The 288358-nt window shown below is 28.3% G+C and overlaps 2 protein-coding genes and 3 non-coding genes across 8 annotated transcripts; 4 read left to right on the forward strand and 1 right to left on the reverse strand.

Annotated features, from left to right (window-relative positions):
- The first annotated feature begins 16891 nt into the window (after positions 1-16891).
- LOC107440224 (uncharacterized) lies at positions 16892-52558 on the forward strand. Of its 3 annotated transcripts, none has more exons than XM_016053082.4 (4): positions 16892-17024; positions 20532-20697; positions 40200-40967; positions 52290-52558. In XM_016053082.4, exons 3-4 carry the CDS (start codon positions 40235-40237, stop codon positions 52505-52507), a joined length of 951 nt encoding a protein of 316 aa, XP_015908568.1. In that variant the 5' UTR covers positions 16892-17024; positions 20532-20697; positions 40200-40234; the 3' UTR covers positions 52508-52558. The 3 variants fall into 3 exon arrangements, with proteins under 3 accessions (XP_015908568.1, XP_087011821.1, XP_015908569.1); XM_087155695.1 differs by lacking the exon at positions 16892-17024 and adding an exon at positions 17231-17361; XM_016053083.5 differs by lacking the exons at positions 16892-17024; positions 20532-20697 and adding an exon at positions 29501-29655.
- A 5313-nt stretch (positions 52559-57871) lies between these two features.
- On the reverse strand, positions 57872-226540 carry LOC107440641 (uncharacterized). Of its 2 annotated transcripts, none has more exons than XM_087155637.1 (41): positions 226448-226540; positions 166324-166397; positions 153750-153815; positions 149322-149457; positions 134064-134280; positions 129247-129414; positions 127983-128054; positions 126004-126072; positions 125105-125203; positions 123577-123630; positions 123444-123497; positions 119719-119763; positions 113585-113641; positions 112525-112575; positions 111077-111130; positions 109923-109976; positions 108430-108483; positions 105118-105174; positions 103224-103277; positions 102758-102811; positions 101727-101780; positions 98485-98538; positions 95646-95699; positions 95465-95518; positions 94117-94170; positions 86483-86536; positions 84562-84615; positions 84350-84394; positions 84214-84267; positions 82717-82770; positions 81645-81707; positions 81475-81546; positions 81255-81290; positions 79515-79577; positions 75433-75465; positions 71260-71406; positions 69809-69863; positions 65698-65799; positions 63094-63183; positions 61321-61398; positions 57872-58706 (listed from the first exon to the last, which is right to left on the reverse strand). In XM_087155637.1, the coding sequence occupies exons 1-41, from the start codon at positions 226459-226461 to the stop codon at positions 58495-58497; spliced, it is 2985 nt and encodes a 994-aa protein (XP_087011763.1). In that variant the 5' UTR covers positions 226462-226540; the 3' UTR covers positions 57872-58494. The 2 variants fall into 2 exon arrangements, with proteins under 2 accessions (XP_087011763.1, XP_087011762.1); XM_087155636.1 differs by lacking the exon at positions 65698-65799 and adding an exon at positions 63357-63458 and having other exon boundaries at positions 57873-58706.
- Positions 95995-96068, forward strand: TRNAT-AGU (transfer RNA threonine (anticodon AGU)). The gene has a single exon. It is a non-coding gene; the product is annotated as a tRNA-Thr (tRNA).
- TRNAT-AGU (transfer RNA threonine (anticodon AGU)) lies at positions 96400-96473 on the forward strand. Its single transcript has one exon. It is a non-coding gene; the product is annotated as a tRNA-Thr (tRNA).
- TRNAT-AGU (transfer RNA threonine (anticodon AGU)) lies at positions 96805-96878 on the forward strand. Its single transcript has one exon. It is a non-coding gene; the product is annotated as a tRNA-Thr (tRNA).
- Positions 226541-288358: the final 61818 nt, after the last annotated feature.

Consider the following 288358-nt stretch of genomic DNA (forward strand, 5'->3'; position numbering starts at 1 on the left):
ATAATTGTACGCAGATAATTTTTTAAAAAAATCAGCAGTTTCTAAAATCGCATTAAAGGATTATTATTGAGCTTTTTTAATTTAAATTCATTAGAGGTTGAAATCATTTATTGGTTAATATTATTTCAAATAGAATTTATTAAATAAGAAACATAATATCGAAACTTAAATTTTTCTAATTAACTTTAAATATAAAAATAAAATCTTCAGGTAAAAATCGAAAAATGGGTAACCATGAATGGGTATAAATTATGCATATTTTAATTTTATGTAAGAATTTTTATTTTCTTATTTTCAGAAATGTTCTCACCATACAATCACGGTATTTTTACTAAATTTTTCCCTCTACATTTGGAAATCGTGAAGACGCATAGAAAAAGTCAATTTCGATCCGAGAGAATATTTTCATAGCTTTCAACATTTAAACTTTTTGAAGAACATTTTTCATTGTAGCAATGAAATAAATATTGCATTAATAAACTATATGCAGATAATTGTTCTTTTTTTTTTTAAAAAAAAATAAACAGTTTCTAAAATTATGCATTAAATGATTATTATTTAACCTTTTATATTTATATTTAAATTTATTAGTGGTTGATATCATTTAGTGGTATTAAATAAGAAACAAAATATCAAAGCTTAAATTTCGCTACACTACTTTTAATATAAAAATAAATTCTTCGGGTAAAAATCGAGGAATGGGTAGCCATGAATGGGTTTAAATTCCATATATTGTAATTTTTTACAACAATAATTCTTTTTTCCAGAAATGTCCTTACCATACAATTACGGTATTTTTGCCAAAAATGTTTCCCCTACAATTCGACTTGAATAAATCGTGAAGGCGTATAGAAAAAGCTAATTTTGAAAAAAGCGATTATTCCCATATTTGCCAACATTTAAACTTTTTGGAGAACATTTTTTTAGTAGTAATGAAATAAATGTTGCACTCAGAACTATGCTCTGATAATCTTTCTTTTTATTGAAAAAAAAAAAATCAAAAAAATCATCAGTTTCTAAATTTATGCATTAAAAGATTATTATTGAACCTTTTATATATATATTTAAAGCCATTAGTGGTTGATATCCTTTTTAGTGATTAATATTATTTCAAATAAAATTTATTAAGTAAGAAATAGAATATCATATCTTAAATTTTGCTATATTTTTTTAAATATAAAAATAATATCTTAAGGAAAAACTCATGGAATGGATAGCCATGAATCTTCCCAACTACTCACGTAATGTCTTTTTTATTTAAAAGTAAAGAAATTGCTTTTAAATCTTTTAATTAATTGTCATCTTTAAAAAAAGTATGTCTCACGTATTCATTATTTTTATAATATGTTGCATGAGACAACACAAGAGCGAAACTTTCAATTAATTTCACTAATAATTTTTTTTTAAAATCTCATATTCTTTCTTTTTATCAATAATCTGATGCTCACAAATTTTAATTTAATTTTTCACTGTTATAGCTTCTGTTATTAATTCATTAAATTTTTGTTTGTTTATTTAATGGCAACGGATTTTTTTCGTAAGCATTAGGATCAATTAATGGCTTCCTTGAGAAAACATTTCGTTAAGAAAACAAGCATATTTATAATAATAGGCTTCCACTAATCCTTTCAAACAATTATTATTTCGTAAATTATTTTATTGTTCGATAATTACAGTTTTGTACTTAAAAATGTATTCAGTTTACTTCAACACCAAAAATCGTAGCAAGTATATATCTTTTTTTCTTACAGTATACGTAAAATATCTTCATTAATAAAATATTTAGGCATTAAATTCTTAGAATCGTGATTTCGTTGTTTTCGTCCCCTAATGACGCAGATTTGAGATGGTTTAACTAAAAAGATTTTTGAATGGATATAGTTTCAAATGAATCAAGAAATTAGGCATTGCTTGAAATGCATATATGAAAAAATGGACGCATTTTGAAAGGTACGTTTAAGGAAATAGACAAAGAGTAAAAGCTGTGTTTAAGAAAATAAACATTAAAAACCGCGTTTAAGAAAATGGATGAAACAATTGCATCCGTTTTTTAACAACTATTGTGACTGTTTTGTTTTAAAAAATGAATTAGTGAATACTGTTTATTCGAAAAACAACGAACAGGTGCACGCTAAATCTGTCGGGATCACAAAAACCTCCAAGTTCCCGTAGCAAATCAATAACTCTGGGGGTACTGGATTGGAAATTGATCGTGCTCTGGTTCAGGTCAAAACCACGATCTGTGGTTGGATGGATGGTGTGTGAATGTTTCCGCCTTGTAAAACGGGATGTGACGTATATGTGTGACAGAAGTAGAATTCTTTCAAATATAATAAATTCAATAACGATATGCTTAGGAGTGCAAATTTGACTAAATTAAATAAAAAATTGTAAAGAGAGGTGTTTGAAAATTTATAGTCAGATGTCGATAACTGATAACCGAAATTAATTAAGATAAAACGCTGTATTCAATTTTCAAACACATACTTCAAGCTGTGTCCATTATCTTAAACGTATATTTTCAGCTGTGTTCAAAATAATGAGTTTAATAGTATTATGCTTAGGAGTGGAAATTTGACTAAATTAAATGAAAAATTGCAAAGAGAAGTGTTTGAACTTTATAGTCAGATGTTGATAATTAATTACCAAAATTAATTAATATAAAACGCTATATTCAATTTCAAACACATACTTCAAGCTGTGTCCATTATCTTAAACGTATATTTTCAGCTGTGTTCAAAATAATGAGTTTAATAGCATTATGCTTTGGAGTGATAATTTGACTAAATCAAATAAAAAATTGTAAAGAGAGGTGTTTGAAAATTGAAAATGAGTTTAATAGCATTATGCTTTGGAGTGCAAATTTGACTAAATTAAATGAAAAATTGCAAAGAGAGGTGTTTGAACATTTATAGTCAGATGTCGATAACTGATTACCAAAATTAATTAATATAAAACGCTGCATTAAATTTTCAAATACTTACGTCAAGCTGTGTCCATTATCTTAAACGCATATTTTCAGAATCGTTCAAAATAATAGGTGTAATAGCATTATGCTCAGGAGAGAAAATTTGACTAAGTTACAAAATTGCAACCAGAATTGCTTGAGCATTTATTGTCAGATGATGATAATTAATTTTCAAAAGTAATAAATTTAAAAAAAGTAATAAAATGTGATTTTTTCCTTTATCAGAAACGTTTGCTTAAAAAAATTATTATAGTTTTATCTGTAGCTTTAAGAAATCAAAAAAAAAATTCTCTTTGCTAATAGAAATTAATTGATTGTAGATCATATTACTCGTAAGTAGAAAAATAAGTATTTTGATATTTTTCAAATTAATAATATTAAAAATAAACTTAATAAGTACCTAGAAATGTTTAGATAAATAAACATAAGAAAACAAAAAAATTCTGCTAGGTTCAAGGTTAAGAAATAATGTATTATCTCCACGAGCGAGAACTGAGCAATTTTTCTATTCGTTTTTTTTTAGTACATCATTTATTCATATTTGTCGGCTTCTTTTAATTTTTGAGGTTAAATGTAAGAAAAACAAATGAAAATGCGTCGCACACTTTTAGATGTTTTCGGAAATACTTTAAATAGAAGTTTGAAAAAAAATATAAATAATTTTTTCGCATACGGATTTAATAATTTGATGTAAAAGCGAAAATGTTTGCTGGCAATCAAAAATCCTTCTATATTCCTAAAGGTATCGACAAAAAAAAGTTGAAATATCAAGGTTAGAAAATAATGTATTATCTTCACGAATGAGCCCTATGCGATTTCTTTTCTTTTCTTTTTATTTCTAATTTGTGGCTTCTTTTAATTTTCGACATCAACATAAAAGCGGAAAAAAAATGCTAATTCCTCGCTATCTTTTATGTATTTTCGAAAATGTAGGTTTTTTCAGTATAATAAATAAACCAGAAATCAGCTGCAGCTGGTATAGATACCCTTCTAATAAACTGGTTTTAAACTTCGAATATTTGGTGGTGAGGTTGATAAACAATGTCAAGAGTTTAAATATATGCACTCAATGCGACTCGAATTGCTCTTAGCTGTTTAATTATTACCGGCATGTCTTATCAAATGCATGTTTTTCTTTCTTATTTTTTTATTTATTTTGATCGGATAGTGCTTCGCTGAATTTTACATCCGAGAATAGAAAAAAACATTTTTTGGCCTTAAAAAAAGGGAATATTTTAGTATTATAGATTTAAGAAAGATATACTTAAAAAATGTTACTTAAATTTAGCTTATACCAAATTTTAGTATAAGTTTTTGGTAATGTGTAAAAAGTTATGAAGTTTGACTGTTAAATTAAAGTAAATTTAAATCTTATTATTTGATTTTATAAATACGACATAATATTTTAAATGAAATAAAAGTTTGTTTCTTAAAATTGTTTAAATAAGCAGCTGTAATTCCCTAAAATCTATAAAACATTTCGATTTCCAAAACGTTAGAATTTAAAATTAGCTCCATAAAAAATATTCTTAATTACAGTTGCTAAAAGTCATAGAACCTTATTTTCTTGCGGCAATATTACCTATTTCAGCTTCTATAACATAATCCGTTGAAAACTAAACCGTAATATTTTAACTTTGAACCTCATCAAAGTTAATATTCGTCTCAAATTTAATGTAATGTTTTAGTTCAAGTTGAATAAATGAAGTTTACTGAAATATGATTGATTTTTACAATTATTAAGAATGCAGTCAATTTGTACGATAATGAAGTTTAAAATAATCCAATATTTTTAATGATGCAGGTTGATTTACGGTGAAATGAAAAACATGATCATTCACTGAGTAAAAAGTATGTTTAAAACTACCAAAATATGGTAAAATTTAACATATTTCTGGTTTTATGGGAACCCTGAAAAGCTCGGTAATTTTTACCGATGCGATTTGGTAATGGTTTTTTAATGCGTGATAAAATTTTGTAAATGTGGTAAAATTTGGTAATTTTTATCATGATAACTTAGAGTAAGGCATAAAAACCATTTATTTGATTAGAATTGCTTTTTAGTTTTGTATTTTTTAGTAAATAAGTGGTAATCTGAGCTATAATTTTTAAACCGGAATTTCCGGTAAATCATTATCATATGAACAGAAAACTGCCAAATGAATGGTCTAAATTTTGGTTTTTAATGTCAGAATTATTATTTTTTTTTAAACCAGAAATGTCATTAACATGCAATACGGTAATTTTAAAAGAATTTTTCTCCACAGTAAATCGAAAATTAATACATTTTTTTTTTAAATTTTGAATTCCGAAATTTTTATAATTTCGTAAGCTAAATTTTAGTATAAATAAAAAATTTTCTTTCCCACTTTTTTATGCAATCTATTTATAAAATAAAAGTAGTTCTGAATATACACATTTTTAAGTTCGAAATTAGAAACATAGTAAATAAAGAAAAAAAAATTATTACACAGAAGATAGTTTTTATTTTATCATTTCTTGCTATATTTTACAGCTTACAAATTTACTTTTAGTGTCTCATTTCCGAACCACTTCTACAAATGAGTATTTCCTTTTTAGTCGGAAATAGCACTTAAATTTATTGAAGTTTTAAAATAAAAGTTTATTTGCTTGCTTTGTAAGCAACTAAGCTGTGAAAATAACAAAAAAGTTATTCTATTTTTCCTGTTGAATCAACTCTTGCCAAAATAAATATTTATTTTTTTTTAGAGATAAGATAAAAGCATACAATACTAGTAAACGCAAAGAGACGATATTGATGAGTAAGTTTAATTATTTTAGTTTAATTTAATTAATCGGAATATTTGTGCAGTTGAAAATAAAAGTTTTTTCTGAGCTAGAGTGGTACAAAAAATAATTATTTTGTAACTAGTTATGTTTGTGTCTTGTAATTTAAATTTATTTAAATTAAACAGTCCATAGTTATTTAAACTGTCAGTCGATAAAATGTGTTTAATTACTGGATACAAATAATTTGTGAAAATAAATGACATTCTTTTAAAAACAGTATTATTTTTGTATTTTTTTCTTGCGAACTATTAGATGGATTCATTTCAACTTCATATTTCTTATCCTTAAAATTCCAAACATTTTTACATCATTACGAAATGTTTGACATTGTTGAATTATATGATTAATATAACAAAAAATCTCGCTTTCGTAAAAGCAGGAGTTCAAATCGAGCCGACCGAAGATTCCCCATGTAGTAAATGGTGACTGGTGCACGCTAACTCTGTCCGGTCACAAAGTTCTCGATTTTCTCATAACAAATCAATACCACTTGTGGTACTAAACAGGAGATTGATTCAAGTTAAAATTGCGATCTGTGGATGAATAAATGAATGTATGAATGGGTGCATCCTATAAACGGCTGTGGCAGAGTCGAATTCTTGCCCATAGAGGGCGCCACTGGGGAACAGGAACAAACGCAACCCTTGCCGTAATGGCCTACTACAACAAGAACAAAAAATTTTAAATTATTTTATATTTACTGCTTCATACTTATTGCCCCCGCCTCGTAGGTGGCCGAGCGGTTAGCGAGCCTGATATCGAATCCCTCGCATCGCATGGATGTTGCTCGATGCGCGCCAACGGTTGCTCGAATCCCTCTCAGGGCATGAATGTTTCTCTATGTGTGTTGTCTTCTGCTGTGTGAATGTGGCTCTTCTTATGAACGTATCTGTGGCAGTGTGGTGTGGGTATTTTTACCAGCCTCCGTGACTTATGTTCCCAATTGCTCACTGGGCATAACATAAAATGCGCAACAGTTCCAGTATATCTAGTGACGAACAGTGCCCTCCGTTAGAAAAAGAAAATAATAATTGCATCAGTCATGCAAAGCGAATAAATGAAATAAACTTGAGGAGGTAAAATATTCAATTGATTTAAACATCTAATCAACTGATAATTTTTATGAGAATGATAACTAAATTTGATAAATTATAAGGAAGAGGTACCTAGTGTGTACATTCTTTATAAGTTTTCCAAGAAAAGCTTACCAATCACTTTTTTGAACGCTTCTAGTTTTTTTTTATTTAAATTTGTTTTGAATTATATATATATATATATATATATATATATATATATATATATATATATATATATATATACACATACAATCGAACTTCTATTTAACGAACTTCCCTTTTACGAATTTCTCTATTTTGCGAAATCTTTGAGAAACCAAGAACATTTTTGGAAATTTCTTCGTGAAATAACTTCCAAATAGCGAAGTGAATTTTCTATTTAACGAACTTTTTTTTGAGATCCACTTTTCTTATTTCCGTAAAATTTCAGAATATTTTAAACTTGTTAACGCATTTTATGGGGGAAATGCCCTTGAATTGATTTTTAAAGCCACTTAACATTTAGAGAAAGCAGTAAAATCCATTTCCCTTTTTTTTTTTTTTGCATTTCAAGCAAAAAACTCAAACAAAATTAACGGATTTTATCAGTAGCCATTAAACTTAAGAATGCATGTGGTAATGCGGGTTTAATATTACTTTAATAATTAATGCAGCGATAATTTTACTCATAAATTTAGCTTCTTTTAGTTTGAAATGTATGTAGCATGATAGTATAACACTGGATAATGTTTTGCTCTATTTGCTTTCCATGCACTTTCCTTATAGTCTTAAGATTTATAAAATAAATAGTCGATACTACCTTGAAAGATAAAGGTGTATTAATTGCTATTTTAATGATGTCTACTTTTTATGAATTTAAAACCTGTTTTGTGTCGCTTAAGTATTTCAAAAGGTGATTTTCTATTTAGTGAATTTTCTATGTAAAGAACTTATTATCGGGATTTAGCGACTTTGTTAAATAGAGGTCCGACTGATATTTTCGCTGATCCGTGAATATCGGATGGTTGCAGCGGGTGCAAATCCAGCTATAACCCTGGCTGTATTTTTGTTATAAACAGTGCGTCTCTTTGTGCGTATCTTTGTCATGTACAGTGTCACGTACAAAAAAATAAAAGGATCAACCTGAATAACTTTTGATCCAATGATCGAAAATTCACGTTCTTGAACTCAATCGTAATGGTTCGAGGGGTTGATTTCATATATGCTAATTAAATAATGCAAACGATATTTTAAGATACGAAATCTGACACAAAACGTACTTGCTCTGAATAAACATATCTTTTTTGTTGTTGACTGATTTCGATTTATAACCCCCTTAAATATAGGGGTTAGCCATAATCTGGGAAATATGGTCTCAATAGTTTAGTCATGAAAGTGATTCAAAATTTGGGACCTCATAATGCTGGTTTTACTTGTTGCATATTTTGTCATGTTTCGCAAACTTCTTAAGTGAATTAAAAAAATTTTGCACACATTTATGAAATTAAATTTATCCAAATATACATCTATGAAAAACATTTAAAATTCAATTTTTCTATACCTAAAATTCAACTATTCAACCGATTTCGTTCAAATTTTGCATTTTGCCATTTAAAATAACAATCTTTAAAATGATATAACTGAAATTTTGCATACCTTATGCCTTTGCCAATGTAAAAATTTGTATTCCTTAAAATTAAAAACTTTTCGACTATTTTTAAATAAATTAATGAAAAATAACAAATATTAACCGAAACATATATTTTTTTGCTTAGAGCTACCTGTATCTAAACGAATTTTATAATTGCAAGTAAAAAAAATTTCAATTCACTCAATAAATTATCGAGATATGATGAAATACACAAAAAGTAAAATTAAGATTAAGGGGACCACAGATTGAACCGTTCTCCTGACCAAACTATTAGGATCATGTCTCCCAGATTGTGGCCATTCCCTATATTTTCGGTACTAAAAAAAAAACGAATTCATTGGGAAAAAACCCATGTTTATTCTAAGAATGTACGTTTCTATGCGTGATTGCGTTTTAATGTCTGATTTCATAACTTAAGGCAACGTCTGTACTTATAAAGTAGCATATTTGAAGTCAGCCTCTCAAACCATAAAGAATGAGTCCTAGAAGGTTAAGATCCGATGTTAGGATCCGATGCTCAAAAGTTATTCAGGGTTGGCGTTATTTTTTTTTTGCGCCCTGTACTGTCTTAATTTGCGCTATCTGTTCTTAATCTTGACAAGGGCTTATAAGTCGTACTTTTTAATGAGCACCAAAGCTTGCATTTGTATGGTTGCAATAAATAAATAAATCCCATACCTACGTGTCTACGTGCCTGGTTGGTAGATTTACTTTCACCATATAATCCACGGAGAGTCTTCTGCCAGCAGGGAGCAACCTCGTGACCTCTTGGACATGAGCCCAACTCCCTACCAACCAGGTTATACCGGCTCCACTCATGACATATTATCTCTAATTATTAAAACCGATGATCTAAAATACCATCAAATAATGTTTAAAAAGCAAGTTTAGATTTTACCTTCTCAACATAAAAACCTTTTTTTTTAAAATTTGCTGCTTAAAAATCAGTTGTCTTAACAACTGCTAAGGAAAGTGTAAGGCACTTTTGCTAATCTTCCAAAATTAACAGAAAAATTTCGAGTGATAAATAACAGAAATGTTTAATTTGCCTACATTAATTTGCCTTCACTCTTATAATAAATTTGCTGTAAATACTATAAATTAAAATTTAATGTCGAATTTATGTTTTATATTATTTTAACATCTCAATATCAAGATCGCATTTTTTTTAAAAAAATAATCTTATTATAATATTAAATATCTTGAACTGAACTGGGAAATTACTCATACAAATTTTTCTGAAAATGTTCTGTTTCATTTGATAGAGATTAAACGTTGCCAAAATTTAAAAACGGATTTCAAAATGATAAAAAAGGTTTAAATTGTTGAATTTATTTAAATCAGTTATTAAAAAATTTAATATACTAGCCCTTTTTTTCCTTAAATTAAACTGAAATCAAAGAAAAAAAATTTTTTTTATGTCTAATTTCTAAAATTAAAGCTACGTAATAAAAATATTTCTTTACATTTGTCTCATCTTTTTAAATTAAACAAAAATAACAATTCATAGAATAATTTGTGAAAAAAATTAGATCTAAGAAATTCTCATTAGAGGCATTTTTTCAGAAGCTCTTTTTGTGAATAATTGATTCTATTTTGTTTTTCAAATACTTATATGAATTTATCTTTTAAAAGGATATCCTTTTATCTTTTAAATATTAATTTAAATTAATTATTACATCTCTTTTTTTAAAATGATAGAATCAGAAAATAATGTCTTTTCTGAACGTTTCAATATGTCTTTATCATTATTGTGTACTTCACAAACGCTTTAGACATTTTAAGGTGAAATGATTTGAGGTTAATAAACTTTTAATTTTTTCTTTCAATTTCTGCTTAAATGAGCCTCCGAATTTCAAAATATGTAGATTTTCATAATTGTATATTTTTTTGAGTTTTAAAAATAGTGCGGCACACCGAAAACATTTGCAATATTTACCAAAGAGCATAAGACTTCATAAATGCCGCAAAAAAAAAATTGTTTTTGGGTTCCGACTCCGTTAATTAAATTTTTCCGACTTGTATTATCAGAAAAACCTACCGCGATGATCAAAGACTCGTTTGCGACTTTGAATGAATCTCTTCGTCTCAAACTGACCTTGGTTGACCATCCAAGAGCATTTACTAAGTTTAACAAAGGTTACGCATTTACTATCTAAAGAAAACTAAGCGAACCGATACATCTGGTGTAACTTCTTTCTTCAAAGCTACAGTGGGCAAAAAGATAAACGGACCACCCAAAATAACTTTTGATGTAATGACCGAATCATTCTAGGACTCGATCGAATTTTAAAAATACGACTTTTTCAAATTTTGATTTCTTCGACCAATTTCCCTTACATTTTGTATTTTAACTGTTAAAATTGAATTCTTTAAAATAATGTTAAAATATTTATGCCTTAAAATTCAAAATATTTTCGACTGTTAGTAAATAAAAAAATAAATATTTACTAAAAGTTCTATTCTGTATGAAATTATCTTTGGATAAACGAATTTAAAATTGTTAAAATACGACCTTTTCAAATTTTGATTTCTTCAACCAATTTCACTTAAATTTTGTATTTTAACTGTTACGATTGCATTCTTTAAAAAATTAAAAAAATTATGACTTAAAATTCAAATTTTTTTCGACTGTTATTGAATAAAAAAATAAATATTTACTAAAAGTTATATTCTGTATGAAATTATCGTCGGATAAACGAATTTAAAATTGTTGAAATACGATCTTTTCAAATTTTGATTTCTTCGACCAATTACACTTAAATTTTGTATTTTAACTGTTACAATTGCATTCTTTAAAATAATGTTACAAAATGTATGCCTTAAAATTCAAAATGTTTTCGACTCTTAGTAAATAAAAAAATAAATATTTACTGAATGTTATATTCTCTACGAAATTATCTTTGGAAAAACGAATTTAAAATTTTTAAAATATGACCTTTTCAAATTTTGATATCTTCGAGCAATTTCACTTAAATTTTGTATTTTAACAGTTACAATTGCATTTTTTAAAATAATGTTACAAAATTTATGCCTTAAAATTCAAAATGTTTTCGACTGTTAGTAAATAAAAAATTAAATATTTACTAAAAGTTATATTCTCTATGAAACTATCTTTGGATAAACGAATTTAAAATTTTTAAAATACGACCTTTTCAAATTGTGATTTCTTCGGCCAATTTCACTTAAATTTCGCATTTTAACTGTTACGATTGCATTCTTCAAAAAGTTAAAAAAATTATGCCTTAAAATTCAAAATGTTTTCGACTCTTAGTAAATAAAAAAATAAGTATTTACTGAAAGTTATATTCTCTACGAAATTATCTTTCGATAAACGAATTTAAAATATTTAAAATATGAGCTTTTCAAATTGTGATTTCTTCGACCAATTTCACTTAAATTTTGTATTTTAACTGTTACAATTGCATTCTTTAAAATAATGTTACAAAATTTATGCCTTAAAATTCAAAATGTTTTCGACTGTTTGTAAATAAAAAAATAAATATTTACTAAAAGTTCTATTCTTTATGAAATTATCTTTGGATAAACGAATTTAAAATATTTAAAATACGACCTTTTCAAATTTTGATATCTTCGAGCAATTACACTTAAATTTTGTATTTTAACTGTTACAATTGCATTCTTTAAAATAATGTTACAAAATTTATGCCTTAAAATTCAAAATGTTTTCGACTCTTAGTAAATAAAAAAATAAATATTTACTGAAAGTTATATTCTCTACGAAATTATCCTTGAATAAACGAATTTAAAATTTTTGAAATATGACCTTTTCAAATTTTGATTTCTTCGACCAATTTCACTCAAATTTTGTATTTTAACTGTTAAAATTGCATTCTTTAAAATAATGTTAAAAAATTCATGCCTTAAAATTCAAAAATTTTTTGACTGTTATTAAATAAAAAAAAATATTTACTAAAAGTTATAATCTCTATGAAATTATCGTTGAATAAACGAATTTAAAATTGTTAATATTTTTAAATCACTTAAAAAATTATTGAGATATGGTGAAATATTCAAAATGTAAGATTAACATTAAGGATTCCCAACTTTGGACCTAACCGAACTATTGGGACCATATTTCCAACATTGAGGCTACCGATAATAATTTGGGAGTAAGAAATCTGAATCCGTCGGAAAAAAGGTAAGTTTATACAGAGAAATACGTTTTTGTGTCTGATTGAAATATCGTTTACATCATTTAATTAGCATATTTGAGGTCATCCCCTTGAACCGTTAAGAATGAGTTCTAGAAGGTGAAAATCCTATCTTTAGATTAAAAGTTATTCAGTGTGGTCCATCTTTTATTATGCCCACTGTGCAATATGGTTATACTTTTTTATTTCTATTTTTATGCATACTCCTTAATACATACTCCTTAATTGAAAATTACTCATTAATTGAAAAAATTAATAAATTATTCATTAATTAAAAATTGTTCGTAATTAGTTTCAAAGATTAATTAAAAATCGATCCGAATTTATCTTGAAAAAATTTATAAACATTAAAAAGATGTTAAAATTTCAATATGCCAATACTTCAATACCTCTTCAACACCAAATTCTGTTTAGCAAACAATAAGTCAATATTTTACGACCTTTTAGTAAAAATAAAAAATAAAAGTGTAGCTTATGTTTAATCAAAATGTCAAATGCAAATTAAAACATTATAAATAAAGTATGCATGAAGCAAATAAATGGCTTTTAGTGTACTTGTAAAAGTTACCATTGACAGTTTTTAAATGTATATACGCTGATTTATCAAATCAAAAGCCCTCAGAATGAATGTAAATTTACTAATTAGTGAGCACTATAATCATATTCAATGCAATGTTTATTCATTTAAAACTTAGAAATACATAAAGAAATACTTAAATTACTCTCCATAGCTAAATGATAGATTGAAATATTTAAACAAACTGCTTGAAATGCAAAAAAATTGAAAACGCAAAATTATTCTACGATTTCACATTTTACGTAACCAAAAAGCGATATCTAAATTGAATCCTTTTACTCAAGGGTTTCCTATCGAATAACATGGGAGCAATTGAAAGAATCGGGAAACATGGAATTCTATCCTTAAAACCAACGAGAAATAAACTATTCTCCTCGATACAACTTTTTATTACCATTTCTTTCGAAGAAAAACAAGATATGAGTATTAATGATTAATTTAAATTGCTAATCCAACAACCTTTAAAAATTTTAACTTTATGGCCTCGATCTTGCGAGCTTTATTTTTTTTTTTTTTTAATCTTTATCGAAAAGGTCATTCCTGTTTAGTATGAGATAGACAAATATTTCTATTTTGATAAAGCAAAAGTATTTTAAAATATGCAATGAAGCAAAATTAAAAATTCTCTCTATAATTCATGTATTATACGCGGAAAAAGGATGACATAACTTTTTATCTAATGAACGGATCTCGAATTTGTTCTCAATCTTTATGATTTAAGGGGCCTATCCTTAAATGTGTTAGCGTAGACGGTATATAATATATATAAGTGTAGACGGTATTTTAAAACTAAACTAAACTCCGTGGCCTGACAGCCCATAGAAGGCCAAGGCCTACTGTGCCCTTCTCAGTTTTCTTAACCTTTGGGCTCTGAGGTGTAAGAGCAGATGTTCCGGTTGGTTGGTCAGCCCAATGTGGAACCCCCAGTGTTTAGCTCCCAGCTTGGAAATCATTTTATCGACCCCCTGAAGGGATGAAAGGCTGAGTCAACCTATTGCCCGGCCCAAGGATCGAACCAGGGACTTGTGACAACACAGCGTGAAGCGCTACTGCTCAGCCACCGGGAGTCAGACTGTAAGTTACAAAATTTGACAAAAAAATTTACTTTCTGCAAGAGCGGCGCCAGTAGGGGATCAGGGGGCATTTGTCCCCTATCGGGCATCGTTTACCCGGCTATCGGGACAAATTTAAAAATTGTTGGGAAAATGCTACCGTCTTAAAAAGAAATATAATTACATTATCAAACAAAACTTATTTTTTGTAAATAAGAATAAATTAAAAACATTAACATGAGAACGTTCTCTTTTTACTTACACTTTACCACTACTTCGTGTTCACTTTTTCTCAAAAAATTCTGATAGACAAGTCTTTTGTTTGTGTCCATATGGAAAGTTATTCAACACCCCAGAGGGACAAGAAGACTGTCCTAGCTCCTACCCCATTGTCCACAGTTTATTTTACTTTTTGGAATTGACTATAATACCTGCACACTTTCACCGCATTCAGTAACGGACAATATTTTGTTAAACGTCACACCATTTTACGTGAAGAATTCCGTCTTTAAATTATTTGGAGGAAATGAAGGAGTAAGTATGTTTTGTCAATCATTCTTCTTTAATTTGCTCTAAAATTGTGTATATATTTATATATGCTAATAAATTCAATTATAATTGCTCATATATGAGTAAAAATATTAAAACAGAGTAGTAAATGAATCTGCACATTATGGTATCAAAATTAGCGATTTTAGCTTCTTAGAAACTCACTTGAAAAAAATTATGTGAAAAAAAAATTTAAAGTAGAAAATGCGTTTTAATTTAATTATTTGAAATTCTTTGAGCCTATCGGGGGTGACTTGACCCCCTGTTGGACAAAGTCTGGTGCCATGATTGACTTTCTCTGAGTAAACTTGTCCTCTCTGTTACCAGATTTGAACCAGAAAATTCCGTGCAAAAATTTATTTTTCGTGGTTGCTTATATTTTTATTTTTTTAATTTAATAATTGTTGAAAGAATTTAAGTTAAAGTTTTATCCAAAAATTAAATCTTCGTAATTTTTAACGAAAAAAATTTAAAGGTAATTGGTTGAATAGTTCTTGAGAAATAAAAGTTTAAAAATATGATTTCTATAAGACAGAGGTGTTAGAGCTGAAAACTAAAATTAGCATTAATGGGTCCAGGCTTTTGATCAATATCCTGCCTGAATTATTAGGACCTAATCATCCAAATTGTGGTTATACTCCATATTTTGACCGTCAAGAATTCAAATAAGTCAGAAAAAAAAGTATGTTCATCTAGGGAGAGTACATATTTGTAACTAGTTTAGTGACATAAAATATCATCTTTTCTGAAATAAAAATAAAAAGTTCATCTGATGCTTTTTTCTCTTTTGAACCATTAAGATATCCTCTTGATACTTGAAAATCCGCTCAAAATGTCAAATAATGAAAAGCATGTTAAATAATGAAAATCACGTCTTCAGTATACTAATAAAGAGATTAGTGAAAAGACAAGTTAAATAACATTTATGAAAAATATTTCTCACATAAACTTAATTAAAAAATTTATGGAAAAATGTCAAATAATGAAAAGCATGTTAAATAATGAAAATCACGTCTTCAGTATGCTAATAAGGAGATCAGTGAAAAAGCATGCTAATGAGCATTAGTGAAAAATACATCTTCAATCAACGTAATGAAAAGATTTATGGAAAAATGTCAAATAATGAAAAGCATGTTAAATAATGAAAATCACGTCTTCAGTATACTAATAAAGAGATTAGTGAAAAAGCATGCTAATGAGCATTAGTGAAAAATACTTCTTCAATAAACATAATGAAGAGATTTGTGGGAAAATGTGTTAGCTAAAATTATAAAAAAAAGCACCTCTTCAATACACATAATGAAGCGATTAGTGGGGATGTATATTAACATTAATGAAGATCATATCTTCAATACGCTAATAAGGAGATAAGTGAAAAAGCTTGTTAAAAAACATTTATGAAAAATATTTCTTTCATAAACTTAATTAAAAGATTTGTGAAAGAACGTATTAGCTAAAATTAATGAAAAAATCGTTGTCATTAAGTCTACTTTAAAGTATACGTAATGAAGAGCTAAGTTTAAAAGCGTGCTGCGATCACGATATTGGAAGGGTTCTCTTTTTTTTACTTTTAATTTAATAATCTCCAGATCCACAATTAAACTAATTTCACTTGAGATATAATAAAATTATCTATTTTATCAATGAATGTGTTTTTATATATTATTTCAATCAATAAAATTTTAATTATTGCATTTTTTTAATTATTGAAATAATCATAAGATTTATACATATTCTCATAAGTTCTACATGATGTATTTTTATTTCATAGTTTTATAGGGAAAAAAATAGCAATATTTAATTAATTTTACTTTATGTAATGCTTAACCAATTATAAACGGATATAAATATGTAAATTTTCCTCTAAAAACCAAAACGACAGAAAAAGCTTTATTAAGTTTAAATTTTAAACTATGAGTTATTACTTAATAAATTATTCGTAAACCCGGATGCTTATTTCGTCCATACAAGACATTTCCATCAGATTTCTTTAAACTTGACCCCGATTTCTCAAGGGTTCCCTAAAGAATAAGAAGGGGGCAGTTCTAAGTGTCCCGGAAGCAGCGTTACTCGCCGTTAGAAGCGACGAAAACTCGTTTGTGTTTGATCTAGTGACCTCGTTGAGTTTTTCCTACATTGAATAGAGAGCGCAGCCATTCTTACGATGATCGCGGAGCAGTGAACAGGTAAGGACGTCATTCTGGACTTCTTTTCGCTCTTCCTTTCCTTCGCGCGATGTAAACAATCTTGTTTATGCGCGGTTTCAGTTTTCTTCATTTAAATAGTTTCAAATATTTCTGTTTTTAATCTTGTTTTGAGTTATGCACAAAAATAATTTTTTTTGCAAACGATATTTTTGTCAGTGAATAAAAAATGAAAAAAGATTTTTTTCAAACGATATTTTCGTTTGTGTTTGTTTTTAAAGAATTAATTGTTTGGCACATTTTTCGGCCTGCTATACTATGCGCATATATATTTTTATTATTATGGTTATAAACTGTCTATAGGTCTGCTTTATTATACGTATGCCTATTTTTATTTATTATTTTTTTTAAGAAAATGAATTATTTTACGCATTTTTATTCGGTATGTATTATTATGATGCGTACATTTTTACTTTTAAGAGAATAAATCGTTTTGCACATTTTTTCGACTTTCGTCGCTAAATGAATATATATTTTTATTTTCAAAGGAATAACTTGTTTTGCACAGTTTTTTGGCTTGCATTATTACGTGAATATATATATATATATATATATATATATATATATATATATATATATATATATATATATATATATATATATATATATATATATATATATATATATATATATATATATATATATATATATATATATATATATATATATATATATATATATATATATATATATATATATATATATATATATATATATATATATATATATATATATATATATATATAATATCTTTTTAAAGGAATAAATTGTTTTCCATACTTTTTCGATCCACATTTTCATTCGGTATGCATTATTATGCGTAGATTCATTTTTATTCTTAAGGAAATAAACTGTTTTGAATAATTTTTCGAATTTTTTAAAGTAAACTTGCTTTTCACTGCTTTTTGAAGTGTATTATTATGTGAATATATATATAATATTTTTATTTAAAGGAATAAATTTTTTTCCACATTTTTTTAAACCTGCATTATTATATGTTTTTATATATTTGTTTTTAAGGAATTAAATTATTTTAAACATTTAAGATTTGCTTCATTTACACGTATGCATATTTTTATTTTTTAGGAAGTAAATTATTTTGCGCATTTTTATTCGGTATGTATTATTATGCGTAGGTTCATTTTTATTTTTAAGGAAATAAATTGTTTTGGATATATATATATATATTTTGACCTTCATTGTTATACAAATATATATTTTTAAAGGAATAACTTGCATTGCACAGTTTTTTTTTGTGTGTATTATTAGATTTATATAAATATATATATATATATATATATATATATATATATATATATATATATATATATATATATATATATATATATATATATATATATATATATATATATATATATATATATATATATATATATATATATATATATATATATATATATATATATATATATATATATATATATATATATATATATATTATTTTTATTTTGTATTTTTATTCTTAACGGAATAAATTTTTTTTCTAGAATTCTTTTACCTACATTACTATAAGTTTTTAAATATTTGTTTTCAAGGAATTAAATTATTTTACACATTTTAGATTTGCATCATTATACGCATAGATATTTTTCATTTTAAGAAAATATATTATTTCGCTTTTTTTTTCTTCTTTTTTTGTCTATATTTATTCGCATGTCAGTGTTAATGTTTTATAGAATAAGTTATTTTGTACATTTTTTCAGTCGGAATTAATGTTCTTTTTTTTTAAGTGATAAATTATTTTTCTCATTTTTACGGCTTGCATTGTAAAACAGAAGTAAGCTCTTCATTTTGACAAAATTTAAAAATGGCATTTTTTGCTAATTATTTTATGAAAATAGTATCGATTTTTTGTGTCACTGTTTTTTAGGAAGGGGCAATTATAATATTATTTGTGTTATTCTTTATTGGTGAGGGATTAGCTTTTACAAAACGTATTTTAAGTTAATTCTTTTTTGATAAACTTTATTTTTGTAGTTTTAAATTTTGCAGTCATAAGCTTATATATTAACACCATAAAGTCATAACAATTTACATTTCAAACGCTTTACATAAACAAAGCATCATTAAAGGTTAAATAAAAATCTAGAATAAACAGAAAGAAAACTTTTACAAAAGAAAGTAAAAAAATCAAAATGTTCTTATTGGGCAAGTTTAAAAACTTTGAATTGCGATAAAATTCGAACATTTTACATAAACTCTCAACATTATCATCAACATAATTTAAAATTGAAATCAAAATAAAATTAAAAGTGATTAAACTTTTGTTTTGGTAAAAAAGGAAAAAAAAATTTATATTTTATAAATTTCCCTTCTATTTGCAAGATATAATATTGATTTACATTGATTTATTTTTATTTGGATTACAATAAATAATTTTATTGCTAGTTGTTTCCTGATTTAGTTCCAAGCATTTTCCAGCTACTTCTTTCCATTTATATTTCGAAACACTTGACATTTCTGGGCAATTTTAATTTTAATGATGTGCCCTAACTTGGCTAGAAGTTTGTCTCAAAATTTAGGCGACCCTTTGTTAAACATAACGTTTTTACACTTGTACATTTAAAAAAAAAATAGGCTAACAACGTCATTTAAAAAAAAACTGAAGCTTAGAGAGTGAAACTAATTGCAGATTTGAAATCAGCGATACGAATAGATCTAAGAACTATAAAATAATCTCGTGTAACGGATAAATGAAAAGTTTCTCAGGCCAATTTTTGCTAAATTGGAGAAAGTTCAGAGCTAAACTTAAAATAGTTGTACTAAAATCTCTATTTTTAAATCTGTCCAGAAGGAAGGAAACAGGTAGTATTTTTTCTCAAATGCAAATTCTGTTCTAGAAATCGGTTGCATAACAAAAACCCGTTCTAAGTAGCATGTGGTACTTGGTTTACCTGAAAGACAATTTTTTAACACTTGTAGTTATATTTAACGTGTCAAAATTTGCTGCACCGGCAAAAAAAAAAAAAAAAAAATGAAATCTTTATACTTAGAATTTCGTTGACCTTGTAAAAATTGTTTAACAGGCACATATGTTGACCTTCTAGATTTTCTTTTTTTTACTGGCACTTTAATTTAATATTGTTTCGAATGAATACTTTCGGTATTCTTTTTTTTATATTAAATTTATATTATTTACCAAAATAATTCATTTTATATTAATGTTTTTCATTTTAATATTTTTTCGAATGAATATTTTCGGTATTCCTTTTTCAGATTAAACATATATTCTTTACTAAAATAATTTATTTATTTATTTTTTGATTTTTACTTCATCTCATTTTTTAAAATATTTTCTAGATTAAAATTTAAATTTAATTGAAAATTCTAAAATTTTTAATAGAGGCACTGTAAAGGCATTTGTTTAAAGCAAATCTTTTAAATTGTTGCTGTTTAACCGTTTTTAAAATATTTCTGATGTTGAAGCATTTTAATATTTGTTTTTGATAATTTGTTATCTTTTTTCAGGTTTTGAACATTACTGTTTTTCTTTCATGCCATTCAAGATATTTTCCTTAGATAAATTATCGAACCATTTTGAGAAATCCAATAAACATCAAATTATGAATAATGAAAGTGAATTGAAATTATTTTGATACTAATTTGAGATTGATCAAGTGACTATAATGCTGAAGTAAGTAGAAAATATATCGTTTTACTAATTATACTCTTTCAGAAAAATTGGTTCAACATTGAATCGTAATATCAGTATCTTGCATCATAATACGATGAAAATTTTTTGCGACCTTATGAGATTGTATATTCAAGTATATTTTCGTTAAAACTGAACCATTATACCATGTAATAAAGTTTACAATAACCTTAAAGTGTTAAATTCAACTTTTTTTTCGTTTCATTTAGCAATAAATTTGTATTGAAATTTTCTGCAACCTTGATGAGATGTTAAATTCAACCATTTTCCCGTTTCATTACACCTATACCCTGCAATCAAATTTTCTACAACCTTAATGAGATGTTAAATTCAATCATTTTTCCGTTTCATTATGCCATGCAATTAAAATTTCTGCGAACCTAATGAGATGTTAAATTCAACCTTTTTTCCTTATCTTTATGCTCTGCAATCAAATTTTCTGCAACCTTAATAAATTATTAAATTCAACAATTTTTCAGTTCCATTATACCTTGTAATCAAATTTTCTGCAACCATTCAAATCAATCATTCAGCCATTTTTCCATTCAATTATATCCTGCAATTAAATTTCCTGCAACCTTAATGAGATGTTAAATTCAAGCATTTTTCTTTAACCATTTTTCTATTTCATTATACACTACAAACAAATTTTCTGCTGCCTTAATTAGATGCTACACTCTACTATGTTTCTGTTTCATTATATCCTTCTATCAAATTATCTGTAACCTTATTGAGATTGATAAATTCAACCATTTTCTCATCCCATTATACCCTGTCACCAAATTTTCTGTAGCCTTAATGAGATGTTAAATTCAACCATTTAAAACTAAACCATTATACTTGTAATCTCGTTTAAGAAGTGCGGTTATATAGTACAACTTGTGATCGTGTTAAGAGGAAGCCATACCACGGGAGAAACTTTTCGTTGCAAATTCTCTTTCACGTCTATTATTAGTTTAGAATATAAAGGAAGGAAAAAATGAGTAAACCAGAAAATAAACCAGGAACCTAGAGTAAACCAGGAAGTTTCAATTTGCTGAAAAAAATTTAAAATATCAAAATGCAAACCAATTATTGGAGGAGAGCATATCCATTGCGTCAGTTATCGTCTCATAATTTATTTTTATTTTGATATCTTAAAAATTTCTTTTCAGTAATGTAAATTTCATGGCTTACTCTACGTTTACTGCAATAACCTTTTTTGTATTTAAAATTGAAATTAATCATGGAGGTGAAAGGTAAATTGCGGCGAGAAAATTTCTTCTGTTGTATGGCGTCCTATTAATATTATATCAATATTATGGTTCAACGTGGATATGGTTAGATATTATGGTTCAACGTGCTTTGAAATTTACGACAGTGTTTTTATTAAAGCGAAGTATTGTTTCAATTTTTATTGTTCTCATCCATTGAGTTCCAGTGATACAAATTATCGTATAATTACAATATGCTTAGCGTTTTCAAAAACATTAATAATAAATAAACCCTATTTATTAGGAATATTTTTCAGTATATATTTATAAAAAGTTTATGCGACACAATTTGTAATAAATTTCAATGATATTGTGCTTCAATGCACTCTGAAATTTCAGCCGTTGTTTGTATCAAAACTAAGGATTGTTTCGGTTTTTATTGCGTCATTAATTGAGTTCCATTGATAAAAATTATTTCGTTATTACAGTTTAGTATTAACTAAAATAAAATATAAGTAATTTTTAGGAATAATTATCAAGAATATAAATTCATACGAAATATTAAACGATACAATTGGAAACAAATTTGAACGATATTAAATTTCAACACACTCTAATATTTTCAACTCTGTTTGTATTAAAGCTAAGTATTGTTTCAGTTTTTATTGCATCCTCTCTTGATAAAATTTATGTCATGATTGCAGTATTACAGTATAAAAATAAATGTAATTTTTTCGGAATAATCTTCAGTATAAATTCATAAAAATATTGCAAAAATAATATTAATTCATTCAAATAATATCTTCTGATTTTTATTTCTTCTATTTCCCTAATCCTTGTGTTTTATTCAACTGTGACCAATTCTCAAACACAATCTCACCGTCTTATATCTTACTCAAGTCTTCTATTGCCATTTTTTTATTTCATTCATCAATTAACTTTCTACTGCTTTAATATATATTTCATAAATATATATTATGTAATATGTATTGCATAAAAAGTTTAGGTGTTTAGCTACGTTTTAGTGGCAGCTGCGAGTATGGAAAAATAATTCGATTTTCAATGAAGATTTGTTATTTGTTCTTTTTCTTACTATTCATATCATGTTATTTATACTTTGATATTGTATTTCCGCATCACGATATTTGCAATATTTCATGGTCATAAATGTAGACAAGTTTCTATATTTATAGTAGAAACAAAAATATAAATAAAAAATATTCATTCGGATCAAGATATTCTGCTCCGATTTCTCTTTTATTGTCTTTTCAATATTCATATCAATGATTTAGTGTCCTTTGCTATCGTTTTTATTTTTAATATCGAAAAGAATCATACGCAGAAGCTCTTGAATAAACGAAAATTATAATATGAAAATACAACTTTAGCAATTTAAATGAGTAATATAAAATATCTCGTATTGAGAGATTTAAATACGGGTGGATGTCGGTGTTTTTATAAAATAAGAACATAAAACTGCACTCGAGAAAAATGTATGGTCAAAACTACTAATAAATGGTATAAGTTACAGTGTTTCTGGCTCTATGAGAACACCAAAACACTTGGTACTATTTACTGAAGCCCTTTAGCGAGTTAGGTAAAGTTTACAATAAAATACGATTTTATAATATGTGATAAAATTCGGTAAATGTGGTAAAGTTTGGTAATTTTAGCATGATGCCTTAGAGCATGGCATAAAATCCATTTATTCAGTCAAATTTGTTTTTCAGTTTTGTATTTATTACTAAATGTGAGGTAACAAGAATTATAATTTTGATAGCCATAATTTTCCAGTAAACCGTTATCATACGAAAGAAAAATTACCAAATGAATGTTTTAGATACAGTAAGTAGTAAGAACTATCTTACTTTGCTTACTATGCTTACTTTACTGCTTACCTTAGGAACAGAAAAATTACCAAACGAATGGTTTCCAAGAAAATGGAGGAAAAAATGCATCCTAACAATTGCTCCAAACAGCCAAAATAAACTTTAGACACGATTTTCAAATCTGAAAAACTAACTGATAGTTTTTTTATAAATGACATTTCGAGCTCCGTTAATTCTGTTAAGAAATAGCGAAGAAATGAATTTTAGTTTCCTGCATCTCATTAGTGAATTTTTAGTTAATATCAGTTAACTCTCAAGTAGAATCTGTTAACTTTTGGTTTACATTAAAGTTTATGAACTAAGAACTAAATTTTGTTAGGTTTTAAATACCGAAAAGATTGTGGATGTTGGTTAATGTTCGGTTAACTTGAATGTTTGTTTATTGTTGTTTAATTTTTTATTTCGTTTGTTTTGTTTTAACTTTATATTCTTCTTACTTATCCTTTTTAACTTAGAGATAAGATTTTTTAATTCCATAACACATTAATTTCTAGCATTTTTGTCCTATAATAATCATTAGTAGTTTTATGTTCTACTTTAAATTATATTTGTTTGGAAAATATAATTGTGTAATGATTTAGAAGATATAATTGATGGACTTTGTGAAAACAAACGCTAATTTTATTGCGTAAAATAAATAAATTACGCTTCTCTTATTCTTACATTTAGTTTTAAACATATGTTTTAGTTCATATTTCAAACACAACATTTTTAAGAACAATTACACAACATATATTTAGTAGAAAAATTTATTCGTTTTTTAATGTCGAGAGGATTTTCCATGAATTTTACTTTTCATTATGTCTGGACAAGAAAAATGCTTATTTGGCTGTCTCAATCGTCTGGAAAATACATTAAACAAACATAGTGCAGTCACTAGATCATTTTTATCACTTTATAACTATCTCTAGTTGTTAAAAATAAAAATAGAAGGAACATTTTAAAGTTGATATAACATGTGTGTTATTTTCGTCATATAATAAATTGAATAGATTTTTGCAGGAAATAAATAATTCCTGAAATGCTAGATTTGATGTAAAGAAACCTTTTAAAAACTCATTTAAATGCTACTACTCATCCTTCTTGAACGTGGTATAGATCTGATAAGATATTTTGTAAAACATAATAGCATGAATATGAATTACGCACGTTGTTAATTTAAAAAAAATTTATGCTTATTTTGTATTAAAATTATGGAAAGTTTGAAGGAAATTTTCCATAATAAAATTAAATCAAATATATTTTAATAACTATTATTGTTATTCATTTTAAATTAAGAGCCTATTCAACAATACGAATATTAAAGATATTCTTCTTTAGTAAGCTATCCTCATATGTATTGTTTTGTTATTTGACAAAGGGAAGAATCCTTTCTTTTCTTGTATATTTAATTTGATAAAAGAATAGGACCATAACATGTAAATTACATTGAATTAAAAGAAATCTAGTTTCGGTAAAAAAATATATGGTGGACACTGCGTTATCGAAAACAGATTAATGCCAAACGAAAACATCCAATGTGTAATCCTTAGTGTTCCAAACACAAACGTTCAGTGTCTTTTTTAACATCCTGACACTTTGGTGTACCGACACTGAACGAAGTTCTTCATTACAGAATGCGTACTTTATATCATATTATCGTATTTTTTCGCTCACTTTCTTTTTCACTCTTCATTATTTTATTTTAACAATTATTCTTATTTCATGACAAGTGTACGGTGTCTCAGAGTTGTAACACACCTGTGCTTCGACATTGCCGCTTCATTATAGTGCCTCATATATGCGCATTATAGTGCCTCATAAACGATTATATACGCGTTTTATATGATATTATTTGTACTTTTTCACGTTCTTTCATATTTGGCTCAATTTATTTCTTTTTCTTTTCTTTCTTTTATGAAGTGTCGAAATACAGGCGTTCAGTTCCTTTTTCTACTAGTAACACATTGGTGTTTTCGACACTCAATAAGGTGCTTAATTATAATACCAAAGTAATCATATACATGTTTTATATGGCAACATTTCCTTTTCACGTTCTTTTCTTTCTGACTCCATTTACTTCTTTTTTTTCCTGTTTTTTGTCTTTTATTTAATTATTTAATGTCAAAATGCAAGTATTTGGTTTATTTTTTCAACGTCGTAACTCATTGGTGTTAAATAATAATTTTATTTAATAATATACATAACTTTAAATAATATTTTGTTTTTATTCGTGTTCTTTTTATTTTCATTTACTTTCTTTTGATCAATCTTAATTTTGATTTTCTTAGATGGTCACATGCAGAAACCACAATACAAAAAATTTGCATATTTCAATTTTCTTCAAATAATTAAATCATAAAACTATAAAAGCGGTTTAATAGCACATATATTGATTACAAAGCTATATTTGATCTGGAGTTTAAACAAAAAAGTTTTAAATGTAAACTTCCGTAAACAATTAAAAAACTTAACTTTGATTAATTTTTTTTCAGTTTTTAAGAAAACTAAATATGTCTGAGCAGCTTATTTAGTCTGTAAATTAAGGTCTGTTAAACTTAAAAAGCTGTCGTAAATCCTGTTAGCAAACTGCGCAATGTACCGTAAAAAACCTTTTCATCAATCGTATATTTTCTTTTCTAATGCATTAACATTTTGGATGAGTAAGCTTTCTTCACAAGAAAATTTAATTCTTTCAAATTTTCTAATTAAAATAATTTGTTTGCAAACGATCCGCATATTTTTAATAAAATTAAAATATTGATAATGATTACAATTAAATTAAAATAAGCTAATTTTACTAACTTAAGTCCTTTTCGATGTAAATTAAACATTTGTTAGGCAATACGAACATAACAATGGTTGCTTTAAAAGAATTTTCTAAACAGAATTTATACATAAACGTTTTCTTAAATTCATTCATTTTTAACACATAAATAGTTATTTTTTTTCGCGTAGGCTTCTTCCTCGAGTAAGTTTTAACCTAGATTCTAAGCGTGCTTGCGACTTAATCCTTTTTTGCGTTTAACACGTTTTTCGAATTAGAGTGGTGAGCTCTGATCAGATTATTTTTTATAACTGTCTTAAGCTTTCGTCTGTTTACACATATAGCTTTTAAAAAAGTTTATAAATCTTTTAAAAAATGAATGTAAAAATTGCACTGTATTGAAAACATAAGGCTGTTTTGAAACGCAATTAATATGCATTTTATTATAATAAAATTATCATAACAATATGCTGGCTAGAGAATTTAGCCCGCAATTGTAGCATCATACTTTTTTCGATACCCTTTAAAAATTTTGCTCTAATTGATGCGTCTGCTAACACACAAAGCAATTTAAAATCTTTTGGACACATTATCTTTTTGTTAACAGTTGAACTATGTAAGTGACAATTAAAGGAAGAAAATCTTCACTTAAATATTTCTATTTGATATTTAAAGAACTCTTGCTAAAACCTTGCTTTGACTAAACTTCAAATGTATGAAACAGTCATTAAAGTTTAATCCATATAAAAATCAAACACGAGTTAACTTTTCTTAAACAATTTATTTACTTGGAAAAGAGAAAGCAAATCGTTGCAAAAATATTTCCATTTGACTTCAAATGCTTCTCACTAAAAGCTTCTTTTGACTAAACTTTAATGTTTAAAAAATTAATTAAAGTTTTATCTTTTATAAATCAAACGCGCTAGATATTTGTATATCAAAAGCGAATAAATATTTTGCTAGCTTTTATGTATGTAGAAGATAAAGTAAAATAAATTTTCCTAATAATCTTTTTTTGACTAAACCTCACTATATAAAAGAGCGATTGAAGTTTTATCTTCATAATTATCAAACACGTGTTAACTTTTTCTTAACAATTCAATAACGTAGGAAACGAAGTTAAAAGAAGCAAATTTTTGCAAAAATACTTCCATTTGTCTATCAGAGGGTTTTTACTAAGAAGCTTGTCTTTACTGTAATCTCAATAAGCAAAATAGTAATTAAAGTTTTATCCTTATAATTATTAAACTCGTGTTTACTTTTTATTAACACTTCAATGATTTAAGAGACGCTAGAAGGGAAAAAAAGTGTTGCAAAAATACTTTCATTTGTCTTTTAAATAATTCTTACTAAGAAGTTTGATTTAACTAAACCTCAATGTAAAAAATAGTAATTAAAGTTTTACCTTTATAAATATCAAGCGCATGTTAACTTTTTTTAACGATTCAAATATGTAGAAGTCAAAGATGAAGGAAGCTTTTCGTTTTAAAAATATTCGCATTTAGCTTCAAAATACTTTTCCCTAAAAGCTTGTTTTGACTAAACCTCAATATGTGCTGTTGTTGTTACTAATGAGACTTGTCAAATACCAGCAAACCTATTTGGCAAAACCAAGCGAATTTAAGGCAGTGGGTGTCTTTCTTGCTTTTCAGTGGCGCCATTTATGACCGAAAATACAACTTCATCCATAGCTCGTTTACAAGGGGGACCCATTCTCATCTCCATTTATTCATCCACAGATAGCAATTTTGACCTGAACCAGAGAACTATCAATTTCCAATTCAGTAACCCCACAAGTATGGGAAGGTATTTTTTTTTTTTTTTTTTAACATGGAGGACTTTGTGACCCAACAGATTTAACGCGCACCAGTCACCATTTATCCGCGGGGAGTCTTCGGTCGGTGGGAATCGAACTCACAACTTCTTGGACATGAGCCCAACGCCTCATCTGCCAGGCTGTCACAGCCGTAAACCGCAATATGTAAAAAAAAATCTTTTCCAATCTTTATAACGCTAAATACGTGTTAACTTTTTGTCAGTAATTCAATTATGTAGAAGACAAAGATAAAGGAAGCATAAATATTTCTATTTGATATTTAAATGCTTCTTACTAAAAATTAGTTTTGTCTGTACTTCAATGTTTGAACGAGTAATTAAAATTTTATCTTTATAATTATCAAACACGTGATAACTTTTTCTTAACAATTCAATCATGTAGGAAACAAGATTGAAAGAGGCAGATTTTTACAAAAATACGACCATTCCTCTTTTAATAGATTTTTACTAAAAAGCTTTTTTGACTAAACCTTAATGTATAAGAAAGTAATTCAACATTTTTGCTAAAAATTAAATTATGATTTATGCTAAAAAGATATTACGTTAAAAATTATTGTTAAAAAATATTAACATAATTATGATATTATGTTAAAAAGAAAATTACATTAAATTATGAATCAAATCATTTCAAACACATTCCCAGTTGAATTTTAAATGATTTCTAAAAGATTGTGCCTCAATGTGCAAAATAGTTATTAAAGTTTTATGATTATAAATATCAAACACGTGATCAAACAGGCACACTTTTTCTTAACAACTCAATCATGTAGGAAACAAGATAGCAGGAAGCAAATTTTTGCAAAAATACTACCCTTTGTCTTTTAATAGATTTTTACTAAGAAGCTTTTTTGACTAAACTTCCAGTGTTTGAAAGAGTAATTAAAATTATTAAACACGTGTTAACAATTCAATTATGATAAAAGGAAGCAAAACATTTCAAAAACATTCCCAGTTGAATTTTAAATGATTTCTAAAAGCGTGTTTTGACTGTGCCTCAATGTTTAAAATAGTTATTAAAGTTTTATCGTTATAAATATCAAGCACGTGATCAAACAGGCACACGTTCCAATTAATAACCCAAGGAAAAGAACTTGACGATTTCTATTACAGAGATTATTAGACCACTGTTTAAATACGGTAGAATATTTTATTACTTAGCATGTTTTTCGCCTTTTTCTTTCTTCAAGAACAACTCCTTTTCAACGCGATTAGTAATGTTATCTACACCTGAGTATTTTTCTATTATTCTGTCATTTTCATCATGTTACAAAAACAGGTATGTGAATATTATTCAGAATTTAGTTGCGTGTTGGCGACATTTTGAATATGAGGATGAAGATATCAACTGTTTAAATTGTAAGCGTGATATGTAACAAAAACAATTTTTAATAAGTCAAAAAAGTTCAAGTGGAAAACATATTTGGTGTCTGAATAAGTTTTATGAATAGCTTGTATGATTTATAAGAACACTATTTATAACATCTAAGAACGGAAATAAATCAAAATCATATACAAAATAATTGTTTTTAGTGATTTCTAACAAAATATTCTTTATAGTGCCCAAGGTTTTAATTACAAAAAATTTTTTTGGCCTGAATTTTTAAAACAATTGTGCATTTGTTTTAAAAAATTTTCACGTCATAAAAGAAGACCAAAGACCATTTGTAACATAGAGCATATGCATAATTTTGTATGTGGCTTCTAACAAAAAGCAATCTTTAAAATGAAGCATTTTTTTACTGACGTTATTGTATTCATTACTGCTAATTAATTACTCTCCTATTTTTTTTTTTATTTATTGATTCATTTTTTTATATAAAGCTTTAGAAATAAATGAACTACAATATTTACACAGCTTTTGTGTTTTAAACTAATCCTATTTTTTTTGCATCGAGCAATCAGTTGAAAAAAATATTTAGCACTCTGTCTGTAAAATAGATCAAATATTTGATCACCATACACATGTACCCAGCACCATATTTCCATGTATCATATTACGTATGTACCATCAATGTACCATATTTCCATAGTACGCAAAATCGTGAAGATGTTTGGTTGAATAATTGAGCCAAGTGCACCAGATATATAAAAATATTATTGAATGTATTTGGAATAGCATTGGATCCGAAATTTTAGAAAAACTATTAACCAATAAAATGCTGCAAATTTATGGCCTGGTAGTTACCTCCAAAGAAGGTTATTTTGATTAAAGAAAGATTTAGAAAATGAAATTCTGTTATGTTTACTAAATTAAGTAAGGAACTACCTTTATTTTCTTGAATGAAAGATTATATGCGTTCGAGATTTTATTAATTAGAGCATTTCTTAGAAAATTTAAAAAAAAACAATAAATGTACTAATGAGAGGTCAGTAATTTATTTTGAACATGTGTTTCATAAAAGACGATTCTCTCCCTTAAGATATTTTATCCAAAAGTTAAATTAAAAAACATCTTAGGATTATAAATCAAATAAATAAACTGCATGTGTGACTTTCTAATTAAAACTTATTCTATAACTCCAAGAAAACAAAGTTGAATTAGAAAAAAAATCAAGTTTTCAAATCTGATAAATAAAAAAAACAGCTTACAGAGTTTTGAGCTATTGCCCTTATCGTGTATTTTAGTTAATTCAAGCATTAATTTTGATTTAATTTCTGTTCAAGATTTGAATCTTTTCATTTCGGCGAAAAACCTGTATATGAATAGTATACGTGTAAGTATACTATTCATATACAGGTTACGTGTGAAAACATAGTATACGTGTTTTTAACAAAATTTGATTTTTCACCAGTTAAAATAATTTAAAGGCATTCATGATAAAAAAAACATATTTGCCGCTTTTTCAAAAAAGTATAAAACATTTTAAAAACAAAATTTTACTTTAACTTAAAACAGATCTATTCATAAAGCAATCGAAAACCTTGAAGATATCATAACTATTCTTGGTATCTTTTTTCATAAAATAATAGTACTAAAAAATAACTTTTTAAACTAACATTCTAACGCTAAAGTTCTCTTTTGAAATAACCTTATAAAAACTTTATACTTTTTAAAAATATTTCTGATAGAAGTCTTTTAGAGAATCCAAACAAATCTTATCTTACATCAAATGTTGATTTATTACAAGAATTACAAAATTATCCTTACAATTTTTTTAATAATAGTTGAGTTTTCAGGGTTTCCATTATTTTAAAAGTATCTTAAGTACACTGTCAGAATTTTCATCCTTAAATTTTGGTAAAATAAGCGGCAGCAGTCTATCCATTCAATTAACCATAACGTTTACGTGCTGGAACATTTCCTTACGTTTGCGGGTTTGAAACGGTTTACAACTGGTATGGTAAAAAAACATGAGTACAAAACTCTAAGGTCTTGTAGCCATTTACAACATGAGCTAAAAACTGTAGAAGCAAATTTAACTGGATATTGGAGTTAAGTAATGAAAAACTTTTCATTAGGGGGAGGTAGGTAGTGGTTATCTAATGGTGCCACCTAACGTGAGAGAATTGAAATACCAGATTTTTTTTGTGTTAAGCTATTTTATGTTGCTGCCATCTATGTGTGAGTAAGTGTTTCGTTCTTCAATAGTCAAGGGTCACCAATTGAGGAGTGCAGGGAACTGAAAGCTCTTCATATGTTGATGGAATGGAGGAAATATTGTAATGTCAACGCTGGAATTCGAACCTTCCTTCAGTTGATCATGAGATTGATAGTTAGCTCGGCTGAAGTACATATCCAGCTGCAAGGATCCAAATGGCTTCATAAGGTGTTTGCCACTACAAAATTATTGGGCATCTGATGACAGAAAGTTAAAATGAATCTTTGTCATATGACTTAGCTTCTAGCTTTCAAAGAACGTGCTCTCATTTCTCATAGGGTGAGGGCCTAATTGGCGCGGATAATATGCTGGTTGTTGAACCATGTAAGGTGAAAACAGTCAATAACCGATTCTTTCCACAGTTAACAGCTTGAATACCATTTTTCAAGGTTATTTGACTGTTTTGGTCGAATGTGGTAAAACAACAATTAAATAATTTATTATATAACCATTTTTTCAAAGAAAGTTTTAACAGTGTAAAAGTAAAGATTTCATTGCTGACAATATAGCAAGATTTAAATAATAGTGCGACTAATTATTACGAAGCAAAGTTTTGGCATACCTTAATCAGGATATTAATTCTTATAAAAAAATTGATCGAAAGCAATATATTCATATCCAAAACTTTAGGGGATAGTGAACCTTAAAAACGAACTATTTTTATTTTTCATACTAGAAATCTTATTTATTGTATGTCAGCTTAATCTATACAAGGTAAGTTGTGTGCATAATTTGAAAAAAATATGAAGACATTAATCAAAAAATAATTGATTGTTTTTTTTAGAAAAAAGAAACCATTAAAATAACCCAATAAATCTTGAAAGTTTTGCCAGCGCTGCAGAAACAAACATAATATTTCCGTATTGGAAAAACTGTCAGCAAGTTTTAACCAATCACTGTTCCAGTAATCTAACTAAGCCTTATCTATTCTCAAAATGTACTATTTCAATATAACATGCCATCAATTATTATTAATTGATAGCCTGTTATAAAGATACAAATACTTTATAACTATAAATAAAAAAGTAGGACTAAGTTTATCGTCTGGGTCAGGCTAAAATTAACATTTACTACACGTACAAATACAATTTACCTCATAAAAAATAGCCAAGCTTATAGGAAGTGATTGAAATTGTTGGATAAAAAAGACTACACCAAATAAAACAAACTTTTATGCAGTTGTAGTCAATAATATGTCATAACATGTCTGAAACTAGGGTTTTTACAATACGTAGAAACGTTAAAATGGTTGAATGATTAGGTAGTAAAAAGACGAAGGACATAAATCTTTTTAGAACTACTGACAATGCACTAAAGGATGTTACCAAATTTTCAGTTTCTAAGATTTTTTGGTTTCTTTTTCTGCTTTTAATTGAATTTTCTCAGAATAAGAATTTATTCTTCGAATCACGACAATAGCTAAGGAATATTCGTTAACATATTTTAATGAGCGATGGTGTATAAAAACGAAAAGATGCGTATAAAACCATTTAATTAATGTTCTGAATTTTGTGTCGTACTTTTGGTCGTAGCTGCGAATTCACTTTCGAATACTCCTACGTGCCGGATAGAAATGAAGATCGGTAAAAATTTATTTAATTTTTAATTTTGAAAAAAAATTAAGTTTTGAGTTACGGTAATAGTTAAGAATATTTGTTAACACGTGAGATATTTTAATATGTTGTGAATTTTTCTCTAAACAAGAATTCATACTTTAAGTTACGTCAATAGCTGAAGAATATTCGTCAACATACGATGTATTTTAATGAGCTGTGATGTATATTGACGAAAAGATGCGTGTAAGACAACTCAATTATTTTTCTGAATTGTGTTTCATATATTTGTTAGTAGCTGCTATTTATTTTTGAATACTCCTACGTGCCGGACATAAATGAAGATTGGTAAAAATTTATTTTGACATTCAGTTTTGAAAAAAAAACTTGACTAAAAAATATTTAAGTTTTGAGTTACGGTAATAGTTAAGAGTATTTGTTAACATATGAGATATTTTAATATGTTGTGAATTTTTCTCTAAACAAGAATTCATACTGTAAGTAACGTCAATAGCTGAAGAATATTCGTCAGCATACGATATATTTTAATGAGCTGTGATGTATATTGACGAAAAGATGCTTGTAAGACAACTAAATTTTTTTTCTGAATATATGTTTGTTAGTAGCTTATAGCTTATAGTTTGTTAGTTGCTTAGTAGCTTTCTGAATATATGTTTGTTAGTTTTCATATGTTTGTTAGTAGCTGCTATTCATTTTTGAATACTCCTGCGTGCCAGATCAAAATAACGCTTTTATAAAATTTGTTTAACGTTTAGTATTCAAAACAAAACATGTCATAAAAGTATTTAAGTTTTCAGTTATGATGATAACTAATAGTATCTGTTAACATGTGAGATATTAATGTATGTAATGTATAATTAATGTAATGCACAGTAAAAAAAAGTATGTTTAATAAAAATTCTGCATCAAATTGTTAAGGAAGAAAGACCACATAATAATTGTTTAATTAATGAAAATAAAGTCGTATTTTTAAAATTCGGTTTCTTACGATCAATTCGACCGATTTCGCTCTAATTTTGTATTCTACCTTTTTAAACTACCTTCTTTAAAACAATGTAAAAAACTGTATACCTTACCATTTAAAAGTCTTTCAACTACTATTAAATAAAATAATAAAAAATAGTAAATATTTACTATAAGTTACATTTTGCATGAAATATCTCTGCATAAGCGAATTTTATAATTGTGTGTAAATTTTTTTCAATTCGCGTCAAAGTTTTCCTGGTCGCAAAAGTAAAATTGAACATTAAGGGGTTCAAACTTTGGATCCTTTCTCCTGATCAAACTATTTGACCTCCTATATTTTTTGTATAGGAGATATACTATACATTTTTTGGTGTCAGAAATCGAAATCCGCCAAAATAAAGTATGTTTATTCAGAGAAAGTACGTTTTCGTATCTGATTTTGTAACTTAAAATATCGGTTGCACCGATTAATCAGCATATTTGATGGCATCCCCTTGAATCTTGAAGATTGAGACCTAGAACGTGTAGATCCTATCCTTAGATTAAAAGTTACTCCGGGTGGTTCATCTTTTATTTTGCGCATTGTGCAATATGGTAAAGCTTTTTTCTTTTTCTCTCTTGATCCCTGAACCATTATTGAATAAAATCATAAAAAATTATCTATATTTACTAAATGTTATTTCTCCATGGTTTATTTTTGAATAAACGAATTTTATAATTTATAGCAAACATTTTTTTTAATTTAATGAAAAATTTCTCGAGCTATAGCAAAATACCCCAAAAGTACATTACGGGGTTCAAACTTTGGAGCTCTCTCCTGTCCAAACTATTGGGTCCATATTTCCCAGATTGCAACTACTCTTTATATCTTGACGGTCAAAATTCCTTTCGAAAAAATGACATGCTTAATCAAAGAAAGTACGTTTTCGTACAAGTACAAAACAAATGAAAATACAAAGAAAATACGTACGTTGAAATATCGCCTACTCTAATTAATTAGCAAAATTTGAAGTCACACCCTTGCACCATTTAAATTTAGCCCTAGGGTCATTCCAATCATTATATCAAACGATTTTTTTTTATTTTGCTTACTGAACAGCAAATACGTGATTTTTGTTTTTAAGTGAAACTCCAAAACATTTTTTATCAAAAATCACAATTTAAAATTTATGACATTAACATAATTTATTGGCAGAAAATGTGTTAAAAATTCGCTTTTAACATGTTTTCCTAAGTAGTTTGTCATTTCTTTATGTTTTGAAAGTTTTTTTTCCATAAAAAAAGCTTTTATATATTACAATAAACTTTTGCTTTTTACTCATATTGTGACAAGCGCGATAATTGAAGTGTTAGAACAACACAATTACTTAACAAAATCTCACCTCTAAATATTCTTATCGTTGACACTTTGATTACACATTCGAAAATTTATGTTCGTTTCAACTATTTGTAATTGTTATTTTCGTACTGATTTCCGGAAGAGATTTTTTTTTATATAGTACTCTTTACGATTGAAATATACTGCTCGTAACTCTATAAGAGTGACTTATAGCCTTTGCTTTTCATCTTTAGAAATGCTATTGTTTGTCTATCTTAGGCCAATGAACTTAAAAAAAGAGAACACAAAACTTAGTGGACTTAAGTCAGTAGATACAAAGAAAAGATCGTATTACTGTCTTTAGAAATCTTTTCAAACAGATTTTGCTCTCTTTATTTTCTTATATTCAAAAAGTTTCAAGCTTTGTGAAAGCGTCGAATATAATAAGCAGTGAAAAGGTCACTTTTGGATTTTTCTTTCCTTAGTCATGATTTTCTTTTTCAGAACTAACTTGACATTTGGCATCATTTGATCTTGAAATTATTTATATTATATAATATAAGTAAATTTTAACATTCAGAGGGCATAAAATCCGCATTTCATATTAGCGATTTTATTTTAATTTTTATAAGGAGAAAAATTCTGGTAAAATTACCTCACTATATGGTAATGCCATTTCTGTAAAAAAAGAACTTAAATTCTGTTAATAAAACTGAAATATACGGTATTTAAATAATTTATTTGGTAATTTTTTTATGCGGTTTATCGAAAATTTTGGTTTTTAAAAATTCTAGCGCTTATTGCTTCACATTTTGCGAAAAATACATAACTGAAAAGTAAATTGAACCGAATGAATGGTTTTAATGTCATGCTCTATGGTATCATGATAAAATTACCAGATTTCACCGCATTTACCATTTTTTGAGAGAAAAATAAATTGATTGCAGATTTGAAATCAGCTACGTTAAAATATAGAAGATCCGTTAAAAACTCCCATGCAAAAAAAAACAAAAGAAAATAATTGTTCGCTAGTGTAATTGATTTCAAATGTTTCAAAAACTGGTAAAAAATGATAACAATTTCGCTCATCACGCTTTTTTTTTAAATCAAAATAATTTTGTGTCAACTTTTAAAAAATCATAATAATAAAATTACTAAATTAAAATACGTGTTAAAATCCGTGATGGTACTTTTTTTAAACTTTTTAAAAAAGATTTATGCATTCCAATCAATTTAAAATCTTTCAAAAAAGTCATATACAATACCAATACTTAAGATTAAATCAACAAACCTTTTACAAAACTCCTCGAATTATCATACTATGCAAAATAAATAAAAGTTCTATAATACCATACAACAAAAAACTCATCTTAACTTTCTTCAAACAATAAGCTTTTTTCCAGTACTTAATGATCTATAAAACTTTATATCTATCTTATAATAAAGCGAAATAGGGTTAGAATACATTGCTATAGTTCAAAGGCGGTATAAATAGCCAAACACGGCTATAAAAGTCATATAACTGTATGACTGTCTTGCACAATTTTTGCATCCAGATCAATCATTTGAAAGGCATAGGTCTAAGTAATAAAAACATATTTTATGATACTCTATTCTTTTTTTAGTTGATTTTATTTTGCATGTGACCTCTTAAAGGGAGTTTGCTTTGTTGCTTAACAATGGAATTCGGAAAAAACCACAATTTTTCATGTTTATCAAGGGATTTTTGTATTTTGATAAAAATATTAGGAAAATGAAAGAATGGATGATTTAGATATTTTCTTAGACACTGAAACTAAAATCAAGGAAGGATTTATATATTTTCTTAAACATTGTAATGATTAAAAAATTAAAAAATGGAAGTTACTTCTTTTACCAATAATATAACAGAAAAAAAAATTAAGTAATTCCTTTCCTTATTATGGGTTATTGATTTAGTTATGTTCAGTTCAGTTTAAAAATAAGGTTGAATTTTTATGCATCATGAGTTTTGGGGTTTTTAATTGTAGCAGAAAATGTTTTTAATCATTAAAATAATAGGAAATTGACGATAAAATACAAATAAGTAGCACTTACTTGAATTGTGTTTTAAATTTTCTTACATATTAACTTTATTACATGATCATTACTTACTTATCAATGATATTAAACGGGAAATAAAAGTGCAAAATGTGACTAAATAGGATAATTTTTTCATTGGAACAAGTGTTTTGAAAAAAAATGATCACTATATGAGGTTCTACTAGAAAAAGGGTTACAAATTATTCAAAACGAATGCAAAGCGTAAAAAAACCATTTGTATTATTCTGGCAAAATCAACATTTTTAGAATGAAAATGTTTTAATAATGTTTATTGAATTTTGTAAAAAAAATAATAAAGCATTATTTTTAAAAAACAGTTTAAAATTTTTTAGAGATTGTTACAAATCAAAAACTACTGTAAAAAATAAATAAAAATATAAAACCGTCATTAAATTAATAACTTTAAGTTTGTAGAATAAAAAATTTCAAAAGAATGATTAACATTAATTATAGAGATTAAACAATATTAGACGAATAACCATTTATGCATCCACGTACGAATATTCTTAAGTTACTGAGGATGAGCAATAGTGGAGAATCTGGTCGCAGACTTGCGCACTTACTTCAGAACATACTTAATATTACGCACGTTCCAGTATGTATTGTAGCGTACACGAACGTTCGAGATGCTTTATTAAAGTACGAAATCTCTATTTTCAGCACTTTTTAGCATCATCTCGTATATTCACGGAGGTATATTTTAAAATCGTTCACGATCGAATTTCTTAAAGCAACGCGTACTCAATTTTATAAGAGCGTACGTGAACTTGCAGGATAGTACGTGTATGTTCTAAAGCTATTTATCGCTAAATCTCTATTACTCTTGTATAGAAATGGAATGATAAACGTTTTAACTTCAAGATTCTCAACTTTTCAAATTGACACAATTTTTTTCCTGTTTTCAGGTTAATAATTTATAGTATATAAAGGTTTTAAACACTAAAATTTATAAGTGTCAAGCAAAATACTCGAGCAGCATAAATAAAACACTTACTTCATTAGTAATTAAATACTTTTGTTACATTATTTGTTATTTATATTTGAGTACACTTTTTTTGTTATTTTACTTCATTCAGTATCACCCTGAATAATTTTTGATCTAATGATCGGATTTTCACGTTCTAGGACTCAATCCTAATGACTCAAGGGGGTGACCTTAAATATGATAATTAATCAGTGAGGACGATATTTAAAGTTATAAAGTCAGGAGAAAAACGCACTTTCTCTAAAAAAAAAAACATTTTTTTCGACGGATTCGGGTTTTTGACTTCGAAAATATAAGGAGTATCAGCAATCTGGAAAACATGGTCCCGATGGTTTGGTCAGAAGAAAGCTTTAAAGTTTGTACCCCGTAACTTTATTTTACTTTCTGGGTATTTTGCTATATCTCAAGAAATGTTTAAAGGAATTCAAAAGTTTTTGCGTACAATTACAAAATTCATTTATACAAAGAAAATTCCATGCAAAAAAATATTTAGTATTTTTTATTATTTTATTCAATAATGGACGTCAAAATTTTGAATTGAATGGTATACAATTTTTGCATTATTTTAAAGAATATAATTTTACATGGCAAAATACAAAATTTGAACGAAACCGGATGAATAGTTCCTGAAAAATTAAATTTCAAATAAGTCAGATACTCAAAATTCATATTCTCAGGAACTATTCGAGCAATTTTGCTCAAGCTTCGTATTTTGCCCTGTAAAATTTCCTTCCTTAAAATTATGCAGAAAATTCTATGCCCAAAATTTCAACTGTTATTAAATGAAATAACATAATTACATAATATAATAAATATTTACTACAAACTAGTTTTGCATGGAATTATCTTTGGAAAACAGAATTTCAGAATTGTGTGCAAAATTTTTACAATTCGCTTTGAAAATTTTCGAAATTTTCGAATACAAAAAAAAATAAAATTAAGATTAAGGGGTCCAAACTTTGGAGCGCTCTCCTGACCAAACCATTGGGACCATATTTCTCAGATTGCGGTTACCCCCCTATTTTTTTGGAGTCAGAAATCTGAATCCGTTTAAAAAAGGTATGTTTACTCAGAGAAAGTACGTTTTTGTGTCTGATTTTATAACTTAAAATATCGTCTGTACTTGTGATTTAGCATATTTGAGTTCACAGCATCGAGCCATTGAGATTGATTCCTAGAACATAATAATCCGATTATTAGATCAAAGGTTATTTAAAATATTTCATTTTCCATTGCTCATGTAGTTTCTATAAAGTATTTTAGATACATTCTAAAATAATTTCATTTTTATTTTAGATATCACGTTAAATGTCTTAACGCATGAACTCAACATGGATTGGATCTCACATTTAGCAACAGGTATAGCCATATTCCGCCTGGTGCTGATATGTTGCGGTATGTGGATACAGCTACGTGCCATCTCCAAACGAAACATTGTCCAAGATTGCCAAAAGCGGTGCTTTGCCCTTGCGGGTATAACATATCTTCTTGGTCTACTACCACAATCTTTAATTCTTCTCCTTGTTAGTTCTGATTTAGTCAGTTCTGTATTGGACAGTGGGTATTTATGTATGGCCCAAAAATTTGTTTGTATGATAGCAGTTGCTCTCCATAACTTAATTTTTATAAATTGGATATTAGAATACATATACTCACTAAGAATAAAGAGCAACAATTACATTTTATCCTTCATCAAACATAAAGCCTTTGTTTATTTTTCTGCATCATATGTTACGATTCTCATTTTGTGCCGGAGCTACTTCATGCATGATGGTGATAGTAAAACATTTTATACTGATCTTGCGACTAAAAGTGGTAACTCTTCATTCAGTTATTGGATTTCATCACCCGCTGAAAGGCCTTCTCAAGTGGTTAGACTACAACTGTTGTTGTGTGAAAGTTCCTTAGAAGAAAATGAAATACTTAGCTATCTGTGTGTGTCTTATACATTTTTGTTATTGCCCTTGTTTTTGCTGGGTGTAATTTATAAATGGAAATATGGTAAGGGTAAGGAGGACGTTTCTGAGAACACTTCAGAAGAAATTTTGGATAAGGCAAATGAAGGTAAATGCTTTGTTTATTTATTATTTGTTAGAATTCGATTTAAAATAGTACTAAGGCAACTAAAAATTTGGTGCCAAATTTAAATAATTGTATAAAATGCTTTTCAAAATCATTATTAAGAATTTTTTGATGATGTTAGGGGGACAGGAACGTAATGTCGTTTCGGTGTATTAAATATTCGTTAGTCTTAAAAACCAATTCATTCTTTTGATACCATTTCGATTCATTTTGGATCCGGCATTGAAAGGTTGTTGTTAACGAGGGTGAATACATTATTGATTAAAAATAAAATCTTGATAACAAATTCGTTATTCTCAAGAATCAATTCATTTTTTTCGATCCATTTCGATTCGTTTTCGATCTGACATTGAAAGGTTGTTGCTAACGAGGGTGAATACATTATTGATTAAAAATAAAATCTTGATTACAAATTCGTTATTCTCACGAATCAATTCATTTTTTTCGATCCATTTCGATTCATTTTCGATCCGGTATTGGAAAGTTGTTGCTGACGAGGGTGAATACATTTTTGTTAAAAAATAAAATCTTGATAGCAAATTCGTTATTCTCAGGAATCAATTCATTTTTTTTCAATCCATTTCGATTCGTTTTCGATCCGGCATTAAAAGGTTGTTGCTAACGAGGGTGAATACATTATTGATTAAAAATAAAATCTTGATAACAAATTCGTTATTCTCAAGAATCAATTCATTTTTTTCGATCCATTTCGATTCATTTTCGATCCGGTATTGGAAAGTTGTTGCTGACGAGGGTGAATACATTTTTGTTAAAAAATAAAATCTTGATAGCAAATTCGTTATTCTCAAGAATCAATTCAATTTTTCCAATCCATTTCGATTCGTTTTCGATCCGGCATTGAAAGGTTGTTGCTAACGAGGGTGAATACATTATTGATTAAGAATAGAATCTTGATAACAAATTCGTTAGTCTTAATAATCAATTCATTTTTTTTTCGATCCATTTCGATTCATTTTCGATCCGGTATTGGAAAGTTGTTACTAACGAGGGTGAATACATTCTTGTTAAAAAATAGAATCTTGATAGCAAATTCGTAATTCTCAGGAATCAATTCATTTTTTTCAATCCATTTCGATTCGTTTTCGATCCGGCATTGAAAGGTTGTTGCTAACGAGGGTGAATACATTATTGATTAAAAATAGATTCTTGATAAAAAATTGGTTAGTCTTAATAATCAATTCATTTTTTTCCTCGATTCATTTCGATTCATTTTCTATCCGACATTGAAAGGTTGTTGCTAGCGACGCTTTTGATTAAAAATAAAATCTTGTTAACAAATATCATATTCAACCGAAACGACATTATTTTCGGGTCCTCCTAATAATTTAAGCACAAGGAATTAGATGTAATACTTCATTAAGCTTTTCAAGGAATATATTGATGGCCTGCTTTCGGTTTATGGGGTGTAAATAAGGTCAAATAAATGAGCGGTTAATTTTTGATCATAGGACTATTTTTTGTACTAACTTCTATTTGGGAGCAGTATCAACAAGTAATGTTCAATTAGAAAAGTGTTTATATTTAATTTAGTACTGTAGCAGACATTATAATCGGATCTGTTATAATAGTTAAATTCAGTTGATTTTGTCTAAATAGCTGTCTATCTTGTTGGTTAAAGGAAGTTGCTGGGTAAATTTTAAGAAGAGTGTTTTCGTTTTTCTATCACGCTCTACTTATGAGTAATAAAACTGAATAAAGTGTAAAACGAAATTTAAAAAAGAATAATTGTTATATTTAGTTGAATTTGACTAAACAGTTGTCTAGTCTTGTTGGATAGAGGAAGCTACAGTAAAATTTTCGGTTAAAGATTTAAAAATAAAATAAGGTTAAATGTATGATAGTTTCTATTATTAGACTATTTTTCTTTGTACTATTTTCTATCTGGGAGAAGTTTCAACAAATGATGTTTTAGGGAAGTGCTTATGCTTAATTTAGTATATAGTAAAATTTAAATTCATATGAATTATAATTGTTAAGTTAGGTAGAATTTGATTGAATAGCTGTCTTATCTTGTTGGATAAAAAAAGCTGAAGGTAAAAATTTAAAAAACAGTGTTTTCTTTTTTCTATTATGCTCTATTAATGAGTAATATCATGGAATCATCAGAAGAACAGTTGAAACTAAATTTAACAGTAAATAATTCTTAAATTTAGTTGCATTTAGCAGAGCAGCTGTCTAGTCTTTTTGGAAAAAAGAAGCTACAGTAAAATTTAAAAGCAACGTTTCGGTGTGTGTTTTTTTTTATATCAAGTTCAACAATAGTATAAGTAATAAAACTGAATGAAAGAAACAGTTCTTCATTAATAATTGTGACATTTAGTTGAATTTGATTGAAAGCTATCTTGTCTTATTGGATTTAGGAATATGTGGGATAAAATTTTAAGGCAAATTTTCAATGCGTTCTTTTTTTAACACGCTCTATTAATAAGTAAGAACATTTAATAAAATAAATATCAAAACAGTTGTTCATGAATAAATGTTAAACTTGATTAAATTTGGCAGAATCAGTGTATTCTTTTTTTTCATCAAACTCTATTCATAAGGAAGAAAGTTGAGTATAATAATTCACAAAGCAGTTGTTCATATTTAAATGTTAATATTTCATTATATTTGGCTGAATCAGTGTATTATTTTTCTTTTTTTTTACTTCAAGCTCCATTAATGAGTAATAAATGATATATAATAAATAACTAAGCAGTTGTTCATGACTAATAGTTAAATTTGTTTGAGTTTGACTGAATCAGTGCATTATTTTTCCCATAAAGCTCTATTAAGTAACAATATTGGAATAATAATTAGCGAAGCAGTTGTTTCAGAATAATTGTTAAATTTGTTTCAATTTGCCTGAATGAGGGCATTCTTTTTTTTTACCAGGCTCTATTGATGAATAATAAAATTGAATATAATAAATAGCAGTTCGTAAAAACAAATTTTTAAATTTTATTGAATTTGTATGAATCAGTGCATTCTTTTTGATACCAAGTTCGACTTATAAGACCAGTTTAATGGACATTGAATGGATATTAAAAGAAGAGCAAAACAGTTAAATGGACAAACATTATCCTTGGGCACCCAAGCATATATGAGATACTATTTGTAGACCGTGAGAAAATTCTTAGATGTGATAAATTAAACAATCCTTTCACGTTTCAATGAGTAATTAGTAAGGAGGTAAAAATATAAATAGTAATTGATTCTTCACCTTGAAAAAAAATTACTTCTCAACAGTGAGAAAAGGAAAACCAGATTTTAAATCTTGGAATATCGCCAAAAAGTCGCCGCAGGTTATGTTGAAAATGAAAATTCAAATTGAAAACAAATGAAATGAGAGTTAAGTGATGCTATGACTCTCAAATACCTGTTGAATAGTTTGTCGTAATTTCTTGTTCGTATTCTTGAATGAAAATTGCGTGAATACTTTGAGATGAGTTAAGAGTAAAATTAATTGCTAGTAAAACAATCGAAAGTAAATTCAGATCGTTGGGTGTAATACTAGATAATTATAGAGTTTTATTTTTCTTAAAAGTATGGGTGTAACATTGATGTTTTTATTATTATTATCAATCATAATTATTTAAAAAAATTCTCTTATCTTTAACTAACCATCTAAAATGCTAAAAGTGGGTTTTTTAAACGACTTTTGAACATGATAAATTATATCTATCTTTTTATTTTGATTAACATTATTTTCAAAAGTGCAATTATAAGGCATATTTATTTTAATAACTTGGGGCAATATAATGATGGCGCCACATTATCAAATTTTCCAGTGGAACGTTTTATGTGAAAACGACTCAATTTCAATGCTGGCAATAAGATGATTCTGAGATTTTTTATTATCTATTGGATATTCGGAAAATTTCTAAAGGAATCATCACCTTTGGAAAAGTAATTACGGCAAATTGTGTAGAGCTACTATTTTCAACGTTTTCCATTTAACTCCTTTTGGATTCTTTAGTCAAACCTTTTAAAATGTAGTTACTTACCTTCGCTCCGTTGAGTGCTTAAACATCTAAAATCTAATCTATTAACAATTGTTATAGTTCGATATTTTTAAACATTTAAATGTGTGTCGTTATTCAGTAACAATAAAAACAAAAGCAACTTGAGCAATGACCACTAGCCGGTCCGAGTCTTATCAATAGCTCTTTCAGTATTCTCCACCTTACTTCGTATGGCACTTTATATGACACCTTACTTCGCACACCTTACTCCGTATGACAATTGCTGTTAGGTTGCCTTTTCAATATAGTTCTCCAGTATGCCAAGTTTGGTACCTAAGCACTTTTTTATTTTTTTGCCTAAATCATGTGTATTTTAGAGTTTTAGTGTTTTCTTTCTTTTCTTCTTTCGATTAATATATTGCAAATTTGTATAAATTCATCAGAAGCTAGCATATACTGTAAAAAAAATTCCAACCAAATCAAATTACGGTATTAAGTACCGGCACTTTGAGTGCCGGTACTTAATCCGCTAACAGATTAAAAAATCCTTTTTACCGCACCTTAATTTTTCAACGGTAATTATTTAATTAGAGTGATTTAGTGATTTTATTGTAATTATTACTGTAAAAATTACGGTATATTAAACTTTTTGTTCCGTAACATGTTCCAGTAAAAATGGATTTTATAGTAAAACGTACCGGCACGCTAAGTTCCTGATGTTTTTACCGTAATTTGATAGGAAATTTCTTATAGTAAAGCCCTCTTTGGTTTAATTTTTATTAATAATATTTCAATTAAATATAAAACAATGATGAATTTATACCAGTTTATTTATTGCTAAAGCTTCCACTGCTCTGATTTATTATGAATTAAATAATAATACTATATTATTATAATTATTATAATCTCTATTAATATATTATTGCAATGTATAATTAGCTAATAATATTGTTACAATCTTTACTGCAATTATCGCCTCCGCTAACTCAATATATTGCATCAAAGAAGCTTAGTAATTTAATTTTTATTCGTCATTTTATACTTGTTTTCTAATCTTGTAAAATGTTATTTAGAAATTTATAAATAATTTTTACTTCACATATACAAACACTTAATATTAAATAAACTAAACAATTGGTTTAAATAAAAATCTGAGATCGATATTGTTTGCACATATTTGCATTTGATCGAATTTGATTTGACATATTTGTATTTGATCGACTTAGATTGATTTGATTTGATTTTTATAATCGAAAAGCTTAATGTGAAACAATGATAAGTGACTGATGATCAATAACTGAGGGAAAAAATGAAATTAAGATTAATGGCGAAATTGAAGCTGATAGATTCTTTTCTCTGCTTTTTTATGAATAAAATAACAATGCAAAAATCGTCAAAAGCAATTTTTTTTGTATATCTTCTCAATAAGCTATACTAAATAGGCTTATTTATGTCCATTTTCTTACACCTCGATTGTATGGAAATCTTGTAAAATGCCATTTTGAAATATAAAGAAAGTTTATCGCTCTTATAGAGAAATTTCAAACAAAATTGATATCAACTAAAGAGCCGCTTCAAATAAAAACCAGTAAACGGTATGGAATATTCTTCTTTCCATTCTTCAAATAAAAACCAGTAAACGGTATGGAATATACTTCTCTCTATTCTTCAAATAAAAACCAGTAAACGGTATGGAATATACTTATCTCTATTTGCTTTATTGTACATCGTTAAATAAAATTGATATCAACTAAAACGCCGCTTCAAATAAAAACCAGTAAGCGGTATGGAGTATACTTCTCTCTATTCTTCAAATAAAAACGAGTAAACGGTATGGAATATACTTATCTCTATTTGCTTTATTGTACATAGTTAACAATTGAAAAATTTAATATGAGTCCGTATCTACCTACATCAATTTGATAATTAAGGAAAAAAAAGGAAATGGCAAAGTTACGAAACATTTTACGAAATGTTTTGCTTGTTCTGCTTTGTTACAAATAATATAAAAATATAGGAAATAAATAAATAAACGTCAAAAAAAATTATGTCCTTCTCTTCAATTAGCTAAATATCAAACAGGCTTAATTGTAACAGCGGTTCTAATTATCGATTGTATGGAAATCTTGTAAAATACCATTTTAAAATATAAAGAAAGTTTACCGTACTTATAGAGAAGCTTTAAATAAAATTGCTATTAACTAAAATACCTCTTCAAATAGAAACCGGCAAATGGTATAGACAATATTTATCTTTATTTGCTTTCTAATATTTCTGCAATCGAAAAGTTCAATTTAAAACAATAACTTTTAACCTGCCTACATCAGTTTGGTAACTAAGAAAAAAATATAATAAAAAAGGGATGGCGAAATTAATAATACTAATTGTTATACTTGTCCTGTTTTATAACAAATAAAATAACAATATAAAAATAAATAAAACAATAAGCATCAAAATATAATACGAAGAAAATTCAATAAACACCAGAAACATTTTTTTTTTTTGTACATTGTCTTTTCTTCTCCTCAATAAGCTAAAGTATCAAATAGGCTTATTTATGACAGTTATTCTTAACACAGATTGTATGGAAATCTTGTAAAATGCCATTTTGATTGAAATACAAAGAAATTTTACCGTACTTATAGAGAAACGTCAAATAAAATTTATGTATATATTTGCTTTACATTGCTTTTACAATCGAAAAGTTTAGTTTGAAATAGTATTTCTATATCTGCTTACATCGATATTTAAGAGGAAAAAATAGAATAAAAAGTGACAGCGAAATAATGTTACTAAATGTTGCACTTGCCTTGCTTTGTTACAAATCAAATAACAATACAAAGAAGAAATAAATCAATAAATAAGTATCAAAGAATAATAATCAAAAAATTAATAAGCAAGAAGCCTTATTTTTTTGTATATTGCCTCCTCCTCAATAATCATAGATTGTATGATAATTTTATAAAATGCCATTTTGAAATAGAAAGAAAGTTTACCTCACATATGCAGAAATTTAAAATAAAGTTTACATAAACTTAAGCGCCGCCTTAAGCAGATACCGGCCAAAGGTATAGAAGGTACTTATCATTATTTGCTTTAATGTACTTATGCAATCGAAAAATTTAACTTGAAACAATAATTCTATACCTGTCTATATCAATTCAATAACTAAGGAAAAAATAGAATAAAAAGTGATGTTAATTAATGTTTATTAAATTAATTAATAATTAATGTTTATTAAATGTTATACTTGCTCTGCTTTTTTGCAAACCGAATAATAATACAAATAAATAAATAAATATTATTAGTAGTAATAATAACAACAAAAATCAATAAGCATCTCGAGCATTTTTTTTTCTTGTTTATTGCCTCCTCCTCAATAAGCTAAGTATCAAATAGGCTTATTTATGTTATTTTTCCTAAACATTGATTGTATGATGATCTAGTAAAGTGCCATTTTGAAATATAAAGAAAGTTTACCGTACATATACAGAAATTTAAAATAAAATTTACATAAACTAAAGCGCCGCCTCAAGTAGATACCGCCAAAAAGTATAAAAGATACTTATCACTATTTGCTTTAATGTACTTTTGCAATCGAACAATTTAATTTGAATCAATAATTCTATACCTGCCTATATCAATTCAATAATTAAGGAAAGAATGGAATAAAAAGTGATGGCGAAATTAATGTTTATTAAATGTTATACTTGCTTTGCTTTTTTGCAAACCGAATAATAATACAAACAAATAAATAAATATTATTATTAATAATAATAATAACAAAAATCAATAAGCATCTCGAGCATTTTCTTTTCTTGTTTATTGCCTCCTCCTCAATAAGCTAAGTATCAAATAGGCTTATTTATGTTATTTTTTCTAAACATCGATTGTATGATAATCCTGTAAAATGCCATTTTGAAATATAAAGAAAGTTTACCGCACATAGACAGAAACTTCAAATAAAATTGATATAATATAAAGCGCCGCCGCGAATAGAAACCGGCAAACGGTATGACGATTATTTTCTCAATGGTTGTAGAATACTAGGAATGTTATTCAGATTTATATCTTCTTCTTCAGGGGCAGGAAGGCATGACGGAAAATAAAAGCGTGTTAAAAGATGGAACACAGACATCCGGAATATCATTTTATCATATTGTATTGTTAATTTATTTTTATTTTATTTCATTTTTATTCGCCGAAACAAGACACATCAAAGATAAGAAAACAAGTTCTCGTCACTAAATTTCTAGCGTAGTAAGATTATTTCTTAATCGCAATGGGCATTGAAGATGATAATATCATGTTGGCGAGTTAATGTTGGTACAATTTTCTAATCATTCTATGTTGTTACACCAACCGGTTTGTGACCTGTTACCTAAATATGAGCATGTTAATGATGTTCTTAAATATTTTGGCCTTGTGATAGTTGAACTTCCTTAGTTTAAGACTCATAGAGGACATCAATAAGGAATTTTCAAAAATCCGATCTCAAATTTTGCTTAGACATATTTTAGATTTCATTTTTATACAGTTCTAATATTTGCACAGGAAATCGCAAATACATTTAAAGTGAATAAATGCAAAATTTGGCAAGTTTTAGAAAACGTTTTATGATGCAATGGAGCAGATTTTTTTCATATTTGTGGTTTCTTAATTCATACAATATTAAGTTTTTTTAAAAAAAATTTATTCCCTTATCAGTTTATTGATAAGCAACGAATGCATTACTAGTGTAAGTTCCGTTAGACGTTTTCTAATGATTTATACTATTTGTAATTGATTAAATAATTAATAAAGTCTGACTTTTAAAGCATTTATCATTCTATATGCCTCTCTTTCTCTCTTTGAAAAAGTTTTTTTTCTTCATAAAAATACTATGTTCCAAAAAAAAAAAATGCATTGGCAAAACGTATGAAGCTGAATAATTTATCAAACCTGAGGCCGTATTATTAAAGATATAGACAATAGAGTCGTATAATAATAAAAAAAAATTATATCCAATTTAAAATGTCTTCGTTGGGGGATAAATAATACTTTCATGATTTTATTTCACAACAAATGAAAACTTGACTAGCAAATAATTCCAAGTACTTTTCAGTTAATATACTTTGCAGAGCATTAAGCTCCATAACAAAATATTTTGTTGTAGATAAATAAATTTTGATGGAGAAATAAGCTCTTTTCTAGACAGTCTGTTTTTGTTGATTCCTTTAAAATTCAGTTTGAATGACCTTAAAAATGGAGGAGAAAAATTATATTAAGACTATAAACTAAATTTCAAGAGTTTTGAGATACGAAATACTTAGAAGATCTAATTTTAATAATTTATTTTTAAATCTGACAGCATCTGAAGCTTGCCCTTACTTTTATAAATAATACTGCTTGTATAATTAAAGTTTCGCAAAAAATTATATTGTCAATCGATAATGGTAAACTTTATAATTTTGAAACAGCATTTTTGCAATTTCTTATTGTTTTACTCCTTTCCATAAAAAAGTAAATAAGTAAATAAATAATATTACGAGGATCAGGTGAAGCCTAAAAAAATGTTAAAACGCCAATCTTTCGGGAAATGACTTCCAAACTCCTAATATTATCCCCCTCCCCCCCCTAAACTTTTCCACCATATTCCCTAACGTATTAGCATTATTTTTAACAATTTTTCAATGCTCTCATATAAAATAAAAATACTACAAATTTTTCCTTTTTTTAATTTAAAAAAGGGCTTCTTTAAAGAGCGATTTTTTTTTTTTTTTTTTTTTCAATTTGATGAGGAATTTTTAGATCTGAATTAAGGTCCTAAATCCAAAGTATTTGTTTCTGTGTTAGAAAGTAAAAGTATTGGAAAATAAAAGCAGGTTTCGAATAAAAGTATGCAATTAAGATATTTTTGGGGATACTATAACTATATCTGAAGGAAACTATGCGCCATCATTATTTATTTACTTATTATTATTATTTTATTTATTTACTTATTATTATTATTTTATTTATTTATTATTATTATTATTATTATTTTATTTATTATTATTATTATTATTTATTTATTCATTTATTATTATTATTTATTATTATCATTTATCCTTATATTATTCAATAAATTCTATTTCCCATAAAAAAAAAATCAATCTATAAACAAATATCTTTAAAATAAAATTAGATCTCAACTATAGGGAAAAAAGAGCCAAATGTTCCAATTCAATAAACAGAAAAAAAAAGGTCCCTATTTAATTAATGATCTTTAACGTAAACATTTTATTGAAACACTATTCTATTCATAAAAGCTATTCGTTTACTTTCTTTACCATGAATGAATACAAATTTTATAGACCCATAATCCAGCTGAACGGATGGCTGACTTTCGCTGATGTATCAACAAACATTAAATATTCAACTCCTTTCATATAAACGCGGGTCAAGGTTTTTAACCAGTTAAGAAGGCTTTACCAGTAGTTAGTGGTCGGTAATAAAATGAGTATTTTTTCTACTGCTGCCATCTAGTAGAGAAAGTGTTAGTTTCAGCTCTGTTCGTTAAAATAGTTTTATAGTTATTATTTTCGAAGTGTTTTTGTTTACGTTTTATTCTTTGTACTTTTTCTAAATTGTTTAAGCATGAGTACAGAGAAAATTCATAAATTGAAAATGCTATATGATCTGCTATATATTAAAAAACTTTTTTTTTCTAATTTTTTTATTTATTTTATTTTATTTTTTTAAGTTCTTTCAGGGTTTCTCAGAAAAGGAAACTATTATACTGCTGTTGTGAGCGTACAATCGAATTTAATTGAAATTCATCTGGTGTGAATGGCTGTCATAAATTAAAAAAATAAATAAATAAGTAAATTAAAAATTTAAATTTCTCATTTAAAGTAATTTTTATAAATAAACACCGACAAAATAATTACGCTACACGAAAGTTGTTATATTAAATAGATAGCATAGAAAGTCGTTTATAAGTTAGACAAAATAAATTTTTAAGAATAGAGAAACAAAGTGAAAGAAAAAGAAAGAAAAATAGTATAAACGTATTCTTACAGAAACATTATAATGAACATTTGTGATGCTAGACGAATTTTAAGATTTATGTATTTTAACACTACACTACTGCCATCTATATTTCAAGTGAAGTATGAAATGAATCAGAATTCATATTCAACCTTCAAAATTTGTCTGAAGTCAGAAGTTAAGCAAAATTAATTTTATTCTTTTGACAAACGTAGATATCAAATAAAATGAGACCTGTCGTTGTGAGGGCTTCAATTGATAATGTAAATATGTCAAATGAGCTAATTCTACCTCTAAGTTTCTAATTTAGTTTACTTTTTTGTTACAGGAGGGCAGCAGTGCTTATGGTGGGAGCGAGAAGAAAACATCCAGAGATTTCTTTCTACATTCATCACAATATGGTTTCATTTTATTCAGCCTGTTATATTTTGTACACATCGTGAGCATTTTGTTGATTTTGGAGTTCATTTATTGTTGACTATATGCGTATTTATTCCATGGACTTTATCCGAAAATGACTATGATTCATTACGGAGTTGGGTTTAAATATGCTTTTTTATAAGTTTTTATTGAATAAAAATGAGTTTCTTTTATACAGATTTGTATATTGTAATTTTGTGTTGCAATGCTGCAAAACCAGCAATCTCAAAAACATAAAAAGTTTCAGGAAAGGCCAAAATGAGTTGTGAATCGAAACTTTTTGGTTTAAGAAACATTAAAACAGTGTTTTTCAATTTTCACTAAAGCGAACGACATATTTTCGTTGTACACTAATGACGAGATGTCTTGTCGTATGGACATAAAATTTTATTGGGTTGAGGTTAAAATATTCTACACTGAAAGTTAAATATTTTCCGATTTTTGCAGAATGTGCAGATAAAATTTCTCCCTAAATGTTCATCTAGATCATGATTAACTAGTGTTAAGTTAAAAAACATAAAACATATGCCATATGATACCATAAGATAACAATCATTATACAGTTTATATTTCGGACTTAAAAGTTATGTACTTAAAATATTTCAATGCTAAACTCTTATACAAATTTTAGAAATTACTCAACGGCTAACTGATAGTTATGATAAAGATTAAATATCATGATTTAATCATACTTAAAATCTTAAATGAGTATGCATTCAGCATTTAATATTTATGACCAAAATGTGAATAAGAATAAAAAAGTTAAGCGTTTAAGTTTTTTTTATCATTTGTATTTTTAATTGTTCTCACTGTTTCTATGTCCGATTACTTTTAATAAGTTCGTTCAATTAAAATTTAGTTACAGCGACTCTTCAGTTAGTTATAGTTTAGTTCCAATACTTTTCATTTTTGCGGATTCTTTTTTAAACTTTTGTTTTTAATTATTTTAGTTATAAATTACAATCTTGTTATAAAGACTTTTGGAGGACTCTAATCTTTGCACTAGCACTGCATGCGTAGCATGACAAGAACAACAACGGTTATAAATTACAGTTAATAATGCACTAAGAAAAATTTCTAGCAAAATTACAGTACTGTATAGTGATGGCATTTCTGATTTTAAAAGAAAAGTAATTCCAAATAATAAGTATCCCAATAATAACTCTCCTAATTAAATAAATAAAAAACATAATTCTGGAAATAAACTCCAAAATAGACTATATTTATAACGATTTGGTAATTTTTCTGTTGATATGGTAACGGTTTGAAAGAAATTTAGGTTTCTAAAATTATAGTTTTTATTACTGCACATATAGTAAAAAATACAGAACTGAAAAATAGATTTAAAAGAATAAATAGGCTTTAGGCTCCACTCTAAAGTAAAATAAAAAAATTACCAAATTTTATCACAGGTTATAAAACCATATTTCAATGTTATTTTTACCGAAATCATTACTAAAGCCCTTTGATAAAAATTATCGAGCCTTTTGATGTTCAAATAGAGCCAAAACAATATTCTGGTAGTTTATGTAGTTTTGATTAAAAAAAAAATTTCTCACAGTAGATTTAGCTCATTGAAGAATCACGAAAAAAGGAACCACAGTTCTGCCGATAAACCAATAATTATAAGGATAGATAATAATATCTCGTATTACTATCTCTAGTGACTCTTCATGAATATTATGTGTTCCGTAGTAAACACCCTTGAGGCTCCACTCGAAAGTAAAATAATGAAATTACCAAATTTTATCACAGGTTATAAAACCATATTTCAATGCTATTTTTACCGAAATAATTACTAAAGCCCTTTGATAAAAATTATCGAGCCTTTTGATGTTCAAATAGATCCAAAACAACACTATATTCTGGTAGTTTAGGTAGTTTTGATAAAAAAAAATTTCTCACAGTAGATTTAGCTCAATGAGGAATCACGAAAAAATAAACCACAGTTCTAACGATAAAGCAATAATTATAAGGATAGATAATAATATCTCGTATTACTATCTCTAGTGACTCTTCATGAATATTATGTGTTCCGTAGTAAACACCCTAAATAAATATTTTTCAAACGCTTATCCAAATTAAAGCCAAAAATATACATTTATTACGTTCGCAAATTAATATTTAAGGAAGAAACAAACGAACATGCTATCTTCAAATCCTGTTTGATTGCCGGAGGGAATAGACAATTTAAAAAACATTTATAGAAACGTATCCAAGTTAAATAAAATCACCAAGCTTGTTTTGATGTCTTTCATCCCGCCATCCTAACTAATCTTAAAATAGATTTCTATATCGTTTTTATTTCCTTTCTTAAAGTTTGATCAAAACTTCCTGTAATACAATGTAATACAAAACTTCCTGTAATACAATACTTTATGGGAATATCAAAATCTTGGCAAATTTTTAAAGAAGCGCTTTGGTAATTATTTTTGTAAAATTATCAATAATATATATAGGTTTTTTTTGCCTCATAAACGTTTTTTTTTTTTTTTACTATAAGTTTTGTTGTAAATGAGGTAAAATTTGGTAACAATTGGTATTTTATAATGGCACCTTAGAGCCTGGTTATTACTAAATGAGTGTTAATGTGTCGTGGTGGTGCCACCTATTGGAAGAATAACAAAAGTCACAAAATTTCAATTAAATTGAATTGTGATGATTTCTTTTCTTTCAAGAAATTAAACGAAAACATAGGGTTGAAAATAGATACATTGAAGTATGCATGTTATTATTTTTCCATTTAAATGTATTTTTTACAATGGTAAATTGTAAGAAAAGATCAAGAACTATAATTGGATACTTGCAACTAGAGAAAAAGACGATCACTGATAATCAGACATGTGACCTGAGACCTCAGCGCCAGTTGATGTTTAGAAACAAAATTAAAGTCGAGCTATGTTTCTCCACATGAGCTTAAATGTTAACTAGCATGAAGTTAATTAAATACAACACCGTATCGCACACCGAATATAAATCTTTCTACATATACGCCTGGAATTTATTATTTGCTTATGATATATTTTTGTTTCATGCATCTGGAAACTTCCTTACATAATTAGATTGCTTATGATTTACATGACTTCATGGTCTCCTTGCGTTTAGTAAGAAATAAATAGTGAAAGAATTGAAATCTTTGTGAAAGAATATAGAATGTGCCACTTAACAGAATTTGGCTAAGGGTTTAGCTTACTCGAAATAGAATAGAAAGAATAGTCGATAATTTAAACAAATGTCATGCTACAACAACCAATCAGGATAGAGATACCCACACTACTACACTTGTAGGCATCCCATTGCGAAAACCAGAATTTTTCGCAAACTGTTGCTATACGGAAGGAATAAAAATTACCAAACTGATAGTTTAAAAACCACTAATTTTGTTTTTATTTTCCAGAATTTTTTTTTAACCAGAGATGTGATTACTAAACAGAATGGTAATTTTACCTGAATATTTTTCAACTATAAGTATACTTAATTTATTTCATTTTTAACAAGAATTTTAAAATTAGTTATCACCTTCAAATAGTTATCACCGTTTTTTTTTTGCAAAAACATAAATAAATCACACATTTCTTGTCATAATCAATTTTATTTCTATCATACATCAAACATTTTTTTAAGTGAAAATGAAATGAATTTCACAAATATGATATCGAAAACAATCCAAAATACACTGTTAAAAATTCCGGATTGAATTATAATAAAAAGTAAGGGCACCCAGGGTGCCAGTACTTTTCACCTTTTTTGATCCGGAATTGTTTACTGTGTACACTATTTTTTATACTGAAGAATATCATCAATAAGAAAATTGACAATGAAACATGTTTATACTAACAAAATAGTTAATAAGGACAACACTTAAAATAAATTTTGCTAAAATTTTTATTAAAAATACATGTTTATATCTATAGCAATCAGGACTTTTGCTATTCAATTTGACATTTATACTTTCAATAAAATGTAAGTCATAGAATTAGTTCAAGACAAGTTGATTTTGTTTTAGCAGAAAATTTGGAAAAAAATATTTAAATATTTTATTTGAAGTTAATGGCAGTGTTTATATTTGAGCAAAATATAGAAAAGGCAGTTATAACTAACATATCACAAAGAAAGCATTATGGCGATAAAAAAATTAAGGAATAATATAAAAGCACCGCATAATCACATCAAGACGTGGTCTTACATCTTTATTCACCGGGTAAAAAATATGTTTATGCATCTGAGAATTTCAGAAAAAAAGACTCAGAAATTCATTATGTGCAATCAAATTTATAATACAAAATGTCTGGAGAAAAAATTGCGATGTTTGATTTTTAATAGAATCAAAGAACTCACAAGGAAAAAAGAAATTCTTCTAAAGTGCCATTACTTAAATAACATTAATACTAATAATATTAATACTAATAATAATAAATCAAAATTAACCACGAGTTAAAGTCCATTGTTTTAAGGTTATGTTTAAAAATACTGAAACTAGTCAATAAAAAGTTTGAATGCTGTACCGAAGTCAATAAAAGTATGAATGCTGTATTTAAAAAAAATAGATATTTACTTTCTTTTTTAATTTTTTTTTAAAATTTAAATTCAAACGAAAGTTAATAAGTGAATAAAAATCTAAAATCTGAAGTTGAATGTATGGTTCATGAAAATTAATATTTTCTTCATTTGCGATATTTTAAGAAAAATTAAATTTTTAATTATATTATTAAAATTTCAAACCTCTTTTTAAAAAGTTTGTGTCTTAATTAGAAAAATTTGATTATAAAATCTTAATAAAGTTATACATTTTTATTATAAAATGTTTATACAAAAAACGAAAGGAACAAAATTTTCTTTCAACAAAACAATTTCATAAAAAATCGTAAATAATTTAAAAAATTTCATTTCACAATAATGTGCTTTAGATTTTAGATTATTTAGTTATAAATACTAAATTTAAGAAATATATATATAAAAATTTAGATTTTTAATAATACTTCAAAGGTATTCTTACTACACATTGTGAATATCTGTAATTATCCACATTGATATTTTTCGAGCACGATAACAATACGAATATTAGTAATAACTATATTTAGTGAATACGAAATTAATGTGAGGATTGATAAATTTCATTTGTTCAATGAAAATACTAACTTATGTAAGAGCTTAGAAAGATTTCGATGATACATAGAGGAATATCGATACTTCACGAAGACAAATTATGATGGATCTTAAAATACTGATATCACCCAGCACTATTTACTACTGATATATATATATATATATATATATATATATATATATATATATATATATATATATATATATATATATATATATATATATATATATATATATATATATATATATATATATATATATATACATATATATATATATACATATATATATATATATATATATATATATATATATATATATATATATATATATATATATATATATATATATATATATATATATATATATATATATATATATATATATATATTCAGTAGTAATGTTTACACATGACATATAAAATTTTGATTGAGTATTGTGCAAAAATGGACATAAATGCTTTATAAACTTTATGCTAAAAAGCTATTTAAAAAATAAATCATCGATTTAAAAAAAGTTATAAAATATTATTGATCGATTTTATTCATAATTTTTCAAATAACTGTTAAAGTAATTCAAAATCTAATACTATTCTAGAAATATTTTTATACTATATTCACACTTTCATAGATGAATGTGGAAAAAAAAATCAAATCTGTAAAAATCGATGATAAAGTTATATTTTAGGTGCAACCAAAGAACGAATTCATTTGAGCCGTTTAACAACATTTTAAACTTTTGAGTTCAAATCGTTCCATATAGCTACATTCTTTTTACGAACAGCATTCTTTGAAGACGGCTCTTGTGACTCTCATTCTAGACTGCATCATTTGAAGAATTAGGAAGTGCACACCAGGAATATGTGCTATTTTTAATTGCAATACTCCAGACGGAATAAATTAGAGCAGATAAAAAAACGAGTACTAAACTCAGTTTTTTCTCACTTTTTCCTTAGTCCGTAATTCCATATAATTGGCAGTGATTGACTTAGCGAAAGACTTGAAAAATCAGTCGTTTTCTGTATTACCCTTATCAACTTGAGAATGAGGTGGGTGCAGAAAGTTTGCGAGATCTGAATTCTGATAATTACAAAGCTCACAGTATCCTGGAGGGCCTTGTGGTCCTGGAGCTCCTCTTACTCCGCTAGTACCTTGACGACCTGGTGGACCTCGATCTCCAGGTCTGCCAGGTACTCCTGTACCAGGTGGTCCTGGTGGACCTATCAAAAGACAAGAATCCAGTATTACACAAAGTACTTTTTTCAATTTTTAATTACCTTTATTTTAAACCCCTTCATCACCGGTGGAAGGAGATAGTAGTGCTTCTAAAAGCCAGCATGTTCCGAGAGTAAACGTACTACGGAGTACGTTTACGAACGAATACGAAGTATAATACGCAAATACCGAATTGAAATCATGGTTCTGAAGGAGTTAAATATTTAGAACTAATTTTAAATTAATGGTTCGTAATTCACTTGAACAAGATTAAAACTAAGGCTAGTATTAGGAATTACCGAATTCATCGACATCTATATTGGATAATAATAATAAAATTGAATTTAAATGATTAAACAAGAATTTAAATCGACAAGAGTATGTTTAATCTAATTTCAGAATATAGAAGTTACAGCCATAATGTAACAAATCTATTTAACTCTATTTCCAATAATAATAACTTGGGGTAATTTACTATATAACAACTTAATGTCATTTCATAACAAGTTCCCGCGGAGAGTGATCTTCATTGAAACAAAACTATAGCTTAGAATTCAGAATAAACCGTAATCAAAGTCCAATTTGAATAGTAACGAATGTATGAATCATTAGTCGATAAGCCAATTAAATGACAATAATTTAGACATAAAACAGCTTAATTTCATTTCCAGCAAAAGTCCATTATTTTCATTTTATGTTTTATGAATTAATTTATTTAAAAAAAGTACGGATGAAATTACGGAATGAAGTAATGGCACTTCAGGTGCACATCTTCCGAAAAATCAATTTTACCGTAAAATATTATACCGTAATTTTTGCAGTAACATTTATTTAATTAGAGTGATTCAGTGATTTTGTTGTAATTACTATTGTAAAATTTGCGATACATCAAATTTTTTGCTCCGTAACATGTTCCGGTAAATATAGATTTTACAGTACTGTACCTTGAGCCCCCAGTACTGAGTGTCAACATCACTTAATGCTAAATCCATTATCATATCAAACTTTTTTTTTTTAGATAAAAACTTTTAAATACTATAAGAGAACTCAAAATTAACCAAGGCATCGAAGTCTATTTTTCAAAATAATAAGTGCATGAGTTTTCAATATAAAAATTAATTAAATGACAGCAACTTTAACGAAAATTCGGCATGAAGTTCACATGCATAATAAAATAAGCCTTTTTATCTCATTCTTCAATTAAAGTTTCTTAACCTATCAACTATATGATATTTCATGTTAAAGTCACAGTCAGAAATATCTTATTTGCTATCACAACTTGTTTCATAAAGGAAGTGACAGATTAAATTAATTATTTAACTAATTTTTGCATTTTTTATTGCATTATGGGTGAAAGTCCCTAATAGGATACAAGTTCTGAATAGTTTACTTGTACTCTAAAAATGATCTAAATTTTAATATAAGTATGAGATACATATTTTTCCGAATTGCTCTTAAGAAAATCTATCGTAGAAGTGATTTCTGGTTTCTAACATTATAACTTGAAGAAAAGCGAAAAAATTATTTTTGAATGGTTTATTAACCTTATTTTAAGCTGTTAACAATAAAATCTGCTTAATGAAGCAAAAATAACAACGTGTAGTTTTATATTTTGTTCAACACTTTGATGTTGAATTTACTAATATTTTATAACTCATTCTCCAAAGACAATTCAATATTTTTTAGATTACGATAAAAATTTCGTTTACATTGAAAGTAAATTATTTTAAAAATAACAACATTAAAAAATACAGAACAAAACAATTTCGATTATATTTAATTTTAAATTTTATTTTAATTTTAGTAATTTTTTATTTCATTAATTTTATTTCTAATAATTAATTTTTATACTTGTTTTTGATAAAAATAAAATATGCTTTGAGCTTATTTAGCTTACAAATAAATAAGGAAATGTACGTACAATTTTTTCCACGTTGAAGAGAGACTATTTTTTAAATTTTATGATAATAGTAATATTATATTTCTTTTGACATAATATTGACATAATTTTGACATAATATTTTTTTAATATTTTTCTTATTTTATAATATTATATTTCTTCAAATATTATTTTTTTAATATATTTTTTTTAAAATTTTAATATGTATTTTTAAATTTAATGTTATTTTAATGTTATTTTTAAATTTTATTTTTACATTTTATTTCTTTAACTTAATTTTTGATAAAAATAAAATATGCTTTGAATTTAATTGAGTTACTCACAATAAACGTAAAAAATACACGCAAATTGCTATTTTCATGGTAGAGTAAGTAAAAAAAGCATTTTAATCTCAATTGTACTGGTTCGCTATGATCTCTCATTACTCAATTTTAATTAAAAAGTTCATTTTATAAATTTTAAACTAACTTTAAATTACATCTACTTTAGGTTATTAGGTGATATCATTGGTTATTGGGTTATTAGAAATTATTATTTACGTAAAATTAGTTTTAGACTTCTATTTTATAAGTTCGTTTCTAAATTTTCCAAGTGGTTTGTTTTTGGCCATGTATAATAATTTCTGTGCAAAAATGATTTATTTTCATGATCAAGATATATTAAAATGTTTAAAATCGTTCCATTAATTTTAAAAAAGAAAAGGTTTAAGCATATTTTACCTGGAACACCTCTTAGACCCATTGGTCCTTCGACACCTACGCCTTCAGGTCCTCGATCACCTTTTTCACCCTTATCGCCTAAAATATCAGCACTCAAATTAATATGCATATCAGTTATATATTTTATATTTTGCATATGAAAGTATTTTCTCTTAGCTTTTGAAAAATGCTTAAAAAAGCAGAAAAACTTGACAAAATAGTTTTTGACACATATTATCAACTCAATCATAGTACACACGTAAATGTCATCTGACTTAACGCATTAACTCACACAAGACATGACACAACATAATAACGAACACAAGGAATGAATATAGTTTGCCTAAAGTAAGAACTCCTCTTGCTATTCGTCTGGACCCGTGGCGGTGACCATGGTAACGAGGTTTAACTATTTGAAGTAGGGGTGTGGGGTTATTGCTTAGGACAGGTTTGGCTCGAGTCAGTGAGAAAAATGGAATCTTGTGAAGAGTGTAACTCCCTGAAATGAGCTATTTTTGTTTCCATGGCAGCAGAAGACCTCAAACTTTGTGCTGGGGGGAGCTCTTACCGTAGACAAATTATAGTGTGTGAGGATGACGGGTTGCAGAGAAGAGCTTTAACTTTCTCGAATAAAGTGATAAGGTTATTTTTTTTTTACCACATTTTGAACATAGTTCAAAATGTGTGTTTAATGAAACGGATATAGCACAAATACGTATTTGTAATGTTAAACGATATATCTAACATATGAGCAACAATGTAACTATTAAAAAAAGAGTAACGTGGTTTAAGAAAGTTGTGTGCGTTTTAAAAAATGGATATAGCACAAAATACGTATTTTGAATGTTAAATGATATATCTAACCTTTAAACACAAGTGTAACTCCTAAAATAACAGAGTAAAGCTGCATGAAAGAATTTTTTGATCTTCAAATTTTGTTGAATAACTGTCAACTGCTGATTTTACTCATTATGTTTGGATTTCCGGTGTAATTGTTTCAAAAACAATAGTCGTAACAGTAGATAAAAAAAAAGAATAAAAGTGCATGCTCATTTATTTAAATATTCATTCTGAGTTAGGTTTGTTTTTTCAAAAGCTCATATCAAGCGCTGTCCATTTTCTTAAACACGCATTTTTAACAATCTCATTTTTTTTCTTCTCAAATACGCATTTTAAACTAGGCTCGATTTCTTCAATAGCAACTTAGAGCTAAGTCCATTTTCACTAGATCCCTAGTGACGTATCACAATTATGTTTATTTTTTTAAACGTGTATTTTAATTTTTATGTCCAAAATAAAAGTTTGCCGACAAATTGTAGATATTGCGCAAGTAACTAGAATATTACGATCATTTGAAATGTTGCCATATTGTGAGCTTCATGTTCATACACTTCCAGCTTTTTCTAATGAGTATGAAATTGCGAGAAGGACAGAACTCCAAAACTGCCTAGTCTTTAGAAAAGTGTCTAGTTTGCTTTCCCGTTCAAAATCAAAGCAATCAGTTCCTCTACGAAATCTCCATAAACTATTCCGTTGGATAAATTTTGATTTAGTAGTTTAGTGTTTCAGGTTTTATTATTACTTCTTTTTATTTTCATATTATTTAGAATTATCCTCAAAATAAATGAAATTAAACTGTAGGTGATATATTTTACGAACTTAATCAGCCAATGACAGAAATGTAATAAATTTAAAAAAATAAAACTAGTTGAAATGAAAACAAACAAAAACAATTTCAATGCAGTTGTATATTATCTGATATATTTTTTATCAAAGACATATGTGATAGCAAACCTTTGCTTCCTGGTGGACCATGCGGGCCTGGAACACCAGGCATGCCCATAAATCCTCTTTCTCCAGGTAGGCCAGGCACACCTGGATCACCTAAATTTATAACAAAATTAAATAGAAATGTTAATTTTACCCTACTTTTTTTTTTAAAAAAAATTGCTTTATTGCATTGAGAGCATTATTTCAAAGCGAATGTGTTAGAAAGCAAGTTTAAGGTTTTAAGAAAAATTATTGCACTTATTAGGATAGCATAATGAGGAAACTACCTGGAATTCCTGGCTTGCCTGGTGAACCTTGTTTTCCTGGCAGACCAACCCCAGGTTGTCCAGGGGGGCCATGGAGTCCTCGAACTAATTCTTCCATCTGGTCTGTGTAGAAGTAGAAAAACTCGATCATTAATAACCTTAAAAACTAATCTATCCTCGGGTCCTCGGAGTTCACAAAGCACTGCTTGGCAGAGAAAATTCCATCCATGAAGAATTCGTCATAAATATCTTATTATAAGACAGTGTATTTGAGCTTAAGTTATTTAAATATTTTGAAATACAGCATCTTCAAGATTGAGTCAACCGGTGGGATCAGTATTTCGAAAACAAGTGTAACTTTTGGTTCAGAAAAAAATTTAAGAAAATTTCTTCAATTTATTATGAAGTTCAACTGTAAAACTTAGACTGGTTGTCCCTTGTCATCCAGTACCTACAAGAAACATGGTTTCTGGATGGTTCGAGGTTCATTAGTATGTGTTGTGCATCCAGGACTATTTTCTTTCCACAATTTGAAGTTTAAAGTGTACCAAACCTGATGAATGTTTGAATAAACAGTTATGTTTGGTGGCAGTTCGAAAGGCAACAACTGTTGTTCTTGTTGGAGCTGTTGACATATTTAATATAGCATTTTTTTCCATTTCATTTTTGGATTTCACTATTTTTCTACAAGATTGAGTTATCCGCTCTGATCAATATCTCGAAAACTAGGTAAATTAGTAATTGATTCAGAAAAAAATCTGAGAAAATTTCTTCAATTCATTGCGAAATTAAACTGTAAAGTTTAGACTGAACGTTAACATCAAGTCCCTTGACATCCAGTACCAGCCAGAAACATAGTTTCTAAATAGTGCGAGGCACGGTAGGAAGTGTGCATCCAAGACTATTTCCTATCCACAGTTTGGAGTTTAAAGGGTACCAAACCTGATGCACATTTGGGTAAACAATGATGTTCCGCGGCAAATGGAGAGACAACAACGGTTGTTCTTCCGTGGCTGAAGAGATATTTAATACAGCATTTTCTTTTATTCTTTATTTTGAATTTCACTTATTGTTCTTCTTTATAGAATAGAATACAGTGGGTGCTACGAAACAGATACCTTGTCGTATATAATAATTGATTCGAAATAGATGTAGCCAAGAAAGTAACAATGAAAATGCAAAGAATTCAGAATAATTTTAACCATGCAATTTCAATAGTAATCTTGAATCTTGTTAGTGTTAATGCCTTAGTGTTCTTGAAATATTATATCCTGGATATGATATAGGTTTAAAAATTATTCTGTTTTAATAACTAGCCATTTTTTATCATAGGCATTTTAGGAAAGGATTAAGTATAAGATATGTAGAATATCATATGATGAATTCTAAACTCATAAAGTGATGTGATTTCTTTGATATTTTTGATATTATGATATTTTTTCCATTTATACAATTTGTAAATCCCTACTGAAGCAATAATCTTCATTAAAAAAAATTTTTCTTCCAATTTGTAATGTTTCAGTTGTGTGACATCTTTGAGACAGTAAAAATAACCGCCAATCAAGAATATAACAACTGTGAAATATAGACCAACTATCAAAAAAAAAACATAAGAAATGGAACATCTATCAAGAAAAGAACATCTATCATGAATCAAATAAACTTTTTTAAGAAGACAATCAGCTACTAACAATCAATAGGAAGCATATTAAGCCAAAAAGTATAGCAATCTATTAGGCGCTTATTTCTTCTTTACAAGCAATTGAAGGTACGGAAGTGTTTAAAACACATGCAAATATGTTATTGATTTCCTTATTTGCTTTTGAATGAGAGAAATATTTTCAAAGAGATTTGATCCGTATGCAATAACAATATTCTTTAAATTTTATTTCAACAAAAATCCAAATTTTTCTTATAAATAGTATTTACCTAATTTAAAAAAAAAGAGGACACCAAACTATTATTCTACTATACCATATGTAAGGTACGATCTAAGGTTTATGGGTTGTATAGCAAATGAAAAAAAAATACTTTGTTTACAAATTCTTTAACAAGACTGAAAGATATCATCATCTTTTAAGCATGTTAATAAAAAATTTCACAATCATGTTAATTTAGTGAATACATTTCAATTCGTCTTCGATTTCTATTCATCACAACATCAATTTCTGAGGTAAGTAAATAAAATCAGTCTTTTCATTCTTTAGTTTTCATGTTCCTGAATCTTCATGGTATGATATTTTCTCTGCCTATCACGTGCAGGTTAATCTTGTTTTGCAGGTAATTCCAGGTAGTTACTTTGTTTTTAAATAATTTATATTTTTAAACCACAATTACAAACAAATTTCAATCTGTTATATACCTGGAGTTCCTTGTGGACCTGGAGGACCCGAGCGTCCAGTTTTACCACGCCCAGGTAACCCTGGGGGCCCCTGTAGCCTGGAAGTCAATTCTTCAAGACTATCTGGAGCATACAAATAAAACATTAAATATTATTTATGAACTAGTATATATTCTATTATCAAATTTATTTTATAACTTTCAAAATTGACTTCAAATTTCAGAATTCGATAAATTTGTTGAGTTTTATAGTTTTTAAATTAAAAGACTTGTAAAATTACCCCATAACTAAGAGAAACTCCACTATTTGCGCTATCACTTCTAACAACAATACAAAAGTAGCAACATAGCTAGATTATAATATTCTTTGTAATGCTGTAGTTATGTAGTTATGATAAAAAATATGTAGCTCAAAAAATACACATTAGATGCGTAAAATTAATTAAGATCAAGCATGCAAAATAAAATAAATAAATATCTCATGCGGCTTCATGGCACCAAAATTTAGATAAATCCACTGAAGCAACTTAAGATATTAAATCATAATTTTGAATTTTTCAGTCAATTTGTGGCTCGTTGCTGTGGCAAAAGAAATAAATGATAATCTTAATGATGATAGTTAGAAACTTATCCACACAATTGAAGATTTAACGCACTTCGAGAATTATCGCACAAAGATTAACTTGACAAATAATTGAATTGATTGATCAGAAAATGAAAAAGATTTAACGCACTTCGCTTTTCGATCCACCTTAAATAAATGTCTCAAATTTGTTTTTTAGTTTATTATTCTCTATGTAGAAAAAATATTGAATATATAATATAATGACATTCTTACATTGACAAAAACAAAATTGGTTAATAACTTACAGACATAAGTAATTTTTTTTTCACCTAAGATGTACCCATATTTTCCCTTTACTTTTGCCATGTAAGCGACAAGTCGTTCAGGCAAGAAGGATAATACTTTAGCAGATGAAAGGGAATTCTTTGACCAACATCTGCCAGGATATTGAGTATATTGCGTATGGTAACATGCTCAAAATGCTCAATACTGAATACATGGTCAGTAAGACATGCTTAATAATGATTACATGAGTATTATCAATTCTACTATATTTGTTTCAGAGCTAGTTTGACACTATTTCGCTCAATTGTGAGAAACCCTTTTTTATAGTGATAAAATTAAAGAAATTAAGTATATATATGATCAGCAAAATTTTTGAACTAAATCACGTACTCTGAAATGTACGCTATGGAACATATGATCTACACAATCATGGAATACAATTAGTTCCAAAACAGTCAAATATACTGACTTGTGTTTTGATAAGTAGACTCAAATTGATATAGTTTTATTTTAAATCAAATCCAGCTGATTTAATGCTTTTTTTGAAAACTAGTGCTAAAATACTTAAACTTTCAATCCAGCTGCATAAATTGTGAAAACATTTAATTTACTAAAAAAGATCAAAACAGATACGTAAATTTAGAAAGTCAGCTCACATCAAAATTTAATTCCTATGGGAACATTATTTACAACTTTTGCATTTGTATTAAAATATTTTGAACATATAGCTGAAACTGGAACTTTTAACATGCTCTGAAAAAGCATGATATAAGCTATTCGAAACCATATTGTTTGTATCCATGCAAGATTAATACACAGAGAAAAGAGTTCTGGTAAAATTGCTGTACTGTATAGTAATGGCATTTCTAGCAATAAAAGAAAATGGTTAATAAAACCAAAATATGCGGTATTTAAATTATTTACTTAGTAGTTTTGTCATTTATATTTTAATGGTTTGCCGAGAATTCTTGTGTTAAAATTATAATTCCTATTACCACACATTCCGTGAAAAATACAAAACTGATAAGTAAATTTAACCGAATAAATGATTTTTATCCCATGCTCAAAGGTATCATGATGAAATTACCAGATTTTATCACGTACTATAAAACTATATTTTATTGTTAATTATATCGAAGTCATTGTCAAAGCACCTCGGTAAAAATTGCCGAGTAAATTGCCGGTAAAAATTCCCATAAAGCCAGAAGCTCGGCAAATTTAACGAGATTCTAGTAGTTTTAATCTTACTTTTTTCTCAAAGAACATACTATCTCCGAATATCCCAAAACTGCAAAAAAATAGGAAATATCAATTAATCAAAACATGCTTTTTTCTTTGCATTTGGCTGAGAAAGCTAAGGTTTTCTCCTTAATAAGTTTCAAAGTTAGCTGCAAAGTTTCCCCATAAATGCATCAACTTTTGTATCTCAACAAATGAAACAACAAGCACCAACCACAGTGCTGATGTAAAATATTCTCAGCGGTAGACAGATCATGGGTTAGAGTCCCTTTCTCATCAGTCTAACTATGGGAGGTTTTCGTGGTTTTCTACTTCATGTAACACATATGCGGGTTAGTTCCATCATAAAATAATCCTCAAAGGCAAATTTCTCCCAATAATTGATCCAGGAGTTCCCTTGACTTCTGTATTGGGTTCAAAATTACAAGGCTACGGAGTTGAACATTAGTAGCCGTAAACCCAAAATTTTGTCGTCTGTTCAACAACGGTTATAAAATATAAAATAAAATGCAAAAACAATCCACATATGCAGCAAAAACATAAACTTTTTGATCCAGTAATAAAATATAAAACTTGAAAATTTGCACAAATGTTTTAAAAAAAACTTAGAATTGAGGGTTTTTCTTTTATGGATCTATGAAATGCATGTAAGTTCTAGCATGCATTATTTTCTAGTAAATTTAAAGTAAGGGAAATGCTGCCCACATACCCAGGAAGCAGGCAACCTTGTGAACTTTCTTTCAACCCGGAATTTTCTTTTTATTTTCAAGAAAATGTTTGTACCAAAAGCCTTTTTTTTAATAAAGCAAAATATTGCAGTTTGCCTTTCATCCTAAAAGAATTAAAAATTATTTTTAACGCTTCTTTTAACCCTTTGACGGTTATGAACGAGTTCAGCTCGCAATCGAATTGTGCCTCATAATGCGCGCAAACGAGTTCCGCTCGGGAGCAAGATTTTGACCGTAATGGTTAGTAACGAGCACAACTCGCGAAGTGAAATTTTTCCCCGATGCGTGCTGATGAGCTGAGCTCGTTCGCCATTATTATTCTGCATTGACTATGTTAAGAACGAAAAGTACGTGAAAACTGTTATTTATATGTACTACGAATACTTTAGAAATTTTTAAAACACGTGAGGCGAGCTATCTACCGCATCCAGAAATGCCAACTTGCCCCGCTTTGTAAAATAGCATTTCCTAGTGATGGCGAAAGTCAAGTTACTTTCAGTTTAGCATTTCTCCTTTTAAGTAATTTTTTCACCACTAAATATCAAAAACTATAAGTAACAAATAAAATGCACCGTTAAAGCAACAATCTACTGGTTACTCTATTAAAAAGTAGGCATATAACTGTCCTTCTCCAACGAAATTTACTACATAATTTGCTACCACTTTATTATAACAATTCCAGAAGACGGAGCAGTTGGCATCGCCAGAGAAGAGTGACATTTTCGGAAGAACGGAGGTAGAAAACAGATGCCACTTTCGACTACTGTTTGCACGTAATACTGTGCGAATTTATGAAACGAAAACTGCTCATTTCCCTGACCGTCAAAGGGTTAAAAAGTACAGTCATTTATATAAACTGGTCACTTAGGTCCATAAGGACGATTTAGATGACGTCATTTAGATGACGTCATATTGTCCATTAAAATTTCAGGACAAGGCAAATTTTAATTGAGCATGCAAGACTTTGCGAAAAGAAACCTTATAATTATCTTGATTTAAGATTATTTTCACCTTGAGACTAGCTTTATTAAAAGAATTTTTCACGATTGAAAACATTAAGCCAACCTCGATTTAAGGCTTTTACGTAGAAGGTTGTTTTTCAAGGTTTTGGATTAGGGATATGTTCGTAGAATAGAGTAGATTGCAACATATCTCGTTTTAAGGTTAGAAGGTTTACACGTAACAGCATAACAAAACGTTTTAGGTTCACATTAAAAGGTTTTTGCTAAGTTAAAATAAACCTTATTTTGCAATCTGGGTAAGAATATATTGCTAGAATAAGTAAACTTTATGAGTCAAACGCATATTGATTTTACCTCTTAGTACCGAAGCACAAATATCTCTCATCTCTTCCTCGCTAAAACCTCGCCCCTATATACAAAAGAAAGAAAGAAAAAAAATAAAACACTCATAACTTTTTTAAAATGTTCACAAATTTCAAAATAATAATTCATCACAATGAGTTAAAAAAAAAGGCAAATCTCAAATTATTCGTGATCTAAAGATTGAATTTTTACGTACAAAGGGTCAAATTTAAGTACAACTTTATAGATTTTTTTCTTTTTTGTCGTATGCCTGCTTAGGCAGTGGGGGTTGTGATTGTTTCTGCTTTTTTCCAGTGGCGCCATCTATGGCCAGGTATTCAACTTCAGCCACGCCATTCACGCAACCACAACCCGTTTATAGGGCGGGTCACATTCACACACAAAGGAGAAAGGACACAGAACACACACAGAGAGAGAAAGAAACATCCATGCCTTTCCCGGGATTCGAACCCAGGACCTTTCTGATGCAAGGACAGTTCCCTGCCCCCTACACAGGCCGTTCGGACATTTTTTTTTCTTCTTTTTTAAACTGGAATTTATTCAAACTTTAGTTTTTACTATTAAAACTTACGAGAATATTACGTTTTTTGTTCTTCAAAATTCCCCCATTTTTTTTTTCAAACAGCATGAAATAAATTCATAAAAAATGAGCATTAAAATTAATTTCTGTGCTGAACTTTTACGCGTACTTAAGTTTTATAAATCAGTATTAAAACTTTTTTAAAGAAATTAATTTCATAGGAATGAAGAAAACACAAAAATAAGCAATCTCAACTTTCAACCAGTGTAATAAATTATACTATTGGGTTTGCATACTCAGGTGGCGATTACTTCACAGAGTTTTACTGTCTGGAAACCGAATCTGCCGGTAAAACGGTACTTTTGTTCAAAGAAATGATTTTCCCTGCCTGATTTTATCACTTAATAATACAACATAAATAGTTCCGGTTAAAACTACCGGCACCAAAGTGCATGGAGCATACACACACGATCGTACAAAATGCTATATTAAAGTTCTCTATATTTAGCCCTTTCTCCGCTGCAATAAATTCCGAATCAAATTACGGTAAAAAGTACCGACACTCACGCTGTCGGCTTTTTTTTACCGAAAAAATCTATTTTTACTGAAAAATTTTACTAAACGAATAATGGGATGCAATATATTATTACAGTAGTATTTACTATAAAATTACTGAATCACTGTAATTAAATAAATATTACTGTAAAAATTACGTTACAAAATTTTACCGTAAAAATGGATTTTACGCTAAAAGGGCTTTTACGGATGATGCATCGAAAGTGCCGGTACTAAAAAAATAGTGTGAAAATCCATACCTTTATAAAAAGTTATTGTAGGTTATTCGCTTTTTTATTTAATATAACATATTACAATGTCTCAAAGATTTAAATTAATGTGTTTTCCATTAAAAAAATGGTTTTACCGGTGGTCCAGGTAATCCAGGCATTCCTGGTGGGCCTCTGTTTCCTGGATGACCAGAAGCTCCCGGTGCACCTGATGGACCTGGCATCCCTCTATTTCCCGGAGTTCCAGGGGGTCCTTTATCTCCTGGTTGACCACGTTCTCCTTGCTAGAAAATTTAAATAATGCTTATTTAATTTACATATTTAAAGAACTTAGTGGAAGAAAGCACTAATAGATATTAAATGGGCATAAGAACAAAAGTTTTAGAAGAATATTAAAATGTTGGAAATTACTTTACAAATCAGACCTTTAAGCATCAAGTATAAATACAATAAAATCAAAGATTCATTTGAAAAATAACTTTTTTTTAAATTTAACAAGGAAAAATAATAGTTCTAACCATTCTCATAGTAAATCTTTCTTATAAAGAAACTTTAAATTAAACTTATTTCAGTTTACATATTTGAAGAACTTTGCGGATAAAAGGGCCCATAGACATTTGAGTGAATTTAGGAAGATTATTTTCTGAAGATATAGCAAGAATGGAAAACTGTTTGTTGATTTGATGAATTGAAGTGTGTTTCACAAATCACACTTCAAAATATCAAATATTTATACGACAGAAATAATAATTTGATAAAAAAATGTTTGAAATGTATCCAATGTAAATAATAACTTATTAGATCCTTTCAGTATGAAATTGTTGTTCATTAAAAAAAATTAAATTAAACTTAGTTCGATTTACATATATAAAGAACTTAGAGAAAGAAAGTGATAATGAACATTTGAATCAGTTAGGAAACTAACTTTCTGTAGACTTTGAGTAGTTAACTTTTTTACAAATTAGACTTTTACGAATCACGTTTAAATACAACAAAAACAAAGGATCATTCATAAATAATAATAATTTTAATAACAATTTTGAGTCTAATAGTTTTAATAATTTTGATTTAATTTTTCATAAATAATAATTTTTTTAAATTTATAAATTCTTGACCCTTTCCGTACAAAATCATTTTTCATGAATTTTTTTTTTAAAATTTAATTTGGTTTAGTTTACATATTTGAAGAACTCAGAGGAAGAAAGTGCTAATGGACATTTGAATGAGTTTAGGAAAATATCTTTCGAAAGAGTTAAGAGAAGTTAATTGTTTTAAACCTCAGACTTCAAATGGTTAAATACAACAAAAACAAAGGATCATTTATAAATAACAATAATTTTGATGATAAAAATGATGATAATTTTGATTTGAATTTTCATAAATAATATTTTTTTAAACTCATAAATAAAAATTTCAATTATTTCCGCATTCTCAAGAATACATTTTAAATTAAACTTGGTTTAATTTACGTACTTAAAGAACTTATGTTAATGGACTAGTAATAGAAAAAGTGCTAATGGACATTTGAATGAGTTTAGGAGTCTTTCTGAAGAGTTAGAGTAGTTAAATGTTTCAAAAATTATTTTTTTGTAAAACTTTAATCAATGTAAAAAATAAATTTGATCATTCTAATATGTAATTACTTTTTTATAAATAAATTATAAATTATATTTGATTCAATTTAAACACTGAGAAAAAAAGTGTGATCAAAACTACAAGAATTTGGTAAAATTTATCTCTATGGGAACACCAAAAAGCTCGAAATTTTTTGCCGAATTGCTTTGGCAATGATTTTGGTAAAATTATAAATTAAATATATTTTCATAATATGTAATAAAATTTGATAAACGGTACAAAGCTTGATAATTTTGTGATATCTTAGAGCATAGCATAAAAACCATTTATTCTGTTTAAATTTACTTTCAGTTTTGTATTTTTTACCAAATGTGTGCTAATAAGAATTATAATTTTGAAAACCAGAATTCCATGTAAACCGTTATCATATGAACAGAAAAATTCAAAGTATATGGTTTAAATACCGTATAATTGGTTTTATTCACTAAAAATGTATTGTTTTTTTATTAGAAATATCAATATTATACAGCACGGTAATTTAACCAGAATTTTTTTCTATGCTTATTTTTGAAGAATTTAGTTGAAGAAACTCTTTCTTCAACTAAACTATTTTTAAGGACATTTTAATAAACTTAGGAGCATTAGTTTTCGAGAATTCAGCAAAGAGACAAAACTTTTTCAGTATCAGTACTCGTAAGATCAAATACATAAAAACCAAGATTGTTCACTAAATAAATTTTCAGAAATTTATGAAAAGAAAACATTACATTTGATCATTCTCGTGTGCAGTCATGAAGCAACTTTTTTTATGCTTTCAAAAACGGAGAACAACTTGGTAATTTGTATTTAAAAGTAAAAAATGAGCCACGCCTATACTTGATAAACAAAATGATTGAAATAATTGTCTAATCCGTAAATGAAGTATCAGTAAAAATATCTCAAAATTCCCCTTTTGCTATTGTAAGCTGGTAATAAGCGGGTATAAGTACTTATATCTAGATACGAACTTTAATAAATTGAGCGATTAATCTTCGCCCAGATTGTAAAAAATTGCTTTCAGAGATAAGTATTGTGAATTCTTATTTTATGATTAATGTTTTCCTTTATTATATAAAGAGGTGTTTATTATAATCAGATAGAGTATAAGATAGAGTAGCTACTTGTCTTTAAAATATTGCTCATTTTATCTGAAATTTTTTTTTAACGCGATCAGGACCCTTTAAAGAGGTGAATGGCAGATTCAAATACAAAATATTTCTAGCTACAAGGAGAAAAATTTTGGTAAAATTACCGACCTGTGTGACAATGACATTTCTGGTAAATTCAGCTTTAAAAAAAATACTGTATTTAAAACATTCATTTGGTAATTTTTCATTCATTCAGTAACGGTTTACCGGGAATTCTGGTTTTCATTATTACCACATGCATTAAAAAATACAAAACTGAAAAGTATATTCAACTGAACAAATGATTTTTGTGTCTTGCTCTCAGATATCATGATAAAACTACCAAATTTTACCATATTTACCAAATTTTATCACATATTATAAAACAATATTTTATTGTTAATTTATTAAAATTATTGCCAAATCGTTTGCAAAAAAATTACCGAGCGTTTTGGTGTCCACATTGAGCCAGAAACATAAAAAATTTTAAATATATTCTGGCAGTTCTGGCCATACAGTTTTTCTGTGTGTAGTTAAATTTCTAAACGAAATCAAGTATACTTATGAGATTTGTTAAGCAAAAATGGATATTACAAGCAGCAATTTAGGTTTTTGCGAAATTTTTTTCTCTGAAAATATTCTTTCTAAAATAGTTTTCAACATACATAATGCTGTGGTCATGTTAATAATTATTTAAATAGCAATTTCAATAATAAAGGCTATGTGTTCGAAATAAACATCACAAGCCTAATTGATATCATTATCTGCAATTTGTTTATAGCTTTATTTTAAAAACAAGGATATTTTAAAGTTCACAAAACTGAAAAAAATTAAATTTTCAAAAATAATTGATTTCAATTCTTAAAAAATTGTTTTTAAGGAAATAGTGCTTATATTTTGATGTATACGATTAGTGCAATGCTATCTATCTCTTTAAATTAGCTCTCTATGTTTAATAAAAAATTCTTTGTTAAAACATTAAAAAAATTTCGACAAAACATACTCTCAAATTTCAAGCATTTCTTTCTTAAACATTTGTACATTATTCATTACATTGCTTACACATCATCGTATAATATTTTCAAAGGTGTCAAATTACAGCTCGAAATATTTTTTTTCTAACAAACATAAAAATCAGAAATATATTTGATTTTCTCAAGTATATTTTTAAGATTATACTGTGGAAAAGCGGTTTGAAATGTTTTGTGTTTAAACACGTAATTCATCTTCTTGGAGGAAGGACTATGAGGGCTCTTAAAAAAATAAAAAATTTTAACTTATTTTAGCCCCATAACGATAATGATATTCTGTAATAACACAGAAAAATTGTACTTAAACAACCTTAGATTTTGCCTGTAATTGTTCTGCAAATATTATACACAACATGCGTAATTATTTGAGCAGGAAAGATTTCTTTTATTAAATTTTGTACTTGAATCTTAATTTTTACATAACATATTGTATACAAAACATAGCAAAGCAAATTTTAAAATATTTTGTTCTAACTTAAATGTAAAATTCAGAGTACTTTATATAGTATTTTGTTTATGATTATTTTAAATAACTTACCATACCAGATGGACCCATTATACCTTTATAACCCTAAAACGACAAGAAACGTTAAGAAAACAATAAGAAACGATAAGAATTATACAAAATTATAAACAGCCAATTTTTGTAAGAATAAATTTATAGATTCTAAAAATTTATACTATATTTGTTTTTAAGTGTTTTGCATATTAAATATTTATATATATATATATATATATACATATAATTTTTTTTTAAAATATATTTTAATTTTATAATTCTGTTGGAGAAAACAATTTTCAAGTGAATTGCTATCAAATTTAAATGATTAATTGCTTCATAATATTCTGCTTTCTCATATACAGTGCGCAAATAAATAAATAACCGAAACATCCTGAATAACTCTTGATCTAATGGTTGGATGTTCACGTACTAGGACCCAATCTTAATGGTTCAAAAGGTGATCTTAAATATGCTAATTAGTTAGTACGGAAGATATTTTAAGTTACGAAATCAGACACGAAAGTGTACTTTCTCGGAATAAACATACTTTTTTTTCCAACGGATTATGATTCCTGACCTCCAAAATATTAGGGGGACCGGAAAGTAATGTCTTTTTGGTGCATTTGATATTTGTTATTAAGATTTTATTTTTAATCAGTGGTGTACTCGTTAGCACCTTTCATTGCCGGATCGAGAAAAAAAGAATTTGCTTTTGAGACTAACGAATTTTTAATGCGCCGAAACGACATTAATTTCCGGTTTCCCTAATATATGAGGTAGACTCAATCTCAGGTATACGGTCCCAGTATTATTATGGTCAGAAGAGCGATTTAATTGAATTAGCATTGACTTCTTTAATGCTAATTTTACTTTTTGCGTATTTCTCCACGCCTCAACTTTGCAAACGAATTTTATTTTTACATACAATTATAAAATTCTTTTTTCCAAAGATAACTAAATGAAAAAAATAACTTTTTATAATTTTTATTACCTTCTTCAATAATGGCCAATAATAAGGCATACGAATTTTTACATAATTTTTAAGAATGTAATTTTATATGGTAAAATACAAAACGGTTAAACAGTTCTCGATAAATAGAATTTTTAAGAAAAGTCAAATACTTAAAATTCAATAACTATTTGACCAATTTCGTTCAAATTTTGTATTTTGCCATATAAACTCGCATTCATTTAAGAAATTTAAAGATTATATATATATATATATATATATATATATATATATATATATATATATATATATATATATATATATATATATATATATATATATATATATATATATATATATATATATATATATATATATACATATACATATATATATATATATAATAAATAAATAAATACAAGAAAACACTAAGAAAGTTAAGAAAAACAATAAGTATCATTTATTGCGCTTAAGCTGCAAGTAAACAGCACTCATTAGATAAGTTCAAAATGAAGAATAAAACAAAGAAAAATAATAGACATATGAAAAAAAGGGGGTGGGAAATAATAAGTAAAAAAAATAACAAACAACATTTTTTTAAAAAAAAAAAAAAAAAAAAAAAAAAATGAGTTGTTAATAAAAAACCGGAAAAAAAGCCGGAAAAAAAAGATATAATCTTTTCTTCAGCCCACACGATTATATCCGCAAAACAGAGTGCTTTCTGATATTGTATCAATAAAGCCAAAGCAAAATTTATTAATACAATAGTGTGAGGAGCACTCAAAAGAAAATTTTTATAAAATAACTACATAAAAATAGATCATAAAAAGTAAAAATAACATGTAAAAACAGATCATAAAATAAAATAAAAAACATTAAAAAGGGGGGACTATAAAGCGAGTAGCAAAATCATAACAACTTACATGGACAGATATTTTTCAAGAATGATTTAAAAATGTTTTCGCAGAGAGATTGCCAGATTACAAAATATGAAAACAAAAGATGAAAACAAAAGCGCAAATTGAGTGTAACAAGAGGGTTTTAAAGTGTCGTTCTTACTGCACTGCTGAAGTGATTTGTTATTCTGAGTTTTGATTTGTTAGTTACCAAGGATGTGCCCGAAATGGATGTGCGCAATGTAATATTATACTGGATAATTTTAAAAATTGATCATAAATAGTATTAGAAGATAGATTAATCCATTTCGGGCAAATCCGTGGTTAAAATTTTCTGCTAAAATTTTTTCTTTGTTAATTTTTCCATGTGCAAATCCATTTCGGGCAAATCCGTGTTAAAATTATCTATTAAAATTTTTTCTTTGATAATTTAAATAATTTTTCTATGTGCTAATCCATATCGTGCAAATCCGCGGCTAAAAATATTTGCAAAGCAGGCAATTTATGTTTCGCTTTTCTATTTTATATTTTTTCTTAAATAAACATCTATCTTCTAATACTATTTATGATCAATTTTTAAAATTATCCAGTATAATATTACCTTGCGCACATCCATTTCGAACACATCCTTGGTAACTAACAAATCAAAACTCAGAATAACAAATCACTTCAGCAGTGCAGTAAGAACGACACTTTAAAACCCTCGTGTTACACTCAATTTGCGCTTTTGTTTTCATCTTTTGTTTTCATATTTTGTAATCTGGCAATCTCTCTGCGAAAACATTTTTAAATCCTTCTTGAAAAATATCTGTCCATGTAAGTTGTTATGATTTTGCTACTCGCTTTAAAGTCCCCCCTTTTTAATGTTTTTTATTTTATTTTATGATCTGTTTTTACATGTTATTTTTACTTTTTATGATCTATTTTTATGTAGTTATTTTATAAAAATTTTCTTTTGAGTGCTCCTCACACTATTGTATTAATAAATTTTGCTTTGGCTTTATTGATACAATATCAGAAAGCACTCTGTTTTGCGGATATAATCGTGTGGGCTGAAGAAAAGATTATATCTTTTTTTTCCGGCTTTTTTTTCCGGTTTTTTTATTAACAACTCATTTTTTTTTTTTTTTTTTTTTTTTAAAATAAAATGTTGTTTGTTATTTTTTTTACTTATTATTTCCCACCCCCTTTTTTCATATGTCTATTATTTTTCTTTGCTTTATTCTTCATTTTGAACTTATATATATATATATATATATATCTTAAAAATAATAATAATATCTATATAATCTTATATATCTTAAAAAAGGATGTTTATTCGGAGAAAGTAGGTTCTTGTGTATGAATTCGTAACTTAAAATTCCATTTGCACGAACTAATTAGCATGTTTCAGGTCACCCCCTCGAACTATTAAGATTGTGTCCTAGATCGCTAAAATCCAATCATTAGATCAAAAATAATTGATTTCCTTTTCTATAGTAGTTCCAGCATCAGACAACGGTCACAAAGATCCCGTGTTCAAACCCCGCATTCTGTCTACATCAGTGCTAACTAACACTCGATTCTCTCTATCCTCGACAGGTGGCAGCACTACACTCTATCACCGCTTTTCGGGGTTGATCTTTATTCGACGCACAAATTGTCTAACGACTTGACCTGAACTCTTACGAGCTTAACGTTAATTTACAGACAATGTTCATAGATTTTATGGAGAAAAAGTAACGGGCAGACCTGTATACTTATGATCATAATAGCTTTACAGGCATAAACGTATTTTGATTCTCACGGTCAGTGACTAGAACACGTTCGCTGCTCACTGAACGTTACCTAGCAATGAAATATTTTAAATTGTAACATAAGCCAGCATTTTAATACTTATTCCTGTGTAACTTTCAGTAAAATTAAACCACATTAAAATCAGAAAACAAAAGAATTTGACACAGGAAATTTCAGAAATAATAATTAATGATATGTATTAATCAAATTTGTGTTTGCAATTTTTGCATATAATTTGCGTAATTGTTACATACTTTAAATACCACTAGTGATAATAATGATTTAGTAACGAATCTTAAGCTTAAAAATTTATTAAAAAAATTTATAGAATATTAGTATGTTTTTTTAAAGAATTTTGTTTAGCTAGTGTAACTAATGCAATAATTTTGACGAGCAGGAAGAAATTTCAGTTTGCACTGAGATTAAAGACAAAAAAAGGATGAACGGATAAAAATGCTTAGAAGAGTATAGAAGTTTATAAAGAAATTTCTACTTACTCTTGGCCCCCTTAATTCTGGCAAATTATCAACAGCTCTGAAATCAGAAATTTCGATCCCACTCTGCAAAAACCAGCATTGATCAATTGATTTATTCGTAAGAAAAATTAAAAAATATTATAAGTTTAAGCCATTTAGATAAATATGATAATTAAAAATTTATTATGAATGCGCATATTTATTGGCATTAAAAAATACTGCTTAAAAATGCAATGGTTACAGTAATAAAATAGTAAAAATGTGTTTTACCTTTTAACAATTTATTTTTTTCAATTCTTAAAAATATTAAAAATAGAGAAAACTAAAATTTTTTTTCAGTTAAAACATTTATTTTTAAAATAAGTGCAAAGAAACTGATTGAAATCGTGTTTTACAGTTATATTTAGCTTTTTTTTTAAATACCATGTCTTGAAAATTTGTTCGATTCGGGAGCTCATCGCGAAATTCAAACGATAAATTTATTTTTATAATAAGATAGGCACATTTTTAGAGTGAAATTTATAATTAAATTAAATTTGGGTTAAAGTATATAAGTTATTGAAAGACAAAATTATTGAAATTTAAGCATTAAATATACATGAAAATAAAATTAAAATAATAATTAATGGAATGATGTTTGTAACAATAAACTACATTGTTAATAAACAAAATGAAAATAACAAATTGAAATTAAATAAAACGATGAAAAATAATTTTCATTTAATTCAAATGAGCTATAATAATTGCTATAATAATTTAATTTAATGAAATATATTTTTTATAAAGTTCAGGTAGACCTAAATTTTTATGCTTTAACTAAACATTCTTAAAAATTATTTCCTCCTTGATTTAAATTTTTGATTTACAGCAAAATTAATGTATTGATTTAATAATTTTACTTAATATCGCTATGTATTTTTTTTTTACAATTATTCATTTTTTATTTATATTATCGTTTTCAAAATTTTGTTTGAAATTTTTTAACACTTTACACAATAAAAATGATGAAAATATGCACATAGTTTTTCATGCAAATAGGGTATTAAAATTTAATTTACTTATAGGATTTTTTCATGAATATAAATAATTCTAGGCTGATTTTAGGATATAATTTTTGTTGGTACAATCCCAACACCAAAAAAAAAAATTCATTTATTTCACATTATTTTAAATATCAGATCAATAAATTCATCTTAATTGAAAACTTACCTTAGTTAATTAAGTTGGATAAGATATAAACTGTGATTCGCTTAGATGACAATAAATAATTATAACTTACTTATTTTTACTAACCCAATTTGGTAATTCTTTGCTGATGAATAGCAGCTCAGATATTTTAAGACAACAATACTTACTTTTAAGTAACCTTCACTGTAGTTTTCGAAGCAATTAAAAAGTAATAAATCTATTGTTGTAATGATCTTTATAAATTATTGATTGTAGTAAAATTCGTAAGATCTTTACCTCTATTTTGTTTTAGAAAGCTTATTACTTAATCATGAAACTGTACAAAAATATTTTTCCCTACGGCATTAAGTAAGAAAATAGTAGTAGAAATCGATTGCAAAAAGTGCAAAAGACTTAAAGATTTTGAAAAAAAAATTAACTAAAAATTAAGAAGTTTTATTTTTTAACATATTTACTTATTTATAGACTTATTACTTTCAAAAATGCTCTAAATTACTCAGTAATAAATACTTTTAACGGTCAACAAATCTTTAATTGGAGAGATAAAAAGTTACTTTTTCTTCAGTTTCTTACCATAGGTCCAGGAGGTCCCGGTGGTCCTGGTGGTCCCTAAAATTAAAGTATATTTTTATTAATTTAAAAATGATCAATAAATTATCGCATTTATTAAATAAAATTAACAGCTTATGGTGATATTTGATATTTTTGTAAGTCTTAATGAAGTAGCTTTTTTAACATCAAACTAATTTTTTCTCACTGGCAAATAATATATATATATCTATATTGTATTTACCGCAGGTCCTGCAGCTCCTGTTAAACCGGGTAAGCCTGGTGGACCTGGAGGTCCTACTTCACCAGAAGGTCCCTAATTTGAATAAAATCGTATTTTAGTATTAAGATAAAAAAGCCTTGCCAAAAAAGAAAAAGAAATATGTTGTATAAAAATATGTAAAGATATTTTACCGTTGGTCCTGTCAGTCCCCGAGGTCCTTCAGGTCCTCTTAGACCCGAGTTGCCATGATCTCCCTGAAACAACAATGGTTTTAAAGGAAAAGAAAACAATAAAAGAACACTAAAACATTAACACTAAAAACATTAACACTAAAGTTTTACGAAATTGTTTTCGCTTTTGACGAAACCGTTTCCTGGTTTATGATCCGAGCGAAGTTTTCGTCAAAATGACAAAATTTCAATAGTCACTTCTTCGAGAAAATGAATTTCGTAGAAATTAAAGAATTATTTCGTCATTCTATTTTTTGAAAAAAGAATCGTAGTGCCTAACCATTCTATTAATCAATTTATCGTGAGCACCATATAGCAGGATCAGTGCATCACCTCCTCCACACGGATCAATTTAGTCGTCCGTCGTAACGAACATAAACTGCGCAGCTGAGAAAATTAAGAAAGATATCACTCATTTTAGGTTATTAAGGATGACTATTTCTCGTTTATGGTAACTCATACGTAGGCCTTCTTCCTTCTAGGAGGTGTTGATAAATGTATCTTTAATAGCAAAAGAAGGACAGATAGAATTGAGAAATAAAGTTCACCCATGCTCGAAGTGGTACTCAATCCCGGCATCTAACTGGTACGAGGCCAACTCATTGACCACTATGCAAGTCGTTCGTTTCTGTTTTTTGCTATACTTATTTTTCGATCTTTTAGTTTTTATCCTAGTTTCGTCATTCAACTTAACAATCTTCCCCAATGTACAACTATGAAGTTAGGAAACATTTTTGCCATACATTTGAGAGTTCGCGTTTCATCACAAATCACGTGATTTCGTGACGAAATGACTCTCAGAATTATCGAAATATAGCTCAGGGATTGCTGAATCGTCAAAGTGGGGGTTATATTTCTAAGAGTAAAAATTAATCTAAAATCCATCGTAATTTTTACAGTTAAAATATCTGATACTTTACCCTTTTGTTTTTTGTATATTTTAAAATACATAATGACATATCATAGTACAAACTTGAACCATTAGTATTGTTCATAGAAAATAAGAAGTGAGAAATTCAAATTAATCACGCACTTTTGGTCCAGGTTCTCCAGGCAATCCTTGCGGGCCAATTGGTCCAGTAGGTCCCTTAAAAAAATAGAATTTCTAATTAATACTTTTGCAGAAAAAAATAGTTCAAAGAGTTGTAATAACATAAGAAACAGTCAATTTTTGGTATTTACCTATATTAATGCATAAAAATAAAGTAGAATCTATTTTCCGTTTTTCTCCATTATTACTTTTGAGTTTTAAGAAAAATCGATGAGAAACCCAAACAATTTTCATAAAAAATATGGAAGTTAAAGAGTTTCACTGACAAGGAAGATGCTTAAAGTTATCCACGAACCACATTGAATTTCAGTGAATGAAGACTTTTTAGCATAAAATAATTATTAAATTTACCCCCAATTAAATTCAAAATTTTAAGACAAACTCGCTTTGAAGAAGTGTTCACTCGTATAGAGTCAGCGTATAGTTTGACTAAAGTAATAACTCCCCTATCCATTTGTATGGACCCGTGGTGGTGACTATGCAACTAGGTATAATTATTTTAAGTAGGGGTGTGGGATCATTGTTCAGGATAGGTTTTGGTATGATTCTTTGAGAGAAAGAGAATCTTTTTCTTCGATCTACTGTGTTAGCCGTAGTGTGAAGAGAAGCTACCCTCCCTGAAATGCGTTAATCATGTTTCCATAACAGCAGACGGCCTCAGACTTTGTGGCGGGGGGAGTTCTTAGAGTAGACAAACTATACACGATTGACAGAAAATCAGGTTTGTTTATATGATTGACACAATTGATAGAAAGCCAAGAGATGTGTTTTCAAAAAAATTTCCTTTGTTCTCAAATAATTTAACTGCAAACAACTATCGAGGGAAAAATAGCAACATAATTTATAAATCTCATCAATATTGCGAAGTTTCGTATTTGAAAGATGTAGTCGAGAGTGAATGAAAAACAGTTTATGTTCTTGCTTTATAAAGTAAGATTAAATAGGCATTTTTTAATAGATGAAGTTAAAATTTAGTTGATAAAAACTAGTAATTTTTATTTCAAGTATTTAAAAAATGTTTGAATGGGTAATTATTCAATTTTGAAATTTGGCTGTATGTTGTACTCAAGTCGATTTTTTTCGAGGGCAAAGAACACGAGTTTAAAACCCGTTTTATCTCTGGTCCATTATTTTACTATGTGCAGTTCTGGCAGGAAATTCTAGTTTTGAAAATTATAATTTTTATTAATACACATTTAGTAAAAAACACTATTCTGAAAAGTAAATTCAAACAAATAAATTGTGTTCATACCATGTTCTAAAACATCATGATAAAATTGCCATATTTTATAACATCAACCAAATTTTATCACTTATTATAAAACCTAATTTTACCAAAAGTCATTATCAAATCACAAATTACAGATGTGGTTTTTCTTTAAGGCGAGAAACATGGTAAATTTTACCATATTTTGTTATTTCTGATCGGACTTTTTTTCACAGTGTATAATAAGCCAAAATTTTAAAAATTAAGCATACTTGTAATCCATCTGGTCCTATAGGTCCTGCGTCACCTTTTAACCCCTTTGGTCCCTAAAATAAAGTAAGAAAATAAATCAATCTAATCTGAAGATTGCGAAAAACTTTTTTAAATAAATATATCTCTAATACTTACCCTAGCACCTTCAGTTCCTTGAAACCCAGGAGGACCTTGTGAACCCTGTAAACACATCGAAAATAAAATAAATAAGCAGAAAATAATTAACAACATTGCCGCTTAAGGTTCTTACATAATTTTTATTTTTATTTAATACTAAATTTTATTTTAAAATTTTTATTTATACTAAAATAATTAATAACCACAAATAATAATATAATGTGTCTTACAGGCAATCCCATTACTCCAGGTGCACCGGGTGCTCCAGGCAATCCAGGTTCACCCTGTATAATAAAAATGAATTAGTTAAAGCAAAATGAATCTTGGGGGTAAATTAAGAACAAATATATTGAGTAACATTTGATGTTATTTATCGGACCGTTTCCTGGTTTTAAAAATATGTTTATTTATCGTAAAAAAGATATATTATTCAATTTTCTCAGTTTAAAAACAATCTATCAATTCAAATCAAATAGTATCTCTCAGTCAAGTAGAGTAAAATCATATTTTTTGAGATGAATACATATTTTCATTATTGTTTTCTTGTTTGTTAGATTAACTAAAGTTGTTTTATTTTGTATTTTATAATCGATTTGAACAGATGACCCAATTTTCGGGGTTTACGACCACCAATGTTCAACTCCGTAGCCTTGTAATTTTGAATCTGATCCAGAATAAAAAGGAACTACTAAATCAAGTATTGAATCAAGTATTGAGAAAATTAGCTTCGTGGAGAACTTTTTGGTGGAATTAATCCGCATTTGCGTTACATGGGGAGCCAAACCACAAAACTCGCCCACGGTTAGTCTGATGGCAAGGGGACTCTAACCCATGATCCGTAAGTAAAGTTGTTTGTTGTAAATGACCGAATGCAATGAAATTAAAATATATCTCCTTTTAGAACTAATTAGTGAGGTACTAATTAACAAATTAGTTGAGGCCATCGAATTCTCAACAATAATTTCCATCAGGGGGCTTAATTCTCTCAATATTTCTACTATATTAAAACATTATAAGAAGTATGGTTTGTTACACACTTCTTAACTAATTCCTGTATGGCATCGATTTGTTACATTTTTTTTTAGTTCTTTAAATATGATATTTTATTTTTATATAATTTAAGAATGTATTATTATTATTTAAAGTAGTTTTTTTTTTAAAAATTATGGCCATTTAAATTTTTCTGAATTTTAAAATTTTTTCTGATTTTAAGTTTTGTAAATATAAAAATTAAATATTTTTTTCGTCTTTTATCCTTCAGGTTTGCGAAACTGTTATTGATGTTCAATTTAAAAACAATAAGCAAATCTAATTAGTAGATAAATACCCTCTAGTATCACGTAAACCATATTTTAAAGATATTCCTCCTGCCTTAAAATTTTTATAACAAGCATCATTACAAGTGAAGTACATACTTTTAACATTAAAAATATTATAATAACATAATTTTATAATAACAGCATTGATTACAATTAATTATAATAACATTTTCATAATGTAACGGTATATTTTGGGGATCCGTAAACACCACCCTTATCACATATTATCAAACTATTTTCAAAAATGAAGTGAAAAAATAAACTCATAATGACTATAAAATTAATATTTTTTGAAAAATAATATCATTAACAAACCTTTACAATTATAGTGGGTTAGTTACGATTAACGATGATAGTAGGATCAAAACAATCAAAACATTTTTGTTTGTCTGAGATTACTGAAAGCATGTGAAAAGCGATTTTAAGAAAATTCTTTTAGCCTCATTCGGCAATTCAGTCTGATTTCATAGTAATCAGTTTAAATTCTGATTGCGATTTTTTTCCCTTACTTAAATAATATTTGCAATCATAGATAAGCATATTTTTACTTCATTTTTAACTGGAATATATATTGAGGGTGGTATTTAAGGAACACCCTATGCATAAAAGTCACTATTAGGAGTCAAACTATTCAAATTACTTGCTGTAGGGAATGTTTTTATCCCCTATAATCCATTTGCAATTTAGTTAGTATTTAACCAGTGAATATATGTCAAGAAATTTTAAATAATGTTTTACATATTATCAAAGCTCATGTATAACTTATATTAAGATAGATTTGGGAGGTTTTTGTAAATGGATTTTTTTTTTATTAAATATAAAGCAGAAATACCTTGGTTCCATCAGTTCCACTTTCACCAGGTGGTCCTGGAGGTCCTGCCAATCCCTATAATTATAAAAAAGTATTTAAAAATTCTTCGACGAGTAGCAAGTAGCAAGTTTTGCTACAAGTGCCGGTAGCTAAGAGTATACAGCTGGTGCGTTGCATTATCATGTAGTTACTTTATTTACTTCGCACTAGAGCTGCACAATGGGCTATTGGCGACGGTTAGGGAAACATCCCTGAGGATAATCCGAAGACATGCCTTCACAATTTTGATTCTCTGCAGAGGAGATGGCTCTCCTGCTTTGGTAGCCGGTCGATCTGCGAGCGAAGTCAAGCACTTTACGGTAGAACAGTTTAACGAGGACCGATACCGCGCACCCTCGGTCCCTACGCAGGATGATCAAAGTGGTCATCCAATTGATTGCTGACGGTAGCCAGTGATGTTTAACTTCGGTGTTCTACTGGGAACCGTGTCTTTACGACAATATAGCAATAAAACAGTTGCCATTATTAATAGTCTTATATTAAATGGATTTATGTTATAATAGATAGTCAATCCGCGGTGAGGCTGATTTTTAAGAATGTTAAGTAATGAGTTATTAAGAATCGCCTTCACTTAAAGCTATACTACTTAAATTATATTATATGGAATTTAGGAATTTTGCTCGGACTGTAATTGTCTAAATACTATTGATTTGACAGTAATAGTTGTAAGTTTGAATCAATATATGCAAGTTAAAAGATTAAGAAGTAATAATTAAGTAAGAAATAATAATTAATAATAATTAATTTTACTTATTATAAACTTAACAAAACCAAAATACGAATCAGAATATACTGATTTGCATTTTAAATCTCTCATTTTATAAACATCAGCTAGAACTTATCCAAATATATATGACTTTATAAAAAATAAACAATAATTTCAAAAGCTACCGTAGTTATTTAGTTATTAATTAATAATTATTTAAAATTGAATTGCATCAAGTTATTAATTTTTAAAAATTCAATCCAACTAATTTTACCAATAAAAAGTTTTATTAACAATAAAAACCATAATCTGTGCTGTTTTCTGTGCATACCTAAAATATCAATTTTCATTTTTTAGTTGCCAAATTGTCTCTAAATAGGAACACCAGTCGGAAAAATAAAATAACAAATATTTATGTATTTTAATACTATAATGCATCCTCTTTAACTTATCTTATTCCATATAAATAGAATAAAAAATTCCCCACTACATTATTGTTATACAATGCAGAATGAAATTTTAAAATCAGTTGTTTCGAGTTTTTATTTTTTGTATTTCATGGGTTTAATTTTTAATTCAGTTTCGATCAATTTTGTTTTATTCAATTCAGAAGACATGAAACATGTTTTAAGCAGATTTTTGATGCATTGCTTTTAAACTTTCATTGTTCAGAAAATGACTGCTGTAGAAAATTTATGTTTTGAACCAATAGATGGCGTTGCCTACTCTTTTGTTTTTGGTTATTCTAATGTTTATTTTTTGTTTTGTTGTTATTAAAGAATATGAATCCTAACCCCTCTGTCGCTTTTTTATATGGTGCCGAAACCCGGGAATTGATTGCAAATATTTATTACTGATTGAAAATATTTATTACTGAAGAGGGGTTCGTTTGAATTTGATCTTGAACTTTATATTGAAATTATTTCTTCGTTCTTTATTCGATAATTTATTCTGAATTCGAGAATGTCTGCTGAACTTTCAAAACGGAAGCAGAAAAGAGGTGCGGTCAGAGCATCTACGACTAGATTGTTCGGCGAAATCGAACATGAAATAAAAAATGAAATTCCGAACATTGAAACTTTAGATGAATTATTGGCTAAACTTATTGAAAAGGAATCTTTATTGAAGGAACTGGATTTGAAAATTGAAGATTTGATTGAAGTTGACGAAATTGAAAAGGAATACGAACAATCGGAAGAATATTCTGATAAGATTATTGTTTTAAAAACGAAAATTTCAAGAATTTTATCTTCGTTGAGTGCTAAGTTGGATATGGAAAACCGTAAGAACGATAACGAAAGTATTTCAACCGAAATTATTTCTGAAGAATTTCAAAATGTTCACGTAAAATTGCCGAACATTAATATCGAAAAATTCTACGGTGATGTTAAATTATGGAATAACTTCTGGGAACAATTTAAATCGACTATTCACGAAAATAAGACTTTGAAAACTGTTGATAAGTTCGTGTATTTAAAGTCATATCTTGGCGGAGCTGCTGCAAGAGCTGTGAATGGACTTTCGATTTGTGATTCTAATTATCTAGCAGCCATTGATATTTTACAAGATCGCTATGGAAGAAGTGACTTAATTATTAATGCTCACATGAACGAACTGTTAAATTTAACTGCAGTAAAGGTTTCTAGCGATGTTGATGCGCTGAGAAAACTTTACGATAGCATTGAAATTGAAATACGAAGTTTAAAGTCTTTAAATGTGATGTCTGAAACCTATGGAAATCTACTCTGTCCAATATTGATGAAGCTGATTCCTGAAGATATAATTTTGGATTTCAACCGTCAAAGAACGAAGGATTCTACTTGGAATGTTGAAGAATTGTTAAAATTTATTAGAAACGAAATTGATAGCCGTGAACGATCAGCTCTACTCTCAAAAAATTCAAGAAAAGAAAATTTTAAATTCACTCCAGAATCGAAAGTAGAAGAAAGATCTTATATTAAAAGAAAACCAAAGGTAAACGCCTTTGCTTTATCAACATTGAATTTGAAATGTATTTTTTGTTCTAAGAATCACGATAAATTTAAATGTAATGAAGCTGATGTTTATAAGAAAAGACAAATTTTAATGAAAAGTGGTAGATGTTTCAGTTGCTTTCAAAAAGGACATTTATCTATATCTTCGGATTGCATGAAAAGAAATCTTGTTTGTTTTAACTGTAAACAAAAGCATCATTATTCTGTTTGCATTAAACAGCCTGAAAACGAAAGTCCCGTTTCGAATAATGATAAAGAAATGCTCGTAAATAAAAATTATGAATCTCATGTTGTGCAAAACTCTGTGAAACAGAATTCAAATGTGATTTTACAAACTGTTACCGCTGTTGCTGTGAACAAGGTTGAATGTTTAGTTAGATGTTTGCTTGACGGAGGTAGTCAAACGTCTTTTATAAGTGAAAAGTTATCGAAAAAGTTAAATTTGCCTGTTACAGGAGAAATTAATCTTAATATTCATACATTTGGATCTAGTAAGAGTGTAAATAGTCGTAGAAGGAAAGTGAAATTGAAACTTGTTGATCTAATTAATCCTGATAACTTTGTTATTGTTGAAGCTATTGAGTATCCCGTGATTACTACTGTTGAAATTAAAATGTCTGGCGATGACTTAACTAAAACTTTGCATTCTTTGGGAATTAAACTTTCAGATGATGTGCCAACTGTTCACCAACTGTATAATCCAAATGAAATATCAGTGCTATTAGGAAGTGATGTTTACTGGAAAATTGTTACTGGAAAAATTGAACGAATTAACGAAGCCTTAGTTGCTGTAGAGACTAGATTAGGATGGTGTATTCAAGGTTCCGTCATGAGTTCTGATTTACGATCAATGACTGTTAGTTCAAATTTATGTTTAGATGAAGAGCTATCTAATAATATTAAATCTTTCTGGGAAATAGAATCGTTAGGAATAGCACCGGTCTTGGATGAAAAAGAAGAAGATATAAAAGCACTTTCTTTATTTGAACAATCTATTCGCATAATAGATGGCCGTTATGAAGTAAACCTTCCATGGAAGAATGATATAGTTGATTTACATGATAATTTTCATAATTCTGAAAGCCGAATGAAGAAATTGATCAAGAGATTTACGTCCAGTCCTTATTTTTTCGAACAGTATAAAAACGTAATAAATGAACAACTGAAGGAAGGAATAATAGAAAAAACAGAAAAGAATGCTTTTAACTCAAAGAAAACTTATTACGTTCCTCATCGGGCTGTAATTAGAGAAGATCATTCCACAACAAAACTGCGTGTAGTCTATGATGCTTCATCAAGAGAAAAAGGTCACCATTCTTTGAATGATTGTTTATTGCAAGGACCTAACTTAGTTCCTGATTTACTGATAGTTTTATTGAATTTTCGTAAAGGTGAAATTGCTGCAATTGCCGACATTCAAAAGGCTTTTTTACAAATTTCAATTGCACCAGAAGATCGTGATGCCTTAAGATTTTTATGGATTTCAGAAGACGCTAAGTTTCCCAATACAAAATTTGAAATTTACAGAATGACTCGTGTGATGTTTGGAGCAACATCAAGCCCCTTTTTATTGGCAGCAACTATACGTCATCACTTGAAGAAATTTCAAAACATTTATCCCATGACAACTAAGCTGTTAAATTCTTGCATGTATGTTGATGATCTTGTCTATTCAACGAATTCTGTAGAGGAAGCATCGCAAGTACAGGAAGAAGCAACCCTAATATTTAAGCAGGCCTCCATGAACCTCGTGAAGTGGAAATCTAACTCAAGAATTTTGAACTACAAAATATATGGCTCAGAAGTTCAAGCTGATGGAACCGAAGAAGTAAAAGTTCTTGGATTGAAGTGGGACTTGTCGAATGACTGTTTTAATTTTAAAACTGGAGACCTTTTTAATTTTATAATTTCTAACCCTCGTACAAAACGAACTTCATTGCAAGCTACTTCAAGAATATTCGATCCTTTCGGATGGCTGTCCTCATTCATGATCCAAGTCAAAATCATGTTCCAAAAACTTTGGTTATTGAAAATTGATTGGGACGATGCTCTACCTCCTGAAATCGACAAAAATTGGCAAGAATGGTACAAGCAACTTCATTTTTTAGAACAAATTGTGGTTCCTAGGTGGCTAAATAGAGTTTCGGATCCATCTGGTGATGAATTACACTGCTTTTGTGATGCAAGCAAAAGTGCTTATGGAGCTACAATTTATTTGATATCTGCCAGTTCAACATCTAGATCATCCCAGTTAGTGATAGCTAAAAGTCGCGTTTCTCCATTAAAACAATTGTCTCTTCCTAAACTGGAATTGATGGCTGCTGTTATCGGAACCAGAATGATTGCATCAATCCGTGACCAATTTCCTGAATCAAGAATCTTTATGTGGACTGATTCAACTATCACTTTGCATTGGATTCGTGGATCTCCCCGGAAATGGAAACGTTTTGTCTCAAACCGAGTCACCGAAATTCAACAAAGAAGCGATCCCAATCAATGGAATCACTGTCCTGGCTCTGATAATCCTGCTGACAAGTTGACGAGAGAAGGAATCGAAGCCAGTGCCCTTGTGCAGGACGATGTATGGTGGCACGGGCCTCCGTGGCTTATCTGTTCCAGAAATGAATGGCCGGCTACTGATGATAGTCAGTTTTCACTGACTGACGATGTCCAAACTGAAATAATGACTGTTTCTTTTATTGCAGATGCTGATCCAGATCCTGTGCTCAAAGTTGAGAACTTTAGTACTTTACGTAAATTATTGCATGTTACATCCTATATTTTCAGATTCATTAAAAATTTAAGGTCTTGTGTAAAACAAAATGGGACAATTACGAGTACTGAAGTAAGTGAATCAAATAATTATTGGATAAGAACTGTTCAATATAAATACTATTCGAATGAAATTAATTGTTTAAAAAATAATTTAGAAATCAATTCTAATTCTAAACTATTTCAGTTGAATCCCAAACTTGATGAAAATAAGATTCTGAGAATTAAAAGTCGTTTAGCTAATTCCTCATTAGATGTCAGTGAAAAGTGTCCAATAATATTACCTAATAATGATTATTTTGTTGCTTTAATTATTAAGGATTGTCATGAAAGGGTTTTGCATGCTGGTGTGAATGACACTTTATTGCTAATAAGAAGTAAATTTTGGATAGTGAAAGGAAGACAATTCGTGAAATCTGTTATATATCGATGTAAAATTTGTAGAAGATTTAGTGTTACTTCTGGTAAGCAAGTAACAGGTAATCTGCCTGTTGATAGAATCGAAAAATCTCCCCCATTTAATATAACAGGCATCGATTTTGCAGGACCCCTTTATTTAAGGGATGGTTCTAAATGTTACATTGCATTGTTTACTTGTGCTGTGACTCGTGGGGTTCACTTAGAGTTAGTGTCTAGTTTAAAAGTTGAAAGTTTCATTCAGGCTCTAAGAAGGTTTTTTGGACGCAGGGGCATTTGTAAAATAATTTATTCAGATAATGCCAAAACTTTTAAAGCTGCTGATCGTGAAATTAAATATTTATTCAAATTGTGTAAAAATGACGAACTTCTACAATACTTAGAAAAACAAGGAATTGAGTGGAAGTTTATTGTCGAAGGTGCTCCATGGTGGGGTGGTTTTTGGGAGCGTTTGGTAAGATCGGTTAAAATTGCATTAAAACGAATATTACATAAATCTTTATTAACTTTTGAACAATTACTTACTGTACTTACAGAGATTGAAGGTGTTATTAACTCTCGACCAATAACTTATATGTATAACGATATTAATGAACCGGATCCTTTAAGTCCTTCGCATTTTTTGATAGGTAATCAATTAACCGTTTTACCATCCTCCAGTTCTAAATTAGAGTCTTCAAAAGCAGAATTAACAAAAAGATGGAAACATAGGCTTATGATGATAGAACATTTTTGGAAACGCTGGCAAAAGGAATATTTGCTAGAATTAAGATCTGCCATGATGCATAAAATGCCCAAAAATATTGTAAGTTTTAAAATTGGTGATGTTGTACTTGTACGCGAAGATAATGTTAAAAGATTAATGTGGAAGTTAGGTCGAATAAAAGATATTTTTCCTGGCAGAGATGGTAGAATAAGGTCATGCCAAATCCAATTAAAAACCAGTGTTGTAAATAGACCCATTGAGAGACTTTACTTATTAGAAAGTGATTGATTGCTTTGTTTATTCTTTGTTTGAAATATTCATTAAATGTTGTTGTTTTTTTGTAAGTGTATAACGTTTGTATGGTTATTTGTAATAGAATGCATCGCTAAACCAATGCATTGGAGTGGGCTGGATGTAGAAAATTTATGTTTTGAACCAATAGATGGCGTTGCCTACTCTTTTGTTTTTGGTTATTCTAATGTTTATTTTTTGTTTTGTTGTTATTAAAGAATATGAATCCTAACCCCTCTGTCGCTTTTTTATAACTGCAAAACTAACTTAAACTAATATTATAAAAAAAATTTATTTTAAATATTAATTTCATTTTTATAAGAATATTCTGCTTCTTTCTCCCTGAATAACGTGAAGTTGGATACGAATTTGAATAATTGAGACAATTTTTATAGCAGCTGTCTTTTGTTCGATTGGTATGTTTTTTTTAAAGTTATTAATTCATAATTTGAAATCCATGAAGAATAATTTAGTTTCAAAAATATCTAAAAATATATTTAAATGGTTTAAAAAAAATTTTCAAATTATTGAGCTTACTCTTTTTTTCTCACAATATTTCTTCAAACAAACATCTATAAATATTCATTGTTTGACTAATTTAGTGAATCTTTATTAGTTGACTAAGTTATTTAATAATTCTGGCACATGATTTAAAATAAAATTCCTTTCTAAAAGCTTTAATTTTTTTTTTCATAGTAAGGTAACTTACAGGGTCTCCAGCTTGAGATACTGATCCAGGAAGCCCAGGTTCTCCCTGATCACCCTATAAGACAAAATGATAAAAGATGTTATCTATGTTACGATAAATGTAATTTAACTACAAGGCAAAAGAGTAAAAGATATTATCGATGTTACGGTAAATGTAATTAATCAACACGGCAAAACAGTAAAAAAATGTTATCTATGTTACAGTCCATGTTATTAATTAATTATTATTATTCTACTGCGAGTTATTATTATAGCCAATCATCTATGGCCAGTTATTATTAGTCATAACCAAGTAAGTCGGTTAAAATAAATAATTTATCAGAATTCCTTACATTTGCATGTTATTATTAACAATTACCACTATAGTAAGGTCAATTTAATACTTTTGAAATCATTTGGCAAGAGATTTCTTAGACTGATGCATAATTGCAATTTCCCGTGTAAGCAGATAGACAATGTTAGTTTCTGATATACTTTGGATGAAAACACCCACTCTTTATTTGCGATGTTAATTTGCTGTACGAATATTTGGCGCTAAAAAGTTTAAATTCTTCTTTTTTATACTTTTTAAATTTTTTTTTTTTTTTTTAAGGCACTTAACCATAGAAAAAAACACATCAGTGCAGGGTATACCAGGCAGTGGCACTTAACCTAAATAACCATCAGTGTATGTGGCATTCATTCTTTAAAAAATCAGTGTAAGGCATAGAGAGCAAATGTGCACCAGGCAGTAACACTTAATCTTAAAAAAACATTAGTGTAGATAAACCGCGATTAATCTGATTATTAAAAATAATAAACAATGATTATAGATAATAGCCGTAATCCATGCACTAATATTTTCAAAAATTTTTTGTATCGATATTAAACTTTATGAACTCACGATTTCAAAAATTTTCATTCATCATTAGATATGATGATATATGAAAAAAATAAAATCAAACTTGTGAAACTAATTTTTCAAATTCAAACATAAGTAAAAACCGTATTTCACGTAATCCATTTTTTTTTTTTTTTTTAACTTTTCTAATCTCTCAAAGGCAGATTTATCATGACAGCACATAGACATTACGACACTAAAAATTACTACATTAAAAATTAAATTATGACTTGATTGGAAATTATCAAGGTAATTATTAAAAATTTAAACTTTATTGTCAATTATTAAGAATAAATGGTTAATGGGACATAATTTATCATATTTACCAAAATATGAGATTATTATTAATTGCCAGTTATTATAAATAATATCAAGATTTATTACTTTTAATCGTAGCACATATATTAAGTAGATAATAAGTAAATTAAAAATATGGTTCAATACATGTTTAAAATACATGAACAAATACCTTTTCACCTCGAGGTCCAGATACTCCCGGTGGTCCTCCAGGTCCTGCTGGTCCCTAGTATAACAAAAACAAATATATTACATGTTTTGTTTACATAGATAAATGATGTTCGAAGCACCATGAGAGCATTTTAATACATTTTATATATATTAAGATTTTAAAACTTATTTAAGAAACTTACTGGAAATCCAACAAGTCCAGGTTCTCCTCTTAACCCAGGAACACCAGGAAATCCCTGTAAAATAGATTGTTTACATGTATTTCAATACACGTCATAATGTTATAAGGAAATAATAACAAATGTAGCATAAGAATTTTATTTCTAACAAAACTATTTTTAGTTTGAGTCCAAATATTGTAAATTTTTGTATACATTGTAATGTCTCCAAGCAATTTAAGGAAACTTAACCTTGCACTAGAAAAATATAACAGAAAATGAACTTCAATGCACACGAAACTAATCAAGAGCTGCCTGGTTAAAATCCTACATTGATCAGAAATTTATTTTCATTCGTTTAACTACTTCGCGTGGCGCCGTGGCTTAGTTGGTTAAAGCGCCTGTCTAGTAAACAGGAGATCGTGAGTTCGAATCTCGCCGGTGCCTTTTATTGAATTTTACATTTCCATCAAAGTCAAAATCTAACACAGTAACGAATTAATGAATGCTTCCAATGGATTCTACACAAATTTTGTTTTTTGTTCGGAAATTGTGTTTTTTGATACAGAATTTTATTTTAAGTCTAATATTGTCTTTGTTATATATTTTCTGTATACATTGCAATGTCTCCAAGCTTAATCAAAAACCTTAACATTGCATACAAAAAGATGACGGCAGGAGCAACGAAATTTAATGCATAAGAAACGAATCAAGAGGTTCCTGGTTAAAAACCCACATTGGTCAGAAATTCATTTTTATTCGTTTTCACTCAAACCGTGGCGCCGTGGCTTAGTTGGTTAAAGCGCCTGTCTAGTAAACAGGAGATCGTGAGTTCGAATCTCGCCGGTGCCTTTTATTGAATTTTACATTTCCATCAAAGTCAAAATCTAACACAGTAACGAATTAATGAATGCTTCCAATGGATTCTACGCAAATTTTGTTTTTTGTTCGGAAATTGTGTTTTTTGATTCAGAATTTTATTTTAAGTCTAATATTGTCTTTGTTATATATTTTCTATATACATTGCAATGTCTCCAAGCTTAATCAAAAACCTTAACATTGCATACAAAAAGATGACGGCAAGAGCAACGAAATTTAATGCATAAGAAACGAATCAAGAGGTTCCTGGTTAAAAACCCACATTGGTCAGAAATTCATTTTTATTCGTTTTCACTCAAACCGTGGCGCCGTGGCTTAGTTGGTTAAAGCGCCTGTCTAGTAAACAGGAGATCGTGAGTTCGAATCTCGCCGGTGCCTCTTCGTAAATCTGTGTTTTAATTGATTTTTACATTTCCATCAAAGTCAGAATTTGACACAGTAACAAATTAATTAATGCTTCTAATGGATTCTACGCAAATTGTTTTTTGTTCAAAAATTTTGTTTTTTAATAAAAATTCTTATTTTAAGTCTAATATTGTCTTTGTTATATACCCTGGAATTTTCTCTTACCAGCATTCTGAAATTTGTTTTCCTTTGTTCTTTAATCATTTGACACAGAATTTTTATTAAACATATCTTTCATACATTTATCATTTAATTTTTCATTTAATTTAAGTCAAAATAAGTTTTAAAAAGTATATTTAGCATTTTGAAATAAAGCATGAAACACCAGAGTCGTTTCCTACGTCAAAGGTAAAATTAAAAGTTCAAGTTAATTACGTTAAAGGTCCTAACAAGGCTTATTTCTATGAAATTTTTTTTCTCAAATATGCACTTATTTGTAGTATTTAGATTTAAAAGAAAGAGTTATTTATTATTGAAATTTCTTTTATTTGCAAAATCAGTTATTGATAAGTTTTTTAAATATGAATGAAAAAAAGGATTTTCAAACAACTTTTGCTAGATTTTACATTTTAGTACAAATATAACTCCGATGATCTAACAGATTTTTATAGTGACTATTAGACTGTTTTTTATTAATAAAAAATATCATATTATATTTTTACTTGTAATTAGAGTGTCATAAAAATATATGTTTGAATGACATTGGTGTCCCATCTGCGACAAAAGGTTAATAATTTTTATATCCATATAATTTTAGGAATTCAATTTAAATTTTATTTTTGTTTAAATAGATAATTGTCAAAAATGTTCTTATAGTCAAATAATTTTGTTCTTACTTTCATATGCTATTGTCAAATTTACTGAATACCGGAAATTATTTTTGTGTTATTATCACTAATTAAAACCTTCATTATCATTTATAAAAATTCCATTAAATTTAATGAAAAAAATATGATTAAAATTCCATGGAGAATATAAAAAGGTAAAAGGTGAAAAGTCTTTAAGTCTTAAAAATAATAGCAGAAGTAACTTAAATTCTGACCTACATAAGTTAGGAATTGCAATCCTCATCTTTGTTTTTAGCAGGATTCCAATTAGCAGGATTTAGCAGAATTTAGCAGGACTGATTTTGTGAAAAGCTATTTTATTACATAAATTTTAATATTCTATATCAACATTTATGTTACACTTGGAATCATTAACTTGTTATATGTCACTATTTATACTACATAGTCAAAAATTTTCAATATAACTAATTCTTTCACTTGGCGATCCACTTTACCAAACATAAAATAGTAAATGGTGAAAAGCCTTGAAAAGGTCTTCAGATTTAATAGGTGAAAAGTCTTAAAAAGTGATAGTTGAAATATCTTAAAAATATTTATTAACTTGAATTCAAATAATTTAAATTCTGACCAACTTAAGTTTTCAATTGGAATTCTCATCTTTAAACAAGATAGACTGCTTTTGGGAAAAGCTTTCATAAATCTCATATTTTATATCAAATTTATGTTACACTGTCATTATCTAGTTAGACACCACTATTTATGCTACATTAAAAATAATCAAAATCACTTACTCTCTCCCCTTGCGATCCACTTTCTCCAGTTCGGCCTTCATCTCCCTTTGCACCCTAAATTATAAGTTTAATTGTTGAATTTGCAAAACATAATTATTTTTATAAATTACAACATTAGTTAAATATAAATTTTGTAAAATGTAAAACTTGTATACTTTGAGATTTGAAAAATAGTATTAGTTACAAAACATACTAGTATAACTTATAAAAAACATATTAATAATAATTAATATTGTGTTTAGAATTAACATTTTTTAAGAACAGTTTTTTTCAAATATTATTCTTCGTTTTAGAGCTTGAAGTCTGAAAGCAAATCAGAAAAGATTTAGACACTCGAATCAATCTTCTATCGGTCTTTATGTATATATATATATGCACCGAAGAGCCATTACATTATAACCACCTGCTAATAACAAGTAGGACCATCTTTAGCCCTCAGAACTGCTAGCACCCGACATGGCATTGGTTCCACAAGGTGCTGATAGGTAGTCTGAGGTATCTGGTACCAAGCGTTCACCAACTGGTCCTGCAATTCCCTCACATTGCGAGGGGGTAGCGTGGCAGTACGAATTTGGTTTTCCAAGTAGGACCACAAATTCTCGATTGGATTAAGGTCAGGTGAATTTGGGGGCCAAGACAAGACTTGAAAGTCACTGAAATGTTCCTCAACCATCCATGACGATTTGAACCTTACGAATGCATTATCCTGTTGGTAAACACCATCCCCCGCAGGAAAAACTGTTGCCATGAATGGGTGAACCTGGTCTGCAACTATGTTCAAGTAGCTTACAGACCTCAGGGATTGTTCTATGATGATTATGGGTCCTAATGTGTCCCATGAAAGCATTGTTCCTGGATGAAAAGCCATGAAAACCTGGGCGAGCCCATTGTTATCGATGGAGGGGGGTCATAATCTAATAGCTCTTCGGTGCATATATATACACAAGAAAATTTAATATAAATGATTTTAGCTTTATTGAATAAAATAATTGGTAAAAATAGAAAATAAAATCTCAATGCTACCATTTGTGAAAAAACACTTTAAAAACAATAATAATTGGAGAATTTAATTTATAAAATCTATAATAGGAAAAGAAGTTCATAAAAATCAATAAAAAAATATTAAATTTATAAAATCATTAAGAAAATAAAACCAATTTACATTAGTATTATTTAATATTTGTAGGGCTTTTCAAAAAGTTCGAGATGAAGTTGGCTTAAGCAGATTGGTTTAGTAATTAAAAAATTTTTAATCCTATAAATTTCCATTATTATACAAAAAAGTCATTTTTCATGCAAAATTCACTAATTTTAGAATTTAATGTAATGATGTAATAATGGCCTGGCTTTATTAGAAATATGTAACAGACGTGACTTTAAGAAATATCACACGTGTGAGTTTAACCCTTTTTTTATCTGCAAATATTCATTATAAAATGAACAAAGTTTCTTTTTTAGAACCTTATTAGTATAGTGACATTACCCGTTTCTTAATGACACCTCATTAAGGTCATTGTAGGACTACGCTTAGTTACTTTTAAGAGAATTAAGTAGCTAAATAACTTCACACTCTTTCACTTAAAAAGCCCAATGCCTTCCTCTTTAACTCTTTTTTTAAGGGTTACATTTTTTGCTAATTTCTAGAGCATCTTTTACCCACATTTTGATGCAGTAACTCAAATGAAAAAAGTTCTTGGCGGATGTTACAATTATTCCTTATTTTAGTTTCTATTAATTAAGCAAGATACTTCCGAAACTAAGTAACCTTATACAGTAGACATATCGAGGTAGTTAAAAACTAAACAACCATTCAAGGTTACAAGTAATGCTGAAGAAGATAGTGCATTCGTACACTGTTAGAAAATTTTGGACTGAACCGTGTTGAAACCTCAATATCATTCAAATTCGCATCAGCCTTGATAAGATACTGAGTTGAACCATATTATCTAGAAAATGAATCTTTCTTGAACTTGATTATACAAAAATCTCCTTCCATCTGTACGGAAACGTGTTTTAGAGCAACATTTTACTAAAGTTGCGGAAAATTTATCCGGTTTAATGCTGTACAGTTCGTGTAAATTTTCCGCACGATTCCGCAAATCTCTGTACTCCTAATGGTTCAAATCACTGATTATGTGAATCAATGTGCAAAAAAAATTTCTGAGAATTTATATAGTTATTATATCTAATAAGGGTAATTTTTCGATCTATATCCAATTTATTATCTCCATTTTTAATGAAGTTAAGTACACAAGATCCATGTTCTAGAATAAAGTTCTGAAAGTTTCAAACAGAATTTTCAGCATTAAGTTAGAGAATACTAATCAAACCTTTAATGCTATGGAATATCAAACCACACTATTTCTATAGTAATGAAATACTGTGCAAACCCACAATGCAATGGAATATCAAATCACACCATATATATTATAGTTATGTAAGCAAATCATGCAAAAGTATTAACAAGAATCTTAAGCAGCCATAGCTTTGTGACAAATTAGGAATACCGTATATAACTTCAATGCAATGGAATTGCGAAAGAAAACTTTCAGTATTTAGTATATTAATAGCAATGGGATACCTTGATAAAATATTAAAATGATATTTTAAATAATACAAGGGAAAAAACATTACAGAAAAATTTTATGCTGCCAAAACATTTTGATAAATTTAAAGTTCTTGCATTTTAAATCCATCAATAAAAAAAATGATATTAATTTTTGTAACTTCATATCACATATTAGTGGAAATCAATTTCCATTAATTTAAATCGTGGAATGTTTTTATAATTGAGTCAGCTCTTACGTTAGACCACACATATTATTTTGTAGTTATTGACAACAGTTGTTCCATGTTAAATGTTCTGAATACTTTATTAAACTTGAAAAACTAAACTATTTGAAAACCAATCAACAAAAATAAATGATTCAACGATAGCAACGATTCGATAATTATAGAAAAATAGAAAATATCAACCGACATTATAAAACTTTCACAATAAACAGATTTTTAAATATTATTTTTTATTTCAAATTGAAATCACTTCAGAAATTTCTTCCATACTCTAAATTTTTGCAGTCTAGCTTTTGCCGCTAAAGAACCTCCACAACTTACCTTTGAAACAGTGATCTCAATAATTTATATGATAATCCAAATTGTTTTTTAAAAAAAAACACCAAATTGATCATAACTAGTTCATAAATAAGAAGTATTTAAATAGTGAAATTAATTTTATGTCTTACTTTTTGACCATCACCTCCAGAATAACCAGCGTCTCCTCTGTCTCCTTTATCACCCTAAAAAAATAATAAATATATCTCTATCATCTAAAATCACCTCAAAATATCACCTAAGAAGAAAAAGGCCTTAATACGTATTAATACTGTTATTTCAATATTAGTATACTTAAATCAGACGTATATTAACTAGTATTATTATTAACCACGAATAAGAATTTATAGAGTAAATGTAAAGCATTAGTTTTAACGAAATAGTATAATCGGCAAAAGCATGCACTTCCACAAGTTATATATAAACCATACTATACACTTTTATATTAATTATTTTATTATATAATTATTTTATTATATAATTATTTTATTGTATAATTATTTTATTATATATTTACTTTATTATATATTTATTTTATTATTCAATTATTTTATTACATAATTATTTTATTATATATTTATTTTACTATTTAATTACTTTATTATATAATTATTTTATTACATTAGAAGGGGTTGATAAATTTAAGAATAACTAGACGAATAAAAAAGAATTAGCTAACTCTGTATACTAAGTTCTTACTCATGCAATTAATTCCAGAACATTTAGATATTATTTAGTATAATCGATTTTTTTTCTCCTCCCTTGTTTGTTATTCGCCGTATTCGGCATCATGGAGATTTTGATCAAATTTTTAGGGTCCTTAATCAGTATTTCATAGTATTTCTGATAAAATATTTATATGCACTATCGGGAAAGTGCCCGATAGAAGTATTTATATGCCCTGGGGAAGTCGGCAATATAATTTTCGAGTCCTGATATGTATTAACATCATACATATGTATATTAATGTATAATTAATTTTTCTTCAAATCAAATGGAGAAAGTTCAACTATGTCTCATCTAGGAACGTGTCTATTTATAAAAATGATGCTTAGCCGCTGTCTGTTTAAATAATTAATTTAAACTATTCAAACAGCATAAAAAGTGAATGACCATAATAAAAAAAAATTATGGTGTGATAATTATATACATTAAAGCATACCTTCGATCCAGGTGGTCCTTCGTATCCAGCATCTCCTCTAGAACCCTTTTCACCCTAGAATTATAGTTGCAAGATTATATGAACATAGTTTACATGTTAATCGAATTCATTTTTTTATGAACCATTTTTAAGAATTATGGTCACTAGGCCTGTTCTGACCTTGTTCACAACTCAATATTCAAATTTAACTAGTTATAAACACTTACTACAATATAACTTACAATTTAAAATCATATGAAATTTATATAATTCAAAAAAAAATTATTTTAATTTCAGAAATGATTTAAAGTTATTTTTACTTTTTCTAAAAATGTAATTTAATTATTGGTAATCACATTGAGAGACCAAATCAATATACATTCTTAACGAGCGAAAATTTTCAAGTTTAAATTAGAAAGACTTTTAAATGAAAATCAGAGTAAAGGTCAATAAGGGAAGGTTGATGAATATGAAAATCATCATTTACCGGTTTTCCTTTAGGACCTGGCTCTCCTTGTTCCCCTGGAGGACCTTGAACTCCCTGGAATAATCAAATAAGAATAAATTATCTGTAAATAATTAATTATGGCACATTATTACTGAATATTCATATCAAGCACCTCGTAATGAATTGATGATTAAATAATTAAAGATATTATGGTGTCAGTTATGTGAGGTGATTGAGAAAAAAGTTTGCGTATATATTATGAATAATATTTCATGAATGTAAACCAAAGCGTGTTCCGCGGAACTCTAGGGTTCCGGTGAAAATCTTCAGAAGTTCCATGAGTTTAGGGATTTTTATTTTAACCAATAACTACTTTCTAAGACTTTAAATGATCATCCCAATTTATTTAATGTTTCGGTTATTTTTATGAAATTATTCTATGAAAAAAGAATGAAATTGAAAAAAAAATACATTCCATAATTATTTTTCATCTTATTCATCTATTTATCTTATTTTTCATTGAACTTTAAAACTCGATCTAAAGAAACAAAATTCAAGAATAAAGAGTTATTTTTCTTTAACCATTCTAACAGTTTTAAAAAAATATTTTTTTTAAAAAAAACCATAATTCAGCTTATTTTATTTAATTTGATTTACGTATACGCCAAAAACTACTAGGCGAAAAATCACTGCTGAATAATGAATTCAATCGACTAATATAAAATCTAATTATAACACTATTATTGATGCAATAATTAATACATTTAATTCGTCACTATAAATATTTCTAAATTAATTTTTTCTAGCATTTTCACAGCTTCTAATGAGCTTTTTTTAAAGTTAGGGTTAATCCAAGAAAAGCTCGAACATTTAGGTTTCCGTAACCGAAACAAAATGGGAACCTCTGATTCAAAATGTTTAGGATGTGAAAACGTATTGAACAACTGTTTATTTAATAACTAAATTTTCACTCATACTTAAGCGCAATTCTCAACAGGAGCAGAATTACAAATCAACAGGAACTAAAATCTGTTCATTAAAAGGTTGTTATATGAGAGATAATGGCAGAGAAAGTATATCATAAAAAAATTAAAGTCGTCAAACTTAAATATATAAATGATGTCATCTTCTCATTGGCACGACAGTCCAGGATGGGCCTTGGCCTTCTCAACAAGCCTATACCAAGACATTCTTCCCTCCGGCATCATGCTCACATCATCAAGACATCAGATTCTTTATATGCTTTGTAAAGTTCCGTGTTTGATCTTCTAAACTAGGTACCGCTTTTAGTTATTCCACCAAAAATGCTTCGCAGTATTTTTCTCTCAAATCTAGCTATCATATTTTCATCTCCACGGGTCATTGTCCAGGTAACACATGCATATGTAAGCACTGATCGTATAAGACATTTATAGAGTAACACTTTTATTTTTATTTTTATTAAATGATGAAACATATCAGTCATAAATATGTCTTATAAAATAGCAGATATAGGTATTGGAATGCTATATCATTTAAACGTTCTTTCCCTTAATTTCTCTAAATTGATTTAAAATATCGATTAATTAGCATATTATTTATTAACAAAATTAAGGTCTCCCCTCGTTTGAGTCCTAGTAAGTGAAGATCACATCATTAGATCAAAAGTTAGTCAGGGTGATCTGTTCACTTTTTAGCGCACTGTATATAACAAGATCCCAAACATAAGATTTTTAAAAAAAAAGACAAGTTTATATTTATTTCAACATCAACATGTTTATAACATGATCCCAAAAATAACATCTACAAAAAAAAGACAAGTTTGTATTTATTTCAACATCAACATGTTTAAAATTTTAAAAATAATTTAAGACTTGTTTAGTTTATTTAAAATTAAAGTAATCTTAAGCAAAAAGTTTAATTAACTTAAAATAAGAAAATTAAAAATATTTACAGAAAATGACGGTACGTCTGAAGACACTCCCGGAAGTCCATCTCTTCCTGGTGAACCCTAAATAGAATAAAAAAAATAAAAGTAAATATTGCGTAATAAACTTGAGGAAATGATGGATTATTTTTAATAAAGACATTCAAGAGCTTTTAACAGGCACACTTAAAGTGATTTATACATTTTGGCTATAAAGACCTTTTTATTTTCAGAGTTAAGTTGAATGTTAATGACCATGTAAGCCAGTCAAAACAAATCATTTTTCCACATTTTATTTAGAAAAATTAAGAAATTTTGGGAGTTTTAGTTCTTTGCGTTCTTTCAACTACATTTTTATTGCTTGAAAAATGGCTTTTAAATATTGCGATTGTATTAACCTTTGAATAATTACAATATGATTTTTAATAATTACATTATTAAAAATTAGCATTTTGCAATAATGGATCTCGGAAATACGAGTGATTTTTCATGACCTGATGAAAGGTTACATATGAATTCTATAAATTATTAATCAAACTAACACACTGTAAGAAGTTCATGTTGTTGGTTTTTTTTCGAAATGTCTCCGTATATTTAACGGTTTAAAGCCGTTTTGTGGCAAAAACGGTTTTTCTCCATTTTTCACTCGAATCACTAACGGATTAAAACCGTCAATTGAAATTCTGATTTCTGCCATGCAATTTTGCGTTCCGTAATATAATTTTACTTCTTCTCCTGTCGTTTAACGATTATTTTCTATACTTGCTTTACTTTTTAGAAATTACTTTATGGTTTTAAACATCCTATAAAACAGCCTAAAATTTCCGCATATCGTAGCAATACAGTGTAAGGGTAATTTTTCAACTCTTACTAACAATTTTCACTTATGTTACGCTTTTCCTTTTTCACAAAATGATGGCTTTTTTATAATTTATATATTTATAATTATCATCGAAGGAGCTGGTTAAAAATGGACAACACTGTACAATCATAAAAAGCACTGGAGTGCATTTATTTTTTCTCCTTTGCCTTGAGATTTTTCAACAGATTTTAGATACTTTCGCTCTGATCTAAATTTGCGATCGGTTTCTCTCTCTAAGATACTGTTTTTCCTTTAAAAAATAGTATATTTTTTTGTCGAAGTGAACAAGTTTAAAAACATTATATACATAACAGAGGGCTGCATAAATGATGCGACAAACATCAAGGAGTTAGGACATAAAATTAGAATTGAAATTGCATGTCGTCATACGTTGCTAGGGGTGCTTTCCTATTATGAATCATTAGCTTCTGATCGGGTCATGATAGGAAACGCAACTAGTCGCGTACAACGACATTCCGGTCAAGTTTTCCAGTGCAATTTTAATCCTGGTGATGTGCCTTAACTACCCTAGAGCATTGTAGCAACATTTACGCGACCTTCTGTTATATACACAAAGTTTTTAAACTTGTATATTTCGACAAAAAATGAGATTGAAATGTCATTAAAAAAAACTGTGGTGTCAGGAGAAAAACTAATTTCAAATTTGAAATACCCAGAAGATCAGAAATTCAAATAAGATAAAGAATTTGTATAAATACAACAAAAAGTTTGTTTTCCAATGTAATTATTACAAGCCCATAATAGAATAAAAACAGCATATTATTTGCCGAAAATATCTAGATCAGGGGTGGCGAACCTTTATACACCAACGAGCCATTTTTTTCTAAAAATTGTTTAATGAAGTCACAGACGTGCCGTCAAATAATTTTGACTTCATGATTATTGGAAAAATAATAATACTAAATACTATCAACTCAAAACTCTTTATTTGCATTGAAAAAAAAAACATTTTGCAATGTCTCAGTTATACGCGTAATTCAACTTAAAGTAACATCAGTGTGACTTCCGTTGTTGCAGATTAGATGGCAAATAACTTATATTAGGTAGTAAGATATTAGTTTAAGCAGGACTGTTCATTTTTTTTTTGCTAGTTATTTATTGTTAAATTGTTTTTTATAGTTATTAATTGTTTTTTAGCATTAATTGTTATTTTTTTTATTAATAATTGTTTATTATTTTGTTTGTTTTTGTGAATTTTAATTTATTTGTTACATATGCTTCATAGTGTAATAGCATTTGTGTAATAATAATTCATAGTGCAATAACAATTGTGATCGGTTGTGTGCCCAAAATATTGTGTCGCGTGCCATAAATGGCACGCGTGCCATTGGTTCGCCATCCCTGATCTAGATCGTGTGACAGCATTCGAAGAACAGACTAAACATTACAGCATCACAAGGTGTCGCAGCATTTACTTCACAGCATTTGAAGAACAGACTAAACTTAGAGCAAATGTATATCGAATGCAATACAGCATTCGAAGAACAGACTAAACTTCGAGAAAATGCACAATTAAGCAAAATTTAAAGTACTTGAATTAAAATGGCACAGAAATTAAGTTATTAACCGTTATTGAAACAATATTCAAAATAAAATTAAAAAAATTAGGAACAACGACAATTTTATTTATTACTCAATTATTGAGGATTTTCCTCAGGCAATTCAAATATAAACAAAATATTGACCACACAGCAAAAGAAAAAAATAATTACTTCCATCGGAGAAAAATACCTCTTTTAGATTACATGATTACAACGTAATAACCAACATTATGTTAAGATTATAGACAGGTGATTTTTGTGAAGTCGACACGCAAGAATAAATCAACAAGTGATGAAATGTAATTTTCATTTACTTGTCGCAATTCCTTCATATCGCGATCCTTCATTGTCTAGTTTTTTCTCATAAACATTTTTTATATCCATCAATAGAAGCATACAATTCTCAAAAGCTTTTTTTTTTTAGTGAAGCATATTTTATATCATATTAACCCTTTAGACTGTTATTAATAACTACTTAAAGAGTTGATATTTAAGATAATGTCATGGAATTTGTATAAAAATTTATTAACGAGTGTTGAAATGAGAGCGTAGATATGTAATTGCGATTTTAATTTTGGATATCCTATCAACAAATATTATTATAGTTTAACATTATTAATAAGGACATGTTTTTACTGCTTCAAAGGGGTATCGGTGATACAGAAATCTTAAAAGTCATGATCCTGAAAACATTGTTTTACATTAGACAGCCATCTGCTGAACAACTGAGTAACTAATTTCAAAACATAATGAAAATAAATTTCTCGGAGCAGAGCTCATCAAATCGTGTGTATCATTTATCGCTTTATTTCGTTTGCTTATAAATGATGGGTCATTCTTTTAGTACACCCGATATACATAAAGTGGTCCTTAAAAGCAGTGTAATCTAATTAAGATAATGAGGAGTATACTTACTGGTGGACCTGGTAGACCAGGTTTTCCGACAATTCCAGGTTCACCTTTTATTCCCTGAAAATTAAATGAACAATATTAAAATCAGGTATTCAGCTATTTGATTATAAAGATTTTTTTTCTTTATTAGCAAAGTTTCTATTTTTTTTTAAAAAAATAGCACTATGCTATTTAAGCATATTGTATAACTTACGTGTAACCTTATTCATAGAAGAAAAGAAAATTGATGCAATCTACCTTCCCCCCCTCTCTATTTATATATATATATATATATATATATATATATATATATATATATATATATATATATATATATATATATATATATATATATAACACAATAAATACAAGAAGGAATAAAAGAAAATTAACGAAGAAAAGAAGAAAACTTATTAGTAAATAAAATGCTTTTTAAAAATTATTTTTAAAAAAATTAAAAAGCCGGAAAACAAAAGAAGGAAGAGATATAATCTTGTCATCAGCTCACACGATTATATCCACAAAAAAGAGTGCTTTCGGATATTGCATTTTCATTGTCTTTTATTTCGAGGAACAGCTTGATAGAGACTCAGAGTATAATTTGGTATAAGTGAAGGAAATTATAGTACAAAATAACTTTACACTGTCTTGTTTTTTTTCCCTTTCATTACAATATTTATAGGTTTAAAGTCATCGAATGTTATTTCGCCTTTACTGCTTATAGGACCTAATACTTATTATTATTATTATAATTTCGGCAATTTACATGCATCTTATCATTTTGTAAAGAAATTTTTGTACCATCTCCTAACTAATGATCGAACAAATTCCGTATTGTCTTAGTTTCGTGACAACGCCTAATCCGAAATTAGAAAAGTTGATTTGCAAATATATATATATATATTATTATTTTACAAAAGCTCTTTATACGCCTCAAAATTGACCATAGACTTGCGCTGTTAACTGAGATACTAATATGCAGTAAACCTATTAATTTATCCAGTTTTATTTTTTTCGAATACACAAGAATACATCACATGTAAATTTTTAAAAAATAAAAACTATATTCATACAAATCCCTCTAGAAGTATATTAAAAAGGAATTCTAACTAATAAAACCATTCTCTTTCTTAAAACATTGATCTGAATTGATGATACTAATATGCAGATGCTACATTTTATTACTTTCTTCATTCTTTACTATTAGAAGAAAAATAATTTCTTGCGTAATTATATAATAAAATATATTTTTTCAGTAGATTACTCTATAGAAAGACTTGTTCTAATTTTGTAAGTTAATGCATAACGAGTTTTGAAGCAGATAATCAAACTATTTTTTAAGAAGAATATATTTTATCCCTTAAAGTCAAATGTAAGGCATATAATACAATAAATACCGAATGTTTAGATTATATTTCCCCAAAATAGTATCTGTAGCAGAGCCTTTATTGCATTCATTGATATTCATGCAACAAATAAAAAATATTAAAACCAGGGAGTAAGAACCAGTTACCTACAGGCAGACCTCTACGTCCTGGTATCCCTCTGTCTCCTCTTCCTCCAGTTTCACCCTAAAATAGACCATAAAAAATGTCAAGAAATTTCAGTGATAAATAACCATTCCTCTTAGACTTTATCTTTCAAATTTGAATCATTATTGTTCAAAAGTGAACCGTGTTTTTAGAAATTTACCTCTAATGCAGAAAAAAAACCGATGTATCATGCTCTATTTTATAACCATAAATTATTAAATTGCTAAATATAATAATTTTTACATATTTTGACCTAAATTAATATAAAATAAGGATAATAATATGAAAAGTTTGTTTAATAAAAATTATGCTACAAATGGTTAAACATCATCTGCAAATCTTCTTATCTTCGCAGAAATATTTCGAATTAACAAACCTTTACCACGTTTTACATCGCTTCTTAAAACTTATGTGCAGATGAAAATTTTTTTTTGCTCTTCTAAATGAATTTCAATGGTAGTTTTAGAGTAAGAAATTTAAATCTTCTACTGAAAATTAATTACTATTTTTGACATTTGAATTAGTAGTAATTGTGCCCTTCTATTTCTGAACCAATATGTGTAACAAATATTTGAAATATATTTAATTAATTAACTGTAATTATGAGGACTAAGAAACATTGTGTTTTTAAGTGTATCATAACAAGGGATTGTTTGTATTGCAACCAATATAATGTTTAAACAATTTATCGCTCGTTTTTTTTTATTAAAAAAAACACGCACACAACTTTCCTAATATTTATGAACCACGGTGTACAAAAACATTGGTTAAAATTTTATTTCATAAGAGCTTCAGAGTATTTTAAAAAAATTACATTGATAGTTTAAGAATAAATATTTATTTTTAGCTTAAGAGAATTCATTTACAGAAAATAGCTATCTATATCTGCTGCAATTTTCAAGAAGAACCAATAAATTTTTTTAAATTTTTTAATACTTTTTTAAAGTTTGTTTAAAATACTGCAGTAAGTAGTTTAGTTTCATGTTTTTCGTTACAGTGATTTGATTAACAATTCCCATAACTGTTACTTCAAAATTTGATTTTCTTTCCTTTCACTGATCAAAATATGACAATTACATACTATTTTGCAAAACTATAAAAAAAAAAAAAATTCAAATAAGTCACAGATATAGTTTTACCTTTTGCCCAGCTAAGCCATACACTCCAGGAATTCCTTGCAAGCCTTGTTCTCCCTGAAAATATAACATGAATCCGCTTAAAACTACATCGATACAGAGTACAATAATAATAACGATAATGATGTCTACTGGCTTTATATGCATATATGAGAGGAATTTAAGTCATTTTGATTTGATAAAAATCAACATCATTTTACAATTTATAAATTACACTTGAAAACAATTTTTCCCCCGTTGCATGAGATTTTGGAAAGGATCTTGGATATTTATGCGTCGCTGATTTCAAATATGCAACCGGTTTCTCTCTACAAGCTAAAGTTTTTATGCAATTTAATAGCATATTTCCAACCAAGCATTTTCTTTAAAATTCCATCGAGTGAATAATAAGTTACCCCTCTTCTCTATTACGTAAGGAGTGGTAGGAGGAAAGCTATAATACATTTCAGTTTGTGATGCAATACGTTAAGATCATATGTTTTTTGTCTTAAGTGTTATTTTCAAAGCAGACAAGTATATTTATAGGTAAATAAACCAATACGTTCTTCATAAAATAAAAATATCGTTTTGAAAAAAGAATCTGTAGCATTTCGAACAAAACTAATTTTATATTTGAAATTTCCACACCCGAATTAGGTAATATTATTTGTATAAAGTCAACTAGTATTTGTATAAATATAGTATTTGCATAAAATTTATATTAGAGAATTTTTAAGTTGCTAAGAATTTATATTAGTGAATTTCAGTTTATAAACTATTAAATTAAAGTTTAGTAACTTATATCCTATTTTAATGCACCAAAAAAAAACACAATTTACTTTTTCTACATAACTGTTTAATAACGGGTCATTCTCTTTGCCAATTATTCAAAAACATCTATTTACTATTCGAAGGAAATCCAACATAATTTCAGTTTATGAACTACTAAATTGAAAGTTTAGAAACTTTTAATTTAGTAGTTTTTTAGTTAATAGAAAATTTTCATTCAAAAAGTTAGCAAATTTCGAGGCTTTATACTATTTTAATACCCATTACAACAAAACTCAGTTTGCTTTCTCTGCATAACTGCTTAATAACAATTCATTGTCTTATTTACAAAAAAATATTTCATATAGATAGAAATCTAAAATAGGTTTAGTTTATAAACTACTAAATTAAAAATACACGTTTTATTAATTTATGCAATGATTAATATTTGTGAATTGTAATTTATGAATGCAAGTTTTAGTCACGAATTTCTTAAATGGTTCACAGTCGCCTTAAATTACCAAGCATAATCGTATCTTCATTTTATTCACTTAAGAGAACGAGTTAAGCAATCTGCATGACAGAGCGTTGAATACCATGATGATTTATTTCCACAAATGATGATCTAAACGCGCTAATTGGAACTCTCATAAATCTAAAGGCACTTAGACTAGATAAAATAATGGAATAAAGTTAATTCATACCTGCGGTCCAGGAGGACCAGGTTCGCCAGGTGGTCCAGGAACCGCCTCACCCTAAAAAAAAGAGTAAAATATTATTTGATATAAATATAATTTGATTCCAAATATTCTATTTTATCATAGCATTCAAATGTTTTGATTTAAAATTTACAAGTATTATTGTGTAAAACTACGTGATTTTTAAAGACTAACTTCAAAAATTATTATTTTTATCATTTTCATTCCAACATGAACCCTAAGGCATTATTTTCATATTAGTCGGACGTTATTGCAACACTTAGGAACAATATTCTGATTTTATAATCTTCTTTTCGTGCTCTGATACATTTAAAAGGATATTAGTAACTTAAAAACGTTGATAATTTGTTAATTTCAATAACTTTGTTGTTGATATCAGTATTTTTAGAGAGTTGGGCTGGTATAGGGAGGTAATTCAATATGACGTACATAAGGAGGTAATGCACGGGGACGTAATTCCTTTTTTAGAGAGGAAATTTATAGTTAAAGAAGGAACCTAAAATGGCTATACTTAAAGGACAATATTCTAAGGATCATGGACAATATAATTATATAAAGGATAATATAATTTTGTTGTTGATATCAGTATTTTTGGAGTGTTGTGCAGGCATATGGAGGTAATTCAATAATAACGTACATAGGGAGGTAATTTATTGTTGAAAAAAAAACCTAAAATGGCTTATACTTAAGGGATGATCCGAATTTTTATTTAGTTTTGGCTATGATTTAAAAAATTGAAATTATTACAATTTCATAAAAATATGCACATATTTATGCTCTTGAAAAAGTGTTTTAGAAAACAGAAATAATAAATATCATAAATTTTAATAGAAATAATTTTATTTAATATTTTCATAATATCTGGTATAACAACTGCAACAATTTCAGACACTTTTTTTAACAGTAAATTACCAAATGTTTGTAAATTATCTTCATTTGAGACCATGAGCATATTTGCCGTTGATATGTCAAAACCTCTAAATGAAATATGTCATTACAAATGAACTATTACTCGTAATTTGATAATAAGGAAAATAATACTTACCGCTCCCTGTCCTGGGGGTCCTCTAAGACCACGTGGTCCTACGAGTCCAGGGGGACCCTAAAGGACAAATTTAAACTTTTTAACAGTTGGAAAGATAATTTAAAATGAATGTGTTAGGTTTAAGTTATTTTTTCAACCATCGATTTTATATAATTTTCATTTGCAATATATCCTTAAGGAAAAAGCAAAAAGTATCACATTTTTCGAATAAAATGTTTTTCAATGATTACATCACATAGATAAAGTTTCCAGAAAACCATATTTATTGTAAACACATTGCTCTTCCATAAATTGTTAAATTATATTTAAGAAAAAAAACTTGGTAAAGAAAGAAACTTAGTTAAAGGTAGGAAATCAATTTTATGAAAAAATTCCGAAAAAAGAAAGAAGCCTACTGAAATAAATGGGGGAAATAAAATTTACTGAAGATAAAAAGAAATGATGAAGAAACAAAGTCCACAAAGCAATAAAATCAACAGAAAGAGTAAACTTCATAATAGGAATACAATTTGAAATGTATTGAAAAACTAATGCGTCACCAGAACCAAAAAATTGAACAAAACAAAGGCCAAATTTCCGATGGAAAAATTTCGGGAAAAACTAATATTGTCACATATTTCAATTCTTGTTTTAAGGTTGGAATACTATAACAAATTTTATTTAAATAAATCTGTATCAAACACGCAAGACTTATTGACAGTAGAACCGAAAAGCTCTTGATAATGATATAGATCATTCACAACAAATTATACATATTAAATCAGGCCCAATCAACTAAAAGAATATGGGCTTCATGTATCGATATTGTTAAAGTTATCATTATTTCAACATAAGCAACTGTATTCTAGAAATTGTAAGCGATGTTAAAGATTCTCGAAATATAAAATTAACAGGAGTAATAAAAAAGGGGGGATCTTCATAAATCTAATGAACAATTCAAACCTTCTATCACAAACCAAACCAAAACTGTCATGAGATATTTATGTTTTCAGGTGAAAAAAAAAATGAAGACCAAGGGGATGGATTATTTCATGAAACCTGATTCTGAGAACAAAGGAGTTTAAATGTTTGAGACTGTTATGGAGATAGTATACGATTAAAATCACAAGCACTTATTTACTTCCTCTAAAAATTTCAAAATAAAACTTTATTTTTTATGCTGAGTAAAAAATAAATTTTGAAAATTAGGTTGGACAATAACGGTTTTTTCCTCGAAATTCCTTTACATTCAATGCTTCCTCAGTAGAACTACTGTCATCTTCTTTACTATACTTTTCTTAGTTCGGCTTGTCTACTCGTGAGCAGGAACTGCTATTCCCCAGCATCGCTTATCTTCAAAAAGTAATAACTCTCGGGGAGAACAGATTTTTACGTCATTTATTTGTCGAAACTCAGTAATCCTCAAAATGCAACAGATGGTGATTCATTCGTCATTTTAGGGAAAAACGGACATGAATAGTTATTTCTCTTAAGGCTTCAAATACTGAAAACTATTATTTGCTTAAAATTGTATTACTAATTTTACTATGTGTTTAGAGCAAAGTATAAACAAATATTTACATTTTCAGAAGGTTTGAAAGGTTTTGGGCGGGTTGTCCAGAAAATTCATGCCAATTTTTGGTAAGCATTAAATGGCCAATTTAGAATACAATAGAATGATTGCAAACTGAGCAGTTGCCTCAAACCGTACGAAGATATCAAATAGAAAGGATGCAATGTTTTTTCAAAAAATGCACAGCCTCGTTTGTCCTTGACAACCCGAAAAACATTCTCAGAGTTTGGTAGGTTAGAGTGTGATATTCTACTTCATTCACCATGCTCACCTGATCTTGTGCTTGCATATTTTGAGATAGTTGTTTAATGGAGAAATCTCAACTTTTTGACACATGCATAAATTTTTTTTGGCAAAAAACTTAAAAAGTTCTAAAAAGCAGAATTTTCAAGTGACGAATAGAAGGAGGAAAATTGTGGGCTAGAATGGTTCAGATACAGTTTATGAATAACTAAATTTTAAAATTGTTACATTTAAATTTTCCTTTAGATATTGGCAAAAACTTTGTAAAAAAGAAGAAAGAAAAACAAAGAACAGAAATAAAATTTCATATTTATATTCATATGAAATAGAGTTTTAAATTTTCAAATGGCCTTTACTTTTATTTAAATGTTTATTTCCCAATCAAAAGTTTAGTAAAATCACACTTTCAGTTTTCCCAAGAAAATAAAACTGATAAAAATGAAATAAAGGTTGTGTAAATGACTGTGGCTGAGAATTATCAGGAAATTTGGCGAGGTTAAGAATATTAAAAGGAAAAATAGCTTTGTGAATTGAATACTAGGATCACGACCTTGTCAGTCAGTACCCGTTAAGAATAAGTCCAAAAGAACATTAATTAGTTGTAAGGCGTCGGCTTCATTGTTATTTGCAGGCAACCATCCATCATAAACACCCAAAGTGAAAAATCTGAGCAAAAAGAGTGGCTCAGACTTAGACTTTCTTTTTGTTAACAACTCAAATATCAACAACTCAATTTTCAGATATAATAGAACAATTTTAAATCTAAAATTGAAAAATAAACTTCCTCCATAATATGGCTTTGAATAATGAATAGATTATTACTCTCAAAAAATGTAAAAGATGTAATATCTTGCAAAATTGTAAAGCTGTGACAATTTAGTTTGGAAAATTACAAAGTCGGACGACTTTAGCTGTTTGAAACGTAGACTTTCTTTTTGTTAAAAACTCACTTTTCAGATATAAAAGAATAGTTTTAAATCCAAAATTGAAAAATAAGCTTCCTCCATAATATGATTTTAAAAAATTAATACACTCTATAACAAAAAAATCGACGCAACAAGAAGGAGTTGTCCAATTGAAACAAAAACTGGTGGATAAGAAGACAATATACAGAATAGTAAATGATTAAAATTTCAGAACAATTGAATAATTTATTGCAGAGTTACAGTAACAAGTTCAATAAGTTGTTGACCCGCCTCTAGCCAGGATACAAGCTGCCACACGGCGTGGCATAGACCGATAAAGCTCCTGGATGGTATCTTGCGGTATTTCCTGCCAAATTCGATCCAATTGTCGGATGAGGCCATTCCGTGCCAGATGCAATCGCCTTCCCATCATATCCCAGGCATGCTCGATGGGAGAGAGATCTGGTGATCTAGCAGGTCAAGGAAGAGTTTGACAAGCTTGCAGACTGTTCATAGCAACACGCGCCGCATGTGGTCTGGCATTGTCCTGCTGAAAAACCAGCCCAGGGCGCTGCAAAGAGAACGGTAGCAAAACAGGTCTTAGGATATCGTCGACGTACCGCTGTGCAGTAAGTGTACCTCTAATGACGACCAAAGAGGTCCGGCTGTCAAAGGAAATGGCACCCCAGACCATGATGCCTTGTTGAGGGCCGGTGTGGCGTGCCATAGTGAAGGCAAGATCCCCCCTCCGCCCTGGGCGTCTCGAAACACGTCTTCGATGATCGTCAGGACACAGTTGGAAGCGGGATTCGTCGCTAAAGACTATACGTCCCCAGTCGGCATCATTCCAGCCATATCTGTTCAAAACATTCATGCATACGAAATTTCAAAGCAATCGGATGATTGCTTCTTGGTGCGTCGATTTTTTGTTATAGAGTGTAGATTATTAATATCAAAAACGTAAAAGATATAATATCTTTCAGAATTGTAAAGCTGTGACAGTTTAGTATGGAAAATTACAATATCGGACGACTTTAGCCATTTCAGACGTAGATTTTTTTTGTTAGCGACTCAAATATCAACAACTCAATTTTTAGGTATAATAGAATAATTTTAAATCTGAAATTGAAAAATAAACTTCCTTCATAATATGACTTTGAATAATGAATAGATTATTGCTCTCAAAAACGTAAAAGATGTAATGTCTTACAAAATTGAAAAGCTGTGACATTTAGTTTGCAAAATTAGTCACAAAATCAGACGACTTATTAGCCGTCATTCAATTTTATTTTGCTTCCAACTAAATTTTCCAAATTCATGCATATGTTGAATATTTTTTTTATATAAACTGTTAGCATTTATAAGTTATCATAGTACAAAAGTTATTATTATATATAAACTATTATACATAAATTATTTAGATATAAATTGTCTTTTATACATAAATAATAGTTTGGTTATAAATGGTCAAACTCTGTAATATGACTAATAAGAGCTGCGTAAAATGACTTCGAATAATGAATAGATTCATACTCAAAAAAAGTGAAAGATATAATCTCTTATAAAATTGTAAACCTGCTTCAGTTCAGTTTGGAAAATTACAAAATCGAAAGAATTTGAACGCTACTCGGTTTTATTTTAATTCCAACTAAAACTTTCTGATGTATACACATACTGAAAATTATTTTAATGCAAGCTCTTATTATTTATAAATAATCATTGCTTAAAAATTGTTATTACATATAATTATTATTTATACACAAGTAATAGTTTGCGTAAAAATAAAAATAAAAACTCTCAATAAATTTTCTCCTGAACAGTATAATTTTCAAATTGTTCAAAAAAAAAACGTTAAGAGCGTTTCAAATCAAAAACACCATGTAGGCAATTAGTTATTTCTGCGTTTTGTGGTGCCATCTGGAGGGAATTTTAGAAACTCTTATAGTGCTCATCTGAAAACAATACTAAAAAACAACTCAAAGTAAAACGGTCACCTTTCGAAAAAAAAAATTTCTTATCCCTGTAGCAACCCAAGGAATATTTACTTTTCAAATAATAAAAAGTTGCCAATGAGAAAAAATATTAAAAATATTTATGGAAGTAATTTTTATTAGACATTTCTTTATTTTTCAAACTAGCAAAATTTTTAAATTTAAATTTTTATTACTAAGTAGCAAAATTGAAATAAAATAAGAAAATTTATTAATAATAAAAAATGATATATTAGTCAAATGCATTAAGAGTTTTCAAAGGGGTTCTTTAAGAACACTTTATAAAGTTTACATATTCATGGTTAAAGCTTTGAAGGAATAAGTAATGTTATATCACTGCTTTACACATTTACAGACCCTACAGCAATCCGATATACTTAAACATTTATGGTACTGATTGGGTATTTCCTTAAAGTTATTTGTCTGCTCTGTGTTGTCTTGCTTTTAAAAAAAAAAAATTTTGTGTGCGTGCTTATGTCATCAGTTTGCTATTTTTTTTCTAAAAAATTTGAAACATTCCTCAAATTTGTAATGGTAATTTTCCGTCTTAAATTTTAATGAAATTAGATTTAGTTTTCTTACACTTGATCCGCGATCAGCATCTGTGCTGAATTAAAAAATAAACTTAGCAAACGGAAATTAACTGAATGTATGTGAAATTAACTGAATGTATGTGAAATTAATTGAATGTATGTGAAATTAACTGACTGAATTTCCACAAGTGAGAAGCTGAATATATGACGCCAAACGTAAACAACATTGCGCTTGTAACGCAAAATACGTATTTAACTGAAAAATACAAACCTATCTTAGGTTTTTTTATTTTTTGCTATTTCTAATGACACTTGTACATGCCAAGCTCACCAGCCATCAGCCTTTTGCGAATTAAGACAGGAAGGTGCGCCTTTCGTTTGACAAAACAGCACCGCAAGGGGGAAAACATGTCTTATCTCAGAACCCCATGGCAGCACCACTCATTCGAAAGGACAACTTCTCAATTTAGACAAAGATTTCAAGGGGAAAGAAATTTTCTCCTGATCCCTGTACCCATGGCACTGAACAGCAACCCGACTCTCCGAACTTTTTTTTTTCAAATATTAGTATTGTTTGCAGAGTTTTTCTTTAAAAAAAAAACATTTCATTGCATTTCACTGACTTTTTTTTTTATTTATAAAATGGAGTGAAAGGCAGGTTAAGAGTTACAGCAATCATGAAGACATTAATACCGTACATGATTCTTAAATAGTTAAATGTTGGACATAATATATTTTTATGTGTTCTTTTTTTTTTAAGCAAAGCACAGTAGTAAAAATATTATATAATACAGTAACAAGAGTTACAACCATGCGTATTTATTAATATTGAAATGCTTTTTGACAAAAAAAAAAGTTAATTGTACATTTAATCGTTCTACTATATTCTTATTAAAAAATTTGAACTTACCTCTCTTCCAGTATCTCCTATATCACCTTTTTCACCTTTAACACCCTAAAAATTTTCCAAACATATTTTTCAAAACTTTTTACAAAATAAGACAATAGTCAAGCCTTTTTTACGCAGTTTCATGCATTGGAATATTTTTATTGTTATTCTTCAAAATAATAATCAAATAACATCTTCTTTCTTTTGTATTTTTTAAAAAAAATTTTATTACAAAAACTATTTTCTTTCTAAAGAATATCAAGTATTTTTTACAAGAAAACCAGCTTTAATAAAAGCAGGATAACTCTTATTGATGCAGGAACGTTTTTAAAACCAACGAGTTTACCAAACTAAATTAAACATAGCAGCATGTGTCTTCAAATTTATTAAAAATATGACTCGTAGATTTATATTGTCGCTGAGTGTTTTTCAATAATAAGAAATGCCAAATAGTATTGACTTTAAACCGATTTGTTTAGTTTGATATCTATGAAATTCCAGCGGATAATAAAATTTAGATAACTGTGAAATATTAATCAGAAATGAATTTAATATATTCAATACAAATTACTTTTATTGGCCAAAGTAAATTTCAAATCATTAATGGTTAGAATGCAACGTTACAATCATTATCCTAGATACTTTCTTATAAATGGTAATTAAAATCTAACTGATGCCGTCTCCTTGGTTGTTATCAGGGGGAAGACCATTAAAACTTATAATGACCATATAGTATCCATATAGTGTGGATAGATATATGACCATAGTGTATGACCATATAGTGTGGATAGATTAAGGATAACGACCAATGTGAGCAGCAGCACTGCTTTGAAATAAACCGCAAATCCAGCAATCTGTAATCCTTCTTGAATCAAAGTCAGAGACGTGCTGGTAGGAATTTCTTCTTCGTACACGAGGCCTTACACTAACTTTTTAAGCCGAAAATAATGTTCAAATAAAAATTAAGTAAAAGAAAATTGCTGTTGAACCTCTGCTTTCATATGCATTATGGTCGTTGCCACTGCCACCTGCATTACATGAATGTGCTGCAAATCTAATTGTTTGCATATCATACCATGTTTTAACATGTTCATGGGAATTTCAGAAATGTGTTGTAGTATCTTCCTGGAATAGCAATTGTAGTGTAGAAGCTGTCTTTGCTCTATATTCTCACTTACTTAATCTTCTCATCATTAGGTCTGTAATTCGTATAATCAACATACTTCGAACAGATACGCAATTTCTGTGAGTTTTGATCCATAATTGCTCATGCTGTTGGAATTTTTAAAAAGTTAAAAATATTTTTTCTACTGTCAGTTATGATATCTGAATTCTGAGTGGTAGTCACAGTTCCATTCAACCTCTGGTTGAGTAGTAAAAATATGGTAACAAAATGGCAGTGAATATTGTTTACCATTTGGAGAGTTGGAGTGCCTTTAACCCCTTAACGACCGGTTAATTTTCAAGAAAACTGTCATAAAAGTGGCTATTTTTTTGGCTTTTATATTTGTATTACGTATTTGATTAGTGCGGGTATCTATTTTAAAATAAACTAACTATCTACAATTACCTTAAAAATATCCTGGTACTGCCCTCTGATGTGTAAAATGAGAAATAAAATGTTTTCCGGTCAAAAGAAAAGAATTAGTTTTATTCTTATTGGAGCGTTACTACTGAACATTCCATCCCGTCAATATCACGGGAGTGAGAAATAGAGGGCGAAATTTCACCCGTCATTTTCAAGGGAGCGAGAAGGAAGGGGTTAATAAGATATTTTTTCAGCTTGTCCCTTCACACGTTGGTGTCTATAGTTGATTGCAAATAGACTATCTAGTGAGGTTACTCTTAAGGTCTGGTGCTACTGGTGCTGCTATGATTGATTTACGCAGTATGAGCAAACAAGTGGCCTTTATGGGCTCCAGTGGTAATCTTCATGCTCTATAACATGCATCGGCAATTTATCCTCTTTGCCCAAAACGCAATCAGACTCCAGCTGTACTGTCCGAAATAACATTTGACGATTCAGCAATCCTTGAACTATATTTCGCTAATTTTGAGAATTACTAGTGATTCACGTGATTTGTGATGAAAGAGGAACTCTCAAATATATGACAAAAATGTTTTTTTAATTTGAAACTTCATCGTAGTGCGTTGTGGAAGACTGTTAACTAAAATGGCGAAACTATGATGAATATTAGATGATCGAAAATAAAGTGAGGAAATTAGCAGCCTGGCTTCTATGATGGACGAAGAATTGGCCTCTTACGAAAAAGGTTCCGGGTTCAATTCTCCTGTTCTTAAGTTGTCATTGGCCCAGCTTTATGGTAACCAAGATAAACTTATTATTAGGAAAGATCGATACACTAAGCACAACAAGGTTTAATACTTTTTTGGGGGGGAGGGAATAGAATGACGAAATATTTCTTAAATAATGGCGAAATTCGTTTCCTCGAAGAAGTGACGATAGTTATTTCGTCACTCTGACGAAATGTTTGCCTTGAGCATGCACCAGGAAATAATTTCGTTAAAAACGAAGAAAGCTTCATGAAATTTAAGTATCCTTTTTTGCAATTTATACCTTAAAATGCATTGATTGTTATGTGAGTCAGCTATACTCCATTTCTGAAGCAATTCTCTTTGTTTTAAAACTCAACGCCATGGTCTAGATCAGTGTTTCCCAAACTTATGACTTTTGTGTACCCCTTCTAAATTTTTCGTAAGGCTGTGTACCACTAATAAAAAAAAATGAATGTATTTTTTTAAAAATATGTTAATTTTTATTTTTTGGTATAAAGTTTTGCTAGTAAGTTTACTTGTATCAGTGAGAACGATGATATTGTTTTTGTTGTGATAACAGTTCACCATAAATCGGTTCTCTTGTGGTCAAGCTACTTCACATAAATATGAAGTTGGAAAAGGCGAAATATATTTCACAGCTTTTTCTGTTAAGACTGGATACATATTTTGCATTTGCAGCCAGAATGATGTTAAAGTACACTGCTCAAGCTTACTTTTAGAGAAGAATAAAAGTTATATTTTATAAATATAATGAAAATAAATAGAGTTTATTACAAACTTTTACTATAAAAAAATTGCACAAAAGTTAAAAATCACAGCTGGCTGTTGATATTACTAATTATTAACTGTTAACTCTGCAAAACAAATAACCAATAGAAAAATACGTAATCGTAAATTTTCCTGGCTAGCTTTGTTTTTAAGAAAAATTCTGTGAAATTTTCGTTTGTTGCAAGATATTTTGCATAAGAACGCGTACCCCCGCTAAACTGCTCCCGTACCCCTGGGGGTACGCGTACCACACTTTGGGAAACACTGGTCTAGATCGAAATATTCCTAAAACCTAAATATTGTAGATCAAGCGGGATAAGAAACTACAAAAAATTACATTACTATGGAGTCTTAATTAACTAAATTCAAGTATTGCAATACATAGTTGAGAAAAATCTTGGAAGTTAAAAGCATATTTATAATAAAATTAGAATGCTGTATTAAAATAAATTAGCGCTAATACTATAATTCAATATAGCCCGTAGCTGTTAAAATATCAGGACTTTATTAAAAAAACTGAGATTATTCAGTATACGAAATTTTATAGTTTGGAAATAAAATTTGGTGTGAGAGTATGTATATTTTAAAGTATTGGTTATCACGCTTTATTTTTGTTGTATGCAATTTCCTAAACGTCATTTTAAAATTTATTTAAGAAAGCTTGCTTACTGAAAACTCACAGGTTTGCCAGGGAGACCAGGAAATCCAACTTCGCCTTTACTGCCCGCTGCTCCCTAAAATTAAAATACGAATACATAATACATCACTGTAAAGTTGTTAAATTTGCAAAGCAATATTCACATGTATTCTTACTGGAGTTCCTTGTAAACCTGCAACTCCTGGTGGTCCAGATGGGCCCTGTCGTCCCTGCAAAAATTTTAATAAGGTAAATTCTAATTGAAATTTTAGTGTATTTATGTACTTAAATTGTAAAGCACAATCGTGGTTCATAATTAACATCAAATGCTATAATCTTATTAACCAATTTAAAAATTTTATTAAAAACAGGCAGGATCACAAATTGAAACTTTGGTATAAGATGATTATAATAACTGATGTAGAATATGTTTAAAGATTCAAAAATAAATTAAAATTAATACAACATAAATTTAAATTATGTTTTTGAGAGTTTTTTATATTTGCGATTTTTTTCAGCACTTTAACACAGAAATGTATTTCAATATTTTAGATTTAAAATGTGTCCCATTTGGCTTATTCCTGGGACAGGATATCGAGACGCTAACTTACAATCCAGTGGCCTTGAACGACTCGCTCACTTTTTTGGTAACTTTCCTCTTGACTAGAATTGGTCAGAATTATAATACAAACTCTTGTCTCTTTTGAAATTCGTTATCTGAACTAAAAAATAAGCAAAAAGCAAGTTTTTCCTTCTTTTTTTATTTCGTAATTTATTTTTCTTTAAAAAAATACGAAAATTTCATGCAGGAGAGTGAGTCGTTCTGAGTCGCTGGATTGAAAAATCGCAATGGGGACAGTAGCGTAAATTACCTCGCAGTAGTGGAAATCCGCCTCAACAGCTCACGCAGTTTATTCAGACTTAATTGTTGTTATTGTAGTTCATTTACGTCGCACTAGAGCTGCACAATGGGCTATTGGCGACGGTCTGGGAAACATCCCTGAGAATGATCCGGAGACATGCCATCACAATTTCGATCCTTTTGCAAAGGGGGTGGCACCTCCGCTTCGGTAGCCCGACGACCCGCACGTGAAGTCGAGTACTTTACGGTAGAACAGTTTAACGAGAACCAATATCGAACACCCTCGGTCCTTACGCAGACTGATCCAAGTGGTCACCCACCCGCACACTGACCGAAGCCAGTGATACTTGACTTCGGTGATCTGCTGGGAACCGTGTTATAGCGATCAGTCCATTGCGGGAATTATTCAGATTTAAATAGGTACAGTATAGTGTTTATTTACTGAATTACTTTTTATCATTTAAATTAATTGTAAAACAAATCAACACCAAATAAACAAAGTATAAATCAAAACACTTGTTTGTCTCTCAAATGATTTGACTTAAGGTTATTGAAAAGTTAGCGCCATGAAAATGTCTAATATATTCACACAAACGCTTTAAACTACTCGTAAATCACACTGTTTTAGGGCTAATTGAATTCTGGATCACAATATTTGGTGCGCTCTTAACTATATGGAAGAAAACTCTTTTTATTACATGCCAAATTCCAGCAGGCAAATCATTAATTTGCAATTATAGAATTGCAAATGGGTTGAGAAACTTATCGTTTCTTCCGTGAAATAGGTAGAACATTTAAGAAATAATGAATATTTCATAAGGCTAATAATTATTCTTGCTTACAGGTAGTCCAGAAGGTCCAGCTTCACCTCTTGCTCCAGAAATACCAGGCCAGCCTTGAGGACCACGTTCTCCTGGCAGACCAGCAGAACCCGGAGGACCCTGAAAAAGAAGCAAGCGAAATAATTTCAGCTATATTTAAGCAAAAATGTAAAAAATCAAAAGACATTATTAAAAGTAATAGCTTCGAATTTAAATAAAAGATAAATTGTTCTGAACTACGTGCGGACAAAATATAATTATACAACAAGTAGTAATTGAAGCTTCTCACCCAAATGTGGCTTTCATTAAAAAAAGATGTATTAATTTTAATTTAAGTTCAACTAATAAATCTCAGAAATGGAGATTAAATAATGTGCGTACAAACAAAGTATTAATTAAAATTCTTTAATTTTAAAACTAAAATCTAAAATCATGAACAAAATCATGATAATGGTATGCATGCTTAGTAAAGTGGCTATAAGTTACTTAAAGTATGTTGTTGCCCCAATTAATATATATATATATATATATAGCTATAATAATAAGCTGTTACAATATCATCTGTCCGATTTGCTATGCCTGGTTCTCCATCAGGCAGAAAATGTCACATAGGCAATGGTGATCTAAATAGGCGGCAGGGCACGGTTAATCGGCGGGAAGGAAGTGCAAACACACTTAAATCACTTTCCTCTTTTCTTAAATCTCCTTTCCCAAATAAGTTGACTTTTATTATTAATATTCTACCTAAGCTTTGATTGATCTCGATAATGACTCGTCAGATTTTGCTTAAGTAAATTTTTTTTTATTTTCTTACCAACCTGATACAAAGTTATAATATTAAAGTTATTGGAAAAAAATTCTAATAATATATATTAATTTGCAGACCTTCCTTTACATGCAAAGCACAAACAGAAAATTACCGGTTTTCCATCGGCACCTTTTGGACCTGGCGGGCAAGCTTCGCAAACGGTAGTGTTTCTTTTCCTTAACTAAAAGATAAAAATTATATATAAAGATTTTATGTATTGCTAAATGATAAGCTAAAATCAGCAATAAATAAAAATATACCCAACATTAGAAATGTCAGCGAAAACTCTTGTGAAATTGTTTGACTTACCACTAGTATGCCTCAATTTCCTGCAAATATTGTAGCAACGATTTTTTTTTCAGAAACAAAATCGTAAGATTCAAAAACTTTAAAAAAAAATTATGTATATTTTAGAATCGTTTTTTTTTTAAATTTTTCTTGGATTTTTTTTTTTATTTTTTATTTTATATTTCAATTATGAGGTTCAAAACTTTTTACTTCATGTTCAAACAATACCATTTTTTAACTAAAGCTTTAATAAATTCGTTGAACTGTTAACCAAACAAAATATTTAAAAAAAAAGGTTTTATAAAATTTCTTATTTAAATTGTTATTGCTTAAAATATATTCAATCCATACTTCTCACAATGATAGTTTTAAATAACTACATAGATTTTCATTGCGTAAATCTTTTTATATATTATAAAGAAATTTGTTAAAAATCGGTTAAAAAATAAGTAAATAGATACATAATTTCTATTTGTTTTTACGATAGTTTTGCATTATTATGAATTATTATGAATATTATTGTGAATTATTATTAAGAAGATTACCTTCATGTAAAATAGAGTAACAGATCTGTTTGTATTAACATACAAAATATATGAGAGGATATCCTTAAACAATAATTATTGAGGAGAGTTATTTTAAAGAAAAGTAAATATAATAGAAGAAACTTATCTGGAATCTATTAAATTCAAGAATAATATTTTGAGTTTGAAGCTCTTATTGAAACCAAATTCAATTTAGTATTTTAATAAATGCTATAACCAATTTTTGCTACTGTTAAAGAAAAGTTAAAGAGTTAGATTTTTTTAATTGATAAGTTCAAGATCCAAAGATTCAAGATTCAATAATCCAGAGTAAGTTCAAGCAATTGAAATGAAAATAAAAGCTAAAAGCTTATGCTTTGAAATGTTAGTATCGACTAGAAACAGTTTTATCACAATTAAACTATTATTTGCACCTGAACTAGGAAACACTATTATCAAACGTAATTATTTAAGCACCTAAATAAAAGCATTTCTGCCATTTATAGTAAAGTTTTCGAAGGTATAAAAAATTTCCCGAATAAACAAAAACTTCTTTTTTCTTCTTTATTAAAAACTTAAAAGTGGAACTTAAATATTTTTGTAAGTCCTTAAAAATTTATCCCGGTTTAAATTATCAGTTATATGAGCTAAATTGTATTCGCCATAAAAAACGATACACAAAAAGTTTAAAATGACCTACCTTAATGTATGTTTTTAGTATCCTAGTAAAAACCGAACTGCAGTTTGCGCATTAGAAGTTACAAACTAATAATCAAGCAGAAAAAAAAAATATAGTATTGAAATTTACATGAACATTAAACAAGACAAGACTGAAAACATCAAAACCTGTTTGATTACCGGAGAAAACAGAGGAGAGTTGAATGGCGTATATTTGAAACACCTCCAATTAAACTGGCTTTGAAGTTCTTCTTTTTCGTCTTTCTTGCTTGGATTTCACAGATTTCGATAGCGATTTTGTTTTTGTTTTTGTTCGAACTCAATTTCTTTTTGTATTTCATTTTTTTTAAAGATGGGAAAAGTAAACATTAAGGGTGGTCGTTATGAAACACCCTGTTTTAATACCTCACATTACAATTTTTACTTCAATAATAACCAATTATAACGCTTACATTAAACCATCAAACAAATGCAAGTTTAGGCATTTATACTAATTGTATTCTATTGTATAACAAAAATTTAAACAAAAACTTACTATTGTATAACAAAAATTTAAACAAAAACTTACTATTGTAAAACAAAAATTTAAACAAAAACTTACTGGCAATTCGATGCACGTTTCTCTTTGGGATCTTGTGGGATCACAATGTATCACCATCCACTGAAGCTCTGTCTATCAAAAAATTACATAAATAAATATTAATCATAAATTACATAAATAAATATTAATCATAATCCATTCATTTGCTTGAATTACATGCTACCATAATGCGTAACTCGAATTCGTTTTAACAGCAATTGTATGCATTTGTAGAAATTTTGCAGGAGAGAATCTCTAATTTAGACTATTAAATTTTAATTAAAAACACTGAAAACACACCTTGTGAATAATATTTATTACTATACTATTTATGATTAATTTCTTAGCAACTTTATGTGAATTAAAATGTACTTTAAATAGAATTTTTTTTTAAATAAAACGTTGTTTTTAACTAACTGATGACATACTGAATGCAAATATTATTTAAATAATCAAAAGCAATAAATGAAATCAACGAAACCCTCAGTACAATGGTATTACATCGTAAATAAATATATCTAAAAATATTTTATTAGAGAATCTAAGCTTGGTTTAAAAAAGAAATTTCAAAAATCGAATGCATGCTTTTTATTTTCATAGTTAATAGGTTTTTGAAAGTTACCGAAACAACTAGACTTCTTGTGGCTTACAAAAACTTTTGATGCCTTGAAAAAGGAAAATTATTTCAGTTTCTGGAATTTTTACTTCTTTTTTCGTTTTTTCTTTCACTCAAAAATTAAGCTTTTAAAAATTTTGTTTCTTTTTCTTTCTCATACCATAATGTTCCTTTATTTTCTTAATTTTTTCAAGAAAAAGTCGGTAAAAGAATGCAGAAATGGGAGTTGAGCTGTCTTTTCCTTCACGAAATTAAGAATGATTCTCAGAAATTAATTGTGATAGCATTTTCGCAAATTTGGCAAGTGAGCAGTTGCAGGATCTTAGAGCAAAGTTTGTGATGAACAAGTTTTATTTTTACCTCCATACTCACCGGATTCAAATCAAATTGAGAAATTCCAGTTTGTTTCGCGAATAGGAGGCCCATAAAAAATGCTCGTTAAAATTCATGGAAATAAAAATTATGATTGTGCGATGTTGTTGTTGTTGTAGTTAATTTACGTCGCACTAGAGCTGCACAATGGGCTATTGGCGACGGTCTGGGAAACATCCCTGAGGATGATCCAAAAACACAAACCATCACAATTTTGATCATCTGCAGAGGTTCATTCAATGTGGTAAAAATTCTGACTTAACCTGATTTTGATTTTGAATAATAATAATTTTTTACCTGCACAGTCATAGAATCGTCAAACTTGGTAACCATAATGTCTCCATTAACGTCAATGGGTCTTCTGATATCAATTGGTTGAATTCCAAGAGGTTGACAATCAATAAATAATGTCACTCTATCTCTTCGTACACTCAAGTCAATTTTATGCCACTCTTTATCATCCACCTATAAAATGAAAAAATTTTTTTTAATAAAAACAACAATTTTAAAGGCTTAACATTTAATCAAATTTTAATTGGCTTCATGTGTGTAATTTCCTTATATTTGACCAAAACTCATAGATATAATTGTTTTCTTTATTAATTTCACATTCTAAAGATTCTTCAATATTTTCATTTTTGATTTTGCTGCATTAGAAGTATTTCTATGCTTTTTCTGAATCTCTTTGTACCATCCGTTGACCTTACAAATTGTTCTTTTTTGGTTGGATTTCCTCGAAAATGAACATTTCGCAAAAAGAACATTTTCTTTAAATCAACTATTTGAATAAATCTGAATTTCGATATATATTCTTTATACAAATAAAATTAGAGCTTTTCCTAAAATATTTTTTCAAAACAATTTCATCAATATAATCTGAATTTTTATTTTTCTTCTTTTTTTTGCTGTTTGCGCAGAAATATTCGTACGATACCAAACAAGTACTTCTTAAAAACAAGTTTTTAAAAAAGCTCGCATTGATTTATTAAAAACGACGTACTTGTTTCTAGAATAAGAAGTATGAAACTTGCTGGAATTGTCAGTTTGCAAAATAAATAAATAAAACCGACGCTTTTTCCCATTTTGGGTAAAGGAATTCAGATACGTAAAGTGACTCAATTAAATAAAGAAACTTTAATCTATTTACAAACGAACCAAATTAGCCAACACTAAGGACTTAATTATCAAACGTCTCATAAAATAAGCAAGAAGTGTATTACATTATTTTCATAAATCTTAACTATTAATTACCCTTGCATAGACTGATATATATATAGACTCCTTCGTGGTCCCGTGCCACAGGTTCATGGTTTTATCCTCAGACCTGGCAAGATATATCCTGTCCTTATTAAATATGCTAGAGGAGTAAACGCTAGTTTTTCCGCGTTTTGCTGATCACCCAAACGGATTATCTGCTCCTGCACCCTAGAGCTCATGGTCAGAAAACTGAGATGGACAAAATATGGTTTTAGCTCTGGATAGACAGTCACACCACTGAGTATTAACTACTGATATTAAGTATAAACTACTTTTATTATGAGTATTAACTACAATAACAAGTTAGTTTGATCTTAAATAATGATTTAATTTTATTTACTAAATGTTTTGATTTGGTTTGATTTTTTATAGTTACATAAAAGTGATAAACATTTTTTATTTTTTATTTTTATCATGTATTATTGATGTATATTTCGAACATTTTTTAAAAAAATAATAAATATATGGAGTATTATATATTTATGTTAAATTTGGCGTTTAATAATTTCTCATCTAAATAAATATTCTTTCTAAGTTTACCTACCGTAAAATAAAAAGTCTAATTTGCAAAGAAAAGCATAAATTTATGAACTGTCTAGTCAGTACATTTAAAAATATGAAAAACTCAAACTCCAATTTCACACATTTGATAAACTCCTTAAAAAACATTAACTAACAGTTATCCATGTGAAAATTTGGGAAACAAACAAATATAATTTATTTTACATTAGTTAACCATCATCAGGTTATATTTAATAAAGAAAATTGTCTAATAGACACTGGGAAGTAATCAAGACGCCTGTAAACTGCTTTTAAAATACTCTAAGGAAGCAAGTAAAATAAGGAAAAAGATGTCGTTTCCTGTTGTAAAGCTCTTTTAATCTAATAATCATGTTGCTATTTTTTCAACCGTTCTGTCTTTTTTGGTCAAGGATGAATTTTATTTGGGTGTTTCATTCATTCAATAAGTGCATTATTTTCGAGAGTAGCTACACGAACGTAAACATTCCTTTTTATGATGCAACTTATGTGAGATCTGAAGGGAAAAAAGTAATAAAAATATATTTATTTGCAATATTATTATATTTTAAATCTCATTTAAGCCATCGCTATTTCTTGTTTATATAATATTTTAGTCATATTTTATTGTGTCCATTCAGGAAAAATTTAGGTCGCAATACTGTAAAATGTATTCTATACAGCAACCTTCAAATTCTATAGTAAATTAAGACTGAGAAGTGCGCTCATGGAAAGTCGTGGTAATTTCCTTTTCATTTTATATGAAGTTTTAACCGATTATCTATGAACATTCATCTGCTTTCTAAGCCATTTTAAAATCATGACGGGGGTTAAGGGATAACTAGATCGCTTATTAAATAGAAGAACAAGGTGTGATATTCCGGAAACTTTTTTAAGACGTAATAATTTAAAATGTATTCTATACAGCAACCTTCAAATTCTATAGTAAATTAAGACTGAGAAGTTCGTTTATGGAAAGTCGTGGTAATTTCCTTTTTATTTTATATTAAGTTTTAACTGATTATCTATGAACATTCATCTGCGTTTTGAGCCATTTTAAAATCATGACGGGGGTTAAGGGATAACTAGATCGCTTATTAAATAGAAGAACAAGGTGTGATATTCCGGAAACATTTTTAAGACGTAATAATCTAAAATGTATTCTATACAGCAACCTTCAAATTCTATAGTAAATTAAGACTGAGAAGCTCGTTTATGGAAAGTCGTGGTAATTTCCTTTTCATTTATATGAAGTTTTAACCAATTATCTATGAACATTCATCTGCTTTTTAAGCCATTTTAAAATCATGACGGGGGTTAAGGGATAACTAGATCGCTTATTAAATAGAAGAACAAGATGTGATATTCCGGAAACTTTTTTAAGGCGCAATAATCTAAAATGTATTCTATACAGCAACCTTCAAATTCTATAGTAAATTAAGACTGAGAAGTGCGTTTATGGAAAGTCATGGTAATTTCCTTTTTATTTTATATGAAGTTTTAACTGATTATCTATGAACATTCGTCTGCTTTTTAAGCCATTTTAAAATCATGACGGGGATTAAGGGATAACTAGATCGCTTATTAAATAGAAGAACAAGGTGTGATATTCCGGAAACTTTTTTAAGGCGCAATAATCTAAAATGTATTCTATACAGAAGCCTTCAAATTCTGTAGTAAATTAAGACTGAGAAGTGCGTTTATGGAAAGTCGTGGTAATTTCCTTTTCATTTTATATGAGGTTTTAATCGATTATCTATGAACATTCATCTGCTTTTTAAGCCATTTTAAAATCATGACGGGGGTTAAGGGATAACTAGATCGCTTATTAAATAGAAGAACAATGTGTGATATTCCGGAAACTTTTTTAAGGCGCAATAATCTAAAATGTATTCTATACAGCAACCTTCAAATTCTGTAGTAAATTAAGACTGAGAAGTGCGTTTATGGAAAGTCGTGGTAATTTCCTTTTCATTTTATATGAGGTTTTAATCGATTATCTATGAACATTCATCTGCTTTTTAAGCCATTTTAAAATCATGACGGGGGTTAAGGGATAACTAGATCGCTTATTAAATAGAAGAACAAGGTGTGATATTCCGGAAACTTTTAAGGCGCAATAATCTAAAATGTATTCTATACAGCAACCTTCAAATTCTGTAGTAAATTAAGACTGAGAAGTGCGTTTATGGAAAGTCGTGGTAATTTCCTTTTCATTTTATATGAAGTTTTAACCAATTATCTATGAACATTCATTTGTTTTTTAAACCATTTTAAAAACGTTATGGGGATAAAGGAATAGTTTGATCATTTATTAAACAGAGGATCCAGATGTGATACTCCTGAAACTTTTAAGGCACAATACTCTAAAATGCATTCTACTCAGCAACCTTCAAGTTTTTCAGTAAATATAAGACTGAGAAATACGTTTATTTAAAGTCGTGGTGGGTTTTTTTACTCATTGATATGATGTTTTAATCAATTATCTACGAATATTCATTTGTTTTTTAAACTATTTTAAACTCGTGACGGAGGTTGGGGGATAACTAGATCCTTTCACGAAAAAGGGGACCTGAATGTGAATCCCAGTTATGGTTTGTTCAATCGTTCATGTTAAACTGCGTTTTCTATAATTTTAAACTGTAAATATTTACGAAAAATATACAATTTTTAAAAAAAAACTAGCTTCATTTTGATTGCCAGTTTTTTTTTTTTTTTTTTGAAAAAGTTCCAGTTTATTTTGACTTCTTTATTTAGTTTATTAAGCTTTTCTTATTTGGTTTGTTTTTTTTAGTTTATTTTAGTTTTATTTTTGTTGCACTACAGCACCAAGTGGATCACAACATGAAGGTTGAAGTATATGATAATATATCTGAAAAATTGCATGTTTGAGGATAGATTACGTGATTAAATTATCTAATTTTTCAAAAAAATGATAATTTAATTTTTTAATTAACAAATCTCAGTACTTTGTCGGGAAGAACCTGTGAAATAGGCATGACATCTTTTGGAGAATGAAACATAGATTTAATACAAAGATATATAAAATAAAGAGAATATGAAGTTATTTTTAAAGAATAGAACCAATCATTCAAACGAATTATTTTACCTTTCATTTCATTGCACGATGGAAAAAATATTCCTTTTATGCTTGAATTTACATAATTTAGATCTAATCTAAATATTTTCAGATAGCATCAATATAGAGTTCAAGAACTGTCTAATTATTTCTTATGAGTGGCGAACTATGTCATGCGTTAAATGTACCATCACAAAATTAGGATCATTAAAAAGTGTCTTTTTTTCATTCCTAAGTACGTCTTATAATTTGTACTTACATTGATGTCAAAGAAACGAGCATCTTGAATTTCACCTTCTAAATTAAGTGTTATCATTTCGAGCTCTTTTTTTCTAGGATCAAAAATGACGGCAAATTGAGTTCTTCCCGCTGAATCTGATATACTTATTAAACTCCATCTATCCTTTCGATTACTGCGTTTTCTAAAAGTTGATATGAAAGAAAATTCCTCTGGAATTCCTTGAGGAAAAATAGCTCTGAAATTAAAAATAAAAGCTGGTTATTAATTCAGATGTAAAAAAATCACCTAGTTGCTGTGACATATAGAGAAAAATAGCAATTAAATATAAATGCAAAAAGTAGTACCTAGTAATAAATATATGTCAAATAACACTTAGTTAATTATTTGTATGAAACAAAAGTAGCAGTTTAAGATATACGTATGTATAGTAATAACACATATGTATGAAATACTACACAGAGAAGAAATTTATTGTCAACACTACCAGAATATGATGAAATTTACTGTGTTTCTGGCTCTATGAGAACGCCAAAAAGCTCGGTAATTTTTACCGAAACGCTTTGATAATGATTTTGGTAATGTTGACAGTAAAATACAGTTTTTATGATACGTGATAAGATTGCGTAAATCTGGCTATACTGGTAATTTTATCATGATACTTTAAAGTATGGCATAGAAACCATTTATTGAGTTAAATTTACTTTTCAGTTTCGTATTTTTTAGAAAATTTGTGGTAGTAGGTGGAATTTTTAAAATCATAAGTTGCCGTAATTTGTTACAATATGAGCAGAAAAATTGCCAAATGAATGATTTAAATGCTGTATATTTTAATTTTATTATCCAGGATTACACGAATCTTTTATTATGTATTTAAAATAGATTTTTTTTAAGTTCAGCTTCAATAAACAAGTTAATTTAATTTATTTAGTTACATTACTGATTTGTTATTTATTATACTAATAATTAATTCTATTAATTATAAATTATACGAATCATGAATTATATTAATCATTAATTATTTTAATCATTAATTACTTTAATTATTGCTTATTTTAAATATAAATTAAATGAATTATATTGATTATTATTATTAGTTTGATTATTTGATTAGTATATGTTTTAATTTGTCAATTTAGAAGAATCAAAAGCAGAAATTACATTTGGAATGATATTTTGCCCCACAACTTTTCATTTAACATAAATGCTGCTGCAAATATTAAAAAAATGCATGATAATTGCAAAATTTTTAATTTAAAAAATCGTTTCAGAATTTTTCAACGTAGAAGTTAGAAGTTTTCCGGAACGTAGAAATATACACTTTTTAGAAGTTGCTATTAAGATATTTCATTTACAATTTACAATCAACATACAAATATGGTAATATTTACCATTTTTAAAATTATGTTTCGATTTTTTATTTTGCAGTCTTTATTAATGGCAATTTTAAATCAAAAGTCTAAAAAATTGTTTCTTGTTTCACGTTTTTAATTTTATAATTATACCTATACATATCAAAAAAACTCAATATGAATTCTGATAATGTTACTTTTACACACTCTTATATGATGGTGAGAGCTTCAGGGAGATGCGATGGCTATAAATCATTCTGAATAACTTAAGAGCCAATGCTGAACTAGTGATCTTTTCCAGAAAAATTTTTGTTTTTTTGCTTCTCGTCCTTTGTGTTTTATAATTGTGCGTATAAAAGAAGAAAAAAAACTCAATATGAATTCTAGTAATGCTACTTTTACTAACTCACATATGATGGTAAGCGCTTTAGGAAGATACGATGACTATAAATCATTCTGAATAACTTAATGCTAAATTAGTACTCTGAATCTTAAAAAAATAAAAAATAAATAAAAAATAAAAAAACGATTTATTTTTTTTAAATTTTTTTTAATCGTTTTTTGTAATTACACGTGTACAAGCTATAAAACTCAATATGAATGCTACGAATGTTCTATGAATAATAGTAATAGCATCTGAAATATGCGATGTCTATAAATCATTCTGAATAACTCTGAATATAAATCATTCTGCCCCTGTAGACCATTGAAATATAACCAGTGTAAAAAAAAAGTAACAAATGGGATGGAATGTCTGCATTAGAATAGACAAATCGAATTAAAAACGAGATTGAATCAGGATAGGAAGGAAATAGCAACGGGACCGAAACATCGACGGGACCAAAACGGTGCGGGCAAAACATCGGGACCAAAAAGATGGAATCAAAATGTCACGATGTTTATAAATCATTCGGAATAATAAATAAAGAACCTGTATTAAATTTGTAGGAAAAATTAATTTTTAAAGTATTATGAGTTTTTTTTCTTGTCCTTTTTGTTACAGAATTATGCGTATGCAGATTAAAAAACTCAATACAATGTTTATAAATCATTCTGAATAAATTAAGTAGCGATACTAAATTAGAGGGAGGACTAATTTTTAAAATGTCAAGATTTAGTGTTAAAAGGTTTTTTAAAACGAAAAAAAAAAATTTTTTTTTTTGCTGTACATCCTTGTATTCTTTAATAGTACGTGGACAGATTTAAAACAAGCAATATGAATTCCAGCAATGTTGTGATTATAGATCCTTACATGATAGTAATAGCTTTTGGGAGATACAGTGTCTATAAATCATTCTGAATAAATTAAGAACCTATACTAAATTAGTGGGTGATGATTAATTTTTAAAATGTCAAGATTTACCCCACGCAAAGCTTGTTAACAGTAATTAAAATTTCTCAAAGCATGTGTTTGAGACAAACGATGATGTATCATTGCTTTTATAGTTATTTATCTCTGATGATTAGATTATTAATGAGATTTTAAGAGACATTAATTCGCTTCTTAAAATAGATATTAATTCTAGACATCATAGTTATTGTAGATGCACACATCTTGAGTTATTTCATCATCATTAATCAACAAGCTGCAATCAGCATAGCTAATGTTTGCATAATTGGAGCTGAAAATTCTTCATGCTTACATAAATTATAAAAACTAATTAAAGGAAATATTTTCAAGTTGTATATAAATTGTTTCAAGTTTAAAATCCTCTAAAACAGTGTCTGCCCTTTTTTTTTAACCGAATCACTATCTATTGAATTAATTCTTTCATTTTAATGAAAAATAATTTTCTGTTCTGTTTATAAAATTAACAAATATTAAATTAACTTTATAAAATTAACTTATATGTATTTTAATTAAATTAAATTAATTTTCTGTCCTGTTTATGAACTCAATCTAAGTTTGATTCAATTAATTTACAGTTATCTAAGGTAAGCTTTAAAGTTAGTGTGTAACTGATGAATATAAAATTAATTTAATAACTAAGTTATTTAATTGCTTTATATTTATTACGTGTTGCTTAGAGATATGTTTGGAAACAAAACTGAATAAATAGCTAGGGCAAAAATGAAGGTATATAATCCCCACAACACTGAAGCATTGATAATATATTTAACCCTTTGGTCCCTTTTAAATCTGTTTTTTCTGAAGTTCTAATTTCAAGTAAAAATATATTTTGGTATTTTTTAATAATAAAAACCAGTCTACTAATTACTAAAAAATCTGTCAGATAATCTGAATTTTATTTTTACTAAAATATAATATCCAAAAAAGTCAAATTTTTCTTTATTCATATTCAAAAATTTATCAATAATTGATTTTGTAAATTAAAGAAATCTCAATGATGAACAACTTTCTCGCTTAGATCTGAAAAACTGCAAATAAGTGGAAATTCGCTAAATTATTGTTTAGAAGTGAGCCCTTGTTTGAAAGACTTTACCTTAAATGCAGAAAAAGATACCAGTGTCTCTTGTTGTATTTTGCTAAATATAATATTTTTCACTTATTTTGATTTGAAATAATACAAAATAATGAAAAAAGTGCGAAAATATTTTTAATAACAATCCAGAGTCGAAGATTTAGGTGCTTGCAATGTACAAAAATGTCTCGTAATTTCTGAAAAACATCTCGTAATATATTAAAACCACTTTCATTTATTTCAAAAACGCTTCTATTTACTAACAAAATGTTTCACATATATATATTTTCATAACCAAAAAACAACTTACTGCATAAAAAAATTATCTTGATTTGCAAGTGACACTTTTGATACATTCATTGTTATATTAACTATGGTTTGTCGGAGCTTGATATCTTTTTTCTTTCCTTTTTTTTCTCTTAAATATTTATAAATTGGTACTTCTACACTGTTAAAAGTTTCGCTTAATAAATGAGTAAATTTCAAATTACTTAATTATTATTTTTTTAAAAAAAACTATATATATTGCTTATTATCATTTAATCAGCTCATAGAAGCAATAGCAAATGAAGTTAGCTTTGAAATATGAAATTAGAACTTTCTCCTTTTTATTTTGAGTACTCTTCTTTACAAAACATTATTTTTTTTGTTAACTAAGTTTGTTTATAAAAGCTTTTTAAGAAATAACGGAATAAAAAGTTGAAAGTTATTGATTTTTAAATAGCTATAGAGCAGCTTTGCGAAACAAAAAAAAGCTTTTTTCTTTTAATTATTCATTTTTGTCCCTTTTTCCCCGCATTTAAATTGAAATGAAACTTGTTTTCAAAAAAGGCGTTCTTTTCTCAAAGAATAAATAAATGAATAAATAAATTATGAGCTTTGCATTGGTGCAACGTTGTTCTTTACAGACAATTAATTATGAATATTAATTGGATATTATGAAGTAATTATGAATTTCGAGATCTAATATAATTAATAAAAATGCTGACATATTCCTGAGTCTATAAGAAGGATTGGATGTATGACTACCCTTAAAATATTACTTGATATCTTTTTAAATTATAGAACCAGTAAGTAACACAGAACAAGTATGGTTCACGATATTTTGACTTTTTTCAGAGCAATTTTAGTGTGCAATATAATTAAAGATCTCACAAATTTGGATTTCTAGTGTGTTATATTGCAGTCATGAGTTTAATCCTTACAATGTTTAAATTGCTAAATCAGACACCCAAACTTATTTTTTTTTAATTAAATTTCTTTTTTCTCCAAAAGATATGGTCCAAAGATACTCAATATCCTGCATGGAGAAAAAAATTCTGGTAAAATTACCACACTGTCGGGTAATGACATTTATGACAATTTCTAGTAGAAAAAAACCATAATTCTGGTTAATAAAACCGGTATTTAAGCCACTTATTTGATAGTTTTTCTCTCATATGGTAACAGTTTACCATATATTCTGGTTTTCGAAATTATAGTTATAATTACCTGACATTTAATCAAAAATACAAAACTGAAAAATAAATATAACCAAATAAATGGTTTTTTATGCCATGTTCTAAGGTATCATGATAAAATAACCAAATTATATCAGATTTAAAAAAATTATCACATATTACAAGCAAAACTCAGTAGCGTGACAGTCCATGGAGGTCCAAGCCCTTACGTGGTCATCAGTTTTCTTGACATTGGGCTCTGGGGTGCAGGAGCAGATGGTCCGGTAGGGAGGTCAACCGACGGTGGAACCCCCAGTGTTTAGTCCCCATGCTTGGTACTTATTTTATACACCCATTGAAGGGATAAAAAGCTGAGTCAACATTGCCCGGCCCGAGGATCGAATCCAGGACCTATCGCACGAGAGCGTGAAGCATTACCACTCTGCCACCGGGTTTCATCATATATTATAAGACCATATATTGTTCTAAATTTTACCAAAATCATTACCAAAGGGCTTTCGAAAAAATTACTAAGCTTTTTGGTGTTGCCATAGAGCCAGAAACACGGTAAATTTTATCACATTCTTTTAATTTTGACCATACATTTTTTTCTTAGTGTATGACAAAGTTTTACAATTAATTACTTATTACAGTTAATTATTTAATACAATAAGTTACTTATTACAATTAATTACTTATTACAGTTAATTATTTATTACAATAAATTACTTATGACAATTAATTACTTTTTACAGTTAATTACTTTTTACAGTTAATTACTTACTACAATAAGTTACTAATTACAAATAATCAAATATGTTACTTACAGCTGTTTAATTTTGAATTATTACATAACATTACGTTTTTAATCAAACGTAAACTATAACTTAAAATACGAATTTTATTGAAAATTTACCTTTTTAATTTAGTTATTTATTGGTAATATTTTGATCAATTTAAAATAAGCTGTAGCTAGTTTTAAAAACTTTTAAATTTTTATTTGAAGTATATTATTTATCCCTTTTTTAATTTTATTTTTTGGCATTTTATGTATATTTGAATGTCATTATTTTGAAATCATCTAAGAAAAATATCAACTATTCTGATTACGCTTCGATTATTGCATCATTTATCTTTTTTCTGAAAATCTTACATTTGATTTTTTAAAAATAACAATACTGTTTCTTTTTTACAAATAAATAACTGCTGAGCTTTAAATTAAAAAGTAAACAAAGAAATTATTACCAAACTTGCTTCATAATGCTGCAAATTTAATTTGCAATTGCATAAATTTTTTTTTTGTTATTTAACAATAACTCCCATGATTCAAATTGTACCTTATCTGTACGCAAGTATAATGCTTCTGACATTTGCAATGAGAAAGAAGTAGTGAATATATATTTTTTTATTGTTGGATACTGGAAACATTTCTCTCATCCCAAAACGTAGGACTTTTAAAAAGAACATTATTAAAACTTCTACTTTTTTGCTTCTGAAATAATGCCAAAACATTTCGAATTGTTTCAAATACTCTTATTTAATCATTTATTACGCATCTATTTATATAAGACAAACGAAAAAACCCCACTTGACTTCGCCTGTAAAAAACTCCTCAACAAATTACGGTATAAAATACAGGTATTTTGGGTGCATCATTCGCAAAATCCATTTTATCGTAAAATCCATTTTCACTGTAAAATATTGTATCTATATTTTTACTGTAATACTTACTTCATTAGTTGGATTCTGTGATTTTAAGGTAATTATAACAGTAAAAATAGCAGTCATCATTATGTCTCCTTTTTTGTTGCGCAACAAGTTCCGTTAATGGATTTTGCGGCGAAACGAAATATTTTACAGTGTGGGATTCAAAGTACCGTAATATGTTACAGTGTGGGATTCAAAGCAGTGGAACTCAAATATTTGACACCATTGCGCCATAACTTGAACACAATCACGAACTTTTTAATGTCCATCATAATTTTTTATTATTAATTTTGAGTAACAACTAACATATTTTAAAAACATTGAATGAGATTGATTCAACATAATGGTAAGCCATGTTTTTAAACTGTTCAGGGGAGCATTTTTAGTGAAGAACATCGTGATTTTCATGTGGGCAATAAGATGTTTATCTGAATTGTCCTGTTATCTCATGAAAATTTCAAAAACTTGTAAAGACTTTGAAACCCCTATCTGAAAATTTCTTTTATGGAAAAAGTGTGACCTATCATTATTTTACCTCAAGCTCTTTATTTTATACCTGCAAGCAACCGAGATTAATATTTGATAGAATATCCTACAAATGTTTAATATTCTGTGACAAACTTGCATTTCAAAATTACATTACAAAAATATTTTCGAGAACATATATCATGATAATTGTTTTGGATGATGGAAATATGTCTGAATAATTATTCCCTGATAATTAACTGTTTTTCGAGTAAGATTTGAAAGCTGCTTCAGCACATCCGCGTCAATAATTAAATTTCATTTTTCCCATTCATTTTTCGTCAATAATTGAATTTCATAGTCAATTTGTATTCTATTATCTCATTTTTCACTTATTTTGTGTCAAAGGTGAAAAATCATGTTGATATTGGTGAATGATTAATCTCTTTTGAGACAGAATACAAGATTTATGGTGGATCACATGACTTCTGACGTTGAATGGAAGAAATATTCGCATGGAGCTGAACAGCTTTATTACATTTACAAGAATTCTAAGGTATGATCAGTGCTGTAGCCTAGAGGGAGGGCATCCCCCCTTCCTAAAATTAATAAGAAAATTCACATTTAAAAATAATTGAAAAAAAGCATTTTTTTCCATTGTATAGAAAGCAGAACTCATGTTTATAGAGTATCATAACATATCTAAGGAACAGAATGAGCAAAGATAGATTGGTACATTGAGAATAAAAGAATGATCAAAACTCCCAGAATATGGTAAAATTTACCGTGGTCTTTTTATGAGAACACCAAAACGGTCGGTATTTTCTACCGAATCGCTTAGGCAAAATGATTTTGCTGAAATTAACATTAAAATACGATTTTAAAATATGTAATATAACTTTAAAATGGTGGTAAAATTTGGTATTTTTATCATGATACCTTAGAGCAAGGCATAAAATCTATTTATTCGGTTAAATTTACTTTTCTGTTTTGTATTTATTACTAAATGTGTGGTAATACGAACTATAATTTTGAGAACCAAAAATTCCGATAAACTGTTACCATGTGAGAAGGAAAATAGCAAAAGAAATTGTTAAAATATCGTATATTTTAGTTGTTTTATTAGCTAGAATGTTAGTTCATTTTTACCAAAACTGTTATTACTATACAGAACGGCAATTTTACCAAAATTTTTTCTCCGTAGAAGATTAGCTTTATTATCACAAAGACATATATATATATATATATATATATATATATATATATATATATATATATATATATATATATATATATATATATATATATATATATATATATATATATATATATATATATATATATATATATATATATATATATATATATATATATATATGTATATATATATATGTATATATATATATGTTACTGCCAAAGAGGTCCTTAAAATAGTTTCGTCTAACAGAAGAATTTTATTGTAATTTTGCTTTAATTTTCTAATTAGTTTTATCAATTAAAATGCTGCCTATTTTTAAATATCATTATCAAATATCAAAATTATAAATTACGCTATTGTAATAAAAGTGGTAACGAATTGTATTTCATGTTTGTATAATGTTAATGTGTAATCTCATATATAATGTTTAAATTGTACTTTGCTTATTTTTTAGATCTCTATTTTATTTAACTAAAATTCCAAATCAAAATCAAATTCCAGCTACGCCACCGTCTATGATGGAAGAAATATCCACTTTAGTTAAAGAGTTTTGTTAATTTGGTTTGACATTATTAAATACGAGAAATTTTTTGGCATTCTTAAATACTTCTCAATGGGTTTTATTATTTATGGGGTTTATGTTGGGTTAGTGACAAGCTGCGTTATCAATGTTCATTGAAAACTTTTAAAAAATGACGGACGTTTTTAACCATTTTTTATACTTGAAATATTTATAATAAACTTTTTTGTTTCAACAAAAAGTTATAACAAAAGAGTAAATATGTTAATCTGACCTCTAATCCAGTATCTAATCCTCTTTTATGCATAAATTACTATTTCATTTGTCAGTTATTTTTTTTCGAAAACAATTACAACAAAAGAGTTACTGATGTTTAGGAAGTACTAATTATATATTATGTATTAAAAAATTATATTAATTAAATTAACGATATCTCATTTATTTCGTTCATTAATTCCAATGTCATATGTTAATTACTTTTTATTGATTTTATCTACAAACGATTGCAACAAAAAGGTTAGTACTGTCCAGCAAGTACTAACTATATGGTATATATTTAACCAATTATATTACTAAAATAAACGATATTTCCTTCATTTCGTGTACTAATTACTACTACATATGCTAATTATTGTACTTCATAAGCTAAGTATTTCATACTGATTTTTTTCAACAAGTAATTGCAACAAAAGGATTAATCTTTTCTAGCAAATTATTAATTATATGGTAAATATTAAATTAATAACATTCATAAAAAATGGATATATCCAACATTTCGAGTACTAATTCCTATTTTCTGTGTTAGTTACTTAGTAGAAGTTAAAGTATTTACCATTTGTAACAATTTATTCTGACTAATTAAAAACAACGATAGGATCACATTATATGCTCTTAATCTGTTCATCATAACAAAAAAAATTTCATTTCTTAGGAGAAAATTCTATTAAACAAATACAACAATTTATGTAGTAAAGTAATTACAACTTCATATGTTAATTACTTCACTTCATAAGTCAATAACTTCATATTGATTTTTTTCAACGAACCATGGCAACAAAAGAATAAATATTTCTAGCAAGTTACTAATTATATGGCAAATATCAAATTAACAGTATTCATAACATAAAGGATATCTCCTACATCATTACTAATTATATGGGCAAATATCAAATTAATAATATTCATAAAATAAAGGATATCTCCAACATTTCACGCAATAACTCCAACTTCCTGTATTAGTTACTTAGTAGAAGTTAGTATTTACCATTTGTAACAATTTATTCTCACTAATTTAATGCGATTAGATGACATTATATGCTCTTAATCTGCTCATCATAATAAAAATTGTTTCATTTCTCTGGAGAAAATGCTATCAAACAAATACAAACATGTAAGAAGGCGTGTTGAAAAACCTGACAGATTTTCTGATGAAGAAGTAATTCATACTCTCAGTCATCAATGTTACACCCAAGATTTCGAATCAATTAACTTGACACTTGAGTAAGTCACAATGTGCTTTTCTTTTTCTTAGTCTCTACGCATGTTGAGTTGGTCTTAACAAAACACAACGTGGGCGGCATACTGTCTGTCAGTCTCACCTCAGATCGATGAACTTTGACCCACACCAGCAACGAACTAGAGTGCTGAGTTACCAATCAAGCAAAGAAGAATTACAAATCTCGAACTTTTTGTTCTTTGCGGTTTTTTCCCTCCTTTTAAACTTGAATTGTTTTTTATTTCTTTGTTAGCAATCATTTTATCATTGATAGCTATTAAAATAAAAGATGAGTTGAATTTGAGTCTTAGAAAGATTCAAAAATTTTTAAGCGGAATCATGTTTTTATTTATTTATTTTTACTTATTTATATATTTTTATTTATTTATTTATTTTATTATTAAATAACAGGAATATTGGTTTTAGAAAAAGAACTGTCATATACTATGAGAATGATTATCAGAAAAAAATATTTCTGCATTCTTGAATTTGCTTATTTTATTACGAATTTCTAAGTTAGATGAGAAATGCTGATGCAATTATTTGCAAATGCATATCCATTCAGAATTTTATTAACTATATTTTTATTAGGAAAAAATATATTTTAAAACTTACTGTTTTTTTTTCTCTTTTTTATAGCAATTTTACTTAAGCAATTCCATATAAAAAACCTTAATATTAAATAAAAAATGAATTATTGGTTGAATGCAAGCCAATTACAGGTTTAAAAAATCAATACTGCCTAAAAAACGTTCCAAACTCATGGAACCGTAGAGTTCCACGGAACACCATTTGGGAACACCTGCACTAGACTGTCAGCTGATTGGAGAATGCATAATAATAATAGGAAGGACCGTACGGATAACACTTGTTCCTTTAAAAGAACATACTATTCCTTCTTAAGTTTTCACCTCTTTGAGCAGAACATTAGTCGTTTTTTACGTATTATGAATCTGTCATTATTACGTATTATGTATTTTCCGCATTATGTAGATTATGTATTTTACGTATTTATTACGTATTATGTATTTTCTTTCAATGACATTAAGTGCTAAATTAACAATGCTTCAACTTGATCAAAATTATTATTTTTGCTACTATTTCTTTAATTCTCAGTTAAACGTCCATTCATTTATGCGTCGATTTAATCAGACCTCTAAAAGGCGTATTGATAAAGCTTTATTCAGCAAGTGCCATGACGCAGAATATTTTGGCAGAAATGATGATAACGGCTAACAGTACAGAAACGATCGTCAGTCTTTTTGAGTTGTATACCTTCGATCTATATTTTAAAATAATTTAGAACAAATGCATTGAAATAGGTTTGAGAACTGACGAAAGATTTTTTTTAACAAATATAAAAATAGATGATTTATAATGCATGTTTTCCGCTTTTTTATGGAGTATGCAGTTGAATATAGCGTATATTTTGTGCTGCATTAAGCTAAACTACGTAAAATAAAGCACAAATTATTGTACGAAAATGGATATACATTATGCTTGATTGTCAAAACCTGAAACCTAAGCTTGATTGTTGAAACTTAAAAAGATAGAAAATAAAACTGCAATAAAGAAAAAAGTGACTTAACCAAAAAGAAAAAGGCACAAAATTCAGCAAGAAAGCTAAATAAAACTAAAGACGTGCAAAAATCCCTATATCAGGAATTCTAATTAAATGTTTGAATTTACTTCTTTTAAAACCATTCAACACTGTTCTTCAGCTTATAACCTAGACTCCTGGTAACCGTTCCATATTTTTAAAAATTCTGGCATTTTAATTAATTACATTTCTCGTACATATTTCGATCTTTCCTGAAATTGAAAATCGATTTCATTTCTATTCCTACACTTGCACACCTGGGTCTCTCTTCCTAAACGTTTCACACATTTTTTGTTCTTATCTTCCTTTTTTTATTTAATTATCTTGCTCAATCTTGCTTCTCTTTCCCATTCAGTTATATCATTTTCATCTGATTACAGCTTGTTTGTCTCCTATTTTCTTCTACCATTTTGTGTTTTGGCACTGCTAAAAAATTCTTGTTTAAAGAACTGAAAAAATATTTCCATTTTTATGCAATAATCTGTGCTTTATGTTGCATTGTTTAACATTATTTTATTAGTGTGGTTTATGACATCGTGTTTTTGGCCATTTTATGAGCTTTTATACCTTGAATATTTACTTCTTGTAAATAAAAATTCTGTAACGAGATTTTGAAAAGTAATCATAATTAATATCACAATGATTCTGGGTCATTACATGCATAAATATCATGTAAAAACCGAAACTAACATTAAAAATAAATCTGGGTTAATAGACCTTGTTTCATTAATAACAATAAAAAAAGAATTCATCATGAATACGTGATGACAAAAACTTTCTTTGAAGATTAAGATGAGGAATATTAAAATAACGCTTATGATAAATAAAATGCTTTATTAAGGTTAACTTAGCGTAAATGTTAATAACTGTTTGTCGGAAAAAAAGCAGTAACATTAAAGTAGCTTTACGGTTTCATTAAATGACAATTCAACTCCATTTTGTGAAAGTGTTTCATCTTACACGTGTCTTTTTATGTCTTTTGTTGCCTTCAAAACTGGCATTTTGGGGTGAGAAAAAATAAATTTATACATTACATAATTTATAGCGATGCTTATTCTTTCTAAATCATCATTTATTATCCTAACATGACATCTTAATGTTTACGAAAATAGTTTTGTAAATGCTGTGCTAAAAGTGCCCTGGGAAGCAAATTGTTTTGTTGCATTTATACAAATATTTGATCTTGTATAATTCGGGTATGAGGATTTTAAACCTAAAATTAGTTTTGCTCTTAAAGCTACAGATTGTTTTAACTCAAATATTTCGTCTATTTTTGTCAAAACGTACAAGTTTGAAAAAGTTATCAGGGGGTCGCGTAACAACAAACTTCTGGGGGAGTTAAGGTACATCATCAAGATTAAAATTGGATAGAAATTCCTTCCTGAAAATGTCACTGTAAGCGGCTAGGGGTGCTGCACTATCATGACCTGTTCAGAAGCACACAAATAAACTCATAATTTCGACGCACCCCCTAACGGCGTATTATGACATTTCCGGACATGGGTCTATATGCAATTTTAATCCTAGTGATGAACCCTAACTCTCCCAGAAAGTGGTTGAATCATTTATGTGACCTCCTGTTGTAGATAACGTTGTGAAATCCATATGATAAATTAAATACCTGATATTAAATTGTAAGCAGTTCTTAAAAAATATTTTATATGCAACAGTTTGCGCTATCAGAACAATGTAATCCGAATCCTTGTTGAAAATTTTAGATCGCGTCGAACCATAATACTATTAAAATTTGCAACAAATGAAATAAGGTGCTAAATAGAGTCGTAATATCTTACGTGGTAAGACTTTATTACATAAAACTATTTTTTTCCTTGAACTTAAACATGATTATGCATTATTAAGTTTGCAAAAATATTTTCCCTCGGTTATGGTTCACTCGGAAATGTTAAATTTGTTCTACTCTTTATACTGGATTTACGGCATCAGAATAAGCATGCCTTAGAATAAGCATGTGTTTGATTCATAGATAAATTTGCCGGGTTATATCAGACTTAATCGTTAATGTTCACTCCCAAGTACTAAGTTTCGAAGAAATTAAAAAAGGCATATGATTACAAGAGCTATTTTTTACGTAAGCTCTGTAATCATACAATATTATTCTGCTAGATGATAAACCATAATAGTTATTAGGTGTACCGGAAAGTAATGTCTCTTTGTTACGTTTGATATTTGTCATCAATATTTTTATTTTAATCAATAATGTATTCATCCTAGTTAGCAACAAGCTTTCAATGCCGAATCAAATATGAATCGAAAAAAAATGAATTAGTGCTTAAGACTATTTAATGGGCAAAAAGGACATTACTTTCCAATTCCCCTAATATTTATCATTTTCGTACAATACAGTGAAAATTTGCTGCAACCATAATGAAAAATAATATAAACCTTGTCTCCCTTAGTATACAAAAAAATGTGACTACTTGAAAATTTTTTACTAAAAAATACATAATCATCTTTTTAAACATCTTTACTATAAATGTAATTAACTTAACTCATACCGCTGCTAAAGCAATACATTGTATTCAAGTAAAACTAATTACCAGAACTTCAGCTGGTTTAATGACAGCTTACTTAAACAAATTATGTAAATCTCTCAATATAAACAATTAATAACAAAATTTCAACATTAATTATCCTAACACGTATCTTACGATTAAACAAAATATAGAAAATTTTTGCATTAAACCTGCTAAACCTCTTTCTCTAACAACCATTCCCGTTAACAATCTCACCGAATATTTAACAACTTTAATTCATCAAAATCCATCTCTACGAGTAACAAATTAAATCGTGAGCTCTAATACGCTCTCCCCGCCTCTTTAACAAATACTTCCTACAAATAAGTATTTGACCTATAACTCGATTATAGGTAGTCATTAATTTCTAAAGGTATAGATGAAATCATCAGAATTGCGATATTTCTTTGGAATGCAGACACCTGATATTTGTGATCATGAAACGATCAAATCCATACATATTCATGGCATTTTTGTTAACGTCGACTTATTGCGTTTTCTAATAAGATACAACTAAAAAGATTGAAACTTAATCTACTTGGTTACCTTGTTGGAAGGGCAAGATTAGTCCTCTTTGACAAGCGATAAGCTTTTTGCATCCGATTGGAGCCCCGAACAACCTTAACTCCCTGGAAAGCTGTAGCTTGATCATCCAAGCCAAATTTGCGAATGAGATCAAAACCTGTGCAAAGAAAAGATAAAGGTTAAATAATAGATTTTATTAAGGATTTTATGAGGAAAAGATGTTTTGCTTTATTAAAAATATATATTTTTGAACGTTGTCCTGATCGTTGTAACGAAAGTACAAATGCATTAATATATATATAGATATATATGTATGTCAAAATATTGAGAAAATATGAAAAATAATAAAGATTAATGACCAGAGAAGAAAAAAAATTATTAAATTAAAATTAATTTTTAAAAATATTTTTAAAAATTTTTATTTATCTGAAAGACGGAACATGTATATATATATATATATATATATATATATATATATATATATATATATATATATATATATATATATATATATATATATATATATATATATATATATATATATATATATATATATATATATATATATATATATATATATATATATATATATATATATATATATATATATATATATATAATGCTATGTGTGCGTATGCACTAAAAACATTGTACCGATTAAATTTAACAATGCAGTTTTTTTTGTTATTTGTGGGGTGAGGTAATATTCATCAGTTCCTATATTTTTATGACAAGAGTTTTGGTGATTTTGAAAACTAAAAATTTCTAAGCGTAGTTATCTACCTTTTTATATTTAACCTTTATTACATGTCATCTAGTGATCCACATTTTGAAATCTAAAATCCAATGGAGTTTTGAAATTTGGAGCATTATATCACAAACGCCGAGTAGTCAAAATTATTCTTATTTATTACTAATTATCGAACTACCCTGTTAAAAATTGCGGTATAAAGTACTTTGGTGCATCATTCATAAAATCTATTTTTATTGTAAAATATTTTACCGTAGTTTTTACAATAATATTCATTTAATTAAAGTAATTAAGTGATTGTACGGTAATTATTGCTCTAAGAATTATGGTACGACAAATGTTTTGTTCCGTAACATGCTCCGGTAAAAATAGATTTTACTGTAAAAAAGTATCTGAGTGCCAATACTTTTTACGGTAACTTGACCCTAAATATTTTACAGTGTATAGATATTTTATTTCTCAAAATCGTTATTACGTATTCCATTGACATTTGTTTGTAACGTTATCCTTTAATATATATCAATTTTCAATATTTTTTTAAGTGTTCAAATTAATAATAGTTTCATAATACTTTTCAATATTTTCATAGTTTTTCAACCTAAAAATAAAAGTATAAAAAGCTTATCATTGCAAAGAATAATCCATTAAAAATTTAAGCAATAAAATATCTCAAAACTTATTTTATTATAGCTTTTTTTTGCATAGATGTGATTAGTATTCCCTTTTATTCGCTGCCCTCAAGTAAAGTATTTAACTTAACAAGGTCTTTTTTAAATTAATGTTTATTTTTTATAAATGTCAGTAATATTATTTAAAGCTCATATTATTAGTTGTTATATTAGATCAGCATAATCATAAATGCTGATTTACAAACATCTTCATAAAATCTTCGATAATAAAACGCGCATTAATAAACGCGAAAATTACAGAGATTGGATAAATCATTACAAAAATGTAAATTAAAACAGTTAATGTCTTTATCACATCGCAGTATCATGTGAATGTTAGGTTTGTGGCCCGCGGGCCAGTCACGCACTACCTTCATAACATTTTATGACTCTTTTTAGACCTTGCCTAATGAAGGTAATTTAAAGAGCAGAAGATATATGTAGGTAGTTGTAATGAAAAGGTGTAGGATTTAAAAAAAATTTATTCTAACGCTTCTTTAAAAGCACTTGTTTTGTGGGTGCTGTATTTTGAACTAACCCAAGTTAAAATTCTTGATGGTTCCATCAAAGTTGTTGTTGTTATGATGGTTTCAGTGTGATTCATGATGGTCCAACATTGTTTGATGATCACCATCATCCAACATTTTCCTTCATGCATTCATGGTTTTTGATATGCCAAAAAACATCCATCATTCCATGATGGAAAATGCTACTTTCATACTACGATGGTTAACCAGCAAGAGATTCTCATGGTGATCTGTGAGGCTCCATGATGGTTCCAACTATACATTTCTATGATGGTTTAATAATAATAAATGCTGGTTCAGCAGGAATATACCATCAAAACAATTTTTTTTCAATGTTGGCCCATCATAAATCAGACATTGTTTGATGATCAGCATCATCCAACATTTTCCTTCATGTGTTCATGGTTTTTGATATGCCAAGATCCATCGTTCCATGATGGAAAATGCTACTTTCATACTACGATTGTTAACCATCAAGAGATTCTCATGGTGATCTGTGAGGGTCCATGATGGTTCCAACTATACATTTCTATGATGGTTTAATAATAGTTAATGCTGGTTCAGCAGGAATATACCATCAAAATAATTTTTTTTCAATGTTGGCCCATCATAAATCAAACATTGTTTGATGATCACCATCATCCAACATTTTCCTTCATGCGTTCATGGTTTTTGATATGCCAACAAACATCCATCATTCCATGATGGAAAATGCTACTTTCATACCACGATGGTTAACCATCAAGATATTCTCATGGTGATCTGTGAGGGTCCATGGTGGTTCCAACTATACATTTCTATGATGGTTTAGTAATAATTAATGCTGGTTCAGCAAGAATATACCATCAAAACAATTTTTTTTAATGTTGGCCCACCATAAATTAGACCGAATTCCTATATTGGGATGATGGTTGTTCATTATCGTTTTTTCGTTTCCAAATGTTGGATCGATCGATCCAACATTTGATTTCTAAGAAAATACGATGGAAATATCTGATGGTTCAAAATGAACAAACCATCAAAACAAGTTGCTATTCTTATGCTGGACCATCATAAATCAGACCGAATTATTACATTGGGGTGATGGTTACTTATGCTGGTTACCATCCAAAAATATAAAAATTCATGATGGAATTATTGATGGTTATCATCAAGATTATGTTGGTTCATCAATGGAAATCCATCAAAAATTTTGACTTGGGAAACTATACAATATTTATCACACAAATAAAAGCTATAGATATATTTTAAAATAAATATAATGATTATAATTTTAATCATCGGTTACTAAACTTACATTTTTTTCTAACTGAACTAACATTCTTACAGTTATGAATAAATTTTTGCTACATAGTTTTCATCTTTAATTGCCCTTTTTACATATAACTAAATGAAGAAAATAGTTAAGAGGACGCCATACCATGGGAGAAACTTTTTGTCACAAATTCTACTTCCCCTTCATAACTAGTAATTTAAAATTTAAAGTATAGAAAAATTGAGTTTAGGAAAACCTAGAGTAGGCCATGAAGTTTCAATTGCTGAAAAAAATACTTTAAACTATCAAAATACATATAAATTATTGGAAGAGAACATCAAAATTGCGTAGTTCTAAGCTTTCTTCTCATAAATTATTTTCATTTTGATATTTTGAAAATATCTTTGAACATCATTATTTGAAACATCGTGCCGTACTCTAAGTTTGCCTGAACTCCCTCATTCCGCATTTTAAATTTTGAATTAGTTATGGAGTTGAAAGAGATTTTAAGATGAAACATTTGTCCAATAGTATAGTGTCCTCTTAAGACAATAAGATATCTTAATTTAAAAAATAAACTTAAATCGCTATTTGAGTTTTTAATTTTTATTTCAGTGAATAGATATAAAAAAAACTAATAAGACAAGAATTAAATCTTAAATAATCTGTTAGTGTACGTTTGAAGAAACAAATGTAACTCTACAATTATGTAATATAACCATTATCAATGCATTGTCAATGAAAAATATAATTTGTTAAAATTAATCATAATCGAGGTTTATGTGGTTTTCTTCTCTATGTAACGCAAATGCAGGTTAGTTCCATCAAAAAAACCTCCACGAAGGCAAATTTCTTCCAATACTTGATCCGGGAGTTCCCTTGTCTTCTGGATTGGGTTCAAAATTACAAGGCTACGAAATTGAACATTAATTGTCGTAAACCCAAAAAATTGGATCGGCTGTTCAACGACGGTTATAAAATAAAATAAAATGAGTTTATCTTAAGAAGTAATGGAACTATCCTTATATTTTAAAAATGATAATAAAACGATGTGAAATACAACGACAGCCAAATGGTTGAAAAAAATTTTTTGTTAATTGACTCTAGCTCTGATTAGTTACCTATGAGTTATTTATAATTTAATAGTTACAATTGGGCAGCTGTTGAACTTTGAGAGTTGTGATGCTAACAGATGTTGTGGTATTGTATAATGATGTTGCGTTAATTTCAGAAAGAAATGCTACAAACCTGGCAAATCATCTTCCCCAATTCGAATGTCTGGACAGATTGTATTGACTTCATACTCAGGAATTTCTGTAAAAATCAAATGGAATTAAAAACAAAATCTGACAGCAATAAATGATTTTAAACGCTATAAGCATATTTTAAAGAAAATTATAGAAAGCATTGCAAAGATAATAATAATTGTAGAAAAAAATATGATTAAAATTTTAAAATAAGCGATTATGATTATGAAACGTCAACAACGAAGTAGACTCTTTGAAACTTAACATTGGCTGATGCAAATTAATGTCTGTATCGACTAAGTGTTTGATACAAATGAGTATTCATGTCGACTAAGAGTCTGTGTCAGCGAAATTGTGACTAAGAGCGGCTAGGGGCACTTCCTTATTATGACCACGTCAACAACGAAGTAGACTCTTTGAAACTAAACATTGGCTGATGCAAATGAATGTCTGTATCGACTAAGTGTTTGATACAAATGAATATTCATGTCGACTAAGAGTCTGTGTCAGCGAAATTGTGACTAAGAGCGGCTAGGGGCACTTCCTTATTATGACCACGTCAACAACGAAGTAGACTCTTTGAAACTAAACATTGGCTGATGCAAATGAATGTCTGTATCGACTAAGTGTTTGATACAAATGAATATTCATGTCGACTAAGAGTCTGTGTCAGCGAAATTGTGACTAAGAGCGGCTAGGGGCACTTCCTTATTATGACCACGTCAACAACGAAGTAGACTCTTTGAAACTAAACATTGGCTGATGCAAATGAATGTCTGTATCGACTAAGTGTTTGATACAAATGAATATTCATGTCGACTAAGAGTCTGTGTCAGCGAAATTGTGACTAAGAGCGGCTAGGGGCACTTCCTTATTATGACCACGTCAACAACGAAGTAGACTCTTTGAAACTAAACATTGGCTGATGCAAATGAATGTCTGTATCGACTAAGTGTTTGATACAAATGAATATTCATGTCGACTAAGAGTCTGTGTCAGCGAAATTGTGATCAAGAGCGGCTGGGGGTACTTTCCTTATTTCGACTTTTCAAAAATATATGCGGAAACAGTTCATAATAGCGAAGTGCACCTAAAGGCGTATGACGACATTTCCGATCGTGGGTTCCGATACAATTTTAATCCTTCTTATCTGCCCTAACTCCGTTTGTCGTAATTTTTGTGAGATCTCCTTGTTAAATATAACTTTTTTAAACTTGTACATTTCGACTAAAAATGTCATTTAAAAAATAAAATAAAAACTATAGCTTGCAGAGGGAAACTGATTGCAGATTTGAAGTAAGTGACATGAAAATATTCAAGATACGCTAAAAAATCTCGTGCAACAGAAAAAAAACTTATTTCCAGTGTAATCTAATTTTTATCTCTTTTGATCGAATTATGGTTAATGTTGGAGACCATTTTTTTAATACTTTTAGGAGCACATTCTATTCTTGATTCATATGGTAGAAAAAGTAATAAAATAATTAAAGGTTAGAGTTAACATTCACTAAATTAATACTATTCTACAAGTTTAGAATGGTATTAATTATTTAGTGAAGGTCAACTTTTCGAAACCCAGTCGATACGAATTCTGCATCCGGCTTGCACCGACCACAGTGCTGACGTGAAATATCCTCAGTCGTAGACGGATCATGGGTTAGAGTCCCCTTGCCGTCAGGATAACCGTGGGAGGTTCTCGTGGTCTTCCTCTCTATGTAACGCAAATGCGGGTTAGCTCCATCAAAAAGTCCTCCACGAGGGCAAATTTCTCCCAATACTCGATCCAGGAGTTCCCTTGTCTTCTGGATTGGATTCAAAATTACAAGGCAACGAAGTTGAACATTAGCAGTCGTAAACCCATAAAATTGGGTCGGCTGTTCAACGACGGTTATGAAATTTTAAAAATAAAATATTCGATAAGTTTTTATAATTAAGTGTTACCTAAGATAATACTACGTCTATATACAAGAAGGAGTTAATATTTCATAATAATCAAAATAACACTCATTTAAATTTTCGTTATTGTCTTTTTCAATCATTATTTGACACATCACCCTCAAATATTTGCTCAAACAAAATGTAAACATAGCCTCTTAATGTTACAATAATAATTTAAAGTATAATCAAACACAAGACAAACTGTTCTACTTAAAGAGGATGGATTCAAATGAAACACGATATATTTTAACTCGCCAATTTTCTTTTTTACTAAAGTTTACATTGACATACGCTTGATCCCCGGCGACAAAAGGGCTCTGCCTTGGCGAGACAACTGAAGAACTGACCCTTGAAAAGAATTGAAAAGGATTAGACATGAATGTTGATGGTCGACATGTAGACAGGAAGGCGATCATCGATGAAGACAAATGACTTAAGATGAAGGTCGAGATGATCTTACGTCCATTTTGGCGGTAATCTTTAAAGAAGCCTTTAAACGTCATCATTTGCGTTTGAAAGTGTGCCGTTCATTCAGGTAATATTGAAAGGCAAATTGAAAAATATTCCTGAATTGATATAAGTGGGTGTTTTTACTTGTTCTCAGAGCAATACAGAAGCAATTCGATTTACAGTTGAATAATTTGTAACTATTTTATTCGTTCCATATGCACTTTTTATTGAGATGGTTAAGTTCAGTTTACGACTCATATAGAGTATTTTATTTATATCGTTTTTTCGACATTTAAAATAACGTTTTTTTACTTTACGGAGGAAATAATTCTGATAAATAAAATTTTGATTAATAAAACCAAAATATACGGTATTTAAATGGTTCGGTTGGCACTTTTTTAAATTATATGGTAATGCTTCACAAGAAATTCTGATTTTCAAAATTATAGCTCTTCTTACCACATATTTAGTAAAGAATACAAAATTGAAGAGTAAATTCAACCGAAAAATGTTGTTTTTTTTAGCCATGCTCTAAGGTATTATGAAAAATTTACCAACTTTTCCACATTTACCAAATTTTGTCACAGATTATGAAACCATATTTCATTTTTTATTTTGCCAAAATCATTACCAAAGCGCTTCTGTAAAAATTACCGGGCATTTTGGTGTTCTCATAGCCAGAAACAGGGTGAATTTTACCATATTTTGGTAGTTTCTACCATTCTTTTTTCTTAATGTTATAATATGGTTGGTTGGTTTTAATGCCACTTACCTCAGGGGCAAGCCTGCTTGGTGAAACCGAGCAAATTTAAGGCTGAGTGTGCGATTCTTGTTTTTCAGTGGCGCCATCTATGGCCAAGAATTCGACTTCTGCCACATCATACGTCACACCAGTTAATAAGGCGTTATCCTAGTGTTATAATTCATACCTGTCAGGTTAAATTTTGTTCATTTAGAACCAGAACTAAGTTAAAAATAAACATTTCAAAAAAAAAGGAAAACTCAACTTGAAAAAAAAACCTGTTTTTTCCCCTTAATTGAAATGTGATTTCCATGTCACTTTTTTTTAAGAAATTACTTTATAAAATGCATAGCTTGTGCTCACAAAAATAAACAAAATTTAAGAATTCTTCTGAGTACTTGAATTATTCTACTCTAGAGGACATTAATTCGTCGAATTCGCAATTTAAAAAAGAAAAATGAAAAAAATAACTACCAAAGGGGTTCGACAAAAATTGCCGGGCATTTTGGAGATCCCATCCACAGTAAATTTTACCATATATTGGTGGTTTTGATCATTCTTTTTTCTCTGTGTTATAATATACAGTATAAATAAGTGTTATAATTCATACCTGTTAGGTTAAATGCTGTTTCTTTACTGTCAGAAATTTAAAAATTGCAACAAAACAATCTTAACACGAAGAAAGGGAAAACAACACGCTTTTTCCCCTTAAATGAAATATGATTTCTATGCCTCTTTGTTTGAGAAATTGCCTAAAAAATACATAGTTTTTGCTCAAAATTTAAAAATTCTTTATATACTTGAATGATTCTATTCCAGATTAAACTAATTCACCAAATTGACAATTTCTATTCAAAAAATTAACAAAATCTCCGTTTTAAAATCTGATTAATTCTTTTCAACAATATACATTGACCAAAGTGATCGTATGCTTATTTTTGGCTGTGGTTCTTTACCAGTGAAAAGCACTTTAAATGTCATCATTTGTGTTTGTAAGTGTGCCGTTCAATCCGATAATAGGGAAACCATGAATTGAAAAATCTTCCTAAATTGATGTAAGTGGGTGTTTTTACTTATTTTTAGAGCAATTCACAAATGGTTTGATTTATATTTGAATAACTTGAAGATGAATGACTATAATTTTCATCGCTTCATACGCGCTTTTCATTCAGATGAAAAAGTTCAGTGAACGATAGATCATATTGAACTTCAAATAATGTTTTTTATTATCCTTTCATGACAAGATGTGACAGTTTTATTATAGAGTAATTCCAATCACGGCACCCACTACCAAAAAGAAAATTTTATCCTAATATAACCACAGAATAATTTTATTTTATAACCGTCGTTGAACAGCCGACCCAATTTTGGGTTTACGACAACTAATGTTAAACTCCGTAGCCTTGTAATTTCGAACCCAATACAGAAGACAAGGGAACTCCTGGATCAAGTATAGGGAGAAATTTGTCTTCTTCTACGGCTTTTTAATGGAGCTAACCCGCATTTGCGTTACATGGAGAGGAAAAACACGAAAACCTCCCACACTTTGAGACTGATGTCAATCAAAGAATAAATATTGTTGATATGTGCATTTATAAAGCAACTTAAATTTAAGTACTGAGACTTACGTAATTGGCTAAAATTATACTTTGATCCCTTTTCTGAGATGACACACTATGTAAAAGAAATATTTTAATTTATTTCAGAATCGGCTTTTTGATGGAACTAACCCACATTTGCGGTACATGGAGAGGAAAACCACGTAAACCTCCCACGGTTAGTCTGACGGCAAGGGGACTCTGTCCCTTGATCCACAGGGGATGCCTGTCCCATGATACCACTGAGGATATTTTACGATAGCACGGTGGTCGGTGAGAGCTGGGTGCATAATTCATATAGACCAGCCATTGCTGGGATTCGAACTCGATTCACCTAATTGGAAGGCGAACGCTCTATCACATGAACCACCACTGCTCCTACGGAAGAATTAAGGTGTGAATGTGTTATCTTTGTGTTTGGCTCGTAGAGAAATGTGGTGCCTGTATTTGATGTTCCAACTTCTATATTGAGTACCTATAACGAATGCCTATGTTTGGTGTCCCAAAAATTACCCATGGTGTGAAAATTTAATTTAAATAAAATGAACAAAATCAATTTAGATAGAAATGTATAGCCTACTGCAGTCCACTTATGAAACCAATCATTTATTATTTTCATCTGACTTTAAAAAAATGCTTGCATAATTCCTCTAAAGATTGTATTCCTGATAGAGAAAAACAATAAATGCTGCAGCATGGTAGATCATTCCAACTGGAAATATGTGCACATAAGTATTGAAATTTTACCTTACAACTGTACCACGTTGAAAATTATTTCGATGCTGTTTATAAATTTTAATAGATGGTCCACAAAAATCAATTATATTTGAAATGTCAATTCTGTTCAAATATCATCGCTGTTTTTATAAACTAAACGATGAGATAAGGTTTACCATCATGGTCCGTAGACAATTTGCTTTAAAATCATCGAATAAAAAATTTATTAAGAAATCGGGGAAAGAGTTATCCCTCTTACATTTTAAAATAGAAGTTAGAATTTCAATTCAACTTAATGAATATTCTTTAAAATTTCTTTTAATTTAAGTAAAATCCACAAAGATTCAGAACATATAAGAAATGTTCCATATGTATAAATTTGAATACACATAACTCAATATTAATACGTATAATATTTTTTTCAAATCATAGCTTTAGGTGCAAAATCTCTTATAGTTCCTATACGTCATATCTTTTATGTTTCATATTTCTAACAAGCAAGTTTCAGCATTTCTTTTAACTGATATCAAATCCAAAAGGAGTCAAAACATTTATGAACTATTTCATTTGTATAGTTTTTAATACACATAAACATATATATAATATTTTTTTCAAATTATAGCTTTATGTGCAAAATCTCTTATAAACTGCTGTTTGTAGAAAATGCAACACCATGAAGGAATCATCAGAATCAAATGAAATTCGCAGCAAATGTCAATTATAGGATATTATGCAAATTAATAAAGTTTCAGAGCCATCGCGCGTGCGTGGCGCGCGCAGCGCCCTCTGAATTGATGCTGAAAGCGTATAAATAAAGTGCTGTAGCGGGACGTTGAAAATAGTCTATGATTATTTGTTAGTGGCAAACGTTTAGTGAGACCTGAGTATGCCTCCACGACGGAAGAATAAGAAATTCAAGCAACTTACGGAGTTTGAACGAGGGAGGATAATCGGCCTTCGAGAAGGAGGATTTTCCTATCGCGCAATAGCAGCTCGTATGCAGCGGAACAGTTCCACAGTGATGCAAGTTTGGAAGCAGTGGACCGACGAGCACCGAACAACTCGAAAAACAGGCACTGGACGACAGAAGGTGACGTCAGAGCGCGATGATCGACACCTGCTCCGCATGGCGGTGAATGATCGCACAGCTTCCTCCAGGCAGCTGGCAGCACATTGGTCTACTGCTACAGGTGTACAATTGTCGGCTTCGTCAATTCGTCGTCGTCTGCTGCGCCGTGGATTGCGTGCAAGGGTGCCATTATACAGGATTCCCCTCACGGCGGATCATCGACGGCTGCGTCGGCAGTGGGCTCTTGAGCACAGAGACTGGCGAGCTGATTGGCACCAAGTTGTCTTTTCAGATGAATCACGCTTCAATTTGTGGACCCATGATGGCCGTGTTCGTGTTAGACGTTATGCCGGTCAACGCTGCCTTCCTGAGTGTATTATTGAACGACATAGTGGTCGAACACCCGGAGTTATGGTCTGGGGTGCGATTTCGTATCATGGACGATCCAATTTGATACGAATTGAGGGTAATCTCAATAGCAACAGATACGTCCGTGAAGTGCTACAGCCCGAAGTCGTTCCTTTCCTTCAAGGCATCCCTGGAGCTATCTTTCAGCAGGATAATGCACGCCCACATGTTGCGCGGACTGTTAGAGACTTCTGTTCAGCACAACGCACGCAACTTCTTCCTTGGCCTGCTTATTCGCCGGATATGTCGCCTATTGAGCACGTGTGGGATATGGTTGGTCGGCGTCTCACTCGTGATCCGCGTCCTGCAGTTTCCAAAGACGAACTTTGGTTGCGCATACAAGCGATATGGAATTCTCTTCCTCAAGCAGATATTCAACATCTGTTTGACTCCATGCCACGTCGTATAGCAGCACTTATTGCAGCGCGTGGTGGCTGCACCAAATACTGATTTCGGACGCTTAATTTGTTTCTTTTGTTTCGAAAATTTCATCATTTATTTGTATCAGTACAAGTCGTTTCTGCATTAAATTTCATTTGATTCTGATGATTCTTTCATGGTGTTGCATTTTCTACAAACAGCAGTTTAGTTCTCATGCGTCATACCTTTGCGTTTCATATTTCTTACAAGCAAGCTTTAACATTTCTTTTAACTTAAATCCGCAAGAATTCAAAACTTATATTAAATGTTCTATATTTATAGTTTTAAATATACATAAATATATATGTAATATATCTTTCAAATGATAGCTTTATGGGCAATATCTCTTATAGTTCCTATATGTCTTATCTTCATGTTTCCTATTTCTAACAAGTAACTTTCAGCATTTCTTTTAACTGATATCAAATCCACAAGGAGTCAGAACATCTATGAACTGCTCCATATGTGCAGTTTTTAATACGCATAAACATATAACATTTCTTTAGAATGATAGCTTTATGCGCGAAATCTCTTATAATTCCTATAAGTATCATCTTCATGTTTCATATTTCTAACAAGTAACTTTCAGCATTTCTTTTAACTGATATCAAATCCACAAGGAGTCAGAACATCTATGAACTGCTCCATATGTGCAGTTTTTAATACGCATAAACATATAACATTTCTTTATAATGATAGCTTTATGCGCGAAATCTCTTATAGTTCCTATAAGTATTATCTTCATGTTTCATATTTCTAACAAGTAACTTTCAGCATTTCTTTTAACTGATATCAAATCCACAAGGAGTAAAAAAATCTATGTGTAGTTTTTAATGCACATAAGCATATAATATTTCTTTCAAATAATAGCTTTATGCGCAAAATCTCTTACAGTTCTTATCCATCTTATCTTTGCCTTTCATATTTTTAACAAGCAAGCTTTAACATTTCTTTTAACTTAAATCCACAAAGATTCAAAACATATATGAACCATTCAATATGTATATATTTTTAATGCACATAAACATATATTAATGTAGATAATATTTCGTTCAAATGATAGCTTTACACTCAAAATCTTTTATTGTTGTAATACGTCATATCTTAACGTCTCATATTTCTAACAGTTCCCTTTATCAATCAATGTTTTTTTTCTTTCCTTACGCTATCATTGAAAATGTTTAGCAGTAGTTCCTAAACATTTTGATCTCTAAAAAAATTGCGGTCTGTGAACCGTAGTAAGTAGTTGGGGTATATTTTTGTGAATGATGACTGTATCATCTCGTGTGGGAAGATAAGTGGTGTATTTTATTTGTGTTATTCCTCTAGCCTTGGGTTCTTTTAAGTAAAGTGTTGTTTCGGGGACATATTTTTTCCCTCACTGACTTCATAGAATTGTTTCAATCTAATTGACGAGACACGCCCTCGCATTGTGATGAGCTCATTATACCTCCTATTTTAGTCACTTTGTTAATTTCTGTATCTTGTCGGTCTGATAGTTGCCATAGCAGATTTTTTTACTTCTATACTGCTTAAATTAATTGGGACAGAGTGAAAAAATCGTTATTTTTTTAAAAAAAAAATAATAAAGAATAAAAATAATCGTTATTTTTATTCATATTATGTCCAAATTATGCTCTTATATATGCCAATGGCTAATTTTATTTTATTTTATAAGCGGTAATGAATTGTCGACCTATTTTTGGCTTACTACTGTCAATGATAAACTATATAGCCATGTAATTTTTAACACAACTCAAAAGACAAGGCGACTTTTGGAATAAGCATTGAGACCAACTGGATCTCACAACCAAAAAGAAAGTTTTATCCTAATATAACCACGAAAGTATTTTATTTAGGCCAGAGAACTTCTGAACTAAGTATTGGGCGAAATATACTTTCGTGGAGGACATTTCGGTGGAACCAAACCACATTTACGTTACATACAGGGGAAAGTCACAAAGACCTTTCCCAGTTATCTCGGCAGCAAATGGATTCTAATCCAGGATCTGTTTATCACGGAAGATAGTTTACGTCAGCACACTGGTTCATGCTAGCCAAGAACAAAATTGGAATCAACCAACCGTCGCTGGCATTCGAACTTGGGTCACTCCATTGCAAAGAGAATACTCCATCCCCTAAGCTACCGTGGCTGCCGGTGGCTAATTGAAAAATATAACGTTTTGCAAACATCATCGTCACTTTGAAATGCACCAGGATAATCCAATTGCCGAGCTCTTCAGTTTTTTATGTCAGTATGTCTTTAGGCTCTTCAGCTTCTCATGTCAGTATGTCTTTAGGTTAATTAAAAATGCACGAAGATTTACTCATTCAGTCTGAATTTGCTCAAGATTATTGTAATGAAATTTTCCACTTATATAGACTCAACATACACAGCATAAAATAAATCAAGCTAGATGAGCAATAATTTAAATATTTCCTTATTTGCCTAAAATAATCTGTCTTATTGGAATAAGTCTTTAAAGTGCTACGCTGAATATAAAATATTGTCCTTCAGCACATTGTACTATGACGATAAAAAATTTGCAAAATTTGGTAATGACGCGAAATTGTTTTTATTTCATGAGCGTCAAACCAGATTTTTTACGTCATTATTATTATTATAATTATTATTATTATAATTATTATTATTTATTGCCCTTAATTGATGTAATAATTTTTCAAAATATGCCACAAATTCTTTATTGAATTTGGATCGGCGAATTTTCATAGGAGTCAAGCTAGCTCATTTTTTTTTTATTTTATAAATAACCGTTGTTGAACAGTCGACCCAATTTTTGGGATTACGACAACTAATGTTCAACTCTGTGGCCCTGTAATTTTGAACCAATCCAGAAGACAAGGAAACTCCTGAATCAGTACCCCCAGAGGTATGATTTGTTATGGGAACATGGAGGACTTAGTGACTCGATAGATTTAACGTGCATCAGTCACCATTTACTACACGGGGAGTCTTCGGGCTGGCGGTGATCGAATCCACGAACTCTTGAGCGTGAACCCAGTGCTCTATCATCCAGGCCATCCCGGCTTAAGGTAGGTCAATTTTTTTTTTAGAATTACTCTCTTGATCATTTTTGAACTGTGTAGAAATGTCCAGTCCAAACAAATGTCCACCAAAAAGCCCTAATTGTTTCATCTGCATGTATAAAATTTTCCTACACCGTATTAATCATATGTATTTGATTAAATTCTCCATGCCTCACAAATGAGACCAAGCTTACAGGGTCTATGCTTCGGGAAAAAATCAAAATATTTCGTAAATACGATATTTTAAAGTTAAAACTAGACAAAGAAAAAAACGATTTTAAATTGTCCGAATTAGTTCGCACAAAAATGTGCTATAAAAGTTAAAATTCACTTTGTTGTTAGCGGTAGGATATAATAGTTAATTATATAACAATTAGCACAGCATAGTGGCTACTATTAACAGTCCAATCTGAACTGTTTATTCTGTTGGCTGTGTAAAAAAAAATTGCATTCTTCATCAGTGAATAAGTGAAACTACTGTTACTTTGGTTATTGATCTTAAGATAAAGGAAAACATTTCAAAACAGTTGCTACTATTAATCGGAAGTAATGAAATAACAGTATTTGCTATTGATTTGTTGATCGGAAAAAATTAATTACAAGATTCATTATAAATATATTCTATCAAAGTTCTTGAACTATGATTTTAACTGATACTCCAAGATTTTTCAACAAGGATTTGCATAACTTTTCAACTATGATTTGCGATTATGATTTCAAAGACTCTTCATGGAATAGAAAACAAACTGAAACATTTTATTGTTTTCCTTTAAATTTTAAAAAGTAAGAAAATAATACGTTAATTGTAAAAACCTTACACCAAGAATACAGATGTAACATATAATAGATGAAAAAAATTTTTAGCTTAATAATATTAAATGAAAAAAAGCAAAATGTTAAAAACAGTTACTTTACTTTCTTATATTACGTTAATTCAAATTTCGAATCATTGTAACTTTCACACAATGTACCTTACTATGTAAAATAGAAGTTACTTTCTGCTATCTTATGACGATGTTGATACAACATTTTACAGTATTTTTGCAGTTTACGTATCATTATATGAATCTTAAAATATAATAATATATACAATTAAATTAAGGAATGCAGCAATCAACTACAAATATCCATAACTACCAGAATATGGTGAAAATTACCGAGTTTTTGGTTCTATGGGAACACCAAAAAGCCCTAATTGTTACCGAAGCACTTTGTTAATGAATTTGGTAAAATAAACAATAAATAGTTATATAATAAGTGATAAAATTTAGTAAATGTGTTAAAATTTGGCAATTTTATCGTGATACCTTAGAACATGGCATAAAAACCATAAAACCATTTATTCAGTGAAAATTAATTTTCAGTTTTGGATCTTTTACTAAATGTACAGCAATAAGAACAATAATTCAAAAACCAGAATTTCCAGTAAACCGTTACCATATGAAAGGAAAATTTACCAAATGTTTTTAAATTTATTAACCATAATTATGGGGTTTTTTTGTAACAGAAGTTTACTTACAGAACGGTAATTTTACCAGATTTTCTTTTCCACGCAATAAATAAACTACTCGCAAATGTAACAAGTTTCAGTTTTTTGACTTCATAAAGCTGAAAATGTGCTTTTTATTATAGAATTGACTAAATTATTGAAATTTCAAAATTTAATTAATTTCTATTAAATAAATTACAATGAAATCTTTCTACATAAATTACAATGAAATGAAACTTTCACATTTTTTTAATTTGTCAAAAACAGAAACTGCTATGTTACTGATATATAAGATCTTTATCAGAAATAGACTTTGTATTTTCTTTATCGAAAATCAGTTCAAATATTTTTTGCTAAATGCATCTATACAAGTAATGTGATGATTTCTGAGAAATTACTAGAATTATATTACTGTTTCAACATCTTTGAAAAGGCGCGGTTTCCTTTACGGAAATAACTTGTTTTTAGACTACGGATAATTGATGACTATTTCTGTAATTTTATACTTAAAGGCTGAGAAATGTAACAACTTGTTAATCAGGAGGTGTCAGCTCTATAATAAAGTATCCAGAAACTGCTACTTTTTTCACTTTAATTATAAAAATGCGCTAAAATCACACACGTTTTCATTTTCCGCGTGATAATACGGAACAATGAATCACATAGTTAAGAAAAAACTTTTGCAATGAAACTTACGTGAGAAAGTTCCCAAGAAAAAGAGTGAAAAAATAAGGAGCCTTTTTAAATCATGTATAGCCGTCAGTTGTAACCTGAAATTAAAAAGAAAGTGTTAGTAATTTAAGTGTTAATACATTGTTAGAAATTTCTCGGAAGAAATGGTTAAATAACATTTTTTGAATTGTTATTTTACCATATTCAAACAAAACCATCAAATAACCATAAATAAGATGGTATTCAAACTATTAACTGCTTTCGCCGAATACGGTTAAATAACCAGAATTTTATTTCAACAACTGGAACAACCAAATGAAGGCATTTTGTTTCTTGAAAATGGGTTCATGTTATAGCTGGGATGGCTATTCAGTCAATCTTATGATCGACAAAATGGGTATTTGAGTCCAAGCGTTGAAACCACAATATTTCCTCCATTCCCTTCTACACATAAAGAGTATCCAGTGTCCTCTACTCCACAATTTGTGACCCTGGGCTATTACAATCTCTGTCACGCATAGATGGCAGAGCCATAAGCTGCTAATTTATCTCCAATATCCAGTTAAATCTCTTTATTACAGTTTTGAAACCGTGCTAGTTTTAAATGGTTAAAAAAACGTATAGTTTTGTATTCATAGTTTTTTACCATACTAGTTGTAAATGGTTTCAAAACCGTAAAGGTTAAAAAAAGTTCCTTACCGTAAACTTTACGGTTAATTGGATGGATAGGTTGCTGTCGGTTATTTTACCGTAATTTTATAATGAAAATTCTAACAGTGTACATTTAAAATCCACTTAATAGATTTCATGAAAAATTAAAGTTCATGATATTTCAAAAGTATATTAGCTAGTAATTATTGAATACAAATTATTTATTCAGAAAATCTTTCAATATCTGTAGAAAAAATCAAGACATTTATTATTAAATAAAAGTAAAATTCACTATTTTAAATATTTTGAGGCAGAATACTTTTTTGAGAATTATCCTTTAAAATAATTATAGTGCGTACTTCAAAGAAGTAATGTTACATTGAAGTTTTGTCAAATTAATCATTCATTTTACAGATTATGATCATTTCTGCATAGATATGTTGACTTTATTCTAGACGGAATACAATAACTTGAAATGTCTGTAAACCATAACAATTTGTTAGACTGCAAAAAAATTCCATTTCAAATTACTGTAAAAAAGTACTGGTAAGGTCCGGTAAAGTCCATTTTACCGGAATATGTTACAAAACAAAAAGAAATCTGATATACCGTAATTTTTACTGTAATAATTACCCTAAATTCACTGAATAACTCTAATAAATAAATGGAACTGTAAAATTTCCGGCATAATATTTTACTTTAATAAAGAATTTTACGGATGATTACAATACCGGTACTTTGTACATAATTTTTTACAGTGTATAACCAGGGTTACCATAATAATTCGTTATAACTAGCGTCTCCCTGAAAAAAGGCACTTGATATGAGTACGTGTATGCATAGCGGCAAGTTTCTTTTTAAACATCTGTAAAGACTAATTAAATTGAATAATTTTATTTACATTGGGCTTTATAGTGTTTTTAAGCATTTTTCTTTGATCCGAAACAAAAGAAAAAGTTTAAATGTCAGTTTTGAAAAGAATTTATGATTATTCTTTATTGAATCGGAAGACATAAAACTTGTCGGTGTTGCATAAAGACTAAAGCCCATTTATTGGTTAATAAATTTTATATGTTTATAAACTTATTGGTTGATAAAATTTCGCTTTGCTTCATTTTAGAAAACTAATTTTTCTTAAAAAAAGCCTTAAAAAATATTTATAATAAATATGTTATCTTAGTAGAAATCGATGAGTTAAAACTAAAAAGCTGTAATTAAAATTTAATGAGCAATCAAAAAGGGTTGCAGCTAATTATGAAGTTTACAGCTCAAATCTCAAATTATTTATAATTTTAAATCAAGTTCTACTGTCAATATTAAAAATTACTCGAAAGCAATTCAAAGAATGTAATTGATGAATTTAAATTTTGATTAGAAATGAATGCATTTTAATGAATTAGAAATGAATTTTATGAATATGAAATGAATTAATTTCAAATGAATTTTGATTACAAATGTATTTGTAATCAAAAAGCATTAAAGGAAGGTTTGCTATCAATTAGTTACTTAAACAAAGCATTATAAGCTTTAAAATCAAAAAAAAAACATATTGCAAAATCAATTATAGCATATTATCATTTTTTATTTTTTTTGTATCGATTAAAATGGTTTCTGTAGATCAACATATTTATTGGGTATTGCACTATTTAAAAAAAAACTATAAATTTTACAGAAAAAAACTGTTTAAAGATAAATGAGGATTTCGTTTTGCTCTTAATCGTTCCCGAGAGCTACAAAAAATTCCCGTTTTTTTTCAGATTTTCTCCGTATATTTGAAGATTAAAAGCTGTTTTTCACAAAACTTTCTTAGTTTTTTTTTTATCCTAATCAGAAACGGATTGAAACTGTCGATTCGAATTCAAATTTCAGTTTTTGCCATGCAGTTTTGCTTGCCATAAGACAACCAAATTGTGACCCTGGTCTGCGTCCCGGCGTTGACAAGTGACCGATCTCAATGCTAACGTAATTATTTTATCAAAATTAAAAAAAAAATTTTAAAAAAAAGTGTTTTTTTGCAAAATAACTGAGCTTTTTGCTAAAATAACAGCACTAATCTGCTAAAAAACAGACGTCTGTTTTTAAATAACAGTATTTTACTGAGAAACAAACTGTTTCATATTGACACACCAGCCGACAGTTTTATCTATAAATTTAACGGACGTTTTATTGCGCAAAGACTTTATTAAAAAATTCCATACATAGTAATTCGAAATATTCCAAACTTCAATTTCACAAAAACATCAGTTATAACCACATTTTAAATATTTGTTTCAATATTTTAAAACCTAATAGTTTAATATATTATATGCATTTCCATTACTAAATCTGATTTCCACAAAAACTTTCACAATTTTCTTATAATTCAATTTTCAAAGAAAAGAATTAAGAAACATAGAAAACAAAAACAAAAAATCAACTTCATGGAACCTTATCCAAGAGTAAAAAAAATCTTTCTTCTGTTAATGAAATAAAATATGAGTGACACCGTGCTATAAAATGAATTAAAATGTAGTAATATCATGAAGTGAGAAGTGAAGAGCCCTACCTTACCCCAGAGTTATAAAATTACTCTCTAAATTGGAAAGATACTACTATAAAAAATTACCCTTTAGGTATTCGGAACGTTATACGGGCAATTATAGAATAAAATGTCCATTACTATTGCTCATCATTATGAGGCGCGGCTTGACACTAGTAATTTGCAATTTTTACGATTTATTAGCGAGTGAAATATTAACATATCTTTCGATATTTTTACAGACTAATTTTTTATATAATTTTCGGATAGAATATATTTCACGGTGCCAACTGATTTATCTCCAATATCAACTATATATATAAAAAATTCAAGTATGAAGTTAATTGCGTTTAGTGGTAATAGGATATGTTCGATACAATTTGATAGAGCTCTTTTAATACAATGAATATTTAAAGACAATTATTTTCAAACTATTCTATATTATATTAATTAGTTATCTGTTTCGAAAAGTGTAATAGAAAAGAAAATTTCTACTTTATCCAAAATAAATATATATTTTTATAGCAATAAAAACTTTAATATAAAATGCATTATACACCAGAGGGTATTTGACGGTATTAATATTTCATTATATATTTTTAAATCAAAGATTCAATTTCCTCTCAAAATTTAAAACTTGGATACACTGAGCTGCAGTTACTTTTTTAAAGAAAACACTCTTGGTGTTTCAATTTGCTACCAAAAGAGAGATTTTATAAGGTTACTGTAAGTTGCAAAATGCACTTGGAACTGTTTTCCTCTGTGAAAATGCTTAAGGATATCCACTAAATACCTTATCCATTCATTTAAGTTGGCGAAATTTAATAACTTGACAAAATTAATCGATGATATAGAGTTAAATAAGTCAACTAAGATCATTTCAAAAAACCTGATTTTCTTTTTCATTTGCATACAATGTTCAGGAAAATTATTTTTTATCTTGTATTGAATCGAGCTTTTATTTCAGCTACTTATGATTAATTGTACATTAATTGTATAAAATCTGTCATCTGAAAACATTTTTAATGTGGTTTTATAATTTGTTTTGTTGCATTGCGAAAAACGCAAGCGGTATAGTTTATTTTGGTTTGCGGATTCTTTAATGTAGCTTTTAATTAATTTACCATATTTTTTAAGCCCCTGGAACATATTTTTAAGGACGAGTTCAGAGATATTCTTTTTTATATTTGCAACTGTGACTCGTCCATTTTTTATCAACCATTGTTGAAACTCAATAATTATGTATCAAAAGCCACGATGAAAAAAAGTATTCCAGAATTATGGATAAAATTTTCAAGACGATTTTCAAGATTTCAACAATGATTATAAAAAGTATCTTTATGCAACATTATTTTTTCAAAGGAATATATTTGTACCTTGTATGAGATTTATTGTGCTTTTCACTCGGCAAAAATAAATTACCATACTGTATGTTAATTGCATTTCTAGTGGGAAAAAAACATTATTCTGGTATTAAAAACTAAAATATATGGTATGTAAACCATTAATTTGGTAATTTTTTCCGTTTCCGTGGTAACGGTCTACCAGAAATTCTGGTTTTAGACAGTATAGTTCTTATTACCACACATTTAGTAAAAATACAAAACTGAAAAGTAAGTTTAACCGAAAAAATAGTTTTTATGCCAGGCTCTAAAGTATTATAATAAAACTAATAAATTTTACCACATTTGCTAATAAACAGCATGGTAATAAAAATATATATTTTGTTGCTTATTTTACCAAACGTCATTACTAAATCACTTAGAAGAAAATTACAATGATTTTTGGTGTTCCCATAGAATCAGAAACATGGTAAATTTTACCTTACTCAGGTTGACTATACTTTTTTCTTCTCAGTATACATGTATGTGTTTGAAGCAACGATGATATAAATTATTCCAGAATTTAAATTTAATTTCGATATGGAAATCTGCACTTTAATGAAAATTGATCATAATATCGATACCTTTAACCACAATATCATGCAAATTAGGTGCAAAATTATTAAGTCGCTAAATTGCATCTTGTTTAGTTTTAGTTACACCATGATATCCTATAACCAGAGCATGGCATAAAAATCATTTATTCAGTTAAATTCATTATCCAATTTTGCACTTTTTACAAGTGTTTAGTGATAAAAACTAATTTTGAAAACAAGAATTTTCGGTAAACCGTTACCATATGAACTGAAAAATTATCAATTGAATGGTTTAAATACCATATATTTTCGTTTTATTAACACGTTTTATTAACATTTATACAGCACGGTAATTTTACCAGAATTTTTTTCTTTCTGTGAAATCGAAAAATATTATAATAAGATTTATTTAAAACCAGCATTTTGATCTCCCAACAGAGGTATAGTAGCTATTTTTAATTTGAAAACCGATCTAAAATTTCTTCAATTTCGAACAAAATAATTAAACCTAAAATCCGCTATTTGACAATTTTTATTTTTTATTTTTATTTTTACCACTTTTAAAACAAAATCTCGAAATCGTAAGGGAGAGTGGGGTCAGTTGTAACAGGGTACGATTGTAACAGAGCAAAAATTTCGAGTGTCGGATTCCAGATTTGGTTCCTAGGAGACACACAAGGTGTATTTAATAAATCTACATGTACACCCTTGCTGGCAACCATTTTTATGTACTTTTGAAAGAGTTACATCACAAAAGATATTTTCACGCTACGTAATTGCTTTTTTTGGTATTAGAATATTATATTGTAACAAAGTAATTTTGCTTAAACAAATAAAAATTGTTAACCGAATATGTAAGTGGACACCTTAATTAACATTTCAAAGAAAAAAAAGATTAGTTTTGTTAATTAACTAGCTTTGTTTTTAACAAATGAAGCTGAAATGGCGTGTTTGGGACGATTGTAACAATAAGTAAAGGATCGATTGTAACAGCTGAAAATAAATAATCTTATGTTTACAAGACATTACTTAACTCTTTAAGAACCACCAATAGTTCCCTATATCATTTACATTATGTTGCATGTGCATTATTTTATTTGTCACCTTTCAGAGCATAAATTAAAATTTTTAACCCCATAAAGTTTAAAGTTTAACCCTTTAGGTCTCTGCTCATTATTATTTTTTCTCCTAAAATATCACTACTATTTTGATCAATAAAAAAATATATCACAACTATGATAATATGTATAATTAACTGTGTTTTAGTTGAATTTACGAACTGTTACAGTTGTGGAACATTTGTAACAAGTGCACGACTGTAAAAAATTGTTAGTAACTAATATAATAACATTTAAAATAAGGAATTTATTTTTTTTCTAGTAGAGGATAATCTACTTTATTCGTCTGTCAATTAATACTAATATTGTATTTGAATTTTTGTTAGTTAAAAATAGTTAAGTAAAAAATTTTACAATTGACCCCACTCTCCCCTACAGTGCGATAATTTTACCAGAATTTTTTTCTACCTGTAAAATAGAAAAATATTGTAATAAAATTTATTTAAAAAATAACACTTTGATGTTCCAACAGAGGTATACAGAGGTGAGGTCAGTTGTAACACGTGCACAACTGTCAAAAATTGTTAGTAACTAATATAATAACATTTAAAATAAGGTATTTTTTTCTAGTAGAGGATAGTCTACTTTACTCGTCTGTCTATTAATACTAATATTATATTTAATTTTTTGTTAGTTAAAAATAGTTGTATAAAAAAATTTACAATTGACCCCACTCTCCCCTACAGTGCGATAATTTTACCAGAATTTTTTTCTACCTGTAAAATAGAAAAATATTGTAATAAAATTTATTTAAAAAATAGCATTTTGATGTCCCAACAGAGGTATAGTAGCTATTTTTAATTTGAAAACTGATCTAAAATTTCTTCAATTTCGAATAAAATAATTAAACCTAAACTCCGCCATTTGTAACTTTTTATTTTTTTAAATTTTTACCACGTTTAAAATGAAATCGCGAAATCGTACAAATCAGAAATCGAAACCGCTCACATCATCTAAAGTGTTTTATTTTATTGCGAATCATTTCACAAAGTTATAAAAAAAATCAACAGTTCCCGATTTAAAGAGCTTGAAGGCTATTAAACAAGATACCTAATTTCCTTTTCGAACAGCAAAAAAGCGAAACTAACTTACAGCTCTCCGTGTTGCCCAGTCGTAAACCTATCCCATCATGCAGCGGAGCGTACCAATAAAAATCAGTTCAATCAATTTGGACACCTCATACACAAAAAACGAACGGATAAAAAAAAACTGGATGCTGACAGAATGCATTATTCACAAAGGTCCCAGCAAGAGAAGGAATGTAAAAGTTAATTAAGTTTTGAAGATGGGCTGAATGTTGCGCTAAGCTACTATTTATGTGTAAACCTGCGCGAAGGAGAATGTCCAATCAATTGATTTGAAGAGTAATTTGACTTGATAGAGTTCTAAACGATTGCTATAGTGACTAGGAGTATAATAAATTACTTTTTGAAGCGTCTTAAAATATTTTATTTGTTATATGCAGATATGTGCGCAAGGCCAAGTCCAACATAAATTGGATTTGTCTTAGGATCAATTTCCATATAGAATGTGGGTTAAAGGGTAAACCGTGATATGACTGTGTTATTGAGAAATTTCATTGATAAATATTTACAAACTACGAGTTATGACAATTGGGTTTATAATACAGATACTAGGTTTATAATATAAATTGGTTAGGAATTTCAGATGATTTTTAAGGGTAATTTTAATCATAAAGCAATAACATTAACATTAGGCAAAGATAAAACCGATAAAGGTAAATACGTAATGTTTCCAAACCAGGTTATTTAAGTGTTAATCTAATTTGAATGTACACATGTAAATGTATATATGAATGTTAAAATATAAGGAAATAATCGTATTAAAATGTGGATCAATGATAAATATGTGAAATTAAGAAGTTAAATTTTGCGAAAAATATTAAAAAAAATATGCGAAATTCAATAAACTATAACAAAAAACCTTATCGATAAGTAGTATTTTGTTCAAAAAAACAAATTTAAAATCCAAAATTGAAATTCTAAAACAGCAGTAACAATAGTGAAAAGAAAAAAATGAAAAAAGAAAATATTCCAGTGGTAAATGTTTTAAATATACATGAAAAAAATTCTGGTAAAATTATTGCACTGTAAGGTAATGACATTTCAGGTATAAAAGGTAGACTATACACTGTAAGAAATTTCGCGAAAAAAGTCTTTTTTCTCAGTGAATATAAAGTACTTTTACTACGATAAAGCAAATTTCGTATCTTACACTATCATCTTCACGAATTAATTAACATACATAACTTCAATATCGTGAACTATTAGGATCGTGAATATACGTAAAAATCCGACCATTACATCAAAAGTTATTCTGATGTACCGTTTTTTATTTAGCGCACTGTGTGTAATTTCTCTTAATAGTCACTAGAAACATTTCCCTAAATAAAAATTCCAGGGCGTGGGATGATAATTCCATGACTCGTAAAATGTCCTAAAATAGAATGAGCTATTTTTGAATCAAACACTTTATGAATGGTATATATTAATTCAAAGATATTTCAAAGAAGCCCGGCACTTTTTATCCCCATGGGTATTTAAAGATAATTTTTGCAAATTAAGAGTAAATCTAATACCAACTGAGATTAAGAAAGAAAATTACATTTTTATCCTTTTCATTGCATTTGCTTCAGTTTGAACCATTCATGTATCTTTCTAATGACACTCATAAATGCTTCACTTGTGAAGAGTTTGACATGGTAAAGGCATTGTCTCGGAGAATTGAGTTATTTATTATCACACTTTAAGGAACATTATCCTTCTGGAATTAGTATTATTCTTGACAGCAACATCAAATCTTCACACGTTGGAAAAAATATTGAATGTTTTGAAAGAAATTTGCTAATCACACGGATAATGTAACAAAAGAGTTATTTCTAATATAAATCACAATCTTTTTAATTTTTTTTAAATTTTTATTACATTTTTGTAGGTTATTGTCAACTGTCAACGAAATGTATTATTTTTTAGTGTCAGTTTTCTTTTATCTTTTAATGCGAGCTTTAAGAATTGTAATTCCGCCTACGGCTGTTTCAAATTGTTGTTATCTAAAATGCAATACAATAAAAAAATGATAAAATAAAACATATTTCGCTATCATTATTAGCAGTATTTTCATTGCTCTTTTCTGTTCAGGAAAAATTTTAGTAAACTTGACGCGTTTTACTGTAACGACATTCCCGGTGAAAACCATAATTCTTGTTATTAAAACCATAATATATGGCATTTAAAAAATTCATTTGGTAATTGCTTTGCTCATATGGTAAATGGTTTACCGAAAATTCTTGTTTTCAAAATTTTAGCTCTTATCCCCACACATTTAGCAGAAAATGCAGAAATGAAAACTAAATTTAACTGAATTAAAGGTTTTTGTACCACGTTTTAAGGTATCATGAAAATGTTATCAAATTTTATTAGATTTACCATATTTATCACTTATTACAAAACTATATTTTATGGTAAATTTCACCAAAATCATTACCAAAGCGTTTCGGTTTAGCTATTTTGGTGTTCCTACCCAGTCTGAGACGTGGCAAGTTTTACTTTATTCTCAGAGCAGGAACGTAATGCGAAGCAAGAATAACAAGTTATAAAGATAAATTGAATTAAAACTATTTTATCCTTTAATATATATTGTTTTTATATTATATTGATATTCATTTTCATTTTATTCTTTTTTTACATTAATATAGACTTGGAGATATTTTTACATATATCCTCTCTATAATTGACGTAGCAGAGTCAGAACGTAAAGTTATTGATATATCAACTGAAAAATACTGAACGTAGTTGAACAATTGTTAATTAAATTGTTGAATTATTGAAGGGAAGTATTTGAAAATAAATTTGTTCGGCGTCGAAACATAATATCGGTACCTTGAACTATATCACGGTGTAAATTTGGTACAATCTTAAAAAGGTATTAAAATGAATCATGTTAAATTATTTTATTGTGTTATCAATAACAAGAAGTCCAATAATATGTTTCATCTTTGTACATTGAGAAAAAAAGGTAAAATATGGTAAAATTTACCTTGTTCCTGACTCTATGGAAGCATTAAAAAACCTCAGTATTTCCTACCGAAGCGATTTGATAAAATTAGCACTAAAATAAGGCTCTTTTTTGAAAATGTGATAAAATTTGATAATTTTATCATGATGCCTCAAAGCATGGGGTAAAACCCTTTATTCGGTTAAATTAACATTTCAGTTTTGAATTTTTATACTAAATGTTTGGTAATGGGAGTAATCATTTAAAAAAAAACAGAAGTTCCGGTAAACCGTTACCATATGAACTGAAAAATTACCAAATGAATGGTTTAAATACTGTACACTATTACAATTTTTATTCTAAAATTACGGCAAAAGAACAAGCAGCCCTCTGTCCATCCAATTAACTGCAAAATGTAAGATAAAGAACAATTTTTAACTTTTCATTAACCATTTTAAATATTAATTATTTTAACCATTTACAACTAGCATGGCTTCAAAACCGTAAAAAAGATATTTCACGTGACATTAGAGCTAGGCTTTCCGTTATGTATTGGGCATCGGAGTTACTTTGTAGTTGACTAGTGTAGTTTTGAATGCACCGTGGAAAGTGGTTTAATTTGTTCATTTGGTTGTTTCACTTATTTTAAGCAATGGGAAATACTAGATTTTTTTGCGTTAAACACAGCTTTATGATGCTGCCATCTATGCGAGAATGAGAGTATGGTGTTCTAATAGTCCAGGGTCATAAATTGGAGAGTGCAGGATACCAGAAACACTGTGGTGAAGGGAATGGATGAAATATAGTGATTTCAATGCTGGTACTCGAACCGTGGTTCCGTTGGTCATGAGATTGACAGAATAGCCTTCTCAACTATATTACGTACCCATCTACAGGGAACTAAAGGACTCTATTAGGTTGGTCTAGTTGGTGTGATAAAATTCTGGTTGTTAAACCATATTAGGAGAAAGTAATTAATAAACAGTTTCTCTCACAGTTAGCAGTTTGAATACCATCTTATGTATGGTTATCTGACAGTTTTGTTTGAATATAGTAAAATAACAATTAAATAAATTGTTATTTAACCATTTTTCAAAATTACCAGAATGTGGTAAAATTTACCGTGTTTCTGAATCTATGGGAACACTAAAAAGCTCGGTAGCTCTTACCGAATCGCTTTGGTGATGATTTTGGTATAACAATAAAATATGGTTTTATAATATGTGATGAAATTTGGTAAATGAGTTTAAATTTAGTAATATTAACTCATGATACTTTAGAGTATAGCATAAAAACCATTTGTTTGGTTAAATTCCCTTTTCAGTTTTGTAGTTTTTACTAAATGTGTGGTAATAAAAACTTTAATTTTGAAAACCTGAACTTCCGGTGAAGCGCTACCATATAAATTAAAAAATTACAATAGGAATGATTTAAATATTGTATATTTTGACTTTCGTAACCAGAATTATGTTTTTACAGAAATGTCAATACCATGCAATATGGTAATTTCAACAGACCCTCAATGTGTAAGGAGTAGCCACAATTTTGAAAATACTGTTCCAATAGTTTTTTTCAAAAATCAGTCAAAGGCTTGAGTTGGGCTTAATATAAATATTACTTTTTATGTACTTCGCTATAATAATTTAAGATAGTTTAAGCTATTTTGAACGAAATAATGAAACAAAAAAAAATATAAGCAATTACATATTATTAATTTTCTAAAATATTGAATGAAATGTCAAAAATGTATCCTAGATCCCGTTAGTAAACAAAAAGAGATCAATGTGCTAAATTGTCTTTTTTCGCTTACTTAAGAGCCACGAAAATGACTTTTTGTGTAATAAATAGAATAACAAAAATGTATCCTTGATTCCTTTAAAAGATAATGTGAGATCACTATGTTATAATTGTCTCTTTCCGCTCACCAATAAGTCACCCAAATTATTTTTTGTGTAATGAATTGGAATAACAAAAATGTATCCTAGATACCTTTAAAAAAATAAAGTGAGGCCAGTATGCTACATATGTCGCTTTCCGCTCACCAATAAGTCACTATTTTCTTTTATGTAATAAATGTTTTGCCAAAAATATATCCAAGTTGCCATTAAGAAACAGAGCTTGATCAATATGCTACTTAGAAGAGTCTACTTATGCTACTTAAGAGTCGCGAAAATGACTTTTTTTGTAATAAATAGAATAACAAAAATGTATCCTACATTCCTTTAAAAAATAATGTAAGACCACTATGTTACAGTTGTCTCTTTCCACTCACCAATTAGTCACCCGAATAATTTTTTATGCAATAAATTGGAATAGCAAATATGTATCCTAGGTCCCTTTAAAAAATTAGGTGAGACCAGTGTGCTACATATGTCTCTTTCAGCTCACCAAAAAGTCACTAAAATTATTTTTTGTGTAATAAATGCTATGTCAAAAATATATCCAAGTTGCCATTAAGAAACAAAGCTTGATCAATATGTTACTAAAGTTATTTCCGCAGATCTAAAAGTCACAAAAATTCTTTTTATGTATTAAATGGATAAATGAGTTGCTTTAACTTAATAGCTGTGCAACTGAGGCTAATAACTTAATTCTTCAGACATAAAGACTCCTTCTTTATTACAACTCATTAAGGAATCTAGGGCTTCCAGCGCCGAAACTATTTGTTTTGAGTGGGTCACTCTATTAAACTAAAACAACAAAATTCCAAGAAGTTTTGAACGAAATATTTATTATGCCAGTTCGTTCAGAATTTTAAAGAATTAAACAAAATTTGTACATGAAATTTTATCTATTTTAATACTTTTTTCATAAGTACTTAATTCTAATAACTACTGCGGATTACACTTTTGAAATCTAGTTTTATTACGTTAAAGTTGAATTGTTCATTTTCTTCATGGAACAGAAAATATATGTACTGTTCATTCAAAATCTAAATATTCTATATATAATTTTTCAGCTTGCATTACGCATATTCATCCCATTTCAGATTAATTCAAGTCTAAAATTCACGATAAAAAAATTGCAAAAGTAACAATTTAAACTAAATTATTTTACTAATAAAAACATTTTAGTTTGGTTTACCTAAATATTGTCGTTCCTACTGATCAATGCAATTGAAATATAAACACAATTATTTAATACAGAATATTATTTGACTGAATTTATTTAATATTCAGTTATTTTTTATTATTTTTATTCCAAATTCTTATTTAAATATTCTTAATGATTATTTTTATTGCTAATTCGTGTGCTTGTACAGCAGAATGGAATATCATTGAAAATTTTTATATATAGATAATTATTATCAATATTTATCATTGTCAATATTCTGTTCTGTTTGTTTATTGTGTTGTTATTTTCATTTTACATTTACAGGACCAATAAAAAGGAAATTAAGATAACACTTAAGAACAGGTTTTTTCTTTCTGTTGCGTAATTTTTTTAACGCATCGTGGATATTTTCATGTTGGTGATTTTAAATTTCCAATTCCTCACCAAGCTATATATTTTAATGACATTTTTAATCTAATTTTTTGTCGAAACGTAAAAGTTTAAAAACGTTATATATAACAGGGTTTCACATAAATGTTGCGGCAAACTTCAAGGAGAGTTAGGGCACATCATAAGGATTAAAATTTCAGAGGCACCCATGCCCGTAAAAGTCATCATACGCCACTAGGGCTACTATCCTATCATGAACTGTATCTTCGTGTGCTTCTAAAGAGGTCATAATAGGGAATTGCCCCACCCTTATGATAGATTCCTATGCAATCCTAATCCTGATGTTGTGTCCTAACTCTCCTAGAGGTTTGCTGCAACATTTATACGACCCCCTATTCTATAAAACATTTTAAGCATATTGACCAGAAATGGATTAAAAATGTAATTTCAAAAAGTATCTGAAGTTTTAGCAGAAAAACTAATTTAAAATTTAAAATCCCCACTCCCGAATCAGGCAAGATCAAGTATAAGTATTTATGCAACAAAAAAATTTTTCTTGAGTGTAATCAAAAATGTAGGCATAGCTAATACACTAGCATAACTCTACTTATAATTTATTTTTCTTTGCTCAATTTTTCTATCTTATTTCAATTTTTAGTACCATTTACTACATTTATCATAAATAAATCTGTAGTAATAGAGCATGAGCATAAAAATTAGTTATCATAAAACCAAACACAATTAAAACACAATTGCCAAAAAATTAACTTAATTTATATAAATTTATCTTTAAAAGATTTTCAAAATAATACATCTTTTAAGAATTTCTACTTCACAGAGATTCATTTTACTTTGACATATTTAAGAGAATTATCTAAATATGCCACATAACCTTGACCAAACACCTGTTCATACCTATTGAAGATGTATTAGTATATTTCTACCGGAAGTTCTTAAAGCGAGAAATATTTGTTAACTTATGAAAGAGCTTTTAACAGGAAAAAATTTGCATAGATTTGCATAGACTGATATCAAATAAAGACAAAGTGATCGTGTCTGTGTATAAATTATACTAAACCATTTAAACGGCGAAGAATTTGAGTTTTATGTTAGAAATTTACAACTGATATAAATTAATTTATTATCATAAATGTGCAAATAATTATCCATTTTATTCCTTTTTTAGTTTTATTTACTTATTAAATTATGCATAGATTATTTTCTGTTCATTTATGGAACATTTTTCCTGAAATTCTTTTGATAACTTTTATTTAAGTATTTATTATTATCATCATTATATCACTTTCTACAAACAAAAAGTGTCTTTCAGAGTTGTTATTTATTTTTTAAATACCAGAAAGTTAGGGAGTTAGAATACCATTTTGAGGAATAACTTAATTGAATTCAAAAACAGAAAATATTTACAGATATTTTAAAATTTCATTGAAATACTAATGTGAGTACTTATTGAATATTTACCAACACATTTTCTAAATATTTTTCTTTTTTGCCAAACATTAATTATGTTTGGGTTTGCCACTTATATCCTTCAAATTTATAAAACAAAAATGTAGATATCTTAACATTTATTTCAAATTAAATAAACAATATAAGCATGATGAATTTATTGTGACATTTACAATTTGTAGTGTAATTATAAAACTCTTTGCCCAATACTCCAATTTCAATTAAATAAAAGATAATAACAATTATAACTATTTATTATAATTAAAATTCTATTCTAAATGAAATCATTTATAAATTTTCTAACAAACATTTTTTACCATCAAATTACAAAAGATAATAAAATATTAGTGAGTTAAAATACTTAAATACAAACCTTTCAACAACAAAAAAATCACAGTTTGTTACATTTCTACAATACTGTTATATTTTCGAGCAATTATTAAAACTAATTATAATTGTATATTTTTACTCTTCGAATCTAATAAATATTATAGAAATTTTTGCAAAATGTAAACGCATTTGTATAATTTTAATCTAATAATTATTGCAAAATTTAAATAATGTTTTAAAAAGAAGCAGAGAAATGGAAGAGCCACAGTAAAGTGCAACCGAAAAAATAAATCACTGATAATTTATATGTCATAATTATTAATTCAAAAGAATATGGAAATATCTCATTTTGTATAGCCCCCACCCTTTTATAGAAACTGCTTCGAATTACTTTTTAATTCCCTTCCAAATATTACTAATGCATTAAAATCTTATTAATTACTTATCTTGTAATAATAAGATCTATTTAATGAAAGATTAACGTGAGTAAATGCTTAATTAAACTAAAATCTTATTAACTAACTTATCTTGTAACAATAAGATGTATTTAATGAAAAATTAACATGAGTAAATGCTTAATTAAACTAAAATCTTATTAATTAACTTATCTTGTCATAATAAGATCAATTTAATGAAAAATTAACGTGAGTAAATGCGTTGACAAGGAACCACTCATGGGCTGAAAGGCTATTTTCATAGCAATAAAACAGAGCATCTCTGATAATTATCGTAATCATAATTTATAAAGAAATCAAATCATCTGCATTAAGCATTTGTACTGTTTAGAATCAAATAATTAATTAACCATTTTCTATGAACTCAAGTAACACATATTTTTACATCATTTTCGATTAAGCTACAGAACAGAAATAATTATTCCTATTTTTACCACGTTATAGCAACAAAATACTTTTGAGCTAAAATTCTACAACCCAAACATTCTAATATTTAAAAAATTTTTATTTGTTAAATTTATAAAACATTAGGGGAGATATCAATTATAGCAGAGTAAGATTGTAGCAGAGCAAAAATTTCGAGTGTCGGGTTCTAGATTTGGTTCCTAGGTGGCGCACAAGGTGTATTTAATAAATCTACATATACACCCCTGCTGGCAACCATTTTTATGTACTTTTGAAGAGTTAGATCAGAAAAGATATTTTCACGCGACGTAAGTACTCTGTTTGGTATTAGAATATTATATTGTAACAAAGTAATTTTGTTTAAACTAATAAAAATTATTAACCGAATATGTAAGTGGACACCTTAATTAACATTTCAAAAAAAAGATTAGTTTTGTTAATTAACTAGCATTGTTTTTAACAAATGAAGCTGAAATGGCGTCTTGGGGACAATTGTAACAATAAGTAAAGGGACGATTGTAAAGCTGAAAATAAATAATCTTATGTTTACAAATCATTACTTAACTCTTTAAGAACCAGCAATAGTTTCCTATATCATTTATATTATGTTGCATCTGCATTATTTTATTTGTCACCTTACACAGCATAAATTAAAATTTTTAACTCCGTAAAGTTAAAACAACCCTTTAGGTCTCTACTCATTATTATTTTTACTCCTAAAATATCACTACTATTTTGATCAATAAAAAAATATATCACAACTATGATAATATGTATAATTTACTATGTTTTAGTTGAATTTATGAACTGTTACAATTGACCCCGTAAGTGGGGACAATTGTAACAAGTGCGTGACTGTCAAAAATTGTTAATAACTAATATAATAACATTTAAAATAAGGTTTTTTTTTTAGTACTTTACTCGTCTGCCATTTAATACTAATAATATAATGGATTTTTTGTTAGTTAAAAATAGTTAAGTAAAAAATTTTACAATTGACCCCACTCTCCCCTTCTGTTATATTTTGAAGCAATTTTTAAAACTCATTGCAATTGTAATTTATAGTGTTTAAATCTAATAAATATTATAAAAATGTAAACGCATTCGTGTAAATTTAATAAATTACTTTTAACTATAAAAAATTTGCAGTAACGTTTTAATACGAAACAGAAAAAAAGGAAAATGCCACGGTAAAATGTATCCGAAAAATTTATGCTCTGATAATTTATATGACGTAATTATCCGAAAAGAGTGTCTAGATATCTAATTTTTTAAAGCCTCCACCCTTTTATGAGAAATTGCTTCAAATTACTTTTTAATCTCCCTTCAAAACGTTACTAACGCATTAAAATCTTATTAATTAACTTATCTTTTAATAACAAGATCTATTTAATGAATAATTAACGTGAGAAAATACGTTGCCAAGGAACCACCCATGAACTAAAATCCCATTTCCATAACTATCAAACAGAAGATCTCTGATAATTATCGTAATCATAATTACGATTAAAAAAAACGTGTTTTCAAATCATCTGTATTAAACATTTTGACTGTTTAGAATCAAATAATTAATTAACCATTTCCTAAGATCTCAGGTAACACATTTTTTACATGATTTTCAATTAAGCTACTGAACAGGAATAGTGTGTCACGATTTTTTACAGCGTAATTGCCCGACCACCAACGTAATTAGGAAAGTGTTGTGCGTTTCTCTAATTTCTAGTTCCCTTGCTGTTAAATAGAGCATTTTTTTTTAAATCCTTAAAAAAAAACCTTTATAAGCATGACTAACGAATCTGCCGGGTCAAGGTATTGCGAGGGCGACTTCCTTGTTTGAAAATAGTAAAGGGTAAAATATGCCCTATGACCTTCGTAAGTATGATGGTAATTGACTTTCATTAATAGTTTACCATCTTATCTCTTAATCATTAGTGGTTATGTTAATGTTTAACTGATGACATAATGAACAAATGTGACGTAATGAATAGCAAACAGCCATTAACACGGGCCTTGAGAACTATTATCCATACAATCTAAATTCTTATAAGTAGTGGGTAAAACATAAAAAATGCTCTTCACATAGCTTAATTGGTCACCAAAACAAGATATACTATTTTCTTGTTTGATGGTAACTATGTATTATTTCGAAATAGTATATCATATTTCGAGAGATTACTGGAAACATTTACGCAACTACTTTTTGCAGTGTCGCCACTTATTTATTAATATTGAAAAGAATATAAATAAATATAAAAAAAATTCAAATATGTGAAGTATGGTATAATGAAGATTTCTTATCATAAATAATCTTATCCAATATAATCTTATCCAATATATTACATGAAAAATATTTAGGATATTATTATAAGATTTCACCAATTCAACAGCAATTTAATTGTTTAATTTATTAAAAAATGATTCAATATATATATATATATATATATATATATATATATATATATATATATATATATATATATATATATATATATATATATATATATATATATATATATATATATATATATATATATATATATATACACTATATATATATATATATATATATATATATAAAGGTTTGCAATATGTCGCTTTTGAATTTTTTGAGTATTCAAAAGCATTTTTGTCACTGATACAAGACGAAAAATGCACTTCATGTGGATTAATTGGTCCCCAAAACAAGATATACAATATTTCAGTTCAGCGGTAAGTACGTATTTTATGAAATAGTACTCTGTCACATTTTTACTTACATATTTAACCACCTTTCCATAAACATGTTTGCCCACTACTATATACAGGGTTATTCATAATTCCCTTCGCCTGTAAAAGCTATTTTTCTTTACTACAACTGACTTCAGTGGTACATGTTACTGCCATCTACCGGCAACTGCTTAAATTAAAACTTGAATACTAAATTAAATGATAACGATTAATTAAATGATGATGACTTAAATTAAAACTTGAAAACTTGAATGAATTAAAAAAAATTTGCCATATTCGTCTTCGTTTTTTTACTATAACGCTTCGAAATCCCGGAGGGAATTATAAATAACCCTGTGTTATAACACTATTCACTAATATATTGTATAACATTAAGCACATTCTTTTTCCCACTAACATGTTATTATTTCCATATTTAAGTAGCAACTGTTCCCAGTGTTGTGAAATTCTCGTAGTTATTACTATTAATACGACTGCGAATGAAAATTATTTTCTGTGAGTGTATTGAATTATAGATATAATTTTAAATGACTAAATCAGACATATAATTTTCAGAGATACAAAATAAAGTTTTGTAAATAATTGTTTATTAAGCAATTAATTAATATTCAGTGGTGTTAAGTAAGTTGCATCCAGTGGCGTTAGAAAAGGGATTTTGTTCTGCTTACTTAATGAATTTAAAGTGCACTTCTACGCCTCTGAGTATTCAGTGCATTAATGAAAGTAAAACGAAATTATTTCCCAATCCATTGAAAAAAATTAAAATAATACCGAAAAGAAATTCTTTAAATTGAAGAAGTTTTCTTCCGTGCATGTTGTAATAAAACCTAAATGGTATTTATAATATTTTACTTTTGGCAATTTTAAATATTTTACTTGTGAATGCTTACTGTTACTGCACAAAAAACTGTTAAAAATACAAAATATTGCCTTGTTTTTTGCCCATATTTTTTACAGATGCCAAATAAAGCATACAAAAGAAATTATAACCTAACCAAAAGTAAGCAAAGATAAGTCTGAAACTAAATCAATCAAATTTTATTAGACACAAAACCATTAGCTCAAAAGTAAATCTATGAAAGGAAGGCTGAAACTGAAATTTCACATGACTTAGCTTGATAAGGGAAATTTAAAAAATTATTATAAAAATAATTTATCTTTATTTTTACTTAAACGGCAAGAAAAGTGGTACTAATTAATACCAAACCTAACCGAAGTACAGCTCAACGTGATCTTGTGACAATTTTTTTTAATTCAAAATATCGTTGTAACAAGTGATCACTTTTCTCAATGAGACTATCTTCCTCCGTAGAAAAGAAGAATTTTATTTAATTTTTTTATTCTCTTATTTAAAATATTTATGGTTTCCGAAGTAACTAAATAAGTAATTAAATCTAGCAACTAATTAACTAAGCGAAGTATATAACTCATTAAATAACTACAACCAAAGCAAGCCAACAATACATTAAATTCAACAAAATTTTCCGACAATGCGTGAAACCAAAGATTTATCTTCTAGTGAAAGTATCTTACTTTGGAAGCAAAAACACTGTCATGAGTTTCTGAAATTAAATATTATATCATTTTCTGAACAACGTATTAATTGAACGAAACTAAGTAACTAATACCAATTCTGACCAAAATTAAAAAAACCTGATATAATCTTGCATTAATAGTTCAATCCTACATCATTGTCAAAAAATAATGACTTTTTTTCTGCCTTTTCCGAAGAAAATAAATATCTCTCAAGTCTATTTTATCAAATATTTATCTTCTTTAAGAAACTAAGTAATTAAAACAAACTACTAAATAACTGAAACCAAACGTATCATACAGTAATAAAGTTCAACATACACTATGCAACAAAAATTTAAAGCAATATCATAACAAATTATTATTTTCTAAGAGTGAGAGTAGCCACTCTCTCTCTCTCTCTCCCTCTCTTTTCCAAAGCAAAAATGTTATCTGGAGTGAAAATATAATACCCTTCTCTAAGTAATCAAACAAAACTACTAAGTAACTAAAACCAAACCTAATCAAAAATAAGTGAAGCTCAACATTATCTTACGAAAATATTTCAAGCCAATATCATTGTGATAAATGGTTATATCTTCTCCTTCGGAATATCTTTTTTTCAAAGTAAAGAAATCATTTAAGCCTTTGTGATTAAATATAATATATTTTTAAAAGTAATCAAACCAAATTACTAAGTAACTAACTCACTTATCAGCTAAAACCAAATCTAACCAAAAGTAAGTAAAGCTCAGGAAACTATTTCAGCAATATTTCAAAGCAATATCACTGTGATAAATTGTTATATTTTCACCGTTGGAGTAGCTTTTTTTAAAGCAAACAAATTATCATTTAAGTCTTTAAAATTAAATATAATATTATTTTCTAAGTAATCAAACCAAATTACTAAGTCCCTCCTCATTTTAGCTAAACTCAATTCAACTCAACTCAAACTCCCTCATTTTAGCTAAACTCAAGTCAATAACCTAAATTCAAACGAATATGAGTACCATAAGTAAGTAAAGCTCAACATAATCTTGCGACAATATTTCAAAGAAATGTCATTATGATAAAGAGTTATATTTTCTCCGTTACAGTAGCTTTTTTCCAAATAAAAAAAATTATCTATTAAACTTTAAAATTAAAATAATAACATTTTCTAAGTAATCAGACCAAATTACTAAGTAACTAACTAACTCATTCACTAAAACCAAACCTAACTAAAAGTCAGTAAAGCTCAAGAAAATATTGCGACAATATTTCAAAGCAATGTCATTATGATAAATGACTATATTTTCTCTGTTAGAATAGCTTTTTTTTAAAGCAAACAAAGTATGAATTAAATATTTGAGATTAAATATAAAATTATTTTTTAAGTAATCAAACTAACTTACTAAGTAACTAACTCACTCATTAACTAAAACCAAACCTAACCAAAAGTCAGTAAAGATCAAGAAAATATTGCGAAAATTTTTCAAAGCAATATCATTGTGATAAAGTGTTATATTTTCTCTGTTGGATCAGCTTTCTTTTCGAAGCCAACAAATTATCATTTAAGTCTTTGAGATTAAATATATAATTATTTTCGAAGTAATCAAACCAGTAAGTAACTTACTCACCCATTAACTAAATTCAAACCACTAACCTAAATTCAAACCAACATGACTACCAAAAGTAAACAAAGCTCAACATAATCTTGCGACAATATTTCAAAGCTATGTCATTGTGGTGATAAATGGTTATATTTTCTATGTTAGAGTAACTTTTTCTTCTAAATCAAAAAAATTATCAATTAAATATTTGAGATTAAACATAAAATAATTTTTTAAGTAATCAAACCAAATTACTAAGTAACTAACTCACTCATTAACTAAATCCAAACTTAGCCAAAATTTAGTAAAGCTCAACATAATCTTGCGACAATATTTCAAAGCAATATCATTGTAATAAATGATTATATTTTCTCCGTTAGAGTATCTTTTTTTAATGCAAATAAAGCATCAATTAAATATTTGAGATTAAATATAAAATTATTTTTTAAGTAATCAAATCAAATTACTAAGTAACTAACTCACTCATTAACTAAAACCAAACCTAATCAAAAGTCAGTAAAGATCAAGAAAATATTGCGACAATATTTCAAAGCAATATCACCATGATAAATGGTTCTATTTTCTCTGTTGGATCAGTTTTTTTTTTCAAACCATCAAATCAACTTTCAAGTCTTTGAGATTAAATATAAAATTATTTTCTAATTTATCAAACCAGTAAGTAACTTACTCACTCATTAACTAAATTCAAACCAATAACCTAAATTCGAACCAACATGACTACCAAAAGTAAATAAAGCTCAACATAATATTGCAATAATATTTCAAAGCAATGTCATTATGATAAATGGTTATATTTTCTCTGTTAGATTAGCTTTTTTTTCCAAATCAAAAAAAATTATCTATTAAATATTTGAGATTAAACATAAAATTATTTTTTAAGTAATCAAACCAAATTACTAAGTAACTAACTCACTCATTAACTAAATCCAAACTTAACCAAAAGTAAGTAAAGCTCAACATAATCTTGCGACAATATTTCAAAGCAATATCATTGCAATAAACGGTTATATTTCCTCCGTTAGAGTAGCTTTTTTTAAAGCAAATAAAGCATCAATTAAATATTTGAGATTAAATATAAATTATTTTTTAAGTAATCAAATCAAATTACTAAGTAACTAACTCACTCATTAACTAAAACCAAACCTAACCAAAAGTCAGTAAGGCTCAAGAAAATATTGCAACAATATTTCAAAGCAATATCATTGTTATAAAGGGTTATATTTTCTCTGTTGGATCAGCTTTCTTCTCAAAGCCAACAAATTATCATTTAAGTCCTTGAGATTAAATATAAAATTGTTTTTAAGTAATCAAACCAGTAAGTAACTCACTCATCAACTAAATTCAAACCAACATGACTACCAAAAGTAAACAAAGCTCAACATAATCTTGCGACAATATATCAAAGCTATGTCATTGTGACAAATGGTTATTTTTTCTATGTTAGAGTAGCTTTTTTTCCTAAATCAAAAAAATTATCAATTAAATATTTGAGATTAAACATAAAATTATTTTTGAAGTAATCAAACCAAATTACTAAGTAACTAACTCACTCATTAACTAAAACCAAACCTAACCAAAAGTAAGTAAAGCTTAACATAATCTTGCGACAATATTTCAAAGCAATATCATTGTAATAAATGATTATATTTTCTCCATTAAAGTAGCCCTTTTCCAAAGCAAACAAATTATCATTCAAGTCTTTGAGATTAAATATATATCATTTTCTCCCGTTAAACACGAGAGATAAATGTTAAGCTGTCAAAAAGATAGGATGTGATAGCGTTCTCAGCTTGTCTACAAGCCCAAATTAATCGTAGTTCTTGATGATGAAGAATCTGGTCTCGATTTTGTTGATCACGCTTTTCAACGGTCTTATGCATTTTTCGATTTCTCATATTTATTGTATGATAAAAAGACAGATTTATGTTTTACCTTTAATAAAAAAATGCAAAAATATTTTTTTTTAAAGCTTGTTTAGCTTTCGTAGATATGATCACAATAAACGTGAGAAAATGGTGGATTATCCCATAAAAATAAGTTAATTTAGAATTTCAATAGCAAAATAGTAAAATACTGCTTTCAAAAATGGTTAGATTTTTGAAAAGTGGAAAATTAGAAAATGATAAGCTGTTAATAAATGTTAAGCTGTCAAAAAGATAAGATGTTACAACTTTCTCAGCAAGCCCAAATTAATCAAACTTTTTGATGACGTAGAATCTGGTCTTAATTCTGTTGATCACGCCTTTTAAGCGGTCTTTAACATTTTTCAATTTCTTAAATTTATGATATGATTAAAAGGCAGACTTATATTTTATCTTTGATAAACAAAAAATTTAAATAATTTTTTCAAAATTTTTAGTCTTTCGTGGAGTTGAGCACAGGAGCATAAAGGAGAATATTATTCTATAATCACAAAGAGACAGTGGACTATCCCATAAAAAGGATTTCGTTAAGAATCTCCTAAATAAAAAGTAAAATATTTCTTTCTAATATTAGTAAATATTTTACCAGCCCATGCCTCGATAACATTCTTTAGTAATATTAAAAGTCCTTTAAGAAAATTGTAGGAAATAAATGCTTAAACTAAGTAGATAATTTCTAATATTACTACTACTTAAGCTTAAAAATATATATTGCAAATGTATAGTTTTATGTCAAAATAGTTTATTTTTTTTGCGAATTTCAAATGTCTTTTTTTGATCAAAATAAACATAAAAGACCCAATATTTAAGATAGAATTTTACTTTTATCTTTTAATTTCTAAATTTTTTAATGTAAAGCAATTTTCAATCAATTTCTGTCTCCTATCATTTTTTTATTATAAAGATAAATGAATTATAGTCCATTTTTTTCCACAGTTTTATATTAAATACTTGGCAAAAGTTTTCATTTATTTTAACTGAACTAAGCTCAATCGGTGACAGCCCTAGGAGGGCCAAGGACTATTGTATTCATCTCCTTTTTTCATTTTGGGTTCTGGATTGCTGTAGCAAATGTTCCGGTTGGGTAGTCAGCCAAACGTGGAGGCAGTGTTTAGTCTCTAAGCACGTCTGGTACTCATTTTATTAACCCAATTAAAAGATGAAATCCTGAATCAACCTTGCCCGGTCCGAGCGTAGAACCCCAGACCAGTGGCGCTGAAATATGCAGTTTTACCACAGTTATTTCAATTAAACATTATATTGCCATTGATTTATTTCTTCTATGACAAATTCATCGAGAATATAGACTAATTAGAAAACCAACTTTTTAACAGAAAATTTAAATCTCTTCTAAAAAGGGACATGCTTCCTTATCTACTTTGCATATTTGTATAAGAACCTTATTAGTTAAAATATACAGTTTAAATATGCAAATAAAAGTTATTATTTTCTCAATATTTTTAGGATAGTTTAAAATTTCTTTTGCAAACATATCTTAATTGAGCATAAAATTTTTATATATTTAAATGACAAGTATGCATTCAAATAAGTACTAAAATAAATATGCAGTAAAATAAGACTAAATATACAGTGAAATAAGACTAAATATGCAGTAAAATAAGACTAAGTATGCTGTGAAATAAGACTAAATATGCAGTAAAATATGACTAAGTATGCAGTAAAATAAGACTAAATATTCAGTGAAATATTGTTCACTTTTATTTGAAAATAGAAAGACTGTTTAAGTTTAAAAATATTTCAAAAAAATAAACCGATCTTACTATAAATCATAAGTTTATGAATAGACATAGAATGGAGTTATGATAAAACTTTTGTAAATCAGAAGTTATGTACAAACTACAACGTCGAATATATATATACAAATCAGTAAAAGAGACGAACTCTGTACGGCCTATTATATAAGTAGTTTAAAATAGGCAAATAATTGGCCTATTGAATATTGGAATAAAATAGGCCTTGATTAAAAAAAACAACTCAACACAAAAAATCAGAGATTGTGTTTTAGCATATAATCAAAATATTACAAAAACTAAACTATGATAAAATTTCAAAATTAATGATAATTTTTTCCAAATCAAGGACTAAAATAAAATTCAATGAAAAAAATCATGTCTTGTGAAATTCCAAAAATATAATTAAAATATTTTAGTGTAAACAAATATTTTTAGTTATCAAAACCAATCAACAAGCTTGATTGTGACATCCTATGAGAAGAAGAAATGCCTTCACAAAATTTAATGACTTTAAAGCATTAATTTAGAATTAAAATAAAGCAACAGGTAAAAATTTTGCTTTGTTTATTCATTAACCATTTGGAGCCTGAATAGTAATCATTTGGTTAATGAAAAGAAGAGGAAATTAAATTAGTATGTGTGAGCTTTAAGTTAATCGAAATCTCAAGGTTTTAGAACTTGTCCTTACACAAACATGTTTATAAAGTGATATTACAACCCATTTTGATGAATGTAAAATAAATACTTATCAATATCAGAAGTAAATTAGTAGTTTAAATCTCGGAAATATATAATTAGAAAACATTAAACGAAATTCATTCATGAAGAATTGTGATTAAGTACGAAAATGTTTAAGGCGGGTCCTTAGAGTAGAAATACAGCTAAAAGAATTTGTAATAAAATAATTCAATAACAGCATCAATCAAAGGAATAAGTTATTAACACTTAAATTTCATGTTTGTAATTGAATTATAATTATATAACAGAAGTTTGGCACTTTATAAATATTAATTTAAATGCTTATTACTTTGGATAAGAATTCAGAGTTGTGTTACTTTGTTATCATTTTTATAAGGCATTAAAAATTGTGCTGATTTGATTAAAAAAACTGATAAAAGTATTTATAACTTAACTGGTAAAAGTATTTATAACTTAACTGATTAAAATATTTATAACTTAACAAAAAATATATTCAAAATTATATTATTCTGATGTAAAGCATTAAAATATTTGCTACTTTGTATACAACTATGCTGCTTTAAACATTAATGGCCTCAAAATTTTGCTACGATACATTTAAAAATATGCTTTCAACTTCAAATTTTAGCTTTGCTTTTATAGCTCCTAATTTGAGACGTGAAATATAATGGTGGCGAAATGAGAGACTTCAAAGAGGTGCCATCTTTGAACTGACGTCACTTTGCAGGATGCGCGGACACCATGCGCAATCGATTCTTATTTTGAAAATTACTCTCGTACAATACACAAAACGTTTCATTTTTGTTTCCGAAACATTTCCAAAATACAAATCATAACTCATGTGTAGTTGCAAAACGGTTTCTGTGTTTTATCTTAAATATATAGCTATATGGTATTATATTAAACATTTTTGATGCATAGTTAGAAAAATTTTCCAAGTTACAGAAACTTAAATGGGACTTTTTGGTAATGTCACAAGAATACGGATATTTTTCTGCTTCATATACTAAACAAAACGCATCTTGTAGTTCTGATACCCTTTTTCACGCGTTTGTGCTCTCTGGGTACAAACTAAAAGCATTAATAGCACCACCATTCACAGATTATCTTAAAATCCATTAATAACTTGTGAGAATGTAATAAATTTTGAAAAATTCATCATTATCAGGAAGCATCTTGCTTCCTGATAATGATATATTAACTTATTAGAAATCGCTAACACATTAACTACTTGTTTTTTGTTACCGTAATGAGATAGATTACAAAGTCAAAATAATTCGATTTCTAAGAAAATTTACATTTTATCAAGATTGACCTTTATGTTGATCTACTGACTTTCTAGAATCGATCGATAATTACCCTGTAAGCCATCTATCATTAAAGTAAAAAACTAAATATTAAAGTTGATGTAATTAATTGATAGAAGAAAAATTTCCCAGAATTATAATATATTTGCCGAAGCAGATGTTTTTTTCTGCATCGATTTATGAAGAGTTTAAAAAAAAGTAACTATTAAAAAAAAATTTATTTTAAATAGTTGGTTTTCAAAGGCGTTACGATTTTTTTTCTTTGCTTTAAAGTTCTATTTTCTGAGTTCTAAAATCTGATTTTGATTCCTAATTGTTGACATACAATGTTAGAAATTTCTCGAAAAAATGGCTAAATAGCAATTTATTTCAGTGTTATTTTATCATGTTCAAACAAAACAGGCAAATAACCGTAAATAAGATCGTATTCAAACAGTTAACTGTGAGAAATACCGTTTATAGACTGCTTTCACTTAATACGGATAAAAGGCCAGAATTTTATCACACCAACAAGATTCACCTAATGAAGCCATTGGGGACAATTTAACCTGACAAATTAGATGGGACAGCTTAGCTGAGAGGGCTAATATGTCAGTCTCATGACCGGCAGAACTGGGGGTTGAGTCCCAACGTTAACACTACAATGTTCCCTTAAACACATGAAGAGTTTCCCGTATCCTGCACTCCCCAATTTGTGACCCTGGACTATTAGAATACGATATTCTCTTTCACGCATAGATGACAGCACCATAAAGCTGATGAATACAAAAAAAAGTCTAGTGTTTCTCATCTCTTACAATAGATGAAACAACCAGATAATCTAATTAATGATTTGGTAAAATAACTTCTAAAGTTATTATGATTTTATGATTTTCGAAATTATAATAAATATGCTTTTTTTTAGAAATAAATTCCATCATATTCTAAATTCATTTTTCGTAGGTTTAAAGAAAGATTTCACTTTTAAAGATTCACAAAAGATTTTTTTTTAAACTTTTTCTGAATTACATACCTTAGAAAATGGCTCTAAAATATATTTTAAACATTATGGGGGCTAACAGAGATATTATATGAAGTATAGAGCTATTAAACTAGTTACTTAAATAATTGAAGACATTAATCTTTAAATAAGATTGTTATTTAAACTGGCAGGAAGTTTTTATTTGAAGCAACTCTTTTATAAATACTTTAAAACAGTATTCTGTGTGGTTAAGCTTATATTTATTTGTATTTTTTACACTTCGCAGTTTTCAGATTATAGTTTAGCATACATTTAAATCTTAAAATTGTGAAACATTTTTACGTTGTACCATAAGGAAAATATTTACATACCTTTTAGCATATGTATATCATAATTTTATATAAGTTAGCATTTAAAATATGTCATATTTTCTTTGTTTAATTTTGTTGAAAATATTTTATTTCAAAATGAAAATTAAAGAAGCATTAACGCTTGGTAATTAAAAAACGATTATTAACAATTAATAACTTTCATCCAAGTATACTTTAAACCCCTTAAAAATTAAAATTCTACTAGCTTAAGTAGTTCAAAAGCTGAGTTGTTGAGAAAAAATTAATGAATTCTATAAGCAGTTAGTAAATAATAAATTTATTTTTAAATTAAAACCATATAAAAATTAAATTTTCTTTTTAATTACTGTAATTTATGAATACATTCAAAACATATTTTTAATTATGTATTCTATAAAAACAGATATCTTAGTTTAATTAACCACAAATGCAAATTTTGTTCTAATTCGAAATAATCATCAATTATATTTTCTCTATAATCCTTAACAGTTTGATAAGAATCAAAAAATACAATTCTACTACTGACTATTTCCCAAATAAATCAATGTCCAATTTAAATGTAATCATTGCCAAAATGTGCAAATCTTTTAATTGTTTTTACCTTGTTAATGTAATGTAGAAATCCTGATTTGTACAAGTATTTATGAATAAAGGGAGTGGCAATATAACTAAGATACTAAAATTTATCATCAATTTTTACTAAGTTGTCTTCATGTCGCACCCAGTTCACATTCTTTAAGTTCTTCGAATGATAAATTCAATCGATATGATTATTAAACTCTACAAGGTAACAATTAAGCTATATGTAAAACGTAAATTGACAGCTTACAACAAATCGAGTACGTAAAATACAGTGTAATTAATATTTATAAACACTCGGTTTCTGTAAATTGATAAATCTTGTCAAATTGTTACAGCAGGAAAAGCTTTTACACTCTGTGTTTTTAACGATAAACAAATATTTTACACTATCAGTTATTGTTACCGTAGGTAAATCTTTAACTATATTTACTCTCAGTTGTTTTAATGATAAACAAATATTTTTACACTATTAGTTATTGTTACCGCAGGCAAAACTTTAACTATAGTTACGCTCTGTGCTTTTAATGATAAACAAATATTTTACACTATTTGTTATTGTTACAGCTGGTAAATCCTTAACTATAGCTACTTTCTGTGTTTTTAATGATAAACAAATATTTTACACTATTAGTTATTGTTACCGTTAGAAAATTTTAACCATAGTTTCAATCTGTGTTTTTAATGATAAACAAATATTTTACACTATAAGAAACTTTAGAGCATGCTAACATACACGGAGAAAAGAATTCTGTTAAAACTACGGCTGTCTATGGTAAGGATATTTCTCCATAAAAAAACATAATTCTGGTTAATGAAAACAAAATATAAGGTATTTAAGCCATTCATTTGATAATTTTTCCTTTGATATGGAAGAGGTTTACTGTAAATTCTAGTTTTAAAAATTATAGTTCTTATTATCACGCATTTAGAAAAAATACGAACCTGAAATATCACTACCATAGAATACGGTAATTGTACCAGATTTTTTTTTTAAAGTTTTTTCTTGAAATAATTTAAACTTATCAAATCTGTATAAACAAGCATGTTGCTTTTTGTGACTCAACTGTAATAGATACATAGTTCTATTACAGTTGAGTCGCAGTAATAGATAAGCTGTGGCAGTAATAGATAAGCTGTTTAGCAAAAGCTAAACAGCTTATCTATTACTGTCAGGGTAATGATTTGCTTATGAGAAATAGTATATTTTACTTGTTGAAAATTCCAATTTGTTACAAAATAATTATAATCAGCATTTATTGTTTGATATATATATGACTTGTAAATATGGTTGTTATATATATCATTCATTGGTTATATTTATTTCTATAGTTTTTTCTTGAAATAATTTAACCTCGTCAAATATGTATTAACAAACATGTTGTTTTTGTGACTCAACTTTTACTAAGTTGTTTATCTATTACTATCAGAGTAATATGATTTGAAATCTTACATTTTACTTGTCGAAAATTCCTATTTTTAAAAAATAATTATAATCAGCAGTAATTGTTTGATATATATATGGCATGTAAATATGGTTGTTATATGTATGACACATAGATATCAGGTGACCATATGTTACCTGATATTAACTTGTCATGTAATGAAACCAAGACAAAATCTTTGAAGTATAGAGTTTCAATGTCAACCAAGGAAACTTTAGAAAGAATTCACGAAGTTAAGTTCTCTCTTTCTCTTTTATTTTATTAGATTTTATTTTGGTCAGTAATCATTGTTTAGCTTAACATTCAATATTTCATATTGAGATGACTAATTATTAAAGGATGTAAAAAATGGATTTATTACAATATTTTTCCCAATACATAGAAGTATTTTTTGTCTTTGAGTGAACATAGGACCTTTATAAGGAAAATTTTTTATAATATAAATTGTTTATAACAACTTATATAACAGTTTTTAGCTAAACACAATTTTTAATCAAAATGGTAAGCTAATTTCAAATTGAAAACTGTTTAGAAATTGATAAAAATAGAAATAATTTAAAAGTTATCAGTAATTTTTAGCTTAATTGCTTGGCTTACTTTTGAAATGTATGATATTTTAAAAAATTTGAATTGAAAAATTTTTCAAAACTGTATAAAATATATAACAATGAAAGAATGCGAAAGTTGTTTTTCGTGTTTCAAATGTCAACAAGAAAAAGAAAGAAAATTAACGAAAAACGCATGATGAACTTTTCTTTTGAAAACGAAAATTGGCTTGAAGAAAAAGAAAAAAGAAAAAAAAGCTTTGTTTTGATTTTATTTTACGAAAATAATTTTAAGAAAACTTTTAAATCAGTATATGAAGCTTATGTCAGACTTTCAGAAAATTACTAAAATTATGAAATACGAGTAAGGAATTTTGATGTTGTTCATAACATATTTTCTCCCTTTACATCTTTTATTTTACTCATTACTTAATTAGGAACTTTCACTTTCTTTCTTTTCAAGTTAACATCCATTTTGTACCTATAAGTTTATATCTCTATGCAAGCGATAAGCAAGTTCTCTCATCTTGATATCGTCCGGTTTCATGCTTTAAATCATTCCAGAAATTTACGGGTTTAAACAAAAGGAAATATTCGTTTGAAAAATTTACAAGATATTCTTTTCTTGAGGTTTTTTAAGGTTCCTCTATAAATAAGAATCCATTAATACGCGTAATTTGTAATAAGAATAATTATGAATAGATGAGATTATAATTATACATTGATATGAAATCAATTTGTGATGAAAAGTATCAAATACTATTCATTGTAGCAGTGAAGTGTTTCGTTTTCAAATTTGTAACTAAGTAACTCTATAACTATGTAACTCTAACCCCAGTTTTTGTGATATATTCTGTGTTCTTTCTGTTACATAAATAAAGAAGATAAAAATGATAAGCTATGAAATCATCTAGTTAATTTCTACATCTTTGGATTTCTTAATGCCAGTGTCTCTACAGGAATCAGAAGAAGAAAATGAAAGAAAGATTTTATAAGAATAGAAACATAACTATCGTGTAAATTAGCTTACAATTATCCAATTTAATTGTCATAACATCTTTAAAAACTATTCTGTAGACAAAAATATCGAACAGGAGTAAAAAACATTTTTTTAGCATTTCAGAACAAAAATATTTCTGCACAAATTTGATAACTTTTAACTTTCCTTTGGCAGAAAAAAATAAGCATAATTTGAGATTTTTTTTTCTATCAAGACAATAGCATAATCATAGCTTTTGAAAAGAGTATTTTATTGTACAACTAATTAACTGTAAAAAATTTTATTTCCTGAAGGTTCCAAAACATATGGTGCAGCTTTTCTTTGTTAAGTCTTTTTGGGGAGATTTCGGGAAGCTGTGCAAAAATTTAAAATTTGAATACTTAGATATTTTTTCTGTTGATAAAACTTTGTCTCTATCATTGTAAGGTATTAATGCACTTCTTAATCAAAAAAAGAAAAACCTTTTTTTTCCAAATTTTTAATTGGATCTCTTATGATATTATGATATCTCTTATGGTCTGTATTTTTAAATGTAACATACTTTGATTAAAATTAAAATATTATTCATATGCTCACTAAATGTGCTCATGTGCTTATTTTTTAAGATAAAATTCTTTCAAAACTAATTTACACTCCCAAAAAAAAATTATTATTCTTTTTGATTGATCTTTTTCCCTTTGCATCAAGTTACCATCTATCAAATATCCCGACAAAGTAGAAAGTGTGAGCACCATATCAGTTTCTCAACATGAATGTGTTTAAAACAAGTTTCATAGTTAATTTAAACCTTGCCTTTAAACACAATCCTCCATGCATTGTCCAAAATACTTAAAATCCTGTTAAAAGTAATCATCTTTTGTCAAGTTTTAGGAAAACATATAAATCATTTTAAAAAGTTCATTTTTAAAGTTTCATGATTTAAATTCAATATTTTATAAGAAATTCTCACAATTCTGACTGAAAGGTTTATTTATACTCTTTTCAATTCGAAATTTTAAGGTTTTAATTCCCTTGTTTACAAAATATCAAGTTTTTAAATCTAAAATCTTTAAAACAAATTTAGAAATATTAGAATTTGCAGTCGTAAAAGATTTGAATCATACTTTTACAATGAAATGTTTTTAGTGTTTCCTTGACTGTAGCTGTTGTGATACTAATAATTCAAAAATAGTTATTCTAAAATGGAATAGTAAGGAAAAGAATCTAAAATTTTTAAATAAAACAATTTACCATTTCTGACTGATAGAAATGATTAGAACACATAGAATATTTTTTCTTAATTTAGTTGATGAAAATAAATCAATCGTCAAAATAAATCGTCATGATCAGAGCATTTATATCATTCTCGCTTTTCCGGCTCGTATTCATTCTAAATAAAAAGGTTTTCACATGATATGAAATTTTTTTTTAAAACCTGAATTTAAAAACTAAAATATTTCAATCCCAGTTTTGAAACAAGTTTACAACTACTTTCTATTAATTTTACCTTAATTTAAACCAGCCAAATGAAACAAAGTATTTTTTTCCATCCCACTCAATAATTCCATTACGAAGAACCAATAAATTTAAGTTGCATTAACCCATCAAACCTATATGTAAATAGCAACGTAATTCTTGATCTTGTTACTGCAATTCATTTAAACTCGGGCAACCTCTCTGTTAGAATGAGAAGATAATGCAATATGCATTCGCTTCAAAATCATCGCCAAAAGCTATTTGTCAGATCTACTCCACCAACTGTCCGCCAAAGTGAATTACTGCTTAAACTATTCACTGATTTAGTGATGAAGCTGTCGCCATTTAAATAATTGTATTGTTTTAGAGCTAAGCAAAATGAAACAGAAACAAATCAGCTTTAGATATATTTCCTTCGTTTAAATTGAGTGTAATACTTTCTCTTATTTATAGTCAAAACAACGAAGGTTCAAGCTATAAGGATGTTTTTGCTAATCTTATCAGAAAGGAATGATCACTTTAAGGTTAGATTCTTCAAGACTTAAGGAAGATTTTAAAGCTTACTTTAGGTTAGGATTTATAGCCAGCGCCCTCTGTGATTATATTGTGAAAATTGCACAGAATGGCATAATGATAAACTCGATAAACTCAATTCATTTAAACTCGAGCAACCTCTCTGTTCAAATGAGAAGATAATGCAATATACATTCGTTTTATAATCATCGCCAAAAGCTATTTGTCAGATCTACTCCGCCAACAATTTCAAAGTGAATTACTGCTTAAACTATTCACTGATTTACTGATGAAGCTGTCGTCATTTAAATAATTGTATTGTTTTAGAGTTGAATCAAAATGAAACAGAAATATATCAGCTTTGGATATATTTCCTTCGTTTAAATTGAGTGTAATACTTTCTCTTATTTATAGTCAAAACAACGAAGGTTCAAGTCATAAGGATGTTTTTGCTAATCCTATCAGAAAGGAATGATCACTTTAAGGTTAGGTTCTTCAAGGCTTAAACAAGACTTTGAGGCTTACTTTAGGTTAAGATTTATAGCCAGCGCCCTCTGTGATTATATTGTGAAAACTGCACAGAATGGTATAATGATAAAATTCACAGTATTTGATACACGCTTAAATTTTAATTTTTCAGTACTTTTAAAGTGCCTCACTCGATTGTTTTGTTGAAGCCAAAATGCATTTATCATACACTGAAAAAAAGTATGCTCAAAAATACCAGAATATAGTATAAATGTACCGTATTTCTGTCTCTAATTGAAACACCAAAAAGATCTGTAATTTTTTCCAAAGAACTTTAGTAATAATTTTGGTAAAATTGATAATAAGATATTGCTTTATAATGTGTGATGAAAGATAGTAAATGTGGTGAAATTTGGTTATTTTTAACATGATACCCTAGAGCATGACATAAAAATCATTTTTTCGGTTAAATTTAATTTCAGTTTCATATTTTTTGCTAAGTGTTTTTTGCTCAGTTTCATATCTGTGTGATAATACGGACTATAGTTTTGAAAACCAGAATTTTCGGTAAACCATTATCATGTAAGCGAAAAAATTACCAATTGAATGGTTCGAATACCGTATATTTTGGTTTTGTTAACCAGAATCATGTTTTTTTTTACCAAAAATTTCCTTACCATGCAGCACGGTAATTGTATTTGAGCTTTTTTCTCCGTGTAATTTAAAATTTTGTAATTTTTATTATTATAAAGAAAAATTCACGATACATAGTTGATAAGATATTAAAAGAAAAGTAAATAGTCTCTATAAAAACTACATAATTAAAAGGTATCGTTAAAATTTGCTACAATATTTGTAAGGTTTCGCATTCAATTATCTTATCAAATAAAATACTCTTCCTGATACTTTACTGTAGTTCAATTTAAATAAAAACAAAGTTTAGACGAGCACCTTATTAAGGTTGATGCAAGTTCTCTCAACATTTAACTTAAACGTTGAGCTAATTTTCCCGAGATTTTTGAGCTAATAACTTGCAGCTCAATAAATAAAACAAAACAACCAGAATAATTTTTGATTTAAGGATCAGATTTTTACGTACTAGGACTCAATGATAATGTTTCAAGAAAATGACATTAAATTTGTTAAATATTCAGTGCAGACGATATCTCTGACTGTATTATGATTTTTGAGCGAAAATATGGTCCCATTAGTTTGGTCAGGAAAACAGTCGAAGCTTTGGACCCCTTAATATTGATTTAATTTATTTAATTGATTTAATTTATTGATTTAATCTATAAAATACATTACATTATCATTAATTATTGTTAAATATCGTATAACAGACTATAATATTTACTTGTGTAACACATTATTTAGCTAATAATAGCACATGTAATACACTTTAACAAATTATCAAAATAATTATCGGCATTTAAATAATGCAAACCGCAAATCACTATCAAACTCAAGCTGTTGATTATTACCACACCATGTATGTCATATAAATAAGCAATAATTATGCTGTAGTACATTAATGGCTTTAATGACTTTTTATACGAACATGTAGGAAAAAAACTCAAACAATAAAATGATTTTAATGAATGGACAACGCTTCGAGCAATCTGAAATACGACTTATTCAATCCCTTGGGAGAAACAATCACGAAACAATGACATACATAAGTGACTCAAGGACACGGTATAACTTTGACGATGGACAGTTCAATTTCAATTTCATTGATGAAAACTGTCATTATCTAAATAACTAAAAGTTTCGAATAATAGGCTCTCAAATAAGAAATGGTTGGATTTCGAATGGATGGATATAATGCATCAAAAGTAAAAAATGTAAAATGCGTCAACTGTAAAAAATTCCGGGTCAATTTACGGTAAAAAATACCGGCACTCAGAACGTCAGTACTTTTCCCCGTCAAATCCATTTTTATTGGAACTTGTTACGGAACAAAAAATCTAATATGCCATAATTTTTACAGTAATAATTACCGTAAAATTAAAGAATCCCTCTAATTAAATTTATATTATTGTACCGGAACTCAGAACGTCAGTATTTTTCACCGTAAAATCCATTTTTATTTCAACATGTTACGGAACAAAAAATCTAATACACCGCAATTTTTACATTAATAATTACAATAAAAAGTACTGAATCACTCTAAATTTATATTATTGTGAAATTTACGGTATAATAATTTATTAATATGGATTTTACGGATGATGTACCCAAAGTGCGAGTACTTTATATCGTAATTTAATCTGGAATTTTTTACATTGTACTTAACGAGATTGTAATTTTAATGTCACGGTATATCGTCAAAAAATATTAATATTTAATAATTAATCGAGCTATTTTTTCTATGTTAACAATCCTATATTGATCAATATTTTTGTTGATCAAATGAAAGTTATCATTAAATAATATCTTTTCCAATAATATTATTATCGTATCAATAATATTATAATAATATCAATAATCATATTAAGTTTCAACAGTCATATTGAATTTCAATAATCATATCGAAATCAATATTCAGGTTATCTTTTTCTATACGTATCAACCATTATAATAGTTGCAATATTATCGTATTCAATAATTTTAGCTATCTATTAAAAAAAAACAGGACATCATCATAATTGATATTTTTGATGTTGATAATAATCGTAATATTATCAACCATTTGATATTTATCGCATATTCGATATTTATCGTATAAAATAGTACTCAAGATATATCTTAAGAATTTTTTTTTAAATATCCTTAAAAATATCGTTTAAAATATCGTGTTTAAAAAAATATTGATATTTAACGATGCATCACCCAGCCTTAATCAAAGGAACCATTGGTTTAACCATTTAGCAGCAATTCACCCAGTAAATAATGCTTTTTTTTTAAACATTTTCTTAATTTAGTTTAAATTTTTAAATTTCTTTTCTTTTCTTGGTTTAATTAAAGTTGTTTAAAATTATTCTACTCACATCTCTTATGAACTGCAGACCTCAAAGAATTTTAAGAAGTTCGTGAGTTTTTGATAAAATTTCGCCAGTTATGTATGGTGTTAGAAATAGTAAAATAATAATAAGAAGAATGGTAATTTTTTTTATTTAGTATTTTAAAAATATGAGAAATTGAAAAAAATAAAATTCGAACCAAACCTATTACTCAGCTAATATATATAGACAAAATACATATTTTTACTTATTATACCACTGAATGGGTCTCTTTACTTTGCATTTCCCAGTTTGAACTAGAGTAAAAGAAAAACATGAAATAAGATTCGATCACAAAATTAAAATTAATACTAATTTTTAAGAAAAAAAAATAACCGAGAAAAGATATTTTTGAATCGTTTAAATTCTCTAAAGTGCAAAGGGAACAGAAGAAAATTTTAAATATCAAACAGCACACTCATCAAATCTCTCCGAAGCAAGCAATACATTCATAAAAAACTTTGAGAAAGAAATAACCGATCACCACCAAATAAAAGCAGCACAATCACCAAAACCATTGAAATACGAGTAGCACTATCATCAATAATAGCACATTAACCAATATTAAAAAAAAAAAAAAAAACTGCCATCAAAAGTTAAGAATTATCAACGATGCAATCACCATAGAATTTAAACAAGTAGCGAAATAGCTCTTAGTGTGTTAGAAGCAAGTAGGAAGCCCTAAAATTATTTTTTAACTCCTGGTGTAAATGTAAAAACTCCAATTCATATCATTAAAACAGCAAATCCATTTTAAGCTTTTGTAATCAAACATCACGGAATCGTTTTTATTACTGCAATTTATGGTAAATTAAATTTACTACGCTGAATGAAACTTAGAAACAAACCACAAAAACTCGCAAATTCATTCTGCACAATCACCAAAAGCATTGAAGTGCAAGTATCAGAATCGCCAAAAGCCTTAAAGTACAAGTAGTACAACCACCAAAAACATTAAATTACAAGTAGCACATTCATCAATGCTCTCAACAAAAAAAAACACAATCATCAAAAGCTGAGAACTATCAGCTGTACAACTACCACAGAATTTAAACAGCAAGTAACGAGAGAGCACTTAATGTGTTAGAAGCAAGTAGCGAACTCTAAAAAATATTTTTTAACTCTGCGTGTAATTGTAAAACTCTAATTCATGTCATTAAAACAGCAAATCCATTTTAAGCTTTTGTAATGAAATATCATGGATTCGTTTCTTATTCAAATACTGACTGTAATTTACGGTAAATTAAACTTTCTACGCTAGATAAGACTTTGAAACAAACCGCACTTTGTAATTTCCAAAAAGCGTGAACTTCATAAAGAAAAATGGTGTCGCGTAGTCTCTTTGATGGACCAACTTTGATTAAAGACAGTCACTTTTGTGTGGCGAAAAGTTCTTTGGACTTTGGTTTAATTACAGTTTTGGCAAAAACAAAAATTATCGGCGATGCATTTTGTTTGATATGTTCGCCAAAGAAATATGGGGAGGTCATCATCGCCAAATAACCAGTCAGCCTGGGGGAAATGAAAAAAGAAGCCGCCATGTACTTGACCTTGGACGTACACAGACACAAAGAAAAAGTAAAAACCCCTCTTTCCCATTGTCTGAAGGGAGCGGTGATTCGATTTTTTATTAATTGATAACAAGAAAATAAACCACAAAAGTTTTTGATACGTTTTATTTTTTTCAATACATTGTTTATGAATGATGCAAAGAAATCCGTGATTTTTGTTTTCTTTGATTTTTGCTCAAGTGAAGAAAGTGTGCTTCATAGTTTTTGTGATTTAGATAAGGCACATTTTTTTTTCCTTTTGAGGATCAATTTGCTGGGATTTTTTCAATAACTATTAGACTGTTTTTTAATTATTATTAGAAAATATAAAGCTGTAATTTTATTTGTAATTAGAACGTCAGAAAAAAATATATTTAAGGGAGACCGATGTCCCATTTGCGTCAAAGGGTTAACAGTTTTAAAATTTATTCAATAATATGACCCAAAAAAATTTAAATAAATGACGCAAAACTTATTATTGATTATTTGAGGCATTAATTTAAGGTGTTAAAAAACTCGACAATCTTTGGAGAAAAAAAATTTCCTTGATTCTTATAAAGCACTTTTTTTTTACTTTTGAGTTTCTAACTACTGGTTATAATTAATTAATTGATTGATTGGTTAATAAAGTCGAAGTCAGTTAATTGATTTTCTTTAACCCTTGGACACTAAACTTTTATTAGACATGCTTTTCAAACTATTTTATTATTTTGTATTAATTTAGGCCAAAATGAGAAAAATATATAATATTTATCATTTTAATAATTTTTTGTTATGAAATACAGCATAAAGCACCAGTATCTTTTTCTGCGTTAAAGGTAAAATATTCCAAACATGGCTCACTTCCGAACAATAATTTTGCAAATTTGAAAATTATTTTCAGTTATTTAGATCTAAGAGAAACAGTTATGCATCATTGAAATTTCTTAAATTAACAAAATCAATTATTGATAAATTTTTGAATACGAAGAAAAAACATTTTTCAAACTGTTTTTTTCGGATTTTATATTTTAGTACTTACATAATTCCGATAATCTAACCGATTTTTTAGTAACTATTAGACTGTTTTTTTTAATCATTAAAGCAGAGATACCTAAATATAATTTTGTTTGTAATTAGAGCAACAGGAAAAATATACGAAAAGGGACACTTATGTCCCATCTGAGCCAAAAGGTTAACAATTTTAAAATTTATATATTAATGTGATAAAAAAATTTAAAATAAATAACACAAAGCGTATTATTGATTATTTAAGGTATTAATTTAAAGTATAAAATCACTTAACAATTTTTGAAAAAAAAACCTAAGGACTATTACTTTTGACTCAAAGGTCTTAGAGCAAAAAAATACTTAAGAAATCAAATGTTTGCTCACCCTTTTGCTGCACGCGTAGAAAAATTAAAAAGCGTTTTTCTCAAAAGTTAACTCAAATCTTCAAAGTTAACTCATAACTCAAATCTTCACGGATTGACATTACATTTGAACAACATATTTAAAATTACATTAGTTATAGTGGTACATACACTGAGAAAAAAGCATGGTCAAAACTACCAGAATGTGGTAAAATTTACCATGTGCCAGGCTCTATAACGACACAGAAAAGCTCTGAGATATTTACAAAAGCGATTTGGTAATGATTTTGGTAAAATTTACAATAATACATGGTTTTATATGCTATAAAATTTTGTAAATATGATAAAAATTGGTTATTTAATCAAGATACCTTAGAGTATGGCTTAAAAACCATTTATTCGATTAAGTTTACTTTTCAATTTCGTTTGTATTTTTTACAAAATGTGTGGTAATAAGAACTATAATTTTGAAAATCATAATTTCTGGTAAACCATTACCGGCATAATAACCGAATGAAGGGTTTAAATATCGAATATTTTGGCATTATTAACCAGAATTATGTTTTTTTTATCAGAAATGTCATACGATACGGGAATTATACTAGAAATTTTCCTCTGAGCATACAAATGAGAAAGAAACTGGGTTATAGACAAACAAAAAATTAAATCAATAAGATTTTTTTTCGTAATATTGTACCTTTATACCGTTCATTCACATCTTACTTTCTTGAAAGAATGACCCATATTAAACAAATCATATGAATGACTGTATTAATATTAAAATCACATTGAGACACTTCTCATAAAAATTTTGTGAGTCATACAAAATATTTTATAGGTGGATATTATCACTGTTTTATTTAGACAGATGTCGTTGCGCCATTATAATGAATTATAGGAGGCATGAAAAATTACTTTCTTCTTTATACCATTTTCTGGGAAACTTTTTGAATGAAATTTAACTGCTTTTAAACAACACTGTTAGAAATTTTGGTGCACGATGAATCGTAATTCGGTTCAAATTCGCTTTAACCTAAATAGTATTATTATTGGGCTAACTAACCTTTCTTGAATTTGGTTACACAACACTTTGATTCGACTTGCAGACGTACAGATTGCAACCAGCAAATTTGCGCGATATTACGGTTCGTCGGCATAGCTATTTTTCATACCTTTCTTAAGCTTGATTACTCCACATGTTTGAACTTGATTTGGTTTTAGTAAATCACATTGGTCTCAAGGTAAAAATACGATTTTTTTTTCACTTTTCTTATACTTAATTTCCCCATACTATGATTGAACTTGATATGGTACAATTAGCAAATTTTTATGATATAACTGCTCAAGGTAGCAATATGACGGATAACGGCTGAGAGGTTTATTTTACCTTCCTTGATTACCCCATACTATGATTGAACTCAATATGGTGCAATTAACAAATTTGCATAATATTACTGCTCAAGGTAGCAATATGAGGATTCAACGGCTGAGAGACTTTTTTATCTTTCTTATACTTGATTATTCCATACTATGATTGAACTTAATATGGTACAGTTAACGAATTTGTATGATATTACTGCTCAACTGAGAGTTTTTTTTTTTACCTTTCTTGATTACCCCATACTATGATTGAAATTGATATGGTACAATTAACGAATTTACATGATATTACTGCTCAAGGTAACAATATGATGATTCAACGGCTGAGAGGCTTTACCTTTCTTATATTTGATTATCCCATACTATGATTAAACTTAATATGGTACAGTTAACGAATTTACATGATATTACTGATCAAGGTAACAATATGATGATTCAACGGCTGAGAGGCTTTTTTACCTTTCTTATACTTGATTATCTCATACTATGATTAAACTTAATATGGTACAGTTAACGAATTTACATGATATTACTGCTCAAGGTAACAATATGATGATTCAACGGCTGAGAAGCTTTTTTACCTTTCTTATACTTGATTATCCCATACTACGATTGAACTCAATATGGTACAATTAACAAGTTTGCATGATATTACTGCTCAAGGTGGCAATATGACGAATCAAAGGCAGAGAGGTTTTTAATTTGCTTTTCTTGAACTTGATTACTCCACACAATTATTGAACTTGATATTGTACAATTAGCAAATTTGCATGTTATTACTGCTCAAAGTAACAATATGAGGATTGAACGTAAAAACACACAACGTAGAATGTTTTTTTTACCTTTCTTGAACTTGATTACTCCATGCTATGATCAAACTTAAACTAAAATCTAGTACAATTAGCAATGTGAGCATTATTTTTGGTTGAGCGTTTTTACTAACAATATACATAAAATATTCGCAAGTCTGTGCTGCTATTGAATTAAATTTTTAGACTCATTACTAATTATTGTTAGTTGAACAAGACGTTAAGTTCCTAACAAGAGTAATATCAAAACCATTATAAGCTTTTAATATGCTTAATCTCGACATCTTAAATTTTAAACATGTTTATTACCCCATTATTTGTCAAATATAGGCGGCATATTTCTCCTAGTTATTTTCTGGCATATGTTGAAAAAAATCAATATAAGCCAAAAGATAATTTAATCTTGAAACTTCGAATGATTTTTCATTTGTACAAGCTATTAACAATATGTCATTTTTTATAAAAAACATAAAACTAAAAAAAAATATTTTATCGTAAGCAACCAATAAGATGTATGCTTAAAAAAAGTATCTTTACGATCCAATCTATCTTGTCAATTAATTTGATGGGACATAGTATGATGAATTACAATTTTTATGAATATTTTTATGTATAAGAATTAATCATTATCATCGCCTCGCCTACAAGAAATAAGCATACTATTAAGCCCCATTGTCTTAAGAAAATGATTGCCAGTAATAAAGTTGTATCTTTCGATTACTTTGACAGCAGGTGGGGCTCGTCTAACGTAGAAGCATTTTCCCATTAATTTAAATGTTGTTAATATTTTTTTTTATTTTAATACTTTGACGAGAAGTGATCAAAATTAAACCAAAAAGAGTACATATTGGGTTGTTCGAAAAGCAATTTTGTTTTTTCCCTATACTAGACTTAATTGTATTTTTTCAGAGTCAACTTCATACTTAAGACGTATAATCAATATAAAATTTGAAAGCTGATATAAGAAGGCTTATATGGGAATAAGTTCGATTGATTGTACACAGTTTCGTTGTTGGTACCCTTTCGAATATAGAAAGTGAAAAACAACATTTTCCGCCTATTTTACTTTTTTATCATCGAAAAGGTATAAAAGTTGTTCAAGGGAGAAAAAATTATGTGATGAGTATGGAGAAGATATATTGTCAGAACGCAAGTGTGAAAACTGGTTTGCGAAGTTTCGATGGGGCAAAATTTCTATTTAGATGCACAAAAATGCAAAACGCCAGTTTAGGCTGATGAAGACACAATAAAGGCACTAATCCATGCAAAGTAGTCCCGCAGTGAACAGGTCGTAAAGATACGGTTCCCAGTAGAACACCAAAGTCGTGCATCACTAACTGCGGCCAGTAAGCGGGTGGGTGACCACTTTGATCAGCCTACATAGGCACCGAGGGTGCGCGGTAATAATCCTCGTTAAATTGTTCTTCGGTAAAGTGCTCGACTTCGTGCGCAGGTCATCGGACTACCAAAGCAGAGGAGCAATCCCCTCTCCAGAGGATCAAAATTACGACGGCATGTCTTCGGATCATCCCCAGGGATGTTTCCCAGACCGTCGCCAATAGCCCATTTTGCAGCTCTTGTGCGACATAAATATATTACCTACTTACCATAGTTACAGTGGAATTTGAATCCGCTACCTTAATGCTTCTATTTTAGGACATTAAGTACGCTGGACGTGTAACAATTACGCTGTTTTAGTTTAGCTTTGTTCAGGCATTTGTACGTTTACGAATGCACATTTTTATAGTTTTACAGACAGGTAGTAAAATCTCAACTCGTAAGATCGTTGAAGAATAAATTTCTCGAATTCAACCATACATGATCATTTGGAGCATCTAGGTTTATTCTCAAAGTTCGACAAATAGGTTACGCCAGTGTAAAAACTGGTTTGCAAAATTTCGATCGGGCAAAATTTCGATTTAGATGCACTACTCCAGTTTAGGCTGATGAAGGTACAATAAAGGCACTAATCCATGCAAATTGAAGAAAAACAACTCGTAAGATCGTTGAGATATTAAATTTCTTGAATTCAATCGTATATATATTACTTACTTACTTACTTTTTACTGCAATATAAAGGTGAAATTCCAAGTTTTCAATAAATAATTAATTTCAAACTCAAACCAGAACAGAATAAAATGTTTCACTTACAAGTAAAATTTTATTGGCTCAGATTATAGACAGTCAGCATTAACTTCCAGACGAGCTTGTACCCAATAATGTGCAGATAAATGGACTTTAAGCCAACAACTAGGATCGAACCTCCGCTCTTCACGATGACAGCTCGATTCCTTAATCACTGAGCCTTTGTGGCTCTTGGCCACGATGATTTATTTCGCGGAATTTTACAATGTAACAAATGGTCATTTCATTTCACTGTTATAGTATAAACTTGGAGCATTCCATTTAAATACATTTTAGTCTAATTATTCTGCAATCACATCTTTTTTTTAAGTTTTATAAATTTTAAAAGTTTATTTATTTAATAAAAAATAATTGTTTAAAACAAATTCCTTATTTTAATAATAATTGAAGAATCTCAATAATTAACCGACTTTACAGTCATTCGTGTAGCTGGGCAATTTCGAATCAAATGTAACAAAAAATTGTTTTAATCAATATTACCTTTTTTAAAAGTTTTATTTCATTTCGAAAAATTAGGTAACATATGCATAGATAATACAGAAAAATTAGGTTTTCAACTTAAAAATTAATTTATTCTGAAGACCAGCTACCATTTAATAGGAATGTATATGTTCTTAACATAAGCAAATAATTATTTTTGCCGAATTTTAAAATCTTCCGAAATGCTTTGGTAATGATTTTGGTAAAATTGACAATAAAATATGGTTTTATAATATGTGATAAAATTTAGTGAAGGTGGTAAAATTTTTTAATTTTATCATGATACTTTAAAGCATGGCACAGAAACCATTTGTTCTCTTAAATTTACTTTTTAGTTTTGTATTTTACTAAATTTGTGATAACAAAAATTATAATTTTGAAAATCAGAATTTCTGATTGAGCGTTACCATATGTACGAAAAAATTATCAAATGAATGGTTTAAATGGCGTATATTTTGGTTTTATTAACCATAGTTATGATTTTTTTACCAGAAATATCATAATCATACAATACGATAATTTTAGGAGAATTTTTTTTCTCAGTGTCTTAAAATGAATTTTCTTCTTGTGTATGTTTAAAATTTGAATAAATCAATTATTTTATTTTATGAAACAAAAGTGGGGAAACATGCTTTTTTTCCTTTAAAACTCATATCACTACTCGCACTATTTATAATTCTCAATATGTTTAATTTTCTTTAATTTAAACAAGGAGCTTTTTGTTATATAGTCCTAAATCTATTAAAATTAGAAAATGTAAAATTGTTACTTACGGCCATTTTTCGTAATACATGCCAGTCGTAACCCTCATTTAGCAAATAAACTTGTGACACGACAATTAACGCTTAAAGAAGCGTTTAGGCAGAACTTGTAATTTTAAGTTATAAGTATCTAAACTAAGTTCTTAACTCTTCTAAACAAAATGGGTGAATCGAATTGCAATCTACCTATTTAAATCTCATTGCGAAAGACAATGTTTTATTTTTGTACCTTCTAACTAGGGGAAGTGTAAATTGAAGTAGACAGATTAAGTAAAGAATTGTATTACTCTTGAAGTAGTTATCTCTAAGGCTGAAGTGCAAATAAAAAAATGTTTATGAAGTTTTATTAAACGCTGTGCTTTTTTTACATAGTTTGGGGAATCATGACCTTTTAATGCAAATTATATATTTTTTTCTTTATATATTTTTTATATATTAAATATTTTTTCTGATTCTCTAATTACAAGTAAAAGTAAATTTTTTGATTTCTAAAACACAGGCTAATAGTTACTAAAAAATCTGTTCGTTCTGTATCTGTTCAATATAGATAGATTTATGAAACTAAATGTTATCAACAACTTTTATAACAGAAAAAATACTTAACACTTTGATACAGATGGGCCACCTGCTCCACTTTAATATATTTTTTCTGACCCTCAAATTACAAGCAAATATATATGTATATATTTTTAATTATAAAAAATAGTCTAATAGTTACCTAAAAAATCTGTTCGATTATCAGAATAATATTTGTACTAAAATGTAAAATAAAAAAGATTAGTTTTAATTTTTTTTCCCTTCACATTTAAGAGGTTTGACTTTTCATTAAATGTCTTTTTTAATTGCAGATTTTTTTTAACTATTTTTCACTGAGAATCTTTCGAAAAACACTTGTGGAGATTAGCTGCTTTTGTAGAACACCATAAAATAATTATTTAGCATTTTTTATCATTATAATGAGCATAGTTTTAAAAAAAATCTCTTATCAAATTTTTTATTAGTTAGCTGTATAAGCTATGTTTGTTACTAGATAATGAATGTCATCATCAAAATTTTATAAACATTCTAAGTCACACACAGTATTCTAAGTCACAACCTAATAAAAAACATAATTCAGAGATAGGAATAAAAAATATTCCCTACAAGATAATATAAATTTGCAAAATCAACTACCAAATAAAGTTTTTCACTGTCAACAGCGCCATCTGTTCTTGAGCTTTCTAACTAGTTTCAAAACTAACTGCAGATACTTTTATTTCCAAAGCAAAACACAGCAAATCGTACATTTATTACCTCCTTCAGTTTTTCATACATCAATTTCTCAAACTTTTGTTCTATTTTTGGACACCCGATATACATATACATTAATGTTTTGGCATTTCGAAACATTCATGTTTTCTTCTGATAACAATTCTCCTTGCAATGCTCTCCCCTTATCTCTCTCCTTAGTCAGTAAAGTTTAATTTACTTAGCATACTAAAACAAAATTTTAGTTATCACTAAATGTCATCATTCTGTTCACTATAATGAAAACTTGATTATCCCAAAATGCCCTAACTTTGGTCACTAAAATGAAAACCTGATTATTGATAAATGCCATTTTTTTATCACTAAAATGAAGAAGAGAAAGAAATGCTTGTACAAAGAGATCCCGGTAGAGCATTCTAGATGTTATCCCTTTGAAAAAAAATCTATTATTTAGCAAATATTCAGTAAATTATTAAAATCTGAACTATCACTTAATGATCACTCTGATCACTAAAGCATAAACTAAGTTATCACTAAAGGACATCACTCAGATAACCAAAAAAATGAAAATTTAACTACCCCCTAATACCATCACTAAACTCAATTATTACTAAACAACATCTCAAAAATGAAAGAAAAAAAGAAGCAAAATGATCCCAGTTAAACATTCTAGTTGTTAGCACTTTGGACAAAAATATCTGTTAATTAACGAAACTTAGTAAATTGTTAAAATCTTAATCATCACTAAATGATCACTAAACCGTAAATTTAATTACCACTAAATGCCATCACTCGGTTCACAAAAGTAAAACTTAATTATTACTAAATGTCATTACTCTGATCATTAAAATGAAGGGGGGAGGAGAAATGCTTGTAAAAAATCATCCTGGTTAAACGTTCTAGATGTTTAGCACTTTGAGAAAAAAAATCTATTATTTAGCGAAAATTCGGTAAATTATTAAAATAATTATCACTAAATGATCACTAAAACGCAAACTCATTATCCATAAATTCCATCACTCTGATCACTAAAATTAAATCTTAATTATTACTAAATGCCATAACTCTGATTAGTAAAGTGAAAGGAAAAAAGAAATGCTTGAACATAATGATCGCGGCTTGACATTCTATATGGAAAAAATATCTATTATTTAGCGAAAATTCAGTAAATTTTTGAAATCTTAATTATCACTAAATGACACTACTCGGATCACTAAAATAAAAACTTTATTATTATTAAATACCATCACTCTAATCACTAAAATGAGGCAAAATAAATATATACATGTAAAAAATAATCCCGGTTAAACATTCTAAACATTCTGTCACTTCGGAAAAAAATAACTATTATTTCGCAAAAATTCAGAAAATTATTAAAATCTTAATTATCACTAAATAATCACTAAACCGTGAAGTTAATTATCAACTAAATACCATCACTCTGATAAACAAAATGAAAACTTAATTATCCCCAAATACCGAGAAAATTCAGTAAATTATTAAAATATTAATTATCACTAAATGCCATCACTCCGATCACTAAAGCGTAAATTTAATTATCACTAAATTCCATCACTCTGATAACTAAAAACTTAATTATTACTAAATGCCATTACTCTGATCACTAAAATGAAAGGTAAAAAAGAAATGCTTGTACAAAATGATCTCGATTGAACATTATAGATGGAAAAAATATGTATTATTTAGAAAAGTTCAGAAATTATTTAAATTTACTTTTGTACTATTTACACTAAATAGCAAACACTAAATAAACAAAATGAAAACTTGATTATCACCAAATACCGAGAAAATTCAGTAAATTATTAAAATATTAATTATCACTAAATTCCATCACTCTGATCACTAAAAATTTAATTATTACTAAATGCCATTACTCTGATCACTAAAATGAAGGGAAAAAATAAATGCTTGTACAAAATGATCTCGATTAAACATTGTAGATGGAAAAAAAATATCTATTATTTAGCAAAGTTCAGAAATTATTTAAATTTACTTTTATACTATTTACACTAAATAACAATAAAAACCATTATTTCTCATTAACTAATAAATAGTTAACTATTAGAGAAAAAAAAACTCTTTCGGCGAGATAAATACATTCATTGGAAGTGAAGTTAACTTCCGCACACAAAGAGGTGAAAAACCGATCCATCATTTCCTGAACTAGTCGAATTGTGGTAGACGAAAAAGCAGTTTGTTTTCTTCATCTTAATTCATCATTTTGACTTCAAGCTATGCAGATGATCTCATATTCACTATTTTTGTCGATTGTTGCACTTTCTTTGGCTGGAGAAGATTTTTTTATTTCAATGGTAAGGTTTTAAAATAGAATGAATTATTTTTTTTATACTTTTACATTTTTAATCTCGTGACAGTAATCAATATTCGATAAACTGTTTACAAAAGCTACTGTATAACGTTTTATAACACTTTTTCCTCCTTTATGAAAAGTTTTTTTGCCGTGAAAAACACTAAAACAGCTTAAATTTTACAGTACTGTTTTGCATGCATGTTTCATCCATTCCAATGAACATATCAATCGACAAAGTATTTAAAGCCCCAATTCAAAGTTCTTCGCTCGTTTCGAAGTCCCCTTTCGAAGTTCGAAATTTCATTTAAGTGCATTCATGCTCTAATTTATATTCTATAGAATATTGGCATATAGAACTTGGTTGGGTATTGTCTATTTCAAACAGAAACAAGTAATTTTTCTGCTCTTTTCGATGAAAATATTTACACTGTAAAAAAATTGTGTAACGTAAAGCATTTTTTTCAATAACCCTGCTAGTTTACACTGGCTTCCATCAAAACCTGTAAAAAATTATTCATCTTTGAAAATTTCCTTGAATTCATTGATTAAGTGGTTTGAGAAAACCTATGTAGAATTCTAAGCGTAACAGAAGGAAAATCACACAGGTATTTTATCCTAAAAAATGTGTTAAATATATGTGAAGACAAAAAATTGTGCAATAGTATGCTACTTTAAGGTGCAATGTTTAATTTAATTGCATAAAATAATAAACGAGCCTCATAATTTAATTGCCAGGTAATTAAAAGCGTCCGTAACAGAGGGGACAAAAAATCCCACATTTTTAACTTGCACTGCTATTTACGCTGTATTCTGTGATTTGGAACATCAGAAACATTATTTGTAATTTTTCTTAATTATCACATTTCAAGGTAAAATAAATTATTATAAGACTTTTTAAATTGCTTACACACTTTTATTAACTTCAAAAAATGCAATGCAACAGAGGGGACATTTTGCAAATTTGACAAATAGTTACAGGGAAATATCATGCCATTTAATTAAATATTGCACCTTAAAGTAACATATTATTACACAATTTTTTGCTTTCACATATATTTAATACATTTTTTATGATAAAATACCTGTGTGATTTCCCCTCTGTTACGCTTGGAATTCTACTACTAGTTTCAGTTAGCATGGAATTCAACCTATATATTCATGATAAATATTTGAATGCCTTAAATTTTATTAATTTAATGCATTTTCGTACAATACTAACTAAACCATGGATAAAATAATTTCGTCTGTTAATTACTTTTCTAAATTCTGCTAAAGCGCTTAGCTTGTGAAGGCTCTTAGCTTCTTAAAACTGGGTGTATTTCTAGCCGAAAAATCAAAGATGTCATTCTCACGACCGGCTGATCCGGGTTTGATTCCCAACGAGAACATTACACATTTCATCCATTCCTTACATAAATGAGAAGTTTAATTCTTCTGCATGGTCAGTTGGTGAACTTGAACTGCAGGGACACTTCAAAGAAGATATAGATGTCAGCTACACCACGCAGTGCAGCACTGTCTGGCTCACTGGATAACAGTATATTAAAATCCATCTCTCGCACTAGGTGGAGCCACTTGATCGACTAACTAAGCCGCATTGCACGGACAGATGTTGTCTGAAGAAATACAACTCAGTCACAATTCATAGTTGATAATTTATTTTTGAAACGTTAATACAGTTAACTAAGAATTTTGAATTCTTAGAAAAGATACTAGCTAAATTCCAGACCTGCAAATGACTTTTAGTGGGAAGGTTTTCTGAATTCTTCAAAAAGTTTCCAGTTTTTATCCGGAATGCAACTGCTATAAATTTGGTACACTGATGGCCCCATTAGGATTAGGTTTATCAATATTGTTACTGCTTAATTTATCAATCCTGTTATTGCTGTTATTATAGTTAAGAAACCTATTTTTATTTACTTTATTATTCTATTGTTATATGGCTTTTCTCTCCCATTATTGCTTAAATAATCAATTATATTATTATTTAGTTTATTATTCTATTGTTATACGGCCTATCTCTCCTATTATTGCTTAAATAATCAATTCTATTATTATTTAGTTTATCAATCCTATTGTCATTCCATTCGATAAATAATCCTCCATTTATTTATTCACTGGTTTTTCTCATTTCATTTTTTTAACCAGCTTTGAATAGTCCACCCGATTCTGAGTCTACTACTGTGTTCAACTCCGTAGCCCTGTAATTTTGAATCCAAACCAGAAGACAAGGGAACTACTGGAACAAGTTTTGGAGAAATTCTCCTTCTTCGAGAAGGACTTTTTGATGGAACACTTTCGTTACATGGAGAGGAAAACTACGAAAACCTCCCACGGTCAGCCTGACGACAGGGGGACCCTAAACCCCGATCTGTCTACCACCAAGGATCCTTAAAACAAGTGGACGGTGATAGCCGGGAGCAGAATTCGTATAAACCAGCCATCCCCTGGATTCGAACCTGAGTCACCTGATTGGGGGCAAACGCTCTTTCCCCTAATCCACCGAGATTCAGTTTTTTTTTCCTTTCGAAAAGGTAAATTTTGCATTTTACACAATAATGAATATTTTATAAACAATATGCAAAATTCAAAATAGAACTTTGACTCCCGAGACCTTTTAGGTCATGGACGTTTGGTTGATTCTAAAAACATTTGGCGGGGATTACTGATTTTTCTTATTATGAAAACCCGAATTTTGAATTTTACATTATAATGAATATTTAAAAACATTGTTAATTTCAAAATGGAACTTTGTGTCGCGAATCTTTTGATGCCGATGACTGTATTTCGAAGCAAAACTTATTTGGAAAACTCGACTCAAAATACAATAATTTAAAAAATGTGGAAAAAAAGTTATGAAACTAAGCAATGGAATAAAATTAAAATTTTCTTTAATTATTACCCCTAATTACCTATGAAGTTTCATACTAACTCAATTTTAAATTTTTTTATTTTATTAAATAAAAAGTTTTATATTTTTATTAAAATTATTTTATTCATAACAAAAAATACTCATTTTAATTTCTCAGAAGTCAATATGTTAGCAATCAAGAAAAGTTTGTTTCAGTAAATTGCCCAAACCTTAAACGGTTTCATTTAAAAATATGTATTAATTAGCCTTGAAGGTTAAATAAAAAAATACATATCACTTCCGTCATTTCTGGAAAGTGATATCCTTTAAAACTAAATCCATCCGAAAAGTGAATTTATACCCTAGTCTATTTCAAATTAGTGTTTATTAATTAAATGTTTTCATGCTTACTTAGTGAATTAAAAGAAACTAAGTCATTATACTACACATTTTAGTAACATAGTAACACTTCATATCACTGTAATTCTTTTTTCTACGTCTAAATTAGATGTTTTTCTTCATACTTCAACGCTTTAAATTATATGAAAACTTAAAAACCAATGATTATTCACTTTAACATTTAACACTAAAATTTCTACATTGAATGCTAATTTATCCCTTTGTAATTAAAGTTAGAAAAGTTTTACTCTGTAGCAAAGAATTCGATTTTAAGACAACGAAGACATCTAGAACACTTTAAAGTTATTCTAGATAAGCTTACAATTCTCTTAAGCTTGTAACAAAATTCTTAAAGAAATAAAAACATTTCTCTTTTATATAGATTGTCTCATAAATATTGAAAGAAACTTTAAGATGAGGTAAGGTGAAGGCAGATCGTAAAGATAGAGAATTGAATAGTAAATCATGGCAGGTAGTGTCATAGTACGCCGCTAGGGTCACTTAATTATAATGAACTGTCTGTTTGTGAGCATTTGAATCAGTACTTTTATTTATCTAATTTATCTAGCTTAATTTTATGCTTTCTAGTAATTATTATCAAAATTGCATTTAATAGGTCTAAATGAAGTTGTTTTAATGTACTTTACTCATTTGGCGAACATATTGGCGAGCTTTTACAAGTTAATCACTAAATCAATAAACTACGATGGAACAACTTAATATGGGCCTATTTGAGGGCAATTTTTGACAATAATTATTAAAAAATACAAAATAAAAGTAATTTAGTTCATTAAAAATATCGGTTCAATTGACACGAATAAAAGGAAAACATCCCAAGCGGCGTACGATGACATTGCTGGTCATGGGTTGCTATGCAATTCTCCATGCTTTTGATGCTCCATGCTCTCCATCTTTTTGAACCTTAAAGTTTGTATCAGTATTTAGAGAACAACCTCTATTTCTTTTATTTTTATTAAACAAATGAGCGGATAGCTTAAGGGATTATTTCCTTATTTTTAAATTCTTTATTCGAACAAAGATGAGTAACAAAATTTAAAGTTTGCAATCCTTGAAGCTTACAGTAAACATTCTTACTTTACAAGACTGGGAAATGTAGATTCCATCTTACAAATGTTTAGTAAGAGTTATAATTAAATATGTTTCATGATGAAATAGACTTTAAACGTTTATTTAAGAGTTATAGAGTTATAATTAAAGAGTTTAATTAAGACTTTAAGAGTATAAGTAAATAAACTAATAGTAGAAATAATTACTATTAGTGAATAAACTATAAGTGAATTAGCTATTAGCATATAAACTTTAAGTAAATAAACTATAAGTAAAAGTAGCTTTAAGAGTTATAATTAAATATGCTTTATGATGCTTTAGGAGTTTTATGATGCTTTAGGAGTTTAGGATGCTAAGTTTAGGAGTTTTTAGAGTTATAATTAGAGATTACGGTTAAGACTTTAAGAGTATAGGTATATAAACTAATAGTAAAAATAATTAATATCAGTAAATAAACTATTGATAAATTAACTATAAGCAATTAACTGTACGTAAATAAACTAAGTATAAGTAAATAAACTACAAGTAAAAGTAACTTTAAGAGTTATAATTAAATATGTTTTATAATGAGTTATGCTTTAAAAGTTTATTTAAGAGTTATAGAGTTGTAATTAGAGAGTATAATTAAGACTTTAAGAGTATAAAAAAATTAACTAATAGTAAATAAAATAATTGTAAAAATAATTACTGTTAGTAAATAAGCTATAAGTGAAAGAATTATTAGCAAATAAACTATACGTAAATAAATTAAGTATAAGTAAATAAACTAAAAGTAACATAAAGAGTTAAAATTAAATATACCTTGTGAGAGTTATAATTAAAACACGCTTTATGATAAAACATTTAAAAACTTTTATTTTAAATATAGCATAAGCTGGAAGCTAATTAATAAATCCTTAGAGGAAATTCGTGTACTAGCTACGATGTTATTAAATTTTAGTATTTTTATTTATGTGTCAATGTAGCATTCGCAATACAATGTTTCGCAAAATTTCGCATTAGCAATTTTGCGTTTTAGTAACATTTTTATAACGATAACACATATTTTCACAAAAGTGAACAATAAAAGTTGCTACATTATAAAATCTTTCTCTAAAAATGCTTCTCAATAAATGCTCATTGCATTTAAAAACAAACTAAAAATTTGCACATTCATATTTAGCATTAGGTTGTTATTAAGACTATTTTACACTTGGTAAAGGTAGATTTAAAAAAAACTCTCTGAATTGCGGTGACATAAAAAGTCAGTCATTTTCATACGTTAAACATACTAAACTGGACTGACCATGATGCGTTGAAGGTTAAAATAGAAGTTTTAAAGCAATTTTAATAAATAGTATAGATGTAATAGGCGAAATAAGAAATTGAAGAATTGAATTTAACATAAAAATATAACAATGCTCTCCACCGGTACTTCCTAAAATGATAATTTTCTTTAATTTAAATAATTTTCTTCAGATTCAGAAAACGCCGTCAGATGGCGTGGTCAAACAACTTTCTAATTATGTATTTTTATTTTCCTATCATTCATAGATAGATTGGCACCTAATACTGCAGTTTTGAAATATTTTGTATTTCAACCCTTCACTGCGAAAAAAAAAACGTTATTCTGGCAATAAAAGCCAAAATATACGGTATTTAAATCATTCCTTTGATAATTTTTCCATTCATATAGTTGCAGTTTATCAGAAATTTTGGTTCTTAAAATTATAGTTCTTATTACCACACATTTGGTAAGAAACAAAAAACTGGAAAGTAAATTTAACCAAATATATGGCTTTAATCCCATGTTCTCAAATATCGCGATAAAATAACGAAATTTTACCACATTTACCACATTTTATGATACATTTTAAAGCCATATTTTACTTTTAATTTAACCAAAATCATTAGCAAAACGCTTCGGTAAAAATTACCGAGCTATTTATTGCTCCCATAAAGCTGGAAACGCGGTAAATTTTACCATTTTCTGTTAGTTTTGACCATACTTTTTTCTCAATCTTCCAACCAATATTTAAGTTCATTTTCAACGTTTTTCTATCATTTGTATTAGGAATGAACCATATTACTACAATGAGAAAAAAAGAATGGTCAAAACTACCAGAATATGGTAAAATTGACTGTGATATAAACTGTATTGGAACACCAAAAAGTTCAATAAATTTTACTGAAGCATTTTGGTAATGTCTTAGGTTTAAATCAACAATTAAATATGGTTTCATTTTATGCAATAAAGTTTGGCAAATGTGGTAAAGTTTGGTAATTTTATCATGATACTCTAAAGCATGGCATAGAAACCATTTTGGATAAATTTTCCTTTCAGTTCTGCATTTTTTTAATAAATGTGTGGTAATAAATACTATAATTTTGAAAACCAGAATTTCCAATAAGCCGTTACCATATAAACGGAAAATTTACCAAATGAGTGGTTTGAATACCGCATATTTTGATTTCATTAACCCAAATTATGATTTTTTTAATCAGAAATTTTATTGCTGGTAATTTTACCAGAATTTTTATGTCCGTGTATAGTTTTAAAACTTATACGCTTTAACCCTTAGAGCACACTGTTGTTTAATTAGAAATCATTCTCAAAAATAAATAATAAAACTTTCGGATTATTAGATACAAGACGCTAAAGGGCTGACGTTTTCGCGTTTCCTCTTTAACTGAAGATACATAGTGAAATTTGCTTTCAAAAATTGCCTAACATATAATTTATTGCAATGAAATATTATATTATCCCAAAAGCCTCACTTTCAGACTTTTTTTTCTTTTTAAAAAAAAAACTTTTTTAACAAAATAACTTTTGGAGTATAAAATTTTATAGAAAATATTTTGAAATTAATAGTAAAGAAATAGTTGAAACTTTGTTAAGAGATTTCAATACCGAATTTCTCATTACAATTTTAAAAGATTATTGAATTTTCAGCGAATTCTTTATGAGAAAAAAATATTCTCCTGCAAATAATCGTAATAAATTATAATGAAAATCTAAGTATTTATAATGCAACAATTTTTATTAAAATGGCTCAAATAGTTCTAGGAATAATTTTTACTTAAGTATAAATTATCATCAAGTTAAAAAGTAATTTATACCATTTTAAATATTATTAATCTAAAAAACATTTATAAGTTATCATTAAACTCAGTACTCAAAATTGTTTGGAATTGTTTTAGAAACTAATAATAAAATCAGTAAATCATTTTATATCCTAATATAATTTTGAAAATTATTGTTCATAACTATGATTTGAATTGACTATGACTATAGTTTTAAATCGAGTATGTATTTGTTTTTTACAGAACTCGAGTATAATTATTTCGCCAGACTCTCATGTTTTTTTTATTAAAAAAATAAATACTTTTGCGAAAAAATTTAAAATGTATAACTAGTATTCAACCCAGAGACGCGTTTTGTGGGTTTTAAAAAAGCAGAAAATGCAGATAAAATGAAAATGATAAGAAGAAGGAAAAAACTTAGCTTTTGACTGGATAATTTAGAAAATGGTTTTAAATTGAGTGTTTAATTCCATTTTCAAGGAAATCACCTATATATTTTAATATTATTTTTCAATCTTCTAAAATCTCTATTTTTCAATATATATATATATATATATATATATATATATATATATATATATATATATATATATATTAAAAAAAGACATAAATGCAGTAGAAATACATATATTACTTTAAGATGTTAATATAAACTAATTTTTAATCCAGAAAAGCGTTTTATGAGTTAAAAAATAGCACAAAAAAAGATAAATAACAAATGGTTAAGAAAGAGTAAAAAACACGGCAAACATAAATATTTTTTTTAAATATCCAACTAATTTTCAATCAAGAGATACGCTTTATGCGCTGAAGAAAAAAAATCAGAAAATGAGGAGGAAATATTACAAATGAAAAAGGAGAAAAAGCAAAGATTGCAACAATAATTTAGAACGTAGTTTTAAATCGAATATATAATACATTTAAGAAACCCGTTTACATATACTTCAAAATAATCTTTTTCATTTTCTCAAATTAATAAATTTTTTTACAAGGGCATAAATATTTTTGCAAAAATGCATATATAATTTTAAAATTAACTATTACACTAATTTTTAACCAAGAAACGCTTTTTATGTGCTGGAAAAGTAATTGAAAATTAAAGTTGAAATAAAGAAATGAGAAATAGATAAAAAGCAAGACTGTAATAATAATTTGGAAAGTAAATTTGAATCGAGTATTCAATACCTTAAAAAAAACACATATATACATATATATATGCTTCAAAGTAATTTTTCCATTTTTCCCAAATTAATACATTAATACTTTTTTTTAAAAAAGGCCTTAATAATTTTTTTAAAAATGCAAATCTTATTTTAAAATTTAATATTCAACTAATTTTCATCCCAGAGACGCGTTTTATGTGCTTGAAAAGAAATCACAAAATATAGAGGAAATATAAAAAATTCGAAAGAGGAAAGAAACAAGACTATAAAAATGAATAAGAAAATAGTTTTAAATCGAGTATTTAATACTTTTTCCAAAAAAATTCATATCTATATATGCATATATATTAATACTTTTTTTTAAAGAAACAAAAGCATAAATACTTTTTTAAAAATGCATATCTTATTTTAAAATTAAATATTCAACTAATTTTCATCCCAGAGACGTGTTTTATGTGCTTGAAAAGAAAACGCAAAATATAGAGGAAATATAAAATGAGAAAGAGGAAAAAAGCTAGACTATAACAGTGATATAGAAAATAGTTTTAAATCGAATATTTAATACTTTAGATAACCCGTTTATATACATTTCAAAATTATTCTTCCATTTTATCCAATTATTATTTCCATTTTATCAAAGATGAAAAAAAGAAATGAGAAATAGGAAAAAAAACTGTAATAATAATTTAGAAAATAGTTTTAAATCGAGTATTTAATACTTTTAAAAAAAACATATCTATACACACATATATATATGGTATATACACACACACACATATATATATATATATATATATATATATATATATATATATATATATATATATATATATATATATATATATATATATATATATATATATATATATATATATATATATATATATATATATATATATATATATATATATATATATATATATATATATATATATATATATATATTAATACTTTTTTTAAGGAAATAAAAGCATAAATACTATTTTAACAATGTATATCTTATTTTAAAATTAAATATTCAACTAATTTTCATCCCAGATACGCGTTTTATGTGCTTGAAAAGAAGACACAAAATATAGAGGAAATATAAGATGAGAAAGAGGAAAAAAGCTAGACTATAACAGTGATACAGAAAATAGTTTTAAATCAAATATTTAATACTTTAGGAAACCCGTTTATATACATTTCGAAATTATTTTTCCATTTTATCAAATTATTATTTTTATTAAAAATACAAATACTTAAATAAAAATGCATAAATTTCTTTCAAATATCCGTCTAATTTTCGACCCAGAAAAACGTATAATGTGCTGAAAATTATCATAAAATGAAGATGAATAATAAAAGATGAGAAAGAGGAAAAAAGACTTACCTCTGTGGTGGCATTGGGGAGTCAGGAGAAATTCCACCCGATTGGAGAAGATACTGACTGCTGACCAACTTTAGACCACTTCTCAAACATTAAACGCCACTAGCGCCCTCGTGCGTTTCGCGCAATTAACAAACTTCGCCGACCGGTGAAATTTCAAGTGTTGTATATACCGCGCTGACATCAGATATTGTTGGGATATAATCATCATCACTTTTTCATTCTTTCTCTCTTTACGCGAGAAATTTTTTTTTTCACGGTTTAATGTAAAAAAGAGCTAGTAAGGCTATTTTTTGCGAAGCGATTTAAATTAGGCTTTTATGTGCCGCTAGCGATTGCGGATGCATTTCAATGTCTTTCTTTAATTTATTGTTAATAAGAAACTAGTGTTTTAAATTGTATATGGTTTATATGTTTATAAAAGCTCTACATTAAACCAATATTTATTTATAGGTGTTAAAATAGAATAAAATTCATTAAATGAAATTTCAATATATTTTTCATAGTTTAAATGTTAAGAAAAATTTAAGCTTCGTAAATACAGATATATTTTTATCTATTTTATTTCATTGATATTAAGTTCAAAATCATCTACTTAGAATTATCTATTTATAATAAATAAGTAATATCATATTATGTATTAATAAATTATTAATTTAGTGTCTAAAATCGCATCGTTTATAGTTTTCATAAGTTAAATTCATTAAATGAAGTTCCAATATATTTCTTATAGTTTTAATGCTAAGAAAAACTTACAATTCGCAAATACAGATACATATTTTTTTTTATTGGTATTAAGTTTAAAATTATCTGCTTAGAATTATCTATTTATAATAACTAAATAATATGATATTATGTATTAATAAATTATTAATTTAGTGTCTAAAATCATATCGTTTATAATATTCATAAGTTTTCATAATATAAGTTTTAGGTTTATTGAAGCATTGTATTAAAGAAATATTCATTAAAATATGTTAAATTATAATGAAATAAACCTACTGAAATTTCACTATTCTTCATTAAAAAATGAGCATAAATTCAATTTCGACAACGCCAAAATTAATTTTACGCTAGTCACATCTGCTCATCTCGATACCCTGGAATCTTGTTTTATTCATATGAATACTGATTCCCTTGTTGACGACATTAGTTACTCACCGACTCTCCATAGAACTAGAAAATGCATTTTACTTGCCCTCTCGGTAACTGTGGTATTTCTAGTTCTATTTTTTTCCTCTTTATTTATTTATATTTGAATATTTATTTATTTTTTTATCGATTGGTTTCTGCGAATTTTCTAGTTCGCGTTTATTTTTTAGCAACTTCGCACTTTATAGTTCAAATCACTTACGTTTCTTTTCTTTCACATCTGTCAAGTCTTAAAAATGGACGTCTATATTTAAGCTCTTGAAATATGTCGGTATTTATTTCAATCTGCCCATTTTTGAAGCCAATGATGTTTTTTAATCAAGTAATTAATCATGTCATTGTGAAATATGTTACAAATATTTATAATTTTTCATAACAAGCAGACATGAAATCAATTTTCTTGATGCAGGAAGGACTTCGAGGCCCTCATTCAAGGTTTTCGGTTGCGCTGTTACCCCCGAAAATTACTTTGAGCTTATCATCGTAAGGCGATAATACACTAAGAAAAAAAAAGTATGGTCAAAACTACCAGTATATGGTAAAATTTATTGTGAAATTTATCTCCCTATAGAAGCACCAAAAGTCTCAGGAAGTTTTACCGAAGTGCTTTGATAGGGATTTTGGTGAAATTAAAAATAAAATGCGTTTTTATAATCTGTGTTAAAATTTAGTATGTGTTGTAAAATTTGGTAATTGTATCAAGATATCTTAGAGCATGGCATAAAAATCATTTAATCGGTTGAATATACTTTTCAGTTTTGTATTTTTTCCCTAAATGTGTGGTAAAAAGAACTATAATTTTGAAAACCAGAATTTCCAGTAAACCGTCACCATATGGACAAAAAATTACTAAATTAATAGTTTAAATATCCTATATTTTGATTTTTATTGCAAGAACTTTTTTTTCCTAATTAAAAATATTATTACCATACAGTTTTCTAATTTTACCAAAAACTTCTTCTCCGTCTAGGAACACCTATTGTAACAGCTTAAATTTATTTTCTAAAGTTTGATAAAATGGGCATGCTTTGGTATTTGTGAAAGAGGGCGATATAAGAAACATTTATTATAACAACTTAAGTTTTTCTTCCGACATTTTATAAAATGAACACGCTTTAATATTCAAAAAACATTGTAATATTTCGAAAATGTATTTATACCAACTAAAATTTCTATGAAAAATAATAAAAGTCAACAGTTCAATTGATATCTGCAAAACTTCACTTTCATTTAAAATCTCGGGCCGGGATAGCCTAGTCAGTACGGCATTGCGATCCTGCCCAAGAAGTCGTGAGTTCGATTCCCGCCGGATGAAAACTCCCCATGAACAATGGTGACTGGTGCACCTTAAATCTGTCGAGTCACAAAGTCCTCCATGTTCCCATGAGCAATCATGCTTCTAGGGTTACTGAATTGGAGATTGATCGTTCTCTGGTTCAGATCAAAATTACGATCTATTTGTGCATGAATGTATGTATGAATAGGTCCGCACTTCAAAACGGGTGGTGACGTGTGTGTGGATAAAGTCGTATTTCTGGCCATGGATGGTGTCACTGAAAAACAAGAAGAGCGCACTCTTCCATAAATTCACTTAGTTTCACCAAGCGGGCTTGCTGGTATTGGCTAGTGGTATTAGAAACAACAACAAAAATGTTATTATTATTAATTATTAAACAAATGCCAGACTTTGACTACTAGGTCATTAGGCTTATAGCTCTCCAGTACTTCTTAACAATACAGTCAAAGTCAGCAAAAAAATATTACCACTTCAATAAATACTAAAAGATTTTAGTATGATATCACTTTTCCTCTATCTTACAATTAAATGTGATTTAAAATACGCCAGTCTTTAAATTGCATTATCCATGAACAGGTAAAAATGTTATATTCAAAATTATTTATTTTAAAATAATTTAAAATTGAGACAAATTCCACGATATTTCTAAAACCAAGCAGTAAGGGCTTCATTCCATCGTCTTAATTATTTTTAAAAGAACCTAAATATTGTTATAAAAAAGTAAAAGCATGTTTAAAAAAAATTTCTTATGAACTAGACCATAAACATAAATTTTTCGGTTGTTTTCTCACTGACAGCAGGAGCAGAAAATATTCTTTTTCTTTTTTAGTTTCCTAGAAAACTATTTTGAAGGACTGGAGCATTTTGCTTACTGCATGCAGTAATTCATTTGCTGGTTGTGTTTTCATGCTTTGATTTTTAAACCCACGCATTGGTAATAAATGTAAACCTTTCTTTTAATTGCTTTGGAATAATTACTAATGCTTATTTTTCGGACAAAAAAATATAATTATTGGTTTACTCGAGAAATAACTCAATCAAATATTTCTATGTTAGATTATTTAATTTATTGAATATTAAGTTACCTATACGTTAATGATTATAGTTAACATGATTCAAATCATTCATAGAACTGCTTCTCGTTTTTATCTTCATTTGTATGATAAATTACGCAAATTTCTAAGAACTTCGTTTTGATTCCATTATAATGATTTATCACTATAAAAATCCAAGTAAAAAAGTATTTCGAATTGTGATATGATGAAATCAGCCTTGAAACTATAAATAATGACTCCAAAATTGTTTGCGGGAAGATATCAGTATATGCGGTATTCTTTCAAGTATATAATTCTAAAAAGTATGTGGTAATATTAGTTTTTTCTGGTTTTTCTAATTTTGAACAATAATACAAACCTTAAACTAAATAAGTAGTTTGAAGAAATAAAACAATGCAATGCATTAATCAAATGAAATATCCTTTTTTACGTTAAAACTGAGTTTAAGTTTCAAATTCAAATCTACCTGCAATTCACTTTTTTTCGTTACTAATTTCTTAAATTGTTGGAAAGTATTGAGTTCTTTAATATCGTTAAATTTTCTAAACCGAAACAACTTCTTTCCTTTTTTAAAATATATAATTTTTTTTTAATTTGGATTTTTAAAACTTTTTTTAATACTTTCTGAAACAAAATAAGTAATTGATTTTTTTTTAATTATGTTATGACTTTTTAAAATAATAGCAATGTTTTTCAGAAAAATACCACTCAAACTTATATAATAAAGTAGATAATTTTTTTGATAATCTAGTTAGTACTCTGAGAAAAAAAATATAGTCAAAACTACCAGAATATAGTAAAATTTATTAATAAGTTTTTTAGTTTCCATTTCCCTACAACTTTCCAACTAATATATTCAAAATTTTAAATATTTTTTATAAATATGAAGAACTTCACGATGCAAATATTCTTACTCTTTAAAATCCTAATTCTTTCAATCACAATTACATTAAACAATAAAAAATAATTATTAAAAGTTGAAATTTGGTTTGAAATTCTCTTTTCATTTAAAAAAAATCATGGTGCGAAAGTTACATAATTCGCAAAAGCAATTCCATCAAACAAAAGTGCAAAGCGTAACTAATTGTAAAAGATCCAAAATATTTTAACTACTTACATTAACTAAATTAAGGTTCATATCTTACCTAAATTAAGTTTTTTATGAACAAGATTTATAAATGGATACGAAAACTGTTTCATTAGCAAAATTAGTTTCAGAAACATAACAAAAAAATTTCATAATCGAACTAGCTGCTAAAGATCTAATCATTCGAATATGTTAACTACTTGAACACGTTAATTAAATTCAGGTTCGTCTCGCCTATATTTTGAGAATTATAGGGAGAAAAAAAATCTGGTAAAATTAACGTACTTTCAATGTAATGACGTATCTGATTAAAAAAAATCATAATTTTGGTGATAAAACCAAAATTTACAGTATTTCTACAATTCATTTGGCAATTTTTTTAGTTAGAATGTCGTTTTTTAGTTAGTATGTCAGTTAGTTAGTACGGAAAATTTGGTTTTCAAAATTATAGTTCTTATTATCATACATTTAGTAAAAATACAAATCTGAAAAGTAAATTGAACAGAATAAAGGGTTCTTGTGCCATGCTCTAAGGTATCATGATGAAATTATCAAATTTCACCCCTTTTAATATCAAACAGCATCATATTTTATTGTTTATTTTACCAAAAATAATTTCCAAAGCACTTCGGTAAAAGTTACTGTCCTTTTTGTTGTTCAAATGGAGTGAGAAACAAATTAAATTTTACCATATTCTGATGGTTTTAACCATATTTTTTTCTGACTGTTGAGTACTTAACAAATTTAAAGTTTTGTACCTGATTACTGATTTAATTAATTATAAGATTAAGTGTGCTTTCGTTAAATCATTAAGATTAAACTTAATGCAAGAAAATATAATCCCCAAAACATAAGTTATGCAGTTGTCTTTTTGTGCATTGTGAAGTAACTACGTTGGCTTAAAAATAATGCATTCAATTTTACTCCTTTAATTTAGCGCAAACATCTTACAAGCAACAACAGTAAGCAAAAACGAAATTAACAAATCATTTGTTCTTCTTAATTCTGTCTTCAACTAAACAGACATAAATGAATAGTCAATTCAATATTATTTAAATCGATAATGAAGGCCTAAATTTAAATTTAAATTGCCTCTTAGCTGTCATTTCACTTCAACCGAAACAAAATACTTTAAATATTTCTATTTGAAAACAAAACCATTTATGCTAATCTATTTTAAAGCACTGACATTTCTGACAGTATTAGAAGGTTAAAAAAAAATTCTCATTAAGTTGAAAAGTTTTAACGATTCATTTTAAGATTTTACACTCCAAGATTGTGAAAAGCTAATATTCTATTGCTGATTTAATATTATCTATCATATCACATTTTCCTTGAACAATGTTAAAATTTTCATTCTAAAATTACGGTAAAATAACCGACAGTAGTCTGACCATCCAAATAGAAGTGAAGTTTACGGTAAAAAACATCTTTTACCTTTACACATTTGAAACCGTTTAGAATTAGTTTGGTTAAAAAGTTATGATTACATAACTAAACTTTTTTAAACCATTTACTACCAGTATGGTTTCAAAACCATAAAAAAATTTACTGGGCAATAGAACTATATATTTATTGTAAAAGATGGCATATGATAGAACTTTTGCGTTAAGCAGCTTTATGCTGCTGCTATCTATGCGTGAATGACAGTACCGTACTACAATAATCCATTGTCACAAATTCGGAAGTGCAGGACACTGAAAACTCATCATGTGTTAAAGGGAATGGAGGAAATATCGTTGTGTCAACGCTAGGAGTCAAACTCCCGTTCTGTCGTCATGAGATTGACAGATTAGCCCTCCAGAATATAATATGTTCCCAGCTGCAAGAAATTAAATGACTTAATTAGGTGGACCTAGTTATTTAATTCAGGTTATTTAACTGTATTAGATAAAAGCAGTTAATAAATGGATTTTTTTCTCAGATAACAGTTTAAATACTAACTTATTTATGGTTATTTAACTCTTTTGTTTTAGTAAGGGAAATTAAATAGTTATTTAACCCTTTTTCCAAAAAATTTCTACCGGAAAAAAATCAAGGAAACAATTTAATTAAAATTTTTTGAAGATTTTATTGTATTTCTTAAAATTTGCGTAAAATAAAAATAAGACAGTATCCATTGTTTGCTTAACTCTAACAAAAAAACTCAATTTTGGTTATTTCGATAATTTAAATGCATGATGAAAAAGGATTAAATATTCATGAACTTCAAAATGTTCAGCTTTAATAATTTTATCTTGAATATTTTATTTTATACATAGACTCTAGAGATCAACTTTTTTGTTGATACCAACTATATGCACCCAATATCTAAGTTTGTTTTTAGAAATATTGAAATTTTAATGGTGAATTTATTACATACGATTATTTTACCTCACACAACAGAAAATTTTCCCTTTTAAATAATGCAAATATTTTATAATAGTGGGCACAAATGAAGTCTGAACGATTTCAACACTTATAATTTTAATTGCAAATAAAAAAAAAGCTTTTCAAATAAGTTAAATCTTTAATAGAATTTAAATAAATTGAAACATTTATTTTTTTATCCAACAAAATATATTTTTTAAAAGTATTTTAATTCACATTTGTTCTAAACCAAATTTGTGACTAATTAATTAAAATATCAATTTTTTTCAAAAAATTTGCAGAGCAAGGTATTTGTTTTATATTCGGTGTAATAAAAAATATATTCTCACTAGTATCTCCTTAACTTTCAGTATTGTTTTTCGAAACTTGGGACATTAAATATTTTGTATGTGTACACTGTTAGAATTTTCATTCTGAAATTATGGTAAAATAACAGGCATGAGTCTGTACGTACATTAAACATAAAGTTTATGGTTATGAACGTTTCTTTACCTTTAAACCGGTTATAAAACAGGTCACAACTGGCACGGTTAAAAAACCGCGAATGTTAAACTAAACGGTTTTTAACCATTTACAACTAGCATAGGTTCTAAACCATAAATGTGAAATTTAAACGGGCATTGGAGCTCTGTGGATGCTGCATCATTTATGCGTGAATCATAGTTTCGTATTCTAATAGTCCAGGGTCACTAACTAATGACTCCAAGACACTGGAAATTCTATATGTATTGAAAAAATGAGAGAAATAGTGTGGTACCAATGATGAGATTCAAATCCCTGTTCAACCGGTCATGAGATTGACCGATTAACCCTCTCAATTACAGTATGTACCCCGTAGCACGGTATAAAATGGCTTCCTAAGGTAGGCCTAGTTGGCGTGGATAGAATTCTGATTATTAAACCGCAATAGGTAAAAACAATCAATAAACATTTTTTCTCACACTTAACAGTTTGAATATCACCTTTTTTATGGTTATTTGACTTTTTCGCTTAAATATAGTAAAAAAAATAATTAAATAAATTGCTATTTAATCTTTTTTACCGAAACATTTTTAACAGTGTATATCTTACATCCAAAAACTAGACTACCAGAATGAAAATTAAAAAAAAAGATCATTAAAGAACCACTGCCTCCCTTAATCATATTTTCTGAAAGAATTATCTTCCATGTACACCAAATAAGAACTATACTAAAGTTAACTCATTTTTATTAAATCTTTCTCAAACCAGACATCCCTTTTTTAGCTATGGTGAATGTTCTGTCACTATTTCTATGAATCGTGACAATCAACGAAACTCAAGTGTAAGTTTCACAGCTCTAAGTACCGAGTATATAAATAGTCATTTTCCGCAATTTTCCTTGAATCAGTAATTCTTAAATATTTTGTCAGATTTCTGCGTAGGATCTTTATTTTTATTTAGCTATTTCAACCCATTTTTTTTAGTGAAACAAATGTTTTTGAGAAAGGAAATCCTTTTCCTGGCATGTGAAAACAAGCACTGAAAAACACATTTTAATAATTAGCCGAGATGAATCCGAGAAGCCCAAACGTGCTTGGTCATAAATAATGAGGAGTACCTGTCTACATATAGAAAATTCACTACTTTGGATAGTATTACAAAAAAATCCGAAGGGCACGTAAGGTTAGCTTACAAAATTAATTAGAAACATATGAATTTAATTAAAATATGATACATAAATATATTTATAATTAGCTTTGCACCATTTTGATAAAAATACGTTTTGTGTTTTAAAAAGAAAGATTTCGAGTGGTTGGAAACTTTTAATTATTCGTATACAATTTATATGTTAACTATAGTATGAGTCGCACAGTTAAAAGTCTGTTTCAGAAAAATAAATTAATAGAAAATACAGAGTTATCTAAATTTATGTTTAAAGTTATTTTTATTTTAACTGTTTTAAGTTTTTTTAATTAACTATTTGTTATAAATATTTAATTAAACTCAAATAGCTTTATAATAAAATAAACTTTATATGCTGAAAATGAAAGTATGATTAAAACTATCAGAATATTGTAAAACTTACAGTGTTTATGACTTATGATATTTTATCGAAGCACTTTAAGTAATAATTTTGGTAAAAATAATAATGAAATGTGACTTTATAATATAGAAACATATGAACTTAATTAAAACATGATACATAACTGTATTTATTATTAGCTTTGCACCATTTTGATAAAAATACATTTTGTGTTTTAAGAAAAAAAAATTCGCGCTGTTGAAGACTCTTAATTATTCACATGTAATTTATATGTTAACTATAGTTATGAATCGCACAGTTAAAAGTCTGTTTCAGAAAAATAAATTAATGGAAAATATAGAAATATCTAAATTAATGTTTAAAGTTATTTTTATTTTAACTGTTTCAAGTTTTTTTAATTAACTATTTATTATAAATATTCAATTAAACTCAAATAATATTATAATAAAATAAACTTTATATACTGAAAATGAAAGTATGATTAAAACTATCAGAATATTGTAAAACTTACAGTGTTTATGTCTTATGATATTTTATTGAAGCACTTTAGTAATAATTTTGGTAAAAATAATAATGATATATGCCTTTAAAATATGTGATAAAATTTGGTAAACGTGGTAATATTTGGTAATTTTAACATGATATTTTAGAGCATGGTATAAAAACCATTTAATTGATTAAATTGACTTTTCCGTTTCGTATTTCTTACTAAATGTGTGGTAATTAGAATTATTATTTTGAAAACCAGAATTTCCGGTAAACCATTACCATATGATTGGAAACATTTCTAAACGAATTGTTTAAATACCTTAGATTTTGGTTTTATAACCAAAATTATGTTTTTTTCCTGAAATTTCAATTATATTAAATTATGTTTGATTTTAGTTAGTTAGTTTTAATATTACTAAATATTCGCATACTAATAATTCGCATACTAATCGTCCAAATAAATACTAAATATTCGTATAATGTGTATATATTTGTTTATTAGAAATGTCAACAGTCTTATTTGAAATTGTAAATTTATTTAAATAGTTAATTAAATAATTGCATTGTATAGTGAATTAATTAAAAAATCCAATCTGTGTGAACTATTTTACATATTTGAAATAATGTCGTTGTTAAAATTAATATCACGAATCTATTGTACTTAGATTTTACTTATTTCAAACTTCAACAAACATTTTTCCTATAAAATTATAAAAAATAATTTTCTTCTAAGTATTTGTCTTCGTATTTCATTCTTTAAAGCTTCATCATCATCTTAGTTGGCCAGACAGTCCAATGTGAGCCAATGCCTTCCTCTGAAGAATTCTCCACAACGACTTCCGATTTATCTTTAGTGTTATCTTAGAAATGATTCTTTAGAGCTTAATGTTTTCATTAAAATTATTAAAATTTATTTAACAAATTTATCGTGGATTTTGGTTTTTACTATTTTCAACATTCAACAAAGGTACGTTTATAAAATTATATCAAGGCTATTTTTCGAATATTTGTCTTCGTAGTCGTTCTATTAATATTAATATGCTTTTATTATCACTGACCATTCAACAACCTTTGTTTTCATAGAATTACAACAAATTTATTTTTTCTTATGTTTGTCTTAAGACACTGAGAAAAAAAAGTGTAGTCAAAACTACCAAAATATGGTAAAATGGATCACGTTACTAGCTCTATGGGAACACTGAAAAGCTTGGAAATTTTTGGTTATAACTTGGGTAAAATTAACAATAAAATATTGGTTTATAGCTTCTAATAAAATTCGACAAATATGGTAAAATTTAGTAATTTTATTATGATTTCTTAAATAATAATATTAGTATTTCTTAAAGCATGGCATAAAAACCATTTATTCGATTAAATTTGTTTTTCAGTTTTGTATTTTGTTACTAAGTCTTAAATAATAAGAAGTAATATTATGATAAATAATAATATTATGATTTCTTAAAGCATGGCATAAAAACCATTTATTCGATTAAATTTGTTTTTCAGTTTTGTATTTTGTTACTAAGTCTTAAATAATAAGAAGTATAGTTTTGAAAATTCTAATTTCCTGTAAATCGTTATGATATAAACGGAAAATTTACCAAATGAGTGGTTTTAACACCGCATATTTCGATTTTATTAACCAGAATTATGGGGATTTTTTTGTATCAATGTCTTTACAGTACGGTACTTTTACCAAATTTTTTTTCTTATATTTGTCTTCAGACACTGAGAAAAAAAGTGTAGTCAAAACTACCAAAATATGATAAAATGGATCATGTTTCTGGCTCTATGAGAACACTAAAAAACTCAGAAATTTTTGGTTATAACTTGGGTAAAATTAGCAATAAAATATTGCTTGCAATAAAATTTGGTAAATATGGTAAAATTTAGTAATTTTATTATGATTTCTTAAAGCATGGCATAAAAACCATTCATTCGATTAAATTTGTTTTTCAATTTTGTATTTTGTCTCTAAGTTTGAAAGAATAAAAAGTATAATTTTGAAAATTCTAATTTCCTGTAAATCGTTATGATATAAACGAAAGGTTTACAAAATGAGTGGTTCAGATACCATATATTTTGGTTTTATTTGCCATAATTACTGGTTTTTCTTACCAGAAATGCCGTTGCACAAACATTTTACCAGATTTTTTCGTCGTGAATTTTTTCTTTTGAACTTAATTTGTCTTTACTACAACGTTCCCAACAATTATGCAAATATCCTAGAAAATATTACGGTTTAACTCTTACAGCAGGTGAATTCATTTTTTTGCTTAAAACGTTTTGAAAATAAATTTCACGGTCGTATTCAGTGACAAAAGAACTTAACTCTTTAAAAAAAAGCACTGAATAATCCAATTTAAGTGGAAAAAATATTGCCACTCCCTTAAACTACAAGCCGGCTCTTTAACCACAAACACCAAAACTAGATAAAGTTTTTCTGTGACAAATTCAATAATATATGCACTTTATGCAACGAGAATAATAATTTCGGAAATGATAATTTCAGTTGTGTTATAAAGACACTCAATACAAAAAGAATATGGAATGATATATTAGTTTGTCGTTTTTTAAGAACCGCGTTTTGTCTTTGTACATAGTTGTCGGCTAAATTGCCTTCAAAGGCGTGTGGAAACTGTCGAAAGGAATGATTTATGTAAAGCAAATTGTTTCGAGTGTGGGCGTTGAAGGAACCCTATTGGCTTCATCCAGCTGTTTTCCAAGTAAGAAATATAAGTTTTTAGAACACTTCCGTGGAAAATTATTAAAAAAAGCTTTGAATATCTCTTTATAAATAAGAATTAATAATAAATAAGATTTAATTTCAGATATTTGATATTACTTATTTGATTTGAATTTGGGAGATATTTGTTCCCAATCATTTTTTCAACACCAAGAAATTCTAGATCAAATTGCAGCTTAATGTGTCGGCACTTTGGGTGCATCGTCCGTGAAATCCATTTTTACAGTAAAATACATTACCGTAAAGTACATTTTTACCATAAAATCCAGTTTTATCGTAAAATATCATAACGTAATTTTTACTGTAATATTTATTCAATTAGAATAATTCAGTGATTTTTCGTTACTGTAAAAATTGCGGTATGTCCAATTTTTTGATTCGTACATGTTCTGGTACAAATGGATTTGACGGTAAATATACCGACACCCTGAATGACAGTGCGTTTTACCTTAATTTGTTCTGGAATTTTTTACTGTAAGACAAATCTGAAACTCAACTGCAAACCAAGCGAATAATTTTCTAAATTACAACGATATTTTTAAACAGAATAAAATTGAGAACGCACACATTAATTGATTGCTTCATAAATATTTTCCTATAAGTCTTAAACTTTAATTTCAATTTAAATGAAGAGAAAAAAAATAAAGCCCACATGAAGCTAGAATATGATTCAGCCATTTAATTGTCAATTGTGCTCCGGCATAGTTTTTATTTATTTATTTTTTCGTGTTTTTTACTTTTCAGAATAACTATAAAATCTTCATTGTACTTTTCAGTTAATCTTTGAAGATGTATCGAACCATGAAGGTTCTAAACAATGGTTATTTCCAAAAAGGATAGGAATTTGTAGTTATGTTTTACGAGAGATAATTTTAGACTAATCAAGTTAAAAAAAACAATAGGGCTGATATTACATAAAATGTTAATGGGTCTTACATTACAAATTGCGGCTATCTCCTCCCATATTCTAAGAATCCAAATACCGAATCCGTCATAAAAAATAGTATGCATATTCAGGAAAAAGGGTTTAGAGTGTCTGATTTTGTAATTATATTAATGTCTAATAATTCATTAATTATAAGTAAACATAAAAGCAATTCCATAAATAAGGACACCTCCAACAAAGAATAGGGTATACTGTTTGTGACGTAAACTAAAGCAAAAAATATATTATAATAATAAAAAAAATAAAGAACAAATGAAGTGCCTAAATGGACATACTATAGTTTCAGTTCTATAAACAAAAATCTTCCTTAGTGTCTAAATACTAATTTATGGTAGAAAAAGTAAGGAGACACACTTGTGCAAAGTAGTTAATCCAACAGAGACAAAGGAACAAGTTTGATCAAGAAAATAAAAAGGGACAGGGAGAGGGGATTTGGCAGGAACCCCAGGGTGCAACAGATTAAGTTAAAATAGACTTTCAAATATTTGGAAACGGTGGGATATTAGAAAGATTCTATATTCTCTTTGGATTTCTATATTCTATATCTATACTCTCTTTAGAATTAGATATATATTAGAATTCTATATTCTCTTCAGAATTAATTAAATTCTAATAATTTAGTTAATGGTTTTTCTAGTATCCCGCCGTATCCTAATATTTGGAAGTTTATTTTTATTTAATCTATTGCATCCTGGGGCTCCAGCCAATCCATTCTCACCTGTTTATTATCTCTCCCTTTTTATTTTCTTGTCCAAACTTGTTCCCCTTTCGCCATGGGTTAAATTAATTGCTCGTTTATGTCTTTTTACTTTCTCTACAATTATTTAGTGTATAGGTACTGATGAAGGTTCTTGTGCATAGAACAGAAACCGTAGCAAGTCCATTTATATACTTCCATTTGTGCTTTATGAACGCTGTTTTTTGCTTTAGTAAGATCATCTATTTATTTAGAAATAAAAAAAATGCATATATTTGCATTGTTATAACTCGTTCATCTATTTTTCTACGGAATAGCTAAATTGGTTATACCATTGTCTTCAATGATGCTATATATTTACAGAAATAAAATTTCGCCGTTAAGATATTCATGTATATTTTTAGTTGTGTAATAAGGATATTTATATTTTAATTTTCAAGTTTTTGTAAACTGTATTAAAGAATTTGATTATGTATAACTTCGATCCGCTTTAATTCTGTTAAGCCTAGTTCAAATTCGTCTTAATATTTTCTCTGTGTTACGAATATGCATGATTTACCTACTAATTTTATTTCTACTTACAATTAGTGCATATGTGCGTCCTAAATTAATGATTTTCCACTAATATTGTTTCGTAATAATATTGTTTCCTAATTGTATATTAATATTGTTTCGTAATTGTTAATATTGTATTGATCTCTTATGTGTATCTTATCCAACTATTATTATAAATATTTGTGATAATGAATGGCAATATGGTGGCTAAACTGGTAGCAATACTTTACACCAAGAATGTTCTTTTGCTAGTATGAAAGAACATTCTTGGTGTTTCACAAGATCAAGAACTGTCCTTGCTTCCTTGCTTCTGCACCACTTAAGTGTCTCCATTTTTGATGTTAAGATACGCTGAAATTTTTTACAGTGTAATTGCTTTATGATACATTAGTTTTCTCTTTAAAACAGAGATGGCAGCACAAAGCTTAAAAAAATATTTGTGAAAAACTTGCACAAACCCTTAAATATATTCATGATAGAGAGAAATTAAAAATTATATTTAAAACATATTGAACTTTATTTACACACAACAAATGTTTTCTTTATGCATTTTTTAGCATTGTGGAGTCAATTAGGTGGCATATGAGGAGTTTAAAGTACTAGTTTATGACTCCTATGTTACGTGTATTGTTTCCATAATACGACAGTTGTTAAAAAAAGACATTTAAGATAAAATATTTTTTTTATTATATTAAAGTTTCAAAGTTTAGTTAAAGTTTCCATTTACAAATTTTCATATAATATACAAATTCAAAATATAAATACAATGAAAACATTACGCACTTCTTTTCTAATTTAACGGATAATAAAATTATTCTCTTTTTTTTTAATTCGTAAAATTATACTATTTCTCTTTTACTTTTAAAATTCTACTAAGAACTTCCTTTTTAACAGAAAAGTTAAATCATTAATCATATTCATGTATCAAAACCTTTTGCGTCATTTTCTTATGATTTGCATCATAATAGAAGACAATTCAATTTCTTTTATGTTTATTAACAAATGTGCTTTTTCCAATCATTTAAATAAACATTCACTTAAGTAAAAGCATTAAATCTCCTACTTGTGTGAAGCTTTTAATTGCATGTCTGGACGTGCCAATGGACGATAATAATATTCTTCAATTGGAAAATAGAAGAGATGTAAAAATGATACATGACGTCTTCTTTTTTCATTCATTCCTACAAGTCAAAAGTTCAACCTACGCTTTAACCTAACACTTATTTCCTTCATTATTTTTGGAAAAAAAGCGCTTCATGTCATTATTATGATTACGATTTTATAAAATTTATTCTAAGATTTTATCTATCAGCGTAATACGTAGTTTAAAAGAAATTATGTGACATAAATTTAAAATTGTCTATTTTTTATTATTTAACAGTTTTATTTTAAACTAACACAGAAAGAATTAGGATAACAAAACAAAATATTTACACGAAATTTTAACTCGTTTGAAGTTAAATTTAAAGTGAAGCTTTAGACTTGGTAAGGTTTGAAACAAAACCTAATTGTAAACATTACATTCACTATACACGAGGAAATAAATTCTGGTAAAATTATCGTACTGAATAATAATGACATTTTTGGGGGAAAAATTTAAAAAATGTTTAAAAAAAAGACGTAAATCTGGTTAATAAAAACGAGAAATATACGGTACTTAAATCATTCATTTGGTAATATTTCCACTCATTTGGTAGAAGATTACCGGAAATCCTGGTTTTCAAAATTACAGTTCTTATTACACATTCAGTGAAAAATGCAAAACTGAAAAATAAATTCCACCTAATAAATGGTTTTTATGCCATGCTCTAAGGCATCATGATAAAATTACCACATTTACCAAATTTTATCGCATATCATAAAACCATATTTTATAGTAAATTTTACCGAAATCCCTTCGGTAAGTCTTAAGTACCATACGTATACTGCCATAAACCCAATAAATTTTACCATTTTTTTCGTAGTTTTGACCCTAGTAGTTTTGGCTGTGTATGATAAAAAAAGGATAATTATCTAATAGTTTGTATCGAGAGTTCAGGATGTCTTAATTCCATTTATTTCAGTGCTAGCGATAATAAAGCAATATTTTATGTGAATATCATATGTAAACTGGTATGACAACAGAAGAATTTAAAAAAACGTTTCAACTACACGCCTTGATTTTTGTACTGATCAAATTATTTACTGATTATAGAGGGCATCCAAAAATTCATGCAAAATTTGAATTTTGTGCTGTTAGTTAAACAAAATATTGACCAACAAAAAACAGAAGACAATGAAACATCTGACAGTTAAAGCTAATTGTAAATGAACATTAAGCGAAAATCATTAAATTAATAATGTTTAGTCATTAGGTCGAATAATATTCGCTTTTGGTTATTTTCCCCCTAATCATGCGATTTAACGCCGCATAATCTGAATAAAGACAGAACTGCTTACATTCCATGCATTACTATGTACTGTATTCTTTATGAATCAACAAAAAATTCACAGTTTTAAGTAAAATTTTCCTGTTTTTTTAAAATTTCCTGTTTTTTCTATTAAAATTATTTTTTGCGCGAAATTTTGAACACTTTGTTCTACCAAGCATTTTCTTCACAGTAAAAATAGTCTCATTAAAAGCAGAAAATTTTGGACAACTTTGCTGCCAATCATTTATTTAAATTTAAAAATATAACAATACGGAACTACTTAAAATGCGCAACTCAAAATACTGAAAAACTAATTGCCAATCATTTATTTAAATTTAAAAATATAACAATACTGACCTACTAAAAATGCGTAACTCAAAACACTGGAAAAAATACTGGAAAACTACTTGCCAATCATTTACTTAAATTTAAAAATATAACAATACGGAACTACTAAAAATACGCAACTCAAGACACTGGAAAAATGTAAGAAAAAACTATCTTTTAATTTCAAAGTATGCAGAAATTTAAACACTTAAATATTGATACTAGTTCAGAAGCATGTTTTATTTCTATTTTATAACACAAAAAAAAATGCGGTATATTTTTAGAATTTCATATACCAATTTGTAAAAGTTTAAAAAAAATTTACAATATTAATATTTATCTGAAATTTATTCCCAAAAATCCCACTTCCTTGATTTATATTGACAGATACCTAATAAATAAATCTAGTTCTAATTTTTAACCTTAAAGGAAAAAAAAGCTTAGAGTAGGTAATTCAAGAAAAGAAATTCTAAAAAATAAATCTTAAGAATTCACGCCTCTGTATCACTAAATCTTCTTCCGCAATGTTTGTAGATTTGTATCTAAAATGTATGTTTCTTAAAGAAATTAAATCGCGCCCAATCGTTAATGGGAGTAGGCTCAGTTTGGAGATTTGTGTTTTGAAGAATAAAATTTACTTTTTCTCTACACAAATGCGCTGCTCAGCGGGTTTGTTCAGATTTCGCTCTATGATGTAAGACTACTATAAATTACATTGAATTAAATTATCATATTCCTCACATCTTGATAAAACTTTTCATAAATACATAGAATTTCTTCCCATTTCTGTTAATGTTGAATCTATTCTTTGGACATTTTTTCGTCTTAGGAAATGGTGTTTTTTAGCTAATAATAATATATTTTGATAACTATTGTGAAATCGTAACACAATTCTACATAATTACAAACTTACGCTTCGTCCATCTCTAGCAAGCACTCTCTATGTTAACTATGAAATGTTTATGCTATTTTTTATATATATATGAATCCTAATTAATGCTAATTAGTCATAATTAGTGATCGTTAATATGTTAGCATAATGGGTAATTAATATAATATGCTAATTATTACGCATATATGCATCATAAATAAAGCTGCATCTAGAAAAAAACTATGGTGAAAACTCTTAGAATATGATAAAATTTACTGTTTTCAAGCTCTGTGGAAAAACCAAAATGCTTGATAATTTTTACCAATAAGCTTTGATAAAGATTTTGGCCAAATTAACAATAAAATATTGTTTTATAATAGGTGTTGAAATCTGGTAATTTTGTTATGATAACTTACAACAGGGCATAAAAAAACATTTAGCCAGTTAAATTTACGTTATGTATTTGTTAAGTTTGTTAATTTGTTAATTAAGTTATGTATTTGTTACTAAATGTGTGTATACTGAAAACTAGAAATATCCCGTAAACATTGCGATATGAATGGAAAAATTAACAAATGAATGGTTTAAATGCCCTACATTTTGGTTTTATTTTTAGAATTATGGTTTCATTTTAACAAAAAAGTCTTTAAGATAAGAGATAATTTTTTTTTTCAAAACTGTTGTGAGCTTTAACATTTATTAGAGATTGTTATGTTACTTTTTGTCCATCTTTCGCCATAATCATCTGTGCAAATCATGGAAAGGGCGCAAAATGTCAATATGAGGAAAAGCCCTAGTTTTGAGAAAATAAAAAGCTTTTGGAACACTGATTTTGTTTTATTTATTGAAAAGTTACTCTTCATTCCAAATTTTTGAGCTCATGAAAATATACAAGAAGTGAGTATTTTATTCATCTATTTTTTTCTAGATCCTCTAGATCAGGGGTTTCCAACTTACATGAGGCCGGGGGCCACAATTAAAAACACAAATCAAATGGCGGGCTGCACCTTTATCAAAATTTTTTGTAGGACTCTTTTATGTTTGAAGGAACATTAAGTATTACTGTCAGAGTCTTATCAAGTTGTACAAAACAAAAGTATTGAATTACAAATTAAAATAAGAAGTAGATTTTTAAAAATATTTAATTGTTATTAATAATATTTTTAAAAATATTAAATAAATAATAAAAATTCGGGTTACAATAACTTTCAAGTGAGCACCTATGTATTAAACAATTAAGGTGCTAATTATATTAAAACTTACATAGTAGTACACAAAATATTCAATGAGAAAATTGAGATTTGTCTGCTGCAACCACCAGAAAATAGATATTTACATTTTAAATTTACAAATGTGTGTTTAAATATTTTCGTACAAAATGAGTGGGTTCAAAAAGATAAATCGGAGAATTTCTTCGAGAAAATTTTTGATACGCACATGCTAAATTATATTCACAAAATACGAAAAAAAAATTAAATAAAAAAGAGCAACATACACGATTATTTTTGCATTTGAATAAATATTTTCTTAGATGCAAAACCTGAAAAATAAATTTCTTTGCACCGTTGGTATGTTAAATTTCACAGAAACGAAGAAATTAGGTTTTTAATAACAAGAAAAGTATTTTAAACCCATATAGATTTTTTACGAAAATTGTCCGCAAAAAAATGACAACTAATACATTTTAGTTCGCGGGCCACAAAAAAAGGCTTCGCGAGCCGCCAGTTGGAAACCCCTGCTCTAGATTATAAATCTCGACCAATCGACGATTTTTTTAAAGTGAAATAGCATATATATATATATATATATATATATATATATATATATATATATATATATATATATATATATATATATATATATATATATATATATATATATATATATATATATATATATATATATATATATATATATATATATATATATAAGCGTTAAAGATTTTTGGCTTTATAAAATTACATTAAAACAATTATTTTTTATTTTATATAAGCTAAAAATAAATTAATTAAAAGTATAACGTATAGTAAAATAAGCAATTATAGAAACTAAAATCTTTCTACGTGTCTGCATAATTAGGATGTTAAGAATTACTTTTTATGAAAAGATAAATCTTTTTTCCCGGAAATATTCAAATTTGAAAGTTTAAAAAAAATAAGTTAAGATTTACTTAAATAATGGATTTTATCGAAATTTTTTTAGGTTCCATAATGACTGGGTACCTGGGCATTTGTAAACCCCTACCTAAAAATAAGAGTTTAAGAGCTGAAATTTTATTGTACCGGACTTTTTCATACAAACTCAAAAACATAACAACAAAACTTTTCATTCCTTTTAAACTAACCACTCATTTACGAAACTTATCTCAAATTACAGTTCTCAATGTAATAGAGCTGTCTAAAGTAATAAAGTTCGAACACCTCCTTTCAAAAACAATGAATTGCAGCTTGTTACGCGTCAGCTTTGCGTATTTTGTAAGACAGGGGTTTAAAAACGGGGGGACACCACTTAAATGAAGGAGTTAATTAAACGATTATTTACGGCTGTCCATCGTATAGGTCAATGACTGTATAGCAATTAATATTAATTACAATACTTTTTTCGTCATGTCAAAGATAGGTGGGAAAAATCACAAGAGAGACGCCTTTTGCAAGTACTGAAGCCCTAAAGGAAGTACAACTAGCAAAAATCTGTCAAGATCGTGTAAATATTGAAAAAAGAAGGGTTGAACAAAAAATATCGCTGACAAAGAACATAGTTTTAGATTTTTTTTTCTTCATTTTTTTATTCTTTATCTTTTCTTGAGCAAGTGGCAATAACACCGTATTTGCTTGTAGAAAGCCCTTTTGTATATAATCATTTATCAATGTATATTGTTCTATAAAGAAAGGAACAGGTGGTTTTGGTTTGTGCTTTCATTCTCTTTGACTAATTCTTGGTCAAAGTAAACCATTGTTGGTGGCCATCGTTCAAATCGCGCTAAAATGGTCATAGCTTGAGTTTTTAAAAGCCCCTTATAGCATAATACATAAATTAAACGTAAATTTTGGGGAAATCGGTAAAATCAGTACACTTTATACATAAATTTTACGTATTATTGACGGAATGATATTACCATTTAGATATTTGGTAAAAAAGCTTCGGTATATTTGACGTAATATTAACAGAATGTATTTTACACTGCTCTTCGGTAAGATTGCTTTCGTATGTTTTATGAATTATTGACGGAGCAAATTTACCATTTAAATTTTGGTAAGAAAGTTTTTGTTCATTTTAGGTATAAATGCTTGACGCATATTTTATCTTTTAGATTTTGGTAAAAAGCTTCCTTATATTGTAAGTCATATTGACAAAATAAATTTATCATTTTATTTTAGTAAGGATATTTTTTTATGTTTTACGCATTATTGACGAATTGAATCTACTACTATTTAGATTTAGTAACAATGTTTTTTTTTTTATTTTACGTATTATTGACGAAGCAAATTTACCATCAAAATAATATGTAAAAATAACGTACTCATTATGATCTAGTATGAAGGGGTTGATAAAATCTTTGCAAAATAAATTAATTTGTTTACATACAATTTTACGCGAATTTTACGTTTTTTGGATAGCCATTTTTTGCTATAATACGAAGTTTCAGTTTTACGCAAATTTTAAGAATATTTAGTAAAATTTAAAAGCAAAATATACGTTTTTTTGACGTAAAATTTCATTGTTTTCTGCTACACGGCATGTTATAACTATAGTATTTTTAAAAAAGTTATCTAGAAACTAATGATTATTCGCAGTATTTAAAAAAAAAAACTATGAGAATTTTCATATTTATTTGGTATGCGTTTTTCTTTTTCTTTTTTTTAAATGTAACGAGATGTTAAAAACTTCGGTACAAGGTTTAAGATTGAAAAGGTGAATTTTGTGCTACGTTCAATCTCCTGACAGGTGTTTTTGGTTTGGTTTGGTTTGCTTTTCCAATTTCTTTAATTAATTCTTTGCAAAGGTATACCACTGTCAGAGGACAAAACTCAAATCACGTGATAAAGAAAAGGAAGATGGCTTGAGATTTTTAAGTAACTGTTATCACTACTGTATTTTAAAAGAATTAACTAGAAACTAGTAATTATTCGTAGCATTTTAAAAGAAAATAAGCGATTTTTCATATTAGTAGTTTGGTAGGCGTCTTTTGCAAAAATACAACACATTCAAGATTTCAGTTATATTTTTAGGATTAATAAGGTGAATTTTGGGTTATGTTCAATCTTCTTACTGAGGTTAGAACAGGTGTTTTTAGTTTGTTCTTCTATTTTCTCTTACTGATTCTTGGGGAATGTTAACCATTGTCGGTGGACATAGATCAAATCACGCGATAAGGAAAAATGGACATAGTTTGTGATTTTTAAGTTACTGATGCGACTATGATATTTTTAAAGAATTAACTAGAGACTAATGATTATTCGTAGTATTTAAAAATTTGGTTGATTGGTTGGAGCCTTCTTCAAGAGTGACAAGGTATTAAAGATTTCAGATCTTTGTTTAGCATTGAAAACGAAAATTTTTTAAAAGCCCTTTTCAGGCAATGTTCAATTTTCTAACTACACATTTAGAGCTGTTCTCAATTTTTCAACTGGCGTTTCATACTATGTCCATTTTCTTAAACACGTAATTTGAGCTATGTCCAAAACTGATACTCCACTATCGAATATTCTCGAATTTTTGTGTAAATGCTGTTAGCATTTGTAGAAATCTATTATTATAATCTAGATAATCTATTTGTGGAATTTCATTATCCCTCAAAGATTTTTCAGAGAAGAAGTTTTCCTGGACATTTTTATTGAGAAAAAGATTCAGTGAAACATAAATTAAATTATTAAATGGTAAAAAACATGCTTTGTGAATGTTGGCATGACAAGACACGTTTCCAACAAAGAAATAATCAGTATGTTTGTAATGTTTATCATTGTCAATCTGTATATTTTAAACGTGTAAATTAAATGCATATGACTGGCCTCTTTTATCTTCGGCATAACGTACAGCAACATTTCTTAAAATACTCTTATTTGTGAACTCCTTTAGAGATTGTGCAATTTACCATGTTTGCCAAAAAAAATTTCAGTAAAATATGTTTATTTATCACGAAGAAAAGAATTTTGATAAAACTGCCGTACTGTATGGTAAAGAAATTTCTGGTAAAAAAAATCGTAATTCTGGTAATAAAACTAAAATATGTATAAACTGGTAATAAATTTTTCCGTTCATATGGTAATGGTTTATCGAAAATTCTGTTTTTCAACATTATAGTTCTTATTACCATACATTTACTTACAAATACAAAACTAAAAAATAAATTTAACCCAATAAATGGTTTCTATGCTATTATCTAAAGCAGTGCTCCCCAATTTTTTTATCGCCGAGGTTTGGTCAACGTTTAATAATTTTACCGCGACCCGCAGAGGAGGTTATATTTTGGTTTATATTTTGGATTGTTTTGATTTAATAACTTTATTTTAATGGTATTTAAACATACCTTCAAATTAAAGTGCAATTAAATGTCATGCGTAGTATTAATGCTGCTTTAAATGGCGTCTCTTCGCGCCCGGTAAATCTCTCGTTCATGGATAGTCGCACAAACCCGAGAGAAATACACCACAGTAAATAAAATAGGAATAATTTAACGTTCCTTGGGCGGCCCCGGGATCACTGATCTAAAGTATCATGTTAGAATTACAGATTTTCAGCATATTCACCAAATTTTAACACATATTTTTATATTTAACACCATATTTTTACTTTTTAACACCAAATTTTAACAAAATTGGTAATGAGTTACCAAAATCATTACCAATAACCTGGTAAAAAAATTACAGTGCCTTTTTGTGTGGAACCTGGAAACACTGTAATTTTACCGTATTCTGGTAATTTTGACCACACATTTTTTCTCAGTGTATGTTTTTGAAAACTGTTTTAAAGTTTTATTTCATAACTGTTATTTAACTGCCGACCCAATTTTGTGACTTATTTTGAACTCTTGGCTTAAGCATTAAGAGAAATTTGCCTTCATGGAGGACTTTTGGATGGAACTAACCGGAGATTGAGTTGCGTGTAGAGGAAAACCACGAACACCTCCCACGGTTAGCTTGACGACAAATGGACTATAACCCATGATTCCGCTTACCGCTGGGGATATTTTACGTCAGCACTGTGGTCGGTGTGAGCCAGAGGTGTAATTCCTGCCACTGCTGGGGTTCGAACACGGTTCACCTCATAGGGAGGTGAACGCTATATACCTTCAGCAACCACGATTCAGGTTTAAAACTTTAAAATCTTTAAGAACCAGTAAGAATTGCTCTCGAAACTTTAGAATTTGAAGAAATAATACTCACATACCGTTACACGTCGATTGAATCCCATTGCTGTTTGTAACTTAACCGTAGTATAATTAGTATCAACCTAAATCATAAGATCTATCCGCAACATCACATCTGCATGGGAATTAAAAAATGAAACAACCTATTACAAACATTTTTTATCTTTAGATGCGAACGAACGGTAATTTTTTCGCGCAGTTTTTCTTAGATCTCCAAATGAAAAAGAGAAGAAAAAAAACTAATCCGAACAGAACTTTGCCTTGGGTCACAAGGCAAAAGATATTTTCATTTAGTTTCATTTTACAAGAGCTTTTGGATTACCTTTTTTTTATTTTTTTATTTTTATTTTGACGTTACCACCTGTTTGTCCGACATTAAATGAGGCACATGCATCCATTTACTCAAGGATAGGAAAAAAATAGCCAATAAAGACTTAATTTGCTTTTTTACATCAACACAAACAATAAATAGTTTTAAATAACATCGATGATCATCAGTCAAATGAAAAACATGGCAACATGAATAAAAGGAAAGATATCTTTAAATTTAAATTATCATAAATATAAGATAACTTCCATAGAAGTTTATTTGGGAAAATTAATTACAGATGATTGAAAACATACTTAATTTTTTCTATAACAGCTCTGTCTGATTGTGTTATAGTGTTGGATTTGTAACATAACCATATAATTTTTTAAAACCTAAACTTAAAATCAAATTCGTAACATAATATCTGCAAAAGAATAAAACGTAAAATAATTAAAATTATAAACATTTTCTCTCAAGCTTTTCACATTTTTTAAAAAATAAAAGGAACTCAAGCAGAAAACTAAGTCATTAAGACTACATAAAATCGTGTAGATCCACTTTACAAAAACCTTTGTATTAATTTAATTAATTAGCTTTTCTGATAAATACAAAACTTTAAATAATACCAAATGACTTAAAAGATCATCAATGAAATGAAATCTACAGTGACATCAATAAAAGAAAAGACATCTTGAAATTCAAACTACACATAAAAAAACAAGATAACTTCAATTGAAAATTAAATTAGGATGATTAAAATCATAGTTATTAATTTTTTCATTATCCCTATTAAGTAAGGTTATATTGTTCAATTTATAACATAACTATAGTATAATTAATATAATTTATAACAACCCAATTTTAAAACTAAAACTTTAACATCATAGCTGCATGGCCTTTAACCTTTTCATGGGTGCTGGATTAAAAACTGCCCTAGTTAAATTCGACAGCAATGTAAACTATTGAAACTGAAGCAGTTTTTATCTCTTAAACTATGCGGTTTTTAATAAAACAATTTCAATATAAATAAAGTATAAAAAATGCAAAAAATATTAAATTAAAGCATAAATATAAAAATAGAGAAAAATATAAAGATGAAGCAGATCGCTTCATTTTCGCTGTAAATACGATAATCAAAATTTTTATGGTTTTTTTTTATCAAAATTTTGTTTCAAAATTTTCTGTCCCACAAAGGGCTAAAAATAGAACTATAAACATCCTTTTTATAAGCTTGGACAAACAACAATTTTTATCACACAGCTCCAGAAGGGAGAGAGAGAAAAAAGCAAATCCAAATAAAAACATGCCTTGAGGTACAAAGCAAAAGATATAATCGTTTAGTTCCATTTTACAAGAACTTATTTATTTTGTTTTAGTTTTTTTAATTATTTTTTACGATACCACCTGTCTGTTCGACATCAAATAAGGCTTGTAAAATCCTCCTGCCCAAGGACAAAAAAAAAGAAAAACCTAGACAAGAAAAGACTTTATTTACTTTTCATATCGAAACAAAACAATAAATAATATTAAATAACATCAAACATCATCAGTCAAATGAAATCTACGGCGCCATGGATTAAAGAAAAGATTTCCTAAAATTCAAATTATCATAAAAACAAAATAACTTCCATTGAATTGGTAGATTTTTATCGCCTGACAAAACGAAAAATGAAATTTAGCCATTAATTCTAATCCAGCTTTCAGCTGAAAGTAGCAATTAAATAAAACATTTTTATTTTGCTTTTAAAGAAATAATTATAGTAGGATTTTTTTTTTTGCTAGACTATTAACTTTTAAGTTAAATTTTAATGTTATCAGGTCTATCAAATATTGTAATAATTCATAAGCATTTCCTTTTCGGTAATTTGTTTGAAGAGAAGGAAAAATAAATATAAAATTTTGATAATTTTTTCAGCAGTAAATCGATTATTGCTAGCTTTATAATTTAATTACATATAGGTTTTCTTCTTTGGATGTAAAAATCTCAAGGCTATGACTAAATTTAAAATTGTTAATGATTTTAAAACGTGTACAAAAAAAAATACAAAGGATATTTCTAAAAGCTCATTATAAGTTCATAAGAGATATTTTTTAATACAAATTTAACATAAATTACTTTTAAGTACTCTTTTCAACTAAATCTTATCAATGCAGCAAGTACCCATTTTAGAGACGGTTCTACACTGAGTAAAAAAATATGGTCAAAAATTACCGGAATATAATAAAATTTACCGTGTTTCTGTCTCTATGGGAACACCAAAAAGTTCGGTAATTTTTACCGAAGAGCTTTAATAATGATTTTGATAAAATTAACAATAAAATATTGGTACATAATATGTGAGAAAACTTGGTAAATATTTTAAAATTTGGAAATTTTATCATGATACCTTAGAGCATGACATAAAAATAATTTATTCGGTTACATTTACTTTACAGAATTGAATTGTTTACTAAATGTGTGCACTATATGAATAACAACTTCTAATAATAAAAACAGGAATTTTCGGTAGAACGTTACCTTATGAGTGGTTTAAATACTGTATATTTTGGAAAAAACAGAATAGTGTTTCTTTTTTTTCGAGAAAAATTATTACCATACACTACTGAAATTTTACAGTACTTTTTCTCCGTGTAGAATAATGTTTCTCCATTTTTAAACATTTTCTAAATCAGCTATCCTTTTGAAGAGATTAATTTTATTCTACAAAACTATAGGTACACTGTAAAAAATTCCAGATCAAATTACGGTGTAAAGAACCGGCACTTTGGGTGATCAACCGTAAAATTCATAAATAATTAAACAAATAATAAAAATTGTAAAAAAAATCCATAAATATTCGGTAAAATATTATACAGTAATTTTTAGAATAATATTTATTTAAATAGAGTGATTCAGTGATCTTACGGTAATTATTACTCTGAAAATGAAGGTATATCAGACTTTTTTGTTTCGTAACATGTTCTGGTAAAAATGGATTTTACGGTAAAAAGTAAAGGCACGCTGAGTGAAGGTACTTTTTACAGTAATTTAATCTGGAATTTTTTACAGTGTATTTTCTAACCTGATTTAAGTATAACTGGAGAAAGACTGTGACAGTGAAGCTGTACTATTACCTAAAATTATAACAAGTAGTTTGTTTTTTATCAATTTTTACCGGATGATAACCAATAAATGGTCTGATATATTTTTATGAAATAAATATTCCCAAAAATAAATTTGAAACCTAAATTTTTTCTTTGATTCATTAAGTGAATTTCAGAGATGTTGGATCATTTATTTAAAGAACTATGAACCTTTAAAACAGAAATATTGTGAAGCAATGAAATCTAAAAATATACTAACTCCTGCCTACAGTTTCTCCTCCATAAACACTTCATACCAACTAAGAATAATTTTTTTTATCTATTCTGCTAAAAAATATTCGATTATTAAATAAACCTGAAAATTTTAACTTTTTTATGCGATAACAGAAATTGAAACTTGAATATTCTTTACAAATAAACAGATGCACTAAACCTAACAACTCTCGCATATTCAAATCAAGCGTCTATAAGTTGCTACATTTTCTAAACAAGATTGCATTTGAACCAAATTATAGTTTATTCCAGGACAAAATTTGTAGATAATCAAAGACTTTTTTGCCGTTATTCTACCTATGATCCTTTCAAATAATTCTAATGAATTATTATTAATATAATACTTGAAACAATTATATAAAATATTGCAAACATTTTTATTAAAATGGAAATATCGTAACCAAACAATTACCTGTAAAATGTACTGATTTCAGTCAAAGTTTTATCCTTCATGAACTTTTTATGCCTGCTAAAACTAAGAAGAAAATTGTTTTATCCTTTTCTTTAAAAATAATCTCATTATCACTAAATCCTGAAGCTTTAAACTTTTTTTGTGTAATAATAACAGTTAGCACTGGCAATAGTTTCGAGCACATGCTTTTGCTTTACAACTCGCGCATATCCAATTCAAGCATCCTTCAGCTCTATTTTTCTAAGCAAGATTACATTTTGAACTTTTGAACCACAGAAGAACAAGCTCTACGGTAAAACAAACAGACAGTCTAAACCCAATTACTATAATTCTACTCGTGATCCTATCGAATAATTCAAATAAATAATAAATTCTACATAGATCATCATAAAAATGGAGTAAGTATTTGCATGGAATTCAATCTTGAAGTTATTTTAAGACATAAACTGGTGAACTTCTAGATACTAATAGTGATAAATGGTGAACTTCAAGATATAATTCAACTGATTCGAAACAATTATATAAAATATGGCAAACATTTTTATTAAAATAGAAATATCGTAACCAAGTAATTACCTTTAAAATGTATTGATTTCAGTCAAGCGTTTTATCCTTCATAAAATTTTTATGACAGTGAAATTTAAGATGAAATTTTTTTTGTCCTTGAAATAATCTCAATTTCACCTAATCCTGAAACGTTAAACTCTTTTTATATAATAACAGCAGTTAAAACTAGTAATATTTTCGAGCTCATGCTTTTTTGCTTTAGAACTTAACAAATCGCGCACATCCAATTCAAACATCATTCAGTTTCTATTTTTCTAAGCAAGATTGCATTTGAATTCTTGAACCACAAAAGAACAAATTCCACGGAAAAACAGACTTTCTGAAACCTCCTACTATGATTCTAATCGTGATCCTCTCGAATTATTCAAATGAATAATAAACTCTACATAGATCATCATAAAAATGGAGTAAGTATTTGCATGGAATGCAATCTTAAAGGTATTTTAAGACATAAACTGGTAGACATCAAGATACTAATTGCGATTATTGATGAACTTCAAGATATAATTCAACTGATTTGAAACAATTATATAAAATATGGCAAACATTTTTATTAAAATAGAAATATCGTAACCAAGTAATTACCTTTAAAATATACTGATTTCTGTCAAGAGTTTTATCCTTCATAAAAATTTTTATGCCCGTGAAATATTAGAAGATTTTTTTGCCCTTGTCGTTGAAATAATCTTAATTTCACTTAATCCTGAAACGTTAAACTTTTTTTAATATAATAACAGCAGTTAAAACTAGTAATATTTTCGAGCTCATGCTCTTTTGCTTTAGAACTTAACAACTCGCGCACTTCCAATTCAAGCATCATTCAGTTTCTATTTTTCTAAGCAAGATTGCATTTGAACTCTTGAACCACAAAAGAACAAGTTCCGCAGAAAAACAGACTTTCTAAAACCTCTTACGATGATTCTAATCGTGATCCTATCGAATAATTCAAATGAATAATAAATACTCTACATAGATCATCATGAAAATGGAGTAACCATTTGCATGGAATTCAATCTTGAAGGGATTTTAAGACATAAACTGGTGAACTTCAAGATACTAATCACACAATATTAAATAACATCCGAAATTCCAGCCATAACACCCATCTAGATCTTGCGTGATTGTTTTCTAGTCCTTGATTAATTTACCTAAAAAAATTTCTTTTGGTCCCTAAAGCCATTACGCTTAGTGATATAACGCACGAAACTCAAATTGAAACTGTTTTTTGTTGTTATTTTTGGGGGAGTAAGTTTGTTCCACTTATGGAAGTTGTGTTAACAGGAGATTGATGGTGACTTTTGAACCCTTCCTTCTATCTGATGTAAATTCAGAAAAAAAAACCTTGAACAACAAGAAAATAAAATGCTGTCCAGAAAAGGTTTTGAAGGGCAATTTTTTTCCTCTACTTCGTCGGCTACTATTGTCTGCACTCTTTTTTATTTTCACTGGAAGGATCTATTACGAAGTATCCAAAGAATATTTAGAGTACCTGACAATAAAAAGAATTAGATATACATTTGAATGCCATTGTTAAAGATGGCTAGATAATAATAATTTACCTTCGAGGAATGGAATCAGACATATATTTAAAGACCACGCCTTATGTGATTCATAACAATCGACTCACTGCAAATTTAAAAGGGTGTTAATGTAATCACTATTTTTAAATCTAAGATGCTACATTGAATAATTTAAACTCAATTGAATTGAAACCAAATTGAAAGATGTAAAGTTATTTAAATTAAGTAGTAAAACTAAATTTATATAGCCTATACAGAAAATACGTTTGCTAATTTTAAATCTGATAACAATGATCAAAAAAGTAATTTTTCTGGACACTGGTATCAGATTTATTTTTTTTTTCTAATTTTATAACCGTCGCTGAGCAACTAACCCAATTTTTTGTTTACAATTACTAATGCTCAACTCCGTAGCCTTGTATAAATTTGAATCTAATCTAGAAGACAAGGGAACTCCTGGATCAAGTATTGGGAGAAATTTGCCTTCGTGGAGGACTTTTTGATGGAACTAACCCGCATCTACGTTACATGGAAAGGAAAACCTCCCACGGTTTACCTGACGGCAAGGAGTTCAAGGGGACCATGATCCGTCTACCACTGAGAATATTTTACGTCAGTACTAGAGTCGGTGCGAGGCGAGTGCGGAATTCGTATTGACCAACCATTGCTGAGAATCGAACACCAGATTAAATTAGAGTTAGCTTGTTTTTTTCGGTCAGAGAAGAAATATCGTTTTCACTATAAAACTCGGCAATGCTATTGCTTAAGCAAAGAATAGCTGATAAATCCAATACCGCCCTTTAATAATAAATGAAGCTAAGACCAAAAAACACACCAGATCAAGTCTAGAGCACAGATATAATGAAATTTTGACATTATGTTCACTCAAATAATTTAAATGTTAAAACACTGGAAGAAATAAAAATAAATGATCAACAAATTCACTTTGAAATAAATTGCGTGATTTATTATCAACAAAAAAATGATAAAAAAGCCAATTTTTTTTTATTAAAATTACACGAAGAAAAATTCTGGTAAAATTGCCGTAATAATATTTCTTCGAAAAAAAAATTTATGGCTTAACATAAATTCTAGTTTTTCAAAATTATAGTTCCTATTATCACACATTTAGTAGATAGGTAGGTAGTTACTTTATTTACGTCGCACTAGAGCTGCACAATGGGCTATTGGTAACATCCCTGAGGATGATCCGAAGACATGCCATCGCAATTTTGATCCTCACCAGAGGGGGTGGCTCCCCTGCTTTAGTAGCCCGACTACTTGCGCATGAAGTCGAGCTCTTTACGTTAGAGCAGTTAAGGGAAGACCGATACCGCACACCCTTGGTCCCTACGCAGGCTGATCAAATTGGTCACCCTCCCGCTTACTGACCGCAGCAAGTGAAATGCGCACAAAAGTCGAACGAATCACTAGCGAGGAAGGTGGAATTGAAAATATCAAAACGTGTTTGATTTACGGAAAAAACCGAAAGGAGCTAAAATGCAAATATTAGCAACGTCTTAAAGTTTACCAGGCAACCAACTTGATTTTAATGTTTTTCAGTTCAACTCCTCACCTGTGATTCAATAGCTTATAAACCTTTTTTTTTCTTCGCTTAAATACTAGTTTGAGACGCTTAATATTTTATGGAATCTAAAAATATAAATCAAAGCACTGTACATAAAGAAAAAAAATTCTGGTAAAATTGCCGTACAATATAATAATGACATTTTTGTTTTTGTTTAAAAAAAATTTAATACAAAAAAAACATCTTTTTGATTAATAAAACTAAAAATGTACGGTATTTAAACCATTTATTTGGTAATTTCCCTAATCAATATGGTAACGGTTTACAGGAAATTCTGGTTTTCAATATTATAGTTCTTAATACCACACATTTGGAGTCAGAAACAGGGTAAATTTACCATATTTACCTATGATCATACATTTTTCTGAGAATGAAATTTAAAAATGTATCGTGAATATAACTGACAAATTTCGAATACAACGTTTGGCTAATAACCGTTTGTATTAGGTAAAAAATTAAAAAAGAGAATTTCAAGGTTTATCCACTGCTCAGATCATGTTTTAGTAACGCCCTTAGAAGCGAAATTGGCACAATTCCACTGTCCAGGAAAATCTGATTTCAATAGTTGAGTTAGGAGATTGTTTGTTCTGATTTATGAACTGAGGCAATATGATATCCACATTTCCAAATTGTTCGATACTGCGTTTTTGTTTTGTATCTTGTGGAAATTCCAGAGATATATTAAGCAACTACCTGGAAAGAATACTAAAGAAAAGTTTGATGTAAAAATTTCCCCTTTGAGAAAAAATTTGATTATTCACTGCTACTCCAACCTTTTTGAAAATAAAAGATTTATTACATAATAGAATTAAAAATATTTAATCATAAAATTTTTTACATCCTGTAAACTTCGTCAAATTCAAAATTTGAGTGAAATCTGCTGAGTAATTTCCGATATATAAAATGACTAATTTGAAATTTCATTTTTCGAGAACTTATTGTAATTCAATTTTCTTTATTTTTTTTAAAATAATATAAAAGATTAAAAAAAAGTTATTTAACATAATGCTAACTTTCAAAAAGCAAACGGAAAAATCTATATTCTATTAGAATGACTCAAATGGGATTGCATACTTACCAATAAACTGCAAAAAAATTTTAAAAAAACTGGAAACAACATGGAACTATTGAACTTATTTGAAAATCAAACACTTCACTTTTAAATTCACAAATACTTGAAATAAAGCTGTCATGTGCTCCTTATAGTTTAAAGAAAGACAAAATCTGTTTGAATTTAATAGCATTCGATATGGTTTAAAACTCATTAGATTTCTTAGAAAGATATAGCAAAAGAGAGAGCATATCACTCATAAAAAAGCGAAGAATTTATGTCAGACATCAAGAATCTTCCTAGCACGATTTTCACTTGGTTAAAATAGAGAGGCAGGGAAATTCTTCATTGTCAATTTTGCTCATAAAATTCACAAATTTTGCGACAATTATGTATAAAAAAAAGATGATAAACTCAATTAAATTAAAATGGCGATTAAAAGAAAATAATTTTAATTGCAAGATGACTATTCTGAGAAATTTAACTCTAATTTTCTTATACCAATTGTTCTCTTGTCGATGTCTTTTTTTTATAAAACTGTAATTCAGCATCAGTTCAGCAACAGCAAAAAACAGTAGTTTACTAGAAAGAAAAAACTCAGAAAAATCGGTTCAGGGTTAAACCATAACATTGAAACCTTAACCCATGATACGGTTAAAAATTCGCTGCATCTCTGATAAGGGGTAAATTGAACCAAATGTCCGCTCTCAAGTTGAACCACAGTATCATGGAATTAAGTTTAAGAAGCAATATGGTTCAGCTTTGCGCCATATTAAAGTTTCAACAAATTTGAACTATATTATGGTTCAACCTTACACCATATCAAGGTTGCAACAAGTTTGAGCGATATTATGGTTCCTCCTTGCACAATATTAAAATTCCAACAAGTTTGAACTATATTATGGTTCCACCTTGCACCATATCAAGGTTTTAACATTTTGATCGATACTATGGTTATACCTTGCACCATATTAAGGTTACAACAAGTTTGAGAGATATTATGGTTCCTCCTTGGACAATATTAAAATTCCAACAAGTTTGAACTATATTATGGTTCCACCTTGCACCATATTAAGGTTTTAAAATTTTGATCGATACTATGGTTATACCTTGATCATATTAAGGTTGCATCAAGTTTTAACGATATCAACGCTCTCCAAAAATTCTGCAGAGCATTTTCATCGTAGTAATGAGAAATTCGCTTCGTTTACTTATAGGGTAAAATCAACAGAAGAGTCCTCCTATCACGTGGTTTTAGCAAGTTTCATCTTTGGTCTATCTGCGGAGAACAGATGCTCACTCTAACACTATTTCTACTCCAAGTCGGATATGACTCGTTCTTCATTACTGCAGCACGTACATTTCCCATTTATATCAGACTGCTAAAAACTCTTTTACTAAAAGCCTTCTTCGATGTGTAGATTTTTCGTGGGCTGTAACATTGATAAATGAGTATATATAATTTCAGATTTCAAACGGCTGTCAGGAAATGATTGAAACTCAGCGTGATGCCTACAACAATACTCGAAAGTACCTAATTGAATTCCCATATTGTAGCTTCTGCTTGTTTAGTTTGAATAAAATAGGGATTAATTTTTTAGAAATAAGAAAAACTCAATTTTTTTTATTTTTATTAAAAGCTTAACTTTATATGCGCATCACTTGTTTGTGAAACGTAATGGGGGAATACTACAGGCTGATTATTTGAAAATTGGCTTGTTGGTCTACGTTTGCTATTTTGTATTGATCGCAATCGTAAATAGAGTACGATGTGCAGACAGTAATGACATTCAAATCACTCAATAATTGGTTAATTAATAATTAAATGATTTTCATTAGATCAAAAGCTTATTTTTTAATCATTTAGTCTATAGGGCCGAACTTTTAACTAACAGGAGTCGATGTCGAGAAAATTCTTTTCTTTTTCTCAAACTCCTTCAAAATGTTCTCCAACTCCAACTTTTTTTATATATATAACCGTATCAGCCGATCCAATTTTTTGGGTTTATGACTACTAATGTTCAACTCCGTAGCCTTGTAATTTTGAACCTAATCCAGAAGAAAAGGGAACTCCTGGATCAAGTATTGGGAGAAATTTGCCTTCGTGGAGGACTTTCTGATGGAACTAACCCGCATTTGCGTTACATGGAGAGGAAGACCACGAGGACCTCCTACGCTTAGCCAGACGGCAAGTGGACTCTAACCCATGATCCGTCTACCACTGAGGATATTTCACGTCAGCACTGTGGTCGGTGCAAGCTGGATGAGGAATTCGTGTCGACCAGCCATTGCCGGAATCGAACCCCGGTTCACCTCATTGGAAGGCGAACGCTCTATTGGACTTCGCAGCTCTTATTCAAAGTTCGTGGTTGGGCTGAGACACCAAAAGCTAATTTGAGCTCATCTTCACAAAGCGATATTACGCTGATAAAAAAAAGTATGGTCAAAACTACCAGAATATGGTGAAATTCGCCGTGTTTCTGCAATACCATCTAGAAAGGAGAAGACCTCAGCACTGGTTACCATCAACAAAAAATCTGATCCTTTAGTAGTCCAAACGTACTGACATCTTTCGTATTAACCACCACTGCGCAACTTAGTGGCTCGAACGCAGTGACAACTTTCTTAATTTCATCCACCGCACAGTTTGTGTTCGTTACGTCGGACTACTAAATTGATACTTGCTGAGGCTTTCTTTCTTCTAGGAGGTGTTAGTTTCTGGCTCTATGAGAACACCAAAAAGCTCAGTAATTTTTAACGAAGAGCTTTGTTAATGATTTCGGTAAAATTAAACATAAAATATGGTTTATTTTATAATTCGTGATAAAATTTGGTAAATGTGGTGAAAATGGGCAACTTAGCCACTGCGCAACTTAGTGGCTCGAACCCAGTGACAACTTTCTTAATTTCATCCACCGCGCAGTTTGTGTTCGTTACGTTGGACTACTAAATTGATACTTGCTGAGGCTTTCTTTCTTCTAGGAGGTGTTAGTTTCTGGCTCTATGAGAACACCAAAAAGCTCAGTAATTTTTAACGAAGAGCTTTGTTAATGATTTCGGTAAAATTAAACATAAAATATGGTTTATTTTATAATTCGTGATAAAATTTGGTAAATGTGGTGAAAATGGGTAATTTTATGATCTTAAATCATGGGATAAAAACCGTTTATTTGGTTAAATTTAAGTTCAGTTTTCAATTTGTACTAAATATATGGTAATAAGAACTATTTTGAAAATCAAAATTTCCAATGAACCGCTGTCATATGAATGGAAAAATTATCAAACGTTTAATTTAAATACCGTATATTTGGTTTATTAACTGGAATTATGCTTCTTTTAAACCAAAAATGTCAATACCATACCATGCTGTTTTTTTACCAAAATTTTTAAAAGAAAGGTGAAATTTTAAAAGTAAAGTGACCATTATTTTATAAAGGAAACCGTAATGAATAATTTTATAGTGATTTGTTTACAAAAAAGAGGAGGTTTCTTGTCTTTTTTTCATCGCAATTTATTCAACTTCCTGTCGTTTCGGTACAGTAGAATATTTGATTAGATAACTTAACCGTTGAATATTAACCACCCACACACAGATAGTTAGTCACAAAAGAAAATACATTATTTTTCATTTTTTTCTTTCCATCGGAAGATTAAGCTTTGTGTGTGTGCATTTCTTTTTTTATTTTTTAATATCTTATCTCGCCAAGGAAGCCTAACAAAGTAATGATACACAAGTTGGCGAATAAATATCAAAAAACGCAATCTTACATAAAAAGATTGATTACATTTCGTAGGCGATTCAAATAGTCTTAAGTGCTATTTTCTTTAGAATCCTAAAGACTAATGGAGCCGATGAAACAGAAAATATCATTTGTAATTTCAGCAGTAAATCAGTTTCTATTGTTCCTCTTTCATATTTCATTTAGTTGAATACTTTCAAAGAAGTGTGCATAATTAAATTAGCTATTAACATTTATGAACCTTAACTTTCAGTTGTTTCATTTTAATTAAATTGGATTCGATTTGAATGATAATCAAAATTTCTTTAAGCAAAATAATTTCAAATTTATATACTTGTACCTTGATTAATTTGAATTCGTGAATTAAATTATACGAAAAGCAAATTCAATGACTAAGTAATTAAAAATTTAATTGCATAAAGAAATATATTTGATGAAGAGCTGAAATAAAGACTATTTTGGCACACTTTAGGGAGGAGTTGAATTAGATTCGCTAATGATAAACATTTAAGAAGAGCAACACCCTGAGTGTCTTTTGATTTAATGATTAGATGGTTTTCACGAAATCAGTTAGAATTTTTCTTTGTTTTAGAAGACCATCCTAAAATGTGATAGTTAATTAGGGCCAATTATTGATTAAATTTAGTATTTACGGACCCATAAACGGGTGCGACGTATGGTGTGGCAGAAGTCGAATTCTGGGCCATAGATGGCGCCACTGACAACAAGCTCTCTGCCTTAAATTTGCTCAGTTTAACCAAGCAGACTTGCCAGTGTTGCAAGTTGCATTAGAAACAACAGCAACAACAGTATTTATACACAATAGAGTTTCCGCTTTAACAACTTTCAACAGATTTACACTAAGAGAAAAAAAAGAATGGTCAAAACTACCTGAATATGGTAAAATTTACCATATTTCTGACTCTAAGGGAACACCAAAAAGCTCAGCAATTTTTCCAGAAGCGCTTTGGTAATGACTTTAATAAAATTTACAATAAAATATGGTCTTATAACAAATGATAAAATTTGGTAACTTTATCATTATACTTTAGATCATGGCACAAAAAACATTTATTCGGTTTAATTTACTTTTTACTTTTCAGTTTTGCATTTTATACTAAATATGTAGTAATTCAAACTATAATTTTGAAAAACAAAATTTTCGGCAAACCATTCCCATATGAACGGAAAAATTACCAAATGAATTATTTAAGCACCGTATATTTTTGTTTTAATAAACAAAATTATGGAGACTTTTTTACCAGAAATGTCATTATTATAGAGTACTGTAATTTTACCAGATTATTTTCTCCCTTTCATAATTAATTAGTACTAATTAATTATAAAATTAAGTAATTATAGACAAAAATGTCTTCTCGAGAAAAAAATTAACATTAATCGATGGATAAGTATCCATCCATTAAAACTTCAAAGTTTAAACTTTAATTAGAACTTCAATAATTCGCATAATGCTGTGATAATTATAGGCTGTGATAATTTATTTGTGCTAATTAATAATAAAATTTAAGAGTTTCATAGAAAAGTATTTTCTAGTGAACAAATGTAACTTTTTTCAGCAATTTTGGAATCAAAAACTGGAACTACAAAGTTAGAAATAAATATATCGAATATAAACAGTAATATTTAGTAAGTGCTAAGAAGTTATTAAATTTAGTAACTATGCACAAAAGCACTTTCTTTCACACCTTTTTTGGCAACGTATTTGGATTCCGAAAATGGAACAGCAAATATTGAGACAAACACGTCAAATATAGATCGCGACAGTTGATTAGAGCTAATTTATGAAATTTTGTAATTCAATGCAAAAATATCTTCTCATCTAGAAATGCAACTGTTTTAAATACGGTAATTTTACCAGATTATTTTCCATCCACACACAGATAGTCAGATACAGATTGTATCAATATTTAAAATAAAAGAAGAAACCAACTAAATCTTTTAGAAGCGCAAATGCTATAAAGGTTGCCGAATGATGAAAAATTTCGAATATAACGATACAGTGTTTCGAGACCGATAATATATGCGGAAGACAAAAAATAATTGAATTAATAACCTCTAAAAACATATAAAAAAGTAAAATTAGAATTATAAACATTTCTTCTTCAATTATTTTGGGTGTCATCTTTCAGAAAGATTTGAAGAGATTACGCTTGCAACGATTCAATTTAAATTATATGATAAATAACAAAACTCAAAATTCTTTTTTAAGAAAAATATTTTTACGTTATAAAAAAGAAATATCCTAATTTTACTAATGAATCTTGATTTCTCCAAAGAAAAATTGAATTTAGAATTTGCTTTCGTTCTCAGCCACATAAAATCATATTAATACTGAAATTCTAAAGCAAAAATAAAACTAAAATCGGAAAAAATTATTAAATTACAACGAGGAAAAATTTCACATGAAAAACTGCTTCCATTAGGAATGATTTTAAACGGAAATTAACATTTAATGCCCAAATGTGATTCCAATCTAAGTTGAATGCTTAAAACTCACCCGAAAGATAAAAGTTTGTACACTCCAAAGTTGGAAAAAAAAACTGTTCGGGGAAAACAAAACAATTATATATTATAATACCAAACAAACGAGAGAAAAAAAAACTTTTCGATCTAAGTAAGGGATTTTCCTCCTTTAAGCTAATGCTCGTTTTATGGTGGTCTCATTCATTTGCAAACGCGGTAGTAGAGATAAAACAAAAAAGGGGTTGGTTTTTCTCATAAATATCAAAGGCGTCAAGAGGCCAAAAGTTAAATAAGGCAAATTTGATTAATGATGTTTATCCGCAAAAAAATCTTCCGTATTATCGCTAAATTTTCTGTAATTCGTATACGGATTCTAGAAATATATTGCAGTTTTTATGCAAGACGAAACAAACAGCAGAATATTTTAATACAAAATCCAAAACATGAATAAATATATTGATTTTGAGCATCATTAGTCGAGTTTACCAATTCAAGACCTTCACTTTAGAGATTAAGTAGCTTTGGTATACATTGAACTCTATGTTTACACGCATGAAAGTTTTCAAAAACGTGCATGTTAAGACATCATGCCTTTAGTTACCCCTCAATATGGGGTAACAAAAGTCAAAAGGGAGTACTCGATATCCGATTATGGAAAACAGTTAACATTTCTCTGATTCTCTCCTTATGAAAATATTTTATTTTATTTTATATAACCAGACGTTGAACGGCCAGCTCAATTTTGAGTTCACAACTATCAATGTTTAACTTCATAGCCTTTTTAATCTCGAAACCATCCCGGAAGACAAGGGAACTCCTGGATCAAGCATTGAGGCAAATTCATCGTGGAGAACATTGTGATGGAACTAACCCGAAGTTGCATTTCATGAAGAGAAAAACCACGAAAACCTCCCATGGCTAGCCCGACCACCCATGATCCGTTTACCAATGATGATATTTCACGCTTACACTGTGGTCGGTGTGAGCCGGAAGCAGAATTCTTATCATCCTGCCACTGCTGGGATTTGCACCTGATTTACCTCATTGGGAGGCGAACTTTGTAGCCCCTAAGCCACCACGGCTCTTATAAAAGTATTAACAATGCGCAAAAAACATCATCTACCTGTCCTGTAATATTCAAGAAATCGAAGATTAAACACCATTGTAATTTAATCATTTATGGAAAATGAAGGGAAAAAAATATTTAGAATAAATAGTTCGTAAATTTCAAAATGTCGAATTCCTAATATTCCAATTTGATGTTGTCGGTAAGTTGAGCTTATTTGTCCTGTAGATATTTATCTATAAATGAATTAGAGAACTATAAAAAAAATCCGCAATTAGCGAACGTTCCATTTAACATTATACTAAAAAATTGCAAATGTAATCTTGAAGTTAAAGGCTTAATAATTAAAAATAAAGGAAGTTCTTAATTAATGATGAAAAGCGGTCTAGACTCTTCAAATTTCGACCTTCTATTCCAACAAAGATCCAAGGCTTGTTCTAAATACCGCCTAACTTTTTCGTTAAGGTTGTTAAAACCTCATTAAAACATTAAAAGCATACTTATAATCTTAAGCCGCTGTTAATGATTTGCTAGTTTTTATCATTTGTTACTTTATATCTGATGTTATTTATACAAAATACCTATTTTACACGTTGTTAGAAATTTCTCCGAAAAAAACGGTAGCAATTTATTTAATTGTTATTTTATCATATTCAACCAATATAGTCAAATAAATATAATAAAAATGATATTCAATCTGATGGCAGCGAGAAAAATTGTTCATGGACTGTTTTCACCAGATATAGTAAAACAACCAGAATTTTACCCACGCTAACTAGGTCCCCTTTATGAAGTCACCTAGTTTATTGCTGCTGGGTACATACTATAGCGGAATGGGCTAATCTGTCAATCTCATGACTGGCTGAAGTCGGGGTTCGAATCCCAGTGTTAACCTCACAATGCTACAGGTCGCAGTTCATTTGACAAAACACAACTCAACCACAACCTAACTCCAATATCCATTCCTAATATATTCTAACTCCAATGTCCAATTAAATATTAACTTCCCGGCTTTGAATTGATACTAGTTGTATATGATTTAAAAACCGTATAATTTTGTATTCACGGTTTTTTTAACATACCAGTTGTAAACGGTTTTTAGACTGTGAAGGTAAAAAATTGTTCCTAATCGTAAACTTTACTGTTTATTTAATCTGAAGAGCAGGCAACTGCTGGGTTTTTTTTAACGTAATTTTAGAGTGGAAATTCTAACAGTGTAACAGTAAACTGTATTGCTTAGCTCTTAATTCAGACATCATAACATATCTCATTCTACTTGGATTAAACTTATCAGATAATTTAATTGAATTTAGCACGAACATTTAATTAATTTTACAGCATTTAGAATCCACATCGCAACAGTAATTTAAAACAACTGCCAGAAAATTTAGTTTATACAAAATTTGTCAGTGTATCATTCAAAATTAAGATAAGAGTTGTGACAAAAATACTGACTTGTTAAAAAAATTCTTGATAAACTATTTTGGCAAATTTATTAAATTGTCTGCACTAGTTTCCCTTTCCTCTAGGAAAATTAAAAAGAAAGAAGAAAAGGAATTTATAAGCTATTTTGTATATCCAAAAATGATAGGGTATACTTTGCGCTATGTAGATTAAAGGTAAAAAAAATAATTAAAAAAAAATAAAAAATAAAAAAAACATGAATAAAGCACAAATGAATGAAAGTACAGAAATGGACATAATACTGTGTTTCGATTCTATAAACAAGAACCATCCTTAGTGTCTAAACATCAAAAAATTTTGGTGTTGTTGTTTGGTGCTTAGTGTTAATTTTTTTGTGTCTTAATTCTCTGTGTTTTCGCTTATAGAACCGATGTTTTAGTATGTCCATTTCTGTACTTTCATTTGTAGTTTATTCAAGATGTTTCTTGATTTTGCTTATATTTATTATATATTTTAAAGCTATTAATTTTCAATCCTACAACACAATTCATTTTCACAATTCATTCACACATTTTTAAAATATTTAAGATTTTTTTGAGTATCTTCAATATTTTTTCAACCATTTTATAGACAAAAAAATTTTTATTTGTCATTGGGGGCTAGTGAGCATGATTTTCATTTAAAAAAATAGTTAAGTACTCATCATTTTGAGCATATATAATAATATTTTATTATTGTAATTAAACTTTCAAAGTTCATACTCATAGTTGAATAAACATCAAATTTTTCTTTGATTTCTTTTTTGCGCATTTTTTTTTATAAAACAAAACATTTTTGTTCACCCTAGCCCCATGACTTGAAGTCACAGTGAACAAGTCACAAAAATAATTATTTAATCTATTTTTACTTATAAAAAAGCAAGTAAATTCAAAATGGAACCATTTTTATTCTAAAAATACAGTATTAAATAAACAATCTTAACAATGATTATTTAGTTAATGTTATAGCCTAATAAATATTTATTTATGGTTAGCAATTGAAATAGGCAAAATCACTGGTTCAAAAAAAAAGTTGCAACATTAGAAATGTATTTTTAAATGAGTTTAGCAAAAAAAATTTTTAATTTATTAATTATTTTTAAATGAGTTCAGCAAAAAAAAATATATTAATTTATTAATTAAGTTGAGTTGATTTCTTTATTTTTGTAAAAAGTTTAGACAAATCAATATTAAATGTCAACTAAGAGACAAAATCGTTTATAAGTTTACGGAATCTCACATTTTGCATCAGATATAAAAAAAATTACTGAAATACCTTTGGTAATAAACATTTTGAGTTGAAAGCTTAGTCAATAAACATTTTGAGTTGAAAGCTTAGGTTATAAACATTTCGAGAAAAAAAAAACTTGAAATGTAACAAAATATTAGTTTTTCCTTATTTTCCACTTTTACCAGAACTAATCGAAGTTAATTAAAAATAAATTAAATGCTTAGTAAAATTAATCTCATTTAGTAAATAATTATCCTATGAAGTTCAAAACTAACCTCCATTATTTTCACCGAAGCCCTAATATTGATATTTCAGCACTAGCAGCAGAACTAAGCAAATTAGAATAGTGTCCATACTAATCTCTTGAAGACACTAGTCCATTTAAGTTCATTATTGATTCATTAAGAAAAGGCAAATCAAAAAAGACTATTTAATGATATACACTGGTTATCATAAATTAAGGAAAAATCACAAAAATAGCGATAACTCTTTCAAAAGTAAGCCAAACCGTGCAAAATTTGCATATGTTGTCCACTAAGAGTAGCTGAGTAAAATTGCAATATGCAAATTAGTGGCGCTGCACTCGGCTTACGTCATCTGCCTGGAGCATAAAAGTCCAAGTTTGAGAGAAAGCACACAAATTTTACTGTGATTGCGACATTGAAAATCTGAGATAGCCAATTCGTAATAATGACCTCTAGGCATCATTTGCCTGAAGAACTACGATGGAGAGCCATCGGGAGACTAGAGGCAGGGCAGAGTCAATCAGAAGTGGCCAGATGGCTAAATGTGAGTCCATCTGTGGTTCATAGACTTTGGAGGCAATTTCAAACCACAGATTCGGCATCTAGGAGGTTCAGTCAAGGACGGCCAACTGTTACGACCAGTGCCGATGACCGATATTTGACATTAAGTGCACGCAGGAATAGAACCGCTACTCCGACACATCTTAGATCCTCTCTTGCTGCAGCCACCGGAAGGTTGGTGTCAACGTCAACTGTGCGCAGAAGGCTCCACGAAGGTGGTCTGTATGCGAGACGACCAGCCATTTGCGTGCCGCTCACATCACGCCATAGGAGAGACCGTTTGCAGTGGGCCCGACAACATGTCCACTGGACGTCAGATCAATGGAGGCCTGTTCTCTTTACGGATGAGTCCAGGTTTAGTCTAGAAAGTGACAGTAGACGTTATTTGATATGGAGAGAACCTGGGACCCGTTATCATCCATCAAACATCCGTGAAAGAGATGCATACGGAAGAGGCAGTGTCTGTGTTTGGGGAGGCATATCCTTAGGAGGGCGCACATACCTCCATGTCTTTCCAAGGGGAACCGTGAATGCTCAGGTTTATCGAGACAACATCCTTGATGCTTATGTGCGCCCATATGCCGGGGCAATTGGTGATTGCTTCCTGTTACAGGACGATAATGCAAGACCACACAGAGCTCGCATTGTTGATGATTATCTTCAACAGGAAACAATTACTCGCATGGAGTGGCCAGCTCGATCCCCGGACTTGAATCCTATCGAGCACGTTTGGGATGCTCTAGGGAGGCGTGTATCTGCCATCAATCCGCCCCCTCAGACCCTTGCCACGCTTGCAACTGCTTTACAAGAGCAATGGCTCTCACTTCCTATTGAACTGATAGACCGCATAATTGAAAGCATCACACATCGCTGTTTGTGCTGTATTGCTTCTAGAGGCAATCATATTCCATATTAAAGGTACTTTTTCTATTGCAAACCGATACTTCCAATTTGTTTATTTTATACATGTGCTAATTTCTATACTACTATTAATGTCTGATAATTTCTTTTTATGTTGTTTAATACCTTACTATGTGTTGTATATTGTGGGTAAGTTTCATAAAATTCCATGTGTAATTTCTTGAGTTATCGCGATTTTTGTGAATTTTCCTTAATTTATGATAACCAGTGTAATAAGCATATCTAGTATTATTATATATCATTATATTTAATGATATAATAAGAAAAATATGTCCACTTCCATATCCCCAACACTAAGAAATTCCGGATCAAATTACAATATGAAGTACCGGTACTTTGGGTGCTTCATCCGTAAAATCTATTTTACCGTAAAATCTATTTTACCGTAAAATTCATTTTTACAGTATAATATTATACCCCTAAATAATTTTTACAGTATTCTTAGTATTGATTTAATGAGAGTGATTCAGTGATTTTACGATAGTTATTACTGTAAAATTACAGTATATTAGATTTTTTTGTTTCATAACATGTTCCGGCGAAAATAGATTTCACGGTAAAAAGTACAGGCACCCTGAGTGCCGGTACTTTTTAACGTAATTTGATCCTGATTTTTTTACAATGTACCTAAGAGATTTGTATTCGTTACTTTAAAAAAACTGAGGAGGGCAAAATACTCCTTAAATATTTTATTCTATATAGGAACTATCAGTGATAAAAATAAAACACATTAAATAAAATAAAAATAATTTAATTGTTAATTTAACAGTTAAGAGGCATATTTTACGGCTTAAACCTATAAGCACATTATTTCATAACCAGCATTTCAAAAGATCAATTTTAATTATCATATTAATGCATTATAAACAGGTTAAACCTTTCTGACCTGAAAGGTCAAGGCTGCTTCTTGAAATAAATATTTTGGGTTTTTCTGTTGAACAGGGAAAATGTAATTCCACGAAAATTATTATTTAAAATGGGTGTTTTTGAAATAAATATATTTACATGTTAAAATCGTGACACTATTATTAAGAATTTATAAATCAAAAATATTATATAGCATTTTTGTTATTTTAATACTTGAGATGTGGTAATTTCTATTGTTCAAATAATGCAAGAAGTAATTTATTTTTTTAACTGAAATTCCATTAGCAAAGAACCGGAAGAGAAACAAGAAGATGAAGATTATTTGGTAATATGTGGAATTTTATACGCATACAGCATAGTTAGTATTTGTGAAATTTTGTACACATATAGCATATTTAGTATTATGTGAAATTTTATATCCATATAGAATAATTTGTAATATATGGAATTTGTAATAAGTATGGAGGGAAAACGATGTTCATAGCTGCATATATAATAACACTTTGCGATCGAATGAATTGCGCCTATGTGTAAGCTTGCAACCGCACTATATAGTCGAACTCGTTTATAACGAGCCCGGATTTAACAAGAACTCGGATTTAACGAAGAAATCGGAAATATTAAATTGATGCGTACAATGTAAAGTTTATTGGTACATAGCGCACTTTCAACGAGACCACCCCGATTTTAGCAAGCAATATTTTTGGTTATTCATAAAATTTCTACTTGATTGCATCTATTCTGTTTGCTCATCCCTTCTAGGAAAAATTCCATTTTGATGTTTTTCGAGACAACGAATTCAAACGATGTTTTTTCGAGAAATGGGTTTTATCCAAAGAAAAATAAAGTAAAAAGAATGAAAAGACTATAAAACAGCTCCGCGCAAATTAAATTTTAAAAATTTACTGTACAAATAAGTATTATATTTATAATTTAATAAGTACGTATGAAATTTTGTGATTTTGTGAATTTTATGTGAAATTTTATGATATATGGTATTAAAACCATTCATTTGGTAATTTTACCGCTCATATGGCAACGGATTACCGATATTCCGGTTTTCAAAATTATAGTTCTTATTACCACATATTTATAAAAAAAATAAAAAACTGAAATTTAAAGTTTCTATATAAATGGTTTTTATACCATGCTCTAAGGTAATATAATAAAATTACCAAATTTTACCACATTTACCAAATAAATTTTATCATATATTATGAAACCATATTTCATAGTTAATTTTACCAAAGCACTTCGGTAAAAATTACCAAGCCTTTTGGTGTTCCATAGAGCCAGAAACACGGTAAAGTTAACCATATTCTGGTAATTTTACTCTTTTTCTCAGTGCAAGCTGCTTGAAAACTCGATCAACTGACAAGTTTAAAGGAATAGAAATCAAAATGAGTGCTATCTATTGAGCAACATTAAATGGTCTAAGGTACAACATATAGTAGCACCAGGAATTGGACCAATTTTTCTTACTTTATTAAAAAAAAATTTAGAAATATGAATTACATGGCAGAATTCGTTCACAAAAAATTATATTAATAGACAAACATAAAAGTATTTTCCACAAAATTTCTAAGTTTTTCAAATTTATGCTTGAAAAATTATAAGTTAAAACTGGTCCAAGGAACAGAACAACTTATTCATAGACTTCTTATGTTTAGGGCCTTGTAATTTTGGTGGAAATATTTTAAAAATTATGCAACAAGGATGCTGCATTTTTTTTTAATTATGTGAATGAGCTAGCTGAAAAACAAATAAAATTATAAACAGAAAAAAAAACATGATCTGTAAAAAAAAGAAAAAAAAAAAATTCTTCTTTGTTTTAATTAAAATTTTTACAGTAAAATTTTAACCAAGTGAACTCAGATAGTCCAGGCTAAGCTGCTAAGAAGATTATTAGAATTGAAAAAGAAAGTGGAGCTGTATGTGTAAAAAAATCGTTAGATAAGTTGATCTAGTAAATAAAGACATCTTGCGGGAAATAAAAGTCAAATTTTCAGGGATTATGCTTATGCGATTAGGCTATTGTAAATTAAGTAATTTTCCGCATCTTTGCATAATTTGTAAGGACCTAATTGCTAAATTTGTAAGGCCTATTTATATGGCCTTATGACATTTTAATTCGTATCTTTAACAAGAAACGTTCATAAAAACATACTTATGTAAAAAGAGTCAAATATACGGATTCGTGGTTTTGATGTATTGCCAACGATTTTCTTTTGCCTTCTTAATTTTATTCACATATTTTTGGGCTGTGAAATTATACATTCACGTTATTTAATATTTTTATTATTTACTAACAATAATTACCGCTAGTAATAGTAATTATTGCTTGCTTATAATTTTGTAGCTTTCAAATTTTAATAGCTTTTAAAAATATAAGTTTAGATGATGAATGCTTTATTAGCATACGGAAGTAATTTAGTAACATTGACCGCTCCTTTTTATTTAAATGAGAATTAAAGATATAATTACCGTGTTTAATTTGAATATTTAATTATCAGAACGTACAAACAATCATTTCCTTAACTGAGGAATGAAATTAAATCAAAGATTCGGAATTTGAAAAACAGAAATTTGTTCGACAATTGCAACCAAATTTGGTATTGATTTGATACTTAGAATTATCCATTTGTGGAACGCTACTAAATATGGTATCAAAGAAAAATTTATGTTTGGCATTTGATTTTAAAAAAAACTATTTTAAACTCTTGTTTTTCTTTTTTTACTGTAAATTTAGATGAATTAATTATAAATTTTAGGGATCTCTTCCGAAGAATTTGAAATACAAGAGAAGTAAATGTTACTTAAAAAATATTTTACAGTTTCTTATTAGGTAGTAACGTTTTGAAGTTATAATACAGTTTTTATTATTATTTATAAATATTTTATGATTATTGATTTGTATTCTTTAATTTAATTTGTTTAAGATTAGTAAGCTACGAAAAAAATCCAGAATTTGTGTACAAAGTCACTTATTTTCAATGAGCTGAAAAAATAAAGAATCCAGCAATCATATGTAAAAATCAAAACATTTAAAACATTTGAATTAAATGCTTTACCGTAGTTCCACTATTTGAATTCTATATTTATCAATGTCTTCTCGCCTTGTATTTTATTTCTCGTACCGTCCATTTTTCTATTATTGTAATTATGTCAACCTAATGAGGAGATACTTGTTCTTTCCCAGAAGCTCAAATTTAAGCTTTAATTTATGCTTTGTGTGCTGTATTTTATGAACTTATATTGAATATTAAATGTTTTTAGGGCTTATTTGCAAACAGCGCCATCTGTTAACAAACTTGAAAGTTAGTTGGTTGAAATTTGAAGAAGAAATTTTAAGACTTGAAAGAATTGTTTAGTTTCCTGGTCAAAATGCAGCAAGCCGCGTATTTCTATCTCTTTTTGCGTAACCATAACTGTTTTTTTTTTTTTGTTTTTTTTTTTCAATTGCCTATATTTTGGGCCACTGGACAGAGATAAATCACGGAATTACATTGACAAAAAGCAACTTCAGTTCTCTAATTTTATGACTGTGAGTAATTTTCGTAGAGTTTATAATAAATATCCTTATCGAAAATGAAAAATTCTATATTAAAAAAAAATAGTAACACTTAGAAGTAAACTGCAATTCTTACGTTATTTGCTTTCCAGAGGGAGAAAGTACACCTTTTGAGGTCAAATATTAATTCCAAAGTAAAAGAATTTACAAAGCAAAAACAATTCTATATATAATAAAAAGTTCTATGTAAATGTAAAATAGAATTATAAAAATTCCGAATGTAATAATAAAATTTGATGAAGTATGTGTTTATTAAAATAATTAAGGATTTAATTTCATATTTATTAATTTATTTGAATTTTATTACTTTCCTATCAAGGTGTCATAACAACATAATCACTTTTATATGTAATTAAGAAAATAATTTGCGGTCTGACTTACAAGATAATTTTAACTAAAATAATATTGAGTTGTTATGCATATATTTGCAGGCATACTGGTAAAAAAATAATAATAATAGAAATAAATTTTAAGAAAAACATAATTTTTTTGAAAAAAATGGTTACAGATTATAAAATGTTTAGGAGATCTCCGCGAAATAAAACTTTACATCTGAAATTCAAAATAAAAGATATTTTAGGCTTGTGATGGTGCTGCCATCTAGTAATCATAGTTCTAACAGAATTATTCATTTCTTTTTCAAAATACTTATGTTCAATGATCCAGTTACAACTAAATATTTTATTATGCATGCAATGCAATATGTATTAAATTAATGGTGTAGTGCCTACAGAGAGGAAAGAAAAAAATAATGCATAAAAATAAGGTCAATGTGAAAAAAGAAAAAAAATTTAAATTATTTTTCGACTTCGATCAAAATATCTAATTTCTTTAGCTATAAGTTTAATTAGGAAAATATTTATATGCTATTATCTTCTAATAAGATGCAAAAAAATTTCTTAATATTGGCATTTGTATATGAAATTGTCGTTATTTAGACTATAACTGAATTTATGTGACATCATTGTTACTCTTTCTATTTCATTTCTAATAATAACTTCTTTAAAATACTCCATTGTCTTTATTTTCCTTGAAAAATGAGAAATTTTAAATATTAAGTCATTATTCTTACTTACTTGTTCTCTTTTATTGTTGGAAAAGAAAAAAAAATTTTCAAATTTTTACCTTAAAAATGTCTTATATAGTTGCTTTTGAATTAATAATATATTTAAAAATTTAAATATTTTCTTCATTTAACAAGCAAAAATGAATGTGGTTAAAATTGATGCATCTTTTTATAAAGCAAAAAAGATTTATAGATTTATATAGTTGCTTTCGAATTAATAATATTTGAAAATTTAAATATTTGCTTCATTTAGGAAAATAAAAAACGAACTATCTTGTTAAAAGGGCAATCGGATTTATATAGTTGCTTTTAAATTAATGATATTTGAAAATTTAAATAGTATTTCCTTCAATTAATGAAATAAAAAATTATGAATCATCTTGTTAAGAGAGCAAAACGAGTTTATATAGTTGATTTTAAGCTATAAGAATAATTACTTAATATTTAATCTATAAGAATAATTATTTTATTGCTTTCGAATTGATAAGATTTTAAAATTTGAATATTTGCTTTTAGTAAAAAAAATAACAGACAAATAATCTTGTTTAGGGTGCAGAACGGATTTATATAGTCTATTTTAATCTATAAGAATAATTATTTAATATTTAATCTATAAGAATAATTATTTAATATTTAATCCATAAGAATAATTATCCAATATTTAATCTATAAGAATAATTATTTAATATTTAATCTATAAGAATAATTATTTAATATTTAATCTATAAGAATAATTATTTAATATTTAATCTATAAGAATAATTACTTTATTGCTTTCGAAATAATAATATTTTAAAATTTAAGTTTCTGTTAAATTTAACAAAATAAAAATACAAATTATTTTGTTAAAAGTGCAAAAGGTAGTAGTTTTATATTAATATAAAATATAGTATATAAAATATAGTAGTTTTTGAATTAATAACTTTTCAAAATTTCAATATTTGCTTCATTTAGTAAAAAAAAAGTAACAAGCTATTTAAGGGTGCAAAAAGATTTATATAGTTATTTTTAATTAATAATATTTTAAAATTTAAAAATTTGCTTCATTTAACGAAATAAAAAACGAATTATTTTATTACGAGTGCTAAAGAAATATATAGTTGCTTTTGAATTAATAATATTTGAAGGTTAAAAATAATTGTTTCCTTTAACACTTTCATTGCGCACCTTTGCCCCACCCTCCGCACTTAGAGTTCCCTAGCAACACTAAAATTGAATCAAAACGCAAATCCTATAAGACTTGCTCATTTTTCTATAAGAAACAATAATTAATTGCAATAATTGTAACCAATTGAAATCAATAACCATATTTACTAATGTAACAATAGAGCAAATCGAATATTCCTTAATGACGAGTTATCTCGTCTGGCGCGATGAAAGAGTTAAAGAGTGGAAGCTAGTGCTCTAATTTCGATTCATTCATCGATCAGCATTCGATTCAGCATTCGATTCATTCATCAACTCTTTTGATATATAATAAGCTATTAAATCTCTACTACAGTGGATAATAAATATAAATTAATCAGCCGCCAAAGAAAACGAAACACTAATGATGAAAGAACTATGAAAATGGTACATTCTGTTAGCTAAACACTACGGAAAAAAGCTTTTGATTTTATCAAATCATTTCATTTAATTGGGTATTGATTTGATCTTCTGTTGATTGACGGAGTATCAAACAAATGAGATGAATTAATATAATAAAGTTTTTTGTTAATCCTTCAATATGTTTAGTTTTTAAAATATGATTGCAAAAAAGAGTATAAATGCATCTCAAAAGTATTTATGTGTATAAAAAAAGGAATTAAAGTAAATTGACGAAATAACTTTTCATTCACATGAAGGCTTGTTGGTAAATTATGAAAAAAATATTCGATGTTTGTAACCTAATACAAGCAAATTATTTTATAAATAATTTTAAAAAAATTTCTTTCTGTTATTGCTAAGAAAAAATAAGACTGAATTGAGCTTAAAATTCAAAAAGAAAAACAATGGCTACATCATAATTTATTTTAATGAACAAGTAAAATTAATTAATAAATAAAATAACTCCTGATAGCATACGTTTTTTTTTTTTTTTTTTTTTTTTTTTTTTTTTTTAAGTATCCTTAACCTTTTATATCTCAACATCTCTGATTTTAATAAAAATTACTCATACATTAGAATACATCATTCTAAGCATTATTGGAAAAAAATTGATTGTTGCATTTCTGCAACCTTATGCAAAATGACTAAAAAAGTGCTTGTTGCATTCCTGCAACATTGTGAAAAATGGCACTAAGATTGAAAGATTCAAAAATTTTAATTCATATGAAAATTTTTAAAACAGTTGTTACTTTTGTTGTAACGAAGTCCTACACCACATTTCTCACAAATATGTAGTTTGTGCAAATCCTTTGGATTTTGGATATTTGCATCTGATTCTTTTATTAGCCCAATTAAGCCTGTGCCAATTTCATCTTGGCGCACTGGTTTTGGCCGACAATCGCCGAAATCGTCCTTCAAAATTTGTTGGGGAAAAGACATAGGCTTTTTGTTTATGTTGCAGATATGCAACAAGGTGATATAAAGGGTTAAAACAAAGATATTAGGCTTTAATGCATTAACTGTGTCATGATCCTGTCGTGAAATTAAACTCATTGAATTTGGCATTTTTATGCTCTTCCATCTTCATATGCTATTAAATGGATATTCTCATTAAAAGAATTTAATTATATCTTTTTTAGTTTCGAATTTATAGACTGCTGAGCAGGACGAACTTATGAATCAAAAGTTTTGTGATATATATTACGAAATTCTATGCAAATAATGTAGATTTTGATTAAATTCTTTGCAAATTATACATGCGGAGGAAATATGTTTTAGAGAAAAAAGCATGTGTATCTCCAAAATATGAATTGCAATTTTACGACAATACTTCTGCATATTTGACATAATAAGTACCACACCTTTGTAAAATTATAAATTGGTCCTAACTTTCCGTATTACAATATATTTAAAATATGAATTTCATAATTATATTTTTTGCTAGTCTTCTCATGAAGTTTAATTACACAAAAAAAAAATTTCGTGTTAAAGCTTACTAACTGGAACCAATATTAGCAGGACGTGTGTGGCTAGTTGGCATTCAACTAATAATTTTCACTACAGTTTAACATTACAGGCTAGTACTGCTGCTGTTACACCATCTGAAAGATTTTCACAATCAACTTTACTAAGCCGCAGTGGCTCAGAGGATAGAGCACTTGCCTCCCAGTTAGGTGCCCCGGGGTCGAAACCGGGCTGTTAGATACGAATTCCTCACCCGGTTCGCATCAACAACAGTGCTGACGTAAAATATCCTCAGTGATAGACTGATCATGAATTAGAGTCCCTTTGGCATCAGGCTAACCATGGGAGGTTTTCGTGGTTTTTCTCCAACGCAACGGTTTTTCTGTAACGCAAGTGCGGGTTAGTTCCATCAAAAAAGTTCTCCGCGAAGGCAAAATTTCTCATAATAGTTGATTTAGGAGTTCCCTTGTCTTCTGGTTTGAGTTTAAAATTACAAGACATCGGAGTTCAAAATTTGTAGTCGTAAACTCAAAGTCTGCTCAGCGACTGTTATAAAATAAAATAAAATAAACTCTATTTTCAGTGAAATGGCAAAAAGTTTTCTGACTCTCATAAATTTTTTTTTTTTTTGATTACTTGAAAGTTTTTATTCTATAAAACCTTAAAACACAAAGTGTGCTTGAACAACGTGTTTCGTTTACAATGCAAACATTTGTCTCAATCTTCGTCTACGTAGCCAGAAAAAAAGTTTAACCGGTTTTATCACGTGACGAGCTCTGTTTGTTTCTGTGTAATCGCCATCTTTTATGCACAGAGGTTTGGAAATTGATGTTGAGCAAGATTAAAGCAAATATAAACGTTTTGGCTAAAGGTCGAATAACAGCTATTGTTTTGACGTTTTTCATAACAGATGGCGCCACAAGACCTAACTAATCATGAAAGATTTCGAAACTCACTTTGTTGTGCTAAGTAGTTATTGTTTCATTTTCCCACATTGTATTTGTTTCTTTAATTCTTATGATTTTCTACTTAATTTTTATGATTTTTCTATTATTTCATTTTTATGATTTATTAAAAGTTCCAGCTACCTTTGCTACTGCACAAAAGGAAACTCGCCCGTTGTCTAATTTAATACTGCCAGTGTGAGATGGTGTGTTCCTGAGGAATAGAGCAAATGTGTAAAATGAAGCTTAGTTTTAAATTAGGCAAAGCGGTGATAATGAATTTCATAATTATTTACAAAAAAATTTCAATTCGCTTAAAAAGTTCTCCAATCAACAAAAACAAGTCAACATGGTAGATCTTTCTTCTTTTCTAATAAAATGTAATTCAAAGTTTGCCCGCTAGACGCCGGGGGCAGTTGCCCCTAGGCCCTGACCGTCAAGGAAGCCCCCAAATAAGGGAAACGTATTTTTTGTAAATTAGGATAAATTAAAATCTATTCTTTCTTATCTTTTTTTAAAGAAAAAAAGTTTAAAAGAAAGTGTGTAAATAGAATTGCTGAAAAGAAATTTTTGAATTTGTAGTCATAAATTTAGATCCCTCATCCCTTGAAATAGAACGAAAAGAGAAGAAATAATCAGAATTCGTTCTTCCCTCAGAAGAGCAATAACACTGATCAGAGAAAGGGTATGCCGATCTGCCTGTGAAGGAGGCAGGGAGCTGTCCTTGCATCAGAAAGGTCCTGGGTTCGAATTCCGGGCAAGGCATAGATATTTCTTTCTCTCTCTGTGTGTGTTCTATGTCCTTTCTCCCTTGTGTGTGAATGTGACCCGCCCTATAAACGGGTTGTGGTTGTGTGAATGGCGCGGCAGAAATCGAACTCCTGGCCATAGATGGCGCCACTGAAAAACAGGAACAATCGCACTCCACTGCCTAAACAGGCATACGACAAAAAAAAGAGAAAGGGTATAAGGGTTCAAAGACATTCAGTTTATTGTATATATATTGTTTCGGCCTATTGTACTTGACAGTTGTTTCATCAATAATCTATGAGTCTGACCACCAAAAATGAATACTATGTATTATTTACATTTGCAAATGTTGTGTACAAGATTCATGGTAAATCATTAAATGTCCCATTGCCCATTATTTATGCTATGCCATTCCTGGCTTCTCAAAAAAATAAATATTTCCATTTTTGGGGAAATTCTGGATTGGATTGGGTTTTAAATTCTTCTGGATTGGGCTCAAAATTACAAGGATACGGAGTGAACATTGGTAGTCGTGAACTGAAAATTGTGTCGGCTATCAGCGACGGTTATAAGATAAAAATTTTTAAAAAAATGGTTACGTTTAAATTATTTTAGTTTTTTGATTTTAAGAATTTAAGATGTAATTTTTTACATTTTAAAATTGTAAAACTAGTTATGCGCAATGGCTTTATGGTTAAAGCACTGAGCTGTCGTTGTGAAGTACGGGTTTCATTCGAGTTCGATGTACGGCTATTATTCTGAATTGTTTTCTCAAGTATCTATAACTCTATGTTTAAATTTACAAAATTGAAACAAAGCTAAATACTTTGAGAAAAAGAATATAAATAGCAATGAGCTCCAGGGTAATGCTTAAAGAATAATTTCCAATTAATGTTTTGCTTTCGATAAAATTAAAAATAAAGTGTTTTGAATTCTTTAATCTTATTAGGTTCTAAAATAATGGTAGATAGATAGATTTGAGTGATAATAATTAAATTTCATACAAAAATCAATTGTTTTTTAAATTCTCTAAAATAGCTAGATTCCGTTGAAACTATAAAGCTTGAATACCTTTTCAAACGATTTAAAAGAAAATCTCAAATACAACATTATTTGTTCGCGTTATGAGCTCCAAATATGTTTTGTTTTACAAAAAGCGCATGTAAAGCAATTGAGGTTACAAAATCTGCCGAAATTTATCAAAAGACATGCAATCCTTAGAGTTATAAAAAAAATCTTAATATCTTTCAACACTATTAAAAAATGTTCTAATGATGAAATGTCCGAAAAATAAACGTCGAGTACACACTTCGAAAAATTTTACCCTTGTAATAATTATTGCATGATATTTTTATAATAAAGAATATAATATGTGAAATTTAATAAAATATTTTTTAATTAATTATTATTTTTGTTGTTTTTAAAACAATGGCTAATTGATACTTAAACTAAAGGAGCCCATCCAAAATTGTGCGTCCCAGGGCCCAAGTGGCGAAGTTATGGCAGTGGAGGTACACTATCTTACCCCACTCTCCCTTTAACTCTTTTCCATTAAGTCTGTACTAAGAGTGGGCGTATCTGTCGCGAGGAGGCGTTATTAAAAATTTTCAGCAAAAAGACCAGTGGCGTTTTTAATTCATTGACACCTGACTTTTGTATTCACCAATGATGTTAAAAATGCAATTGTATATGAAATAAAAGGTTTCATATTAATGTATAAATTAAATGGCTATTATTTTTCATTAGCTGTAAGTTACAGAAATAAATTGTGATTCCCACATTAAATTTTTTATGTTATTATTATCGGAACCGTTTAGTGCACAAATCAATTAACTGCATAAAGCAAAAAAAAAAAAAAAAAAAAAAAAAGAACAAATGCCATGAAATAAAGTAAAGTGCGAAAAATAAAAAACTAAACATCCGGAATGACTTTTGATCTAAGATCATATTTTCTCATACTAGGACTCTAAATACTTAAGAGCCTAACCGTAACACTTGGGGCAAGATTTTTTTTTTATAAAACACCAGAATTGTCAAAATTATTTTAGTCTTTTCGAATTCTTTTATTAATTTATTTATTTATTTTTTTTGCCAACAGCACTTCAAACTTTTAAATTGCACATGAACCGCCCGAACCAGACATAATGAACTAAAAATACATAATACTTTTATCATTTTCTAAAATCACTCAATTTACAGCAATATCCTACTACATGTCAAGGAGGACCGTTTATACTTCATTCGATTTACACCCCCCCGACAGCCATCGAGCGAAAAGGAGAACCTTATCTGATTGGTAAGTTTTTTGCGTAAAAATATGCTGCACCAGTTAGGTTCGTAGTCTCCCCGACGATGATCAGAGTTGCATGAATCGCATGGAGTGAGAATGACCCTAAATATAACAAATTCTCTTGTATAAGAAATAAACGCAATGTGCTTGTAGTCGAATCCATTTTATTATGTATTATATATTAAAAGCATGTATTTTACTGGCACACATTCATACAGAGGTTTATGTGCTTACAGAGTCTTTGTCAAGTGGAAGAGCAGATAGAGCAATGCACAGAAAAACAACAGGAAGATACATCCAGATTTACGGCAGAATTCGAACAGTCATGAACAGAAGTCTTTGTCAGTGGTGTGGAGGTAGCGGGGCTACCTCCACAATATTGATAGCAATAAATGCTTTTCTCTTAGTCGAAGTGGCTCAGAGGATAGAGTGCTCACCTCCCATTGAGTTGAACCAGGTTCGAATCCCAGAAATTGCTGGTCGATGCGAATTCTGCGCCCGGCTCACGTCGACCTCAGTGCTGACGCAAAATATCCTCAGGGGTAGCCGGATCATGAGTTAGAGTCCCCTAGTCGTCAAACTAACTCATCAGTAAAATTGAGCTTATGTTATTTTCAATTTGTGTTGACTCGCAATTCTAATGAACAATTCTTAAGTAAAAACACGAAAACAACAATGATAATAATAATAATTGAAATATTTTAAGAGGACCCTAGAAAGGTGGAAGCCCTAGACCCGAGCCTTATGATAAATCAGGTACTGAGTACCAATACTCAATACATCTTAAGTTTGAGTTCATTTAATTTTTATTTTTCACAACATATAATTTTTATTTTCTGATAAGTACTTGTGACAAGTACTTTTGAAAAAAATTTGAATCTCAACTGCATTTATCTTAGCGTCTTGAGATAAAAACATAATTTTTTTCCTGTATTTATTCCTGATAGGGGGTCTCCCTGGCTGAACGGTATCGCCGGCCAAACGCTGTGTGTAGCGGGCTCAAATCCCATTATTTCCCTGGATGCATTGTAGTGCTGTCTTTCTCTGAAATGTGCTATCTGTCCTTCTACTTGACAGAAGTTTATAAGCCTTAATTTAGCAAATATAGGTTGTATCAATAAACCATTTTTTCCTCATAAGGTAGGTACTTTATTTACGTCGCACTGGAGCAGCACAATGGGCTATTGGCGACAGTCAGGGAAACATCCCTGAGGATGATCCGAAGATATGCCAGCACAATTTTGATCCTCTGCAAAAGGGGTCTGGCATCTCATTTATGAGGCCACTTTGTAAATTTAGACACAGATCTGAAGGAGAAGGAAATTTTCTCCAGATCGGTCCCATGGTCGAGTCCGAGCGACCATAGAACTTTCGATACCACCAATTTTGCGAGCAAGTATATCGCATGTACTCGATGCGTGTTATAGAAGTCATAGATCGAACTTTGACCCCTTCAGACTGGAGTCCGATTCTCTAACTACTAGGCAACCACAACCCATTTCTTGATAAGATATTGTACATAATCGCACAGATTTGACCACAAACACATTGAATTCATTGTTTCTATATTACCCAAGCGAATTTATTAGCTTTAATATGTTGATGTTTGATTTTTCTACAAATTGGGTGTTTTCACAAGTTTATAGAGGTAATATGTATTTACTTAGTTTATTAAATCATATTTCAGCCAGTCGATGGCGATTTAAAATTTTTAATAGCCATCCGCAGAAAACCGTACTTTTTTAATATTAATGTGTTCCGGTCGTTGAAAACGCGCCTAGAGGCATAAACTTTGAAATTTAAAATTTGACTTTTTCTGGTTCCATTTTTCAGAAGTTTATATTATTATGTTTATGACCTGCCGTTTTGTCACTACACTGCTCATGCTCAACTACTGTATTTTCATTCATTCTATCTATTTAAATCTGCTTATATAATATAGTTTCGGCTGCATGGAAAGTAGCTGGTTGTTGTGCTAAGAAAAAAACTTTCAAATTTTTTAAGTTAGATTATTTTATGCCACCAATAAGTCTTGAGCATTTTGTTCATATTTATTTTGTATTCTAATTTTAGTATTAGCTCTGATTTTCATCAACTGCTCTTACACGCGTGATTATTATAGAATTCTTCATATATGGTTAAAGAATTGGTTATTCCTGGAACTATGGTTATTCCTGGAAAATGGTTGTGGTTATTTCTAGAACTGTATTTTTCCGTAACAACCTTTGTTATCAGCACCTGTCCAGGCAATTCTTACTCGTGTACTGCCGTGCAATTGAAAATACAACGTAAATGCTTCACGATTGGTTCTGAGAAAAGTGGCTTGACAACTAGTTTCTTTCGATTGCTAATGCTATGAAGGCTAAAATTGAATGTCAAAAAACTGATAAAACAAATTTTATTTTTGAAAAAAGAATTTTTGCAATATATGGCTTACCATACGAAGATACTAAAAATATAAAAATCTCAAATTTGAATTTTTTGTCGATTACGTTGATTTTTCAATTACACGGCAGTGTATTGGACTATAAAGTCCACTAAGAATAGTGTAAATTGAGATCGTTTTGTGAGTCGTGGTGTTTTCAGTTTCCGTTATCTTATGTTAGCAATATTTGAATTTCATAGCACAAGGAAATACCCGATTACGTAATTTTTTTTTCTTCCTTCATGAAATGTTCTCGAAATACAACTCTTGAACAATGACAAATGTTATATTTTATTTACTAGAAGCTTAGATACTGACAAAAATGTTTTTAAAAAAATTGGCAACGTGAGGTAAGGAAATGAGAATATAATTTAAGTAAAATAAACGAAATTCACCGAATTGATGCTATTGGTTTTTTATGCTATTGGTCTAGGCCAGTGATTCTCAACCACTGTGCCGCGGCACTTTTGTGTGCCGCCAAATTCTTAAAATGTGCCGCCAAATATTAGAAATTATACAGTAAAAATTATAATGCTTTTTTAATTCCGAGTAAAGTTTAAATTAAAGAAAAGTGTATATTATAATTTTTCCACTCTTTAACCGCGGGGACATCTTTGTCAGCGATTGTCTTGTCTCTGACAATCTTAAAATAAGAAAGAAGTGTTTAAATTGTCGTTGACAATTTTAAAAAATGTTGAAATAGTAGGGAATTTAATGATCATTAAAATTATTAATTATCAAAGGAAAGCAAAGCTAAATATTAACTTTCAAACTTTAAAGGCTAATCATTAAAGTAAGCTATGCAATTAAAAGTTATAAAAAAAACTAACAAAAAATAAGCTAACAATTAATAATCAGCAAAAACACTAGTTGACAAGAATTAATAATCAGCAAAAAAACTAGCTATAGAAAACAAACGAACAATTAATAACTAGCAAAAAACATAAATAACTGTTATTAACTAATAAAAAATTAGTCGAAAGAAATAATTAATCCCTTAATAAATGTGCTTTTGTAGTACTTTATTTCACATTCAAAATTATTATCACAAACTATTTAACACAGTGTATTATAGTTAAGTAAATAACTTTTAAACTAATTTTTTTCATTGTGTGCCGTCAAATTTCGAAATTGTTAAAAGTGTGCCGTCACAAAAAAAAGGTTGAGAATCACTGGTCTAGGCAAATCTTCTTAAATAAAGTTTAATTATTCAACTTTTGTAAAAAAAAAAAAAAATTAACAAAAGGGAAAAATAATATTTATGAAGTAATAAGGATACACTATCTGGCCAAAAGCGTCCTGAAGCACTCATTAATATGTTGATCCCACTTTTGCATCAATGACAGGCTATACACGTCTGGGAAGCCTTTCCACCAGTTTTTGATAGGTAAACATAGGAATTTACTTCCAGGCTACCATCACAGCTGAAGTGAGTGGTTGCAGTGAGGATGGTCGATTAGGCTGGCTACGTAATCTGCTCTCTAATTCGTCCCAAAGGTGTTCTATGGGATTTAGATCGAGGCTCTGAGAAGGCCAGTCCAGTTTTTGAACACACACATCGTCCAACAAGTCTGTGCAAGCCTCGATGTGTGAATGGTTATCCAGCTGTAAAATAATTGGGCCTTCCCCGAAATATTGCCATAGAATTGGGAGTGCAGCAGTATCTGGAATGTCCACATGCATCTCAGAGTTCATAATGCCATCCACAGGAACAATGGACCCAGGTCAAAGCATGAGAAACACCCCACACCATTATGACTCCACCAACGTAACATCCGGGTGTCCGGATACTATTGGACATGTAATGTACTAAGGCAGTACACATTGCTAAATATTTTTTACCCTAAATAGATGTCTATAATTACAAGTAGTTTTTATTAAAATTAGACACTATCTTGGGTTTCAAATAAATAAAAAAATCTTAAATCCTGGTTTTTATTTTAATGTCTTAATTTGTAAAAAAAATTAGCCATACAAAATTTATTTACATTGAAGTTGTTTTAATATGAAATAAATGTGAGTCTTTAATTGCGATGTGCACAAAAAAAAATCTCCCTGAATAATTTTTGAGCTACTGATC

The sequence above is a fragment of the Parasteatoda tepidariorum genome, chromosome 12 (assembly GCF_982258835.1).
Source record: "Parasteatoda tepidariorum strain Cologne lab strain chromosome 12, Ptep-v5.0, whole genome shotgun sequence".
NCBI classification, from domain to species: domain Eukaryota; kingdom Metazoa; phylum Arthropoda; class Arachnida; order Araneae; family Theridiidae; genus Parasteatoda; species Parasteatoda tepidariorum.

What these genes read in the sequence shown, in the direction of transcription:
- LOC107440224 (XM_016053082.4), top strand. Translation starts at nt 40,235, where the DNA reads ATGGATTGGATCTCACATTTAGCAACAGGTATAGCCATATTCCGCCTG. An exon ending in TTTGGATAAGGCAAATGAAG is followed by an intron (nt 40,968 to 52,289) that starts GTAAATGCTTTG and finishes TTTTTGTTACAG; the next exon opens with GAGGGCAGCAGTGCTTATGG.
- LOC107440641 (XM_087155637.1), bottom strand. An exon ending in CTGGTCCTCCTGGACCGCAG is followed by an intron (nt 111,131 to 112,524) that starts GTATGAATTAAC and finishes TTATATTTTCAG; the next exon opens with GGAGAACAAGGCTTGCAAGG. An exon ending in CGGGACCTCCTGGACCTATG is followed by an intron (nt 79,578 to 81,254) that starts GTAAGAAACTGA and finishes TGGTTTTTGCAG; the next exon opens with AGTGGGATCGAAATTTCTGA.